This window comes from Megascapheus bottae, chromosome 14 (genome assembly GCF_031878675.1).
Source record: "Megascapheus bottae isolate mThoBot1 chromosome 14, mThoBot2.hap1, whole genome shotgun sequence".
Classification (NCBI taxonomy): domain Eukaryota; kingdom Metazoa; phylum Chordata; class Mammalia; order Rodentia; family Geomyidae; genus Megascapheus; species Megascapheus bottae.
In genome coordinates, this window is record NC_143522.1 from 2,401,332 (window position 1) to 2,689,689 (window position 288,358).

At 38.9% G+C, this 288,358-nt stretch overlaps 4 protein-coding genes, 1 long non-coding RNA gene and 2 other non-coding genes across 9 annotated transcripts; 4 read left to right on the forward strand and 3 right to left on the reverse strand.

Moving 5' to 3' along the window:
* Window positions 1-4,559: 4,559 nt before the first annotated feature.
* LOC150054522 (homeobox protein SIX4) lies at window positions 4,560-14,599 on the reverse strand. Of its 2 annotated transcripts, XM_090345375.1 has the most exons (4): window positions 14,475-14,599; window positions 13,716-14,270; window positions 10,531-11,219; window positions 4,560-5,398 (listed from the first exon to the last, which is right to left on the reverse strand). In XM_090345375.1, exons 1-4 carry the CDS (start codon window positions 14,573-14,575, stop codon window positions 4,602-4,604), a joined length of 2,142 nt encoding a protein of 713 aa, XP_090201501.1. In that variant the 5' UTR covers window positions 14,576-14,599; the 3' UTR covers window positions 4,560-4,601. The 2 variants fall into 2 exon arrangements, with proteins under 2 accessions (XP_090201501.1, XP_090201500.1); XM_090345374.1 differs by having other exon boundaries at window positions 13,716-14,599.
* A 7,660-nt stretch (window positions 14,600-22,259) lies between these two features.
* On the forward strand, window positions 22,260-140,507 carry Mnat1 (MNAT1 component of CDK activating kinase). Its single transcript, XM_090344231.1, has 8 exons — window positions 22,260-22,350; window positions 48,830-48,982; window positions 50,690-50,763; window positions 61,810-61,913; window positions 64,377-64,517; window positions 71,739-71,864; window positions 90,329-90,450; window positions 140,060-140,507. Exons 1-8 carry the CDS (start codon window positions 22,262-22,264, stop codon window positions 140,178-140,180), a joined length of 930 nt encoding a protein of 309 aa, XP_090200357.1. The 5' UTR covers window positions 22,260-22,261; the 3' UTR covers window positions 140,181-140,507.
* On the reverse strand, window positions 92,570-92,676 carry LOC150054524 (U6 spliceosomal RNA). The gene has a single exon (XR_016537734.1). It is a non-coding gene; the product is annotated as a U6 spliceosomal RNA (small nuclear RNA).
* A 4,517-nt stretch (window positions 140,508-145,024) lies between the features above and the next one.
* Trmt5 (tRNA methyltransferase 5) lies at window positions 145,025-152,216 on the reverse strand. Its single transcript, XM_090344232.1, has 4 exons — window positions 151,537-152,216; window positions 149,051-149,175; window positions 146,502-147,153; window positions 145,025-146,218 (listed from the first exon to the last, which is right to left on the reverse strand). The coding sequence occupies exons 1-4, from the start codon at window positions 152,024-152,026 to the stop codon at window positions 146,142-146,144; spliced, it is 1,344 nt and encodes a 447-aa protein (XP_090200358.1). The 5' UTR covers window positions 152,027-152,216; the 3' UTR covers window positions 145,025-146,141.
* Window positions 152,217-153,633: 1,417 nt separating this feature from the next.
* Window positions 153,634-213,611, forward strand: Slc38a6 (solute carrier family 38 member 6). Of its 2 annotated transcripts, XM_090344234.1 has the most exons (16): window positions 153,634-153,873; window positions 155,365-155,495; window positions 157,331-157,404; window positions 172,497-172,549; window positions 175,337-175,376; window positions 188,143-188,221; window positions 197,463-197,545; window positions 198,004-198,062; window positions 203,244-203,309; window positions 203,558-203,611; window positions 205,769-205,848; window positions 206,659-206,759; window positions 211,107-211,231; window positions 212,603-212,747; window positions 213,096-213,190; window positions 213,363-213,611. In XM_090344234.1, the coding sequence occupies exons 1-16, from the start codon at window positions 153,769-153,771 to the stop codon at window positions 213,441-213,443; spliced, it is 1,371 nt and encodes a 456-aa protein (XP_090200360.1). In that variant the 5' UTR covers window positions 153,634-153,768; the 3' UTR covers window positions 213,444-213,611. The 2 variants fall into 2 exon arrangements, with proteins under 2 accessions (XP_090200360.1, XP_090200359.1); XM_090344233.1 differs by lacking the exons at window positions 203,244-203,309; window positions 203,558-203,611.
* On the forward strand, window positions 159,276-160,484 carry LOC150054527 (uncharacterized). Its single transcript, XR_016537550.1, has 2 exons — window positions 159,276-159,360; window positions 160,317-160,484. It is a non-coding gene; the product is annotated as an uncharacterized LOC150054527 (long non-coding RNA).
* Window positions 213,612-262,115: 48,504 nt separating the features above from the next.
* Window positions 262,116-262,222, forward strand: LOC150054528 (U6 spliceosomal RNA). Its single transcript, XR_016537750.1, has one exon. It is a non-coding gene; the product is annotated as a U6 spliceosomal RNA (small nuclear RNA).
* The last annotated feature ends 26,136 nt before the right edge of the window (window positions 262,223-288,358 follow it).

The following is a 288,358-nucleotide window of genomic DNA, read 5'->3' on the forward strand; positions in this document are numbered from 1 at the left end:
GGATAGTACCTTAGGGATGCCCAATGCTGAGCTTTACTCACATTGAAAATGTAAAGGTCTTTGGGTCATTTAATCTTTGAGTACCTGTTGTGTGTTACAGTACATTCAACATTTGAGACACAAAAAGGATTAGGATAAAATCTTCCTGTAAGGATAAACTCTTCTAATTTGGCTTGGGAGCACAAAACACCATTAAGTGAATTACATACTTCTGTACAAAGACCAATATAGATTACTCTTTCACATTTATTCCGATTGGCCTTATAAGTGTTTGCAAGCCTTTGAAATGTTCTTGTGCATGTGTTTTCTTAGTCATTGTTTATCCAGAGATACATAAAATCAGCATCATTTCCTGTTTCTTGTCCAGTCAGATAGATTACTCATAATTTAAAAACATTCTCCAATAACTATTTCAACAGGGAGTATGTATAAATATAAAGTTTATTTAGCATAGTGTTTAGAAAAATAAGTTCACATCATTTCAGAAAACAAATAAAACACTTAATTGTCCAGGCATAAATCCCCAATACAGTACAACATACATACTTTAGATCTCTTTGGTTGGGTAATTAAGCACAGAAATGTTCTGGGACTTGTTCTGTGTTCCATCCCCTAACAAGTGCAGTAAAGATTCTGTCCCCCCACCCCATGACGTACATTCTGTGTAGCGTTTTGCTTTGTGTAAGGCACAGTAAAACCACAGAGTGCATAACCGGTTGCCTCTAAACATACAGTACATGCAGCAAAGGAATACAATTTCGATAACCCTGAAAGCCCAAAGTCACATGCTATATCATTTTTGATTCATAAAACATACAGTGGTAATATTTAACATGAGCTGTATCAATTAGATATAAAATAACCATTAGGCTCTATCATCTACGTTTTCAGGAAGAGTTTGAAACCATGTTTTCTTTTTTTTAAATAAACTATAAACCTTTTCCCCAGTTTTCTCGAATTGTTTTTATGAGATGATCAGTCAAAACGGAACCCGTAGCTATGTACCACGCACACTTGGCTAGGATGTAGCGGGGGGGAGGGGGGGTCCTGACACATGCCCACTAATCCAACTGTTCACATGCAGGACAAGATTTAAGGTCAGAGTGCAGTTTGACTATGGATTTAAAAAAAATCTATGGCTATAAGAGTTACCTGCCTTTCACAACACATGAAAGGCACTGAAATGTGTGTATAACTCAGCCTTTACTATAAATATACATGAGATGTATATTGTATATGAGATGTATATGATTGCTTGAGGTACAAGTGCACCTTCTCTTTAAATGATAAAGCCATCCTATCTAAGATGTCATTCAGAGCTAAATGCCAAATGCTGGCTGATAGAGTACATAGTAAGCCAACTCCAAAAACAGTTCTCACAGCCAGCAACAGGGATTGGGTTTTTAAGGGAGTTATTTACCTCTTTCTGATTCCTCTTCAGGGATCATTAAAGGGTAATTTGCAGCATCTTCAAGCATTGGTTTATGTAAAAAGGATATTATGTCACATGAATTTCAAGGGTCCTGAATCTGGCCCATGGCATTACAAAAAACAAACCTCAAACAAAGAACCCTGTGACTCTGTGCAAGGTCATGGGGTTTATATTATTCCATTCACATATATAGGCTACATATCAACTGGCCTGTATTTTACTGAAAGAATAGGAAAGAAGTGTGCATTGATCCTTATCTGGTGTATTGTGCAGCTACCTGGAGCAATAGTAGGGCTATAATTACATAATGTTGGGGGATATGAATCTGTTTCCTAGGTAAGAATTAAGCTTTGTGCTAAGTTTTCTTTCTCAAAAAGGGAGAAAAGAGGAAGAACTCTGAATAAAAGTGAGACTTACTATATTTTTGGAAGACATAAAACTTTTCCAGTTACATATATATGTAACATATATAACTTTTTAAACCTTCCCCTCTCCCATACTGGATAGCATTTTAAAATAATTAACAAACTCTCAACATCTGCAGCAATCAAAGGTGGAAAACATCTTTTTTTTTTTTTAATGTAAACTGTACTACAGATTCTCAGTAACATGGTCAGCACACAAGCAAAGAAGGAGAAAAAAAAATGAATCAAACCAAACATAACAAAAACCCTCCAAGCTGTATAAGTAGTGGAAAAGTGGAAGAGAACTCCTGTGTAAAAAACAAAAGCAAAAACATCTAGTCTCAGCAGTTTAAAACATTCACCAATTCCATTAGAAAAAAAATAGGACTTAAGCTCTTTATCAAAATCATGAGAAAGAAGCTGGGAGTTGGTTGCTCACCTCTGAAATCCTAGCTACTCTGGAGGCTGATATCTGAGGATTGTGGTTTGAAGCTAGCCCAGGCAGGTAAGTCCATGAGACTTGAGATTTATCCCCAATTAATCATAGGAAAGGAAGGAAGGAAGGAAGGAAGGAAGACAACAGACAGACAGAAAGGAAGGAAGGAAGGAAGGAAGGAAGGAAGGAAGGAAGGAAGGAAGAAAGAAGAAAAAGAAAAGGAGCTGTGGCTCAAGTGGTAGAGTGCTAGCCTTGATTAAAAGATGCTCAGGGACAGAGCCCAGAATTTAAGCCCCAAGATGGGGTTGAGGGTGGGGCCAGAGAGGGAAGATGGAGAGAGGAAATCATCATAGGACTCTTGTCTAAGCTGCAGGATACATTTGTATAACAGCACAGATTAAGTAGTCTAGGGCCCTTATTAAACATACTTAGTTGAAGGGCATGTAGAGATCTAGAATGTACTCTTTGACCTCATCGTAAAGAAATCCAGATGTGATAACATCTTTGTTTAATAATGGTAGGCCATTTTTTCTCACTTTTCTGGCTTTTTAGGAGATTGGAGAGTAATCACTACATATAAATGTGTTTGCATTATTACATCTTGCCTTCAACATCCTGATTTAAAAAAATCTTAAAACAAAGCTAACATTACCAAACAAAATTCTTGAGAAGAGATGAAAATATAGTGCAAATAGTCCAATTCAAAACATGGAAGGATAAGGATCAACAGGAGAGAATTTTGTTTAACAGAATTCATGAATTCTGGGGCTGGGAGTTTGGCCTAGTGGTAAGAGTGCTTGCCTAGCATGCACGAAGACCAGGGTTCGATTCCTCAGCACTCCACATACATAGAAAAAGCCAGAAGTGGTGCTGTGGCTCAAGTGGTAGAGTGCTAGCCTTGAGAAAGCCCAAGGACAATGCTCAGGCCCTGAGCTCAAGCCACAGGACTGGCAAAAAAAAAAAAAAAAAAAAAAAAAATTTCATGAATTCTATTTAGCTCACCTTAAAATGGGCTTTATAGCCTGTAGAATTGCTTTTCCATGCTTTTCCATGACTTGTTAGATTCACTGTGATGAAAGTATCAATAATAATTAGTTGTTTACTCATTTGTATGATGTTACACATAATATTTGGGGAAACAAGTTCTCCAGATTTAAAACAATTCTGTGATAAAAATTAACCCTGTTTGTTAGTAGGGAAAAAAATTAAAACCATCAGTGCTTCTGTTGATACTTTTGTACCTCACTACTAATATAAAAAGGCCACAAGGTAAAAAGGCACACGGAATTGTATATAAAACATATTTAAACAAATCAGAGCTGCTAAATAAGGAACAAAGATATGGAAGAAAAGTACCAAAATTCCAATATTGGGAGTTAAGAGTTCCTGTTTCAGTGTAATTAATATTGACCTTAATAGACTCCTGATTAAAAAAAAAAAAATCATTGCTTTTAAAATCCTACAAAAAGTAAAACTTTGTTGGAAACAAAGATGTTCACTTCCTGCTCAAACAATAACAATAAATTAAACAGCAAGAAAGCATTTTTCCTTTTCAGTTCATAGCTCCTGAAGTATAAGAGAAACACACAGTATAAATAAACTTTGCTGTATTTACTCAAATCCTGCTTATAGAATTGAGATTATATTTACATTCACACTGAAGTCTTTTTCAGTTTTTAGTGGAGTTTCAAACTTTCTCAGTCACATTAAACTATTAGCAGTCACATTTGGAAATGTGTAGAGATTTAAAACCAAAACTTTCTCAAAAATGCTGAAAAACATAAATGTATGTATGCATGTACATGTACGTATATATACTTAAACTACTTAATTTCCAAAATATAGTCTTACAATAGTTTGGAGTACCATTTATATTCCTTAATCAGATCAATGCCCATGAAGTAAACAAAAACAATTGCATTGTTTCTAATAGTCTGTAGCTATATTTGATTGTTGGATGTATGTTTCAATTTAAAAAATGGTCAAGTTTCACTTTGACCTCCAATCTGTATTGCCAACTAAATGACATTCTCACTTGATTTAGTTGGCCTTATTCCTTCCTCGCCATCTTAGAGATTGTACGTGAACACAAAGGTAGCAGCAATGTGTTTTTGCTCCTGTGGACTTAACTGTAGTCGTCATGCAGATCAACCCAAGGTCTTTTGAATGCATTTGTTTGCACAATCAGATTGCTTTCCTTTAAATGAGAAAATACTTTAATGTTTTGGAGCCTTATGCAACAACTTGTTGCTGATGCCAACAGAAGTGTGTGTGTGTGTGTGTGTGTGTGTGTGTGTGTGTGTGTTGGGAAGGGGTGTAGGGGTGAAGTTTATAAGTCTTGCATATCTTCATCCAACTGGACAGTCTGAAGCTTGGCCAGTTCCTTTTTGTCTGTCTCCAGGTCCTCACAGACAGTTTCAACCATGCCATCTAAGACGTACTTGGATTTCGAGTCCAACATCATTAAGATACTTGTTGCTTTGCTGTCAGAATTTTGTAGTAAGTTCTCTTTTATGTTAGCTACTGACTGTAGAACCAAACGATGTTCTCGGACAAAATCTTGGTGTACTGCCGGGGAGGAATGACCCACCTGGTCTTCAGCTGCAGGAACTATTTCTCCAAGGGCAGCCTGAGTCATAGGAACTGACAGTAGGTCTTGACCAGTAATCAGGGAGCAGTTCTGAAGAGTTGCATAGTTAGTGTTGCTGACAGATGTCACAGTAGATTTGCTTGCCACAGGTGTAGACATTGGCTGGTTATCGGCAATGTCAGGGTTTAACTCAGTGGGATTTAGCAGTAGAGGGGGAGTTAGGGAAAAATTGTGAGTCGGGGATACATTAACTAATGAGGAGGCCAATGAATGGAGGCCACTTCCCGAGATATTTTCAGAAGAGAGGTTTGCATTTGCTTGTGCATTCTGATTGACAGGCATCAGCTGAGAAAACACCAGGCTTCTTTCTAAGCCTTCCTGTTTCACAGATCCTACAGTCTGGCCTGAATTAGGAACAGTGTAGACCACTGCACTGGGAGCAAGAGAGCTCAAGAAAATCTTTCCTTGCTGGACTGTGGCAGACTCACTTGTAAATGTGCTCCCATCTGAAGTGCTTGAATTTACTGAAACATTACCTAAAAAAAAAACATGAAGTAACAATTAACATGAATAGAAATGACCAGGATCAAAAGGCTACTTTACATACGTTTTCCCTCAGGATAAGTGATACTTCTATGTAATAATTTAGCCCAATCACACTGAATAGATTTACAGCAGACACATAGACAGACAGACACACACACACACACACACACACAAATCTAGAAGAGCAATAGTATTTTTTTAAGAGTCTCAGGGCTGGCTTTAGACCTCAATCCTTAGATCTTAGTCTCTAGAGTAGCTAGGATTATAGATATAAGCCACCAGTGCAGGCTAGCAATAATTTTCCTCAAGTAATTCTGAGGAAAGTGAGACTCACAGCTCTAGAAACCAAATGTATAGGATTGGGATGGAACTCACTGGTAAAGGACTTGCCTACTAAGTGCTTATCATTGTCTCTGCTCCCCATCACCCCAAAACAAGACGAGAACAAAACAAAAAGAAAATAAGTACAGTACACTGACAGCCAATAATTGTAGAATGCAGGAGGCATGAGGATTATGAACTTGAGGGCAACCTGGATTACACAGTGAGTCGTCCATCTCAAAAGGAAAAAACCTCAAAAATCAAAAGAGAGCAAAACCAACCAACCAACCAAACCAACCAACCAACAAAGAAAAACTCTTCAGGGGCTGGGAGTTTGGCCTAGTGGTAGCGTGTTTGCCTTTCAGGCATAAAGAACCAGGTTTGATTCCTTGGTACCACATACACAGAAAAAGCCGGAAGTGGTGCTATGGTTCAGGTGGTAGAGTACTAGCCTTGAGGAAAGTCTAAGAACAGTGAGTAGGCCCTGAGTCCAAGTCCCAGGATTGGAAAAGAAAGAAAGAAAGAAAAGAAAAGAAAAGAAAGAAAGAAAGAAAGAAAGAAGGAAAGAAAACAAGCCTGCCCTTCAAATTAAATGTGAAAAACAGAAATCCCTTTCAGGTTCTAATTTCAGTTCAGTTTCTGGTTTATTGTTACGGACTTGACCTTTCTTAATTAATTGAGTTATCATTAGCATTGCTAGTTGGAACTAGAGAACATAAATGCAAAGTAAAAATGCCTTTGTTTACTCAGTAACTGACATAAAATACAAGTGGAAATGTAGAAATACCACATAAAATGAGTTTCCATAGGGTTTAAAAGTTAACCACACAAACCTGTACAGACAAGTCACAAACTTTCACCAAACTAGCCATAAAGTAATATCAGCCAACAAAACATTCAAAAGTTTTTTCATCTTTTGTTGTGCTAGTTTTGGATTTTTAGTGTTGCAGGGATAAGAAAAATTAATAACAATGACATGTGCCTTTAAAAATACAGATTAAAATAAAGGACCAGAGCTAATGCTTCTCTAAAAGGTTCGTATCTTTTGAGGCTTTCATTATAATGGTCTATAGAGACCAGAAGTAGAAAATGAAATGTAAGTGGAAAGCAAGAGATGTTTAAGTGAGATAACTCAAAATAGAGATTGGGGGAGCAATCTAAGTTATCTATCAAATAAAATCATTTTCTGAGTCTATACAAAGACACAAATTAGATGATCCAGGCCCCATATCCTGCCACTGAAAGAAAGAAAGGTGGATTTAAGGGGAGTTTTGCAATAGAATTCAAATGGACTACTTACCCTAACCTTTAATTAGATGTCTAGTCAATCCTCACCATTTGAGAAAGCAATTCTGTGTTAAATTAGGTAATTAACTTAAAATATTTCCCTTTATATATCAGAATTGTGATTATATTAGCATCCACAGTGATAAATAAAAGCCAGAGAGCTGTTTATTTATTTTCCAAACATTTTCAAGCACCTGATGTAAATCATGTCTTTAAATTTTTTGAGGTGAAAAGATGAAATACTGGATTTGAACTCCTTTTAAAACTGTAACCATCAGAAAGTACTCCTCATAGAAATATTCCTCCTTAGTGTTTAAAACAAAAACACTAGTTGGTATATGTGGGCTATTCCCTAATACATTATTTTTTTTGAATTACACAAATATAACTGCTTTATTTGAAAGTATTTGGTTACAACTTAATTATATTTTATAAGCTACTAAAGTATAATAAAAACATCTGAAAAGGCTATTTGGTTTTGTATAGCAGCGAGTATAAACTAAATTAATGACTTTTTGATAGAACCATAATTATCAATAGAGGCAACTTTTTCCCAATGGCAATTGCATGCAAGCAAAATGATTATTTCTATATGTGCAAAAATCACAACATATAAACAAAGGAGGAAAAGCAGTCATGTTCTAAAAGATGATTTTGAAGTTAAGCAATAAGTTAAGCAGAAAAAACATCAGTAAAATAAGCTAAATACCTTGAGTATAAAGCCTAACTTTGTAATGAGGGTTGAAAAAAAAAAAACCCTCATTTTTTTCCCTCAGATTATAAAGTAGTAAAAGATTTATACCCATATTCCTAGCTACTCAGAGGGCTGAGATCTGAAGATCATGGTTCAAAGTCAGTATGCCAAAAAATTGGTGAGACTAACTCCAATTAACCAGTAAAAGGTCAGAAGTGGAGGTGTGGCTCAAGTGGCAAAGCACCAACCTTCAGGGAAAAAACTAAGTAAGAGCTCGACACAAAACAAAACAAAAAGCAAACAAAAAAACAAAAAAAAAGTTGTCGAAGATATAGATGTTATACTTTTATATAAGGCTCAATTATAGCCAAGACAAGTGTATCTTGCCTAGATTTTACCAAAGGCTCAGTATTTTTTTTTTTTTTTTTGCCAGTCCTGGGGCTTGAATTCATGGCCTGAGCACTGTCCTTGGGCTTTCTCAAGGCTAGAGCTCTAACACTTGAGCCACAGCACCACTTTCAGCTTTTTCTATGCATGTGGTACCAAGGAATTGAACCTGGGTCTTCATGCATACTAGGCAAGCACTGTACCACTAAGCCAAACTCCAAACTATCACTCAGTATGTTTTTGAGAAAGTCCAAATCCCCAAAATGCTTTATGGAGAACTGAAATCTATAATTACTATAAACAAACATTGCTTGCTGGACCAATGTGGTTAGACTTACACTCTCAATTTACCCAATGTAAAGATTGACAGTTGTCAATCTTTTTAATTGATATTTTAATTGGTAACGCTATTCTTATTCCTACTCTGTATCCTATTTAAAAATTAGCTATTAGCTCATAATGATTTTCTATGGTACCATTTTTTCTAGATTACAAATGAAAAGTACTTTTGACATATTTACCCATACTTTATGCTCAAATTTGTCATTAAATTTCTTTTCTTTTTTTTTTTTTTTTTTGCCAGTCCTGGGCTTGAGCTCAGGGCCTGAGCACTGTCCTTGGACTTTCTCAAGGCTAGAGCTCTACCACTTGAGCCTCAGCACCACTTCCGGCTTTTTGCTATGTATGTGGTACCGAGGAATCGAACCCGGGTCTTCGTGCATGCTAGGCAAGCACTTTAACCACTAGGCCAAACTCCCGGCCCCATGTCATTAAATTTCTTACAGAAGAAAAGTGTTAGATCCATATCAAATTATTGTAACACTAAACTAAGCACTCTGGCTTCTTTGTGGATTTCATATTTTTTCCCTAGGGATAATGACTTAGCTTAAGTCTACAACCAGGAACATAGTATGCCTCATGCCTACTATTTACCTAAAGAGAAACATATATACAGAATGAAATTTAAAACCATTTTTCTTTTTTTTTCTTTTTTTGGGTCAGTCATGGGACTTGAACTCTGGGTATGGGTGTTGTCCCTGAGCTCTTCAGCTCATGGCTACCACCCTACCCCTTGAGCCACAGCGCCACTTCCAGGTTCCTGGCAGTTAACTGGAGGTGTCTCACATGTACTTTAGTGCCTAGGCTAGCTCTGAACAGCAACTCTCAGATCTCAGCCTCCTGGGTAGCTAGGATTACGGACATAAGCCACTGCACCTGGTTTTAAAACCATTTTTCTGTAAGTGCATCCAAAAAAGCTGACCATAGTTATGGAAAGAGATTTGTGCGTAAGTTGACTTTTGTTTAGTTAAAATCATCTCACAGAGAGCCAATTAGTTAAGACCAGAAATTTCTTAAAGGCAAACATACACCAATATATCCTAATCCTAAACTGAAAAAAGTATGCACTCTCTACTGCTATACATACACTTTCTACTGCTATTCTCTAACTAGTCAAGAACTGACTTACCATGCTCAGGATTCCTGAATTTCAGGTTAGTGCTTTCTCTGGCTGATTGCTATCAGTAAAGCCACAGACACACACAAAAAGGTTTATGACTACTTTAATAAATAAACCTATATTTAAGAAATGACCATATACCTAGAGTAATAAAAGCAAGCCAGATGCTGTGGCTCTTGCCTCTATCCTAGCTACTCAGGAGGCTGAGATCTGAAGACTGTAGTTAAAGCCAGCCTGGGCAAGAAAGTGGGCAAGACTCTTTATCAACAGCTTAATTAGCAAAACACCAGAAATGGAGCTGTGGCTCAAGTGGTAGCACACAAGCCTTGAGTGAAAAAGCTAAGGGACAGCACCCAGGCTCTAAGTTTAAGCTCTAGTACCAATGTATGCAAACACACAGAAAGGGAGGAAGGAAGGAAAGGAGGGAGGAAGAAGAAACCTAATCATATGTTCCTCTGGAGATCAAAGTTTTAGTCTTAATTATAGGAAGGAATATGATTCAAAAAATGGAGTTGGTCTTTTTAGTTTATTCTCTTAAAACATTTTCTGGACAAGTAAATAATGCTTAAGCAAAGAATTTACATTCTTACCAACTATTTGACTAACTTTGTGTTCTTAGCAGTGTTATTAATTTTTTATTTTAAAATGTCAAGTAGTGGGTTCTTTTGTAAGCACTGATAAACATGATAAAGGCTTATTGTATTTCTATAATTGTACAATTGGCAAGACTTTCAACGAACTGTATTTTTCCATTCAGTTTGGGAAAATGAAAGCCTACCCCTGGGATGGGAGGGAACTAAGCAAGCAGGCTGTAACAAAAGTGTGAAGGAGACCCTTTATCAATGCTCCTTTGCAGTTGTGGAGAGCCAGTGGAATTCCTGAACTGTAACATCAATCTATACTTCTCAATAAACGCGTTATTTATAACAGTTGATCAGCACATTCACTAGTAGGGTACCAAATGAGGCTTTTACCTTGTGATGCTGCCACGGAGACAGGAGGCAGCTGCAGTGGAGAGAATCCAATGCTCCCATTAAGGAACTGGCTGTTTGCTCCAGAATTAGGGATCTGGACAATGCCATATTGGTTAATGTGAACTGGTGTAGTAAAAGTCACTACAGAGCCCCCATCCTGGGAAGCTACTGCTTGAATGTCTTCTCTTTTCACCTCAGTGCTGGGTATGAGCCCAGGGAATGACACAGGGGCACTGGGGCTGTAGGCCGTGGTGACTGCTGAATTCGCTGCAGAACTCTGCAGGACCTTGAATTCCTTCACATCCTGGGAGGTAGACCCCAGGATGTCAGTCATGGCCATGCCATTGCTCACAACGTTCGGTGACATTTTGGGTGGGTTCAGTGACACCGTCTGGGCATTCCCCACGTTTAACCCATTAAGGATAACTCCATTGTGTCCCTGAATAAGAGAATTACCATTAAGGAAAACAGGCGAAGTACTTGCAGGTACCAAGCTTCCATTCAACAAAACGCCAGAAGAGCTTAATGATATCTTAGCATTTCCAATTTGCTGCATGTACACTGGCTCCATGTGGCCAGAAAGGCTGAGGCTGGTGACGCCATCAGAGGAAGCGGAGAGTGGGTGTGGAGACAAATCCTCATGACCTTTGCTGCATTCATCTTCAGTGCTGGGATTGCCATCCGACTCACTGTACAGAGAGGGAAATCAAGTTATGCAGAAGGTCAAGGGAGGACATGCTACATAGTTTGGAAAACAAGCTCTAAACCCAGTAAAGGAAGTATTTAAAGAAAGCACAGCAGGATGTCTTCTAGTCCTGCATTCTCGAGGAAGCTTTTCAGTAGATTCTGAAGTGCCAATTTAGGAAGATGAACTCTCAGCTCCAGTCAGTAAGTGAAGTAGTCAGGCTTTCCTATTTAGGAATGTCTCCCCCTCCTTCAAACCAGTTCGGTTGGTGTTATGAATTGTCAAAAGACAAGGAGGTGTGAAATGTTTAGCTTTTTTGGGGGGGGGCAGTTAACAAGAGATCATTTTCTCTCACCTGCTCCCACACTTCGACTCCACCAGACTGACAATTCTCATTCAACAAAGTGGCTGTCCTTGTAGGAAAGACACTTTGAACCCAAGAACAGTTATGTACAGTCGCTTTTGAATCCGAAGGAAGCCATGAGGACTTAATTTTAACCAGCACCGCCCTGTGCCCTAGTGAGGTGGGAGGGAAAAGATAGTTACTTAGAGGCCAAGTAACTATCAGACCCTCCCCAGAGTCCTCAGTCCTGTTTCTGGGGAAGACTATGTCTCTGCTTCCCAATGTGGGGGGCAAGACCTAATCTGGATGTAGAGGAGATGCTGTGGGGGCTTTCTGCCATTTGGATCCAAGCTGGCGGCGGGGCAGGGCAGATGCAGCTGGAAAGCCCGGGGAGGGGGGTGTCGCTTGGCCCAACCACGAAGCCAGGATGGGATCCTACACCCCAGCAGCGGCCCCGCGGTGTGCTGCTCACTTTCAAGCGGAGAACAGGGGAGGGGATTAGCCTGGCTTTGGGCTGCGGGGCCAGGAGCGCAGAAAGCGCTTTGATTTACGAGCTGAGGCTGAGCCGCAGTCTGCCGTCTGCGAGGGTGACTCACCAGGGTGCAGGTGGGAGGTAGATCCGGAGAGGGGGTCTAAACCAGGCCCGTGGGCCTGGGCGGGGGGGGGGGATGTGGAGTTAACGGGGGCAGCGTGCGGCAGCCGGGGAGCCGGCCTGCGCGCTCCTCGACCGCTCCGCACCCTCGGTCCTCGACCTAGCAGATCCCGTCGGTGCTCGGGGCGCCGGGACAGGTGGCGCGGCCTAACTCAGGCGCCTTCTCCGACTTTCTAGGTCCGCGGAGGGCGCGCGTGTTGTGTGTGGTTCCCGCGAGGCCCGGCTCCGGCCCGCGCCTCCGTCCCTGCCCCCGGGCGCGGAGCGCGGCGGCCGTCGGCGCCCCACCGCCCGGCTCCGGAATGCGCCGGCGATCACCTTCACCTGGCCTAGGCCCGCCCCGCTCCTCGGCTCCCAGATTCCTTCCTCGAGAAGAATTGTGAGAGCTGCCTTTGGGTTCTTTTCCTCTGATGCCCGCAAGGGTGGCAACAGCATTTTACATGACCTTTCCCCTTACTCTACCTGGTCTAATAAGACACAACACACCCCAGTGTCTGACTCCCGGTGAACGCACACAAAAAAAGAGGTGCAGACCCTGGCACTTTCCACCAGAAAATGGGAAGGGGGCGGGGAACCTGGCGGTCAAAAGTTTCAGCTTCACAGAGTGGGGGCTCGGAGGGGACCCGAACGGATGGCGCCCCTCATTTTCTTCTTTCAGCCGGCCTCGTGCCAGGTCACCCCTCACCCTCCACTCCCCTCAGGAGGGAGTCACGCAGAGTTTAGGGGACCCCAAGGAAAGGCCCCGAGGCCCTGCTACCCCGCGGCGCTGAAACCCGATCCGAAGTTGTTCAGAATCAGGTTTCAAAACACAGCCGAGCCGAGGCGCACCGGCACCCCACGTTGCCGCGGCAGACTCGGGAACCCGGCGGCCCGGGTGAATGATTAACTCTGTCATATTAAAACCCCGACGTCCCTAGACCCTTCTTGGGCCTCCAATATCCCCCCCCCACCACGCGCGCTCTTCCCTCGCGACCTCCGGGACCGCCAGGCGTGGGGGGACCCGGAACCCTGGAGACCGTGGCCTGGACTGATCGACCCTGGAGAGGGGGAACAGACCCCCCGCCGGCTGCCAGGGCCGGCTCGGAGCGGCGTCACACCCGCTTCCTGCGCCCGGCTGCAACCGCGGAGAGAGTGGCAACTTCAAAGCCAGCGCGTTGGGGGTGGGAAGCCGGGCAGCGGTGACCGGGCGAGGTGGGGGCGGGGACTGAGACCCAGGCGGGCGACCAGAAACTTCTGGGGGCTGGAGGGGGGAGGGGGAGGAGAGAGGCTCTCCCCTCCCACTCCCTGACCTGGGCCGCCAACGCCCCCCTCCCGGTGTGTGCGGTAGGGGGGGGGGGTGGAAGCGAGGTGGGGGGCGGGGAGAGGTGGGCAGCCGGACTGGGCTGGTGGGGAAGGTAAGCGCCATGTTTGCCAGCAGCACTGGGAGGAAAAGAAAGCTGGGAGAGGGGGTGGGGGGCAGGAGGAGGAGGAGGGGGAGAAGGAGGAGGAGGAGGAAAGTTGGCGCTCACCTTTTGGACTGGGTCTCGGAGGGGTTCCGGTCGCGCTGCCGGCGGTTTTTGAACCAGTTGCTGACCTGGGTGAGGGAGAGGCCGGTGATCTTGGCCAGGTGCCGCTTCTCGGCGGGCGACGGGTAGCGATTCTGCTTGTAGAGCTCCTTGAGCGCGTTGCGCGACTTCTCCTTGAAACAATACACGGTCTCCTCGCCGTCCCAGATGGTGCGGGGCAGGGGGAACTTCCTGCGCAGCCGGTACTTGTCCACGGCGCCCAGGGGCCGGCCGCGGGCTCGCTCGGCCTCGGTGTAGCGCGCCTTGTACCAGAGCTGCTGCAGCAGCGGGTGGTTGGCCGACTCGAAGCTGTGGCTCTCGAGGATGCTGTAGAGCTCGGGGTAGATGCCCTGGTGGAAGGCCACGAGCGCCCGCGCCTTCAGCAGGCTCTCGTTGCCACGTAGCAGATCGCTCTGCGGTAGGGACCACAGGAACCGGGCCAGGCGGTCCAGGTGACCCCCTTGCTGCAGCGCCTCGCACACGCAGGCGACGTGGTCGGGCGAGAAGGCCAGCGGGGTCCGCGCGGGGGCGGCGGCGGCGGCGGTGGCGGCGGCGGCGTGGAGCGGGTGCCCGCCCAGAACTTCCGAGCGCAGTTGTACCTGATCCACCGCCGCCACCGCCGCGGCCCCGTCCTCTCGGCTCACCCCGGCGGCGTCCCCCGGCTCCGGGGGGAAAGGAGCTGGAGCCGGGGGGCTCAGCCTGGCCGCCGCGCCCCCCGCCACTTCGCGGTGCGCCTCCTGCCCTTCCGAGGCACTTTCCATCCCATTCTCCTGCTTGATGTCCGCCGCACTTGCAATCTGCCCGGTGGGGGAGGAAGAGGACATTTTTGTGCGTGTGTGTGTGTGTGTGTGTGTTGTTTATTTTCCTCCCTCCCACACTCCCTCGCACTCTTTTCCTCTTTCTTTCCCCCCCTCTCTTACTCCTCCTTCTTCGTCTCCCTCCCCCCTCCCCCCTCCGGAAAGCCCACTCCCTCCCTCCCGGTTTCGGCTGGATCTGGCCGATCAGGTTTCCCCCCCGGCCACGCAGTCACCATTAAGATAGCTGCTAGAGCAAAGTAGTGTAAACGGATAGCTGCTTTCTGCCGTTCCCCCAACGTGACTCCTCCGCTCGCTGCATACTACAGGGCTCCGGCGGCCCAGCCGGCCGGGACGCGCCGCCTCATTGGCTATTTCGCATTCAGGAGGAGGAGGAGACACGGTTTCTACCCCTGTCGATCACCGCCTTCCACTCCGCCCCTCGCCTTTCCCTCTCCCGCTGACCCCCAGGCACCTATACCTGAAGGGAAATACCAACATTCTTTTGCAGGCCCCGTTCCTGGACGGACGAGTACCTAAGTGTGCCTTGAAAACCGGACAACTCTTTCAAAGAAAAGTCCCGGGGAGCCAGTGGGGATATTAAATGGTGTGGCCTTGAGAGCTGGACAGCTGAATTCTTAACAAAGAGACCACCCTTAGCCAGTGGCTGACAAACCTGCAGAGAATAATCCAGAAGCATTCCAGCACCTCCCTATTTCCAAACCCACCCTCCCTCCCATTGATATCCTAAGGAAGGATTTGTAGTGAGAAGGGTCAACAATAGACCAGTACTGTGGGGGTAAGCATTTACAGTCAATTAAAATCCCAAAGAAGGTAAGATTCTTGAAAATTTTGAAATAATGGATACCTACTGAGAGGACAAAAACTGGAAACCTTAAAAAAAAAAGTGTTTAATCTTGTGTGGAAGGCTGGTCACCCAACTTAACGAAAGATGATAAATTAAGCATTTAGAATACTAAACTATATTTATCCTAGGTAAACTGTGCTGCAGAGTTCTAAGACCTAAGTTATAAAGATCTGGAAATGAAAATCCAATGCACTAGCATTTTAAATATAGGTCTACATTGTTATTCTTTTGATTTTTTTTTTCTTTTCTTTTCCATTCTGGGTATGGATGAATAGTTTCTTTGGGGACATTTCTTTGGTGGAAACACCAAAATGTGCAGGTGTGTTGGAGAAGTTCCATATCCTTTCTACAGCATGAGCAGATGGAAGATTGTCTTCTGGTTTGTGGTAACTGTGGGGTGGAGTCTGTTGCTGTTTCCAGTTGTCTCTCATTGCATCCTGGTTTGCTGCAGGTCTTGGCTGTAAAAGGAATGTACCCACTTTTGCCTCTGACTACTGTGGGTGAATCGTTGGGTTGGCTTGCTACAGCTCTTCCTGGAAATTCAACACATTAATGGTATCAGTCTTGCCTTTTGCATTGTTTCTGCCACCCAGCCACTCATTACTGCCTACTTCAGCATATTATAAAGCTGCTGTTTAGGTCACCTGCTGTCATGATCAACTTGGTGTTTGTGTTCTTTTTTTTTTTTTTTTTTTTGCTCTCTGGCTGCGTTTTATTGTTGGTCAACTAAGATGTCATTTGATACAAGATTCAATTTTTTTTTTTTACTACTCCAAAGTGAGGAAGCCAGGAATGACATCTTTGGTAGATTTAAATTCATAATCACAAGAAAGATCACACTCTTCTTCTTCTTCAGAGATTATCGATCATCAAGCTTTATGGTAATACCTGAGCTTCCAAGCTTCCTTGAATATTAGAAAAAATAAAATTTTATTTTGGAATAATTTTGATTTACTGAGAAGTTATAGAGGCAGTAGGTAGTGTCTACTCAATTAACATGTATTTTCCTGATGTTCACATCTTACATTCTAATGACAGATTTCTCTGGTAACATCAATAGAACATATTACTATTGGCTAAACTCCAGACTTAATTTGGATTACACCAGATTTTCCAATAATATCTTTTTGTCTGTTTTATGTAGGTTGCCATATCAAATTTAATTCCTTGAATTCTGAAAGCATATTTATCAGAGGACAAGCTATCTAAACATAGGTTTAGTTGTCCTTTGTCATTTAATTGAGTATAAAAAATAGACAAGAGGCTAGATATGGTCATAAGCCTCTGAAATTCCATCTGTGGGGGTGAGGTACAGAGATGGGAGAATCTGGGTTCCAGGTTAGATGGGGAAGAAGTTATTGAGGCCCTACTTAAAAAATAAAAAGTTGACTTGGTGGATTACTTATCTGTAATCTTAGCTACTTAGGAGGAAGGGATAGCAGAATTAAGATCCCAAGCTGGCCAAGTAAAATCAATTTCCAACTCTTATTAGGAAAACAAACAGAAAGTAAGAGGACCGATGACACGGCTTAAATAATAGAATATTTACCTAGAAAGGGCCCTAAGTTTGAATCATGGCACTCTAATAAAAGAAAGCAGACAGGTTATTGGGTTAAGATACACACCAAAACCCCTAATGCATAACTAAACCTTAACAAACATTTGTTATCTTCCTGTGGATGCTACAAAGTAGGTTGTAGTGTATACTATGATTATGTCTATGTGTCTTATAATGCAACTATTATTACTCTAGAATGTTCACATTTCCCAAACCCAAATAATCACAATGATTTTTTTTTTTTGGTGCGTTTTCCAAATTTGTGCTAGAAGAATTAAGACTGTTGTAAAGAGTCTTGGCTGTAATGCCTGTGAGTTCTTGGTGACTGAATTATTTTTCCATGCGGGACATAAACAGTTGAAAGGCAGAGGTCATCCTAGCAAGTCCTATGAGTTGCTATTTAGGAAGGACATCCTGGCACAAAGAATGATTAAGTGCTTAGCTCTAGTCCTCTTGCCATAGTGTCACTTCCATCTTCTGCTGTTGATATAAATTTCTCCAGGAGCTAGAACTACTCCAACTGACCCAAGCACAAAAGGGTAAAGTTATTGAATTATGATAATGTCTTGTCACTGTGGCAAATACCTGACAGAAAGAACTTGCTGGGGGGGGGGGAAGTGTTTGTTTTAGCTCATGGTTTCCTTTTAGGGCCACTTGACTCCTTGTTCTTAGGACTAGAAGAGGCAGTGCATGGCAGTAGAAGAGTGTGGAAGAGACTCACATCATAGCTGACAGGAAGTATACCAAAGAAGTTCCTAGGGACCAGGTTCAACCTTCATAGGTATCCCCTTTACCCGCAGAAATCTACTTCCTCCAACTAGGCCCCATTTCATAGGATTTCCAGAACTTCACAAAGTAGCACCACCAACTGGGGACCAAATGACCAACTCATGAGCACAAGCTCATGTTTTATAGTCATACTATAGCATAAAGGGCATTGTGAAGGGCAGGAGTGAAGCAGGCTGGACTTGAGGCCCTTCTATCCCCTTTTATTTGTTTCTACTTTTCTCATCAAATTACTTTTCAAAGAACTTAAGATGGGGTCCATGGCCCCTAATTTCCATCTGCAGCTTTCCCCTTGCTAATTTGAAATTTTCTGGGAGCAGACCTCAGATTGATCAAGTAAGGGTTGTAGGCCAAACTTTGTGTCAGGTGATCAGTGTTATTATTGACAGGCCTAGTAGAACATCTTAGGTGTGTTGGGGAGGGACAATGTTCAAAATTGGAGGGGGATGTTATCTCTAGTAAAAGGACAAGGCAAATCAGTTGTCCCTTGAAGTTGAGAAAAACTGATTGATAGTCCATAACTATTGGTGCTGGAAATGAAGATCATCATGTAAAAATCACTTCTCAGGGAGTTAGAAATTTCTTCTGTGAACTGTTCGTTTCCTCAAGTATTGGGTTCCAAGGAAATGCCCTTGAAGAAAATCTGCTACTGCTCTTGCTCAGGGTGCATAGCATTCAAAACTACCACAGATGCTTTATCTTCAACCATGAACACTTTCTACCTTTCAACAGATGTAACATTTTCATCACCTTACTTAGGTACATTTAAGTGTACAACTGTAATGCTGTTGAGTATATATTATGTGTAAAATGATCTATATAACTTTGGGAGGGGGAAACTGGGGGAAAGTAAAGGGTGAAGGACGTGGTGATGTTGTTCAAAAAAATGTCGTTAGCCAGGCATGGTGGCTCACACCTGTACTCCTAGCTACTCAGGAGGCTGAGATGTGAAGATCATGGTTCAAAGCCAGTCAGGGCACTAAAGTCCATAAGACTCTTATCTCTGGTAAACCACCAGAAAACCTGAAGCTTCGCTATAGTTCAAGGGGTGGGGCAATAGCCTTGAGCTGAAGAGCACAGGGATAATGCCCACGCCCAGAGTTCAAGTCCCATGACTGACTTCTGAAATGGTAACCCTCCTGTACAACTCTTTAATTGACCATATAATGTTTTTAAAAAGCAGATTTATAGCTGTCCCTATATAACACATCACTAGTAATGATGCCTTAAAACATTCAAAAGCACATTTACTTTTACTTTCTTTGGAGCACAGTTTGCTTTGGGGAAGGTAGATTTTCACAAAATGAAGGGCAAGGAAACAGCAGATCACATATCCATTTCACATTGACAATAAATCAACTGAGTTATGTAATGCTACATGGAAATTAAGTGTATTTTAAAAATTTCTCTTAAAAACTGTATTTTTAGAGTGTGCTTAAAGTTGTGCAATACGTTTGTGAATAAGTTGTCTTTTCTGTACTAACAGGGATGGGAATGGTAGAAGAAAAGCTGGTTTGGGAAGACTAATAATGGTCTTGGTTCATGCAGTTGTCTGCAGAAATGTTGAGAACTTGACAGTTTGATGTTTTTGACACAGGTTGAGATTCCATTTAAATCTAAAGTCTGGTACTATGGGAGCTTTTCTCTTCAGAGCTCACTGTCCCATGAGATTGAACCTCATCAGTGAAGATGGTGTACAATTCACAGTTTATTTTGTGCAGGCATATTTGTGAGGCTTTCATGTATGTCCATGTCTTGTAATTGAATGATTGTGGCAATGTTATGAACTACATTTGTGGGAGAAGGAAAATATGTCTCATACATGTCTGTATGATGTTAAAAAAAGCCAGACCTTCTCCTGCCTCCTCTGATATTGGGGTTTAAACTCAAAGTCTGTCCCTTAGCTTTTTTTTTTTTTTTTTTTTTTTGCTCAAGACTGATGCTTTCCCACTTGAGTTCAATTTTTGGCTCGTTGCTGGTTAATTGGAAATAAGAGTTTATCAGACTTTCCTGCCCAGGTTGGCTATGAACCATGGCTATCAGATCTCAACATCCTAAGTAGCTAGGATTAAAGGTCCTGCTTCAGGCTTTCCTTATTATATTCCATGGCTTACTTTAGACAATATCACTTTAAAAATACTAATATTGGGCCAGGAGTTTGGCCTAGTGGTAAGAGTGCTTGCCTAGCATGCATGAAGACCCAGGTTTGATTCCTTGGTACCACATATATAGAAAAAGCCAGAAGTGATGCTGTGGCTCAAGTGGTAGAGCTCTAGCCTTGGGAAAGCCCAAAGACAGTGTGCAGGCCTTAAGTTCAAGCCCAGGGACTGGAAAAAAAATACTAATGTTACTATTCACAATGGTTAACATTAGTACTGCTGTTAGGTACTGTACTAATTACTTTAAATGAAATACTTTATTAAGTATTTACAAGTATTGCCTTCAATTTAATACTGGGAACACAAGCTCGAGGTTATGTGAGTAGTAATTGATGGTGCCCATATTTCAATCTGGTTCTTATAGAGGTAGAAACTAAATCTTTTTTTCTCCTCTCCTCTCCTCTCCTCTCTTTCCCTCCCTTCTCCTCTCCTCTCCTCTCCTCTCTTTCCCTCCCTTCTCCTCTCCTCTCCTCTCCTCCCTTTCCCTCCCTTCTCCTCTCCTCTCCTCCATTTTCCTTCTTGGTATGGCAAAAACTGTCCACGTGCTGAGTGCTAATAAACATACTATTTCCTATTTCAGTACACTTACATTTGGTTAACTCCTATAAGTGAATGATATGATGATCAAAGAGATAATAAGGTTTATTTATGAGTTGAGTCACTGATGTTTTCACACTAATAAAAAGTTCTGACCTGCTTTGGTTTGCTGGTTCCTGAATGCTATATGTAGCTGTTTGTTTGATTCTTCTTCCATAACTTATGAAAATCTCAGCTGTTTTTTCAGACTATGGACTGTCCCTTGAGCTCACTATTTAAAAAGTTGGATCGACTGGAAATGTGGCTCAAGTGGTACAGCACCAGGTAAACATGCAAGCCGAGTGAAGACCTGAGTTCAAATACCAATATAACCAAAAAGTAAAACTAAAAGGTTTCTTAAAAAAAAAAAAGAAAAACGAAGGAGCCAGGTGTGGTGGCTCATGCCTGTAATGTTAGCTACTCAGGAGGCTGAGATCTGAGGATCAAGGTTAAAGCCAGCCTGGGCACAAAAGGACCTGAGACTCTTATCTCCAATTAACCACTAGAAAAGGGGAAGTGGGGCTTGGCTCAAGGGTAGGATGGTAGCCTTGAGCTGAAGAGCTCAGGGACAGGGCGCAGGTGGAGTGCAAGCCCCATGACCCACAAATAAAAAAGAAAGAAAGAAAGAAAGAAAGAAAAAATAGCCTGATGCTGGTGGCTCATGTGTGTAATCTTACCTACTCAGGAGGCTGAGCTCTGGAGGATTGCGATTTTGAAACAAACCTAAATTCAATGTCAATACCAGCAAAAAAACCCAAAACAAAATAAAACAAAAACCCAAACCAAAATGAAAAAAAAACAACCCAAAAGTTGGGATGTACTTTTTGTGTGTGTATGTACTGAACTCAGGGCCTGAGTGCTGTCCCTGAGCCTAAAAGAATTGCTTATAGACTTCATTTTGCCTTCTTGATAAATGCAATGGAATGTGGCTTACCATTTCCAAGGACATGTTAGGATTACCAAAATACTCTTTTTTAAATTGTATTTTATTGTCAGAGCAGTGCATAGAGGGATTACAGTTACATTTATCAGGCAGTGGGTACATTACTTCTTGATCATTGATGCTCCTCATGTTTTTGTCCCGCTTCCCCCACCCCCGCACATATTCCTATATAAGATTTTCCAGTTTTTAGGAATTTTTGTCTTTGATGGGGGAGAGTAAGAGATTATTGTTAGGTGATGCCATTAAATATGCTTGAAGGGGCTATATGCTCAAATTATTTATAGATGCGGTCTGACATTTGGTAAGAATCTGCAATATCTGTTCAAAAGGTAGCATTCAGATAACCTTTCTGAACTTTATGTATCTGCAGTTCTGGAAATATCCCTGAGGTCATGTGACTAGTTAAATGTAAAGAAGTATAGTCAATACATAGCTAGTCCTGGGGCTTGAACTCAGGGCCGTGCAGAGTTGTCCCTGAGGTTCCTTTGTTCAAGGCTCCCACTTCTGTCTTTTTCTGTTTATACGGTACTGAGGAATCTAACTCAGGGCTTCAGCCCTGCTTCATGCATGCTTCCTCTACCTGTAAGCCACATTTCCAGCCCTGAAGCTGGAACTGAACGATTGAGTGGGAGCCCTGGGGGCCTGGGGCCCTGGAAAGCCCTCCGGAACGTTCGTGCGGCGGGGCCTTGTTCCTAGTCGGCGCTCTTTTGCGGCGGGACCCAGTCGCCCGGTGGTCGGAACCAGCCTGGCGTCGGGTCGGTGGCGTGTGCTGGTGTGGCTGTCGCCGAGGGGGACTTCGGGCAGAGGCGGTAGTGACGGAGACGCTATGGACGACCAGGGCTGTCCGCGATGTAAGACCACGAAATACCGGAACCCCTCCTTGAAGCTGATGGTGAACGTGTGTGGACACACTCTGTGAGTGGCGGCCCCGGGCTGGGGGGCGGCGGGGCGGCGCGGCGGGCGCCCGGCCTCGGCCCCGGCCAGGTCCGGGGGAGCAGCGGGGCCGTCAGGGTCCAGGCCGTGAGGGAAGCGGGGGAGCAGGACTGTCAGTTAGCCGGCGCCAGCTTTTCGGGAGCGTGGTTCCGGCCTGCTTTGCAGTGGCTGGTTCTCTCCCAGTTAAGCTGCAGGCAGGGTGTCCGTCCGCCCCTGCCCACCTCCTGTCACCCCCACTTTCCGGTCAGGGACCACCCCACCTGGATTTCTAGGCTTTGCGTTAGCTGGGCCTGCTGGTATATCGTCGGCTGAAAATGTAAGGGGTGTGTGTGTTGCTAATTGAAGGGTTTCATTTCATACCAAACGCTTGTATGGAAAAGAGGGAAAGCACTATTAAAACTTGAAATTATTATGAATGTAGTCTGCTGCCGTTGATTTTTTTTTATGAGTTAATTTGTTTTTAAAAAGTGTGCCTATGCATTTGTTCCGATAGATTCAATTAAGAGAGAACGTCCAGATTATAGGCGGTTATTTTGAAGATAATAGCTGACATATTGTTGAGTGCATATTATATGTTAGGGATGGTTCAAATCATTTTTTCGTTTTTCTGTGTGTGTACCGGTACTAGGGCTTGAAGTCAGGAACTGGATGTTGCCCCTTAGGTTTTTCTGCACAGCCACGTCTCCACTTCCGGCCTTTTGGTGGTTAATTGGCTCTAAGAATCTCACACCTTTCATGTCAGTGCTGGTTTGGACCATGCTTTTTAGATCCTCAGCCTCCTGAGTAGCTACAATTACAAACTGTGAGCCACCAGTAAGTACCCTGAGGTCCTAAGCATCTTACTGTGATAGACCATCCAAACCTCATGAAGTAGGTGCAGATATTATTTTTATTTCACAGGGAAGCAAACAGACTTGAGTGCACCCTTAAGTGGGTCCTGAGACCCAGGAGTATGAATACAGAGAGTGTCTGTTTTGGAGGGGTGATGTTCAAAGGAGGGAGGTTGAGTTTGTGTTGCATTTTGAGAAATAAGTGCAGGAAGTGATCATAGTGCTTCTTTTAAGTGTGTGTGTGTGTGTGTGTGTATGTGTATGTCTGTATATGTGCATGTGTGCCTGTGCTGGTATTGGAACTTGAGCTCAGGTCCTCATGTTTTTAGCTTGGCTTGCTTGCTGAGCTTGGCATTCTACCTCTTGAGACCACTCCTCCACTACACATTTTAGCTGGCTTTGGAGATGGAGTTTCATGGACCTTTCTGCTGTGGCTGGCTTCGAACCTGGGTCCTCCAGATCTCAGCCTCTTGAGTAGTTAGTTACTATTGAAGCTCAGCATCTTGTCAGGTTTTTTTTTTTTATGGTGAAATATGGTAAATAAGGATAGTTCTAAAAAAATGGGGCCAGGTGCTGGTGGCTCACACCTGTAATCCAAGCTATTCAGGAGGTAGAGATCTGTGGATCTCAGTTTGAAACGAGCCCAGGCAGAAAAATCTCCTAGAAGCTTATCTTGTATTAACCAGCAAAAAGCAGGAAATGGAGATGTGACTCAAGTGGTAGAACACTAGCGCACACACAACAATAACTAAAACTTTGGGCTATGTAATGGTGAGCACATATTTATTATATAATTGTAATTTCTCAGAAAAAGCAATTATGCTGTCTTTAGGTATGAACAAATTGAATAGTAACTGTAGTTATTGTTGTGCTGGAATTATTTTATTGGTCTGTTTTTCTAATTAATACTTATTTTCCTTTGCTTTATCCAATATAGATACAATTGAATAGTTGATATTAGAAACACAGTAAACATCAAGTGAAAGGCATCTTTGTTATGCTGCAGTCAGAACCTAGGCCTAGAGCATGCTAAGTATATACTTCATGATTGAGCTACAGCCAAGCCCAGCTCTGCTGAATTTTACTTGTTACAGTGACCAACTCTGTTAAGTGTGGGAGCTGTTTCCATAAGAGAGAGAAAATAATGAATTAGGGATCATTGTGGCATCTGTTTTTTGGGACAAGGTTTCACTATGCAGCCCAGGCTGGCTTGATCTTTTAATCTTCTATCTCTGCAGCTTTTGACTTTTACCTTTTGACTTCTACGAATACAGGCATATACCACTATACCCAGTTCCATTGGGCCTTCTGAAGGCTGGCTTCCACATGCGTTTGTTCATTTATTTTTTTGTTTTCTTGAAGTAACAAAGCTATTTCAGGACACAAGTGAGATAAAGAGTATGGAAAGATTAGTTAGAAATATTGTTTGTGAAGGAAAAAATAGGCATATTAAGGACAGAAGAGAAAAATAGAACTTTTCTCCCTTAGCTGGTAATATTTGAAGCAGCATGTTACCTTAGGTATCAATTCAGTCCAGAAAATATCCAACCAAATTGGTTGCTTGCAACTGGAAGAAGACTGGACTTTCATGGTTTTTTTTCCTTTTTTTCAAGGATGAATTTCTTAACTCTTTCTCTCTCTCTCCCTCTCCCCCCCTCTACCATTCCTGGAGCTTGAACTCAGGGCCTGAGCGCTGTCCTTGGGCTTTCTCAAGACTAGAGCTCTACCACTTGAGCCGCAACACCATTTCTGGCTTTTTCCATGTATGTGGTAGAGAGGAATCAAATGCTAAGTAAGCACGGTACCTTTAGGCCAAACTTCCAGCCCCTCCCTCTCTCTCTTTTGTTCTCTTTCTCTCTCTCTTCCCCCCTTCTCTCTCTCTCTCTCTCTCTCTCTCTCTCTCTCTCTCTCTCTCTCTCTCTCTCTCTCTCTGTCTCTGTCTCTCTCTCTCTCTCTCTCTCTCTCTCTCTCTCCCTCCCTCCCTCCCTCTCTCTCCCTCCCTCTCTCTCCTTCTCTCCCTCCCTCTCTCCCTCCCTCTCTCTTTCTCGCCCTCCCCTGCTCTTCTTTTCTTCTTTTCTCTTTTGACCTGGATGCTGTCCCTAAGCCCTTTTGCTCAAGGCTAGCACTCTACCGCTTCAGGCCACAGCTCAACTTCTGGTTTTCTAGTGGTTACTTGGAGGTAAGAGTCTCATGGACTTTGCTGCCTGGGCTGGCTTACAACTGCTACCCTCAGATCTCAGCTTCTTGAGTAAATAGGATTACAGGCATGAGTCACTGGCACCTGGCTTATTCATTTAAATTTTGATAATAGTTTTTGCTAAGTAAAATTTTTATTAAGGTTGCAACTCATACCCTTTAAAGTATTATCAAAATCATTTTAGTCAACTAGAAAAAAATCTTTTTTAAAGGTTAGCATCAATTATCCAAAGGGCTTTAATTTTAAACAAGTATTTGTGTAGGTATTATGTTTTTTTAAATCATAATTATCTCATCTGTCATTTTCTTCTAGTTCGAAAACCAGTCTCATCAAATATCTGGTTCCAAAAAACTTATTTTTATATTATATTATATTATATTAATTAATTAATTAATTAATTTTGTGGGTTATGGGGCTTGAACTATGCCTGGGTGCTGTCCCTGAGCTCTTCAGCTCAAGACTACCACCCTACCCTTGAGCTAAGCCCCACTTCCCTTTTTTCTAGAGGTGAATTGGAGGTAAGAGTCTCAGGTCCTTTTGTGCCCGGGCTGGCTTTGAACCTTGATCCTCAGATCTCAGCCTCCTGAGTAGCTAGGATTACTGGCATGAGCCACCATGCCTTGCCTTGTTTGTTTATTTATTTATTTATTTGCAAGTCTTGGGCTTGGGCTCAGGGCCTAAGCACTGTCCTTGGGCTTTCACAAGGCTAGAGCTCTACCAGTTAAGCCACAGTACTACTTCTGGCTTTTTTCTTTTCTTTTTCTTTTGGCTTTCTTCCTATGTATGTGGTACTGAGGAATCAAACCTGGGTCTTCATGCATGCTAGGCAAGCACTCAACTACGAGCCCAAACTCCAGGCCCTCTTTTTATATTTTAATTTCTAAAAACACCCCTAAAACCGTAAATGTTGACCCTTCTTTTTTGTTCTCCATCCTTGCCTACTGGGGTTTGAAATTAACGGCTCATATTTGCTAGGTAGGTACTATGCAAGTTACCTTGCGTCTTTAACACATCTTTTTGATCAGGGATATATAAACAGTCATAGAGGGTTTTATTGTTAAAATTATATTCTCATGAGGAGGCCTAAATGTATTGTATTGTTAATTTTATTCTTTTGTGTGTTAGATCTAGAACTCAGGGTCTGGGCTCTGTTCCTGAACTTTTGTGTTCAAGGCTCCTGCTCTGGCTGGTGCTTTACCACTTGAGCCACAGCTCTACTTCTGGCTTTTTGGTAGTTTATTGGAGATAGGGGTGTTATAGACTTTCCTGCACAGGTTGGCTTTGAACCACCATTCAGATCTCAGCTTCTAGAGTAGCTAAGATTATAGGTGTGAGCCACTGGTACTTGATATTGTATTATTTTAGGATGAAATATTTAGAAGATAATATGTAGTACTTTTACTTAAATTTTTTTGTATTTATTTGCTTATTTATTTTTGCCAGTCAGGGGGCTTGAATTCAAGGCCTGAGCACTGTACTTGGGCTTTCTCAAGGCTAGAGCTCTACCACTAGAGCCACAGCACCACTTCCAGCTTTTTTCTATGTATGTGGTACTGAGGAATTGAACCCAGGTTTTAGTGCATGCTAGGCAAGCACTCTACCACTAGGCCAAACTCCTGGCCGGTACTTTTACTTTTCCTATTTCATTTTTCATATTCTGTACATCTAAATGTACACATGAATATGTTATATTCCAAACAAATATGTGAGTTTCCCACAAAAACAAAATATAAAACTTAATATGTTTAAGTTTTATGTAGTGTTAGTGAATTCTTTTGGAATTCACTGACTTTAGCAATATGTATCAAAACCAAACCCTAAAACTCAGAATTTTGAGATTTAGACAGTGATTGGTATACATCAAACATTTTTATAGAGCATAAATAATGGCTATAGCATTGAAAATTAATGAGATCTCCATCAATATGGTTCAGTGATGGCATCACTGACTCATATATATTTAATAAGCCTGCTATTCTAATTTCATGTCACTGAAGGAAACTGCACTGAATCTAATTTACTTACAACTAGCTCATACCATTACGGTACCAATGTCCTGAAATCTACTAATGTTATGCATAATTTATTCATAAATAATTCTACAATATTTACTTTCTGACTGCAAGTTGTTTCCAAAGTATCAGATTGTTGTATGTGGTTCTTTCTTGCCAATGAAGTTGAGTGGATTTGAAATAGAAGAGGTGTGTGTGTGTGTGTGTGTATGGGTGTATGTATATGTATGTATGCGTGCATGTATGTATGTGTGTATGTACGTATGTATGTGTGTATGTATATATGTGTATCCATGGTGGGGTAAGACTTCCTTTTCAGCTCAATGGATTTACTTTAGTTTTTCCTGTAGAGCAGATTTGCTGGCAGTGAGTTTTCTTTCTTTTTTGTGCCTAACCGGAGGCTCGAACTTAGGCACTGGGCACCTTTTCCTGGTTTACTCTACTCAAGTCTCTACCACTTGAGCGATGGCTCCATGTTTGGCTTCTTGGTGGTTAATTGGAGTTGAGAGCCTCATGGACTTTTCTGTTTGGACTGGCTTCAAATGATGCTCCTTGGGTCTCAGCCTCCTGAGTAGCTAGGATTACTGGTGTGAGCCACTGGCTCCCAGCTGGCAGTTCTTTCGAGGACTTTAAAGTTGATTCACTGATTTTTATTTTTATGATCTGATATAAAAATGTCAGATTTGCATTATCATTCCTTTAAAATGATATTGTTCTTTATCTGCTTCAAGACTTTTTAAAATTTATATATTGTTTTCATCAGTTTGACTAGGATATCGGACCCGGGTCTTTGTGCATGCTATGCAAATACTCTACCACAAGGCCAAACTCCTGGCTCTTGGCTTTCTTTCTTATGGCAGGTGTTCTACCACTTGAGCCATGCCTGCAGTCTAATATTTTGCTGGCTAATTGTAGATACAGTCTTGAGTTGTTTTCTGTTTGGTTTGACTTTGAACTGAGATCCTCCAGGTCTTAGCCTCCTGAATAGCTTGGTAAAAGGCATGGCCCACAGACAGTTGGCTTAACATTCTGTGTTTCTATTGATTCAGATCATGTTTACTTTCCTAGAGCATAACTGTAGATTATGCTTTCAAGTTTTTATCTTTAAAAGTTTTGTCTTTGTGATAAGACTGGAAATTATCAGTATGGATGAATGATTTAAAAAGAAAATTAAATTCAGCATAGCTGGTTTACCTCAAGTATCAGAACAGATAATTATTTCTTCAGCTGAGTATCAGATTAAATTACTGGCTCTTATTTTAACATTGTATTGAATACACTTGCCTTTAGACATATACATGTGTAACAGTTATATATACGTATGTATTTAACTTACTGTTTAAAAAGATGATTCAAAACGATCTCCCCCCCCCCGCCATGTCTCTCTCTCTCTCTCTCTCTCTCTCTCTCTCTCTCTCTCTCTCTCTCTTTCTCTGTCGGGTGTTTTGGAGAGTTACTGTAATTGAGTGCAACAGAAGCAATGTCGGTGACATCTTCTATCTTATCAAAGCAACTTAAAATTTAATTCATAAACCTACATAGGGTCTATGTTCAATCTCCAGTAAAGAGAGAAAAATAACTATAAGGCTTATTTGGGCTTCTTATACATATTCTATTTCTTTAGATATGGGATAGTGCCAGAGATTCTTTTTTTCTCTTCTTTCTTTCCTTTTTAGCTGATTTAACTGATTATATAAAGGGATTTAATTGTAAGGTCTCTATACCTATTATATACTCTATGCTTATAATGTACTTTGATCATATTCACTTCTCTATTATGCTTTCTTACCGTTCCCTTTTAAATAATTTTAATAGGATTTATTTTCATCATATGTATATGGTGTATCATTACATTCTCTTAAGTTTATTCTCCCTTCTGCTAGTCTCTTTCCCCATGTTTTCCTTATATCATTTTAATGTTTAGGTCTAGATCCTATAAATGAGGGAAATGTGATATTTGTCTTTTGAGTCTTATTTCACACAATATAATTTCCAGTTCCATCCATTTTCCTGCAAATAACATAATTTCTTTCTTCTTTGTGGCTGAATAATACTCAATTGGTTTTGTATGACATATTTCTTTATTCATAGGGTAGTGGGGACCTATGCTGATTCCATAGTTTGGCTATTTGAATAGTGCTGCTCGAAACCTGATGTGTAGATATTTTATATGCTGATTTACATACCTTTGGAGGTATGCCCAACAGTAGTAGTTTGACAAGATGACATAGTAGCTGTAGTTTTAGTTTGTTGAAGAATCTCAGTACTAGTTTTCCAAAGTGCATTAACTTACATTACCACTAACGGTATATAAATATTCTCCTCCTCCTTTCTTCCTCCCGTTACTCAATCCTCACCAGTGTTTGTTATTTCCTATATGATAACCATTCTGACTAGGGTGAGAGGGAATGTCAACATCATTTTTTTTTTTTTTCTATGTATGTGGTACCGAGGAATCGAACCCGGGTCTTCATGCATGCTAGGCAAGCACTTTAACCACTAGGCCAAACTCACGGCCCCTCTCAACATCATTTTACATTTCCTTGATAGCTAAGGATGTTAAACATTTCTTCATGTTTTTTGAGAACTGTTTGTTTAGATCTAGGACTCTGTAGGAAAAATTAATCTGTGGATGCGCAAATCCCTTGTATACAATGGCATAATACTTGTATGTAATGGAAGTATATTCTTTTCCTTAGGATTTATAATACTTAATACATTGTAAATACTATGCAAATATTTTTTCTCTTTAAGACATGTCAATAAGGAAAAAAACTGTAACTGTTAGTATAGATTTTGATTGAATCTGTGGTTTACTCCTACGGTAGCTGGTTTAGAAATGCTGTGAGTCGCCGGGAGTTTGGCCTAGTGGTAGAGTGTTTGTGTAGCATGCACAAAGACCCGGGTTCGATTCCTTGGTACCACATACATAGAAAAAAGCTGGAAGTGGTGCTGAGGCTCAACCGGTAGAGTGCTAAGCCTTGAGAAAGTCCAAGGACAGTGCTCAGGCCCTGAGCTCAAGCCCAGGACTGGCAAAAACAAAACAAAACAAAAAGCCAAAACAACAACAACAAAAGAAATGCTGTGGGTCACAGAGATTCTTTTTTGTCTTTAACCTTATAATATGTAGATTAGAGAACATAGAAGTAGAGAACATGAAATAAAGGAAATTGTTCATGTGTTTTCTTGGTCTTTTGACTTTTTTTGCTCATGGACTCTGTTGGTTCTAATTTTTTTTCCAAGTGTTCTTTTCATTTAGTACTTCCTAGGTACTGGGATTTGATACAAAGTTGAGTAAGTCAGGTGCTCATGCTTGCAATTCCTAGCTACTCAGGAGGTTGAGGTCAGAGGATTGCAAATTGAAGCCAGTTTAGGTAGAAAAATCCGAGTAGTTAGCAAAATGCCGGACTGGAAGTATACCTCAAGGGGTAGAATACCAACTGTGAACAAGTAAGAGCAAGCTGAGAAAGCATGAGTCTGAGTTCAAGCCCCCATACTAGAAAAAAAAAGTTGAATAAGAGATAAATAAGAGATGATCTGCCTTAAGGTTTGGAAGATAGACATATAAACTAGTATACTGTAATAATTGCTATGGTGAGTTTTGTTGAAGTTAACTGTACAGCAGAATTTAAGTAGTTAAAGGGGATAGCTCCAAAATATTTTACTTTGAGTCATTTGCTTATGTACTTAGTTTAATTTTAAGTACGGTCAGTTCCTGTGTATATTAGTTCCTAAAAGAATATGTGTCACTCATTCATTTTGTCTTCCAGTTCATGTTAGCCTCCTCTCTACTTGGACTATTTCAATTTTCTCCTAATTGAGAACCACCTACTTTAATCTTAATCTTCATCACTACATCCCTGTCCCCAAGCCCAAACTAAGAAAACATAACAAAATTAGAAGTAACATTCTTCTTTAGAAAAGCCATGCAAGTCTAGTTTGTGAAACTTTTGCATAATTTTTTTTCTTCATTAGGTTTCTCAAATTTTAAGTGACTTTAATAGCAGATGAGAACAAATTTGTACAACTAGTTTGTCTGGAGATGCAAAAAGAAGTTTCCTTTGGATAGTCTCATTGAATCCCCCCCCCTTTTTTTTTTAAATGAATTTATGTAATTCCTTACGCGAGGGCCAGACAACATCCTGTAGTCCAGTGATTTTCAACTATGAAAACCCTAAATTCTGAGAAGCTTCTTTTGGATGGTTGCTCTTTATCATTTGTTCAGGTAATTCAGTCTTCATTTGTTTATATTACATACTAGGTTTCTGGGAAGCAGTATGAAGAGAGGCTTCAGATAAAAGAAATTATTTATTTATTTTTTTTGGGTGCTTATCTTGGGGTTTAACCTCTGGGCCTGGATGCTGCCCCAGAGCTTTTTTGCACAGTGCTAGTTCTACCACTTGAGCCATAGTTCCACTTCGAGTTTTTGGCTTTTTGTGGTAAATTGGACATAAGAATCTCATGGGACTTTATTGCTTGTGCTGGTTTTGATTTGCAATCCACAGATCTCAGTCTCCTGAGTAGCTAGGATTATAGGCATAAGCCATCAGCACCCAGCAAAAAATCTGTTTTAAAAATCTGTTTGAGGGACTGGGAGTTTGGCCTAGTGATAGAGTGCTTGCCTAGCATGCAAATTTGCAGTCCCCAGGACTGCAAATCTATTTGATGGGGGCCGGGAGTGTGACTATGCAGAAACTCTGGGTTCTATTCCTCAGTACCACATACACAGAAAAAGCTGGAAATGATGCAGTGGCTCAAGTGGTAGAGTGCTAGCTTTGGGAACATTCAAAGACAGTATCCAGGCTCTGAGTTCAAACCCGAGGACTGGCAAAAAAAAAAAAAAAAAAAGTTTTTTGATGGGCTATGAGTGTGGTCTAGCAGTAGAGTGCTTACCTGGCGTGCATGAAGCCCTGGATTTGATTCCTTGGTACCATATACCCAGAAAAAGCCGAAAGTGGTGCTGTGACTCAAGTGGTAGAGCACTAGGCTTGAGAAAGCCAAGGACAGTGCCCAGGCCCTGGAATCAAGCCCCAGGACCAGGGAAAAAAAGGAATATGTGTTTGAGGCTAAGGGTATGGTCCCATTGGTTTCTAGAGACTGAAACTGGAAAACTTAGGGTAAAATTAATTTTACTTGGCCCTTGAGTGTTGGCTTGCATAGGATTTACATTAGAACAAAGACTTAACCAGTTTCTGCCATGTAAAAAAGTCACATACAGAAGGAAAATTTGCCCAAGCAAACCGAGTTTCATGGGCTTAATAGAACTTTTAATTTCAAAAAGAAGAGAACTCTTTCCTGAAAGGGCCAGTAAAAGTTGTAGAATGCGCATAATGGCCTTGGTAAAAAGCAATTTTCTTTTCTTTTCTATTTTTTTTTTGGGGGGGGGGGCTTTCCTGGGGCTTGAACTCAGGCCCCGAGCACTGTCCTAGAGCTTCTCAAGGCTAAGCTCTACCCCTTGAGCCACAGCACCACTTCTGGCTTTTTCTTTGTATGTGGTACTGCGGAATTGAACCCCGGTCTTTGTGCACGTTAGGCAAATACTTTACCACTAGGCCAAACTCCTGGCCCTAAAAAACAATTTTCTGCATATAAAATTTTTCTTGTAGCTATACTAAATCTTTGTATTTGTTAATCAGGCCCAAATTGAATAAATTGGAATTTGAAGAAAACTTCATGTTTTGTATTTTTTTTATTGTGTTTTATTGTCAGGATAATGTATAGAGGGGTTACAGTTATATTTGTCAAGTAATGGGTGTATTACTTCTCAAACCTTGATACCCCTTCTCATGCTTTTGTCCCCCTTTACCAACCCCATGTTTAATATTTCTGGGGGGGAGGTTATGGTACTTGAACTCTGGCCCTGAGCTCTTCAGGTCAAGGCTACCGCCCTATCTTTGAGTCATAGCTCCACTTCCCGTTTTTTCTAGTGATTAATTGGAGATAAGAGTCTTACCACTTTGTATTACCAGGGCTGGCTTTGAACTGTGATTCTCAAATGTCAGCCTCCTAAGTAGCTAGGATTACAGGTGTGAGCCATTTTGCCTGGCTTCCCATGTTTAATATTTCTGTAATGAATGTCTGAATAATGAAATAAGATCTGTCCTTAGCTCAAATATTTATAATCATTCTTTTTAAAATACTAAAACTTTTCGTTTTGAGGTAACTGTTGATTCACATGCAGTTATAAGAAATGGATCTCATGTTTGCCCTTTACCCATTGTGCTCTGGTAGTAATATCATAGAAATTGTAGTCAAATCAAATACTTATAATTTCTAATAAAGTAATGTTTTTATTACTTGTTAGAGCAGTTTCTACTTATTTAAATTTTTGTGTCCTGTTAAGGAAAATAAATTGCTGCCACATGGAAAGAAAGAAGTCTTATAATTTGGTTTTGGTAAGTGTTTAAAAATTAAGAGCTTGGTGCAGTGATGTGCCTGTAATTTCAGCTAGCACTTGGAGGTTGAAGAATGTATTCCCCTGTTCTACATAGTGAGTTCTTGTCTGCTCCTCCACCCCCACAAAAAATTGAAACCACTTCAAGTAGGTGAAATGCGAGGCACTGAAATGTGCAAGTCTCCAATATGAAGCAAATACACAGGTTAAAGTTTTAGTTTAAAAAATTTAACTTTCTGAGCAAAAAGAGATTAAAGGTACTTTTAGAAATGCAGTTGCATGAAATTGCTATTGTTTGTAAGCACTTTATTCAACTCCCTTTTTTCCTCTAAGTGTCATATTACAATTACTGTGAGGTCTATTCTTTGGGCAGCTGGAAAGCAGAACAAGGAAAAATCATTCTCTTGTCCAGTAGAAGGTACATTGTGCTCTCTAGTACTTAGAGACATAGGCTCACCCCCCCTCCCTGCCCAATGGATAATGGATTCCATACAGGTGAGTCAGTCTTTTGTTTCTTACCAGGTGCATTATTGATTTTCACCATGGCAGTCTAGGTATTCTTTTTTTTTTTTTTTTTGCCAGTCCTGGGCTTGAGCTCAGGGCCTGAGCACTGTCCTTGGACTTTCTCAAGGCTAGAGCTCTACCCCTTGAGCCTCAGCACCACTTCCGGCTTTTTTCTATGTATGTGGTACCAAGGAATTGAACCCGGGTCTTCATGCATGCTAGGCAAGCACTTTATTTTTATTTATTTATTTATTTATTTATTTATTTATTTATTTATTTATTTATTTTTTCCAGTCCTGGCCTTGAGCTCAGGGCCTGAGCACTGTCCTTGGATTTTTCTCAAGGCTAGAGCTCTACCACTTGAGCCTCAGCACCACTTCTGGCTTTTTCTAAGTATGTGGTACCAAGGAATCGAACCTGGGTCTTCGTGCATGCTAGGCAAGCACTCTACCACTAGGCCAAACTCCCAGCCCCTAGGCAAGCACTTTAACCACTAGGCCAAACTCCTGGCCCCTAGTCTAGGTGTTCTTATTTAATAGGAGCTTTAGCAAAGTCTCCAAAGTATCATGAAGAAAATAACCAGAAACTTTCAAATTTTGTCTGCAAGAAAACATTTTTTTTTTCCTCAACACTTTTGGTCCATTGTACTTTTTTATTGCCAGATGAGTTATAACTCCATTGGAAAATGTGCATAGTGAGTATATGTAGTTTCTTCTTAGGAACATGGATTATGTGTCATGATCTATTTATTTAATTTAGAACATGAAGTGAAATGTATTGGATTACAGTTCTTTTTCCATAAACTGGATTAAGTAAGAGTGGGAAGGATTCCGTGTTCCAGAGTGTTTTTCATATAACATTTTAAGAATAGTCAAGTTCGAATTGTCATGTGGGTCACCAATTCTTTAGCCCTTCACTCACAACACCAATCACAAATATGTTTTGAGTTTTAACTCTGGCAAACAGTTCAGAGAAAACTTAAAAGAATTCTTTTGTCTGGGAGTATTGCTCAGTGGCAGAGCACTTGCCTCGCATGCACAAGTTCTTGTTTGATCCTTAGCACTCCACCCCCAGCCCCTTACGTTAAGAACTCTGAACTGATTTCTGAGTGAAAACTATAATCTACCTTTATTTTATCTGCTGCCTTAACGTTTATCCATTTTCCATGTTTGTAAATTGTTTTCCAAGTGTCAGTACTGATTGAGTTTAATAAGGAACATAGCATGTTTTTTTTTAGATCAATATAGTTTATCAGTTGTTGTATAAAGGTATCTTATTATCATGTATAGAATTCTTAAAGCCAAAAAGAATTTTATGTATCAACTACAACAATTTATTTTAGTGGATGAAAATGCTTATGTTTCTTTTAAAGATGTTTCAGCATTAAAACCTTGCAAATTCAGATTGGCCTCTCTAACCTAAATGAGTGAAGTAAAAAAAAAATTACATCTAAAGAGTTAGTTTGTACAGTTTTCTTTCATACTAATGAAATGTCTTGCTGAGGCTCAAATGTGAGTACTTTATCACTCATCTCTAATTATTAATTTATAGGTGAAGTGGCTGTTGTTGGACTGTTGGTTAGCATTTTAATTTTGAAGTAATGTAATAGCTGCAACCTATACCATTTTACCTGAATAACTAGGTAAATAATTTTTTCCCCAATAGGTATAGACATGTTAATTACTTAAGATCATAGGACCTTGGAGAATGTGTAGTCCATGTCCTTATTTTACAGAAGAATAAGTTAAGATAGAAAGTAGAAAGTCGAATTTCCCATATCTATAAAGCATTTTGTATGCTAAACTCCACTTTGATTTAGCATGGTTAGAGAAGCCTTACTGTTATCTGACTTCAACTTTTAATTGGTTAAATCTGCTTATGAGTGTGTTGTGTACATCATGTACTTTCATACCTGGTGTAAGTCATCAAACTGTGAAAGCTCGGAATTTATGGTGAGTAGTAATTGAGTGGAATCATTTTTCTAAACCTATAATTATCTACAGTGAACTACAATGACCAGGAAGCAGTGTTAGTATAAACATAGTTTAATAAGTCTATATTAATCTACCTGGCAGAGTATAACATTTTAGCATACCTTTTAGATCAGTAGTAATGGAAAAAGTGATTGAATTTCTTATTGTTGAAACAAAGAGCTGCTTTAGATATGGTCATTTAAAAGCTGTTTTGTTTCACATAGACTACTTTTGCTTAAGCTCCTAGGAGATATGGTCACATGACCATGTCAGTTTACTGGCTGGGTTACATTTATTGCAGCTGCTGGTGACAGTTTGAAATTCCCGACTCATTGTTACAATGAAAAATAGTTGATTTTTCTAACTGTACACGTACTACTATCTCTTAATGTTCAGCTTTTAATGCAGTTAAACTGAAACTACTTTCCAGTATTACATAATAGTTGTTAGTATGTTCTAAATGTTAAACTTTGTCTTGCATGTAAAATGAAAAGTCTGTGAAAATGTTATATACTACAATAATGGTGAGTTTCATAGTAATAATAATGATAATATAATAAATGTCAGGGTTATGTGCTTGTATACTTAAGTTATACAGTATTGTGAAGAATATGCTTTTTTTCTGGAACACTGATTGGTTTTTAGAGTTTCTTCCTTTTGCTTTATGACTATGTATGTCTTTAGTATCAGTGACTTTTTGCTAGGGAATCTTCCTTTGTCAGTCTATGAGACAGTAAAGACAAGTAGATGACAAGTAGTCTTACAGGTAAAGCTTATCACACACAAATAAAAGTTCATGGACACTTTGTTTGGAGCCTATATTTCTAGCACTTTTTTGTTTAATTTTTTTGAGGAATTAATGACTATGAAGAGAAAATTAACTAAGTATTAGAGTTGAATTTAAGAAAATAGAGATGGATGGGTACTGGTGGGCTCATGCCTATGATCCTGCCTCAGAAGCCTGAGATACATAGATGGTGATTCAAAGCCAGCTAGGACAAAAAGTCCACTAGACTATTTCCAAAATAACAAACAAAAACAGGGCTGGTGATGGGCTCAAAATGTTAGAGCTCAAATCTAGCTGTCAGCTGAGAAAGCTCCAGTTCTGTTAAAAAAAGATTTGAGACAAACAGGCATGTACACAGGCAAATAAAATAATGGAGTGGTAGTAGCCAAAGTGAGGTTTAAGCTGGTCATAAAAGGAGTGTAACTAGGGTAAGGTAGAAGTGGGAAAAGAAAGTAAGGCTTGGAGTTAGTCATCTAGACAAATCAAGGGAGAGGTATAGGATTTTTACTAATTTTATTGTGCCCAGTACTGGAGAAGTTCTGGTTAGAAAGCCAAATGGACAAAAATTGTGGAAGATTTTTTTTGTGTGTGTGCCAGACCTGGGCTTGAGCTCAGGGCCTGAGCACTGTCTGTGGACTTTCTCAAGGCTAGAGCTCTACCGCTTGAGCCCCAGCACCACTTCCAGCTTCTTTCTATGTATGTGGTACCAAGAAATCAAACCGGGGTCTTTTTGCATGCTAGGCAAGCACTCCATCACTAGGCCAAACTCCTGGCCCTAATATGTGGAAGATTTTTAAAAATACTTTTTTAGAATTAGAATGATGATTGGAAAACAGAGACATAATCAGTAGATTGCTGATGTCTCTTACTGAATAATGTAAATCTTCCATTTTTAGCTGATCTAAGGTATACTCTCTTATGTTAAAAAAGTCTTTAGCCTTTATTTGTAATATTATGAGGCTACACATAGTGTTTATTAAGTTTATTAAGTTGTCATAGTGTTCATTAAGTATACCTCTGAAATTTTAAGCTTATAACAGCCAGGCATGGTGCCTCACACCTGTAATCCTAGCTACTCAGGAGGCTAAGATCTGAAGAGCAAGGTTCAAAGCCAGCCGGGGCACTTAAAGACCTGAGACTTTTATCTCTTATCTTGGGGCTTGGTTCAAGGGTAGGGTGATAGCCTTGAGCTGAAGAGCTCAGGGACAGCACCCAGGCCTAGTTCAAGCCCTATAACCCACAAAAACACCCCATCACCTTAGGATATTTTCAAAACAAAAATTCAAAAGGTAACAAATTTGTTTGAAAAAAATCATTTATGTTTTTATATATCACAATTATATATATATGTATTTTTTTTTGTTACTGGGGATTGAACCCAGGCCATTGTACTTTCTAGGCAAGTGCTTTGTCACTGAGCTACATCCCAGCCCAAGTTGATTATCTTTGATGCTACTTACAATTCTGTTTCCTTGGTTTTTGAAAGTCTTGGTTGGTCTTTTAAAGTTTTGTTGTTTGTAAATGATGTTACCTATTTGCAGTAGGTTTAAAGTTAAATTTGAACAAGATTTTTCTAACCTTTCAGAAGAACACAAACTTTCCAGTGGAAATAGTGCAAGGAGGAAATTAGAATAACCCAGGAAGGTTTTAAAAAGTACTGCTGTATCCATAGAAATGTTTACTGTGTCTTCCACATAGTTCTGCAGGCTTTTTATTCATTATTTCATTTAATCTTTACAGTAACTATAATTGATAGGTACTGATAATTTCTAATTGATAGATGAGGGCAGTGATACCTAGAGACTTTAAGTCACTTGCCTAATATAAACAAAACAAAGCACTAGTTAATTGCTAAGCATAGATTCTGCTAGGTCTAATTGATGACAGACTGTCTACAGACCCCTTGTTCTTTTTCTCTCTACCAGTATGTAGTGATCCTTAAGATTATTTTTTTCCATGTAATAGTATGTATGCAGGTGGCATTGATTGGATGACAACTTGGCTCAGCAGTTTTTTTGCTCAAGTAGCAAGTACAAGTACCTGAGTTAAAACCTCAGTACTACAAAAAAAAAAAAATAGTATGTATACCATATATAGCTTACTATCTAATTAGGAAATAGGATATTATCAATAACTTTGAAGTCTTATCATTTATCATATCTCCTTCCTTCCACAGACATGACTATCTCCCCAAATACAGTTTTAGTCATTCTTTTTCTTCAGTGTATTACACATATTGCTGGATTTTTAAAGCAGATAGTAGTCTTGAATTTTATATAAATATGTGTTATATGTGTGTCTTAATAAATTTTTTATTGTAGTAAAAACATTATTAGGGCCGGGAGTTTGGCCTAGAGGGAGAGTGCTTGCCTAGCATGCACAAAGACCCGGGTTCAATTCCTCGGTACCACATACATAGAAAAAGCCAGAAATGGTGCTGAGGCTCAAGTGGTAGAGCTCTAGCCTTGAGAAAGTCCACAGATAGTGCTCAGGCCCTGAGCTCAAGCCCAGGACTGGCAAAAAAAAAAAAAAAAAAAAAAAAAAATCATTAAAATTTCCATGTTAAACTTTTTTTTTTTTTTTTTTGGGTCCGTTGTGGGGTCTGAACTCTGGGCCTGGGTGCTGTCCCTGAGCTCTTCAACTCAAGGCTGCCATCCTGCCTCTGGGCCTGGGCATTGTCCCTGAATTCTTCAGCTTAAGGCTACCATCCTACTCTTTAGGCCACACCACCACTTCTGGTTTTCTAGTGGTTAATTGAAGATAAGAGTCTCACAGTCTTTAGTGCCAGAGCTGGCTTTGAACTACGATCCTTAGATCTCAGCCTCCTGAGTAGCTTTTTTTATTTTTGCCCAGGTTTCTATTATTTTTATTCTTTTTTTCCATATAGTTTTTATTTTAATTAATAGAAGGGTTACATTATACTCACCAGATAGAAGGTGCATTAATTCACATTGATACCCTTTCTCATGTCTTGGTCCCCATTTCCTTCCCCCACCTTGCCCCTCATCTTGTTTTCCCCCCTTCCCTATCCTATTTCAAATAACCAAATAAGCATATATACAACATATCAGATAATGTGAAACACTGTAACAATATGAAATAACCCAGGGACAGCAAAAAAGATGAGAGATAACATAGTAGTACTTTCATATACCATCATACAGTATTTTTTCTTTTGTGACAGGCTTATTTCATTTTCTACAATGTTCTTAAGGTTCATCCACTATTTGGTGTGTGATAGGATTTCCTTTTTAAGGATTACTTAATATCGCACTGTATGTTCACACATTTTCTGTATTTGTTTGCCCCATCAATGAGCATTTGGGTCTTGCTTGCACCGCTATGTATTAAGCTAATGCTGCAGATTATGAATGTGCAGATTTCTCTCAGAAATTGTTCTATGAATTCTTAGGGACATTTACTAAAGTGGGATTGCTAGATCAACTAGTAAATATATATGAATATATATATATTATGTATGTACACACACTCACACACACACATATATGCATGTTGTCTGCAAATCATCTGAAGAATATTTTAGTGGCAAGACCACATAAGAAATACAGTAGATGATAGAAAATACAGTCTCTATACAAGTGGCTAGATAGTTGTGCCTAGTTGGCTGAAGTTAATGGCTTGGGTCCTGGATCATGTCAGAGCAATCTGAAAATTCTTTTTCCTAGCAATGTTAAGGATTGCTAAATAGGGCTTACAGTTTTTGCTAGGCTTTATTAGCCAGCTTTTGTCATTAAAACAAAAGTATCTGAAAGACAGTACACTTAAAAAGAGAGAAAAGTAGCTGGGCTTGGTGGCTCACACCTGTAATCCCAGCTACCCAGGAGGCTGAGATCTGAAGATCAAGGTTCAAATCCAGCTCAGGCACTAATGACTGGGAAACTCTTATCCATTTAATCACTAGAAAATGGGAATTGGGGCTGTGGCTCAAGGGTAGGGCAGTAGCCTTGAGCTGAAGAGCTCAGTGACTACATCCAGGCCCAGGGGTAAGGTGGTAGCCTTGAGCTAAAGAGCTCAGGGACAGCACTCAGGCCCATCACATGTACACACACACACACACACACACACACACACACACACACACACAGAGCAAGAAAAGCTCTATTTATTTATGTACTTGTTTTTTTTGTGTGTCAGTCTTGGAGATTGAACTCAGGGCCTAGACACTGTTCTTGAGCTTCTTAAAAATTTTAAGTTCATGTCTAGTGCTGACTTTTTTTCATGGTTAGTTACAGAAAAGAGTTTCATGAACTTTCCTGCCCAGGCTGGCTTCCAACTGTGATCTCAGCCTCCCAAGTAGCTAGGATTACCTGCCATGGCTGTCTGCTTAGAGAATGTTTATTTAGAGAAGGTTTCACTTTGTGATCCTGAGGCACTTTGTCATGGCAGGGTTAAGTGATAAAGGAGACCTGTTCACATCATGGCAGCCATGAGAAGTGAGGAAAAGAGGAGGAGTTGTGGTCCTATTGTTGCTCTCAGGGATACCCACAGATGTAACTTCCTAATGATTCTACCATGTGCTAGTAACATCATGGACTGGCAACAAGGCCTTTAAATAAATGGGCCTTGGGGGACATTCAAGATCTGAATTATGACGCGGGCTTTACCTGCTCATAGTAAGTTTGTTTTGATTCTTTATAAAATTTGGAGTCACTACTTAATTTAGTTACTACTTCATACTTGGTCTATCCAGATATTTTTGGTGATTCTTTTAGGCCAAAATCCTATGGAAGAATATTAGCCATAGGGTATGACATGACATTGAAATCTTGGAACTAAAACTGCTACTATTTGGAATCGGGTGAATTGGAATCAGGTAATTGTGTAATGAAGACTCCTGGCCGACTTATAGCTTACAGTGGGTTTCTGTTTTCACCTGGTAGTAATTTCTTTGATTTCTAGATGCATAATTGGGACAGACATACACAGTAGTGGGTAGGATTCTCAAATTAGTTCCTTGAGGTGGGATCATTGCCATCATAGTGAGGAGAGTCAAGTAAAAAAGCTCTAAAACAGGAAGGGGCATTTAGTCTAAGAGTAACATTATGTGGCTATCCATTATAGCAGATATCCTCAGTAAATAAAATACTTAGGTCCTAGAACAAAGTGGTAGAAGTAGCAGTAGCCTCGCTTAAGGCCTTTTTATTTCCTACTCATTAGGCTCTGTGGGCTTACAGGTCTTGTTTCCAGAAGTGGAACTGTCCTACCAGGGTGTAGATATACCCACAGGTTGGTCACTTCAGATTTTTTTGTGCAAAAAGGTCATCAGGATCCTGGCACTGGTGGCTTGTGCCTGTAATCCTAGCTCCTCAGGAGGCTGAGATCTGAACTTCACTGTTTGAAGCCAGCTAGGGCAGAAAATTCTATGAAACCCTTATTTCTAGTGAACCACTCAGATAATACTGGAAGTGGTGCTGTGGCTCAAGTAGTAGAGTGCTAGCCTTGAGCACCGAGAGGCTCAGGGACAGAACCCAGGCCCTGACTTCAAGCCCAGGTACTTGCCTGATAAGATAAGAAAAGGAGTCACCATCTTGATTATGATAGTTGACCCTGATCATCATCACAGGGGATTGAGAGAAGAATATGCCGGGTATTTTAGGCATCCACTGGAATGGCTCTTGGTTTTCCAAAGTCCATTTTATTAATTGTACAAGTGTAGCAGTCACAGCCTGGAAAGGACATGGTGACTAATGATTCAGACCTGTTACAGTTAAGCAGAAGATGAAGGAAATCTGTAGTGGGCTCCTCTTAAACCTTTGGGTTACTGTAGATCGCAATTGTATATCCAAGAAACCACTAAAAAGGATTTTTTTTTACCATAAAATGTCTTTTTTTAAAAATATTTTTTATTGTAATTAATAAAAGGGTTACATGATATTTGCCAGATAGAAGGTGCATTCACATACATTGATACCCTTTCACATGTCTTGGTCCCCATTACCCTCCCCCCCATAAAATGTCTTTATTGGATCCTTTTGCAATCTACTGATTACAAAGGACCTTGAATATTTTCTCCATAAAGAAGTAATATAAGCTGGGTGCGGTGGCTCATGCCTGTAATCCTAGCTACTCAGGAGGCTGAGATCTGTGTTCAAAGGCAGCATGGTCATTGAAGATTAAAGACCTAAAGGCATGAGACTCTTATCTCCAATTAACCCACTAGAAAATCAGAAGTGGGGCTATGGCTCTAGGGGTAGGGTGGTAGCCTTGAGCTGAAGGGCTCAGGGACAGCGCCCAGACCCAGAGTTCAAGCCCCATGACCCATACACACAAAAAGAAGTAGTAATATAGTTGTGGATATAGATTTGTTTAACCTGATTATACCATGTATACATATTTTAAAACATTGCATTATGTACTCATACTTTAAATATTTGAATCTTCTGATACTTGAATGTTTAACAAAAAGATGGTGCAAACTAGTTTTGTTTACTTGATAATGATTTATGTGTAGTTCTTAGGAAAATCAAACTGTATACAGAGAAGTCTAAAAAGTAAAAACTTAGGACTATGAGGCTTTGATTTTCTTCTTAATGTGACTTTTGTTTAAATAACAAAAATGGTGATTATCACAACAGATTTCATAGTTTCAAAAAGTAAATCAATATTGACTACATTTTCTGGTTGGTTGTTAGCATATCTAAACTGCCAAAAAGAATAGATTATTTGCAGATTAAGTTTAGTCACTTAACCTTTGGATTTGGCATCATTTGCAGTAAAAAAAATAAATTATAGACAAGTCCGTGAGCAGTGATACAATAACAAAATCACCATGTATGAGAAAGTTTGTTTTAAATATCTTATGGAAAATGCAAGGATTAGTTAGCGTATTTCAGATAATACCAGCACAACTGTAGATTATTATTATATAATATTATTGGAATGCAGAAATATTGAATTGCTAGACATTTAGTTGAATAATGAGAACATATTGTAGGACATATATATATATATATTATGAAATTTGAAAGAAATGCTAGCTATTTTACAAATGTTAGTTGACTTCCTCAAAGTCCCACATGGTGAGGGACGGAATTGGGATGGTAATACAGGCTTTTTGATTACCAAAGTAGAGTGTAAGTACATCATGTCTTTAGTAAGAAAATAACGTATGTGGTCAATGGAAGATTTATCATGGAAGAGAAATTTAGAGAAAAACTGCTTTTTTTCTTTTTTAGTAAAAATACTTTCATATGTTGGTGCTAGATTTATCATTTAAAAAAAATTTATATAGCCAGCGCCAGTGGCTCATGCCTTGCTACTTAGGAGGCTGAGATCTGAGGATCGTGGTTCATAGCCAGTTGGGCACTAAGTCCTTGAGACTCTTATCTTCAGTTAACCACCAGGAAACTGGGAGTGGTGCTGCGGATCAATGGTAGAGCACTAGCCTTGAGCTGAAGAGCTCAGGGACAGTGCTCAGGCCCAGAGTTCAAGCCCCACCCACAACACACACACAAAAGAAAGAAAGAATAAAAAATATAGCATAATCTTAAGGACATGTAGTTTTTATAGTACTTTCTCATTTGTTTCATTGAAAAAGATTTTGGAAAAGGATGAATTCAGGTAGTGGAGATGTTTTTAGGTAGACAAAATGGATTTTTTTTTTCTCTTATAGGCTTAAAGGAATTGAGTGGAGGCTTTTATCCCAAATACTTTCAGCTAATACTTTTTTCCTTTTTTCTTTCTCTCTCTCTCTCTCTCTCTCTCTCTCTCTCTCTCTCTCTCTCTCTCTCTCTCTCTCTCTCTCTCCCTCTCTCTCTCTCTCTCTCTCTCCCTCTCTCCCTCTCTCTCTCTCTCTCTCTCTCTCTCTCTCTCTCTCTCTCTCTTTCTCTCTTTCTTTCTTTCTTTCTTTCTTTCTTTCTTTCTTTCTTTCTTTCTTTCTTTCTTTCTTTCTTTCTTTCTTTCTTTCTTTCTTTTTCTTCTGTGGATCATGGGGCTTGAACTCGGCTTGGGCTGGGCACTGGCCCTGAGCTCTTCAGCTCAAGGCTACCACGCTACCCTTGGGCCTAGGTATTGTCCCCGAGCTCTTCTACTCAAGACTACCTCCCTACCCTTGAGCCACGCCCCATTTCCAGTTTTCTAGAGGTTAACTGGAGATAAGAGTCTTAGGCTCTTTTGTGCCAGGCTGGCTTTGAACTTTGATCCCCAAATCTCAGCCTCCTAAGTAGCTAGGATTACAGGTGTGAGCCACCATACTGGCTACTTTTTTCTCATATTGTTTATTGGATTGTTAAGTTTATCTTTCAACCAAGAAGGGAGATTGCATCCCTTGATTAAGTGGAATCAAACTATCAAAACTGCCTGACTGGAAAACTTATAGTTCAGTTTGTATCGTAGGGGAAAGGTTGCTAGGTAATAGAGAAGCAATGAAATGATTACACTGGTTAGTTTAGCAAGCTAATAGTAGAGTAATAATTCACCATTTCATTCTTTGTATAAAATTATAAATGATGTTTTACTAAGTATTGTTAGTTTTGGTTATATATGTATGCACACACACACACAGACACACACACACACAAATATATTTTTTGCCAGTCATGGGCCTTGAACTCAGGGTCTGAGCACTTGGGCTTTTTCCAAGGCTAGAGCTCTACCACTTGAGCCACAGCACCATTTCCAGCTTTTTCTGTGTATGTGGTATGGAGGAATAGAACCTTAGTCTTTTTTTTTCCCGCTTTTGGTGGCTATATATATTGGAATAATTTCTGAGTTACTAAGCTGACTTTTATTAATAGAGTCAATAAATTAACCCTCTACTGTGGAAGTTCTGTTCATATATTTGATAAGCACTTTTTATAATAACTCCAGAACTTTTATCATCATAAGTAGAATTAGGACTTAACTTTTTTTTTTTTTTTTTTTTTTTTTTGCCAGTCCTGGGCTTGAGCTCAGGGCCTCAGCACTGTCCTTGGACTTTCTCAAGGCTAGAGCTCTACCACTTGAGCCTCAGCACCACTTCCAGCTTTTTTCTATGTATGTGGTACCGAGGAATCGAACCCGGGTCTTTATGCATGCTAGGCAAGCACTTTAACCACTAGGCCAAACTCCCGGCCAGGACTTAACTTTTTTATTTTTCCATTTTGTCTAGTTTTAAAGAAATACTTGTCCTAGAATATGCCTTTGGCATCAAATACAAATGAAACAAATACAAGTAATATAAAAATGCCAGTATTCAAGACATTGAAAATTTGAAATGTTTAAATGAAAAGGAGAAATATTTTACCTTACAATTAATCTCTGGACAATTTAAGAATTCTTGACTGGATGGAAAGGACATGTTAAGAGTGGAGGTAGAACTAACAATCACTACATTTACCATGTACCAAGCACTGCTATCTCTTAGTTTTTTTTTTTTTTGGTCAAGGCTGGTGCTTTACCACTTGAGTCATTGCTCTACTTCTGGACAGTGCCCAGGCCCAGAGTTCAAGCCCATGATGCACACACACACATACACAAACAAACCCCAAAACGACAATAACAACAACAAAAACATAGAAAGTTAAAAAACTAAGTTGATTACTGGATGTCCATAATTTTTTCCATTAATATTAAAAAATAACTATTACTACTATTTATTCAGAAAAAAATTGAAATGTGAATTCGATTTTTGGAGCAATCCAAAGACAAGTCTTAAGACTCCTCTGTTATTTATTTATTTATTTATTTATTTCTGTTGGTCATGGGGCTTGAATTCTGGGCCTGGGCACTGTCCCTGAGCTCTTCAGTTTAAGGCTACCACCCTACCCCTAGGCCTGGGCATTGGCCTTTGTTCTTCAGCTCAAGGCTACCATCCTACCCTTGAGCCAAGCCCCACTTTCAGTTTTCTCGGGGTTAATTGGAGATAAGAGTCTCAGGTCCTTCTGTGCCAGGGCTGGCTTTGAACCTTGATCCTCAGATCTCAGCCTCCAGTGTAGATAGGATTACAGGAGAGAGCCACCGCGCCTGGCTTTCCTCTGTTATTTATTTTCCCTATTTACTGGACATTAATTGAAAATATCAATAAAAGTTTAATAAACATCAATGTACTTTTCTTTCAAGAAACAGAAATTATGTTCCATTTTTAGTAACAATTTGAGTTAAGAATTATCATAAAAGAGGGGCCGGGAGTTTGGCCTAGTGGTTAAAGTGCTTGCCTAGCATGCATGAAGACCCGGGTTCGATTCCTCGGTACCACATACATAGAAAAAAGTCGGAAGTGGTGCTGAGGCTCAAGTGGTAGAGCTCTAGCCTTGAGAAAGTCCAAGGACAGTGCTCAGGCCCTGAGCTCAAGCCCAGGACTGGAAAAAAAAAAAAAAAGTAAAAAAAAAAAAAGAATTATCATAAAAGAAATGGAGTTTTAGCCATACTTCCTTCTCCCTTTCTCTTCCCCTTTCAACCCCTCTCTCTTTTGGTTGGTCATGGGGCTTGAATTCAGCCTGGGTGCTGTCCCTGAGCCTTTTTGCTCAAGGGTAGCGCTCTACCACTTTGAGCCACAGCATCACTTCAGTTTTCTGGTTGCTAATTGGAGATAAGAGTCTCACAGATTTTCCTTTCAGCTGGCTATGAACTGGTTATCTTCCAATCTGTCTCCTGAGTAGCTGGGATTACAGACATGAGCCACTGGTGCCCAGCTCTTTTTCTCTTGCTGGATCTTTTGGAATTTACTGTTGAAGTGGGGAGATGTTTGTGCTCACATCTCCCTTTCTGTAGCTCATATACTTTTTGTAATGGTATATCTTCTGCAGTTCATATTGTAATTATTTGTTCAAATTTGAGTTGATTCTCTTTCACTTTGTTTCTAAGAATGTCTAGTCTTGGGGCTGGGAGTTTGGCCTAGTGGTAGAGTGCTTGCCTAGCATGCACAAAGACTCGGTACCACACACATAGGAAAAACAAAGCTGGAAGTGGTGCTGTGGCTCAAGTGGTAGAGCTCTAGCCTTGAGAAAAGTCCAAGGACAGTGCTCAGGTCCTGAGTTCAAGCCCCCAACTGGCAAAAAAAAAAGAAAAAAAGAATGTGTAGTCTTGCATGTATGAACATTTGAGGATCCTGATGATAAACAGTTTTGCATTTGACAGAGCACTTGTTACCATCTTGACTCAACTAGCTTAGATTAAATGTTGAAGGAACTGATAGGAGTAGTTAGCAGGTTGGATACGCATTATTTTTAAAACTTATTTTTGGTCGTATGCAAGTTTGATTTCAGGGCCTTCCTTTGACTATTTACCTGATGGGCTCTTTACCACTTGGCCATGGCTCTAGCCCAGCTTTTTGCTTGTTATTTATTAGAGATAAAAATCTTGTGGACTTTTATATACATGGACTGATTTCAAACCTCAATCCTGAAATCTTAGCCTTTAGTCTTAACATCCTGAGTAGCTAGGATTTCAAACAGGAGCTACCAGAAATGGGTTCACCTTTACATTTTTGAATTAAGGATAGTTTGTAATGAACTGGGAATGGAAGTGACCATAGAGAAGTGTTTTACCTTATCGACTTCTCCATACCTTGCTTGTTAAGTGTACTTAGTCCCCACTTAATTCGTTTTCATTTGCAGTTTTGTTTGATTTGCATAACTAACTTTTTTCTTTTAGGATATCTATGTTTTAAATAAAAATGGTCATTTTCCAAAATGTGTAATGGGTAAGATTTGAAGTACAATGAATATTTTTTAGTGACTTACTGTTCTTTCCCAAAGGGAAAACTATCTAGGCTTGTAGATTTGAATATTAAGCTAAATGTTGTGTTTTACTTCTTCCCTTATAGTTGTGAAAGTTGTGTGGACTTACTGTTTGTTAGAGGAGCTGGAAACTGTCCTGAGTGTGGCACTCCCCTTAGAAAGAGCAACTTCAGAGTGCAGCTTTTTGAAGACCCAGCTGTTGACAAGGAGGTGGAGATTCGGAAAAAAGTGTTAAAGATGTAAGTATTAATGTCTGGATTGTTCAGCTACCAAAACAAGACTTAACAATTACTTCAGTAATTGATACAGTTAAAAGCTGATATAAATATGGACAGATTGACAGGTGAATAGCCATAAATTTATTTAAGTTTTTAGAGAGCTGAGTACTATTGTTTATATAATGTTTATATAATTTTGATATAGAAAATTGAATTGTTAGTTTGATGGCTTCAAATTTGTCTTCATTTTCTGTTCATTCTTTAGTGAATCTATTAAATGCCCACAATTTGCAAACAGTGTTACTGATGTTTGAAAAAGTAAGAATATATTTCATAGCCTACTAGAGAAACTCTTGATAGCTTTCATTTCTTTTAGTACATATGTATATATTTTACTTTTTGTTAGTAGTTTCATGGCTCACTTTTTGTCCTTTTGTTATAAGCCACTTTAATGTTGTGAAATTAGAGAAATACATATTTTTTGTATTTTTGTGATAGAGATTGAAGTCAAGGCCTCTAGTTTCCTAAGCATATACTCTACTACTAAGATACAACCCCAATCCATTGTTTAAGTTCTTATTTTTGGTGGTATAAATTTTAACCCAGATCTCTGTGTTTTAGTAATTTTTTTTTTTTTGCCAGTCCTGGGCTTGATCTCAGGGCCTGAGCACTGTCCTTGGACTTTCTCAAGGCTAGAGCTCTACCACTTGAGCCATAGCACCAATTCTAGCTTTTTATGTGTATATGGTACTGAGGAATCAAACCCTGGTCTTTGTGCATGCTAGGTAAGCACTCTACCACAGGGCCATGTTCCCAACCCTGTTTTAGTAATTTTTCTAGTACCTAACCAATAATACTTTATCAGTGCCCCTGCCTGCTTTTATTACTTCTGTAAGATATTCTCTTGAATTCTCATCTTTTATTGTAAATCTTGCGATTTTTCATAAATACAATATTTCTGTGTTCTAGTATTTTTAGGCTGTGCTTTTCATGAAAAGTAAAAATCTCTTTTAATTTTTGATTTTCTGCCTATCTGTAAGAAGCAAATAATTCTCAGTGACACACCTGTTTACCAATCTCTCAAGCTCCTAATTTCTCTGTATATCTTACAATTTTTTTTTTATTTTGGTGCTGTTCCAGGGGCTTGACTTGACCTGGAAACTTTTCTTGAGCTTTGGCGCTGAAGGCTAGAGCTCTACCAGTTGAATAGCAACTTCACTTAGGACGTTTTAGTGTTAATTTGAAATAAAAGTCTTCCACATTTTCCTGCTGCACTTGGCTTTGAACCATTATCAACAGATTTCATCTTCCTGAGTAGTTTGGATTACAATGTATAAGCCACAAGCACAGCACAAGCTTGGGTTTTTTTTTTTTAATTTATTTGCTTTTAAATTTTAAATTGTGCCAGTTTCTATTCCTCTTCCTTAATAACAAGAATTTTAAGAACAGCATTCTTAAGGCTAGTAACATAGCTCAGTGGCAGAGGACTTATCTATTATGCTGAGTTTAATCCCTAGCACTGTGAAAACAAACCAGTGCACACAATTGCTTCTACTCTCACATCCCAAAACTTAGTATTGTTGTTTAGGTTACAAATGGAGTCAAGAAAACAGTGGTTTATACAGTAAGTAGTTTTTTTTCCTATATATCATATCTGAGTTAGGTAAGGATAAACAAACCAGTATTAAATGCAGTATGCAATATGTTGTTACTTTTCTTTTCTTTAAGATACAATAAAAGGGAAGAAGACTTTCCTACTCTAAGAGAATATAATGATTTCCTAGAAGAAGTGGAGGAAATTGGTATGTTTTAAATTTGATGTGTTAGCTTTGAGACCATGTGCTTTTATCTTTTTGGAGTCTAGGAAAGTTTCTTTTAATAAAACTCTTAACAAGTTTTGTTGCCATAGTTGATGTTTATCGAATTACCTTCTTTAGCTTTGAATCATGTTTGTCCAAGTGAAGTCACAAAGAATATTCTTATGTATTTACTTATTTTTATATTTTGTGCTGATACCTGAGGTATGAAGAGATTTTTTTCCCCTTATTGGTTGTGGGGCTTGAACTAAGGGGTCTAGGTGCTGTCCTTGATCTTTTTGTGCTCAAGGCTAGCACTCTACCACTTTGAGCCACAGTACCACATCTACTTCCAGTTTTCTGGAATTGGTTTTCTGGTGGTTAATTGGAGATAAGAGTCTCTTATCTTCCCTGCCTGGTCTGGCTTTGAACCTGGATCCTGAGATCTCAGCCACCTGAGTATCTAGGATTGCAGGTATGAGCCATGGTTGCCTAGCAAGAATATTCCTAAGTGATATTTTTGTTAGGTCTGCCCTGGAGAACAGCTCCTTTCCACTTCCTATTCACTTATCTAGAACCTGTCAATCACCTGACTGTGTCAGCCAAAGATTTTAGGCTATAAAGATTTGTAGGTAAAATCAGGTTCATGCCCAGAAGTAGAAACTATTATTAATAGGCAAGGACAAGCCTGGATATTGGGCTATATAGTATGTAGTGCTTCCCTTACCAAATTTGAAACTGTGGCTCAGTTCATTTGAAACAGTTCCCCATTTCATGAAGGAGTCTCTTTAGTTAAGTGTGTATAAGCTCTTTGAATCATCCTCCATTTAAATTGTCTCATTAGAAGCCAGCTGTGGTGGCTCACACCTGTAATCCTAGCTACTCAGGAGGCTGAGATCTGAGGATTGTGGTTCAAAGCCAGCCCGGGCACTAAAAAGTCCATGAGAGTCTTATCTCCAGTTAATCACCAGAAAACCAGAAGTGGCACTGTGGCTTAAGGGATAGGGGTGGTAGCCTTGAGCTGAAGAGCTTAGGTATAACGCCCAGGCCCAGAGTTCAAGACTAACAACTGACAAAAAAAAAAAAATTGTCTCATTAGAGTAATTGTCATCCTTCAGTTCTTTCATAGAAGGTCCTGACTCGTGGGTAAGGCATAATGAATGCTTGGTAATTGCTGTTTTCAATATATCTCTATATTTTTCTCACCACTCTGATTATACTCTAGAGTTGTTTGTGTTGATAAGCAAACCAAATACACTTGTTACTCAACTTAGATAATTCAGGTAATTCATATGGTTAGGGGGAATTATAAATCTATAGGATATGTATTTCAAGTTCTTGGTTTACTTAAAAACAGGATATTTAACACTGTAGATAATAATTATAGTTTATTTAATAAAGAAGCTGAACTTCATTAAGACTAGACCTTGGCTGTATGCCATAAAATTAGGCTAACTACATTCTTAGAATATATATTGTAAGTTAAAAATAAAGGGGATGGACTAAGTGCCAGTGGCTCTTGCCTGTAATCCTATTTACTTAGGAGTCTGAGATCTGAGGATTGAGGTTCAAAGCCAGCCTAGGCAGGAAAGTCCATCTAAGACTGTTATCTCCAATTAATCACAGAAAAGCCTGGAAGTGGCATTGTGGCTCTGGTGGTAGAGTGCTAGCCTTGAGCAAAAAGAAGCTCTGGGAAGAATGCCCAGGCCCAGAGGTTTAAAAAAAAAAAGATAAATAAAGGAGTTGGATGGGGGAAAGACGACAGAGGTAAAGAAGGAAGTGAGTGGTGTGTGTGTGCATGGGGGGAGAGCCAGAGTAAGAGCGAGCGAGCGAGAGGTATGTATATGTTTCCCTCTTTTAAAAGGAAAACACAGGAAGTGGTGCTGTGGCTCAAAAGGTAGAGTGCTAGCCTTAAGTGGAAGACCTCAGGCACAGCACGCAGGCCCAGAGTTCAAGCCCTACAACCACCACCAACAACAAAAAGAACTAAAAAGAAAGCACAGTTGGGTGCTGGTGGCTCATGCCTATATTCCAGGTTGAGATCTGAGGATCATGATTCAAAGCCAGCCTGGGCAGGAAAGTTTGTGACACTCATGTCACCAATTGAGCACCAAAAAAAGCTGTGGCTCAGAGCACTAGTCTTGAGCAAAGAGCAAAAGCAAAAAACACCCCATCAGGGACAGTATGCGGGTCCTGAGGTTAAGCCCCAGGAAAGGCACACACAATAAAAGAAAACACAGTCAGATACTGGTGCCTTATGTCTGTAATCCTAGCTCCTCAGGAGATATGAAAGATTATGGGTCAAAGCCATCCCAGGTAGAAAAGTCTGAGGGACTCCATTTCCAAAATAACTTAGCAAAAAGTCAGGCTGGAAGTGTGGCTCAAGTAGTAGAGTGACAGCCAAGCAAGCAAGCAGAACAAGTACAAGACCCTGAGTTCAAACCCTGGTACTAGCAAGGGGAGGGAGAAAAGTGGGAGAGATAGGAACAGAGGAGAAAGGGAAGAGGGAGGAGGGGAAAGGAGGGAAGGGAAGAAAGGGAGGGTAGAGAGAAGTTTGGATCGTGTTGGAAGATGAATAATATTCATGTAGAGGGCACCTAAGGAATAACTGAAAATGAGATTTTACAAACCAGACAAGCTGCGTCTGGGTAAGGAGGGTTGAGCCTCATGGGCAGCAATAGATAGTGGGATTCACCGCAAAGAAAAAAAATTAGCAGAGACAGTCTTCAACATGGGATAAAATATTCGTAAACTGGGGCCAGGTGTTTAGCCTAGTGGTAGAGTGCTTGCCTGGCATGCATGATACTCTGGGTTTGATTTTTTGGTATCTCATACACTGAAAAAAGCCAGGTGGTGCTGTGGCCTAAGTGGTAGAGCATTGGCCTTGAGGAAGGCCCAGGGACAGTGCTCCTGTCGCGAGTTCAAGTCCCAGGACTTGGAAAAAAAACTTTGTAAACTGTATTCGTTTTGGTTGAGGCTTTAACCTATGGCTTGGGCACTGTTAATTAGCCCTTTTGCTTAAGACTAGTCCTATACCACTTAGACCACAGCTCCACCTCTGATTTTTTTGGTGCCTAATTGGAAGTTAGAGTTCCTGTCTAGGCAAGCTTTGAACCGAGAGCCCCAAATTTCAGCTTTCTGAGTAGCTAGGATTACAGGTCTGAATCCTAGGCCTGATAAATTGTGTGTGTGTGTGTGTGTGTGTGTGTGTGTGTGTGTGTGTGTGTGTGTGTGTGTGTGTATCTATAAATGTAAAAGGAACTGTAACAACTTAATATCAAGAACATGTATAGTCTGGTTAAAAAGTGATCTAAGGCCAGGTGTGGTGGATCACACCTGTAACCCTAGCTGAGACATGAGGATGAAGGTTTAAAGCCAGCCTGGGCACAAAAGGACCTAAGACTCTCATCTTGAATTAACCTCTAGAAAATGCGAAATGGGTCTGTGGCTCCAGGGTAGGGTGGTAGCCTTGAGCTGGGACAGCACCCAGGCCTAGGGGGGTAGAGTGGTAGCCTTGAGCTGAAGAGCTCAGGGACAGCACCCAGGCCCAGAATTCAAGCCCCATGATTTCCCCCGCCCCCCCCCCCAAACATGATCTAAGATATTTTGCAAATGAAGACATTGGCATAGCTTAGAGGTTTATAAAGTAATGCTCAACATCACAAATTATCAGGGAAATGCAAATTAAAACCACAATGAGATATCATAACTGTTGAGTAGTCTCACTACAAAAAAGCATGTGATCTCTCTGAGGGATATATGTTAGTTGGACATAATTCTGTTTGTATGCTATCTAGCTACATATCTATATAATCTGTATTTCAAAATGTTACATTGTATCTTTTGTCCAGTTTTTGGTAGATATTAAAGAAGCTTGGCCTTAAATTTGGTAATATTTAGCTGGGCGCTGGTGGCTCACACCTATAATCCTAGCTACTCAGGCAGCCACGATCTGAGGATCTCGATTCAAAGCACAAAAAGGAAACCAGAAGTGGTGCTGTGTCTCAAGTGGTAGAGTGCTAGCCTTGAGCTGAAGAGCTCAGGGACAGCGCCTAGGCCCATATTTCAAATGTCTGACCAAAAAAAAAAAAATTGTATGTTTAATGTTGAATGCTTAGCCTAGAATGAGTTCACTGGAGTTCTGGTAGCGCAGCAGGTCAGTCAGTATTTGAATTTTCATCAATTTGGAGATGAATTAATTAATTAAGTGCCAGTCCTGGGGCTTGAACTCAAGGCCTGGGTACTGTGCTTTGACACTTTTTGCTGAAGGCTAGCACTCTGACACTTGAGCCACAGCACCACTTCTGATTTTTTCTGTGTATGTGGTACCAAGGAACCAAAACCAGGTTTCATGCATGCTAAGTAAGCACTCTAACAGTAGGCCATGCTTCCAGCCCATGAATTGATTTTGTTATATGAATTTCATTATGAATTCTTGAAGCATCACAAAAACAAAATTAAAAATTATGGAATAATATTTGCAATAGAAGAGTTACATATGAAGATGTATTTTATTATGGCATTGACAATAGATTCTTTTCTGTGGTTATGACAGTGTGTACATAAAAATTTTTGTTCCTTTTGGCTCCAGGGATTATGTTCTTAGTTCCATAATAACAGATTATTCTTTTGATGCAAAGAATACTTATTTTAAAGGGGTGAGAAAGCCCTAAGGGCTTTAGTTATAAATTCTGATGTCAAAAGACTAAAATTGTACTTAAATAGCATCAAATCTTTTAGAAAACATAATAGGTTTCTTTGTTTTCATTTAGTACTTGCTTCAAGGCAGACAAGCATCTCAGCTACACTAGTTAGCAGATAAAGGGTCAAATGTTTCTGATAGAAAATTAGCTCTTATTCTGTTTCATTTTCTAGGCTATTATTCCAGCCTGATTCATTGTGGAATGAATAACACTTGCTTCTAAAAAGTTTTTTTTTTCCTAAAATGTTTTGAGGACAGTAATTCTCTTTATGGTTCTCTTCTTACTTTTTTTTTTGAAAGTGTTTTAATGTGCTTAAGCCTTAGTCTTTGGTATAATAATTAGAATAGAGTTGATCATCATAGATATATGATTATTGGATCAATGCTAACTAAAGCAGATGACTCTGCCTGCCATCCACCCAGGGTGGAGGAAAGAAAGACCTTATACTTTGAGACTCTGCTGCTGCTGCTGCTGCTGCTGCTTCTGCTTCTTCTTCTTCTTCTTCTTCTTCTTCTTCTTCTTCTTCTTCTTCTTCTTCTAAATTCAGATCCATTTTCCTGATATTCTTTTTTTCCATTTTTTTATTGTAATTAATAGACGGGTTACATTATATTCACCAGATAGAGGGTGCATTACTTCACATACATTGATACCCTTTCTCATGTCTTGGTCCCTTCCCCCACCCCTCATCTTGTTTTTCTCCTTTCCCTATCCTATTTTAAATAACCAAATATGCATATATATAATATATCAGATAACAAGGTGAAATACTAAAACAATATGAGATAACCAAGGGACAGCAAAAGAGATGAGAGATAACATAGTACATTAAGGACAACAATCACTCATTATATGGCTTTTGTTTTTATCTCCTGGAGGTCCTTTCATTTAGCATCATACTATATGGCCTACTTATCTAGGTTTTGTTCTATTGTAAATCTCTGCTAGGAGAGCCCAAGGTTTCTACTGATTAGGACAAATGAGGGAAACCATTGAGCCTATGTTCCTCTGAGTGTGGCTTACTTCACTTAATATGATTTTTTCTATGTCTTTCCATTTCCTTACAAATGGAGTGATGTCGTTCTTTCTGACAGCATTATAGAATTCCATAAATACCACATCTTGTTGATCCACCCATCAACTGAGGGACATATGGGTTGGTTCCAAATCTTTGCTATGGTAAATAGTGCTGCAATGAACATCATTGTGCTAGTGGATTTAGTATATGTCCTTGTTTCTGGACGGTTGGGTAAATGCCAAGTAGTGGAATTGCTGGGTCATAGGGGAGCTCTATGTTTAGTCTTTTGAGGAACCACCACACTGCTTTCCATAGTGGTTTGCACTCCTACCAACAGTGTAGTAATGAATCCCTCCTGGCCACATCCCCTCCAGCATCTGTTGTTAGTAGATTTCTTGATCATGGCCATTCTAACTGGGGTGAGGTGGAATCTTAAAGAGTTGTTTTGATTTGCATTTCTTTTATGGCAGAGATGTCGAGCATTTCTTCATGTGTCTATAGGCCATTCTTATTTCTTCTTTAGAGAAGACTCTCTTTAAGTATATTGTGATGTTGCTGAGTGAAATAATCTTCAGATGAAGTCTGTTGGATCTAGTTGGTCTGTACAGTTGTTCAATTCTGAGGTTTCTTTGTTTAGTTTTTGCCTGGTTGATTTGTCCATAGGTGAGAGTGGTGTGTTAAAGTCACCAACAATCACTGTGTTTTGATCTATGTATAGTTTCAGTGAGAGTAAAGTTTGCTTGATGAAGGTCAATGCTCTGGGATTAGGTGGGTGTGTAGATATTTAGGATGGTTATGTCCTCCTGGAGTAGAGATCCCTTTATTAGTATGAAATAACCTTTGTCTTTTCTCACTAATTTTAGTTTGAAGTCTATTTTATTGGATATGAGGATGGCAACTCCAGCCTGTTTATGAGGGCCATCAACTTGATAAAATTTATTCCAACTTCTCACTTTCACAAAATGTTTGTTTTTTTTTTTGGCAAGATGTGTCTCTTGAAGACAGCAGAAGGATGGATCTTGCTTTTTGACCCAACTAGACAGTCTATGCTGTTTAATTGGAGGGTTAAGTCCATTGATATTAAGGGTTAGAATTGAAAAATATTTACTAGTTCCTGCCATTTTTAAAAGCTAAGTTGCCTCTGGGAAAAACCTTTGCCCTTTTGAATGATGGTGCTGCCAGCACCACTTCTCAGGCTCCATTTGGTTTGGCAGGGTCTTTGCCAGCAGTTAAGATGGCGCTGCTCTCAGCTGGTGGGGAAGGAGATTCCTTCCCAATGCCTTTCCGTGAGCTGAAGTGGAAAAGTCCATGGAGGTACTCACAAATTGCTGGATTTTCTGGTTCCATGAACCTGGCAGGTCTGCACCAACAGACCTTCAAACAAACAAGGGAGAAGAAAGCTGATCTGATAGATGTTGAGGGTGATGGAGATGGGTGGCTCATGGCCTATTGAATACAAAGGCAACTTAACTTGTGAATGATTGACAAAGGTAGAATAACTGTCTTACTTAATGGAGGGTATTGTTGGTAGCTTTTTCTGTGTTAGGAGTGCAGTATGATTAATGTAGAACGCCTCACATTGCATCCTATTAGATTAAGTTAGATTTCCAACTTAACCACTTTTTTTTTTTATTTTGTATTTTAAAAGCAGAGACATACCTACTTGCAGGTGACTGATGCTTGTAATCATAGGTAGTGAGGAAGCTGAGAAGTGGGGATTGCAGCTTAAGGACCTTCAGGCAGAAAAGTCTGAGAGATTCCATCTCTGGAATAGCCATTAAAAAGCTGGTCTGGAGGCTGGATGCTGTGGCTCACGCCTGTAATCCTAGCTACTCAGGAGGCTGATAATCTGAGGATCAAGGTTCAAAGCCAGCCTGGGCACTAAAGACCCTGAGACTTAATCTCCAATTAATCACTAGAAAAGGGGAAATGGGGCTGTGGCTCTAGGAGTAGGGTGGTAGCCTTGAGCTGAAGAGATAGGGACAGTGTCCAGGCACAGAGTTCAAGCCCCATGACCCACAAAAATAAAAAAGCTGGTCTGGAGACATGCTTCAAATAGGAGGATGCCAGCTAAGTAAGCAAAAGTCCCATAGTTCAAATGCTGCTACTGACAAAAGGAAACAAAAAAGCATGCTGGAGATGTAGTTAGTAGACATTGTTCTCTCTCTCTCTGTCTCTCTCCCCCCCCCCCCAAGCCCTGGGCCTTGAACTCAAGGCTTAGGCAGTGTCCTTGGGCTTTCTCAAGGCTAGTGCTCTACTCATTCAGCAACAGCACCAGTTCCAGCTTTTTCTATGTATGTGGTACTGAGGAATTGAACCCAGATCTTCGTGCATGCTAGGCAAGCACTCTACCTCTAAGCCATGTTCCTGGCCCCTTCTTTTTCTTTTTTCCTCACCTTAAATCCATTTGAGGTTTTAAAATTGCATATAATTGACTAATAATATCTATATCCCTAAGTATGCCCGGATTTTTAACAATGATCGTAATAAATTGATATTCTAACATAAGTTGATCTTTACTATTATTATTATTATTATTATTATTATTATTTTATTTTATTTTTTTTGCCAGTCCTGGGCTTGAGCTCAGGGTCTGAGCACTGTCCTTGGGCTTTCTCAAGGCTAGAGCTCTACCACTTGAGCCTCAGTACCACTTCCAGCTTTTTTCTATGTATGTGGTACCAAGGAATCAAATCCGAGTTTTTGTGCATGCTAGGCAAGCACTCTACCACTAGGCCAAACTCCTGGCCCTATTATTATTATTATTATTATTATTATATATTTTTTTGGCCAGTCCTGGGACTTGAACTCAGGGCCTGGGCACTGTCCTTGAGCTTTCTCAAGGTTAGTACTCTGCCATTTGAGCCACAGCACCACTTCCTTCATGTGGTAATGAAGAATCGAACTCAGGGCTTTGTTCATGCTAGTGCTAGGTGAGCACTCTTCCACTAGGCCATACTCATATATATATATATATATTTTTTTTTTTCCCCCCTTTTCTCCTTCATCTTCTTTCCTATCTTCCTTCCCCTTCCTGGCAGTTTTGCCTAGGTTGTTCTTAGACTCAAGATCCTTCTGCCTCACCCTCCTGAATATTGATTGGGATTATAGTCATATGTCATCATGCCTGTCTTAAAGATTGGCCTTTTTTTACTTCATATTCAAAATATAATAGGGCATTATATAAATATAATTATAAAGCATGCTAACAAATTCTTATAGGAAATCCTAGACTCTGACTCTGAGCATACCAAGACTTGGTAAGAAAAACTTCTGTAGACCTGAGATTTTCTTACCCACATCTCCAGCCTAGACTGTGTTGGACTGTGGGTCCATACGTGTGGGTCTTCTGGCCCATAAGATTGGTCTTTTGATAGTCATACTTAACAAAACAGATAACCATGTTGATCCTCTAGTGTGACTTTCCAACTTCTGTGAAGAAATCTGTAGGAACACAAAGAATAAAGCATTGATCTTGTCGGTAGGACAAGAAGTTGGAGTCAATGACCATTAATCAGAGAAGGGTAAAAGGGCTAATACTGGACAGAGATTATGAGGGAAGGTGAAGGAAGTCTAAATTGAGTTATTGAAGAGTCTTGATATGAATTCTTTCTGGATGCACACTTTATTATAAGGCCAGGTAGTGAAGACAGTATGTTTTACTGTGAGCTTTTAAATGCCAAAGTAGTTTTGTTTGTTTTGATTTGGAGTATTATAATAATATTGTGATTTCTATGTATAAATTTAGGAAGTATAATATATATAATTTATTAGAATTACAAAGAGAATTTTACTAAAAATTGGTTAGCATCTGAGCATGTATGTGTTAGTGTCATATCTGAAAAAATTGTGTCAGTGTTATATAGTTTGGGTGCCACTTTAGATGCTTTACTGTTTAAATTTCAACTCTCTTATTCTTGCTCTTTTAGATTAGACTGCATGGGAAGTAATTCAAGCTTGAACATAGTCACATTGGAGACAGTTGAAATGTGAATAAAATGTATTTGCTGTTTGACATAAGTTATAAAAAATATATAAATGTTTGTTGTTGTTAGTGGTGGGGCTTGAACTCTGAGTTTGGATGTTGTCCCTGAGCTCTTTAGCTCAAGGCTACTGCTCTGCCACTTGCCACTTCTGATTTCCTGGTGATTAATTAGAGATGAGTGTCATGGACTTTCATGCCTGGGCTGGCTTTGAACTGAAATCCTCAGCTCTCAGTCCCCTGAGTAGCTAGGATTACAGGCATGAGCCACTGGTGCCCAGCTCAAGTATATAATTTTAACAAATTCTTTTGGATTACTTTTCTATTCTTGGAGTATAAACTCTTCACTTTTGATTTGACTGATGTAGCAGCTCTTAGACTTTTTTTTTTTTACAAAAGCAGTCATCGATCTTCTGTATGTTTTAAAAGAGTGGGGACTATAAAAGACAAATCTAGTATTTTTTTTTTTTTTTAAATTTTTGCCAGTGCTTGGCTTGAGTTTAGGGTCTAACCATTGTCCTTGGACTTCTTAAGGCTAGAGCTCTACCACTTGAGCCTCAGTACCACTTCTGGCTTTTTTTCTATGTATGTGGTACCAAGGTATTGAACCCCGGGTCTTCATGCATGCTAGGCAAGTACTCTATCACTAGGCCAAACTCCTGGCCCTATATCTAGGTTTTGTAGAATGATCTTCACATTTAGACTTTAAGTGCAATTGTCTGACAGTGTGTCGTTATATTTGGCCCAAGAAATATGGTTGCCATAATGAGATTCCATAATGAGATTCATTCATAATGAGTGTCTATAATAGGTAATGAACAGAAAAGATGCAAATAGAACTAAAAAGAGTGTGGGCTGGGGGCATAGCTACAGTAGTAGAGTGTTTGCTTAGGAAGCTTAAGGCCCTGAGTCCAAATTCTTGTACTGTAAAAAGAGAGAGAAAGGAGAGAGGAGAGAGAGAGAGAGAGGAGAGAGAGGAGAGAGAGAGAGAGAGAGAGGGGAACAAACACAATGAATATGATGTCACTATGGGATGGGCTGGGTGTTAGTAGGTGGCCCACATCTGTGACCTTAGCTTCTCAAGAGGCTAGGTCTGAAAATCATGGTTTAAAGCCAGCCTGAGTATGAAACTCCATGAAACTATTTTAATCTCCCAATTAGCTATCAAAAAGCTGAACGTGGAGCTGTGTCTCAACTGGTAGAGTGCTAGCTTGTGCAAAAAAGGTCAGGGATAGCACCCAGTCCTAGGACTGGCACGCACATGCAAATACTATGGATAATATTTGATTTTTATTATTTCCTCAGGATTTCTGTTAAGACTATTTCATGACATTATTTCCTTTCTGCAGTTTTCAACTTGACCAACAATGTGGATTTGGAAAACACAAAAAAGAAAATGGAAATATACCAAAAGGAAAACAAAGATGTCATTCAGAAAAATAAGTTAAAACTGGTTGGTTGTTAAGTATTTTCTCCTTTGCATTTTGACTGTTGCTTCCATATGATCCTTTAACAAGCTATCTTCCTTTAAAAAACCAGTTACATTAAGAAGGAACTTGGCTGAAATTTAGGTCAAGATACTACTATTTAGTAGGTGAGGATGAGTACAAAACAAAAGCAATGTATCTGTAATATAGTTGTTACTGTAATGTAGTTATTGTTGTGCTGGTCTTGAGGCTTGAACTCGGAGCCTGAGTGCTTCTCTGAGCTTTTTTTGCCTTTTTTTCAAAGCCTGCCTTTGTTGCCATTTTTTTGGGGGGGGGTGGAGGGGCCGTAGGGTGGGTCATGATGCTTGAACTCAGCCTGGGTGCTGTCCTTGAGCTCTTCAGCTCAAGGCTACCACCCTACCTCTGGGCCTGGGCATTGTCTGAGTTCTTCAGCTCAAGGCTAGTGCCCACCTTTGGGCCAAGCCCCATTTCCCATTTTCTAGAGGTTAATTAGAGATAAGAGTTTCAGGTCCTTTTTTGTGGGGTCTGGCTTTGAACCTCAGATCTCAATCTCCTGAATAGCTAGGATTACAGGCGTGAACCACTGTGCTCAGCTCAGCCCGCGGCGCTACCACTTTCAGTCATAGCTGTGCTTCTGGTTTCCTGGTGATTAATTAGAGAGAAGAGTCTCATGGACTTTTGTGCCTGGGCTGGCTTTGACCTGAAATCCTCAGATCTCAGCCTCCTGAATAGCTAGGTTTGCATGTGTGAGTCACCAGGGCCCAGCTCCCTGTGTGAAGTCTTTAACTCAGCCTTTATATATTATTTTCCCAGGGATTCTGTGAAAAGCTCCAACTAGGTGACATAACAGCAGGAATTTATCACCAAGATATAGATTTGAAGTCTGAATTCAAGATTTCAGCAGGGCCGTGCTCTAAAGGCTCTAGGGGAAGATCTTCCTTTACTGCTTCTAGCTTCTGTGGTAGCAATGTTTGTAGCTGCAGCCCTCTAATCTCTCTGTTTTGACATGGTGTCTGTTTACAGTATTGATTTACTTTGACTTGATTCATCTGCAAAGGTTCTATTTCCCAAGTAAAATCACATTTGTATTAGTTAGGACTTTAATATATCATTTTAGGGGATAGTATGCCACCTATAACACTCTAAACTTTTTTCTGAGTCTGTGTGTATTCTCTAGGAAAGTTTATCACCCTACCTATCAATTTTGTCTTTACTATGTACCTGACTATACCTTGCTAAGGCTTGTAAGGCTTAGTACATGCACACACACAAATGACATATCTATATAACTTTTAGATTTATTCCTACCAATTCTAGATCAAGGTTAGAGTCCCTTCTTAATTGGGAATCTTAGTTCTAGTAGTGACCTTGGTAATAGAGGCAAGGAGTTTTGTAAAATAATTGGGAGGTACTTATAAAACCCTAGCAGCTGAATTAAAAGGGGCAATGGAGAGAGGGAGTAATCAAAGATGACTGAGTTCATGCTGGTTTACTTCTACTGGTTTACTCCTAGTAAAGTAAGAAATACAGGAGAACAGATGCTTAATTTTGCATATATGACTTTAAAGTATATGAGTGCAGCTGGGAACTTAGTTTATTGAGGAGTGTGAAATGAGAGAACCCTCTAATATGAATGAATTTTAATTGTCTGTACTAATTATAATTTTAGGTGTTGTTGGCATGATGAGTGGTAGAGTGCTTGCTTTGACAGTGTGAAGCCCTGGATTCTGTTTCCATTACTACAAAAATAATTCACATATTCAAAACTGTACCTACTAAGTACAGTTATTACAGTTCTGCTTCTGAGCTTTGTATATTTTGTTTAGGTATTTGTTTAGGTGTGGGTATCATTCCTTTTAATATGGCATGTCATAAGAAATAAAATGACTTTTGCTTTTATCTATGCAGAAGTGCTACATTATTATAAATAAATGATTAGGGTGTTTTATGATTTTCATAAGTAGAGTTTGATATGAATTTCTTCCTTCCTTCCTTCCTTCCTTCCTTCCTTCCTTCCTTCCTTCCTTCCTTCCTTCCTTCCTTCCTTCCCTATCTTCCCTCCCTCCCTCCCTCCCTCCCCCCTCCCTCCCTCCCTCCCCTCCCTCCCTCCCTCCCTCCCCTCCCTCCCTCCCTCCCTCCCTCCCTCCCTCCCTCCCTCCCTCCCTCCCTCCCTTCCTTCCTTCCTTCCTTCCTTCCTTCCTTCCTTCCTTCCTTCCTTCCCTCTTTCTTTGCCATTCCTGGGGCTTGAACTCAGGGCCTGAGCACTGTCCTTAGGATTTCTCAAGTCTAATGCTTTTGAGCCACAGCACCACTTCTGGCTTTTTCTGTGTATGCAGTACTGAGAAATTGAACTCAGGGCTTTGTACATGTTAGGCAGGCATTCTACCACTAGGCCACACTCCTAGCCTGGTATGGATTTCTGTTGGTTGCTATATTTATTCCATGCCATATATAAATTTTTGTTTTAGACTCGGGAACAAGAAGAATTGGAAGAAGCTTTAGAGGTAGAACGACAGGAAAATGAACAAAGAAGACTGTTTATACAGAAAGAGGAACAACTGCAGCAGATTCTCAAAAGGAAGAATAAACAGGCCTTTTTAGATGAACTGGTGTGTATTCATGCTAGTTATGATGAAGAGGTATTTTCCTATCTATCATGCTAGATAATGGCATTCCCAGAGTGTTAATGGCCTTGTTCATTATTAGGTTTGGTGGTTACTTATTGATATTAATGTCTTGTTGAATAAAAAACCATCACTTCCACAAATAAGCAAGCAAATAATAGTTCTTTTATGTTTACCATTCTGTGGGTCAGGAACTCAAGTGGTCTGTGTCACTACATCTTGTGGTTTCTATAGTTGGACAGGTTGCATGGTAGCATTTCCACTATATTTCTTAGTAACAGCCCACTCAGTTTCATTCTGAATATATCCTACCACGTGGCCAGGGGTATTATGATCATCTTTAATCAACATATTATGTGTTTGGAAAAGAAATAATGTGTCCCAGAATATGGGATAATTTAATTCACATGGTACCCAATCTCTACTTCAAAGAGAGCTTAGTGATCAAAATTATGAAAATAACTTTAATTGTAATTTTTCTTATTCATAAATATACTGCTTTATAGCTTGCCAACTGCCATGAAGGATTTGAAGTGATTTTTTTCCCTAATATATGGTTTGTGGATATGGTACTATTTATAGACCTTAAAGAAGGTTGTTAAAATGTGGTACTTCTGTAAATCTCTCTCCCTCCCTCCTCTCTCTCCTGTTCTCTTCCCTGTCCATGTCCCCTCCTTTGTTTCTCTCCCTCTTCCTCCCCTCGTTCTCCCTTTCCCTCCTTCCTTCTTTCTTCCTCCATTCCTCTCCCTTTCCCATCCCTTCTTTTTCCCTTTCTTCCTCCCCTCTCCCTCCTTCTCCCTTCCCCTCTCCCTCCTTCTCTCTTCCTCTCTTCCTCCTTTTATCCCTCCCTCTCTTCTTTCTGTTACTTTATTTTTAAATAAGAAAGACAGATTACTGATCTAGCCAGGATGTTTAAATTGTTTTTTATTGAAACTGAGTTTTTACATAATATTTCACATGGAATGTTCTACAAACAAGTATTCAAGAAAAAAATCTCTATGTAATCACTGGCACATAAATTTTAGAACATAATTAAAATTAAGCTAACTTTTGGTATGTAATAGATACATATTGATCTATCAGTATATGTTTTTTTTTTTGCCAGTCCTGGGCTTGGGCTCAGGGCCTGAGCACTGTCCCTGGATTTTCTCAAGGCTAGGGCTCTACCACTTGAACCACAGCACCACTTCTGGCTTTTTGCTACGTATGTGGTACCAAGGAATCGAACCCGGGTCTTCGTGCATGCTAGGCAAGCACTTTAACCACTAGGCCAAACTCCTGGCTATCAGTATATGTTTTACCTTGTTATCTGGTATGTTGTATATATGTTTGTTTATTTGAAATAAGATAGGGAAGGGTGGAAAACAAGATGTCCTTCCCTTCATTTCTGTCCATATAAATTCATTTCAAAGAGGCATTTCTTTTGTGTTATTATACTTAGTTTCCTTAATTGGTATGCTATTAATTCTAGGGTGGAATAAATGTGTATGTAATTTTCTCATTTGCTTTTTACCCCAAAGCATTTAAGTCAGTTAATCAGGAATAAAAAAAAAGAGGTTGCTTAAATTAGAAGGAGGTGAGAAAGTAAAGAAAAAACAAGGAAAAGATGATTACCGAGGCTTAGACATAGCGTGTTTATCCTAAACTTTGTTTACTTTCTATGAATGGAGGGTGAGTCATTTCTAAAAATGAGGCAAATGTATAAAAATAGAATAATAATAGTGAGTAAGTATTGGTTAGGCTTTAGAAGTTGAGTTAACACACGTTGGATTCTGTACATTTATATATGTGAGTTTGGTGAGAAATTAAAGTTATTAAAGGAAAGATTAAATATTGATGGTATAATTTTTATATTAAAAATTCTTTCTCAGTCATTTTACACTAACAAAAATGCTTGCTTGGACAAATCCTTCTCTATATAGCTAATTAATCCTGAATACAAATATTAGGTGAAAGTATGCTATATTTTATGTTTTATCAAATATAAAAGGTTCTCAGATTTTTTTAAGGTTAGCTAGCTTTGCATGAAATTTATTCTTGCATAACCGTTAGTCCAAAAATGTACTAAGTTTTGCTGTTCCACTTAGCTACTATTGGCATGAAGGTCCTTTTAATTCAGTGAGGCATGAAGCAAGAGGTGAAACTGCCAGTGTCATACATTGTGTATAATCTGGAGTTAATATTGGTTTTTGTGAGTCTCCCTCCCCCCACTTCCTGTTTTCTTCACCTGCAAGTCATTACCACACATACTTTCTTCACTGTTTAGATCATGTAACATGGTGGTTATATAAAGTTTTAGTAATTTACTGTACTCATTGGTACAATTAATTACAACAGATTGGTTTAGAATACCATTACAGTTTGCATTTCTGGTTTTCATTTTAAAATTTATTTAAAAAATTCTTCATTATATTTTTCATTTTAATTTTTGTTATATATATTAACATTTTTAGTTCTTATTAGCTAATTGGGCCCAGTAAATTTCTTTTTCCTATTGTTATTTGCTAAGAGAAATAGTATATTTCTTTTTCTATGTATGTTCATTTGTTAGGTTATTATAAACAATAAGAAATTAACATTGGTATTTGTAAATTTGCCTATATATTTAAATCCTAACATTATTCCCTGGAACAAATTTATACAAATACTACTTGTTACCTCTTGTTTTTGAGATTGGTCCTTGTGTCAGAAGTCACTGTGAAACCTTTTAAAGAGCATTGGCCTTACACTATACTGTACATGACATGTTATGGTCTTAATCTTTATGGCTTAGCATTTGCCATAACATTGGCTTAAAAAAATCCATTTATTTAATTCTGATTGTATATTCAATTTTTTAACAGTTTGAAAAAAGATTTTTAATCAGGTTCTGTCTTATTAAATCTTTTTATATTCCTGCTTGAAAATTCTCAGTTTATGTCTTAAATTTTGTATGAGTTAATATTGTCAAATGCAGTAGCTGATTTTTATTAGAGTTATTGTTTGCCAGATGGCTTGCTTAAAGTCAGTTAAAATAATCTTTTAAAAGGGTCATTATAAAGCTTTTAATGAGTATTACAGGCAGTCTTATTAAAATTTCTTTAAATATTAAACAGTGTGCCTTTAGGCAATTATTATAGGGTATAGAACCTTTCAAGGTGAAATATAATGCCAAGAAGACTGAAATAACTAGAAAGACTGAGTCTGCATGTTCTGTTTCCCACAGTATATAGGTTCACAATTTATCGTACTCAGTAGATATTTTTGTTGTTAAAATTCATGTTTAATTCTAGCTTAACACTTGCAAAGGATTTCAGGCTCTAGAAGTTTGAGTTCTAAAATATAAGTAGATTTAAAGTAAATTTGTAACAGTATTTAGTTTTACCTAGGATATTTGTTTTCATGAAATGTCAGCTATTTATCAAGGCATTTAGCATCCACTTCCTTTTAATGTGAATTTGAAATGAGGATTAAAGCAAGCCAGTCTTGCTTAGCAACTTTCTCAGAGTGAATACATTATTTTGCTTTTATATAAGAACTTTTGCTTTTTAGAAAAAATTGTCAGTTGTGAATAAACACCTAAGCTTATTACCAATGTAATAATGGGAGCCAGTGATTTAATATATTAGGCAAGAATTTTTTTTTGTTTTTACATTTCTACCCCCCAGTGATATAGGTTTTAAAGGATACCTTGGCTATAGCTAAATTAATATCATCCTTACATTAAATTTTATTGTTGAATGGAAATCAAGAATAGCTACAGGAATTTACAATACAGTTACTAATGCATTGCTAATGTTTGGTAGACTATGAAAGGTATTCAGTAGATTCTCATTTTATTTCATTAATTCTGTTTCTTGCTAAAGTAGATCTAGATGATTTTATTTGACTTTTTTTTTTTTTTTTTTTGGCCAATCCTGGGGCTTGAACTCAGGGCCTGGGCACTATCCTTGGACACTTTTTGCTCGAGGGTAGTACTCTGGCTCTTGAGCCACAGCGCTACTTCTGTCTTTTTCTGTGTATGTGGTACTGAGGAATCAGACCCAGGGCTTCATGCATCTGGGTGAGCACTCTACTATTAGGCTATGTTCCCAGCCCTTTATTCAACTGTTTTTTGAGTGGGAGTAGAGATTGAATTCAGGGCCTTGTGCTTTCTAGGCAGGTACTCTAGCCACTTCAGCCATACCTCCAGTTCTCAATGATTTACCTTTTTTTTTTTTTCCAGCCCTGGGGCCTAACTCAGTTCCTAAGCACTGCCCTTTGACACTTTTTGCTCAAGGCTTGCCACTTGAGCCACAGCACCACTTCTGGCTTTTCCTATATATTTGGTACCAAGGAATGGAACCCAGGTCTTCATGCATGCTAGGCAAGCACTCTACCACTAGGCCAAACTCCCAGCCCCTCAGTGATTTTACTTCTTAAAGTGTGTGTGTGTGTGTGTGTGTGTGTGTGTGTGTGTGTGTGTGTGTGTGTATGTTTGTTGGTTTATTTATTTTATTTGGTCCTGGGGCTTGAACTTAGGGCCTGGATGCTGTTCTTCTGTTCTTACTATTCTTCCACTTGAGCCATAGCTCCACTTCCAGTTTGTGTGTGTGTGGGGGTGGTTAATTAGAGGAGTGTCATAGATGTTTTTACCTTGGCTGGTTTTGAACCCTCATCCTCAGATATTGGCCTTCTAACTAGCTAAGGTTACAGGAATGAGCCACCAGCACCTGGCTTAAAAATATATCTTATAAATAGAATCTATATTTTTTCATTTAACTTTTAAAAATTATTATTAGCTGTAATGGGCTTGAACTCAGGGTCCTCTTCCAATTGAACCATGTCCCCAGTTCTTACTTCATTTCTCCTTCTAATTGGCTTTTTTGTTATACAGGGCAATTAATTTCATTGTTACATTCCATGTCTCCAATGTATTACAATCCGTTTTACCTCTTGCATCATATTCCTTGCATCCTTCCCTTAAGAAATCCAGTATGTATGTATTTATTGTGCTGGTACTGGGCCTTAAACTCATGGTCTGGGTCATTGTTCTCTACCTTTTGAGCTCCATGTCCATTTCTGGCTTTTTGCTGCTAAATTGAAGGTAAAAGTCTCTTGGCTACTAATCCTGATTCTACATTTCAGCTTCTGGAGTTGCTAGATTTACAGGCATAAGCCACTGATGCCTGACTAAAAGTTTTTTTTTTTGTTTTTTTTTTTTTGCCAGTCCTGGGCTTGAGCTCAGGGCCTGAGCACTGTCCTTGGACTTTCTCAAGGCTAGAGCTCTACCACTTGAGCCTCAGTACCATTTCTGGCTTTTTTCTATGCGTGTGGCACCGGGGTATTAAACCCCGGTCTTCGTGCATGCTCTACCACTAGGCCAAACTCCTGGCCCCTAAAAGTTTCAAATCTCTTGAGTCTTTTTACTCTATTTCAGAAAATCCATCTCTCTCTCTCTCTCCCTCTCCTTCTCCCTCTCCCTCTCCCTCTCCCTCTCCCTCTCCCTCTCCCTCTCCCTCTCCCTCTCCCTCTCTCTCTCTCTCTCTCTCTCTCTCTCTCTCTCTCTGTCTCTCTCATTTGCTCTTTCTCTGTCTCCTCTTTCTTTTTCCACTTTCTCCTTTCTCTGTCTTTCCTCCCTTTCTCTTTCTTTTTCTCCTCTCTCTTTCTCCCTCCCTTCTCTCTCTCTCTCTCTCTCTCTCTCTCTCTCTCTCTCTCTCTCTCTCTCTCTCTCTCTCTCTCTCTCTCTCTCTCTCTCTCTTTCTGTTTGAACTCAGGGCCTGGCCACTGTCCTTGGGCTTTCCCAAGGCTAGCGCTTTACCACTTCAGCCACAGCATCACTTCTGGCCTTGTCTCTGTATGTAGTACCGAGGAATTGAACCCAGGGCTTTGTGCCATTACTAGGCAAGCTTATACTTACTAGGCCAGGCTCCCAGCCCTGATATTTTTTTCTTAATTAAGAAATTATTTCGTTTTAGCCAGGTTTGGTTGCGCACACCTGGAATCCTAGTACTCAGGAGTCTGAAGCAGGAGGTTGTAAATTTGTGGCTAGACAGCCACATAACAAATTCTAGACCAATAAGGGCTGCATAGCAAGTCCCTGTTTCAGAAAATGTAAACAACAAACAAAGAAGCAAACAACTAAGCTAGAACATTAGAATCTGATATATTCCTTTTATACTGTGAAACATTAACAAGAAAGTTTCTTCAGGTTTAAATTCTGAATGGTCACTATTTCAAAGATCAAATCCTATTTTGTTTTCACAGGTAGACTTGGTATAGTAGATAGAAATTGTGTCTTTGTGTCTTAAGCTTTGTTTATAAACATAGAATGTACTGTGCGTACATATGTGTGTTTGTGAGACAGAGAGATAAGATGTATTCTGTGTGGGCATGCATGTGCCTGCGTGATTGTGAGAGAGAGATAGAGGATCAGACAGAGATAAAGTTGAGGGATTGAAGAAGAGCCGGTGAGTACATTTCCTCAGTCTAGACCTTCTCTGCATGTTTATAGGGTCTGTCTTAACTGACAGCTAAGAAAGGAAAACGTCTGGATGTCATTCAGTTTAGGTCTTAGATTCACAGCACTTTAAACATTTAAGAGAATGTCATGTTCAACAGGATAAATAAATAACAATGTACAAAGAAGAATTAGTAATTTTCTTGTCTAAAACTATGCATATTTTATAGGGTCTTATTTAGTATCAGTATGAGATAATAAAATGTTTATAATTTATTTGATCAAACATTTTGATTTAATTTTTAAACATAAAGGAGAAAATAAATATACGATTTGTTGTATTTACAGTAGTTCCTTTGTGCAAAACAGAATGAGTATCATTTCCCAACAGCCCCAGGTGAAATCTAACAGGAAAGAATTTTTCATACTGGTCTGAACTCACTAGTAAAGACAATGTGTCTTAGATAAACATCTGATCTAAGTTTTAGTACTTTTGTCTTTGTACTATTCTTTTTGTGGTTTAGCTTATTCATTTTTTTAATAGTGTTGGTGACTAAATGAAATGCCACCCAATGTTATGGTTTTTAATGTGGATTTTATAAAAATACTTGTTTTCAGGATAGTTTGATTTATGCATTTCAGCCCCCTTTTCTTATTATGGAGTGTTAATTTTGTTTTGTTAAATGCTTTACATTATTTAGTTTGACATCAAATAATATAGAAAAGGCTTATTTTAATAGACTTTCTTATTTTTCCTTTTTAAGTTTCATCTTTAACTTTCCTTACAGGAGAGTTCTGATCTCCCTGTTGCTCTGCTTCTGGCTCAACATAAAGATAGATCTACCCAATTGGAAATGCAGCTTGAAAAACCTAAAACTATGAAACCTGTGACATTTTCTACTGGTATCAAAATGGTAAGTAAGCTATTATTGATAGCTCATTGGGAAAGATACTTTATGAGGATTACATTCCAAGATTCCTTTGATTTTTTTTTACACTGAATTAAAGATGTACTTATTTAAGATCAGTGTCTATTCTCAGTTAGATGTCTGAAGATACAGATATGTGGAAAGTGAAAAGTTACTTTTAAAGTGGACAACAGTTTTGTTGAGGGTAGGTTGGATTTGTACGTTTTTTGTTTTTTTTTTTTAAGTTTGTAGTAAAGGTATCATTTAGGGAAACGTTTCTTAAAAGAAAAAAAGGCATAAATAGCATTATGGGAGTACTTATTTGCTAATATAAAGTAGGAAAACATGTCACTGATTTACACTTCCCTCCAGAGTTGTTCCACATACATACATTTAAAAATATATTTATTTTATTTTATTTTATTTTATTTTTTGTCGGTCATGGGAGTTGGATTCTGGGCCTGGGTGCTGTCCCTTTAGCTCTTCAGCTCAAGGTTACTGCCCTACCCCTGGGCCTGGGAGTTGTCCCTGAACTCTTCAGCTCTAGGTTACCACCCTACTCCTTGAACTGCAGTGCCACTTCCCATTTTCTAGTGGTTAATTGGAGATAAGAGTTATTTGGTTTTTAGTGCCTTGGGCTAGCTTTGAACTTTGATCTTCAGATCTCAGCCTCGGAGTAGCCAGGATTACAGGTGTGAGCCACCATGTCCAGCAAAAATATATTTAAAAGTGGCTTTTCACTTACAGACTTTTTAAAGAATGGACTAATTAAAAAAAAAAATTATACTGGGATTTGAACTTAGGGCTTTGTGCTTGCTTGACTGAGCTCTATCTCCCGAGTCAGGCCTTTAGCTCCATTATTTTATAATTATTGGGTGCAAAAAATAAGAATGCAAATAAATTTAGAAGAATTCAAAGCAACCTGATGCTTTCTTAATTAAAATACTTTAAAGAAGTTGTGTAAATATATTTAATATTACCATGGTGAATGATGTTGGTGCAACCACATGATGATGTATCTTTGGTAAGGTTCAGTTATCCTAGAAAACCTTAAGAAGCAGAGAATTTATGTTTTCGTGTGTGTGTGTGTGTGTGTGTGTGTGTGTGTGTGTGTGTGTGTGTGTGTATGTACATGTACCTGGGCTTGAACTCAGGGTCTTGGTTCCTACTTAGCTTTGTTTTTGCTCAAGGCTGGCACTTTCATCACTTGTCTCCTACCTCTGAGATCCTTAGATCTCAGCTTCCTGAGTAGCTTGGATTACAAGTGTGAGGCACTGGCACTTGGCTCCTGTGTCCTTTTACATGACAAGTAGTACGTTTGTATGTCTTATAGAGTGATGCATAATTTTATTTTTTATCTCTGTGTCTCTTTTGGTGGGGATGGGGATCAAATCTAGGGCTTCAATCATACTGAGCAAGTGCTGTATCACTAGTTGTATACCCACCCACTACAGTTAGCTCTAGTAGAAACTGAACCATAACTAGAAACAACCTTGGTAGATTGAGACTGTTTAGCTGTAATCATTGAAGAGAGAATCAGAACATCCAGTGATTAATAAGATTGGAAATTAATTTTAGTATTATGTTACTTTTGAGATTTTTGAATTTCATTATCTATATACACTGAACCCAAGGTTTTTATACTTTTCCAGTCTTTATTATGAAATTTTTGATGCTACTCTAAATTAAATCATTGTACAAAAGGTTAGTATTATTAAGCACCCAGTTTTCTTTTTTACTTGTTTGTAGGAAAGCATAAAGCTGAAAAAATTAAACCCTCATAATCTCTATTGACAATTACTAGAAATGTACAAATTTTAAGCAAGGTATCAAATGAGTGCATTGTTCTTACTCTGTGTCATTAAAGGCAGTTGCATTGTGTTTTACTTAGGATAAAAATGTTTACAAATGTCTTTTGAAAATAGCAATAATAATAATACAACAAAAACCAAATGGACTGCTAAGTTCAGTTTCTTTCCTCTAACACCTTACTGAAATCAGAAGTTTTGGTTGTATTAGATGCAGGCTGGTGACTGACCCATAAGTCTTAAGGCAACATATTAGGATTCATAGTTGACTTGCATGGAAGTAATTCCAATTTAGGACCTTAGTAGTAGTATACTGTGGACACAGTAATGCTTAGATATATATAAGGCAGTAGGGGCTGGATAAGAATGCAAAAGGCAAAATGAATAAAGGCTGAAATTTCAGAAATTTCTAATTTTGTCTAAGGCTAGACTTTGTACCAGAAAAAGAAAGTAAGCTTGTTTTTCACTTTTATATTGTAATTAGGATGAGGATTAAATTTAATGGAATCAATGTATTTTATCTATTGTTAGTGTGCCACCATTTATGATTTTGTTTCTGTAGGACATAATTTTGGGTTTGTCAGATTTTTTAAAGGCTTTCACTTATCATCACTGGTAGTGATTTTATCTAGTTATTAGTGTTAGGTCTTGGTAGAGATGGTGGAGATGGTACACTGTCCCATCCAGTGGGACGTCAACTAGGGCCAAGAACCTAGAGGGAGGAATGAAAGGGACAGGAGACACGAAGAAGATGGCAAGAGAAGCATCCTGATCAAGCTGCAAATTTTATTTTTTACACAGGGGTTTATATGCCTCTTCAGGAGAGGCAGGAGGGGGTTGAAGTATAGGAACTGCTCGGGGTAGGGGGTCCGGTAGTAGGATGTTTGCTCCTGCCCCGGGTAGAGGCCAGGTGGTAGGATGTTTGCATATCAACGCAAGCAGGCTTGTGTTGCTTAGTGACCTAATTACAAGATGCAGGCACATTCTTACACTAAGAATTCAGGGAGGGGGAGAATGTCTCCGACATCTCTTCCTTTCATCTTAAAATAAGTGAGGGGCAAGGATTTAGGCAATATCTTAATCATGGTAGGCATTAATCTGAGAGGGGAGACAGAGGCCCTGATCCCTAGAAAGGAGGCCATGTTGAGCAAGAAGCAAGACACACTGGCTGATGTGTCTGTCTTTCTGCTGAGGCCAAGCATCTTTTTGCGGGGGAAGGGTTTTAATAGATGCCAATTTCCATGCTATCGGCGTGTCCCGCAGGAGACCCCGAGACTGATGGCCGTTTTATTTTTAGTCTGTCTCCTTGCAGTCTTAGCTGCACCTCACGCAGATGCCTACACCTGTCAACTGCAGGTGCGTATCCCTCGGGTGGGGACTACAGTTCCTCTGGGGGCCTCATGATCCTCATGCCCTTCCTCAGCCAAATCGGCTAGATGTAGGCATTGATAATGTACCTGAATAGGCCTCTGTCTGTTATTTTACAAAGGCTACAATTCTATTAAAAATACATGGTCCAATGGTAACAATAAGCAACACTGCGAAGGTATCCTGATCTTATCTCATACAATGCCAAAAGCTGCACCACTCATGTCCTATTTCTCAAATAGCCTAAATCAGTCAAACAGCAAAACACCGGAACAGATGTGATAATTAAAAGGCCAATGATGAGGAGAAGTCCCACGATGATTAGCAGGGTTGTCCAATAGGGTCTCTTCGTTCCTGTGAATATGAAAGGAGAGTATTCTCAGGGCCAAACACAGGCTCTAGAATGGTATTATTAATCTTTTTTTATTAAACATTAATGTCCTTAGGGGCTGATGAGTTAACTTGTTTAATCAATCTCTTGGGCAGCCATCTTGGTGCCGATTGCTTTTGGTCCAGGACACAGGCTGAACCTCCTCCCCAAATGAGTACTGGATCTGGACCATTCCAGTTATTAGTGAGGGGGTCTCGCCACATCACCATAGGCGGAGTTGTATCTGGAGAAGGGTGCCAGTGGCGGTCTGCAGCCGACTGATCATTATTATCCAAAGTCAAAAAATTTAACACAAAGAGTGCATGACTTAATCGATCACGGGGGGAAGCAAAGGATAAAGAAGTGGATTTAAGCCGAGTGAGCCAAGGTTTTAGTGTTTGATGGGCTCTCTCAACAGTTCCTTGACCTTGTGGGTCATAGGGGATTCCTGTAATGTGATTAATGTGAAGCGCTTCACAAAACTGTCTAAATTTTGCACTAACGTAAGCAGGACCATTATCTGTTTTAATTTTAACAGGTTTTCCCAGAACAGAAAAAGCTGTGACAAGATGTGAAATGAAATCCTTTGTGGCCTCTCCTGAATGAGGGGAGGCAAAAATGAAACCACTATAGGTGTCTATGGAAACATGAAGATATTTTAATTTTCCAAATTCTGGGAAATGAGTAACATCCATCTGTCAAATTCATTAGGGAAAAGGCTGCATGGATTAACTCCCATGTGTGGTACTGGCTGGCTAATAATACACGAGGGACATGTTTTAACAATCTTTCGAGCTTGTTCTCGGGATATTTTACAAAAAAAGCGAAGGGATTGGGCATTCAAATGATGTCACTTATGTAAGTTTTGGGCCTCTTGTATTGATCCTACAATTGTGGGGAAGGTAAGCCTTGTAGCAGCATCTGCTTGAGCGTTGCCCTTGTAAGGGGTCCAGGTAAATTAGTATGGGCTCTAATATGTCCCAAATAAAAAGGTTCTTGTCTACTTCTTATTAACTTTTGAATTTGTATAAACAGAGGTGTAGCATTAGTTATTTTAAGAAAAGGAGACGTTTCAAGCAACGGAATGGAATGAGCTATGTATGCACTATCAGTATAAATATTTACAGCTCGAGTGGAAAACTGTTTGAAAACTTGAAATATGGCATATAGCTCAACCAACTGGGCCGATTGATAAGATGTCTTGAAAACATGGGATTGATCATTTACCACAAAGGCAGCTATTCCATTGAAAGACCCGTGTGTAAACACCATGACAGCCTTTGGAATGGGATTATTTTTTGTATTTTTAGGAAAAACGAATGAATGGGATTGGGCAAACTGTAATATGGGATCATCAGGGAGGTGATTATCTATTATTCCTAGGAACCCTGACAGAGCTATTTCCCCAATCTTCCATAGTTTGGAGAAGAAATTGAATTTGTTCCTGAGTATAAGGAACCATTAATATATCAGGATCTTTTCCAAAATATTGACGGGAAAGGGAGCGAGCTTTAATAATTATGGAAGCAAATTGAGACAAATATACTGCAATTACTTTAGATGAGGAAATGGGGAGATGGACCCAAAAAAGAGATTGTCCTCTTTTATTGGGGGTGATGGACTTCTGCCAAAAAACTCCGGTGGGCATATGTGGGGTGGCCAAGATTATAAAATTCAGGGGTAAAATATAAGAAATTTGTGAAACAAATTGTTGGTCGATAGCTTGTGCCATTTGTCCCAATGCATCCCTTGCTGCATGTGTGAGCTCGCGAGGGGAGGAAGGGTCAGAATCTCCTCACAGGATATCGTTAAGGGGCAAGAGTACATTGTTAGGTAATTTTAGATAAGATGTGAGCCATTGGATATCTCCTAAAAGTTTTTGGAAATCATTAAGGGTATGGAGGCTATCTACACGGAACTGAATGCAAGGTGTTAAGACTAATTCCTGTTGTAATTTTAAACCCAGATAAGTAAAAGGGTCTTGTAACTGAACTTTATCAGGAGCTATTTGCAAACCGAGATTAAGAAGGGCTTTAGAAAGTTCCACAAAACAATTTTGTAGATCTGACTTGTCCCGAGCTGCCAACAAAATATCATCTATATAATGCAAAATATAAATGTGTGGCCAGCGTAAATGAATTAGATCCACTGCCTGTGCAACAAATTTTTGACAAAGGGTTGGGCTATTGGCCGTTCCTTGAGGCAAGACTTTCCAATGAAATCTTTGCATAGGTCCCTGAAAATTAACACGAGGGAGATTGAAGGCAAAATAAATGCGATCATCAGGGTGTAGGGAAATTGTAAAAAAGCAATCTTTAAGATCAATAATTATTTTATAATAGCCTTTTGGAATGGCTACAGGGATTGGAATGCCAGGTTGGAGGGCCCCCATAGGTGCCAGGACCTTGTTAATGGCACGCAGATCCTGTAAGCGGCGTCATTTCATACCTCTCCTCCTGATGATGATATTGATGATAATGTAGATAGTGATATAGTAATCCTTGTTGCAATATGTGGGAACTGTATATTTAGTTTGATAATTTTAAATAAGTTCACAAGCAAAATTCAGGCATTAAAAAAAAGAAACTTGGTCAATGTAGAGGTGGGAATTAACTTTTTGAAGCTCAAAAAGTTGATCTGAAAAACATTGTTTTTATTTTTGTTTTTATTTTTATTTTTTTGCATTTTTTATTGTAATTAGTAAAAGGGTTACATGATATTTGCCAGATAGAAGGTGCATTAATTCACGTACATTGATACCCTTTCACATGTCTTGGTACCCATTTCCCTCCCCCCCAAAAAACATTGTTTTTAAAGGGAGCAGTACTGGGTTTTGATCTTTGAGTCTTGTGCTTCCAAGGCAGCAAAGTGGTAAAATAACCACTTGATGCAGCCTTTTTGCCTTAGTTATTTTTCAATCTCACGTTAATGTCCAGACTAGCTTGGACTATAATCCTCTTATTTACACTTCCTAAGTACATGGAGTGACAGGCATATCCAGCTTTTATTAGTTGAGGTAGAGTCTCTAACGTTTTACCCCGGTTTTACCCCGGCTAGCCTGGTCTGCAACAGTGATCTGTGTATCCTGAATAGCTAGTGTGGTAGGTATAAGCAATGGATGTAGCAAATCTATGATTTTTTTGTTGTTGTTGGTTGGGGTTGAGCTTAGTGCCTGAATGCTGTCCTTGAACTCTTTTACTCAAGGCTAGTTAGTGTACCACCACTTTGAGCCACAGTGTCAGTTCCTGTTTTCTAGTCTTTAATTGGAGCAGACTTTGGCTTTGAACCTCAATCCTCAGAGCTCAGCTTCCTGAGTAGCTAGGATTACAGGCATGAACTACTAGTGGCTGGCAAGTACGATTTTTAACTCTTTCTCTCTGTCTCTCTCTCTCTCTCTGTCTCTCTCTCTCTGTCTCTGTCTCTCTCTTTTTTTTTTTTTTTTTGGCCAATTCCGGCTCAAGCTCAGGGGCTGATTCTGTTGCTGGGCTTTCTCAAGGCTAGAGTTCTACCACTTGAGCCACAGCACCACTTCTGACTTTTTCTATGTATGTGGTACTGAGGAATTGAACCCAGGTTTTAGTGCATGCTAGGCAAGCACTCTACCACTAGGCCAAACTCCTGGCTGGTACTTTTACTTTTCCTATTTCATTTTTCATATTCTGTACATCTAAATGTACACATGAATATGTTATATTCCAAACAAATATGTGAGTTTCCCACAAAAACAAAATATAAAACTTAATATGTTTAAGTTTTATGTAGTGTTAGTGAATTCTTTTGGAATTCACTGACTTTAGCAATATGTATCAAAACCAAACCCTAAAACTCAGAATTTTGAGATTTAGACAGTGATTGGTATACATCAAACATTTTTATAGAGCATAAATAATGGCTATAGCATTGAAAATTAATGAGATCTCCATCAATATGGTTCGGTGATGGCATCACTGACTCATATATATTTAATAAGCCTGCTATTCTAATTTCATGTCACTGAAGGAAACTGCACTGAATCTAATTTACTTACAACTAGCTCATACCATTACGGTACCAATGTCCTGAAATCTACTAATGTTATGCATAATTTATTCATAAATAATTCTACAATATTTACTTTCTGACTGCAAGTTGTTTCCAAAGTATCAGATTGTTGTATGTGGTTCTTTCTTGCCAATGAAGTTGAGTGGATTTGAAATAGAAGAGGTGTGTGTGTGTGTGTATGGGTGTATGTATATGTATGTATGCGTGCATGTATGTATGTGTGTATGTACGTATGTATGTGTGTATGTATATATGTGTATCCATGGTGGGGTAAGACTTCCTTTTCAGCTCAATGGATTTACTTTAGTTTTTCCTGTAGAGCAGATTTGCTGGCAGTGAGTTTTCTTTCTTTCTTTTTTGTGCCTAACCGGAGGCTCGAACTTAGGCACTGGGCACCTTTTCCTGGTTTACTCTACTCAAGTCTCTACCACTTGAGCGATGGCTCCATGTTTGGCTTCTTGGTGGTTAATTGGAGTTGAGAGCCTCATGGACTTTTCTGTCTGGACTGGCTTCAAATGATGCTCCTTGGGTCTCAGCCTCCTGAGTAGCTAGGATTACTGGTGTGAGCCACTGGCTCCCAGCTGGCAGTTCTTTCGAGGACTTTAAAGTTGATTCACTGATTTTTATTTTTATGATCTGATATAAAAATGTCAGATTTGCATTATCATTCCTTTAAAATGATATTGTTCTTTATCTGCTTCAAGACTTTTTAAAATTTATATATTGTTTTCATCAGTTTGACTAGGATATCGGACCCGGGTCTTTGTGCATGCTATGCAAATACTCTACCACAAGGCCAAACTCCTGGCTCTTGGCTTTCTTTCTTATGGCAGGTGTTCTACCACTTGAGCCATGCCTGCAGTCTAATATTTTGCTGGCTAATTGTAGATACAGTCTTGAGTTGTTTTCTGTTTGGTTTGACTTTGAACTGAGATCCTCCAGGTCTTAGCCTCCTGAATAGCTTGGTAAAAGGCATGGCCCACAGACAGTTGGCTTAACATTCTGTGTTTCTATTGATTCAGATCATGTTTACTTTCCTAGAGCATAACTGTAGATTATGCTTTCAAGTTTTTATCTTTAAAAGTTTTGTCTTTGTGATAAGACTGGAAATTATCAGTATGGATGAATGATTTAAAAAGAAAATTAAATTCAGCATAGCTGGTTTACCTCAAGTATCAGAACAGATAATTATTTCTTCAGCTGAGTATCAGATTAAATTACTGGCTCTTATTTTAACATTGTATTGAATACACTTGCCTTTAGACATATACATGTGTAACAGTTATATATACGTATGTATTTAACTTACTGTTTAAAAAGATGATTCAAAACGATCTCCCCCCCCCCGCCATGTCTCTCTCTCTCTCTCTCTCTCTCTCTCTTTCTCTCTCTTTCTCTGTCGGGTGTTTTGGAGAGTTACTGTAATTGAGTGCAACAGAAGCAATGTCGGTGACATCTTCTATCTTATCAAAGCAACTTAAAATTTAATTCATAAACCTACATAGGGTCTATGTTCAATCTCCAGTCTTCATGCATGCTAGGCAAGCACTCTACCTAGGCCAAAATTGGCCCCTTAACATTGTTTTTCTAAGGGCATATGTAATCTGGGAAATTATAGGCAAATAGGTTTTATGCTTGTGTTCTTGCTAGAAGAGAGATACATTGGTAGGAAAGCTATTGTATGAAGAAGTAAATGGAAACTGTGATTTTCTTATAGCTTGCTTTAGTTAGAAGTTAACATCTTATGACTAGTTTTTCAAAAGTAGTTTTGGATAGTATGGAAATCTTGAAGCATGCGTATTTCAAAATGAGTTAGAGACCTTAAACATTTAATTATTCCTACCAATGTTGACATTGTATGAAAACATCTTGTAAAATCAGATCTGGAGGTGATTTTGTCACAATTGATCCATGTTTTATGGTTATCAACCTCCTCCCCCACCCCCTCACCCCCAAGTCCTGGAGTTTTTACTCAGGGCCTAGGCATTATCCTGAGCCTCTTTGTTACTCAAGGCTAATGCTGTAACATGTTAGCCACAGCATTACTTCTGACTTTTTCTGAGTAGTTTATTGGAGACAAGAGTCTCACAGGAACTTTTTGCCTGGGTTGGCTTTGAACCACAGTCCTCAGATCTCAGCTTCCCAAGGACCTAGTATTACAGGCATGAGACACTTTAAATTATTATTTGGTAATCAAGGTAATCAAAGAAATTGCTTAATTAAATGGTGTTAAGTATATGCCCATTCTACTTATTTCTTAATCTCATAATTCTAAAAAATCTGTCATTAAGTTTTTTCACCATAAAAAATAATAGTCAATTACTAAATTATTTGGAAAAGGTCAACAGGCATTTAATTTTTTTTGTGGGGGGGGCAGGCCTGGAGCTTGAACTCATGTGAGTGCTCTCCACTTGAGCCATAACATCACTTCTGTTTTTTTTGTGTGTGTGTTTGTGGTAATAAAGAATTGAACCCAGTACCACTTCTGGCTTTTTTTGTGTGTGTGGTACTGAGGAATGGAACCCAGGCTTTGTGTATGCCACACAAGAACTATACTACCAGCCCACATTCTAATCCCTTAGAAAGTGGTTTGTACAATGATATTCAGACACATGCATATGATATTCATATACAGAAAAGAAGTATTTACAGCAAGGAACTATCCCTTTGATATTATATATTTTACTGTCTTTGGTGTTACCAGCACTTAGCTGGTAAGTTAGTTTGAACTTGACTTTCAGGTTAGAATACTTCTGAGCTTATATTAGTTTTTTATTTTCAGCTAGATAAGTCTTGATATTAGATCAATTAGCACATCCTGAAGAACTAATTTCAATGGTATGGTAATTCCTGTTATTAGAGATACTTCTTAGAACTCTAGAAATTTATCTTTTCCCTCAGGGTGTCCAATAGGTTGAACTGGGGAAGTAGCTTGGCAGCAGGCAACTTCCAAACTCAAAATTTTGAGAGCAGAATGTTTTTTAAATGCCACAGAAAAGCCTGATTTAAAATTAAACTTTGAAATTAAAAGGAAAATGCCAAATGGCATAAAATGAAATGTATTTAAAAAGCTCTGAAAGGGAGTTGTAGGAAGAATTTTTCAAAAAGTGTTTTCTTAAACTACAAATCCTTAGACAGATTTTTAAATTAATGGTTTAATTGCTTTGACCTTGTTAAAGATAGCAAGTGGGTAATTATCCTGAGGTCTGAAGGTTAAAAGAATAATTGTTTCTAAATAGGTATTAAGAGCCTAATTTTTATGATTCTAGCACATATACTTGTGTGCTAGCTTTTCTGAGTGTATAATGAATCTTAATATGCCATATGATTGGTACAAATAAGAAACTTGGTGTAATTAAGAGAAGATCTATTTATTTAAGAGCTTTCAAAGGTTGTAAAAGATTACACTTGACTATATATGAAGGATAAATGTTGTGAAATAATGTCCCTTAGTTCCCTTTTTATAATAAATCTCAGCTGTGTGTTCAGCACGAGGGCTCAGTGCCAAAAAGAACAGGTTCAACTTGTCTGTGAGGATTTGCACCACAGTAAAGTGCACAACTTTTGTCGAGGTCATGGTGGAGGTCACAGGCATGCACAATGGAATGAAAGCAACTTTAAATACATGCTGGAATATATAGTGTTGCTTGAGATTTAAGAATCACTGCTAAAATATTAAAAGGATGGACAAAATCATATAAGGAGCCTTCAAATACATTTTTCATTTTAAATGTTTGTGTTTTAAAGTAGTTTTTTGACACCTTGCGCCAGAATATTGTTAGAGGTCATCACAATCATTTTTTAAAACTGTAATTGCTCACATTTGGAAGTGTTGATTATTGTCATATTTGGTAAATTCTGGAAGTGTTCCAGTGAAGGCAGGCTCTCAGGGCTGGGAATGTGGCTTAGTGGTAGAGTGCTTGCCTCTAATGCATGAAGCCCTGGGTTGGATTCTGGTACCATATACCCAGAAAAAGCTTGAAGTGGCGCCGTGGCTCATGGTAGAGTGCTAGCTTTGGGCAAAAGAAGATCAAAGACAGTGCCCAGGCCCAGAGTTCAAGTACTAGGACTGGCCAAAAAGAAAAGGTAGGCTGTCATAGTAGACTTGGTTAGTTGGTATTGAGTGCGAGTATGATGGGCAGTCTCAGTTTTAATGAAAGATCAGATTTGCTATGAACTTGAATGCCTTTATAATTGTGCTTCTTCTGGATTATGGGATTAGAATTTAACAGCAGTAGCAAAGATAATATGTTTATTAAGTAGTACTTGTTAACCTAAGTATCTCAGGTTTTGTGTATGTGTGTGTTAAGTAGAAGTAACTCTGAAATACCCTGTAGGGAGTCTGTAAGACCCATGACTGCAGTCAGTGAAAGTTTCGAGTTGAATATAAATAATAAAAGGAAGTGATAACACTAAATAAGTAGATGTAGCGCTTACCTGAAATTTAGTTTTACCTAGAGTTGTATTTGGCATTTCTTTTTGTTTTGTTCTGTTTTGGTGACTTTTTCCTCAGTGGTGATTATGGCAAAGTGACAGGCAACCACTGGCTTCAGTGTAGGGATTAATTAGTAATTTTTAGAATTTGCTTCAACAAATGCAGCTGATTGACAGTAACACTTGTCCCACCAACTGGTCAAATGTTAGTACTTCTTCCAGATCTTTTTTCAGAAGGTCTTCAAAAACTCTCTATTACTAATTGCTTTATTTTGTCCATTAGCATATTATTTTACTAGGTGTATGTCTCCTAACTTTTTATTTTGAAAGGAAGAGTGTAGAATAAAGTTATTTCCCCCCTTACATTTAAAAAGACTAAAGCAAATGATGTAATCTAGTCTATGTACCCCGTGTTTGCCTTGTGTTTGTGAGGTTACCATTTCTGCTCAGTGACCACATGTAAGTTTCTAGATGAAAAACTTACAAAGGATTGTGATTCTTTGTGCATTGTTTTTTTGTAATTCCTGTCATAAGCATAAAGTACATCTGTCAGTCTTGAAGTATGTTCTCTTAAAGTATGGTTTAACATAACGTAAATAATTGATTAGCTTAAATCAGCTTTTTACTTTTTTTTTTTGTTATTTTTGGGACTTGAACTCTGGGCCTGGGCATTATCCCTGAGCTCTTCAGCTCAAGGCTACTGCCCTGCCGCTTGAACCATAACATCACTTCTGTTTTTCTGGTGATTAATTGGAGATTAGAGTCTCAGTCTTTTTAGTGCCTAGGCTGGCTTTGCATCTCGCTCCTCAGATCTCAGCCTCCTGAGTAGCTAGGATTATAGGTGTGAGACACTGTACTTGGCAGCTTTTTACTTTTACATTGCTAGGAAGTATTATTGGTAGTTGAAACCAGTGTTTCTGGTTCATACCATGCAATTTTATGAGTATATATACATGGGTTATCTTAGAATTATGTAAGTATATAGTTACACAATTATATACCTATGTATACAATTTACAGTGATTTATAGAAAAGCCATAAATTGATGTGACATTTAAAGAAGAAATTATTTTTGCTTGTTATGAAGAAAAGACAGCTTCATAGAGAGGATGAAGCATGTATCAGATGGGTGAAATTAGCATCCATCTTAATGTGTTATGGAAAAGTTGAAGATAAATATTTTTTCAAGTAAATTGGTATTTTAATAAATCTGCAATAACTTATTTAAAAAGAACTTACAGAATAATTTGAAAAAAATAACTACTTTATTATTTGTAATGTATAGGTATAAATTCCAATACATGCTGATAAATGCTCAAAATTAGGATCAGTTCTGTTGGTACGTTTCTTGTTATACTTTTTGTAGTACCTATCGTTAACTAAATGTTTAAGAGATAAAGAGATCCCTCAGGCTTGCCGGGATTCAGTCTCTTTTCCTGTAAAATAGGCTGTATAGCATTACTTTAAATACACACACACACACACACACACACACACACACACACACAGTGTTCAATAAATATTTCTGTGTTTTAAAAATGGAACCACACCATTAAAAATCCTATTCCAAGTTGCATGTCAATTGCATATACTTGTTATCCTAACTACTCAAGAGGCTGAAATCTGAGGATTCAATATTTGAAGCCAGCCTTGGGCAGGAAAGTCCTTGAGGTTGTTTATTTCCAGTTAACTACCAAAGAGCCAGATGTGGAGGTGTAACTCAAATGGCAAAGTGCTAGCTTTAAACAAAAAATGCTCAGGGACATCATCTAGGCCCTAAGTTCAAGTCCCAGAATCGACACTCCCCTCCCCTTCAAAAAAATCCATGTCTGCATGACTAATAAGAAAAGAAATTATATGACATTAGAAAGAGAGTCAATATCTCAAGTATTGTGTTCTTCATTTTAGTGTCAAGTTCTTAATGCAGGGTAGTTTTCGAAACTTGAGATGGTGGAGGTAGTTTCTGTGTGTATTTGGTTTGGTGAGGGTCAACTGGGCTGGTTAAGATTCATAATGTGTGTTGTTTCCTTTGTGTAAAGGAAGGTAAAAATCAAAGCTTGACTTAACACTTACTTTTTACAGTGGAAATGAGATAAATAATTAATCTATAGTATTCATCACTCACAACAACCACAAATAGAACCAAGAGATTTGTTATATAGTGTTTTGGGAGGGAGGGATAGAAGGTTAGAGGAGTTATTAAAAAACAACAAAACCAAAAAACCCTATCCTGTAAGTAAATATTTGTAATATGTACCAAGCACTGTCCTAGGGTGGCATAAAGAATTGAGATCAGAACAGGATAATGTTCTCTTGAATTATTCAGTCTCTGTAATGGAATAAAGAAACTTTCTAGAAGCTTTTCATGGAAAAGCTTGCCTAGACTACTGATCTCATGTGATACATTTGTTTGCAGTTCTAAAATTTATTATATTCAGAGATTTACACTTAAGTAAAAGATGTTATCATTGTTCACTTGGAGTACAGCATGAGAATTCTTTCTCAGAAATTATTAGGGAAAGCAAAAATGCTATATGCTTGAAAAGCTGGTTAAAAATTTATGGCATACACTGTTTTTCTAATAATTAATGCAGATTCTTTAAGGTAACAAGTTTTATCTCATTAGATAGTTTCCTTGGTGTTTTCCTTTTCTGATGTTTTTATAGAAATAGATACCATTTGCTGGACACTGTGTCTTCTTGGCAGCAAATGGTAATTCAGTAGCAAGACAAACATTAGAGAGATAATGTAAAAATCATTAATTAGAATCCAAGGAAAACTAAAACCTAAAATAAAATGAACAAGTTTTTTGGGGCCTTTTCTCCTTCTCCTCCCCCCCTCTCCTCCCCCTCTTTTTCCTCCCCCCCCTCTTTCTCCTCTTCCCCCTCTTTTTCCTCCTCCTCCTCCTCCCTCCTTCCCACCCTTCTCCTTCCTTCATTCCTTCCTCTTTCTGTTGTGGGCTTGAACTCTGGGCCTGGGTATTGCCCCTGAGCTCTTCAGCTCAAGGCTATCACTCTACCACTTGAGCCACAAAGTCACTTTCAGTTTTCTGGTAGATAATTGGAGATAAGAGCCTCATGAACTTTTGTGCCTGGGCTAGGTTTGAACCACAATTTTCAGATCTCAGCATCCTCAGTAGCAAAGATTACAGATGTGAGTCATTGGTGCCTGACTATTGTGTGTGTGTGTGTTTTTTTTTTTTTTTCTTAAACACCTGGTCTTTCTATGTACCAGGCTGTGTTCAGAATAGAGTGCTGGGATTTTAAATGTTTGCCACCATAGCTGGCCCATTCCTCCCTTTACCACTTCACTTCTTCTCTCTCCTCTTCCAGATATGCAGTCTTCCTGTACCCACTTGGAGATTATGAAAATAAAGCTTAGAGAAATTGGAATGTTTTACCTCAGTTTATCCAAATATGGAAGCATTGCTAGGATAGGTACATAGTTACTGGTTAATATACAGGGCCATCCCCTTCATTTGTCCTTTTACTGTTACTGTGAAGAAATTAGAAAAAAAATCATTTCTATGGGGGAGAAATGAATTATACTTACGGTGGTATTATGTGCTACCAGGAAGTTTTTACCATGCAGCTGTTTCAGTGAGACAAGCTGACATCACCTTAGAGTGACCAGAACAGCCTAGTACAAAAATTGTTCTGCTTGTTCCTAAAATAAACTGAAACCAACTGAATTACCAAAGAAACATGACTCAGACCGAGCAGCTTGTAGATAGTGCTAGGTATATTCTTTAAGTTCTCTATTTCTGTTAAAAAGTGTAGGTACATACAGAATTTTTAAAAATCCACACTCATACACATATGAATAGATATATGTACATATGTACACATGTATGTATATAACACATGAATACATACTTCAAGGAAAGCATCTTCCAAAATTGAAACTATTTTAGAAATGCTTATCTGATTTTTATAAAAGTCTTCCTGGGCTGGGAGTTGGGCCTAGAGGTAGAGCGTTTGCCTAGCATGTACGAAGACCCACGTTTGATTCCTCTGTTACCACATATATAGAAAAAAGCTGGAAGTGGTGCTGTGGCTCAAGTGGTAGAGCTCTAGCCTTGAGAAAAATTCAAGGACAGTGCTTAGGCCCTGAGTTCAAGCCCCCCACCACTGGCAAAAAAAAAAAAAAGAAGTCTTCCTAATATTTTCTCTAGAAGTCTTTACAATTAATTGTAATTTCACTCTTAAGAGTGAAATTTTCTAATTTCTGATTTCATTTAGTGATGTAACACATATATAGAGTTGATTGACATAATTTTGTAGGTGTGAGGCATCAGTGTACAAGCCTGTATTTTGTGTGTGTGTGTGTGTGTGTGTGTGTGTGTGTGTGTGTGTGTGTGTGTGTGTGTGTGTGTGTGTCTGCCCCTGTTGGGGCTTAAACTCAAGTTCTGGAAACTGTCCTGAGCTTCTTTGCTCAAAATTAGTGCTCTACCACCTGAACCATACCTATACTTCTAGCTTTTTGGTGGTTAAGTATCTCACAGACTTTACTGCTAGCTTAAATTCTGATCCTCAGATTCTAGCTTCCTGAGTAGCTAGTCTTACAGGTATGAGCCACCAGCACCTGGCAAACCTGTAAGTTTTTACTTTTTTTTTTTTTAAGTCTGTAGTTAATTGCTGAGCTATTCTAATTTGTATGATAATTTGGTTTGACCCATATAGAATTTCTTCTTGACATTAAACCTTTTTTTTTTTTTATTGTTGGGCTTACAGTTACATTCTCCAGATAGTGGGTGCATTACTTCTCACACAATGATGCCCCTTCTCATGTTATTGTCCCCATTTCCCCCCACCCTCTCCCAATCATCTTGTTTTCCCTCCTTCCCTTTCCTATTTCAAATAAACAAGTAAACGTATATATAATATACCAGGTAACAAAGTTAGATACAGTAATAATATGAAATTGACCAAGGGGCAACAAAAGAGAAAAGAAATAACAGTGCATTATGAACAACAATCACACAAGATTTTAAAGCTCTTGTTTCCATATCCTGGAGATCCTTTCATTTAGTCTCATCCTATATGACCTTATGTACCTAGGTTTTGAGCTATAGTAATCCTCTGCTAGGAGAGTCTTAGATGTATACTAATTATTACATATGAGGGAGCTTGGCTTAGGGGTAGAGTGCTTGCCTAAGAATGCACGGAGGCCCGAGTTTGATTCCGGGGTACCACATACACAGAAAAGGCTGGAAGTGGTGCTGCAGCTCAAGTGGCAGAGCTCTACCCTTGAGAAAAACCCAAGGACAGTGCCCAGGCCTTGAGTTCAAGCCCTAGGACTGGCAAAAATAAAAATGAAAAACCCCCACAAAACTAAGATATTAAACTTTTAAATTGAGCAAAATTTTAAATTGAACAAATTGTCTTAAAAAGATATTAGAAGGTGGGCATTGGAATAGTAGAGCCACATTGGACAGGGATTAGGAAATCTGACTAAATGTGATCTTGGGAAAAATCTATATTTTGGGAATATTAGTTTCTATATCTATAAAAAGAGAGAGCTAGAAGGAAACAGCCGAGGCATTGTAATTTGAAAACTTGTCTCTGATCCTCAGCCTGTTTAAGTAGATGACATTGGTCCATGTCCTTACCTGGAGAGTGAGTTAGTAGTGCTTACTATAAAATGATTGTGAATACTGTGAGCTAATACATTTGAAAAGCCCCTGGAAAATGCCTGCAATGGAGTACATGTTTTTAAACAATTATTATTAGGTAAACTTTTATGTGTATACACTTCAGATAAGACCTTGCATTATAGGACATCATAACTCAGTGACTGGGTATTGCTGATAGTATTTAGAGAATGACTAGTTTTAGTGTATTCTTTCCCAATCTAATGACTTTTCTTAAGTCATGTCACGCTTTCTTAACTTGTTTTCATTGAATATTATTTTTGCTGAAAAACATTTCAGCTTTTGAAAATAACTGTTTTGGTGTCATTCTTCTGAGTTGTGCTCTTTAATTTCCAAAGTGGGAATGGAATGGTAATGCAGTTTTAGTAGTTATGTTTTTAAAATTGTTGCAGGTTTTTGTTTTCTCTTTCTCTTCTATCTTTTACCAATGTAAAACATGTGGATCCAGTACTGGACTTTTCAAATCATATGACAAGCTTATGAAAAGTATATTTTGACACATGAATGTTAGAGTACTACTGAGTCATGTCTATTATTTTTTATTTCCTATTATTTTTTGGGTGAAATTAAAAAAATTGTTGTTATAAAGGTTCTTTACAGATGGGTTACAGTCATGCAAATCAGAAATGAGTACATTTTCCTTTTTGAATGTCACCCATTCCCTTGTTTTTTCTTACTGTCCCCCTGTATATATATTTTTTTCAGGCAAGTAATTCATTGAATGTTTTAATATAAGTTCAAATACCTAACAAGATGAAAGTAATACTAAAAGACATTTTCTTAATTTTTCTGACAGGGCCAACATATTTCATTAGCACCTATTCATAAGCTGGAAGAAGCTTTATATGAATACCAACCCCTGCAGATAGAGACATGTGGACCACAAGTTCCTGAGCTTGAGATGTTAGGAAGACTTGGGTAAGAATCTAAAATAACTTCACATTGAGGAGCTATTGTGTGTATAGGGCTTTTGGCTTTTGGGTTTTTTTTTTTTTTGTTGTTGACATTTTAGTGTTCTTAGGTTCTCTCTTCTCTCTCTCTCTCTCTCTCTCTCTCTCTCTCTCTCTCTCTCTCTCTCTCTCTCTGTCTCTCTCTCTCTCTCTGTCTCTGTCTCTCTCTCTCTCTGTCTCTCCATCTCTCCGTCTCTCTGTCTCTCTGCCAGTCCTGGGCTTGAGCTCAGGTCCTGAACAATGTCCTTGGACTTTCTCAAGGCTAGAGCTCTACCACTTGAGCCTCAACACCTGGAGCTTGAAGTAGGCCTGGGCACTGGCCCAGAACTCTACCCCTGGGCCTGGGCCTTGTCCCTGAGCACTTCAGCTCAAAGCTACTGCCCTACCCTGGAACCAAGCCCCACTTCCCGTTTTCTAGAGGTTCCCTCCTTCTTCCTCCCTCCCCTCCCTCCCCTTCTTTTCTCTGGGACTGGGCAATGTCCCTGAGCTCTTCAGCTTTTCAGCTGAAAGCTAGTACTCTACCACTTGAGCCACAGCACCACTTCTGGTTTTCTGGTGGTTAATTGGACATAAGAGTCTCATGGACTTTTGTGCCTGTGCTGGCTTTGAACTTCAGTCCTCAGATCTCACCATCCTGAGTAACTAGGATTACAGGTGTGAGCCACCTGTTTATGGTTTTAATTTATAGAAGTTAACTTCTGCTGAGCCTTAGAGGGTGTTCTCTTTTGTTGCTTTTCTCCTGTTATTGCTTTTTACTTGGACTTCCTTGATTCTTGATTCTTTGGTTGTAACATTAGTCTTACTATGCCCTTTATGCCTAACCCTCAGAGTGGTGCTTCTAAATGATCCTTTCTCAAAGGCTAATAACTACTTGTATTCCTTCCTTTAGAGTACAGGGAGATTTCTTGTCCTACCTGCCACTTCACAGCTAAATGCTGTTGTTTTTGTTGGGTGTAGTGAGGGATTTAGGCATAACGTGGTTCTCTCTTTTCACACCCATTTCTGGTTTGTTTTAGCATAGGAGCCTAGGAAAACCTAGAGTTGGCTTTCTTCAGGGGCTGATGGCTTTTGCCCTTTTAAAGATAGAGTAAAGGAGCGAGGACCTTATTCGTTCTCTTCCTGTTGTTGTTTTTTAAACTTTTTTTTTCTTGCACTTAGTGTTTAGATGGCTTTATTCAGTTTATTTTAGGAACTTTATTCATCTTTCACTCTTAGTCTGCTATGGTGGTGGAAGTGTATATGATTGTGTGCTTCAGTATTTAACCCACTGAAAATACTGTTAAAATAAATTTAGTTGGTTGTATTTTTTTCAGTAAATTACTAAGTTGAATAAACTTGAGCAACATATTTTATTACTATTTAGTTTCTGTTTTCCTTTGCCACTATAGTTTTGAGAGTTTTTGTTGTAGTTGTTTGTTATTATTATTGTTTTGTTTTTTGCCAGTCTTGGGGCTTGAACTCAGGACCTGAGCACTGTCCTTGAACTTTCTCAAGGCTAGAGCTCTACCACTTGAGCCACAGCACCACTTCCTGCTTTTTCTATGTATGTGGTACCAAGGAATTGAAACTAGGTCTTTGTCTATGCCAGGTATACACTCTACCACTAGGCCAAATTCCCAGCCCCTTTTTTTGTTTGGTGGCAGTTGTGGGGCTGGAACTCTGGGCCTGGGCACTGTCCCAGCTCAAGCCTACTGCTCTTCCACATGAGCCACAGTGCCACTTCCAGTTTTCTGGTAGTTAATTGGAGATAAGAGTCTCACGGACTTTCGTGCTTGAGCTGGCTTTGTATCCAGATCCTCAGATCTTTGCCTCCTGAGTAGCTAGATTACAGGCATGAGCCACCAGCTCCCAGCTTAGTGTAATTTTTTTTTTCACTTACAAATATGGAATGCAGAGCTGTAAGTTTGGCCTAGTGGGAAAAGTGCTTGCCTAGCATGCACAAAGACCTGGGTTCGATTCCTCGGTACCACATACATAGAAAAAGCCGGACGTGGTGCTGTGGCTCAAGTAGTAGAGCACTAGCTTTGAGGACAAGCGCAAGGACAGTGTTCAGGCCCTGAATTCAAGCCCCAGGACTGGCAAAAAAAAAAAATATGGAATGCTTCACAAATTTGCATGTCATCCTTGCGCAGGGGCCGTGCTAATCTTCTCTGTATTGTTCCAGTTTTAGTATATGTACTACCGAAGCGAGCACCTTACTATAGAGTTTTAAGCATGGAATGTGTCAGATATAGTGTAACTGTAGTACTTGTACTTTCTCATGTGTTTGTCATATTTCAGTCTGATTTGTCCTATATCAGGACAAATAAGGAGTCTGAATCACCTTTATTAATGGAGGTAGTAGTAGTTGCTTACCATTAACCACTGAATATTTATAATACAGTTTCATGATTCTAGAAGCAGATCATTGTCTTTCTCAACATTAGTCCTAGGGGTAGATACCCACAGCTTTACTAGATGATTACATCTAATAAGTGTTGATTATCCCTTTTACAATATCTTTATTCATCCTACTCAGTCCTCTGTCTTCTACTCTTTTCTCCTTTCTTTTCTGTGCAACAAAATTTCAATTATAAATATATTCCCAGAGAATGTATAACAGGTTTATGAGACTGACGCGCTGCCTACTGCGCTAAGGAGGCAACTAACAGGTTTAATTTCTGTAGAGACAGAATAGATCACCTTATTTCCATTTTATTGTATATATCTTAAAAAGTATATGATAAAATTTAAAAGTAGTACAAGTTCATGTGCCGTCCCCTTTATTGGTGCTAAAACATGGATGTAAATACTTTAAAATAATTTTAATTATATATATATATGTGGGAGTTTATGTAAAAAAATGTTTGGAGATATCATTTCTCCAAAGATGGTCCTTTGTCCTTTAATAAAACTTTGATATGAGGTTTAAAATGTAGTTCAATGGTGGAGCATTTTCTTAGAATGCATAAGCACTGAGTTCAATTAGTTAGTTGAGAAAGAGTGAAGAATGTATAGAAATTTCTCATTAACAGGGTATTAGGAACATGTAATTACAGTTCAAATTATGTTGATTGCTCTCTCCTGCTTTGCTCAAGACAGTATGTAAACAAGCACTGGGAAAACTTAACTGCTAATTGAAATTCTCTAGGCCATGGTCTTACTAGTTTTGAAAGCCTTACTAATTGGCAACATGAGATTATCTTTTTAATAATCAGTTAGCTTTGTAGTTAGTATTTTATTACTCTTCAACCAGAGAAGACATTTCTTTTTTTTTTGCCAGTCATGGGCTTGAGCTCAGGGCCTGAGCACTGTCCTTGGACTTTCTCAAGGTTAGAGCTCTACCACTTGAGCCTCAGCACCACTTCAGACTTTTTTTTCTATGTATGTGGTACTGAGGAATCGAACCCGGGTCTTCATGCATGCTAGGCAAGCACTTTAACCACTAGGCCAAACTCCCGGCCGAAGACATTTCTTTAATACAAATTATGTACTCAATACAAATTACGTACTTTAATACAAATTTATGACTCAATTTCATGAATTCCAAGTTATTAATCAAATATAACTGTGATTTTAAGATAGCTATAAGTGATACATTTAATGAGTTGTTTATTTATGAGCTTATACAAATAGGAAAAGAATTGCTTTTCAAAGTACAGAGTAGATATCTTTATTATTTAAAAAATACTTTTTCTTGAGCTTGATTAAATAGTTAATGTCCTTTCTAAAACTCCTCAATTATCAGTTAACAGATGAGAGTTAAAAGTTATAACTAAGGAAATTTAAAATTGTATTAAATCAGGCACTAGTGGCTCACACCTGTACTCCTAGCTACTCAGAAGGCTTGAGATCTGAGCATTGTAGTAAATGAAGGAAAGTCCATGAGACGTTTATCTCTAATCACCTAAAAGTAGAAAGGGGAGCTAGGGGGCCAGGAATTTGGCCTAGTGGTAGAGTGCTTGCCTAGCATGCACAAAGATCCGAGTTCAATTCCTCGGTACCACATACATAGCAAAAAGCCAGAAATGATGCTGTGGCTCAAGTGGTAGAATTCTAGTCTTGAGAAAACCCAAGGACAGTGCTCAGGCCCTGAGCTCAAGCCCAGGTCGGGTAAAAAAAAAAAAAAAAAAAATCCAAAAAAGAAAGGGGAGCTAGGGCTCCAGTCATAGTGTTCTAGCCTAGACTTAAATAAGAAGAAAAAAAAAAAACCCTCAAGAGCTTAGACTTAAAAAAACAACGAAAAATATCAAGACAGTGCCCAGACCTTGAATTCACATCACACAACTCATACAAAAAATTTTGATTTTATACATTTATAGTTTATGTTAGTATGAATTCATACATTTTTGTTTCATTTATGAGTTCATACTGCATTTTAATGAATGTTTATGAACAGATTTCTATGTTACTCAAATGTTTGAATAATGAAACATAATTAAAAGCTTATAAGTATTTAGAATAGAAATGAATTTGTGTGCTTTGTATGTAAGGTTTAAGGCAGTCTTTATCACCAGACTTAAAAATAGTACATGGAAAAACCTAAATTGGTTTCTTTGTTTTTATGCCAGTCCTGGTGCTTGAATTCAAAAGTGCAGACACTGTCTCTGAGCTATTGTGCTCTAGGCTAACACTCTACCACTTGAGCCACAGCTTCACTTCTGGCTTTTTGGTTGTTAATTAGGGGTAAGAGTCTTATGGACTTCTCCACTTAAGCTAAGTAGGCACCTTAATAGCTAGGATTACATGAGCCACTGGCACTTGGCTCCTTATTTTTACCAGTCCTGGGCTTTGAGCTCAGGGCCTGAGCCCTGTCCTTGGGTTTTCTCAAGACTAGAGCTCTACCACTTGAGCCACAGCACCACTTCTGGCCTTTTTTTTTCTATGTATGTGGTACCAAGGAATCCAGCCCAGGTTCTCATGCATGCTTGGCAAGCCCTCTACTACTAGGCTAAACTCCCGGCCCCAATTCTTTCTTTTTTTAAGTATTATTTATTTATTTATTTTTATTTTTGCTAATCCTGGGCCTTGCACTTGGGCCTGAGCACTGTCTTTGTGCTTTCTCAAGGTTAAAGCTCTAACACTTGAACCACAGCACCACTTCCAGCTTTTTTCTGTATATGTGGTACCGAGGAATCGAACCCAAGCCTTCATGTATGCTAGGCAAGCACTCTACTGCTAGGCCAAACTTCCGGCTTGCTCCTTATTTTTATTTATTTATTTATTGCCTGTCCTGGGCTTGAACTCTGGCTCGCTCCATTTATTGATTGATTGATTGATTGATTGATTGATTGATTGCCTGTCCTGGGCTTGAACCTAGAGCTCTACCACTTGAGCTAGTCAAGCACTCTACTGCTATGCCAAACTCCCGGCCCCTCCTTATTTATTCTTATGAATCAGTCATAGAGTACAACTGTTAACTCTTAAATTGAAAAATATTTTGTTCTGTTTAAATTGCTCATTGTATGAAGTAGTTTTAAGTCTTTGAGCTGTTAAATAGGTTAAAGTAAATAATTTTGCATTGTTCTCCTTAGGAAGCCCTGTCTTTTAATTATTGTTTCTGTTTACTCGGCAATACTAAAATTAAATCCTGCTGTAATTAAAAAGAAAGTTCTGAACTACCTGGTGAGCAAGCTTTCAGACTAAGGCGTCTTTGGGGGAGCCTTCAGATTCAAACTATAGCTCCCAGGTGCAATTATTTGGGTTATAACTGTAAAATTTCTTTTGCTTTATTATATATATGTCTCAGCCTCCTAAGTAAGTAGATAGGATTATAAATGTGAGTCACAAAGCGGTGGGTGCCCCACTTTGACTAAAACTTTTGAACCTAGTATGATGCAAATTCTTATTCTTTTTTTTTAATTTTTTTTAATTTTTTTTATTGTAATTAGTAAAAGGGTTACATGATATTTTCCAGATAGAAGGTGCATTAATTCACATACATTGATACCCTTTCACATGTCTTGGTACCCATTTCTCTCCCCCCCCCATACCCCCCACACAAATTCTTATTCTTATATTCTTATTTTTCTGTGAATGCTTTTTATCATTTTGACTATTTACATTTCTATAGACTAAGTACTTTTAAAAATCAAATTTAATCTTTAGAAATTTTTGTACATATCAGTGTACTTGAGCCTAATGATCTATAATTATTTTGAAGTACCAAATATTCTTTTTTTGTTGTTTTTGCTATGGGACTCATGGCCTCATGCTTGCTCAGCTCAATAGCAAATATTTTATCCCGAGATAAATCTGAGCTAGTTAAGGAAATTTGATTTTGTTGTTGTTGTTGTTGGTTGTGGGGCTTGTACTCTGGGCCTGGGTACTGTCCCTGAGCTCTTCAGTTCAAGGCTAGTGCTCTACCACTTGAGCCACAGCGCCACTTCAGAAAATGTGTTTTTCATGGGTTTCTTTTTTTTTTTTTTGCCAGTCCTGGGCTTAAGCTCAGGGCCTGAGCACTGTCCTTGGACTTTCTCAAGGCTAGAACTCTACCACTTGAGCCTCAGCACCACTTCTGGCTTTTTCTAAGTATATGGTACCAAAGAATGGAACCTGGTCTTCGTGCATGCTAGGCAAGCACTCTACCACTAGGCCAAACTCCCAGCCCTTTTCCTGGGTTTCTGTCAGTGAAACAGAAGGCCGTCTATCATGCCTTGAAACTTTTAGGATTTGGGCTTGGAGGTTTGAGCAAAAGTGAAAGGTACTGAGTTCAAGTCCTAGTCTTGGACCTAAAACAAATAAAACCTTTTTTTTTTTTTTTTGCCAGTCCTAGGGATTGAACTTAGGGCCTGGGCACTGTCCTTGGGCTTTCTCAAAGCTAGAGCTCTACCACTTGAGCCACAGTACCTCTTCCAGCTTTTTCTGTGTACGAAGGAATGGAGCCCAGGGCTTTGTGCCATGCTCCTCTCTCCACCCCCAAAGAAAATCCTGTGACTGAAGAAATTAGAAACTGAGTCAGCTTTATTAAAGTATAGTCTACATACAGTAAAATATCTAGTTGTAGATTTCCGTGAGTTTTGACAAGAGGAAATAGTGTGTGAGCACCACTACACTTAGGACCTATTTCTGTTTTCATGTTTATCATGCATTTCTCTAGAAACAAATTATATTTCTAAAGATAGGAAGCTGTTATATTCTAAAGTTTTCATGAGGAAATATGGTATTTTATATGGCCAAGGCTCTTGTTGACAATGGCATGGCTTGACTAATAAGGGAAAAATGCTAGTTTTATCTTATATTTTGTATTTTCTATGCTACTCATTTACATTTTCATGTCAGTTTTATAAAAGCCCTCAGGAGCATTACAGAATCAAAGAATATAGACAATAGTAGAGTTATGTGAGACTGTACTATACGTGTGTAAGAGCAAATAGTTTATATTATACTTGATTCTAACTATGGAAATAATATTAAATTAGCTGTGCTGCTTGCCATGACAGCAAAATGTTTTTGTTAGTTTTGAATTAACAATCAAGTCACATATCAGCATGATCTTTTGTGCTTAAAGTTCTAGTTTGGCTCTGTTCTGGTAAGTTTTAAATCCTTGTTTTATGCAATCTTGAAAAAAATATGTTTCAACTTGAAGGCAGTTGTCAAACAAGCTTCTTTCATCAGGAGTCAGACACAGGGCAGCTGAATGAAGCTGTTTAGTCTAGAGTAAATGCTCACGAGATTGCAAGGTCACTGAGGAAATGTAATTATGCAGTGGATTCCAGAGTGGCTTTTTGTAAAACAATTTTAAGAGTATTAAATCATAATACTAATTAAAATATATATAATGAGACATATTCCAAAATTAATCCCAGAAAGAAAGGCAGTTAAATATAATAAATTATTGCAATGAAATATAGTTTTAATTCAAATTTTATAAGACTCCAGAAAAGCAAGTTTTATTTATTTTGCGAATTTGGCTATTCCTCCCAAATCACTATAAAATTTGTCAAACCCCTGTAGACTCTCTATATAATTGTCTCAATTGGGAAATGAAACATTTTAGCATTTAGCTCAAGTTAACTGAGAAAACAATTCTTTCAATGCTTGCTTTACTTTCAATATTCATTTGCTTATCACCCAGCAAGTATTTATGAAATATTTACTATGAACCAGTTACTCATCTGGGTACTGAGAAAAGAACAATGACTAGAATGCCTATTATGAATGCCCGTTTTTTGTAAAGTCGCAATGAAAAATAATTGAATTTGTTAGATGGAAATTTGCCAAGAGTTTTCCAGCAATATAGCCAAAAGGATATGGAGATATAAGATCATTGGCTCACGTGAATATGGAAGCTTTGAGTTCCTAGAGATACATGTGGTCTGCAGTCTGGAAAATGAGAGAGTGGTGGTATAATTCATTCTGAGTCTAGAAGGCCCACAATGTGACTCTTGTGAGATGAAGGCCCAGGAATGAGTTTGTGGCTAAAAGGATAGACATACTGTAAGAGATTTAAGTCCCAGAATGTGAAGATATAACAACTTAGATGTTGTGATGTCTTAGGGTAAAAAATGGAATATCTTAGTTCCAGAAGAAGGTAAATTTTCTCTTTGCATTTTTCTTCTTTCTATTAGGCTTTTAGCTAGGCTAGATGAAGATGGATCTTCTTTACTCAGTATACTGATTCAAATGTTAATCCCTTCTGGAAACATCCTCCCAGATGTACTCAGAAACAATGTTTTATCAGCTGTCCATCATTCCTTAGCCCAGAGGGTGACACATAAAATTAGAGATGTCTTCAATCACACTGAGGGTGATAATTAGTACTCTGAAGACAAATACAGAAAGGTAAAAGATTAAAGAGTAACTGGAGTAGGGTGACTCCAATTTGAATGCCTAAAATGGTAGTTTGTAATGAAGTCTTGTAAGATGATGTTTTAGCAGAGACATGAATTTGGCAAAGAAATGAATCATGAAAGATTCTGGGAAGTCAGAGGAACTGTAAATACAAAGGCCCCTAGGGGAAGTGTATATGGAGGCAAGCAAGGATTCTAATTTATCTGAAGATAAAATGAATATGGGGAAAGTTGGAGAAGAGGTCAGAGAAATAGCAAGTTTTTATGTAAGGGGGCGGGTTGGGCTTTCTTTGCTATGACTGATATTTTTAGACAATGGTAAAGATTTGTGTTTTTAATTTAAAGGAGAAATATTTGGAAATTTTTTACTTTGATAGGAAGTTGTCAAGGAATGAGATTTGCTGTGATAAAATGTCTAGAAAGGTGTATTATAGGGAGCTATGGTGACAGTGGTAGAAAATAATGGTGAAAGGAGGAAAACAGGTAGCAGCCCAGATTAGACAGTGGCTTGCCCTAATATGGCAACAGTATGGTTGGCAAGAAAGTATTCCCATTATGAATATGGTTTTGATAGCAGGGACAAAAGTGTGTGTGTGTACACACGCGTGTGTATATGTACTAGAGTTCTAACTTAGGGTCTCCTGCTCATATTTGGCCTTTTTGTTCATGGATGTACTTTACCACCCCTAGAGTCACACTTCTACTTCTTGCTTTTTTGCATTTCCAGTCCTGGGCTTGGGTTTAGGGCTTGAGCACTGTCCTTGGATTTTCTCAAGGCTAGCTCTCTACCACTTGAGCCTCAGCACCACTTCCAGCTTTTTGCTATGTATGTGGTACCGAGGAATCGAACCGGGGTCTTCATGCATGCCTGGCAAGCACTCTACCACTAGGCCAAACTCCCGGCCCCACATTTATTTCTTAAATAACATATTGCACACAGAAATTAGTGAGCTACCAGTTCTGTAGTCAGTTCTAAGCTCTCTCTCTTTCTCTCTCTCTCCCTCCCCCCCCTCTTTTTTTTTTTTGCCAGTCCAGGGGTTTGAACTCACGGCCTGGGCACTGTCCTTGGACATTTTTTGCTCAAGGTTAGCATTCTGCCACTTGAGCCACTTGGCTTTTTCTGTGTATGTGGTACCGAGGAATTGAATCCAGGGCGTCTTGCATGCTAGGCGAGCACTCTACCACTAGGCCACACTCCCGCCCCCAAGCCCCAAGCTCTTTTTATTTATTTTTCATTCTATAAACTCAGCTACATCTATATTCACTCAAGAATAGGTTTGTAAGGTTTTGAAATTCTATCTCCTTTCTGACTAAGTTTTTCTTTCAAATTCTCCTTTGGTATACATATTCCTGAGTTTAAACAATAGATTTCAATTAAACAGTGATACGTCAGTGATTGTGAAAAAGGAATTTAGCTGTTGAAACTTTTGTGTTTGAAGTTTTTCCACTGTGGGGACCATTTGAAAGTTGCTAGAATAATTTTATTGACAGATCTACAAACAGTATTACAGATTCTGAAATTCATTGTGAAATAGAAATTTGGTTGTCTTTCAAATTTTCTTTTAGTCAGGGAGATTCTTTGTTTGGGATATGTTGCTTCATGAAAGCTTTTTTTTGTTTTGGTCATGGGGCTTGAACTCTGGGCCTGGGCCCTGTCCCTGAGCTCTTCAGCTCAAGGCTACCACCCTACCCCTTGAGCCTTGGTCCCACTTCCCCTTTTCTAGTGATTAATTGGAGATAAGAGTCATCAAGGTGCCCAGGCTGGCTTTGAACTGTGATCCTCAGATCTCAGCCTCCTGAGTAGCTAGGATTACAGGCATGAGCCACTGTGCCTGGCTAATTGTTTTTTTTTTTTTCATTTATTAATTTTAAGTGAATTCTTCTTTTGAAAGAAAAATTACCAAGATGATAGTAAAATTTGAATCAGATGACCAAGTAGGATTTACTTTTCATTCTAGAATATTTCAGTGTGAGAGAAGATATGGATTGGTTATATGTAGCTTTTTTATTTGCATGGCTGAGAACAATAGGTGATATCAAGACTACTTAGCATCCCTAGATTCTGCATGACTTAACTTATTCCCTCCCCCCCCCCCAATAGGTCATGGGCTTGAACTCGTCCTGGGCACTGTCTCTGGGCTCTTCAGCTCAAGGCTACTGCCCTATCCCTGGCCCTGGGTGTTGTCCCTGAGCTCTTCAGCTCAAGGCTACCATCCTACCCTTGAGCCAAGCCCTGCTTCCCAGTTTTCTAGAGGTTAATTGGAGATAAGAGTCTCAGGTCCTTTTGTACCCGGGCTGGCTTTGAGACTTGATCCTCAGATCTCAGCCTCCTGAGTAGCAGGAGGCTTGAGCCATGTGCTGGCTATGACTTAACAATTTTTGGTTCTGATCCTGCCCATTTAATGAGTCAAATTCTTGTTCTTCATCTCTGTATTTCTTTGTCTTTTCTTTTTATTTTCCTCCTGGTTCCAGCTCATGAGTATTGGTATTATAGACATGGGCTGGCCACCATATCCAGTTTTTTGTTTTTTTTTTTTGCTAGTCCTGGGTCTTGAACTTCAGGGCCTGGGCACTATTCTTGGGCTTTTCTCAAAGCTAGCACTCTACCACTTGAGCCAAAGAACCACTTCTACCTTTATCTATATATGTGGTACCAAGGAATTGAACTTGTGGGTCTTCATGCATGCTTGGCAGGTACCCTACCACTAAGCCACGCTCCTGGCCCTTACTTCTATATTTCTAAGTAACACTTCATAATAAAGAAATGATTAGGCCTTTGAAACATTTTTTTTTTTTTTTTGCCCCTTTCTCTTTCTGGCCCCGCTCGCTCCGGCCCCGCTTGGCTCCAGCTTGCTCTTGGCCCCGCTCGCTCCGGCCCGGCCCTGCTCGCTCCGGCCCGGCCCTGCTCCTGGCTTCCTCTGGCCCTGCTCGCTCCGGCCCTGCCAGCTCTCGCTTGCTCCTGGCTCTGCTCGCTCTGGCCCCTTCTCGCTCTGGCCCCTTCTCGCTCCGGCCCCGCTCGCTCCGGCCACCACTCGGTTGGGCTTTTTGTTCACTTCAGCTCAGCTCGCTTCTTTCGCTCTCTTGTCTCTGCCACTTTTCCGGTTTGGTTGTGTCTCGTCTCTGCCACTTCCGGCTTGGTTGTGTATGTGGGATACCGAGGAATCGAACCCGGGTCTTTGTGCATGCTAGTCAAGCACTTTAACCGCTAGGCCAAACTCCCGGGCCCCCTTTGAAACATTTGTCCTACTCTTTCATTTGCGTAGATACCTCTCTATAGTTACTTTCACTCTTGAATCAGTGTGCACTATTTTCATGGTATGTATGTTAATATTTTAGCTGATACCAAATACAATGATTTTGCCAATTTATGATGAATTCAGTATCAGTGCTATGCCTATAATCCTACTACTCAGGATGCTGAAATCTGAGGATCAACTAGGAAAGTCCCCAAGACTCTTATCTCCAATTGAGCATCAAAAAGCTAAAAGTGGAGCTGTGGCTTGAGTGGTAGAGCACTAACCTTGAGCAACATAGCTCAGGGACATTGCCCAGGACTAGAGATCAAGCCCCAGGAATGACTACATACACAAAAAAAATTCTGAAGAGAGGAAGGGGAGGATAGGATACAGTCATAAAATTCAATACAAATCCTGCCGGGCACGGTGGCTCCATGCCTGTAATCCTAGCTACTCAGGATGCTAAGATCTGAGGATAGAGGTTCAACGCCAGCATGGGTACTAAGCATTGGGACTCTTATCTCCAATTAACCACTAGAAAATGGGAAGTGAGGCTGTGGCACAAGGGGTAGGGCAGTAGCCTTGAGCTGAAGATCTCAGGGACAGTGCCCAGGCCCAGAGTTCAAGCCCTATGTCCGACAAAAAAAAAAAATCTTAGGAAAATTGAGGGAGAGGGTGTAGAGGCGTAGAAGGGATTGGAAGAATGATGAAATGGGTGACATTGATCAAGATGCATTGTATATTCATGAACTTATTTTTGAATGGCAACTTCTTTGTACAACTACTTAATAAAAATATAATTTATAAAACTCTGCAAGGAGTGATTAGCTGTCTTTAGATTTAGAAGAAACTAAGTTATATCAGAACTTCATATATGTACTGTCTTAATTTTTTTTTTTTTTTACCAGTCCCAGGGCTTGAACTCAGGGCCTGAGCACTGTCCTTGGGCTTTCTCAAGGCTAGCATTCTACACTTGAGCCACGGCATGTTTCTTCCTTTTCTTTCTCTCCTTCCTTCCCCACCCTCTTTCTTGAGCTCAAGCATGGGTGCTGTTCCTGAGCTTCTTTGTGCTCAAGGCTTGCACTCTACCACTTGAGTCACAGCACCACTTCTAGTTTTTTTCTGTGATTAATTGGAGACAAGAGTCTCATAGACTTTTCTGCCCAGGCTGGTTTTGAGCCCCAATCCTTAGATCTCTGCCTCCTAAGCACTGTAACTGCAGGTATGAGTCACTGTAGCCCAGTGAAGTTAGCCTTTATTATTTCCAAGTTTGTTTTGTTTGTCTCCTTTGAATTTCTTGTATGGCATGGAAACATGAGAAGAAGTATTGTTACCTTGTTCCTTGTCTTAGGCAAAAACATTGAATATTTTGATCATTAAGGCTATTTAGGTTATTTATTGTTGTGAGGAAACTGCTAGTTTCTGTTTTTGAAAGAATTTATCCATTTCGTCTAATATAAAATGTTATGATATTATGTTTTCATTTTAATCTGTGGAATCTGTAGTTGTAATAGTTTTGTTCAGAAAAATTGACATTAGTTTTTATCTTAGTTAAGAAGGAAATAAAAAAAGACATAAGTTATAATCAGAACACATCCTTTTTTTTTTTTTTCTTTCTTTTTGTCAGTCGTGGGGTATGAACTCTGGGCCCAGGTGCTGTCCCTGAGCTCTTCAACTCAAGACTACTGTTCTACCACTAGAGACACAGTGCCACTTCCAGTGCCTTTGATAATTACATGTCTTTTAACCTTTAAATTGATGGTACTGTAAAGTGTACATCATTAATTTTCTATTTGAAAACTCAATATCACAAATTGAGATTCAGATAACTGTTGGAATTGTGTCCTGAAAGATTTGTATTCTCTGTAAAATGATTTCCAAGAATAGATAACCATTCATTCATTCATTCATTCAGTTATATTTAGGTATGTGGAAATTGTGCTTCCATTTAGAGAGACTGGGGCAAAAATTACCTGGAGATTGAGTTGGTAGGAAATTTTTAGACATATGTAGCTTGGTGATGCTTTTAACTGTTAAAATATAAAACATGCTAGTTCTTGCATGATGCAATTCATCCTTTTAATTTCTTTAAATTTTTTAAATTTCTTTTCCAAACAAATTAAACATTAGAAATAGTTGAAAACAAAACTATAAATATACAAAACAGGTTAGTTATTGGAAATCTGTTCCATTTTAGAAATTGAGATTACAAAATTCCAAATTTATAGGCTAAGTAAGCTGTTTCTTTAATAGTCTCCTTAAATCATTTTAGAGTCTTAAGTAGCTATCTTAAGATCATTTGTTAAAATTGGTAAGTTTAATGAAGTTTTTTCCCCATGACCATACTATGTATGTACATTATTAAAAAAATATATAAACAAATAAGAGAATTACCCACATTTTTAGCATTAAGTTGTTTTTCTCAATCTATAAAAATCATAAGTCATAAGTGGCTTCTGTTCTTAAAAAATAATTGCCTAAAAACCCTATGCTTTTATCTTAGCATTTTATTAGTTAAAAGTTATCTCTCTTCCTTGTGGTTTGGAGTTGTCTATATTAAGTTAGGAAGCCATTGCCACTATTTCTCCAATAACCAGTTTAAGAAATGAAAACTAGATAGTTGGTTCTGTTAGAACAAAATAAAAATATATTTAAACTTTGCTTCCCAATAATATTAAATTATTTAACCATGCTCAGAATCCCCAAAGTACTCATTATTCTGACTTGCAGGTAATGTTGCATGTTTTTCCTCCTTCTTATAACTGGTTTTAAATGTAAAAACATAAATCCTGAAGAAAGGGAGTAAAAGAGGGATGGTTTTCATTTTCGACAATTTCCTGTGAGACATGGTTCTAAACAAGGCCCATATTTACACAAGTCAATATAGTTCCATATACAGTGCTGTATTCAGCACATTTTAAAATTGTTTAATTTCACATTTAGTCATTGGTATTTAATACTTTAACAGTAACTGTGTCTTATAACTGAAGGTGAAATTTGAAATAAATTTTGAATACTTTTCATTGGAAACACCATTAAGTTAGCCTTTTTGTAATAAATGTCAGAAAAAATACTTATTTTGCTGCCACTGCAAAATCAATTTTGTAACTGTTCTTCTAAAACTGACTTTTACATTACTAAATTCTGAACACTACACTCCTGTAACTTGTCAGAAGCAGGTTTTGGTTAATAGATATTTTCAGTGATGTAATGGGAACTCTTGGCAGCGAGTCAGAATATAATGGACTGTGATTAATGTTTTAATAAGTACTTTTCTATTGCTCATGATGTTGAGGAGAAACGTTTCCTGCTCAAATTGATAGGAGAATAGCAGGTGTGTACATAGTGGCTTAAAAAAGAGTTGTAGTATTTTTCTTAGAATAACATTAATATTCTTATATAATTGAAACTTTTATACACATATCACCACAGAGACTTAAATCGATTTGGAAAAATAAAATTAGACAATTATTGATGTTCTAACTAAATCTCTATTTTTTTTTACTTTTTTTTCCTTATAAAGCTATAACTTTTGAGATTTCTACAATTTGTTCTTGGTTCCTGTATAGCTATAAGGAAATAAAGGATCTGCTTAAAGTGCTAGATTTAGGACATGTGTATTGCTAGCCACGTTGTTTCTAAAATAAGAAGTTAAAAATAGGCTGAGAGCATTTCCCTTTAGGCAGAATGGTCTGATAGTCAAATGGGTTTGGAGTAGCCATATGAGAATCTCCTGCAATGACCACAAATTGAATCTGTAGACAATAAAGTGCAAGTAACTTGGAAAGTTAAATCCAGTAGATTTTTGTGTCAGCCTTGGAATCTGAGTAAGTGAAAAATACTAGTTTGCAAGACCTGCGTATTTGGTCCCCTCTGCTCCCTTTCTCCCCCCCTTCTCTTTCCTCCTCTCTTCATATTTTCATATATAATATCTTTAAAAGTGCTTATAACCAGGCACCAGTGGCTCATGCCTGTAATCTTTGCTACTCAAGAGGCCAAATCCGAGTATCATGGTTCAAAGCTGACCAAGATAGGAAAGTCTGTGAGAGTCTCCATCTCCCTGCTCCCCAACCCTCTCAAAAAAGCCAGAACTGGAGAGTGGTAGAGTGTTAGCATAGCCTTGAGCCAAAAAGCTTGGGGACAGCACCCAGGACTTAAGATCTAGCCCCAGGACCACCACCACCACCACCACCACCACCACTACCAACAACAACAAAGTGAAACAAAAACCTATTTAAGAAAACTTGTTTTACCTGTCATTGGTTCAAATAGTTTTCATTTTTGCAGAGGATAAAATCTAGTTAGGCCTACATGCTTTATAAACTGAAAACACTCAGTCGTTATAATCATAATGAAACTTCTAAGAAGTAATAATAGCTAATTTTTATGTATTTCATTTTGAGATATTTGCTTTATATTTTATTGATCTATCACATACACAAGGGGTTCAAAATTTGATCTCAAATTTGTCGTACTAGGCGTGGGCCAGATGAAACGGCTAGTCAAATTCAGGACCTGGTTAAAAAAAAATGTATTCCATGGGCTAGAGTGCTAAGCCTTAAGAAAGTCCAAGGACAGTGCTCAGGCCCTGAGCCCAAGCCCAGGACTGGCAAAAAAAAAAAAAAAAAAAAAAATGTATTCCATGTCTTCAAAGTACTGTGGCATAGATTTAGGGGGGAGGGCATTTCTTATAGCTGTCTGTCCCTGGAAAAGCTAAATTGAGATGTTTTTTTTTTTTTGAAAAACAGTAATTCATTCACTTCTAAAATTAAGAAGTAAAAATCTTTGTGCTATACTGTAAAACTAACCAGGGAAACGCCATCCTCTTCCCTGATTCTCAGAATATAACACTAAACCCATAGTAGGAAAAATTGTCTGAATGAGAGATCCAGTATTGGGGATATTGGGTAAAGCAAGGAAGGATATGGGTGAACACACATGTTTGCAGCTGAGCTAGAAATTAGAGTTGGCAATAGATCATTGCCCATTCCAAGTCTAGCTGTAATGCAAATTAGTTTACATATGAATGGGAAGTAGTAGAATGAAATTTCAGTTTGTATATGATTTCAGGTAAATGTTTTACATTATTGAATAATAGCAGCTGAGCTCAAAATATGAATATATTAACATACCTGAATATCAGAAGTCACAGTGGGGTTAACAGAATATTACACAAGATGCCCATTATACCATGTTTCTAGTGGCTTTGTTTTGTTAGTCACATTTTAAGAGTGTCATTTCTGTATTTCTCTCAAATTTTTGCTCATTTTGCTCTTATTTTTGTATCCTGGCAATCTACAACTCCTCCCATTAAGTTGCATTCACTTTTAAATAGTTTTCTTATAAAACCTATATTTATGATACTCTTTATTTGGAATGAAACTTTTAAAAATAAACTGCATCAATACTGTTGAACAAGAGTGTTAATGTTTTTGCTAGAATTCTGTGTTTTTTATAAGTTCTTAAAAAAATCTGGCTTCTTTCTTTTTTTTTTTTTTTGCCAGTCCTGGGCTTAAGCTCAGGGCCTGAGCACTGTTCTTGGATTTTTCTCAAGACTAGAACTCCACCACTTGAGCCTCAGCACCACTTCTGGCTTTTTCTAAGTATGTGGTACCAAGGAATCGAACCCAGGTCTTCGTGCATGTTAGGCAAGCACTCTACCACTAGGCCAAACTCTCGGCCTTCTTTCATATTTTTGAGATTCATGTTGTAGATCTCTCTCTTTTCTTTGCCTTCCCTTCCCTTCTGTTCTCTTCCCTTTCACCCATTCTGAGATTCACTCAGGTGCTGGGTACTAATCCTTAGCTTTTTCAAACATAAGGCTAGTGTTCTACCACTTGGTCCACAACTCCACTTCTAACTTTTGGTGATTAATTGGAGGTGAAAGTTTTCATGGACTTTCCTGCTCAGGATGGCTGGCTTTGAACCTCAACCCTCAGATCTTAGCTTCCTAAAAAGCTAGGATTACAGACATGAGTTATCAATGTCCAGCTCATGTTGTAGGTTTTACATTTCTCCTGTTAGTAATTTTTAAGTATATGGTCTAATAGATTTTTTTTTTCCAGTCCTGGGCTTGAGCTGAGGGCCTGAGCACTGTCCTTGGACTTTCTTAAGGATAGAACTCTAACCACTTGAACCTCAACACCACTTCCGGCTTTTCTCTATGTATGTGGTACCAAAGAATCGAACCCAGGTCTTTGTGCATGCTAGGCAAGCACTCTACCACTAGGCCAAACTCCCAGCCCTCTAATAGATGTTTTAAAAAATAATTACACTATGCTATCACAGAAATGCTAAATTGTTATAGGACTCTTACAGAATAGAACCAGTCAAACAATTTTGATTTTGGAATTGCTCAGTGTAAGAGAAAAATGTTTCAGTGGATATTTTTTTTTGAATATAAACTTTAATCACAGCACTGCTCATCTGGCTTTGCTTTTTGGTTAGAAATCCCAAGCAATTAAGATGTTTTCAGGTATGAAATAAATGAATTATCTTAAAGAGTTGTCAGAGATACAAAAAAACAACAACTCTTTAGGTGCTTTTCCTATGCTCAAACACTAGTAGATACAATGCTTCTGATACCAGGTATGCCACACATAAACACAGTTTTCTAGTAGATGCCAATTGGATATCCTTTAATTGGATTCAGTTGTAACACTGGCTATCTGGAGATAGCATTGAATCTCCTAGATTGATTGAGACCTCCATTTCTCAAAACTGCATTACGCACACTTCAGATAGGTTGTAACATGTTGTCACTCATCAGAACTTCTTCTGATCTAGTGGCTATAAATTGGGAGTTCCCATAACTCTTCCACTAATTTTCTAGAGTATGGTTTACAACTCAGGGAAACACTTGACTTGTGTTTACCTGTTATAAAGGCCATTACAAAGGATGCCGATACTCAAGTGGAAAAGAGACACAGAATATCCTTGCCTTGTCAAGATGTGCCCCCTCTTGCTCTCTTCATGTACGTGACCATCTGATAGTATATCTGAATCCTGCTGTCTTACCACAGTTGGGGGCTTGATTTCAGGGCTTTGTACTCTTGTTTGGCTATTTTGCTCAAGAATGGCATTCTACTACTTGAATAGAAACTCCAATTCTGACTTGTTGGATGTTTAACTTTTTTTTTCCTTTTCGCCAGTCCTGGCTTGAACTCAAGGCCTGAGCACTACCCTTGTGCCTTCTCAATGCTAGAGCTCTGCCACGTGAGCCACAGCACCACTTCCAGATTTTTCTATGTGTATGATACTGAGGAATCAAACTTGGGTCTTCATGCATGCTAGACAAACACTCTACTATTAGACCAAACTCCCAAAGGCTTTCTGTTTAATTTATTAAGAATCTCAGGGCTGGGAGTTTGGCCTTGAGAAAAGTCCAAGGACAGGCCTTGAGTTCAAGCCCCATGACTGGCCAAAAAGAGAGAGTCTCACAGACTTTTCTGCCTGGGCTGGGGCTGGTTTTGAACCGTGATCCTCAGATCACTGCCTCCTGAGTAATTGGGGTTACATTTATGAACCACCAGTGCCTAGTTGTTTTTGTTTATTTGTTTTAATGAATTAATTTTGAGCTATGAACTAACTGTGTGGCTCATTCGGGCCTCAAAACTCCCAATCCTCCTGCTTCAGCCTCTGAAGTGCTAGACTGCAAGTGGGTGTCAATTCACATTAGCTTCTTTTGTTTTTCCTATGAAGACTTTCTATAGGTATGCTTGATCACATTATTGGCCATTGACAATTCAACTTTTAAACCCAGTCCCTTGGAGGCCAGGGGGTGTGACGTCTTGTCACATGATTGGTACTCCTGGCAGACCTCATCCTGATGTTATCCAGAAGTATGCCATTAGAGTCATTAAAATAATAACAAAATACTCCTCTCATCCAGAATTTATGGCATTTTTATCAAGAACTTGAGTCAAAGACAAAATATTAGACTCAGGTTCTCCTACCACTCCTTTCTACAAAGGTATTAGAGCTCCGTGACAGAGAGTTATAGCTGTTATTTTCTATATCACTACAGTTAATTTAAACATTCAAAGAACTGTCTTTTGACCCAATGCAGCACTTTCTGAAATACAGTTCCCTTATTAGAGGCTTTGTGTTTTATGATCACCTGTTTATTTGTGGAAGAGGTGCTTAGGCTGTGATGCTGATCTTAGCTTAGACACCAACCGCCCACACATATGCTGTACCCCAATTTGGTAACTTTACTCTGTTGCCAGTTAAAACCATTACAAAATAAACTTGAGACAGGTAGGATAGTAATCCCAGGAGGCAGAGACAAGAAGATAATGATTTGAGGCCAGCCTGGACAAAGTCAGCAAGTATGCATTTCAAAAACCTAGCCACGTGTAATGGTATATGCCTGTAGGTAGGAAGATTACAGCCCAAGCCTAGTCACTGGCAATAGTTTAGACCTTCCTGAGAAACAAACTTAAAAAGCAAAAGTACTGAGATATAGATCTAGGGGTAGAGCACTTGCCTAGTAAGTGTGGGGCTTGAGATCAATCCCTAATACTACCAAAACCAAACAACTGCCCTTTATTGAAATATATATATCACAAAGTTAACCATTTAAAATGGGCAGTTAGTGAGTTTTGTTATATTTACTAAGTTAGACAGTCATTGCTGTAATCAAGGTCAGCTTCAGCTATGTATGATGTCTGTGGTCATACTTGGCCCCATACTTCCATAAAAGGGTCCTGCTCTTGAAGTCAGTGTTCTGAGGTTGTCATCTTGAATTGCTACTTATCATTATCATTATTTTGTGGTTATTAGGGCCTTATCTTGCTAGAAAGGCACTGTACTGCTGAGCTATGTATACCTCTGTTCTTTTTGAGGTAGGATCTTGTTTCTTGCTTATGCATCCATCTGGACCTCAATCCACCTATTTTAGGTTTCCCAGCCTAGCTGGGATGGACATCATAGATGGATATCATCATGCCTAGTTTTTTTGTTGTTGAGATAAAGTCACTTTTTCCTTTGAAGCTGGCCTAGAATTGTGAGCCTCATGTTTTCAGCCACTAAATAGCAAGGATTATAAGGGCATGAACCACCAGCACCCGGGACTTGAATTCAGAGCCCTTGCTCTTTTGCTTGTTTTTCTTTTTTCACTACTTGGCCACATGAGCCACAAGCACCTGGGTCATCTTAAATTTTTAAAAGTATAACAAGTAACATTTGTGAAAATTAAACTAAAAAATTACATCTGTACGGGACTAGGAGTTTGGCTTAGTGGTAGAGTGCTTGCCTAGCATGCACTAAAACCCAGGTTCAATTCTTTGGTACCACATACATAGAAAAGCCAGAAGTGGTGCTGTGGCTCAAGTGGTAGAGCACTAGCCTTGAGAAAGTCCAAGGACAGTGCTCAGGCCCTGAGTTCAAGCCCCAGGACTGACATCAAAAAAAAAAAAATCAAAGATTACATCTGTAGATGTGAGAAAAAAATTTAAACAGTCTAGAATAATGAAAGATGTGCTAGGTGTCATTACCTGAAACTATGTAACATTAAGAGCAATTCAAAAATACATAAATTTTTAATTATAATAAATAATTCATAATAATTTTGTTTTCATTTGCTTTTTGTAAGTAATGTCTGATGAACAGTGAGGCATTCCCTAGGATCTTAGTGTAATGATTTTACCTCCTTGTAGTAAGTTCTTGGCTATCTAGTTCTATACTGCACAGTTACTGATATTTTTACCTCCAAAGGGGCTGTTGAGCACAGGGACAATCTGAGCTGAGTGTATGTGCTTGGTGTGTCTGTGATGGTATAAACTAACAAAAGTAGAAGAGAGAAAGAACATTTTAAGATGCATTTTAAGTAAAATACATTTTTATTTTCTGCTAAGCCTGACAACCATCCACTTTTAGAATCATCCCCCCAAATCCATCATGGCAATTTATAATTGACTCTCCTTTTTCATTCACCTGGTTTGGGGATAACCATTTTTTCCCCTTTTTGCTTTTGTAGATTCACCTATTCTAGACATTCATGTAAATGAAATCCAAAATATGTAGGGTTTTTTTTTTTTTTTTTTCTCCAGTCCTGGGCTTGAGCTCAGGCTCTGAGCACTATCCTTGGACTTTGTCAAGGCTAGAGCTCTACCACTTGAGCCTCAGTATCACTTCTGGCTTTTTTTTTTTTTCCTTTGTATGTGGTACCGAGGAATTGAACCTGAGTCTTCATACATGCTAGGCTAGCACTCTACCACTAGGCCAAACTCCCGGCTCTAAATGTGTAGTTTTTGTGTCAGATTTCTTTCAAAATTTTGGTTTATATTCTAGGCCCACATTTTATTTACTTTTAATATTGAGTAATATTCTAGGGTATTGTTATACTATATCTAGTTTATCCTGTTTATCTGGTTATTAATCAATGGCCTTTGGGTTTTTTCCACTTTGAGGGTATTATAAATAATATTGCAATGAACATTCACATTATTTACTTATATGTTTTCATTTCTCTTGGATACATAGTTAGGAATGAATTCCTGGCTCATGTAACAATTTATGTTTAACATTTCAAGAAACTGCCAAGCTATTTTCCAAAGTGGCTTTACTGTTTTACGTTCCCACAAGATTGAGAGTTCTCATTTTTCATATCCTTGGCAACATTTATAATTACCTGTCATTTTGATTATAACCATTTCAGTGGGTGAAAATTGCTGTCTCATTGCAGATTTAATTTGCATTTCCCTATTGACTGGTGGTATTTGGTGTCTTTTTATGGGCTTAGTACTATTCATATCTTCTTTCATGAAATGTCTGTTTAAATATTTTGTCTTATATAAAAATTGTGTCATTTGTTTAAGTTATAATATTCCTAAAAAATTATTCTGGATACCAGTTCTTCATTAATTTATAAATATTTTATCAGAACAGTTTGTCATTTCAATATTAATAGTATTTTTGAAGTACAAGCATTGTAAATTTAGTTGAAGTCTATCCTTTTTTTTTTTACAATCTTTTATGCTTAAAAATTTTAACATTTGTAGACTATTCTGTTCCAAACCTCACATTGTTAGACTATTCCTCTTTATCATATTTATATTTACTTATCAAGGCCCTTTCCTCCAGTATATGTCTTTATTTCTGCTTTGTGCAAATTCTTTGGGGCTTTCTGTCTAGAAAGGAAATTCTAGACAATTTTCTTCCTTCCTGCCTTCCTGCCTCCCTGCCTTCTTGCTTCCCCCGCCCCCCTCCCTGTCTCCCTTCCCCCCTTGATTTTACACCTGTTGATATATCGAGGAAGTTGAAAGCTCTTTCAATGACTATCATGAGAATTATCCTTGCATTTATATTTGTTGATAATCTATGACATAAATGTCTCATAACTTGAATGCACAAGACCTTGTGCTTTTGCTAGGCGTGTTTGATCATAACTGATGTTTTACCACTTAAGCCAGTTCAGATCAGTTGATTAACTGGATATATATTCACTCTGACTTTCTGCCTGAGCAGAGCTAACATAGAACAGTGATCCTTTCAGCTCAGCTTCCTGAGTAGCTAGGATTATTGGTATGAACTGGGTTCCTTTCTTTTTCTGGAATTGCAATTATCTTTTTTTTTTTTTCCATTTTGGCTTTGAACCTGTTTAGGAGAGGTAACAGTGTTAGAAATGGGTATTAAATCTGAGGCATTTCTAATTTTAGGCACCTTTTACTTATTTTTGTTTTTGAGGTGGGTAGGTCCATGTTATCCAGGCTAGTTTCAACCTCATGGGCTTATGTGATCTTTCTGCCTTTGAGTAGCTGGGACTATGCAGGGGGAGGGGGGGTGCATTGCCACACCCAGTTTGGTATTTCTAATATTGATATGAAAATCATAAAGAAGCATTTTATGTCTTTTCTGTTGGTTCATAAATAATATAGAAATAAGTAGGTTCTCTGATTCTCATGTCTTGAAACATTTTAACAGAAACCATCCTCTTTCAGCCTAAAGCATAAAACACTACACCATCAAATGCCATAAGGTCTAAATTTTGTTTCACTTTAAAATTCAAAATATTTTTATTGAGAGGTTACAAACATATAACATACTTCGGTAAAGAAAAACTGATTCCTTTAATTACTTTTCCAGATCACAAAATAGAGGTCATTGGAGCAATGTTTAGTTTTGGCTGTGTTATGAACTTATCAGTCAATTCTATAATATTTGCTTAAGAAAATATCCTCTTTAAGATTGTGATTACTGAGAGTTCATCTTCCTTCTTTATCTTTTGAGCCTTTTCCTCTTCTAGATTGTCTTGATAGTCTTTTTGTATCTCCATTTTATTGCACACCATCTCACCCACACCCTACTTTACAGTACTTTGAAGGTACAGTGATTTGGTGACTTTTTAAACTAAAGAGAATTTAAGAGAGAAAGCAGAGAGAGATGCCAAGATTTTCCCTTCCCTTCCCTTAGTCATGTTGCATATTAGAATTTTGAAGACGTGATGTTGCATATTAGAATTTTGAAGACCCATCTGCCATTGTTCCTTTCAAGTGCACATTAGTGAGGAAGACTGCCATGCAAACAAGAGTAGCATAATACGAAAACCAGTCAAGGAAGGAATTGTAGAGATGTGGATATTTCAATCTATTTTCAATTCCAGTTCAAAATAAGAGTCTACATTCGTAGACCATTCTATCAGAGGAGAAAGGCTACACAAAATTGCAGAGACTTGAAAAGAATGTGGTGTTTCTATGGAATGTAAGTGGTCTAGTCGGACTAGAATATGGGCTTTTATAATAGAGAATGACAAAGGCTAGCTAGGGTCAGACCATGAAAGTCTTATTTGCCATGCCAAGATAATAAGCTTTTTCCCTTTTCATGTCTATTTATCTTGACTCAAGGGTGAAAAACCACTGCTCTAATTGGATACTGGACTATGCACTTTTACCAGGAGGGACCTATGAAGTTTAAATAGATGAAATATTTAGATTTATCTTTTAGAAGTGTATTTTTGAAGATAGCAATTAAAATAGCCAAACGTAAAAGCCATCTGAACAGTGAACGTAGATGACTTGAGAGGAAGCAACTGAAGGACCGAATTGGTAGGGCTTGGCAGCTGACTTCAGGTAGCAGAATAGTCTAGGAAAATAGCAAAACTTTCTTCTCGAGTGTCTGAACAACTCTAGGATGGCTTCATAGAATGAAGGCCTCCCTGAGGGTTTTGTACAACCTACAGAATGTGCCACTCAGACACACATCTTTGTGAGAGAGTGGTAACACACATTGGAATGACTTTAAAGCAGCTGCTCACTTGCTTTCTCACTACTGACTCTTGTTGCTTTCTGTGTCAATGGGGACAAGTGCTGCATTTGTTCTGCTGCCAGAGAACATGTGCAGCTGCCACTTGCTTCTGATTCACCACTACCACTTGCCACAGCTGCTGGGCTGGACCAAAATAGACAGACTATGAAAGATTGTGCCTTAACAATGCCCATTTGTTATACTAGGTATAACTTAATTTTTTTTCATGATATTTCTTCTCCTTTTTTTCTTTAAATGCCTTCGATTATAAAAATCTATCTGAGGTATGTATCTTAGAACTGAGGCACACAATTAATATAAATTCCATAATTTTCATGATTTACTCAATGGAGTAACTCACTTATTTTAGAGAGTTTTTTTTTTTTTAAATGTGATTTTGAAGCGTGGTAACTAAGGAGTTTTGACACTCTGAATAGTTGCTTAGTTGTCAAAACGGTAGACTTTTAACCGGTTGCCAATGGCTCACGCATATAACCCTAGGAACTCAGGAGTCTGAGAGTTGAGGATTGTAGTTCAAAGCCAACCTGTACAGAAAAGTCCCGTGAGACTCATCTCCAATTAACTACTAAAAAAACAAAGTGGAGCTGTGGCTCATAAAGGTAGAGCACTAGCCTTGAGTAAAAGAGCTCAGGGACTGTACCAAGCCCTGAGTTCAAGCCGCATGACCAACAAAACAACAACTCAGGCTGGGAGTTTGACCTAGTGGTAGCGTGCCTGCCTAGCATGGATGAAGACCCAGTTCGATTCCTTGGTACCACATACATAGAAAAAGATGGAAGTGGTGCTGTGGCTCAGGTGGTAGAGCTCTAGCCTTGAGGCAAAGCCCAAGGACAGTGCCCTGAGTTCAAGCTCCAGGACTGTCAAAAAAAACAAAACAAAAACAAAAACAAAAAACCTAAAAACAAAACAAAACAACAACAAAAAAACTGCTAACAACTCAGCCTGGCAGGTGGTGGCTCACGCCTCTAATCCTAGCTACTTAGGAGGCTGAGAACTGAGAATCGTAGTTCAAAGCCAGCCTGGGCACTAAAGACTGAGAGACTCTTATCTCCAATTAATCACTAGAAAAGGGGAAGTGGAGCTGTGACTAAAGGGGTAGGGCGGTAGCCTTGAGCCGAAGAGCTCAGGGACAAGGCCCAGGCCCAGAGTTCAAGCCCCATTACCCACAAAACAAACAAACAAACTGAAGTCAGTGATATGTCGCCGCAGATTCCCAGATACTGTATAAAATTATTCAGTTATTTTTGGAATTAGGAATGTTATTTGTTCATTGAGTAATTTATGCTTAAATTTTTAACATTTGTAGACTATTCATACTTATAATTTCTCTGTTCCAAACCTCACATTGTTAGAATGTTCCTCTTTATCACATTTATATTTACTTACCAAGGCCCTTTCCTCCAGTATATGTCTTTATTTCTGCTTTGTGCAAATTCTTTGGGGCTTTCTGTCTAGAAAGGAAATTCTAGACAATTTTCTTCCTTCCTGCCTTCCTGCCTTCCTGCCTCCCTGCCTCCCTGCCTTCTTGCTTCCCCCCCTCCCTCCCTGTCTCCCTTCCCCCTTGATTTTACACCTGTTGATATGTCGAGGAAGTTGAAAGCTCTTTCAATGACTATCATGAGAGTTGTCCTTGCATTTATATTTGTTGATAATCTATGACATAAATGCGTCATTAAAATAGTCAATGGTGTAGAATATTTTATTGTGTCAGATTGACCTCCCAGTTGCTTTCTATGTTTCTATTTTCCTAATTTGTCAAGATCTGTGCAACCCACATTGTGTGATTTGATGCCTCTGCATGAAATAATCCAAGAGTGTAATTAAAAAGTGGGCTAATGAGCTAAAGAAAATCTCAGAAGAAATTAAAATGGTCAATAGACACATGAAGAGATGTTCAACATCATTTGATGGTCCTTTGACATTTCTTTCCTCCCCTCTCTTCCACACTTCTCCCCTTGCCTTCCTTCCTTTCTCTTCTCTATTCCCCTCCTCCCATCTCTTCTTCCCTGCCAGTTGATCAAAGTATATCAACTTGATAAATGACTGTATTGCTGTTCTTCCTTTTGGTATAAGGAAGCCTTTTATTTTCAAACTAGTAAAATAATATATTCATGTGTCTTTGAGGCAACTCCTGTCGTTAATTTTTTTTTCCCTTCCAATCCTGGGGCTTGAACTCAGGGCTTGGGTGCTGTCTCTGAGCCTCTTTGTATTCAAGGCTACCACCCTACCCCTTGAGCCACAGCTCCACTTATAGTTTTCTGGTGGTTGATTGGAAATAAGAGTTTTTAATGCCCAGGCTGGCTTTGAACTGCTACCCTTAGATCTCAACCTCCTGAGTAGCTAGTGTTATAGGCATGAGCCATTGTGCCTAGCTTACATTTCTTTTTCAACAGTGTTACCCTCTCCCTCATTTTCTCCTGCTTCCCCTCCCCCCAAGTTGTAAAATTCATTTCCAACATTGTGTCTAGTGAATATCATGGTTGGATTGATTGACCCTTTGTCCCTCTGTTTCTATGTTTCCCCTTCCCTTCTGCAAATTAGATAAACTTACATATAAGACAAAGGGCACAAAAATCAAAAACTACAAAATGAAGCTTATCTAAATGAACTTTAAGAAATGGGAACCAGAGGTTTTTATAATGTGCTGTTTGTAGCTTTTAATTTTTTTTCTTTTGGTTTATACAATGCACTGGTTATTTTTGAGGTAGGGTTTCACTTTATGCCAGGGCTCTTCTGAGTGGTGATACTCCTACTTGTGCTTCCTCCTGTCACTGCACCCAGCCATTAGTTTAGATGGAATCTCACTTAACTTTTTGCCCAGACTGGCCTGGGACTATGGTCCCTCGATCTCTGCATCTCAAATATTGAGGATTACAAGCTTGAGTCATTGCACCCAACTAACAATGGGAGATACAACTATCTCTCCCACCAATTTATTTAATAATAATTTTAGTTGCTAAACAAGAAAATGAAATTCCCTTTCTATATTAAATATAAAGCATAATTACACTTAAGACAACTGTTGAGATTGTTGATATCTGAAGCTCTATACATGGTTTTCCCCTCCCTTCCCCTCCTCTCCAGCTTCCTAGCATAGCTGGATAACAGGTACACACTAGGCGTCATGTGAATTTTTCTGCCCAGGCTAGGCTAGAACTCTGTGCTTGGGTGTTGTCCTTGAGCTTTTCAGATCGAGGCTACCGCCCTACCCTTGAGCCAAGCCCCACTTCCCCTTTTCTGGAGGTTAATTGGAGATAAGAGTCTCAGGTCCTTTTGTGCCCGGGCTGGCTTTGAACCTTGATTCTCAGATCTTAGCCTCCTGAGTAGCTAGGAATATAGGCATTGTTTTTGAAAAGTTTCTTTGGATCTGATACAATATTTTTTTTTAAATTGAAGACTTTTTTATTGCATGTTACAGGAAGATTTTACACTTTCTATAGTTAAGCTTTAATATGCTTTAAAGTAAGTTAAATACAGATAATTTGAAAAAGTATGTTCTAATAATGCTTGACTCTACTTGATTAGTAAAAAGTATTTTTGTTTATAAAACAGGTTATTATTTCAATGTTTTTCTGTAGAAATTTGAGAATTAACATGTATTAGAAAATATTATCAATACTCTGATAAGTATAGCAAGCCATGTATGTTAAGAATTATTTAGCTTTACATTTTTGTCACTTAGTACAGAAAAGTACTAATAGGCTTTCTATTTCATGTATCTATCAACATCTCTTATTTCTTTAATAAATATATCACAGTGGGAGGGTTTTCATTGTGTCTAGTCTTACAGCTATTTGTTTTTGAGATGTCCTTGTTCCTTCTCTTTTTATTGCTTTTTTCATTTATCATTTTGAATTAAAATAGGAATAGAAAATATAAGCTAACATATGGATTCTCAAACTATAAGCTTATTTTACAGACACATTAATGTATGACAAAGAAATAAAATCATATAAAAAGTAGAATAGAATTTATACACAGAATATTGTTTGTCTTGGATGGAAAATGGAAATCAGATCTGGGGAAACTTTTATAAGAGGTAGAGCCCAAATAGGATGTAAAGGGTAGCTAGAAGTTTGCCAGACAGTAATAAGAAGGACTAAGACATTCTAGTAGAGAGAGAAACATATGCAAAGGCTCAGAAGCCCAACCCAATCAATAGCTTTATGTTTCAGGAAGTAGAAGTTTTATTGCTGGAATATGAACTATTAAAGGGTAGGGGTAGAGGGACACTAGAAGATAAGGGCAGAAAAATAAGGATAGATTTAAAGAATTTCTGTGTCCCACTGGGGAGTTTGGATTTTATCACAAAGGGTAATAAAGGTGTTAAGCCAAGGAAATGGCTCAGTGGAATTACTCCTGTAGAAAGCACTACTATAATACTGTGTAGCTGTTTGGGGGACCTTGGTGTAGAGGTGGCTAGATATACTAGTTTGCCGATCACAAATTCTTATCTTTAAACATTTTTCTCAAGGTAATACACAAGATATGAGCTACTCTAGAAATAAGTTTGAAAATGTAAATCCCGAGTGTTTTAGAGATTTCATAAAAAGTCATGTATCATAAATGATTCATTATCTGACTTATTACAAAGAAATAGATGTATAGAGTCATTACTAGTTTTTTATTCCCCCAGATTCCTGGCACATACAAATTTATCAAATCTTCTTAGAAGATTATTCTTTTTATATTTGAAGGGTCCCTGCCTATTCTGCTTAATAATCACTTTAAAATTTTATAAATGTATTATTAGCAATGTGATAGAGTGACTTTCTATTAGTATTTTTTTTTTTTTTTGCCAGTCCTGGGCTTGAGCTCAGGGCATGAGCCCTGTCCTTGGACTTTCTCAAGGCTTAGCACTCTACCACTTGAGCCTCAGCACCACTTCCGGCTTTTTTCTATGTATGTGGTACTGAGGAATTGAACCCGGGTCTTCGTGCATGCTAGGCAAGCACTCTACCACTAGGCCAAACTCCTGGCCCTCTATTAGTATTTTTAACTTTTGTTTGTAACTTTTGTTTTTAACTTTTGATCACTTGTCAATGCAAAATGCATTGTTTATTATTGTACAACAGTGGGAGGAATTTATAGTTAATTTTATATTAATTAGTATATAATATATTAAGATTATAAATATCCCTTTATAAGACATTAATCTTAATTTTTAGGTTTTATTATATAAAAAGATTTCATGTAAAGTATGAGTAATATTTCTTTATGTTTAACTCAAGTTTAATTCAGACTAATTGTAGGTATAAACATTTGATTCTTGGTGTAAGGTCATGGCTCCAGTTGTAGAGTGCCAAGCTAGCAAGAGCAAGGGCCTGAGTTTAAATCTTAGCACTCGAAAAAAAAAATCAATATGTACAATATAGTTGTTTTTTTTTTCCCTTGTTGGTCATGGGGCTTGGACTCTGGGCCTGGGCACTGTCCTTGAGCTCTTCAGTTCAGCCCTACCCCTTGAGCCACAGGTCCACTTCCAGAGGTTAATTGGAGATAAGAATCTTATGTTCTTTAGTGCCTGGGCTGGCTTTGAATAGAGATCCTCAGATCTTAGCCTCCTGAGTATCTAGGATTACAGGCGTGAGCCACTGCTGGCACCATACAGTTTTAAAGCTTATACACAAGTTTTCACGAATGTGTCACTATTGAAGTTTCAGCTTACTTTGTAGAATGACCAACTCATTAAGGTAGGCAGAATTACTGTATTTGTCTCTCTGTAACTAAGTTAATTATAATTCCTTTTTAAAAACTTTTTTTTTATGGGTCATGGGGCTTGAACTCTGGGCCTGGGCACTGTCCCTGAGCTCTTCAGCTCAAGGCTACCACCTTGAGCCACAACCCCACTTCCTGTTTTCTAGTGATTAATTGGAGATAAGAGTCAGTCTCTTGGTCTTTAGTGCCCGGGCTGGCTTTGAACTATGATCCTCAGATCTCAGCCTCCTGAGTAATTAGGTTTACAGGCATGAGCCACCATGCCCGGCTATAATTATAATTCTTGACATCTGGGAATAGGACATATACCTTGGGAATGATTTTCATGAATCTCCCAATCTCTCTCTCCTAAGTGTCTGGATTGCAGGTATCAGCCATTGTACCTGGTTTTGAGAGCTTTTATACTGTGGATATTAATTTTCTCATATGTTTTGGTATGTCATTTTTGTTTTTATTCACTTCTGTTTTCTAACTTTTTTCCTGATATATTCATTCATTCATTCATTCATTCATTCATTCATTTTGCCAGTCCTGGGCTTGAGCTCAGGGCTTGAGCACTGTCCTTGAACTTTTTCAAGGTTAGAGCTCTACCACTTGAGCCTCCGCACTACTTCCGGCTTCTTTTCTATATATGTAATACCGAGGAATCGAATCTGGGTCTTCGTGCATGCTAGGCAACCACTGTATCACTAGCCCAAACTCCTGGCCCCCTGGATACCTTTTGTGATATATTTATTTAAAGAGTATGTTGTTTAATTTCTACATATTTATGAATTTTCAACTTTTATTAATTTATAGCTTCATTCCGTTATGATTGGAGAAGATGTTTGTTATGAGGTCAGTTTTTTTTTTTTTTTGCCAGTCCAGAACTCAGGGCTGGGCACTGTCCTTGGGCATTTCTCAAGGCTAGTTCTCTACCACTTGAGTCATAGCACTAAGCCACACTCCTGGCCCCTGAGGTCAGTTTTTAAAAATTGATGGAGCTTGTTTCATCATGTAACACTTGCAGAGAAAATTCCTTGTGTTTTCTTTTTCAGTCCTTTCTCCCAGGCTTTGGAATAGACAGACAGACAATTTATTAGTAATCCCTGCAGACAGAGACCATGCCCCATATTGGTTACTCACCCTGACAAACTGAGCAGAGTAGAGAGTACTGGCAAGCTAGAATGCCACAAAGCTCCAGTTTCAAGTGGTATCTTTCTTAAATCAGTATTCACTTGGTTGCTGTAAATCTTTAGCCATCTTAGAGTTCTGAAGTTTCTGCTTGTTTGTTTATGATTCTTTGAATTGATCTGAGTCACTTTTATCATTTTTTTCTAAGGTCATATACCTTCATATTTTTAAAGATTCAAAAAAATTTTATTGTGGTAAGAAGATTTGCCATATTATCTAACCCTTAACAGTGTGTGTGTGTGTGTGTGTGTGTGTGTGTGTGTGTGTGTGTGTGTGTGTGTGTTGGCACTGGAACTTGAACTCAGAGCCTCAAGCTCTTGCTTAGTTTTTTGTTCAATATCACTTTAGCTATGCCTCCTCTTTTGGCTTTTTGCTGGCTAATTAGAGATAAGTGTCTCTTGGACTCTCATGGCTTCAAATCAAGATTTTTAGATTTCAACTTTCTTAGCTAAAATTACGGGCATGAGCTACCAGCACTCAGCTTAAAAATGTTTTAAGTGCATGATATTGTTGCATGTGGGCCCATTATTTTACGGCAGAGCTCCAGAATGTAGTCATCTTACTTAACTGAAACATGCTCACTTATTAGTAACTCCCTGCATCTTCTCCTCTTCATTCACTCTTATAATCCATTTGTGTCTCTTGACCACTATTTTGTAATCACACCACAGATGGTTTGATTTATTTCTGTGTTCTTGTCTTGAAATAAGATTTTGATTAAAGTGCTTCTGAGCCTTGACTTAGTCTTTTTAAAATTATTATTACCTTTAAATAGTTGTCCAAAGGAGTTTACTGAATACAATGGATCTTGATTGTCAGCCCTCTCATTATTCTTCCCTATCCCTCTAAACACTACCTTTTCCCTCAATTTTCTTACTTCTGTAGGATATGCATTCAATTATATATGACTATATTCTCCCCTTTGACTTAGTCTAAAATTGAGAGCATATTCTCTTATTCCTCTCTCTGTTCTCTCACATTGGGTTCTTATGAATAGTAGATAAACATTTTGAAAACTATAATGTTAATCTAATGATCAAATCTGTTGATATGATGTGCTATCAATAGATTAACTTTTGTGTTAATATTTTGTATTGTCTTAAAAATGAGTCACCAAGAGCCAGTAAGAAAAATAATGATTCTTAAACCAGGTGTGGTTGGCCCACACATATAGCTACTCAGGAGGCAGAGATCTGAGGATTTCAGTTCAAAGCCAGACCAGGTAGGATAGTCCATGAAACTCTTTATCTTCAATTAACCATCAAAAATAGACCTGCGCTCAAGTGGTAGAATACTAGCCTTGAGGAAAAAAGGAAAAGAAAAAACTTCTTTACAAAGATGAGCTTTGAAAATCTGTTCTGTTCTGCATATTTTGCCAGCAAATTATGCTTACAGCAGAGCAGCATATTTTTTTGGATCACTGCAGTCTAAAATGATTGCCCTTTTACAAAGGAAAGAGAACAAACCAGGGAAAACCCACATCATCAAATTTCTTACAGCCTCTTGCAATCAACTCTGAATTTAAACATTGCCAATTATATTCTTGTACTTTTGTACATATAACATTAAAACATAGTTTTTTTTTTCTGCCTTAAGAGAACATTCTTTTGTTTTCATTTTATATGTATAAATTTCTGTGTTCCTGGCACAAGACTTGAAGATACTCTTTCAGCCATATGAAATTGTTATCCTTTTAGAGGAAAACACAATGGGCTTTAGGCATATTTATATGTAATTATTTTTTGATTTGGGGGTATTGTTTTGGTAATTTAGAAGTCTCTGCATGCAAATTAAAGATAGGGAGTACTTAATTTAAAAACCTACTTTTATACAGTTTTTTGGTGGGGGTTATTGGTCATGGGGTTTGAACTCTGGGTCTGGGTGCTATCCCTGAGCTCTTCAGCTCAAGGCTACCACTTGAGCCACAGCATCAGTTCTGGTGGTTAATTGGAGATAAGAGTCTCATGGACTTTAATGCCCAGGCTGGCTTTGAACTGTGATCCTTAGATCTCAGCCTCCTGAGTAGATAGGATTACAGGCATGAGCTACTGGTGCCTGGCTACAGTATTCTTTTTAAACATCCTTATTGCCAGTGTCATCACATCTTCAACCCTCCCTACTCAGGCGGCTGAGATCTGAGGATTGAAGTTGAAGCCAGCTGAAGCAGAAAATTTCTTTTTTCTTTTTTTTTTTGCCAGTCCTGGGCTTGAGCTCAGGGCCTGAGCACTGTCCTTGGACTTTCTCAAGGCTAGAGCTCTACCACTTGAGCCTCAGCACCACTTCCGGCTTTTTTCTATGTATGTGGTGCCAAGGAATCGAACCCAGGTCTTCATGCATGCTAGGCAAGCACTTTATCCACTAGGCCAAACTCCCGACTATGAAGCAGAAAATTTCTATCTTTAGTTAACCAGCAAAAGCTAGAAGTATGGCTCAAGTGTTGAGCACCAACCATGAGCAAACAGCCTAGTGACAGAGAGAAGCCCAGAGTTCAAGCCCCAACACTGGCACTTAGAAAAATAAAGGATGGACCTTGAAAAGAATGACTGCAAATGAAGTCAGACTCAGACAAAGGCATGCATTATTTCTGAGGTAGAAGACCATGGGCTTCCCTAGTCTCACCCCTCGAGCAATAACAGACAGGTGAGCAAAATGAATATAGGGGAATGGAAATGAGTCTTGGCTGAGGTACTTGAAGGGAGGGGGGTGGATGAATGCAGAAGGGAACGATGGGTGAATACAGTTGTAATACTCAGTAGACATGTAAAAATGGAAGTAGGTAACTTATAAAAACCAGCAGGATTGGGATGGATGGAATGGTGGAAGGAGAATGATGAAAGAGGTGACACTGATCAAGGTGTATTTGTACACATAAGTTAATATATTCAGTTGAAAATCCTTTTTACAACTACTCAAAATGATTAAAATAAAGTAAAATGGGCTGGGAGTGTGGCCTATGGCAGAGTAGTGCTTGCCTAGCATGCATGAAGCCTTGGGTTTGATTCCTCACTGCCACATGCATGGAAAAAGCCGGAAGTGGTCTGTGGCTCAAGGGTAGAGAGGTAGCCTTGAGAAAACTTAAAAAAATGTTTTTTTTTTTAAAGGAAAATACTGCTGGGTGTGGTGGCTCACACTTGTAATCTTAGGTACTCAGGAGGCAGAGATCTTAGGATCAAGGTCCAAGGCCACCCCAGGCACAAAAGGACCTGAGACTCCAGTTAACCTCTAGAAAATGGGAAGCGGGGCATGGCTCAAGGATAGGGTGGTAGCCTTTAGCTGAAGAGCTCAGGGACAGCGCCCAGGCCAAGTTCAAGCCCCATGACCCACAAAACAAAACAAAACAAAAAACAAACCCAACCTAAAGGTAAGATATTTTCTCCCTTTTGTAAAAATATATTATTACACAATTACTGCTGTACTTCAGTGAGTGACATTTTATTGTTTTGACTGTTTTAAATGTGGAAGTACATTAACACACTTGGCTATTCATTTTCTTGTAGGCCTCAATGACTGATAGATTAACATATTAGAGTTTATTAAGCTTTTTTTTTTTTTGCCAGTCCAGGGCCTGAGCACTGTCCTTGGACTTTCTCAAGGCTTAGCACTCTACCACTTGAGCCTCAGCACCACTTCCAGCTTTTTTCAATGTGGTACCGAGGAATCGAACCTGGGTCTTTGTGCATGCTAGGCAAGCACTCTACCACTAGGCCAAACTCCTGGGCCCCTAGACATTTTTTTAATGCCAGTCCTGGACACTGTTGCTGAGCTTCAAGGCTAGCACTTGACCTAAAGCTCCACTTCTAGCATTTTTGTGTTTAATTGGAGATAAAAGTCTCATGGATTTTGCTGCCTTGGCTGGTTTTGAACTATGATCTTCAGATCTCAGCCTCGTGAGTAGCTAGGATTACCGGCATGAATCATTGGTTCCTAGTTAAATGTTTTAATTTATAGACATTAACTTATACTGTATTAGCAGGCATTTAGGGATAGGGATAGTCAAAATCTTGTTTGATCTTCAGATCTCAGCCTCCTAAGTAGCTAGGATTACAATCATGAATCATTGGTTCCTGGTTAAATATTTTAATTTATAGACATTAACTTATACCATATTAGCAGACATTTAGGAATAGGGATAGTCAAAATCTTGTTATTTTGCTTAATGTCCTTATATAATTATATGAAAAATAATACAGTGTTTTTATAATCTTTAAAATTGATTTACATTTCAGGCTTAAATTAAAAATTATTCTGTAATGTGGCATCCAATTCAAGAAGGTGAAATATATTGAGAGAAAACACATTCAATTGGGAATAATAGTATGTTTTAATATACTTTATGAAAAATAGTGATTTAAGCGTGTCATGCTATTTTTAAAAATATTGGAAAAGAATGCTGCAGTTACTTCTTTAGAAGGCTAAAATATTTGATTTGAATAGTCTATATATGTGACCATTTTTTGCATTTGTGGGATATATTGGCTTGTACCAGCAAGTTCGTATACAATCATCCAAAATTCTACTAAGGTAAACATTTTAACTTTGGTTTCTAGAACTCATAATTTTCTATGACAAATTAGTCTCTGGTTTTCTGGTTAGAAATGAAAAAAAATTTATGTCATTTCATAGAAAAATGAATAATGAGGGTTTAAGGAATTTCTATGTAAGCATATCTATTAAAGAGTTAAATCTTTGTTCTGTCTGAAGAAATAAATGCCTAGGATTTTTTTTTACTGTAAATATGATTATAGCAGTTTCCCAAAGCCAATAAAATAAGTATTTGGCCTGCTAATGAAAAATTCAGTCAGTGCAATTAAGCAGTTAATGTGAAGCGGTTTCAGAGCTGCTGAGAACCCTTGAATTGTCGTGTGGGCTCAAGTGCTTTCCACTCAAGTCTTAGTGGAGTAATTTCTTGTCCAAGGGAAACTTTAGGAGTAAAACATTTTCAAACCTACAGTTTTCTTGAGTGTTCAGAAATGTTTTCCTCAGAAAGTAGCAGTTTAAAAAAAAAAAACAATTTGATCTTTTAGTCTGTAATGCAGAACTGTTCATAAGAGGCATAATGTAATTTGTTCTCAGTTTAGATCTCTTGCTAGAAAAGGATCATTTTATGAAAGAATTCTAAAAATATGTATTTTCCTTGTTTTTATATGGAATAAATTTGAATACAAAATATTCATTATAGGCAACATTTTTTATAGTGTGTAACCCAGATCTGAAGCTGAATCAATTTGGTCATTTACATTTATAGCCACAAGATAAGAAAGGCATGTTTTTCTTCATGAGTCAAGATCATATAAGTATTTTTAGTGTTTTAATTTTATTGGGATAAAATAAATAAGCCATTTGCATGCAAAAAGTAATTGGAAATATTAGCTAGAGAAAACCACACAGGTTAACCCATAGCCATTTTGCTCACATACATGGTTGGCTTTTTCCTTCTTTCACATCTCACAATGGCTTTCAGTTTCTCAGTCCTGCTTTTTTCACACTCAGCAGCTAACTTTACATACAAACCTTGTTTTCTCTAAACCTACATCTTTTCTATAAAATTGTCTTAGCTGGGAGGAAGAATGGCCTGTTCTGTACTTGGCAGATCTTACCACAAGTGTCCATTGCTCTCTACCATTCAGTTTAGGGGTAGCACACTGTCATTGTCTACCTCTCTGATCTCTGTGTTGAAACTTTTCCTTTACCACCTGATTATATTCCAACTTCAGTCCAAGACAACTTATTTATGTACTTATGTGATCAGCCCAGATCTTTTAGCTACTGCCCCCCTTTTTTTTTCCTATACTGAAGTCTTATATTTGTTGTCTTTATTACTTTACTTCTGATCAATCTACCAACACTAGTGTGGTATGTCTGTTGGTTAGAAACTAATTTTTACTTATTTTTCATTGATTTTCTAGTTACAAACATTGCTAAGTAACTTGTCCTTATTTTACCTCTGCTGAATCACTTTCATTTTCTTTCTGAATCTGTGTGTGTGTGTGTGTGTGTGTGTGTGTGTGTGTGTGTGTGTGTGTGTGTGTGTGTGTGTGTGTGTGTGTGTGTGTGTGTTGTCAGTAATGGGGCTTAAACTAGGGCCTGGTTGCTGTCCCTGAGCTCTTTTGCTCTAGGCTAGCCCTCTACCACTTTGAGCAACAGTACCATTTCTGGTTTTCTGGTGGTAAGAGTCTTAAGGACTTTCCTTCCTTGGCTGGCTTTGAACCTTAGATCACAGCTCTTGAGTAGCTAGGATTACAGGCATGAGCTACCAGTGCCCGAATCCTCTGTCTTTTTGTGAAACACTTCTGATAAAGCTCTTTCCCTTGATCTTTTGGTCTCATTCTCTGCCCTTTACTGAGTACGTACCATATGCCTTCTCAAAGAAAATAGTCAAAGTCATTGTCTGTTGTAGGCCCTCCTAATATTTCACTTTTGTTTATTTGAGAAAGGATCTCTTCATGTTACCCAAGCTGGTCTACAACTTCCAGGGACAAAAGATATTCCTACTGAGTTGCAGGGTCTGGTGAGGCCTGGCTGTGCCTGCTTCCCATTATCTAATTTAGAAGTCATCTAATATATATAAACCTCTCAAGATTTAACACTCAAAATAGATCAACTTCCTTAGGCCTCAAGACATTGTGTCTTTGTCTCCTTTCCAGAAAAAACTTGTCTTTGGTTCTTTATCTGTCAATGAATTGTTGTCAGATTCTTGTTCTCCTTTCATAATACCAACTTATATGTTCATATTTTCTGTACTCTTCAAGTTTCTGATTGTCTTATAATTAAATATAGTTGATTTTTTACACCTCTGTTCCTGCTAAATGGCAAGCTCTTTTGGAACAAGAACTGTCTTCTCATCTGGTATCTGATATTAGTACCTGGGTACATAATCAGTGTTCAAAAATGTGCATTGAATAAATGGACTCTTACCCCCAAAATGCAGACTTTTAAACATATGTGAAACCATCTTATCTATTAATGAAGTAGTAGTATGAGACACGTTGCAATATTTATTTATTTACTTACTTACTTACGTTTTTGCTAGTCCTGGCCTTGCGCTCTGGACCTGAGCACTGTCCTTGGACTTTCTCAAGGCCAGAGCTCTACCATTTGAGCCCCAGCACCACTTCCGGCTTTTTTCTATGTATGTAGTACCAAGGAATTGAACCTGGATCTTCATGCATGGTAGACAAGAACTCTACCACTAGGTCAAACTTCCGGCCCCAACACACTTCGCAATTTTAGAATTCTGCATTGCTTTCCTATAACTTTTTTTTAAACCAGTGATTCATATTATTTTATGAAACATCTAAAGCTTATTTAAAAAATTACTTGTAGGAGCTGGGTGATGGTCACTCATGCCTGTAAATCCTGGCTACTCAGATTTGAGGGTAATGGCCTGAAGTCAGCACAGGCAGAAAAGTCCATAAAAACTACTCAGAAAAAGCCAGAAGTAACACTGTGGCTTAAGTGGTAGAATTCTGCCCTTGAACACAAAGAAGCTCAGGGACAGGTTCCAGGCTCCGAATTAAAGACCCAGGACTGTTCCTCCCCCCCTCGCCAAAAAAAAAAAAAATACATGTAGAATCAATTTGCACCTAAATAAAGTTACTTTAAGCATTTAGTTTTGTAAATGGAAGGCAATTAGGAGCAAAACATATCAAGACCAATCTTTGGGATTTTATTTCTCCTTTAATTTCTGTTTGATTCATTGTAGCAAATCCATGTCTAAACATCATTTACAACTTTGGAGGATTCTCAAAAGTAGAATTCAATAGGTATATTTATATCTATCTACATAGTTAAAATACTGTATTTTAAGCTATAACACATTTCAACAATGCTGAAGCAGGTCCTATAAAGTTAAAAATTTAAAACTAATTTTTTTGATGGGAAAATCACATGTAGCTTATTAGAATTTTTTTTTTTTTTTGCCAGTCCTGGGCTTGAGCTCAGGGCCCGAGCACTGTCCTTGGACTTTCTCAAGGCTAGAGCTCTACCACTTGAGCCTCAGCACCACTTCCGGCTTTTTTTCTATGTATGTGGTACCAAGGAATCGAACCCGGGTCTTCATGCATGCTAGGCAAGCACTTTAACCACTAGGCCAAACTCCCAGCCCTTAGAATTTTTTTTTTAAAGCAATGATACCAGTGTGTCAACAAGTGCCTGATTTCAAGTCATTGCCAAAAAAGTGTAAAAATGTAGTCTGGGGACAGGGCAGATATAGAAAGAAATGGTGTAAACTTTTAAATAAGAGGAAAAAAATTTCTTTACCTATGGAGTATTTGGTTCAGATGATATTTAACCAATTAAGTTACTAATCTATTAGGTATTTTGTTTTAGAAATATTTAATTTTATACTGTTGATTATAGTAGCACCTTCTTTCCAATAATGGGCATAGATTTTTTTTTCTTTTTTACCCCCAAAGTGAGGTTATGGTTTTACTTGTGGAAAAGAGTTTTCAGTTTTCTGAAGAATTATGTATTAAAAATATTTCTTGCCTGATGCAGTGGCTCATGTCTGTAATCCAAGTTGCTCGGGAGAGATCTGAGGATTGCAGTTCAAAGTCATCCCAGGCACAAGAACATTAGACTCTTATCTCCAATTAATCACTAGAAAACGGGAAGTGGGGCTGTGGCTCCTGGGGTAGGACACTAGCCTTGAGCTGAAGAGCTCAGGGACAGGGCCCAGGTCCAGAATTCAAGCCCCCATATACATATGTATGTGTGTGTGTATGTTTCTTAAAAATGAAATTGTTATTCATTAAATCAAAACTTCTGGAGCTTACGAGGCCCTTTCCCCTCTTCCCCCCCCCCCAAATCTTGGAGTTTGAACTCAGGACCTAGCCTGTCCCTGAGCTCCTTTAGCTCACTCCTTGAGCTGCAGCTTTAATTAGACTTTTTCTATGATTAATTGGAAATAAGAGTCTCAGGGACTTTCCTGTTTGGACAAATTTTAACTCATGATTCTTGGATCTCTGCTTTCTGAGTAGCTAGGATTATATGTGTGAGCCACTGGAGCCCGATTAAAGCTTTTTTTTTTTTCATTAAGTTGTTGCTGGGTCCCTGAGGTTAGATATTTTATAAACCTATTTTTACTTGTTAAAAAAGGTAGAATTTTCCAAAATTAAGAATAAACATCTTTTATCAGTTGATATTGTCTTTGTGTTATTGTTTGATTTTAAGATTTACCTAAGTTGTTGACATTATTCAGATTCCAATGTATGTAATAGAGCTTTTGATGAAAAGGTGCTTTGAATGGAAGAACAAATATATTACAAAACCTCTAGCTTTGGGTGTGTCCAGTACTTCTTGAGTTTCTTGTTTTTCTTTAGCATTTATAGTTCTGTATTTATACTATATGTCTTTGACTATAAAATTGTTTAACACAGAGTTAGAGTTGAGTTTATAAGATAGAAGATTATTTAAAATTTCAAAACAACTTTGAAATGCACAAATTTAAGAAAACAACGTTTCCATTTTAAATAAAATCTTTTTTTTTTTTTTTGCCAGTCCTGTGCTTGAGCTCAGGGCCTGAGCACTGTCCTTGGGCTTTCTCAAGGCTAGAGCTCTACCACTTGAGCCTCAGCACCACTTCCAGCTTTTTTCTATGTATGTGGTACTGAGGAATTGAACCCTGGTCTTCGTGCATGCAAGGCAAGCACTCTACCACTAGGCCAAACTCCCATTTTTTTTTTTTTGCCAGTCCTGGGCCTTGAACTCAGGGCCTGTGCACTGTCCTTGGGCTTTCTCAAGGCTAGAACTCTATCACTTGAGCTCCAGGTACCAAGGAATTGGACCTGGGTCTTCGTGCATGCTAAGCAAGCCCTCTACCACTAGGCTAACCTCCCTATCCCAATAAAAACACTCTACATTGCATAAGATATCCTATTTTGCCATTATTATAGGCATCTTCTGATTTCTAGGAAACTTTCCTGTTTCCTCAGTAATGGATGTCCCTTGCCATATTTCTTATATTTGTGTTTCATTGTTGTTGCTTTGGTCTCACCTTTGCTACTTCTCGCCTGCCTTTACTTTGGAGGGCTCTTTCATATTTTCTTTACTTCCTTCCTGCCCCTCCCCCCTTTTAAAGCTCTTCTGTATTCTGAGTGTTTCCCTTACCTATGTCTTTCAATTAATTTTTTTTTAATCTGAGGTAAATCTGCTGTTTAATCTCTTCCTTGACTTTAAGTTTTTTGTTGTTATTGTTGCTGCAATTCTAGAGTCTGAACTCAAGACTTTACACTTCTAGTGCTATACTACTTGAGCCACAGCACTAGCCTTTTGTGTTTTTCAGACAGGTCTTTCTCTTTTTCATGATCCTCAGATCATCCTCAGGTCATGATTCTTCTGCATCTGTTTCCTGAGAAGCTTGGATTATAATATGTGCTACCACACCCAACATTTTTTTGTGTGCCAGTCCTTGGGGATTGAACTCGGGGCTGAATGGGCACTGTCCCTGAGCTTCTTTTGCTCAAGGCCAGCACTCTACCTGAGCCGCATCACCACTTATGGGTTTTTCTGTGAATGTGGTACCAAGGAAGTGAACCCAGGCAAACATTTTCCCATTAGACTGCACTGCTGGCCAACTCAACATTTTTTATTTGAAGAATTTAAGTGGATTCTTCACAAAAGCAATATGTCTGTTTTCATATTGTCATTTTTTACTTTATGATGTCTGTTTTTTCATCTCTTGATATTAAGTATATTTCTTCTGGAGTTTCTTTCTCTTGTCTCTGGTTCTCCTTGTGTGAAGTCTTACAGTTCATTGTAAATAAGTTATAATTTTTTGTTGATGTTGCAAGGAACCCCCATTGAGTAGAAGCCTTTATATTGTGGAGGCATACAGATACAGAGGATTGAATTTACTTTTGCCAGACTCCTGTGCCAGACTCTGGACTAATTGTAGTTCATAATTTCTCTAGGATGGAGCAGCCTCTGTGGGGGATTTATTTTTCTGCCCATATCTGTAAGTTTTCATATGATGTTTCTTTTTTTTTTTTTGCCAGTCCTGGGCTTGAGCTCAGGGCCTGAGCACTGTCCTTGGACTTTCTCAAGGCTAGAGCTCTACCACTTGAGCCTCAGCACCATTTCTGGCTTTTTTTCTATGTATGTGGTGCTGAGGAATCGAACCCAGGTCTTCATGCATGCTAGGCAAGCACTTTAACCACTAGGCCAAACTCCTGGCCCTCATATGATGTTTCTTGTAGTGTCTCCATTCATCTGTTTCTTTATACATTGATGAATCTGCATTCACTGATAAACAGCTGCTACTGAAGAGTTAAAGAAATTGAGTGAGGATAGAGGGCACCATTGATAACAGGTCTTCTGTTGTGATGATCTGAAGCTCTTGTAGGAAGATGCCCAATAGAAACTTCGTTAATAAATGTAAAGTGGGCACAAGGGTGTAGAATATAGAAGGACAGATTCTCAGGGTACTATGTGATAAAGCTTAGGGCACATGATAAAGCCAGACAGGAATACTATTTGTGTAGATACAATTTACACTAAATTTTACAATATTGTAAAATACCTAGTATGGTCTTTGAGGTCAATATATAGCAATAAATTGCACATGCACAGTCTTCAGTTCTTTTTTTTTCAGTCAGAAAGGTTTATGTGAACCATTTCACACTCAGGTATTAAAGGAATAAGTCGTGGTGTATACTTGGACAGACTGTCCAGATAACTAAATCTGATCTTTGATATTTGGGTAGTCTAAATATCTGCCCTAACTGTTCACTTTATTCCTAAGTGTGTTGGTATAAATGTGACAGGGATTTTGATAATTGGTTTATTCACCTTGTGTTCTCACATGTGATGACTAAGGAAGTTTGATTAGTTGGAGTTCCTTAGTCGTGTGTTATAACTGAACTGCCCTTCGAATTATGGAATAGAGCACCATTCACCATTTATCTTAGGGTATGTGATGATCCATTGCACTCAGCAGGCATCTATTGCTACGATAAGGTTAGGCTGCTTAAGCACAAGCATCAATTTTTAGCTTCTGATTTTTAGTGATAGCTGTCTGATTACCCTATTGCTCTATTTCTAGTTTTAATTATTATGGACATATATACTTCAGTTTATGTATATCTTTCATAATTTTGGCTGATTTATCCTCTCCTTCCTGTGTGCCCCCTCTCAACCTCCCCTTTCTCCATTACTGGGATTAACCTAGAATATGCTAGACAAGCACTCTCTAAGCTATACACACAGTCCTTAGGCTGAACTTCGTTTTGCACTCATGATTCTTTGACATCTCTCAATAACAAATTGGAATTTTGTTGGCTAGAACACAGACCCTGTCTGTTTAAACTGTGATGGCATTAATAAAATGGGCCACCATGACATGAAGTTGCTTACCTGTTGTTTCAGCTACTCTGGATGGTCACGGAGTTCAGGAGCCATAGCAACATAATAAGTCCTAGTCTCAAATAAAGAATGGAAAAAGGGTGTGAGAGAGAGAGGGAAGGAGGAAGAGAGGCAAAGAAGGAGGAGAGAGGCCACTTTATAAGAAGGTTCTAGTCTCTAGAGTTCTCTTTCTTGGCTTGAACCAGTCCAAGTTTTTAACTCTCCATAGGGCCTGGTAATTTGAAGTAAAAAACAAACAAACAAAAAAAAACCCACTTCATTTCAACTTAAATTCCAAGAATTCTATGTTGTTTGGAGGTAACATGTATCAAGAGTTGTTACAAATGGTTATAATTGAAGGGAAAAAATATGGCTTCTTGGTCTTGAGTAAAAACCTTTTTGCCCTCTGACCCTCAGTGAGAACTTGAATTATTGCAATGGCACAAGGTGTCAGCTGGATAGACAAAATGGGGATTTAAAGGTAGGGAACAGCAGAAGAGTGATCTCAGAGGTACTCTCATGTTAAAGGAGAAGAAAATGAAGTATTTCTGAAATAAATGTAAATTATACTTCCTTCATTGGGAGTAGAAGCTGCTAAAAGAAACAGAAAAAAAGGAAAATGAAAAAGAATAGAGTTCTAACATTTCCTTCTTACTCTCCTCTCAGGAGCCATTGCTATTTTTTACAACTTCTCCAAAGCCTATTCGAAATAGATTTTGATGGGTAATGGTGAAGAAAGGAACTTAAATGAGACATAAACCAGCTCAAAAAAATAAACATTCTCTGTATAAAAATTATCCTAGACATGTCTTTTGGACACATACTTTTAAATCAATATTAAGAAAATAGAAATATGATTGAAAAAAATCTCAGTTTAGTCTGCCTTTAGTATAAATAAAGGTAAAGGTACCAAAGTAAGCAACTTTTTTTATTTCCCCCTTTCCTGATTTCTGCCTATAAGGTCTAGATATATTTAAAACAAACCAGTGAAAAGCAGAAATAGTGACCTTAAATAGTGCAATTACTTTTAGACTCTAAAACCCAAGTCAGCTTGACTTTTTGGGAATAAATTTGTCTTGTCTTCCTCTTTGTTTTGAGTTAAGATTTTTTTTGTATGGGGGGAAGGGGTCTGGACTCCATGCTTGAGCACTTTTACTCAAGGCTAGTGCTCTGCCACTTGAGCCACAGCACTACTTCTGGCTTTTTCTGTGTATGTGGAATACACATACACAGGAATACGAGGAATAGAACCCAGGGCTTCATGCATACTAGGGAAGCACTCTACCACTAGGCCACACTCCTAGCCCTTCTTCTTCATTTTGTTATAAAAGGTATACAGGTATACAAGAAATAATACTAACTTTTGCCCCAAGCCCCAGGAATCCGACTTGTTTTTTGATGTACTTGTAACGATCATGAAATAATTAAAACACCATACATATAGATTAAGGTGAAAAATGGAGGCTAAACACTAAATTTTTCTTTTTCTTTTTTCTTTTTTTTTTTTTTTTGCCAGTCCTGGGCTTGAGCTCAGGGCCTGAGCACTATGCTTGGACTTTCTCAAGGGTAGAAGCTCTACCACTTCAGCCTCAGCACCATTTCTGGCTTTTTTCCTATGTATATGGTACCGAGGAATTGAACCCAGGTCTTCATGCATGCTAGGCAAAGACTCTTACCACTAGACCAAACTCTCGGCCCCTAAACACTAAATTTTTTATCATGTAATTTCAGTGTAGCAGATCCTTAAAATACTTTGGCATACCACAATAGTTAAAAGGTTTAGAACAATGAGTTTTAGATACCTAGAAAATAAAACGCCCAACATTGACTAACAAGAATGAACTTAAAAAAAAAAACTGGAATTAATCTGTTTCCATGATGAAAATATTTTGAAGTACTCAACAGTAACTGTTTTGTGTAGTACTAGAGATCAAAAACAGCAATATAAATAGGCAAGACTTATTAAAGAATCATATTCAGCAGACATGTCTCATATAAATGGTTGCTAAAAAGGAAGCACATTTTCTTCAACCTTATGCATAGAAATTTTAATTGACTTATTTTGGCAGTGAGAATCATACAACAGCACTAATAACTCAAGCTTAAAATATTTGCTCATTGCTCAGGATTATGACTATGTTCAAGAAATACTATTTTCAAGCACTAATTAATCATTTTAGATAAACTTTTAAAAATACATTTATGGTCTCAGTGAGTATGACTGTTTATTACATTTTACCTATAAAAAGTGAACTGTTTTATATACTCTTTATAGAAACAGTGCACAGTCATAAATTAAAAGATGCAACTGTTTGGGATATTTTACTGGTGGTCCTATGTTTTTCTGCCAGCAGTGCAGCTGTTTCAGGTTTCTCAGGATAACATATAAAACATTGAATGCACACTGCAAGTTTATGCTGGAATTGCCAAGCCAGAAATGGTATGATTCAACTTTCCCAGACGTTAGCTGAACCAAAGTGTGATGAATCAAAAGTCAGTTGCACAGTGGTTTGTACTGCAGCCATGAAAACCAATTCTCATTTGTGATAGTTGGCTTCTATATCTGTGATGAGGGAACAGTCATTGGTGATAAGACTGCTTTCCTTTTGATGATCTGAAAAAAGAGAGGGTGATACATTATTATCAGATATGTGGATAAAAAAATAGAACTTACATCAGGAATGAGACATTTAATTTCCAAACCCTTTAAAAATTATTTATTTTTGCTAGTCCTGGGCTTGAACTCAGGGCCTGAGCACTGTCCTTGGACTTTCTCAAGGCTAGAGCTCTACCACTTGAGCCTCAGCACCACTTCTGGCTTTTTTCTATGTATATGGTACTGAGGAATCAAACCCGGGTCTTCGTGCATGCCAGGCAAGCACCCTACCACTAGGTGAAACTCCCGGCCCCCAAAATGTAATTTATTTATTTGATAATTGTTGAGTTCCTAGTGAATACAAGTTGATTTATACTTTCTGAGGTAACTTCTTACCTCAAAAAATCTTAAAAAGATAATAGCTTATCCTACTTTGGGTGGTAATAAACATGTCCATATGGCCATGTGACATGCTATAGGAATTAAGGTTCTACTAGCAGTTTGCCAATGACTGTTTAATAGTAGTTTCCAAAGAGGGATGCATTTTAGCAGACATGTAAGGTAGGGTGTAAGGAGAAAATAATACAATTTTTTATTATTGAAGTATTATTCTTTAAAATGTCTGTATTTGATATAAGTATGTTATAAATGAATATTTTATATATATCGTATATAATGACATAGGATATTAGTTTTCTATATAATTTATAAATACAAGTTTGGAGGATGAATGCATAAATATTTTGTGCTGGTAGTATATGTTATACTAACATAATTGCTTTAGTTTTTGCTTAGTAAATACTAATTTCCTTTCTCCTCCTACTTCCATTTCATTCTTGGTTCAGAAATAAATAATTGAGCTAATATCTTGATTTTTAGCAGTGTGAATAAATTGTAGCCAGTTGGAGGAGCTAAGCCTGTTTCTTATTTTGATGAACTTTTCTCTTTTGTCTCTTATTGCCTCATATTTTTAAATCACACAAGCTTATCAAAATGGGTACAAATGAAAAACTGACTTGTTATTTTGTTAGATGTAATAAGTTGTTCATGCATGAAGATCTTGACACACAGGAAATTGGAATGAATGAGTAGAAAAGGTTCCAAGCTATTAAAATGTTCTTGTATTTTATTTATTTATTTGCCATTCCCGTAACTCTGGAGTGGGTAAAGCAGTTTTACTTCCTGAGACCTAAAGAATGTGATTTCCTAAAGTAGGCATTAAAAATGGAAATACTTGTTTTCTAGCACTACTAGTAGACATGCTAAAACAAACAAAACTGGCCTTCTTTGGTTAAGATTGCTCTGTTTTTTTTTTTTTTTATTTTGTTGGTTGTGGGGCTTGAACTTGGCCTGGGCGCTGTTCCTGAGCTCTTCAGGTCAAGGCTACTGTCCTACCCCTTGAGCCACAGCACCATTTCCAGTTTTTTGGTTTTTAGTTGGAGATAAGAATCTCATGGGCTTTCATGCCTGGACAGGCTTTGAACCATGAACCTCAGATCTCAGCCTCTTGAGTCTAAGATTATAGGTGTGAGCCACCACGCCCAGCTGTTCTATTTTTTTAAAGTCTCATTTTGTCTATTTTTAACAAGGAAGTTTTAATTGCTAAAAGACCATATGTGATTGGTAAAATTTGTGTCTGTCACACTTTTGAGTCAATTCAGATAATTATTTGACATAACATTTTGAATTCAAACTCATTTTCCAAGATTTCTTAGGCATAAACTCTGTGTGTGTGTGTGTGTGTGTGTGTGTGTACGTGTACACATGCGTGTATGCATGCACGCACACCAGAATCAGTGCTTGAGCTCAGGGCCTCTAGCTTAGCTTTTTCCCTCATCATTGGTACCCTACCACTTGAGCTACACCTCTTCTTATGGCTTTTTACCGATTAACTAAAGATGAAAATCTTATGGGGTTTTCTGCCCAGGCTGGCTTTGAACCATTATCCCCAGATCTCAGCCTCCTTATCAGCTAGAATTACAGGTGGGAGCCACTAGTGCCCAACCTTAGACATATAATTTTCTAAATTTTCTTTCTCATAGGAGATAATAAATTTTTAGAATATTGAAGTAATTTTGAAGTAGCTAGTATATTCTCTCACCTCTCTTCCATTTGAATTTCTTTTCAAACCATGTAACAATATTAATATAATAGTATTACAATATTATGTGTTAAGATCATGCTAATCTGTTTTGAAAACTGTGAGTGAACATTTTAATATGTAATCCAAAATATTATTTTGTAACCTTGCTTTTAGACCTTAGTATAATTATAATTTACTTTGTAATTTAGTAATAGTTTAGGCACACCAAGTATAGTCAGCATATTTCCTTTTGAAAAGTGACACTCTATTTACAAAAGCATGAGCATTTCAATCTCAGAATTCCTATCTAAAGTTGTAATCACTTTAATTCTTGCTTTATGAAATGTTACAAGCTTATAATACTTTCTATATCAGTGCTACCTTTTGTTTTGTTTTAGGTACCTAAATCATGTGAGAGCTGCATCTCCACAGGACCTCGCTGGAGGCTATACGTCTTCTCTTGCTTGTCACAGAGCCCTCCAAGATGCATTCAGTGGACTTTTCTGGCAGCCCAGTTAAACTGTATTTCTCCATTTATAAAGTTTGGACCCTGGAGCACAACCAAAGGGCTAGAAAAGCAGACTTGTAGAATTCTAACCATATACAGCTGCACAACAGCACTACCACAAGCCACTGAATTAAAGAATTCATGAAGAGAAAATTTCATATCTAAACTGAGAAATATATGGGATTCGTGTCCACGAAAAAATTTGTTTACTTATATTTTCTTGAGAGTGATTGAAGCAGGGAGAACCTCGTAGGATGGGAGAGGAATAATTCACTTATGTATATTTGAGTTTGTCAGACTTATAAAATCTTTTTAAAAATAAAGGTATACTTTAATAATATATTCTGTGGTTTTTCTCTTATTACAGTGTGTTACTTGAACAGGTTTTAAAATGCCAGTTTGGTTACAACATTTAGTGTTAATATGTAAGTCTGTTATTTCTTCTCGTAAGTTTCTCCTTTTTAAATTATTTCTAATGTCTTCTTGATACTAGTCTAGACAAGTGGATATGTTCCTTTCTCCCAGCAGGCTGTAGCAAACAAAACTTAATCTGTGACAATTTCACTCCCTCAGTTTTAGAATGTGGTGCCTGTTTTTGTTGTGGAAAAGTGAGCAAACCTCACAGGTGTTATGATTCCCAGGTGTGAACCACTGAGGATAAATCAGAGCATTGCACTAACCTGCTCTAATAACAAATTCAAAGAAGTTAATAAAATTTAATACTTAAATGGCACCTTTCACCTCCAGTGTGAGTTTATTTTATGATTAGATATTGGAGACCAGAAAAGTATATTTTAAACCAAAAATTTTCTGTAGTTAATTGTGGACTCTGATGTAGTTTTACATTGAAACTTGGAAAGCTTTTTTATTATACTCAGAGTTTTGTGTTGAGTTTGGATGTGAATAGGATGGATATTTGTAGCATCACAACTTTGTATGAGTCTGTTACATAGGCCACAATATATGGGACATAGTTTCTCAAAGGAAATTAAAGGATTTCCTACCAAATCCTCATCACAACAGATTTGTTTTTGTCCTGGGGCTTGAACTCAGGGCCTGAACACTGTCTTTGGGCTTTCCTCAAGGGTAGCACTTTACCACTTGAGCCACAGCACCACTTCCAGCTTTTTTTATGTATGTGGTATCGAGGAATCGAACCCGGGCCTTTGTGCATGCTAGGCAAGCACTCTATCACTAGTCAAGCTCCTGACCCAACAGATGTTATTTTTATGGGCAGAAGGATATTTGAAAGAAAACAGTGGGAGTTTGGCCTAGCAGTAGAGTGCTTGCCTAGCATGCACGAAGACCCAGGTCCAATTCCTCGGTACCACATACATAGATTTAAAAAAAGCTGGAAATGGTGCTGTGGCTCAAGTGGTAGAGTTCTAGCCTTGAGAAAGACCAAGGACAGTGCTCAGGTCCTGAGTTCAGTCCCCAGGACAGGCAAAAAAAAAAAAAAAAATGGGGGGTGAGTGTGTGGGAGTTTGGCCTAGTGGTAGAGTGCTTGCCTAGCATGCACGAAGACTGGTTCGATTCCTCGGTACCACATATATAGAATAAAGCCGGAAGAGGTGCTGAGGCTCAAGTGGTAGAGCTCTAACCTTGAGAAAGTCCAAGGACAGGGCTCAGGCCCTGAGCTCAAGCCCAGGACTGGCAAAAACAAAAACAGCAACGAAAAAAAAGTGGTGATATTAGGGTACAAAAGCCATATGTAACATCTCTATCTTATTTTATATCTTTTGGTGTCACAACACTGATAAATGAGAAAAACAAGGCTTTGAATAACTGGGTATGCCAAGATCACACACACACACACACACACACACGCGTCAGAATTAGAACACAAGTTTGATTTAAATCCACATCCAGTTCTAGCTATTCTGTATGAAGGCTAGGTATCCTATTTCTTTTTCTTTCTTTTTTTTTTTTTTGCCAGTCGTGGGCTTGAGCTCAGGACCTGAGCACTGTCCTTGGACTTTCTCAAGGTTAGAACTCTACCACTTGAGCCTCAGCACCATTTCTGGATTTTTTTCTATGCATGTGGTACCAAGGAATTGAACCCGGGTCTTTGTGCATGCTAGGCAAGCACTCTACCAGTAGGCCAAACTCCCTGCCTGGGTATCCTATTTCTTGTAGTAGATGTTCTCCAATTGAAAACTTGTGTTTTTAAGCAGTCTATAAATCTACTCCAAAAATATTGAGAAAAGTAAATTTACACTACACAAAGTTAAGACTTTGCTCACTCAAGTGCAAAATGATGATGTATGCGAAGGGAATGAAGTAATAAATGAAACATTTCAAAGGCTTGTCAGACTTCGAGTCTACTGGAAAAGTTGTTAACTGACTTTATTAGATCACTTGGAAATAGTGAAAGATAACCCAAGAACAACAAACAGCAATAATCTAAATTGCTTGTCTTTCACCTCCTTGAGGCTTCCACTCATAGATAGGGACTAAGTATCTACATCTGTATTGCCATAAATCAAGGATAATTTACCATGTAGTACAGAAATTATAGTTAACTCCTGCGTTGCTTGTTTGCGAAGTACTGTGTGCTTCATACTTGGAGTATTATCCTTATGGCAGTGTTGTTATTTGTCCTATTTTAATAGAGGAGAAATAGCAGCTAAATGACTTTCAAGAAGTCAGTATAACTTAGAATAGAAGTGAGATTTAACCCAAGTAGTGAGGCTCCAGAGTCTGTGCTCTAGAGATGACTGTCACACTTAACAATACATGTGCCCAAACTAGGTCTGGATAGTCAAACTTAATGAGAATTCTGGGAAAGTTTTATATCCAATATCTATATCTTTTATGGGACACAAATGATGTCAACTAAATGATCTTGTTGAAAAGTGGCAAACTGAGGATATTATGTAGAAACTTATATAAAGAGATAAAAGTTTGTCAAAAAAAATTTTGGCGGTTGTTTTGTCTTTGAAACAGGATCTTGATATGTAATCCAGGCTGGCTTGGAACTCATGATCCTCCTGCCTGTCCCCCAAGCGCTGAGATCACAGGTATCAATAACCATGTTGCAAAGCGCCACACTTTTTAAAATCAAAACATTCAAAATATAATCATATACAGTATGATATACAGTATGTACTTATATACTTACACAGTATATAAGTATGATTCACTTCGGGGAAATAACTTTTGGGGGGAGTAGCACTTTAACTGGAAATGTAGGAGAATATTTGTCATTAAAATAAACTTTAAATGATTGCTTGTTAATTGTTCTGAGGTTTGACATGCTTTATCCTTAAAAACATTTAAATATAGCCAAGTACTTCTAATTGAAGATTAGGTAGAAGCTCCTTTATTAATTATTTAAGTAGTTCTACAAAGGAGTTTTAGTTTATGCATATAGTTTTATCTCTCCCTTCCATCTTGATTTCATTTTCATATCAGTACATTATTACAACTCTACTAGAGTTAGAAACACCTTATTTGTAGTTAAGTATTTTGAAATTGAATTTTCTTCATACTTGCACCAAAATCCCTCCTTCCCAATACTAAATTTAGGAAATACTGTCAATTTGTATGTAAAATCTTTCTTGATTTTTTGATGGCACGCAAAATGTATAAAATAGGATATTCTTATTTAAAAGTCAGTTGTCGAAACGATTCTACCACAATATGTTTATGCTAGTGTTGCTTTATTATCTTAGTTGACTAACAGTATCAACCCTTCAGGACAAGCTCATTTCCAGAGTCACTGTTCCAGAATAGTGGTTAAGGGGTGTGTCTTCGTTAAGAAAAACCTCAGCCTTAGCTTTCAAGCTTAAAAAAAAAATCATCATAATCAAGCTTTACTCTTAACTCAGCAAATAAAACCTTGTAGGTTAAGTGAGGATATTCAGCTTTAATTTATAACAAAATTCAAGTGTTTTCAAGTTTTTCTATTCCTAGATGCTAATTCTCACTCACTTCAAGCTTTTGTAGTAACACCTCAAACATGAACTGAGCACTGTTAGGAAAGAGTCAAGGAACTACTCAGAATTATTTACCTTAACTTTTAGCTGACTATTAATATTGCTCCAAATGTTCTTAACTCTGAGCAACTGTTCTTGTTTCCAAAAGGCCAGTCATCTTAAACACATTTCTCTAGACCTATTATTTTCAGATAACTATCAGTAAATGGCTTTGCTTGCTTTGCTGAAAAAAAAAAAAAGTCACCCAGAGACTTATTTTTGGTTCTCACTTTGTGTGGGTTATGAGGCTTGAACATTACCTGGGTGCTGTCCCTGAGTTCTTCAGCTCAAGGCACAGCCCTTCCGCTTGAGCAAAAGCCTCACTTCTGGTTTTCTGGTGGTTAACTGGAGATACAAATCTCATGGACTTTAGTGCCTGGGGTGGCTTTGAACCTTGATCCTCAGATCTAAGCCTTATGAGTAGCTAGGATTATAGGAATGAACCACTGGTCCTGGCTCATTTTTATTCTTTAGTTTGAAGAAATTCTGCTTGATATTTTGATTTAAACCTTCGAATTTTTCTGATACTCGCCTACCCTGAAAAAACTAACTAGTGCTTGGTCTGATAACATTAGTGTATTCTGTTATTATTTTAGGTTACTTATAGATGCTTTGTCATTTAACTCATTGTCAAGACAATTCACAATTCACTGTGCCTTCAAAGTACAACATATTCAAAGTCCTCTTTCCTTGACATGGTATGACTTTGTAAAAAAATAAAATAAAATTTGTGACTTGGTTATACACACACAGCATTTTGTTGAATTGTATTCATGTAACTATGTTCTGTTATGTGCCAAACAGAAGCTGAAGATAGGAGTTACATCTAGATCAAACTCTACTGTTGTATTATGAGAGCAGCTGTGGACAATATGAACAAGGCACATATTCCAATAAAACTTTATGTACACCCAAACTCAAGAACAACATCAGCAGTCAATAAGCTCTAGCCCAATAGGTGGGTGGCTGACTTTTAAGGAAATAGCTCTTTGGGAATGGGACATGGGTGAGAATGAAGCAATGGTAGTAGTTATGGAAGTATTTCTCATACACTATTTACCCTGCCCAACAGTTCTTAAGAATAGTTGTTATTCTTGAATTTGAAGCTCAGACAAATCACACAGTGAGTAAATTATTGCTCTTTGGTATTGCCATGTGTGTTGTCTTTGTATCTCCCTGAGGAACAAAGCTTGTGATGTCAATCCCTTTAGAATTTTGAAGCCAAAGGCTGGCTCAACCTGGTGGTTTACTGGTAGGTTACTCGGGCATTTTCTTCACAGTTGCAGATTCTGATGCACAAAGTTGAAAATGGCTGCATTTCACTTTGTGTTTTCTACTTTTCAGGGCTGATAAGTAGCTTTAATATTTTTCATCATTCCATCTTAATTTAGTTTGTTCCTTGTTAATCTGAGAATGGTTTGAAATCATGGTGATATTCAAGTATGAGTATGAAAAGGAAACTTCTGCTAACTTAGCCTTGATTTTGAAAGTGTTTTTTCCCCCTATAACTACAATGAATGCTTCTACCACCGATATAAGAAAACCCTAAGTTTCATATAGTTTTCAAGTCACAAAATGTTATTCTTTTCCTATCATTTGAAAATAAAAGAACATTCTTAGGTGACAGGCCATACGAACAGTTCCTGGCCCAGATCTGCCCTATACGTGTAGTCTGCCTAGCCCTGACCTAAAAAATTTATTGTTTTTATTCCATTTATAGTGACAACGAAGTACAGGACAGTTGTATATTAGTGAGGCAACAAGAAAGTACCTCATCTTCAAAAACTATCTTCTCAAGAGACAGATGTTTAAAAACACTTACCAAGATTAGATATAATTTAAAAATAATTACACAGTCTCACAACAAAACAATCCAAGTGTACTTCTATTTAGTAGTAGACATAATTGATAAAATGACACAAATTCTATGAAATCATATTTTGTTAACATAAGTCTAATGGGGAGATGGAGAAAACCATTTTCAATTAAGTGCTTTCATGCTACTTGTGTACCATCTTCTGAAAAGGCACTATCTGTTCTCTGTCGTTTAGGATGAGGTTCTTCCTGATTCTCTGTAACAAATTGAGAAGAATACATTAGATAAGATAGTAAACAGTTGAACTCAAACAATGGAAGATTTTTAATCTGATCAACTCAGACATGAAAATAAGAACATTCTGGCAGATTTCTTATTTTAACCCATGTGCCTTACTAAAGTTTGGAGAAACAAGTCTAACTGAATGGTAACTGGTATAAACCCTACCCACCCTCTCTCCACAGAGACAGACAGATGAGACGAGAAAAAGCTACATTAAAAGTATGGTAATTTCATTTAATTCTCTACAAACAGCTCACCTAGATTTATGGTTTGGTTCTTGTAGAGTATAGAAACAGGAATCTGAAAGGTGATACAGAGCATTTCCTTGTTGGGAGCCACATTTCTTACTAGGTGAACTGAACTGCATGCCTCTAGAGAGATGCCTAACACAGCTTCAGCTTGTCGACGAACATCCTCAGCAGGATTAATGTCCTTGGAAAAGCTGTAACAATGCACTATGGGAAGGAGCTCACTGCTGCACTGCTCCCCATCTAAAAGTGACTTGAAAGCACTTAGAAACTCTATAGCTTTTGCTGGCAAGTTCATGACAATGTGGACAGAGTGTTTTCTTTCTTTTGACTGTCCCAGCTGCTGTACTAACTCTTCTCTGACTGGTCCTTGGAGAAACTCTTTCCCATCCAAGTTGAAGACTTTCACCTTTTGGTCTACTTTATTTAATTTACAGTTGTGCAAGAGCCACTTATGGGATTCAGGATTGAGATCATTGGCAAATACAGTGCAGTTTTTCTTTGCTGCGGGAATGGCAAAGGGCCCAACTCCTGCAAAAACATCAAATAACACATCCCCAGGTTTGAGGAGTTCTGTGATACGGCTGTGTTCTGTAGAGAGACGAGGATTCCAGTAGACTTTTGAAAAATCAAATTCATAGGTGTAGTTGTTTTCTCGAACCTGAAAAAGATCTGTTTTTGGTTAATCTGGTTGGTCCTAAATTCTAGCCACTGATATTGGCTTAAGTTTGTATATACATATGAGTGTACACACACATACACTTACTATTTATACTACTGTAAGAGCAAAATAATATTGCATTTAGAGGCATTTAAATTAGATTCCTGGGGTTTATGCTATTTCTGAGGCCAGTTAATATCTTGCATTAGACATTTTCATGTGAAAAGTCCATTTTTCAAAGCTAGTCACTATTTCAATCCTAAAGGGCTATAAAGTTATTTGCAAATCACATGAGACATTTTTCAGAAAGGCCAACTGACTGGCTTAATTATACTCTCATAGCACCAGATGGAGAAGAAAAAACCCCTATAATTTGAACAATACATTGCACATGCTTTCACAGTCTGTTGCTAAGTTGTAGATAGCGCTTCCACACAATAAATCAGTATAAATTCATATTTACACTCAGCAAAAGAGGCAAGATAGTTGTGTCATTAAATTTTAAGGTATTTTATCTATGTTTTCAGTTACTTTGCAAATTTCATGTTTAAATTAGAGCCCGTGCATAAGATCAATCATTCCCATATTTTCTTTCTTTTGCAAAATTTGAGTTCATTGGTAAACTAAATAATGAAGTGAAGCTAAGTCTTGGGGAGAAAGGAATTAAAATTTCATACCATTTCCTTTGGGTCTATCACATAAGGAAAATAAAACTAAAATTATAGTAATGGATCATAACCTCAGTTCTTGTCTTTAGTCCTTCTTTCTTCCTTTCTCTAGCAGTCTGGGGCTTGAACTCAGGGCCTGGGCACTATCCTTGGACACTTATTGCTCTACCACTTGAACCACAATGCCACCTCTGGCTTTTTCTGTGTATGTGGTTCCAGGGAATGGAACCCAGGGCTTCTGCATGCTGGGTGAGCACTCTACCACTAGGCCATGCTCGACTCCAGACATCTATATTCTTTCCTGCCCCCCTTTCTTTTTTTGGTGGGTCATGGGACTTGCATTCTGGGCCTCGGCTGACCTTGAGCTCTACAGCCCAAGGCTACCGCCCGACCCCTGGAGCCACAGCTCCAATTCTAGTGATTACTGGAGATAAGAATCTCAAATCTTTAGTGCCTGGGCTGGCTTTGAACCATGATCCTCAGATCTCAGCCTCCTGAGTAGCTAGGATTACAGGTGTGAGCCACAGCACCTGGCTTCAGAGATCTATTTTCGATGTCCTGTACTTTTAAGTCTAATTGCATATATTTGTCTCTCTCAAACCACATCAGCTGCTTCTGCCCATATTAAGGGTTATAAAGTTGGAAATTCTCAATTTCAACTGAAAAAATCTCCCCAAATCTCACCTGGAAGGTTTAAATATTTGAAAGGTTATTTTGTATGTACTGTTCTATAACTTGTATTCATCACTTGTCCAGGGACAATCTATTTTGCAAAATAGAGAGCTAAAAACTTCTTTAATGAAGGATTGTTCCATTGTATCATTAAACCAGAATTTAACCAATTCTGAAGAATTTGTCAGTGCAGTTTTATTCTACCAATAGTATAAATTGTTTATGTTCACAATATGCATTTGTATTATATTCTTAATATTTTTAATCAACTCATTATAAGCATTATTTTCTTTTTTTTTTCTTTTTTTTTTTTTTTTTTTTGCCAGTCGTGGGCTTGAGCTCAGGGCCTGAGCACTGTCCTTGGACTTTCTCAAGGCCAGAGCTCTACCACTTGAGCCTCAGCACCACTTCCGGCTTTTTTCTATATATGTGGTACCGAGGAATCGAACCCGGGTCTTCATGCATGCTAGGCAAGCACTTTAACCACTAGGCCAAACTCCTGGCCCAAGCATTATTTTCATATTCACCTTACTAGGAGGTAATAAAATACTTTGTACCTTGGTCATCATGTTCTCTTCTCCAGATAACACTTCCATTTGAAAGTTTCGGTATGTATTGTCAATATTATTGATTTTATTTACTGCTGAGGTGATTCCTGGATTTTTGTCAATCATAACTTGGCCTATAAGATGAAAATTCATAATAATAATTACTGCCTTCTGGTTGCAAAATAAGAACACTGAAAATATCAAACAAATGAATTTTATTTTTTTTGTAGATACAAATTGTACTGAGATGGGCGTGGTGGCTCATGCCTATAATCTTAGCTACTCAGGAGGGTAAGATCTGAGGATCACAGTTCAAAGCCAGACTGGGCACAAAAGTCCGTGAGACTCTTCTCTTGAAAACCAGAAATGATACTGTGTCTCAAGGGGTAGGGCGGTAGCCTTGAGCTGAAGAGCTCAGGGAAAGCGCCAAGGTTCAAGCCCCAGGATTGACAAAAACAAAACAAAATCTGTACTGAGTGCATGTAAAAATCCAAAAGTTCTGTTATGTTGATGACTGTTTCCTGCAATACATGTAAAAACTTTTGGTACTCGGAAGTGGCACTTTGGCTCAAGGGGCAGGGCAGTAGCCTTCAGCTGAAGAGCTCAGGGACAGTGTCCAGGCCCAGAGTTCAAGCCCTATGACTGGAAAAAAAAAAAAAAAAGGTACACTTTTTAAGAAAACAATTTGGGGAATTTGGACTGCTATTATTATTCTACATTTTAACTGGATCTTGAATGCATCTATACATCAAGCAACAAGGCAGATGATAGGGATTTGGCAGAAAATGAAATGAAGAGGGAGGTGTGAAGACTGGCAACAAATGGCCTCAAAAAACACCAGAAGAAACATCTGTCCCTCACCACTGGCCTCAGACCAAATGTTTGTCTTACTGTGGGTTTGAAACAAATGCCTCTACTTTGGAAATGTATGTCAGCAAAGCAGTTCTTTCAAAGAAGAAACATAAGGTTATTTAAAGTCTTGTTTAAATAAAATGTTTACTTAAATTATTCTTTTGTTAAATGTTTATCATTAACAGAAAGTTACAATTAATAAAGTACATTAGAAGTGGCATATTTATACCCTTTAACCAAAAAAATGTAGTTTTCTATCAGCACATCAAAAATTTATAAAAATCTATATGCTATCTCATTTCAAAAGGAAATATGATTTGTAAGATAGCAAGAAGTACACAATAATACAAATATGCTTAAACATGCAAATTTGTCTAAATTTTCTATGATTAGATATGAATATGGTAAGACCAAGTCATTGCTCTTGTCTTGTTCTGAACTGGGTATGTAAATTCAATTTTTATTTTAAATGGAGACTAAAATTTTAAAAAGAAATGACTTCTGAAATTCTAGTGAAGGCTTTAAAGTGACTACCATACAGAGGGGGTTTTTTTGGTGGTCATGGGGCTTGAACTCCGCTCAGGGTGCAGTCCCTGAGCTCTTCAGCTCAAGGCTACTGGAGCCAAGCCCTCACTTCCCATTTTCTAGAGGTTAATTGGAGCTAATCATCTCAGGTCCTTTTGTGACTGGGCTGGCTCTGAACCTTGATCCTCAGATCTCAGCCTCCAGAGTAGTTAAGATTAGAGGCATGAGCCACGGTGCCTGGCCCATACAGAGTTTTTTGTTGTTGTTTTGTTTTTAAACTTATGTGTCTTTATGAATGAGGTTAAAAAATAAGAATGCCAAAGAAATGTTTAAGTTAAGGTAAACAATGACTACAAGAGAGTATGCACCTGACATTTGCAGTCTCAATAACTATTATGTCATCATTATACAGTCACAATTCTGTTCATCAGTAAAAACAAAGGGAGTTCCCAAGAGCATAGTTCTAAAGTTTTATCCATGCAAAATACTGAGTACTACATTTTCTAATTTCCAAAAATATTTTCAGATAATTACATTTTGATTAGTCTTCTACTTCTTACTTATCCCAAAGAAATAAAGGCCTCAGGTTTAAGCATGTAGCTAGAGATAGGACATTAACAATATTGTTTCTAAAAGCCTATGGACACTTAAAAAAAAAAGGCTCCCAATCCATACAGGAGGCTTAATTGGGACAAAGTATAATCAAATAGCACTGTCCTTGGACTTTCTCAAGGCTAGAACTCTACCACTTGAGCCTCAGCACCACTTCCAGCTTTTTCTATATATGTGGTACCAAGGAATCGAACCCGGGTCTTCGTGCTTGCTAGGCAAGCACTTTAACCACTAGGCCAAGTTCCTGGCCCCTGTATTTTTTTTTTTTTTACTATAAAACATCCATTACTGATGAAATTTAGTACTGAACATAATCCTAAAGGCCTAATAATCTTGTGTACCAAAAAGAATTCTGTTCAGTGGAAAAGCTGTTATTTGGAAATGTTCCCAATATGGCCCTCAAATGAGGAGATGTAGCTCAAAATTCAGCTTCTGTAATCTGACATTTAAACACTGAGACTGGAATTTGCCAAAGCTTTCTAGTACATGAAGATTATTATACCTACCAATTAAATGCTTGAACGGTAGCTGATGATCTCTAAGATTCAGGTGCACAATATGTCCAACTCTGCTAAATCCTGAGATCACATCTTGATCTTCAGGAAGCACAGCTCTCAAGATTTCTTCTGACTTAAAGTTTTCATAAGTTAGTTCCAAGGTATAGTTAGATAGCTGTGGATTGACATTAAGTTGCTTTAAAATACGAAGTTCTTTTTCCTCAAAGGACTCCTGAGTAAACATTTTATAGGGATCCAACATAATTAATCTACTGTCTTCATCTTCTGGGTCTTCAATCACACGCTTTATGCCCGGTCGCTGCAATGATGCTCTTTTCAGGGATTGCATCAATCTGTTGACTATTTCTTTCCTTGCCTTAAGCACTGGGATGGTGACTGTTTTTTTAAAAGCTGCTCTGTCAAGTTTTGTCATTCCTCGAACACCAGAGGGTGGTGAAAATAATTCAGAGTCTCTTGTATTTTTTTCTATTTCTGGCATGATTGAGAATTCTTTTCTTTGACCTAACAGGAAAATACCAGGTACTTCTCTAATCTTCTGTGCCAGTGTTGTTGGTGAAAGTAGAATCAAAGATTCTGCCTTAGTTGGATTACAGATTTCCACTTTTAGAAGTCTTCGGATGAACCCAAATGGCCTTCGTGTGATACTTAAAAAACAAGCAGAAAAACATTTGTTTAAAAAATAAGCTACAGAGCTGGGAGTTTGGCCTAGTGGTAGAGTGCTTGCCTAGCATGCACAAAGACCCGGGTTCGATTCCTTGGTACCACATACCTAGAAAAAGCTAGAAGTGGTGCTGAGGCTCAAGTGGTAGAGTTCTAGCCTTGAGAAAAATCCAAGGACAGTCCTCAGGCTCTGAGCTTAAGCCCAGGACTGGCAAAAATAAATAAATAAATAAAGCTACAAATGAACATGTTCACAACAAACATAAATAAGGAAAAATAACCTACTTGCTCCAAATCTCTTGTTGAATTTGAGAAACAGAACTTTTAATGGTATGGAAGAAGCATATTGTATCTTCCAGGATGTCTTTTATTAGTAGATAATATATGCACATTTATCCCACCTGCAGCTTGAACAGTGGAGACAATAGTGTAACAGCCTCCCTGAACTCAATGAACTCTCCCTTTTTTTGGCCAGTACTGGAGGCTTGGCCTTTCTCATGGCTAGTGCTCTATCACTTGTAGTAACCAAGGAATTCAACCCAGTGTTTCATAGATGCTAGGCAAGCGCTACCGCTAGGCCAAACTCCTGGCCCCCACTCAAGGAGCTCTCAGCCCACACATTCCTACAAATGCGTTTGGGATTGGAAAACGGTTGAGTTTTAAAGGGTCATCTCCAAATGAAAGTCATAATATGGACAAAATTACCGGCGTATTTTTTGATAGGATTCTTCCGGGTACTGATTGTATCAGATGTTACCCATCTTGCTTTGTAAACAGAACTCAGAAAATAGGGTGGCTCGCCCAGAGTTCTACAAGTCAGGTTGACCTCGGTACTTCTGTTTTTCAACGCAGCCTACAGGGAGGCTGTGCGTGTTGGGTGCTTTACTGCCTCGTGTCCTACTGTGACCACAGGTTTCCGAACTAAGAAAAATAACTTGGCCGAGCGTTTAGAACACATACCCGGGTTCTCCGCTAAAACTCGTGAATAAATTAAAGAACTAAGGGACAAGGGCACTCTCCTCGCATCCTATGAAGAAGCTACGTCAAATTTCATTCCGAGGGGTCAAGTGGCACCTGGCACTTCCATCAGCCGGCGTAGCTGAAGGCTTCCCCCGGCCGCCCCGGCTCCCTGGGCGCCGGGGCCCGAACCCGCGCGGCCTCGCGGAACTGCGGAAGCAGAGTCCTCACTCGCCACCCCGGGCCCTGGCGACCGCGAGGCACTCCCGCGCTCAGGCGGAGGAGCCCCAAGAGGGTCTGCCATCGTCCCCGGGCACTACAAACAACACCACAACAGCATCTTTCCAAGACCCACCCCGCCTCCGACCTAGCTGGGTGACCGGAGGCCTCACCTCATGCTCCGGGGTGCAGGCGGGTGGGAAGGGCCTCGGTGACCGCATCACTGAACGCCGCGGTGGGCTCTGACGTCATCAGACCGCGCGCAGGCCGTCCTTAAACCCGGAAGGGTCGAGCCCGTAACTCCGCCTCTGCGGCGACGAACCTCGGGGGCGTGAGGCAGGGTCAAGGTTCACGGATGAGCCTGGTGGTCGGCCTAGGAGCTACATGGAGGCGTCCTGGGGAAGCACCCGAGCGGAGCCGGGCTGGTCCATCTCTGCCCAGCTCCCTGAAGAAGCGGCGTCGGAAGAGTTGAGCCCGTTGCTAGGCAACGTAAGTGGGCTCTACGGCCTCCTCCAACTCTCACTTAGGGGCTGCGGAACCGGCCCGGGACGGAAGCTGGAGCCTGACCCCGACCCCGGTGTGGGCCCCACAGGCCGGAGTCGGCCCTCAGGGGCGGCCCGGCAGCCCCACACGCGCTGTGAGGAACACTGAGGGAAAGGGGGCCAGATGGACCCTCGGTGTCCAAGCCCCGCTAGGGTTTTTTTTCTTTTTTACCCGCAGTTCTGGGGCTTGAACTCAGGGTCTGAGCGCTGTCCTTGAGCTTTCTCAAGGTCAGCGCTCTACCACTTGAGCTACGGAACCACTTTCTGCCTTTTTTTTTTGTCTGTCAGGGCTTTGTGCATTCTAGGCAAGTACTCTTAACCACTAGGCCACGCTCCTGACACCATTCTTCTTCTTATCATTATTGTCAGTTATGGGCCTTGAACTCTGGGCCTGGGCGCTGTCCCTCAGCTCTTCAGCTCAAGGCTTTACCAGTTGAGCCACAGCACCACTTCCGGTTTTCTGGTGGTTAATTGGAGATAGGAATCTCTTGGACTTTAGTGGCTGGGCTGGCTTTGAACTGTGATCCTCAGATCTCAGCCTCCTGAGTAGCTAGGATTCCTGGCGCCCGGCTGCGCTAAGGTTTTGTGACTCAACACTTCGTTAATAGTTTTGTCCCCTTCCAGTTTCCTGCACAAGTCTAGAACGGTCTTGACAAAATGTTATTTTTTCCTCGACTTAAGTCATGGGAATTGGATTATTTACACCTTAGTACTGACACCCCTAGAGACAAAGGAGGAGTAGGGAGGGCCTGGTAATGAGTTCTAAGTACACAGAGCTGCAGCTATTGCTGGGGGTGCCTTCCCCTCCCTATCTCCCAAGCCAGCTTAAGGCTTCCCGGGCTTTGCACTGGTTAGGCAAGTCTCTCCCACTGAGCTACAACACCCAGTCCCGGCATTCCACATTTTAACTGGAATCTTTGAACTATTTAACAGCAGATGGTTTTGTTCTCAAGTGCTATTTTGGGAGAGGGTGTTTTCAGCAATGTATATATTCTTTGTATTTATTGTCACTGAGAGAGGTCTTTCCTGACCATCCTTTCAGTTAAGTGGACTAAATTCATTAAGTATATAAAGGTTAGTTTTTCCCTGTCAGTAATTGGGGAAGAAAAGCTGTAGACAGTTCATGCTGACTCAAGGATTGTTCAGGAATCACATGAGCTGTGACTTTTTTCTCATTCCCCACCCAATTTCTATCCTGTTCTTAAAGTCACAAGATCAGGGCTCTACCTGACACATGTGCTGTTTTCCCCGGAAAACTTGCTTCCTAGATCTGCCCTAATAGGTTGGAAAGGAAAGAGAAGAAAACCAGCTCTGGTTAAGCAACTAGTGTATAAAGCTTGGTGGTTTGCTAGAAATACAAGACAAAATCAGTAATTTCACAATAAATTTGATCTTCACTTTTCAAACACTTAACACTATTAAATTTGTGTGCTTCTAGGAACTTCACAGACAGGAATCCCCAGGAGTGTCATTTGGCTTCTCAGTCTTTAATTTAATGAATGCTATCATGGGAACTGGCATTCTTGGCTTAGCTTATGTGATGGCGAATACTGGTATCATTGGATTTAGGTGAGTGAGTTCCCCCTCCCTTTATTTTGTTGTTCTTACTCCCCCCCCCCACAACTTTGGTTATATAATGAGAAATAAAATGATAGGTTCCAGGAGCTATTATATTGCATTTTTTTAATTTTTTGAGGTTTTTCTACTAGTTTTGCTACTTTGTAGATTTTGTACAGGCATATACCCCTTAATAAGGAGGATATGTTCTGAGAAATCTTTCCTTACAGAAGTTTATTGGTGTGCAAACATAGTATAGTTAAAACTAGACTGAACATCTAGGCTGTGTGGTTCAGGTTGTTGCTCCTATGCTAGTTACTGTGCTGGTCCTTAGGCAATTGTAATACAGTGGCATTGGTATATCCAAACATTTAAATAAAGAAAAGATAGGAATAGTAAAAATATGTTATAAAAAATAAAACACAAGGAGCTGGGAGTGTGGCCTCGTAGTGGACTGCTTGACTAGCATGCATGAAGCCCTGGTTTCAATTTCTGTGTACCACATACACGGAAAAGGCCTATAGTAGCACTGTGGCTCAACTGGCTAGCCTTGAGCAAAAAGTGTCCAAGAACAGTGCCCAGGCCCTGAGTTCAAGCCCCAGGACCGGCAAAAAACAAACATGATATACCTGTGGACGCTTGCCCAGAATGGAGCTTGCTTACATGCAGGACTGGAACTTGTTCTGGGTGAGGCAGAAAGTGATGGATGAACAGGAAGGCCAAGGATATTACTTTGCACTACTGTACACTTCACTAATACTGGACAATGAGGCTACACTACATTTGTAAGGAACAGTTTTCTTTCTTCAGTAATAAATCATCATTAGCTCTCTGTAACCTTTTCACTTTGTAAAGTTGTAAGTTTTTGAAAGTTTAAAATTTTTATTACAATGCCCAGCTTAAAAAGTACTGCACAAGTGGTGGGGAGTTTGGCCTAGTGTAGAGTGCTTGCCTAGCATGCACAGAGACCTGGGTTTGATTCCTCAGTACCACATACATAGTGGTAGAGCTCTAGCCTTGTGAAAGTCCAAGGACAGTGCTCAGGCCCTGAGCTCAAGCCCAGGACTGGCAAAAAAAAAAAAAAAAAGGACTTGTCTAGGAACGCTAAACACTTAACAGGTTTGTCATAAGTACAAGTAGCATACCTTCATATAACAACAAAAACACAGTACACAAAGCACTAATAGCCATTTACCATCTTTGCCAAGAACTATATACAACACATAATTATGAGTAATGAAATTAGGAGAGCTCTGATATATCAGTGATAGCAATTTACCATTCTGTTGTGAATTTTTGTTTTTAAAATTCATTAAACAAAACTTCGATATAAATGCATGATTACAGTTTCTCTTTCTTTTTGTCAGTTGTGGAACTTGAACTCTGGGCCTGTGCACTGTCCCTGAGCTCTTCCACTCATCACTAGTGCTCTTCCACTTGAGCTACAGTACCACTTCTGGTTCTGTGGTGGTTAGCTGGAGATAAGAATCTCATGGACTTTTGTGCATGGGTTGGCTTTGAACCATGATTCTCAGATCTCAGCTTCCTGAGTAGCTAGGATTACAGGTGTGAGCCATCAGTGCCAGGATAATTACTCTAAAAGTATGGTGTTTTTTTTTTTTGTCAATCCTGGGCCTTGAACTCAGGGCCTGGGTACTATCCTGTGCTTTCTCAAGAGTAGTGATCTACAACTTGAGCCACTCTACCACTAGCAAAACTTCCGGCCCTTCTTTTTCTTTTATTGGCAGTTCTAGAGTTTGGACTCAAGGCCTTGCATTTGCTAGGGAGGCACTCTACTACATGAACCAAACTCATAGCCCTTGATCATGTGTTCTTTTTTGTTTTAGTTTCTTGCTAATGATGGTTGCCTTCCTGGCTTCTTATTCAGTCCATCTACTGCTTAGCCTGTGTATTCAGACAGGTAAGTAAAAATAGTATGCTGTTTAATTTGATGAAACAATCCCTTGAGCTTGTGCTTCCATATAGGATTAGACGCCTCAAATCTTAATTTCCAGGACTTCTGTGCTGCTCAGTGATGAGTGTCTTTAACATAAATGAGGCTATGATTTCAAACCCCAGCACACAAAACACACGACACTCCAGCAAAACATATACCCCAAATTAATATTATCAGTAGATAATGAAATGAAAAATATCTGAAAAGGCAAAGATATTTAGACCCCCATCTAATGAGAGTATACCCAGAGAGGCTGAGAGGAGGAAAGTGACATTCTTACCTGCCTTCCTTCACCAACACAGCATAGTTATGTGTGTTAGAATACATAGAGAAGACACTCAGAAGCTGTTTAAAGGATCTGAACTTTATATTTCTGAGGAACCAGTTACCAGATATTCCTTTGGATTCTATTTCTACTGTAATCATTTCCTTAAGGAGAACACCTCCCAGATCCACTGCCTATACTGCTCATGTTTGTCTGTGAGAGAGGGATTGGAACTGCAGAAAACAAGGAAACAAAGCTGCAGATTTGTTTAGATAACGTTCAGTACTTTTACTTGCAAACCTAGCATATGGTAGTTTTTCCTTTGTGACAGAAGTTGGTGCAATTAATTCCATACATCTGTAGATATATATTTTTTCCATTTGGAAGGTTACTATGAGTTAAGTTCTTTAAAGTTGAAATAAATAAAAGTATAGGACTAATAGTGCTTTACACAAGGTTTTCCTTTTGGCATTACCCAATATTCTGTTTTATTGATTCCGGTCTTTAACTCTTTTATTTTTGAATCAGGACTGTTTTGATGCCAAATTATGAGTTTAATTCCTATATGGATGAGTTGCTTTATTTGGTCCAATGGCTTTTAGACACAAAATAGATTTACTTAAAAATAGTATTTTTGGGTTGGGAGGTTGGCTTGTGTAGTAGAGCACCTGTCTGGCAAGTGCAAGGCTTTGAGTTCACACCCCAGTACTGCCAAAAACAAAACAACAAAAGACAATAATTGAAATTACTCTGGAATGAAACTACAGAGAAGCCTTAAGGTAATTTTTGAAAACTTCAGAAATGATTTCTAAGACAACTAATCTGATTTGTTTTCCTAAAACTTGTCTGTGTATCAGTAACACCTTTTATTTTCTGTTTATAAACTTATTTAATAAATGGTCTAGGTGATTCTTACATAAAACCAATTTAGGCTGCATGTTCTTAGCTGCAGCTTATGCATAGTCTAGCCATCCATACTATAAATGCCTGCCATTATTCTCAGTGAATGTCTTGAAGATGAAAAGGCTGAAGGAACAATGTATAGTAAGAAATTAAAATAGCTTCCTGAATTCAGAACTAATAGCTGCAAATAAAAATACTTGTAAATCTTGCTCAAACCTGACTGGAATGTTAATTTTGAAGTTTTGTTTGTATGGAAATGTTTTACTTTATTAAGTTAGCTTTCCAAGCATTGCAGTAGGTTCTTTTAACGAATTCGTTTAAAAACTAAGACTTTAGAAAAAGCCAGAGTGATACTATGGCTCAAGTGGTAGAACACTAGCCTTGAGAAAGCTCAAGGACAGTGCCTGCACCCTGAGTTCAAACCCCAGGGCTGGCAAAAAAAAAAAAAAAAATTAAAAAACTAAGACTTTAATTATATCTTCACTAATTTCTATTGTTTAAGAATTGTAATCCATTTGTAAAAGATTCTAAGTAAAGCTACCCTTTCAGTTCATCTATATTTAACTTTAATATTCTGTTGTTCTTTTCTGTAAGTCTGGGGCACATAGTGTAAAATTATTTGTTTCTCCTTTTTTCCTTTTCTTTGATTTTTATAGCTTGCTTGTGTCCATGAACTAACTTCTTCATGCATATTGATATACCTGTCTTCTGCTGGTTGAGTTCCTTCAGTCATTGTAAAGTTTTCTATGGAGGTAGGCCTTTAATTTTTTTTTCCCCTTTTTTTTCAGTCTTTGTAGAAGACTGAAAGATACATGCAGCTATCATAAAGGAGTACACTGTTCAGTTTAGACTCATTGGTCAAAGAAATAGTTATTACAAGTTTTTACAAAAAGTAATCTCTTCCTTACTTTACAAGGTGAAGAGAAAATAAAGAAGTTTCTTCACATGAAATTCTCCTGTGTTAGATTTTATGCAGGATTAAGGTCTATCAGTGCTTTTCTTGAGAGCTGAAGTGTTAACACGAGGTAGCTTTTCTCTCTAGACCTAGTTGACTGTCTTTAAAATGGCCATGAGAACTTTTTCCTCCTGGGATTGTTATTGTTATAATAATGTATGTATGTAAAATGACAAGTCCTTGTAAAATGACTAGCTCTATTATGATGTTCACTGGGACAAAAATCTCTTAAAGATTGCCAGAGGCGATATTTCATTCTCAGAACAGCTGGCTCAGTTCAGTGCTGTTCTGCGTGAGCGTGTCATGCTCTAGGATTGAAGCCACATCTACCCTCTTCTGGACTGCACATTACTATCTGTAGAGGGAATGACTTCTGGAACTCTGCATACTCATGTCTTATTCTCTAGCCCTTGGTCCTCAATATTTACTGACTTCAAGGTCATTTGTGTTAATAAATATTTATGTTGGACTGGGAGTTTTTCCTAGTGGTAGAATGCTTGCCTAGCATGCATGAAGACCCAGGTTTGATTCCTTGGTACCATATACATAGAAAAAAGCTGGAAGTAGAGCTGTGGCTCAAGTGGTAGAGCTCTAGCCTTGAGAAAGTCCAAAGATAGTGCTCAGGCCCTGTTCTCAGGACTGGCAAAAAAAAAAAAATCAGAGTAATATTTAATTTTGTCAGTCACTTTAAGAATCTTATCCTTCATGGCCCAGACTCTTCCCTTACGGCTGTCATCTCTTTTCTGATTTCAGTCTTCTACTCTCCTCTGACTCCTGAAACCTTCATACGATATTCTGTGGAGCTCACAATCAACCATCAAGATCTCTATGTTCTTAATTCCCTTTACATGGGCTGAAAATTCCTGTAACTTTTTGCCCTAAGGAAACCTAAGCCTCTTTAAAGATAACATTTGCTTGTTACTTTGCGTACTGTGGTGTTTTAAGAGATTTGCACACAAGAATTAAGTCTCCTAAAATAATTGTTATGTAGATATCATTATATGAATGGTAGATATTAGGAAATTGAGGCACTAAGGAGGTTATTTTAAGATTGAACAACTAATTGGTTAGAGCTTATGTTTGAATGATAGCCATATGGCTTATGACTTAAGTCATATATGCATTCATATATAATGTGCTAGTGTTTCCCCACCAATATAGAAATGTGGAAGCTTTTTCTCAGTAGAAAAGTAAGTCGGAAAGATTGTGGGTTTATTATAGATATAGTTAGGGCAAGATTATCATACTGAAAACAAGTGAAAGTCTACAAACTAAAGGAATATCTTGGCTAGTAGGAGTTCCAAGTTCTGATAATACCAACACCAAGACCTTTACTCTTATTCACATGTGGGATCTTAAAATCAATCTATCTATCTATCTATCTAAAAATAGTAAACCAGTGTTTATAGGGCATAGAAGAGTTAGGAAGGAATGAGAAGTTTTTGATCAATGGGTACAAAGTTGTATATAATAATCAAGTCTGCAGATTTAATAATAGCATGATGACTATAGTCAGTATTTTTACTGGAAGTTTGTTGAGAGAGAATAAGGAAATGAAAGAAAAAAGAAAAGGTATCTGCAAGAGGATGGATATGTTAATTTCCTTTATTGCCATAATTCATTATGTAAAGACATTGAACACTTTAAATATATATAATTAATGAAAAAAAAAAACAGCCCCCAAAGACGATGTGGTTCTAATGATATAATATCCTTGAAAAGATGAAACTGGAGGTAGAAAGAATCTCAATGGTTCCTAGGGATTAGGAGGGAAGGATGGATGGATAACAGACCACAGAAGACTTTCAGGACAGAGAGTGGCCTCAGTATGTTATAATGGAAGTTCACATTGTCAATACTCACAGAATGCACTGTACCAAAAGAGAACTGTGCTATAAATGATGAACTTTGAATAATCCTGACATGTCAGAGTAGATTTGTTGTTTCCAATAAATGTCTATTCTAGTATTAAACTTCAAATAATGTGGGAGGGCAGTAGGCATATGGGAATTTTGATCACTTTCACTGAGAAACTCAACTGCTCTAAATATGTAAATGAAGAAAACACAAAGACAGTGTGTGTGTTGGTGGGGTGGTGGGAGGGAAGAAAGGGAATCATAGGAAAAGAGAAAACGTAATTCAGACAGCACATGAGAACTTTAAAATGTAATTTATGTGGGAGATACTGTGGTAAAACACTTTGGTACAGTTGATACACACCAAAGAAAAAAAACGTATGGCAGTTAAAAGTATCTGAGGGGAAGGGTGAATATAGTCAAAATATGCGTATATTCAAATAGAACAATAAATCAGTTGAAATTACTTTTTAGTAAGGGGGAGGGAAGATGGGGAGAAATGATAGAGAGGTAGTAATGCTCATTTACTAGGCCTGGAGAATTGAAGGAAGGTATTACATCTTTGAATTAAGAAAAGAGTTCTCGACTGGGAGTGTGGCCTAGTGGTAGAGTGCTTGCTTAGTATGAACAAAGTCCTGGGTTTGATTCCTCAGTACCACATATACAGAAAAAGCTGGAGGTGATGCTGTGGTTCAAGTGGTAGAGCACTAGCCTTGAGAAAGCCCAAGAGCAGTGCCAGGTACCTGAGTTAAAGCCCCAGGACTGGCAACAAAAAAAAAAAAAAAAAAAAAAAAAAAAGAGAGAGAAAGAAATAAAAGAAAAAAGTTCTAGAAGTGGAAAATAAAATGGAGTAGTTGAATTGGAGGAGCTGAAGAAACTTTCTGGTTATAAGTAAGCATTTGGGTGCTAGAGAGGTAAAAAGCTTGAAAGTGGGAGTTAAGAAAATGAGATCAAGCCTGACGGTCCAATGTATTAGCATGGGAATGCCACAAAGGGAAAACTGGTAAAATGAATTAATAGGAAATTATCAATAGAATAGTATATAAATGCTAGTATAATTGAAGGAAATCAGTTTCCATAGTTGAAGAGTTCCTCCTAGAATTCAATGTAATAATTTTAAAGTAATTCATACTAAGATACCATACAGATGATCAGAAATCCAGTTATGCCAACTTTTAAAATATTATTCTCTTGATAGTTTACTGCAAGTCCATTGTACTGCTAAGAATAGTTTAGCACATACAAAGTATAAAAATATATCTGCATATTCAAGGAAGCAAAACTAACAGGCAGGATGGTAAATTCCAGCTCTTCAGGAGACAGATCAGGCAGACCATAGTTTCAGGCCAGCCCAGACTAAAAAAACTCGTTTCAGCAGATAGGCTGGGCATTGGGGTATGCACATTTCCCAGCTACAAGGGGACATAGATAGGATGGAGGACCAGGTCAACACAGGGGAAAAGAATGTATGATCCTACGTAGAAGAAAAAGCAAAAAGTGGGGAGTGGCTCAAGTGGTAGAGTACTTACTAGATAAGCATAAGGCTCTAATTCAAACCCCAGTACTGTTAAAAAGAAAAAAAAAATACTGCATAACTTACAGAAGAGAAAATTGAGAAGTAGAGTGGTAAATCAGTCTTAGATCCTAAGGAAAATGGGACCCTTGCTGAGCAGTGAGAAACCCCTGAACTTGTTGAATAGAGTCAAGGAATTCACAATGTATTGCCCCCAAAAAGAATTTTGGTCCTTTCTATAGCCCAGAACAGTAATTTTCTCTTAAGGACATGAATACAGTCCCTTTATACTTTTCCAAAGAAGGTTACAATACTTTAATGATTAAATGTGTAGTAAGAATTGAAATGGGCCCTTTATGAACGCTTTTGTTTTTAGTTTTAAAAAGCAAATTTTTAAGTTAAAATTTTCTAGAGCAGTGTTTCTCAAGCTATACTCTTTAACTCCTTTTTTTGGTGGTACTAAGAATTGAACTCAGAGCATGATGCTTGCTGGGTAGGTGCTATACCAACTTGAGCCATGCTTCTAGTCCCAACATTCTCTTTTGTAATATTTTCTAAATTCTTGTTTTACCATCTGAAATAAAATTTTCATAGATTTTATGATGTATCTGTGATAATTGAATATTGGCCTCTTGAAAAGGCAGCTTCTTAAGCACAATACCAACATTTAAATCCTAGTACTAGTGAGTGTTAACTTACATGCCAAAAAAGCCTTTGTGGTTGTGACTAATGTGTTGAGATGGAGAGATTGTCCGGACAGACTCTAAGTTTGTTTGCCTGCATCACAGAGGGAAGACCTCAGGCAGTAGAGAAAATAGCAATGTGATCAGAAGCAGGGATAGATTGATGGGGACACAAGTTAAGGCATTCCAACTGTTACCAGAAGCTGAAAGAGACATGGAATAGCTTCTCTCCAGAGCCTTCAGAGGGAGTGTGGTCCTGCTGACACCTTGAGTTTTGACCCAGTGAAACTGGTTTTGAGCTTCTGGCTTCCAGAACTCTGAGAGAATGTTATTTTAAGCCACCAAGTATGTGGTAATTTGCTGTGCTGGCCATAGGGAAATAACACTACTTCCACATAATGTATTGCCCTGCTAGTCAAATAAAGAACATATTGTTGGTGATATGATTTTCTATTTAGGATCAGTTTTTGACAAAGTTCCAAACACAACAAGTTAAAAGTGTTTCCTGCATTTACATGGTAATTATATTCCTGGACAATTTAGTTTTTATTCAAACTATTAACCATGATTTTCGAGGCACCTACCATGTGCTTGATACACAGAGGACATTTAATAAAAACTGGTTGGGTGGGTGATGAAGGGATGGCAGTATTACAACTATGGAGAAATAGCAAGGTGTGGTGGGATTGATTTTTATGCTTATAATTCTATCCACTCAAGTGAAGGAGATTTGGAGGATTGTGCTTTAAGTCTAATCCCAGGAAAGGTTAGTGAAATGCCATGCATGTTGATGTGTGCTTGTGATACTGGCTATGAAAGAGGTACAAGTAAGAAGATTGTGGTCTGAGGTTGGTCTTGGGCAAAAAGGCAAAACAGTATCTGAAAAAAATAACAAGGAAATAAAGGTAGGGACAGCTGGGAGCATGGCCTAATGGTAGAGTGCTTGCCTAGCATGCATGAAGCCCTGGGTTCAGTTCCTCAGTATCACATACACAGAAAAAGCTGGAAGTGATGCTGTGACTCAAGTGGTAGAACTCTAGTCTTGAGAAAGCCCAAGGACAGTGCTCAGGCCCTGAGTTCAAGCCCCAGGACTGGCGAACAAAGAAAAAAATAACAAAGGCAGGGAGGACTTGGCTCCAGTGGTTATGTTCTCACCTAGCAAGCAAAAGACTCCAATTACAAACTACACTATTACAAAGAAAGGTGAAGGGATTATATAAGTTCCAAGAGTAATATGCATGCAGAACAAAAAATAGCCAGGTCTGGTAATCTTAGCGCTTAGGAGAGTGAGTTCAAGGCCAACCTGGACTGTGTTAGCAAGACTTTCAAAAACCAACAAAACTGCCTTTGAAGGGACAGGAAATATGGGACAAGCAGTGGAGAACCTTCTTAACAAGCACAATACCAATATTCAAACCCTGACAAAAAAAGGAAAAGAATATAGCTTATGTCATTTATAAGAAACATTGTACAGGGTCAGGAGCGTAGCCTAGTGGTAAAGTGCTCACCTAGCATGCACAAAGACCTAGGTTCGATTCCTCGGTACAACAAACACAGAAAAAGCCAGAAATGGTGTTGTGGCTCAAGTAGCTTTGAGAAAAAAAAAAAAAGTGTCCAAGGACAGTTCTCAGGCCCTGATTTTTTGCCCAGGCCAAAAAAAAAAAAAAAAAAAAAAGATTGTGCAATATCTACTTGATCTGTAGACACTGACATTTCTCAAGAAAGCTCACAGTGGGTGGAGTGTTTGTTTTTTGTTTTGCCTGTTTGGCTATCATGAAAGATATGAATTCCTTTAGGGTCATGGTGAATTTCGTTTAGTGCTGGGAAGCTCTAACTGAAAGATAATAAATTCTTATTTCCCAAATCAAAAGCTTATTATGGATATTTGAAATTATAGTCAGCTATCTGATTATAATTTCTATTTTCATCTCATTTTAAAATATTTTGTATCTTTATCTTTTTTATTGATAAGCATAGTTTAAAAAGCCAACAGTTGTGTAAATGTTCTGATTAGAGTTCTGCTCTCATCCTTTTTTTTTTATGCTAATATTGGGCTTGAATTAGGGCTCTGGGTGCTGTCCCTGACCTTTTTGCTCAAAGTCGATGCTCTACTACTTGAGCCAAAGGTTCACTTCAGGCTTTTTGGCGGTTAATTGGAGATAAGAATCTCACAGACTTTTTTGCCTGGACTAGTTTCAAAACTCACTTCTCAGATCTCAGACTCCTCAGTAGCTAGGATTGCAGGCATGTGCTACCTACACTGGCTTGTTCATGTTTTAATCTGTAGATTCAATCCAAAAGTTGCAAAGTCATGCAGAATATGTACAAGATAGGATATAAATATTGTTTGCTACAGAGCTAAATAGTATACTGGGACAGTCTGTGCATTCAATATTACAATTTTTGTTGCCAGTATTATATCATTTTACTTTCTTTCACTGCATAGATTCTAAAATCATGTTGCATTTAGTTAGTACAGGGATATTTAAATAAAAAAGACCTCTAGTAGCTATAAAAATTGCCTGGTGAGTGTTCAAAATCTATGACCTTCGTGGATACCTAAGAAAGAAGTTGAGAGGAAAATGATGGAAAACACAAGAAAGAAAAGAATTTCAAAATAATAAGGACACGTTCCAAATGGCCAACTTTCTGAGAGTTGAACCGTGTTTGAATAACTCATGTCCCTCAAACCAGATCCAAAGATAATATTGCTGCTCCTGAAACTTGGGCTCTGTACTGTAACCAGAGTTTATTAATTGTCCTATTTCATTGAGGAAAAAATGCAAAGCAGACAGAACACTGGAGTAACTAGCTGGAAAAATTCCACTAGTTCATGGGAAGCAGCTTTCCAAATGATTCCTGTGGAGGTTAAGCTCTTGATCTAGCCAGAATAGCACTAAAGTGTGCCTTGATGGTACATTAAAGAAGAAATTTTTCTACAATTTACTTGATTAAGATTTGTAGCTTTTCTTTCCCCACAAACAGCATTGATTATAGATTGCTAATGATTACTTTCAGTTATTTAATAGGTTAAACAAAGAATTACTTTTATGAATTCCTATAAGAATTGAATTAATTTTGTAATTTTCACAATATTATTCCTGTTCTGTATGAACCTGCTGTTTCTGTGACTGGCTGTCACCATATCTTATTTTTGTGTCTTGACATTTTTTTAATGTTATAAAATGAGGATCATATGAAAGAGCCAAAAGAAATCCTTTGTTAATAGATTAACAGAGAAAATTTAAATGAAATCTATCAGCTATTTAATAAAGGAAATGGATTTATTCAAGTGTTGTGGGTTTTTTGTTGTTTTTGAGACTACATGTGGTTGTTGCTTATGCTCGTCTTAAACTTGTAAACTCAAATGATTCGCCTATCTCAGCCTCTATGGAATCTAAGATTGTAGCTATTAGTTCCTGACCTTATAGCTTTTAAAGTTGAAGTTTGCATTATACTCATTATAACCCATTTGAACTTTTCCCCCAAAAAAGCAGGAGAAAAGATCCAGCAATTATCTTTTATTCATAACTCATTTTACTCTTAATGCATTTTGCTTTATAGGTCATATTCAAATCTTGTTTGCTCTATAATAAGATTGGCATTTTGTGTTATTGTTCAGATATTTTTTAGTGGCTATGTATTAGCTTATTGAGCATGCCTACTATAATTTATTTAACCCCCTTGTTGCTGTTGAGCATTTAGGTTTGGTTTGTTTGTTTAGTGTAAGCCACGGTATGATTACCTTTGCAGCTATAGAGTTCTCTGCTTTAGTCTTTTTTCCTAACATAAAAATTTCCAGGGGTTAACTGTTCTAAATGTTTTAAGGCTTATTGTTCAGATTTCATTACAACTGTCAGTACCAGTTAATTACAGCTACCAGCATTGTAAGAAACTACTTAAATGACAGAACAGAACTTTAGAACTATTTCACTAATGTTGTTTTGGTCTATACACTCAGGCTCCAGAAAACCATTAAAAAGTGAGGATGTGGAAATAAAGCATTTGGCTGACTGTGTACACAATTTATTTTAGTAAAGCCTCAGAGTTAAGCCAGAAGCTATTATTCATATTCATAATGTCTTAGGCATGGAAAAGTGTTTCTAATTTTTGCAACATAAAAGAAGTCTGATGACAGTGACAGAACTGAGTGGCTACCCAGACATGCTGACGGGAAAGCTAGAATTAAGACTAGAGCACTGTACTCTGTCTCCATTTAAAAGCCTAATGCTTCTTTCACTTTCAGTTGGAAGTTTATTGAACTTAGAGGCATTTTTCTAAAAATGAAAAAATAATAGAATCCGAGAACAAATCTAAGATTATGAAGTATAAGTTGTCATTAAAGCTTGTAATTAAGAGGATAGGTTATGTTTATTGGTACAGTAATGATTATATGTTCACTTTTAAAATTAAGAAATAAGATGGGCACCAGTGGCCCACCCCGGTAACTATAGCTATTGAGGAAGCTGAGATCAGAGGATCCCAGTTCAAAGTCAGCCCAGGAAGAAAAGGTCATGAGATTGTTATCTCTGGTAAACTAGCAAAAAGCTGGAAGAGGAGGTATAGCTCAAGTAGCCTTGAGTGAAAAAGCAAAGAAGTGTGCCCTGGCCCTGAGTTCAAGCCCCACTGTTGGCACTAAATAAATAAATAAAACTGAGAACAAATATTAAAGTTTAGATGATTTAAAATACCTGCTCTTTTCAGGATCTTTCAGTAGTATGATTTTTCGTAGTAGAAAAAAGTATTTGCTTTGTATGCTTACTAAACGTGCAATCAATTCTAAACGTAAAACAGGAATGAGTCTATACCATTATGCAGAGCATATGTCTCATTAACACAAGAACATGGTTCAATTCCCAGCACCACAAAAATAAGATATACTGGGCCGGGAGTTTGGCCTAGTGGTTAAAGTGCTTGCCTACCATGCACGAAGACCCGGGTTCGATTCCTTGGTACCACATACATAGAAAAAAGCCGGAAGTGGTGCTGAGGCTCAAGTGGTAGAGCTCTATCCTTGAGAAAGTCCAAGGACAGTGCTCAGGCCCTGAGCTCAAGCCCAGGACTGGCAAAAAAAAAAAAAAAAAGATAAATTCTGGCTAAAAATTTGATGATTACTGCCTTGATAACTTGCTCACAGAGTAAGCAACTGATGCAAAATATGTCATTTGGAAAGTATTTGATATATTCCTGTATATATCACTGAAAAGTCCCTATCCTTGTTTTAAATTCTTGGAAGAAAAGTTTTTCCTTAAGAAATAATAGGAAGTCAGCATAGTGACTCGCGCCTGTAATCCTAGCTACTTAGGAGGCTGAAATCTGAGGATCAAGGTTCAAAGCCAGCCCAGGCACAAAAGGACCTGAGGCTCTTATCTCCAATAAACCTCTAGAAAACAAGAAGTAGGGGCTTGGCTCAAGGGTAGGGCAGTAGTCTTGAGCTGAAGAGCTCAGGGACAGCACCAAGGCGGTGGCATTCAAGCCCCATGACCCCCCCCCCCAAAAAAAAATGTGGAGCGCCCCCATGACTCATACCTGTAATCCTAGTTACTCAGTGATCTGAGGATCACTGTTTAAAGCCAACTTGGGTCATGAAAAGTCCCTGAGACTCTTATCTCCAACTAACCACCAGAAAACTGGAATGATGCTCTGACTTGAGCCATAGACCACTAGCCTTGAGCTCTTCAGCTCAAGAAAAAATAAATAATAGGGAAGTTGTCGCTGCCCACCGCAATGATGCGTCACTTTGGAGGTGGGCTGGGAATGATCACAGACTCAAATCACTGCAAGTGGAGGTCTTTTATTTCTCCTTTCTTCTCTCTCCTTTCTCCTTCTCTCTGATCCCTCTTCTCTCTCCTTTCTCCCCCAGAAATCCCACACTATTTATATCCTTAAGCAGCCAATCACAGTAAAGGTCATCTGCAAAGCAGCAAACAAACCTGGAAGAAATCTAGCGATCCACTCTATCCACAAGCATGGAAGAAACAAATGAACAAATGCAAAGAAACTTCCTGGTCAGCAAGTACTGACTCATTAGCGAGCTGCCAGGTGCCATCTTATAATCTTACTTCCTCAGGAGTGGGCACAGGAATGAATGGAGGGAGGAAGCATGAGCAAATGTAGTCTTTATAGTCAATGTACATTTCAAAAATGAACTACACTTGAGGGGTAGGGATGGGAGAAGGTAGATGGAGGAGAACAAAGGAAGGGATGACATTGACCAAGAAGCATTGTACTCATAACCTGACTTAGGGAATTGTAAACCCCTTTGTACAACTACTTGATAACGATAATTAAAAAAAAAATTGAAACAGAGTGACATCACACACTTAAAATCTCTACAGCTGGACGGTGATCAGGAGGAATGGAAGCTTGAGGTTAGCCAAAGAGGCTACATAATGAGACCCTGTTTAAAGGGAGGAGGAAGAGGAGGAAGAGGAGTGAGAATCCTGCTTATAGAAATTGTTGTCAATTAAGAATGTCAAAGTAGTAAAGATTCATTGATTAATTTTTTTAATGCTAACATTATCTTGGATTATGTGTAGTGGAAAAGCCTGGAATTTGGAATGTCACATTAGGAGGAAAATGCTAGTTTTAGTGTTATAATGGCACTTGAAACATTTTTGTGTTCTAAAATATGCCTAAAATTTACCTCTATAAAATTACTTAAAATATATCTCTAATACTCATTGCTAAAGATTTCATTATTGTAGTATAAAGTTTCTACTTAAAATCAAATTGTATGTCCCAAATTCAAAACTGAATTGTATTTGGACACTGTAGATAGCAGTTGAAAATACACTTTTAAAAATAGCTGCATCATAAAAAGGTTTCTAACCCTTTTAACTCTGATAATAGATTAAAATTAAAGGCTTGGTTCGTAATTATTAAGCTCTTATTTTTTCACTACTCTACTCCCCCCCCACAACTTTGTAGTTATATAAAGGCCATTTTTTTGGTTTGGTTTTTTTGGCCAGTCCTGGGTCTTGAACTCAGGGCTTGGGCACTGTCCTTGGACCATTTTTTTTCTAAGGTTAGCCCTCTGTCATTTGAGCCACAGCACCACTTCTAGATTTTTCTGTGTATATGATACTGAAGAATTGAACCCAGGGCTTGTGCATGCTAGGCAAAACACTCTACCACTAGGCTACACTCCCGGCCCATCTTTTTTCTTTTTTTAATCCTTACTTTTGTGTCCCTGCAAGTTACTTGAAAGTGCAAATAAGGTTTTTTTTTTTCTTTCATTAGAAGTGGGCAGTTGAAAGAAAACCCAGGTGTATTTTGAAAGGATTTATTAAAACTGACCTTAAGAAATATAGGGCTAATTGAGCAGAAGAGCTCAAGGACAGTACCCAGGCCAAGTTCAAGCCCCATGACCCACAAAAAAATAAATAAATAAGGCTAAGGGAATGGCTCAAGTGCTAAAACACTTGTCTAGAAAGTACAAGGTGCTGGTCAAACCTGAATACCACCAGAAAAAAAACAAGAGACTGATCTTTGACCATTAGAAGATCTATTGCTGTACTAGCTTTAGTATCTGCCATTATATTCTCTTTAGGATAAGCACATAGGTTATGTGCTTTTCAGACTATGAGATCATGCACATAGTAGCACCACTGGTTAAAACATGAAATTGTGTGAGCCAAAGACATTAGGAACCATTAAATTTCATCTTTTTTTTTTTTTTTTTTTTTGCCAGGGCTTGAATTCAGGGCCTGAGCACTGTCCTTGGGCTTTCCTAGGGTAGATCTCTGCCACTTGAGACACGGCTTTTTCTATGTATGTGGTACCGAGGAATCGAACCCAGGTCTTCATGCATGCTAAGCAAGCACTCTACCACTAGGCCAAACTCCTGGCTTCTGAATTTTATCTTTTTATGACCATACTTCTTGATCATGTGGAATTTGAGTGCAATTTTATATTGTTTTATGATGAACAAAAGAATGTATGTGCTGTATTAATTATAGGATAAATATATTGTCTTCATTTTGAACACATTATCATCATTTAAGCACCTAAAAAAGCAAAGATCTCTGAAAATATGTCACAACTTACATACTTAATTTGCACATTAGTTTTTAGAAATCATTGCCAATATAAACTTAAATATGAACATGTATGCAAGTGCTGTATATGGAGAAATGTGTTCCCAAGTGATTTTACCATGTGATTAATAAAGCTTGTGTGGTAGTTAGACAACCTTGGGATTTGGTGAGCTCTATTCTAGGTGGACGCTGTCTGTATAGACTACAAGGCTTTAAATATTTCCCCTGGAAGTTATTACTTCTACTTCAAATTTAGTCTGACCAGACTAAATTTAGTCTACACAGACTGACTTAAAATAGGTCCATAGAAATATCAGATGCATGCATAGTTGTTTCTTGGTGATCAAAATAACTGTGTTGACATTCGTTAATACTGATCAGAAACTTTTGCTGAGTAAAGATAGGAAAAAATTATTAATACATGCAGCTTCAGAGATAAAGGTGTTCAGAATATGAGATACCATTTAGTAAACAGAGTCCTTGGTAAATTTTTCAAAAGGAAAAACTCAATCATTGAGTAGAAGGACGTATTCTATAAAGACATGAAAATTGTAGATATTGTAGCGTATAATTTTGGATGAAAATGAAAGATCTGATAAAGGAAGTTATTAAATCCCTTTACATAAAATACCAATTAAATTCAACCTTCTTTCTTAATATTACCTTTATTCCAGGATGAAAGAGTTGTTGTCATTTCTGTATTTGCATCTAGTACTGATTGTCCTCCCATCTTAAGAATTGTACTGTGTTTAGTGTGTAATAAAGAAATAACTTCTTTCTCCAGAAGACCTGGCACAGAAATAGTTTGGTGTTAAAATGAAATTTATGATTTCTCTTAACAGCTGTAACATGTTATGAAGACCTTGGACTCTTTGCATTTGGATTACCTGGAAAGGTAATTTTATTTTCTTCTCGTGTTTAAAACTCAAAAGGAATTAAATTTTTTTCTTTTTGTGTTTGTGTTTGTTTTTGTGCCAGTCCTGGGGCTTGAACTCAGGGTCTAGGTACTGTCCCTGAGCTTTTTTGCTGAATGGTAACCCTCTATTACTTGATCCACCTCTCTACCTCCAGCTTTTTTTACCTGGTGAGAGTTTCGTGGACTTTCATGCCTGGGCTGGCTTTAAATCATAATCCTCAGATGGCAGCCTCTTGAGTAGCTAGAATTACAGGCATGAGCTACCATTGTCTAACTTTCTTTCTGCTGTAAGAAACAAGTATATTAAGAGAAAAATCTTAAAAGAATAAAAGTAAGTGAAAGTACTTGGAAAACAAGACATCTGAACCAGATGTAATGATGGGACCAGGAGGCTGAGGCAGGAGGATTGTAAGTTTGAGGTTAGTTCAGCCTGCATAATAAGTTACAGTTCCCCGGGCCATATTGTAAAACCTAATCTCTAAAAACCTAAGCAAAACAAAGAATAATAGCAACAGGAGAAGAAATGGGAAATCTGTTTGCCTTCCCTAAATTTTAGTAAGTTAATTCATTACTCAAATTTTTGTATATTTTATCACAATGAAGAAAAGCAATGCCTTGATGGGTTTTAAAATAGTAACAGTAGTTTGTTTTAAGTTTCCTTATTAATTTCTCTAAATAAATCCTCATAAAGACAGAAGACAGTAGTATATAAGTAAATTATACTAGTATAGAAATTATAAATATCTTTTGGGTTAACTGGAGATGAAGTCTCACTGACTTTGCCCTGGATTGATTTTGAACCTCAGTCCTCCCAGTCTCAGCCTCTTGAGTAGCTAGGTTTATAGGCAAGAGCCACTGGAGCCTGGCTTAAACACTTTTTTTTTTTTTGCCAGTTATGGGCTTGAGCTCAGGGCCTGAGCACTGTCCTTGGACTTTCTCAAGGTCAGAGCTCTACCACTTGAGCCTCAGCACCACTTCAGGCTTTTTTCTATGTATGTGGTACCGAGGAATCGAACCCGGGTCTTCATGCATGCTAGGCAAGCACTTTAACCACTAGGCCAAACTCCCGGCCCTAAACACTTTTTTTTAAAAAAAGAAATTGGTATGTTTCTTTTTTGTTGTTTAGCAGTGAGGTTTCAACTCAGTGCTTCCTGCTTGCAAGGCAGATCCTCTACCCACTCCAGCCCAAGATTTAAAGAATTACCTGAATTGATGTATTTTATGTACTTTAAAATACTTTTTGCACAAATGTCATTCCATGTACTGTAGTAGGTACTAAGACAGACACTTGGCTTTCCAGACTTAAATGCTTAGATTCTGCTGGAGTAGAAAAAGTAATTTTCATTTAGATATTGCTATGTTTGTTATCTTAAGGAAAATAAATCAAAACCACATTTGTGGTTTTGCACAAGTTCATAGCATGCACAAGTTCAAATTAGTCTTTTTACAAGTACCTGCGATATTTAGGAACTAAATTTTGAGTAGGTTAAGATGTATAGTGCCTCCTGGAAACATTAGAATAGCAAACATCACTTTTTTTTTTTTTTTCTGTTTTGGTTGGTCCTGAGGTTTGAACCCTGGTCTTGGGCTCTGTCTCTCGCTTTTTTTTTTTTGCTCAAGGCAAGTACCACATTTCTTCTACTTTTTTTTTTTTTTTTTTTTTGGCCAGTCCTGGGCTTGACCTCAGGGCCTGAGCACTGTCCTTGGACTTTCTCAAGGCTAGAGCTCTACCACTTGAGCCTCAGCACCACTTCCGGATTTTTTTTTTTTTTTTGTATGTATGTGGTACCAAGGAATCGAATCCGGGTCTTCGTGCATGCTAGGCAAACACTTTAACCACTAGGCCAAACTCCCGGCCCCGGCAAGTACCACATTTCTAAAGACACCTTTCCAAAATTTCCAATCATTAGACCTTCTTCTGCTACTCCATTGTGAAAGGAGGAGTTCTGGAGAATACTATAGTCCTGGCCAATTGCTGTTATTCAGTTTACTTTCAAGTGATTTAGTTGGAAACATTTTGCCTAAGTTTTCAGTCTGAGAATGTTTGGGCTCTCTGCTATAATCTGCTATTAATCTTTGCGACTGGGCTGTTCCAAGGATAGTTGTATGTCACAAGAATACACTCAGACAAGTGGATTATTGCCTTTGATAGAAAACAGTATTGCTATATTAGTGTGGTAAAGCCAGTAATAAATGGGTTATGAGAGTCCTTAAAACAATCCCGTGTCAAATTTTTTATATTAATAATCACCATACTAGCTGTGTGTGTGTGTGTGTTCGTGCATGTGTGCATGAGAGTCCGTTGTGGGGCTTGAACTCTGGGCCTAGGCGCTGAACCTGAGTTCTTCAGCTTAAGGCTACCACCCTATCCCTTGAGCCACAACACCACTACCAGTTTTCTAGTGGTTAATTGGAGATGAGCGTCTCACAGTCTTTAGTGCCCAGGCTGGCTTTAAACTATTATCCTCAGGTCTCAGCCTCCTGAGTAGCTAGGATTACAGGCATGAGCCCTTGTGCCTGGCCATCCTAGCTTTTAACTATTCAAAAATGACTGCCAAGAAAAATTTCAGAAGTATTCTTTATAGTAATTCTGGAATTATATAAAATGGCATTTTATGTAATGTATATTTTATGTATTACAAATAGTTTTTTTTTAATCTCTAATACTTATTGCAACTGTTTTGTAATATTTATTGCATTTTAGTAACTACTGATCTTTTTATATTATGCTCCTTTTGTCTTCTGAATATATTTCTTCTTTTATAGGTTGTGGTGGCCAGCACCATAATAATTCAGAATATTGGAGGTAAGCAATTGAAAATGTTTCATTTATGCATACGTTAATGGAGTAACTGCTTTTCTTTGGCTTCTTGCCTTATTACAAGTCTAGTTGGAAAACTAAAACTCTGAACACAGAAGCCCTGTGTGTTGGACTTACTGTTCTTTCTTGGATCCTTTTTAACAACATGAATAATTCTTCTAAGTTCAATTTTAGCTAATCTCTGAGATTATTCTGAGATATTTCTCTTTTATTTTTGTCCTCTGAACCATGTCTGCTAGTGAGTACTCCTTTAGAGGGAGTGGTAATCCATAAGCTGTGAGCATTTGGGTGTGTGAGCATTTAAATCCTGGTAAGAAATTAAAAATGATCAAGTGGTTTAAAAATAAATGATCTCCACTGTATTAAATATGTAAGGTCTTATCTACATGGGTTTTATTACATAACTAATAAAGTATTCTCTAAATAAAAAAATGGTATCAATTATAAGATCTTCATTAAAATAAAAATTATTGTTATTGACAGTTGACAACAGGGAAGGTTAACTTTCACATTGGATCTTCTACAAGATTTTATTGTCAGAGGAAACGTCCATGTATGGTTGTAGGGCTTGGATTCAGTTTCTGGGAGGTGTCCCTGGGCTTTTTCACTCAAGGTTATTATTCTAACACTTTGAGCCACAGGTCCACTTCTGGTTTTTGGGGGATTAACTAGAGATAAACAAAGAGCTCCCCTGTGACCCAGCAGTTCCACTACTTGGCATTTACCCAATTGTCCAGAAACAAGGACATACTAAATCCACTAGCACAATGATGTTCATTGCAGCACTATTTACCATAGCAAAGATATGGAACCAACCCAGATGCCCCTCAGTTGATGAGTGGACCAACAAGATGTAGTATTTATACACAATGGAACTCTATGCTGCTGTCAAAAACTATGACATTGCCCCATTTGTAAGGAAATGGAAAGAGTTAGAAAAAAATCATATTAAGTGAAGTAAGCCAGACTCAAAGGAACATAGGCTCAGTGGTTTCCCTCATTTGTCCTAATCAGTAGAAACCTTGGGCTCTCCTAGCAGAGATTTACAATAGAACAAAACCTAGATACATAAGGCCATATAGTATGACGCTAAATGAAAGGACCTCAAGGATATAGACCCAAAAGCCATATAATGAGTGATTGTTGTCCTTAATGTACTATGTTATCTCTCATCTCTTTTGCTGTCCCTTGGTTATCTCATATTGTTACAGTATTTCACCTTGTTATCTGATATATTGTGTATATGCATATTTGGTTATTTGAAATAGGATAGGGAAGGGGGGAAAACAAGATCAGAGGCGGGGGTGGGGGAGGAAATGGGGACCAAGACATGAGAAAGCGTATCAATATTTGTGAAATGCACCTTCTATCTGGTGAATATAATGTAACCCTTCTATTAATTACAATAAAAATATATGAAAAAAAAAGAGTCTCATAAACTTTCCTTCCCGGCCTAGCTTTGAGCTGTGATCCTCAAATCTAAGCCTTCCCAGTAGCTAGGATTATAGCATGAGCCACCAGTGCCCAGCTCCATATTATTTCTGTTACTTTGCTTGTTTGGTTTTTTTTTTAACTGAATTTTTTTTTTGCGAGGGGTGGGGCTTTTCTTTTTTGGTACTAGGGATCAGACCCAGGGTGTTGCACTTGCTAGGCAAGCATTTTGCCACTAAGCTACATCCTAGCCCTCCATATTATTATTATTATTATTATTATTATTATTATTATTATTATTATTATTAGTGTGGGGGGGGTCATAGGGCTTGAACTGTGCCTGGGCACTGTCCCTGAGCTCTTCAGCTCAAGGCTACTGCCCTACCCTTGAGTCAAGCCCCACTTCCCGTTTTCTAGAGGTTAATTGGAGATAAGAGTCTCAGGTCCTTTTGTGCCCTGGCTGACTTTGAACCTTGATTCACAGATCTCATCCTCCTGAGCTAGGATTACAGGTATGAATCACCACGCCTGGCTCCATATTATTTTTTACTTGCAACAATTTAAAATAAAGATGACAATTTTAATAAAATTCGACTTAAAAGATCTGGGTTATTTGACATTAAGTATTACTACATCAAATGCTACCTTCGCAAGTTTCTTTGTGAAGGAAAAAATTAACATTCCAGAATGGTGTTTGCCATTGTTTTGTAATTCTGCATATCAATATTTTAATTTTTTTCAAATGTTAGTGAGAAAAATGCTGTTTTGAATGCCTTAACAAATAAAGCAGATTACTTCATGCTTCACTCTAGAAATTAGAAAAACTTGTCTTTTTCTTTTAGAGATTAAAAAAATGACATTGATTGTGTTAGAATAGTTTATTTAGCAAATGTGTTTTATTTAACCATACACTGTTCATGTTTCTGAGTATGGATACATATTTTGCTATTTTCAATGACTTGCTTTTTTCTTTTTTGTTGGTTTCGGGGCTTGAACTCTGGGCCTGGGCGCTGTCCCTAAGCTCTTCAGCTTAAGGTTTCCACCCTACCCCTTGAGTCACAGCGCCACTTCAGTTTTCTAGAGGTTAATTGGAGATGAGAGTCTCACAGACTTTAGTGCCCAGGTCAGCTTTGGACTGCGATTCTTAGATCTCAGCCTCCTGAGTAGCTAGGATTACAGGGGTGAGGCACTCCACGTGGCTGACTTGCCTTTTTAAAATATATATATATCTAGAATATACGCTGTATCACATTTTGTTTGAATCAGATTGAATTATTATCTGACTATTTATGTAAAATTTTTAGTTCAGGGATTTGGAAACCTGGACTGAAATTTGTGGCAGTGACATAGTGCCTACTCCTATGTTTTCCATATTTTTCACCTGGATTCTTTCTTTGTTCTCTAATCTTGTTTTGACATGACTGTGTGTCAGCATTTGCTATTATTAGATTGATGTTATCTCCATATATACTTCCCTCATCCACCAGGTTGTAAGCTCCTCCAGGACAAGGATTATGTCTCCTTTCTTCTTTCACTCCCAGCATCTAGCCAAATACCGGTGATTTGATAAAGTAAATGATGCTAACATGATTTATATGACTATTTCCAAATACTTTTTAATATTCTGGCTCTATTTATTAAGAGGAGAAAAAGCAAATGCCAGATACATTATTAGCTTTAAATATTTGAAAGGCAACATTAAATACATAAAGTGACTAGCCTAGTTTATTGTTCCAGACTGTAGAATTGTTTCTAATGTATAGAAGTCTCAATAGTGAATCTAGTTTGGATTCTGTATCTGGAATACTGTCTTAACCTGTTTTGTGCTACTATTACAAAATGCCATAAGCTGGTTTATTTTTATTAGCATACATAAGTTGTACAAGGAGAGTCTCATTATGATTGTTTCCATGTTTGAACACCATATACCCTGATCAAATTTATCATTCTCCTTTACCCTACTACCCCCTTCTTCAAACAATTTTAACTGCTCTCATTGTATTTTTTGGCTTTGTTTGTTTGTTTTTACTGATTTTATTGCCAGTACTGAAGCTTGAATTCAGCCCTTGCACTGTCACTTAACTTTTTTTTTGCCTTCAGAATGTTGCTCTACTGTTGGAGGCATATTTCCAGTCTGGAATTTTTTAGGTTAACTGGAGCTCAAGAACTTTGCCCAGGCTAGGAATTGTGGTCTTTCAGGTCTCAACCTCTTGTATAGCTAGGACTGCAGACTTGACCCACCAGCACCCAGCTTCTGTTTTCACACAGCCATATTTCACCTTCATTCAACATCTTGATTAGCCTTTTCCCTTGTACCTACCCCTAGACTATGTGATTTATAATGAATAGAAACTTATTTGACTTAGGAGTTGAGAAAGTCCAAGATTAAGGGACTATGTTTGATGTGTGCCTTCTTACTGGATCATAACATGAAAGGCATCACCTGGTAAAATAAAGCAAAATATCAAACTTACAGTCATGAGCCCTTTTATAATGGACATAAATCCATTTGTAGGGGTGGAGCCCTTATGACCTAAACACCTGCCATCAGGCTCCATCTCACAACACTGCTGCATTGGGGACTAAATTTCCAGTACCCCTGGCTCCAGGAACCCTTGTAAGTATAGGATGGCCTATAATCCTTTGAAGGTGTTCTAAACCCTGAAAACATTCAGAGAGAGCTAGGTTTGGTAGTATACTTCCATAATTGCAGCACTTGGAAGGTAAACAAAGGAAAATCTGACCTGAGGTGCATAAGGAGAGTCTGTATCAGAAAGTCACCAGTTGAAGTTGTCACTTTTTTTTTTTGGTCAATCATGGGACTTGAACTTGGTGCCTGGGAGTTCTTTTTGCCCAAGACTAGTGCTCTACCACTTTGAGCTACAACACAAGATCCAGTCTTGTGGCAATTAATTGAAGATAAAAGCCTCATCATGGTCTTTCTTGCTTCTGCTGGTTTTAAACTGTGATCATCAGATCTTAGCCTCCTGAGTAGCTAGACTTTAGGCAATAGCCACCAATGTCCAATGTCAAACTTTTAGGGGGATTTTCCTTGCTTACACAATGCTCTGTAAAACAAAATATAAAGAAAATAACCCCCCCCCCCCATAACTGATTGCCCTATTGTCACAGTGTTGTAGTATCTTTTTTAAAATTTGATAATATGCAAATCATCAGTTCTTCAATTTATGTTTGCTTGCTTATTTTAGAACTTAAAAGGAAATTGCCAGGGGGGTGGCTCATGCCTATAATCCTAGTTATTCACGAAGCTGACATCTTACCATTGTGGTTCATAGCCAGACCCAGCAGGAATGTCTATGAGACTCTCACCTCCAATTAACAAGCAAAAAGTTGGAAGCTGAGGCTCAAGTGGTTGCTCTAGGTTTGAATGAAAAAGCCAAAGATATACACCCAGGCCCTGAGTTCAAGCCCAGTACTTGCAAAAAAAAAAAAAAAATCAGAGCTATTTTTAATGTGCCTTAAATTTGAAAAAGCTGGTAATGCTTATTTAATTCTTAAAATGATGTCCTAAGGATTTTCTCCACATTAGTTAAATGTTTATTTATTGAGAGCCCACTGAGTAATAACTGAAAACATACTTTGAGAGATTTTTCTTAGCCAGATGTGCATAAATTATTTTTTCATTATAATAGAATTTAAAGCTTAGTCTTGTAAGCAGAACACTGAGTTGGATATCAGGTACTTTAAATTCAGTCTACTTTAGTTTTTGTCATTGAATTGACATGTGTTTTGGGAAAACTTCTCACTTATTTTCTTGGCTTCAGTTTCCTCTTTGTTAGGTTACTGGAGCAGAAAGTGAAGAGCTTAGTATCCCTTCTCGTCCCTAAAATTTGGATTCTAATTTGGCACCATGGGAGCATGTTAATTCTTCCAAGCAATAACATTGTAGTAAAGGAAAGAAGATCAGTAAGAGGACATCTGTATTTTTATTTAGGTAATCATGACTCACATTAAAACAGCTGTTTAACCCTTCCTCCTCCTCCTCCTCCTCCTCCTCCTCCTTCTCCTCTTTGTCCTATTCCTCTTCCTCCTTTTCCTCCTCATGCTGAGGTTTAAACTCAGTGCCTGTCAAGCTTGCAAGGTAGGTAGTCTATACCTGAGGCACAACTTCAGCCCCACCTTTGTCTGGGTTTTTTCAAAGTAGGGTCTTTGCTTTATGTCCAGGCTGGCTTGTTATCCTCCTGCTTGAGCTTTCCCACACTAGCTTGGTTCACTGTAGCTAGACACTGAATGAGTCTCTCAAACTTTTCTGCCAGGGCTGATTTTGATCCCTTGATCTCCATCTTCCAAGTAGTAGAATTATAATCTTGAGCTACCACATTTAGCACTTTTTGTTTGTTTTTGGCAAATCTTTACATTTTATAATGGGAAAATTCGATTCACTAAATTTAGTGCTCTTAAGGTTATAGAAAAATTTGCCTTTGGAACATAGAGAGTTATGTAGTAAAACATTACTTAATGTAGTAAACATTACTCTTTTAGAGGTAGCTCTCCAGTGCCCATTTCCTCTGGAACTGCAGGAACATTTGCTGAGAGCCATTTTTGCTGGGATACAAAGTCAAGGTGCTCTTATGGGCTTAGAATTCTGGCTTAGAAAGTTTCAATTTGGTAAACTAGTAAGAATTAAGATTTATAGTAGAAAGGTATAGAAGATTTCTACAAACTTCTTAGCCTGATATGACTGTATTCCTATAAAGGATTGTAAGTAGTTTCTAATTAAGTTGAGCTCCAAAGACAGACCATTCAGAGGACTTGAATTTCACTAGAAATCAAACAAAAAACTTCAACTCCTACAAATACATGCTGTAGGCAAAGTTGCTAGTTTTTGTTGCATATTCTGGCAAGTTAGACATGGAAAGGTGAGCTTCCCTTAGGACCATATTCTTGCTTTGTTCTCACAAAATATGGAGGACCATTACACATAGCATACCTTTTCCCTACTTCCATAGCCTGAATTCTTAAAGGAAATTAAAGATTTAATTGTGATGTGAAAGGAGAGCCCTAAACATTAGTTGTCTTGCTGAAAAACTCCTGACATTGGTAAAAATGGCCTAATTTTTCTAGTCTGACACGGACTCCATAAACGTTATCAACTTTAACACTTGAGTTCTGTAATCTGTGGTTTAAAGTATAGTTTCTAGATCTTCTAAACAAGATGTAAGCAGCATTTTCAGTTGAGAACTTTAAAAATCTCATATTCTTAGTATTTGAAAGATTCATAACTATTAGGTAATGTGAAATTACTTTCTGACCTCTCCTTTGAGGGGTCTTGCAGATATACAAGTTTGTATTGTCCCTAGGAACTGGAATTGGGCATGCTGTTACAGCGCCATCTGCTGGTCACTTTATCTGAACCTGACGTGTCCTGAAATTCTAGAAAAGAGTAGCATAGACCAAAGAGATCCTTAAACATTAGAAGAAATGCAGGAAATTTGAGGCAAGTCATTTTCACCAGTATTTCCTTTGGAAAAATTTACTGAATGTTAGTGTAAAGGGTCTTTGAAAATAATGTTTGTATTAGTAATTATTTCTATTGAAGTATATAAGATTTTTGAGAATAGTAGATATTCTGAACACTTTTTATTCAAATTTAATGTCTTGGCAGATGATAAAAACTTTTTGGTGGTTATACAAGAACTTTTTTTCACCACATGTTTGGATTAACTATGTGTACAAATGCTGCTGTTTTCAGTTTTTTTTTTTTTTAATTAAAAGAACCTTTTAGGAAAAGATGTTAGTAGAGATAGGTCAGTGGCATTTAGATATTGCATGGTAACAGTGGTTAATATGACACTTTAAATAAACCAGCTATTTTCTATGAGTAAAAACAAGTTTGAAATAAAGTTGAATTGCTTTTAAATGCAAAGACAAACTTATTGTTTCCTCCCAAAGTTCATCTGTTTGTTTAAGCCTGACTGACTAATCCTTTAAGAAGTTTCTGAAAACCTAATTCTGCTTTTAAAATACCTCTTAAGTAATCCTACCTCTATCCATATATTTTAAGAGTTTAGCAAAATGGATAATTATCTTTATAAACTAGAAATTTCTTAGGAACAAACTCAGTTAACACTTCCCCCTTAAAGTACATTTTAACTATTGGCAAATTGAGGAGTATTTTCAGAGTATGGGAGAAAATATTTCCTCAAAGTACAGGAATTCTGGATAGAGGGGATAATTTTGTTTTTCTTTCTAGGCTTTGGTGTGTGTAGTGTTATATCTCAGGTATGTGAGAGTAGGAACTTTGTGTTCAGAACCATATCACAGCCAGAAATGTAGTCAGAGCATGCTGATAGATGCAGTGAAGTCCTGCCATGAAATTCCATGAATTTTTAAGCACATTCATTAGAGTATGTATCAAATGAAAATGGGATATATCACAAAGTAAAGTGAAAAATTGTAGTATTGCTAAAACTTCATAAGGTACGGAGATTCTTTTTTTTTTTTAAATTGCTAAATAAACTCAGCAATGATTAGCAGTTTGTTGCCTAAATACTAATGAAAAATAGAATAATTTTGGAAAGTTGTTCTTTTTTGGTAGATTTTGCTTATTTTTATCTTTTTATTACTTTGCTTTGTTCCTGTCATTGCCTGACATGGTGCATCAGTTAATGGAGTTAATGGAGTCAGTTTCTCAAGATAGACTGGCCTTTTCCACCATTATTAGCTGAGGCAAATTATTTCTTTGTGCTTCCGTCTCATCCTCTGCAAAATAGATGAAGTTTACCTCTTCCATTTGTGGGAAAATGAAATAAGCTAATTTCTATATCATTGAAAGTATTGTGAAGCATATGATAGTGCTGGCAATAATCCCCCAAACAGAGAAGCTATCTGTTCTATGGATCTGCTCCCAGTGCCCCAGGGCCCCAGAGCCCTTACTTTCCTCATGTCTTTCCCTTTACCTCCCTGTCTCAACTCATTGTTTCTCTTTATGATTAAGTCAACCAATATTAATGCCTTACTACTTGCTATTGCCTAATCAAATTTTACCCTATTTTAGTCTATTCTTCCTATAATAGTTGCTTTTCCGTATGGTTTTTAAAGAATGCTTTCAATTTCTGTTTTGATTAGGTTGACAGACTTTTTTATTTCTCTCATAAGGGCAGTTTCTATGAAATAAGTTCTGTTTGTTAGGTTTAAATGTGAAAGAGAAAAAGAATACCTATTTAGTTAATGTGGTGAAACTAAATGATTAGTAATGGCTAAATAACTGTCATGAAGATCTGTCTTCCAGCACTAACCCTGGCTCTGATGATCTTGAGGAGGGAAGCTTACTCTAGCATGACTCTTATGGATGCCCCAGTTTTAGCCTTATTTAGAATAATCTTGGTGTGTCTTTCATTATTAGCCTATACTATGCGTTGATGTCAGCAAAAGTCATTTACCTGCCTCTAAGATAACTAGCAAAAATTTCCGTAAGTTATAACTAAAAGACATGAGACAAAGTGTGACAGCCAGTTATCACATCTAGTGAACCTTTTGGTTTAAAAACAATGGGTGTATGAGCTTGACCATTGATATTATAGGTTTAAAACTTTTCCAATTCATTTTACTGAAAAACTTTTATCATTAAGTATTTTTAGTTGTTAATATAAAGGTGAGGTACAGAGGATTACTGTTTCATAAGTCAAGTAATAAGTGCATCTCATTTTGGACAATGTCACCTCTTCCTTCTCTCTTTGCCAGTTTCTCCTCCCTTCCCCATCTGCAAGTTGTATAGTTCATTTTTAACATAGTGTCTGTTGAGTACCACTGCTGCATTCTGAACGATTTTTTTAAGTCACCAGTAGAACAAATTGTTCTTTTCTTGTGCATGTAATTAAAATATATTTCCTAACCTAATGTATATTTAGTGATCTTTTTGTTCTTTGAATTACATGTAATACAATATGTTAAGGTGCTAGTCCTTGCTTGAACATTGATTTGTGGCAAAGAAAAATGATTTGACAGTGAATAAGGATAGTGTCTTTCTTTGTTTTACTTATTCAATCAGTGGGGGGTTTCCCCCGAGGTAAGCTCTGTGGTTTTGTAGCTCTTAAAATATACACTAGCATTCTTGAAGAAAGAAGCTGTATTTTGCATGTTTTATTATATTTGTGTCTTATACACTGAGGTCTTTTTTGAGAGAGAAACATATGTTAGGTGAGTTCACATTTCTTAAAATATACATGATTCTTCAGACTGAGATCTATTGAAACAGGACTCCCATTGAAAACTGAAGAGTGAAGGCTGCAGCACAGGATAAAAGTGATCAAATGATTAGCCAGGGGCTAATAGAAATTCTGGAAAGAATGACAGATTGTATATTAGAAATGTGATCTCATATTCATTGATGCTTTTTACAATGAATGATCCAAAAGAAATAATGCGAAATTACTGAAAGAGATGAATGTCTGAAACTTTAGAAATGCATGTGATATTAGATTAATCCAAGCAAGGAAGACTGGAAGGGAGATAATAAATCACATTGTGCTTGAAATCCGCATTCTTTGTTTTAAAGCTAGTTCCCCCTCTGCCACTCCTTCCTCCGTTTTTAACTATACCCCCCATTGGGTATAGTTAAGTAGTTTTAGAGCAGTTTCAGAAGATTTGACTCATGATTTTCATCAATATACTATATATATATATAACATTTAAGGTACATAAAACATCAATTCTGTAAAACCTTGAGTAGAATTGGTTAATAAAAACCTTCCTTCTGCCACTTACTGGTGGCTCATGCTGTAATCCTACCAACTCAGGAGGCTGACATCTGAGGATTATGGTTTGAAAACAGCCTGGGCAGGAAAATCCATGAGACTTTTATTTCCACTAATCACCAAAAACCTGGAAGTGGAGGTGTGGCTCAAGTGGTAGAGTGCTAGCCTTGATCAAAAAAATGATCAGTGACAGCACTCAGGCCCTTGTTTCAAGCACCAGGATTGGCATAAACATACAATATACCCCCCCACACACACAAAAACCCCCAAAACAAAAAGAAACCTTCCTTCTTTTTTGTGCCAAATTGATGTCTGTTTTCCTTAGGAGAAAATGAACAGTACAGAACATATTTTTGACATCAAACCAATTATAATAGTCTATAGCTAAAAGAATTTGTATAAGTGTTTCAGTGGGTTTAGTCAACAGCACTGTTTCTTCTGGGGGGAAAAAAAGAAACAGATAAACTACAAAATATGTGTTTTCATTACAAAGCAGTGGTCGTTTATTTAACATTTTGTGTGTGGCGGGGCGGTCATGGGGCTTGAACTTGGCTTAAGCGCTGTCCCTGAGCTCTTCAGCTGAAGGCTACCGCCCTAGCCCCTGGGCCTAGGCATTGTCCCTAAGCTCTTCAGCCCAAGGTTACTGCCCTACCCTCCAGCCAAGCCCCACTTCCCATTTTCTAGAGGTTAATTGAAGATAAGAGTCTCATGTCCTTTTGTGCCCGGGCTGGCTTTGAACTTTGATCCTCAGATCTCGGCCTCCTGAGTAGCTAGGATTACAGGTATGAGCCACCACGCCCAGCTTATTTAACTTTTAAATTTTACTTTGTTGTGGGTACATGTTATTTACTAAAAATATTAAGAGAGTATTTGTATATATGTATATATGATTATTATCATCATATGAGTTTACAAACAGTGTTCTTTATTTTCCAGTTAAAGTGGTTATATGATATCATAATTATGGAGAAATTCAACAGCTTTACAATAGGTTGAGAAATATGCATTTTTCTTAAAGTATTGAGCCTTTTCATCAAATTTTCCTCAGATTTTTATCAGTCTATCTTGGCATTCATTGGTGTGCTTAGTTTTTAGTTTTATAAGTACAAGGAGAATGTGAAATGTTTCCTGAAGTATAAATAGGATAAAAATTAATGTGCATTGGGGCCGGGAGTTTGGCCTAGTGGTAGAGTGCTTGCCGAGCATGCACGAAGACCCAGGTTCAATTCCTCGGTACCACATACATAGAAAAAAGCCAGAATTGATGCTAAGGCTCAAGTGGTAGAGCTCTAGCCTTGAGAAAGTCTAAGAACAGTGCTCAGGCCCTGAGCTCAAGCCCAGGACTGGCAAAAAAAAAAATTAATGTGCACAAAGGGTACACTTTTTTTTTCATGGACATTTTCTTGTTGGCTCTTTCTGTACACACATTTTTACACATACACTTTTAATCTCTGGGGAAAGAATGTTAAATTGAGATTCTTTTTAATTCAAAGTAAGCTGATTATCTATATATGCAAATATTTAAGCTTAAATTCAAGTAACTGATTTCTGTATTTTGTAATCATATAAATGAATCTGTTTTTAATAGCTAGACCAGGAAAGGGTATTATAAAGTGCTATAAAACTCAGTTCTTGCTTGTTAGAAAAATGTACAAAATAATGCTATCTTTGAGCTATGATTACATAATACAGGTGAACCTGGTAAATAAAATGGAATATTTCTAATGTGTTTTAGCAAAAACATTAAGCATAATTTGTTACTTGTTCTGTTTTTGCCTTATGATAATATGTTCATAATGGGGTGGGCACAAGGAGAGAGACAGACAAGGCAGATATACAGACAGACAGACAGACAGACAGACAATGAGACTTCTGGCCTGCATGTCTCTTTCTAGTAAGAAAAACAGTTGCTGGGTACTGGCAGCTCAAGCCTGTAATCCTAGCTACTTAAGAGGTTGCAGTCTGAGGATCATGGTTTGAAGCCAGCCTGGGCAGAAAAGTCCCCATGAGACTCTTATCTCCAATTAACCACTTAAAAGACTGGAAGTAGTATGGGAATTAATGCACCATCTATCTAGCAAATTTCATGTAACCCTTCTATTAATTACAATAAAAAATATATGAAAAAAAAAAAGATTGGAAGTGGTAGAGTGCTAGCCTTGAGCAAAAAGAGTTCAAGCCCTACAACTGACAAAAGAAAAAAAAAAACAAATGGTGAAAGTTATTAGTCATACTTTAAAAAACTAAGTTTCTATGTTGATTTTGCTAAAATTAACCTCTGATGGCTGGGACAGGGGAGATAATATATGAGTTTTGGTAAAACACCTAAGTGAAACTTGAATTTATAAATGGCTAATAATCAAAGTCTTTGTCTTGTCTAAATGGTTTACTTTGTGCTTGAAGTACAAACAAGGGGTACTTAATATGCATACTGAGTATTCTTTTCCACAAAGCTGCTTATCTCCATACCTGGTATAATGTGTTTTGGGCCTAGTACCTTGTGAATTAATCTGTGTGCTGTCTTAGCTGTCATGATCATCTATGTTCCTCAGTAAATTACCCTTTTAATTGATAAAAGTTACAGAATTCTTTTTTTTTTTCAGCTATGTCATCCTATCTTTTAATTATTAAAACAGAGCTCCCTGCTGCTATTTCAGAATTTTTGACTGGAGACTATAGTGGGTAAGAAGAAATATTTCATATTGAGTCATTTATTAATTCTATATATATTTATTTAACTCTAGTGACAAGTGAAACAAATGTAGTCCTTGTTCTGAGAACACAGATCATGTTGGGTAAGTAGTAACTGAAGAAAGCATTGCAGATGTCCATTGTGTACAAAGCACTGACTGAGAGCCACCTGAAGCCCCACTTGCAGCTCTTGTATGCCCTGAGGGTGTGAGTGCAGAGGGGGCTGGGAGGGGAGGTCAGCTCTTGGGGAAGAGAAAAGAAAAAATGTCTGAGGAGGTGGCATGGGATAGAGCAGAGTTAGGGACTGAAGGTCTAAAATGGGTTTTTACAAAGGGGGGCAGGGAATAATTCTTTAGTCACTTCTCAGCAAATTAAAATGATAAATAATGTAGCAGTTAAAATCATTCCTAAAGGAGATTCATATTATATGATTTGATAAATTATTGTTATTTCACTTCGTTTTTTTACAACGTTGTTTACAATACCCAACCACAGTGTTTTTCCTTTATTCTTTATTTAAAAAACAAAGGGCCGGGAGTTTAGCCTAGTGGTAGAGTGCTTGCCTGGCATGCACGAAGACCCACATTAGATTCCTCTGTACCACATACATAGAAAAAAAAAAAAAGCTGCTGAGGCTCAAGTGGTAGAGCTCCAGCCTTGAGAAAGTCCCCAAGGACAGTGCTCAGGCCCTGAGCTCAAGCCCAGGATTGGCAAAAAAAGAAAGAAAAAAGAAAAGAAAACATACAAAATTCAGGTCCTACAGATTATATTGACCCATCACTTAAAATTATCTTTTCCTGGGCCGGGAGTTTGGCCTAGTGGTTAAAGTGCTTGCCTAGCATACATGAAGACCCGGGTTCAATTCCTCGGTACCATGTATGTAGAAAAAAGCCGGAAGTGGTGCTGAGGCTCAAGTGGTAAAGCTCTAGCCTTGAGAAAGCCCAAGGACAGTGCTCAGGCCCTGAGCTCAAGCCCAGGACTGGCAAAAAAAAAAAAAAAAAATTATCTTTTCCTCTCAATGTGTAGATAAGAAGCATTTAAAAAAATTGAATTTGAAGAGAGAATAAATTCTTTTAGTTATTATGTTATTTTACATAGTTTTAAACCACAGTAGAAACCTGTCAGATTTCCAGATTGGAATATTTAGCTCTTTTGCCCTAGTAATTGAACTTGTTCTAGAATTCAGGGAAAGTTTTCAAATTTTAGCTTTTAGCATTGTTACCTTGGTTTCTCTTAAAGGATTCTGTTTAGACAATTCTACTTAGATAAATGCATATACATATTTGTAAGAAAAGCTCCACTATAGACCTTGAACACAAGGTCTTTAACTTTCTCTTAGCTTTTTGCTCAATGTCTTCTTGGGTTGGTGTCAGAGATCCTCAGATCTTATCCTTCTGAGCAGTTTAGATTATAGGTGTGAGCCACCAGCACCTGGCTCATAGTTACTTTACATTTGAATAGAGACCATCAAGAAAATGTGGTTGAAAAATGTAACAGAAGTATCTATGTGTATTATCAGAAGATAATACATATAACACTTATAGCTCAACATTTGTCATTGCATCCAGTTTTAGTTGCATTTTTATTTCATGCCATCAGAAATAGCTATGTGTAATTTACTTTTGTATTTGCTGGGACAATAACGAGAATGGCTTCTGTTACTTAAATTCTGTATGAAGAATGTAGATTATAATATAGGACAAAGAATTCAAGGCAATCTGACGTAGAATAAAGAATGTTCAACATAAGAGTAAAGAACATGTGTTCTATCCATTTCATATTAATAATTTCAGTAATTTAACTTGTTTGGGCCATATAACTTGGAGCCTTAGAATTCTTTACCCATTGTTTTACAGATGCATATTGCCACCTTTTATTAGCAAAATCAAACAATATGCACACACACTCACACACACAGTGTAAATATGGGGAATGAAGAAATTGTATTGATAACTATATTTAAATTGGCCATTCTTTTTTTTTTCTCAGACTGCTAGGAAACTCAGAGTTGAACATGAATGTATTGTGTAAATTATACTAATTAATCCTAGTAGTCCTGAATAGTCATGTATTCCATATGGTTTTTCTTTTTCTTTTTTTCTCCTGAATTTGGTGGTTTCTGTTAATCTGCCTTTATTACCATGTGTTTGTAGAAACAGGAAGGACATAAATATATTAAAAATTTTAGAAATAAAATAATGTGTGACAGACCTGGTATTCTATCTCTAAAAGTGATCCTTTTATCTTGACTTTTATTTAAAATTAGTTGTCATTTGTATTGCCAGGTGTTTTTCTTGTTTCATTTTAAAAACAAAAATATTGACTCTTATCTCATAAAATGTCATTTTATGTGTCAGGAATGGTCTTTTAATGCAATATACTTCAAATCGCAATGACTAGTTTGCATCATCTGTGACAATGTTTTAAAATTAACAATCCCATACTATTTTAAATGTGATATATATTCCCTTGTTTGGTTTTAAGTACCTTAAAAAGTGAATGTATTACTTTGTTTAAAAACAGCTAAATCATTAGGCTTCAGAGCTTAATGTTGTAAAGTAAATAAGAAACAAACATGATAGTAGTTGAATTTCCTTGTATTTTCAGACAGGGTTACATAGCAGTATTTCTTCAATGAGATTAACATGATATTGATATGCTTTTAGTTCAAGGTTTGATTTGCCATAAATTTTCATTAAGATCTTTCAAGTATGCTTATTTTTTGGCTTAGTATCTGACAATTTGATATATCTTTGTGCAATATAAACCTTTAAAGATATTATCAAAAAAGAAAGTTTATATTGTATTCTCATTTTAAAATTACTATTAGGCATAAATAGTCACAATATTAAGCACTTACAATTAATATTTTTCATATAATAGCTTCTTTTTTTAAACCTATGACTGTTAAAAGTTGGAAGCTCTCTGTGAACATTTAATGGTCTTGTCAGAGGAATCTGATTGACACAATTAAGTTGTCTTGCATTTGAGTTATATAATTGATATGGGATGTGAGTAAGATCCTAATTCAGAACATATGATACTCTTGTTCCATTCCATTCGAGAATGAAATTAAGGCAACTTATAAATAAACCTGGTTTTCATTAAAAAATGGAAAAAACAGCTGCATGCCAGAGCAATACAGCTAAGGATTTATACTCTATATTTCAAAGTTGGAACATTTTTATCATATAGGATTAAATCCACAGATCAGACAAGGTTTTTTAGGAAGTATAAAACTTTTTGCTCTTAACTCTTTTGGCTTAAGGAAAATATGTATAGTAGGAAAGGAGTTCTGTTAGGTAATTCTTTTTTTTCCCTTTTAAGGAAAAAATTAAGGTCAGTACATTCTTCTAACATCTTGGTTTATGAAATAAATTTATTTAATACATGTTTTTGAGATTTCTTATTACTGGTTTGCATTTTTTAGGCTGAGATTTTATTTTGTAAATAAACTCCTGTTCTTTGGAAAATATCCCCTGCCAAATACAATTCAGTTGGCTGTAACATGCACATAAAATCTAAATTGACTTCAGTGAGTATTACTACTATATCATTGCTATAATGAATCAATGGTAAAGAAAAGCACTGTATTTATAATGAGTTTATTAATATAAATTAATAAGGATAATAACAATGGCTGATAGACAAATTATATTTTATAATAAATATTTTACCAGTAAAAAAATTATATTTTATAATAGTGTAGGGTTTAGTCCTGTAAAAAAGAGATTATAAAGCATGATTCTGAAGCAAGTGAAAGATTATCTGAGAAATACTTTAAACTTAAGAGTGACTGATGAATGCAGAGTATTTCAACCGCTATAGTCAAGTTACTGCTTTTACACACATAAAATGAAGTTGCAGAACCAGGTGATCTGTAAGCTACCTGCCAGCTCTAATGTTCCACAACTCTGTGCAGCTCAGTTACTGTTAGGAGGGGTAAAGGTCTCTTCAGAGCTACAACTTAATGTTTGGTCATCTACATGACTGTTATAGTCATGCATAAATTGGGATCTAAAATAGTAGATAGTAGCTCTTTCTTTTTTTCTTTTTGTTTTTGCTAGTTCTAGGGCTTGAACTCAGGCCTGGGCACTGTCCCTGAGCTTCTTTTGCTCAAGGCTAGCACTCTATAAATTGAATCACAGCACCACCTTTGGCTTTTTCTATTTATGTGGTACTAAGAAAGTAAACCCCAGGGCTAAGCAAGCGCTCTACCACTAAGCTACATTCCCAGCCCAGTATATAGTAGCTCTTGTTCAGGATTTCTAAAGTATTCATTTCATCTAATCGAAGAGAAAAAAGAGTTGTGGTCCTGTGAATTGCTGTACCTTCTTTTTATTACAAACTCACTTTCATAATTTTGTTACCATGAGGTAACACTCTTAATAAGGACTTAAATATACAATGCGGTATTGTTTCCAGCGGAGCCAGAAGAACTAACAGATGGAATCTACCTCGGTGTTCCCTTGGGGCTTTTTCTCCTGGCACTGCAACTGTCTAGGTCTGTTACTGGGTCCCACAAGGAAAGATATTTCAAACATAGAGCCCCAGGCTTCTTGCCAGCTTCAAAAATTTAGTTGCCAGGTGTTCCTCAGTAAGGGATGTTTTGAAGTTTCAATTTGATTTTTGTCTAATAGTGACAGATGAATTATTTGAGTATCCTTGTGTATTTTTAATATGTATACTTATTATTTTCTCCATGCCAGGAATTGAGGACATATACAGATGTAGAGATTCCAGCCTCGGGTCTGTAGGAACCAGAAATAGTTGTGCACAGGTTATGATTCCTGATGCATTTATTTCCTAACAACAGGAGTTAGAATAGGGAAAGGAAAAATGTGACCATGGTTCTGCTGTTGATGCTACTGCTCCTTCTGTTATTCTCTTAATGAAGTTATCAGTGCCCAATAGTAATGATTGAAGGCTAATCAGAGAGTATTTCCTTATAAACCAAGGCTTAAAAGATGTACCTGGATCAGTCCAGAGAGAAGCCAGAAGTTGAAACTCAAATGGGAAAACCCCTTTCTTAATTTAATAGTACACTGGGAAAAATTGGATACATGATCACAAAGTGAAAATTCTGAAATCATCCATCAATCATTTAAAAAAGTAATTCCTGAACTAGTTGCTTATAGCTCATGCCGGCAGTAGTAGCTGCTCAGGAGACTGAGGTCTGAGGATGAGAGTTCAAAGACAGCCACACAGGAAAGTGCATGAGACTCATCTCCAATTAACAACCAAAAATAAATCCCCAGGCAGACCAAAGTAGAGCTGTTGGTCAAGTGGTATAGTGCTAGTCTTTAGTAAAATAAACTCAAGGACATCACCTAGGCCCTGAATTCAAGCCCCAGGAAAGGCATAAAACAAAGCAAAACAAGCAAACAGAAAAAGATTTTCTTAAAGTAATTCTTGCTGGATCCTGGTGGCTTATGCCTATCATGCTAACTACACAGGAGGCTGAGATCCAAGTATCATGATTTGGAGGCAGCCGGGGCAGGAAAGTCTGTAAGACTTATCATCAGTAAAGTAGATAAAGAGCCAGAAATGGAGTTTTGGTTCAAGTAGTAGAATGGTAACTTTGAACAGAAAAGCTCACAGTTAGCACCTAGGCCAGAGTTCAAGCCCAGGACCAGCAAGGGATGGGAGGGGGAGGGAGTACTTCTTATTGGTCAAAAGACCAATATGCTACAAGCTTCCATTCTAGTGTGAATTTAATAGCTGTATATGTGCATATATAGATTATGTGAGAGTGTAAAATGATGGCATACATACTGAAAATTTAGAAAAGAAACTAAGGACAAAGTATGCATAACTTTTAACCTAATCTCTGAATTTTTCTTAAGCTGCCTTTTTTTTTAGTCAGTCATGGGGCTTGAACTCTGGGCTCAGCGTCGTCCCTGAGCTCTTCAGCTCAAGGCTACTGCCCTACCACAGCACCACTTCCAGTTTTCTGGTAGTTAATTGGAGATAAGAGTCTCATGGACTTTAGTGCCCAGGCTAGCTTTCAGCCATGATCCTCAGATCTCAGCCTCCTGAGTAGCTAGGATTACAGGCGTGAGCCACCACACCCACCTGGCTTAAACTGCTTTTAAAGATATAGTTAATAAACAAGTTTTGCATTTATATCATTAGCATTTTCTACTTTAGTATATTGGTTTTTTAAAAAACTTTGTGACATTCCACAGACTCTGTAATTATCAATCTAAATATTTTCTATTGTTAGCTATATAGGTTTTTTTTCCCTTGCCTTTTTAACATTAGAATAATGTTGTACTTAGTGTACTTAATGCAGGTAGACTTTTTTGCTGTCTTAGATGACTTTCTTAGCTTAGGTTGTCAGTGCATTTTTATTGCTGTATCTATATATTTATCATTGCTTTTCGTGAAGAGATTACTAATTGAAAAAAATCACTAGCAATGTGTGAGGGACCAATTATACCATATCTTCCTTTTATTTGTTTATTTATTTTTGCCAATCCTGGGCTTGAGCTCAGGCCCTGAGCACTGTCCTTGAACTTTCTCAAGCCTAGAGCTCTACCAATTGAGCCTCAGCACCACTTCTGACATTTTTCTATGTCTGTGGTACTGAGGAATCAAACCTGGGTCTTCATGAATGCTAGGCAAGCACTCTACCACTAGGCCAAACTCCCGGCCCCTATTTATTTATTTATTTATTTATGCATGCATGCATGCATGCATTCTGATCTGAAGGCTTGAACTCAGAACCTGAGTTTTTTTGCTCAAGGCTGGCACTCTACCACTTGAGCTATAGCCCCACTTCTGGCCTTTTGCTAGTTAATTGTAAACAAGAGTCTCATGGACTTTTCTGCCCAGACTGGCTTGGAACCACTATCCTCAGAACAGCTAGGATTACAAGCATGGATCACAAATGTTTAGAACCTTAGAATTATTCTGAAACTTTTATTTTTTCAATTTCAGTCTTAAAGTAGCAGCGAGGACTAGAATTTTCTTCACATGTATTTACTCAATGTATTTCTTTATCCTTTGCATACAAATCTATTAGCTATTGAAGAATTAACATTAAGTTTTACTGAGGCACGTGTGGGTGGCTCACGCCTGTAATCCTAACTGCTCAGGTAGATGAGATCTGAGGATTGCGGTTCAAAGCCAGCTTGGGCAGAAAAGTCTCTGTGATACTTTTATTGCCATTAAACTTATCAGAAAAGCTCAAGTGGTAGAGCACTAGCCTTAAGCATAAAGAGGCTCAGGGAACAGCATCTAGTCCCTGAGTTCAAGCTTCAGGACTAGCAAACAAAAAGCTTTTCTGTACAAGTGTAGGACTTCAGTATTTCCACATTGAATATTTCATATTGAACTAAAGTCATATAAATGCAAAAAGGGTATAGAAATTACACATACTGCTACCCTGTAGAAATATATGCTTTCGAGGGCTAGACATGTGGCTCATGCAGTAAAGTATCTGCCTGGCAAGCATGAACAGCATTGAATTTTAAACCAAGCACCACCCCCACTAAAAAGAAAAAAAAAATCTATTCTTGGTATTTTAAGTATATCTTTCTGACGTTAAAAAAATGTACATCTACTTTTTTCCTCTGTGCTAGGATCAGGGCCTGAGCACTGTCTTTAGGCTTTCTCAAGGCTAGAGCTCTACCACTTGAGTCACAGCATCACTGCCAGCTTTTTTCTGTATATGTGGTACTGAGGAGTCAAACCCAGGTCTTCATGCATGCTAGACAAGCACTCTACCACTAAGCCAAACTCCCAGCCCCTAGGTTGTTTTTTTTTTTTTTTCCAGTCCTGGGCTTGAACTCAGGGCCTGAGCCCTATCCTTGGGCGTTCTCAAGGCTAGAGTTCTACCACTTGAGCCACAACACCACTTCCAGCCTTTTTCTGTATATATGGTACCAAGAAATCAAACCCAGGTCTTCATGCATGCTAGGCAAACACACTACCACTAGGCCAAACTCTGGTTGTGCGGTTTTGGGGTTTTTTTTAATGAACAAAGATATAATTAATTATACTATTAACTTTTTCATTCAATATTGTAATCATTTTCCATTTTTATTAGCATATCTTAAAGTTATAGACTTCATTATGGAATTTTCATATATGTATATGATCATACTTAACTGCACATTGCCCTTCTTCTAGCATCTTTGTATGAAATTTTTAATGTTTATAGTTGGTAAATTATGCCTTTTATTCAAAGGTGGTGCTGTGGCTTAAGTGGCAGAGCTCTAGCCCTAAGCAAAAAGTGTCCAAGGACAGTGCCCAGGCCCTGAGTTCAAGCCCCACAACTAGCAAAAAAATAAATAAATAATAATAATAAAAATAATAATTATGGGCTGGGAGTTTGGCCTAGTGGTTAAAGTGCTTGCCTAGCATGCACGAAGACCCGGGTTTGATTCCTAGGTACCACATATATAGAAAAAAGCCAGAAGTGGTGCTGAGGCTCAAGTGGTAGAGCTCTAGCCTTGAGAAAGTCCAAGGACAGTGCTCAGGCCCTGGCTCAAGCCCAGGACTGGCAAAAAAAAAAATAATAATAATAATAATTATGTGTAATTTTACAAACCAAAGATAATGGTTATCAGTATATTCCTTTCCATTTTCAATGCATCTAACGTTTTCTCAAAATCTTATGCATACCCACATCTGATATTTACTATTCATTATATTGTGTTCATGGTTTTATATGTTTCTTTTCAATTTTCAGTATTTTAAATAACTTCGCTAAGTAGCTTTTTACAAAAATATTTGTTCTTCCTGCTGGTTGTTTCCTTATTTTTAAAATAGTCTTCTAAGTGTTAAAAGGTTTAGTTTTTTTAAAAGGCTCTGAATATCTGTTGTTGTATTGCTTCCTATAAAGTAGGTTTCATAGTTTATACTTTCATGTACTTTTATTCTGAACACCTCATTTTTTTAGTAGTTGGAAAATGACAGCTCGTTGTTTTGGGGTTGTTTATTTAGTACCAGGAGCCCATTCTGGCTCTGAAACTTACTAAATGGCCCAGCTCAGCCTTGAACTCACGATCTTCCTACCTTATTCTCCCAGAGCTAATATTACAGGCATATGACAACATTATCATGATTCAATTCCTAAATACAAATTCACTGATAAAAATAATGGTATTTCAGAAATCATTTTTTAAAGGTAGTGGATCTTTTTTAGTGGGTGATTGTAATGACTGGAGTGTGTGTAAGTATAAATAGAAATCTTGTGACTAAAACAGAACTTTTTCCCTAATAGGTCCTGGTATCTTGATGGACAGAAACTATTAATTATCATTTGTGTTAGCATAGTGTTTCCTCTTGCACTTCTTCCTAAAATAGGTAAGTCTTTGTAGGAGGTGGGGGGGACACAGGAGAGAGAAAAATATTAAGAGGCTTTTAAATTTCATAGTACCACATTTTTAGCAGAAAGGTGGTGGTTGAGAATAATTTAAAACTTGGCTTTATTTTTGATTGTTGAGCCTTCAACCCTGCCTAGTTAACCTATTACTTGGTTTGCAGTAGTATTTTGTCTGCTCCACTAAAATAAAATCTTTACAGCGGAACATTAAAGAGCAGCTTTCCCTTACAGTGTACCATTAGTGGTAAGCCAGTTCCAATTCTGCTATACAGAGCTACATAAATGATCTGTGACAGATAGCTGGAATGTTGTTATTCTGAGCCCTAAGCCCCAGATACCAAGCACTGTAATAGAAAACATGCCTAAAATGTAAAGCTTTAGTTGTAAGTTAGGATCACTTTCCTTATAAATTGCCTTTTATTTTACTGTTATTTTACAGGATTTCTTGGCTACACAAGTAGTTTATCATTTTTCTTTATGGTGTTCTTTGCTCTTGTGGTAAGTTTAAAGTATAATGCATTGTTTCTCACTAAAATCAGACTCATGTTAATGACTTTTTACTCTGCTTTATATTGGGAAGGGTAGTCTATTTTTATTTCATCATGTTATTAAAAGCACCTTTTTTCATTAAAAAAGTATTTTTGCTAGCAAAAGTATTTCCTTCTTTATTTTGAAGGCTCAGAATACTATGTCAAAAATATCTCTTGTAGTTATTAAAGATAACATAAATGTTAAAGTACTAGATAGAATAGAATTATTATTTTTTTAAGAATTTATTAATGTTGATTTTTACATCATATTTTAAATGACAAGTTTAACAAACAAGTGTTCAAGGACGGAATCTCTATTTACAATCACTGGGACTTAGTATTTAGAACTTAATCAAAATTAGGCTAAGGGTTTGTATGTCATAGAAACATATTAATTTAAGAAATAAAACATTATGTCTATAGAGTCATAGGTTTTTATGTCTATATAGTTATGTTTATATTTCCATTACCATGTCCATAGCTTTGGGTAGAATTATTTTTTATTGAAATTTTTTGTACTTGTATCTTTTTCTGTACATATTGTATAAAGAGTCAGTAAGGCTTAGTCTATAAAATCAACTTGATACTATTCACCTTAATTTTGAAACTTTATTCCATTACTAAAAAGAGTTTCTGAGACTTGGCCATTGAGGAGATCTTAGAAAATGGGAGTTTGCTAATTTTTTCCTGTCTACTCATAAAAACAGCAGTGGGAATAAATACTTTTATGCACAAATAGGGTACATTTTTTCTTATCTTAAATTGTCTCATTTTTTATTGCAACAGAAAAATAACAGATGGTAAAATTTATTTTGATATTTATGGAATAATAAGATAATAGAAATCTTGAGTTTATGACTTTAGTCTTTTAGAGAAAGTTATAACATCCTATAGATAGTATCTGTGTATGAAAATTTTTAAACCATTTTTTCTTTGCACAGCAATTTCATAACCAATATCTAAATGTTAAACCTTAAATAGGATTAGGATGAAATATTTTTAACTTGCCAAGAATCTGCTTATCCAAGTAGCCTTTTTATAGGCGTGGTTAAACTCTCCTTAGTTATTGATATATGCTATATTTAAGACCAAGTCAATATGGCAGTAGTTAAGCCGTAATATGGAGCCAGATTTCAAAGCTATGTCATATGAACTACAGGGATAAAAACAAATTTAAATTACCTAAACCAAGTGGAAATGACCTTGATTTTACTGAACCAAAGTATTTTTTATATTTCAGATAATGCTTTTAAAATTGAAAAATATACATGAGAAAGGGTATCAATTTTTATGAAGTAATGCACCTTTAGCTGGTGAATATAATGTAACCCTTCTATTAATTACAATAAAAATATATGGAAAAAAACGGAAAAATATTTAACTATGTTTGCATTAAACCATTTGTTGTATTTGCCAACATTAAAATCATCTCCCTCCCAAATTGTCTGATTCACATGTTACAAATGATAAATTGAACATACCCTTTTAGACTCCATATTAAAGAGAAAAACAGCAAATTGTAAGTTCATTTTGAGAGATACCTACTTGGTTAGAAGTATCCTCTATATGCAAATAAATATGTATGTTAAAAAGAATCAGTGTAGGTAAATATTGAAGTTTTCATTCTTGATAATTAGCAACCCATTGCTGAGAAGGAGAAATTTGTTTTTATAGTCACTAGCTTGAAGCAGATGAAATGTTCTGATATGTCTACTATAGCTTTCATTTCTGTCATGGCAGATACTCTTTAATTCAACATACATTCCTAATGTTGTGATCTATGGAAAGAATACTCTTACTCTTCATTTATTATAATGCCTTACAACCTATCTGCTCAGCTTTTTACCTGTGATCATAATTTAAATTTGGTCTACAATGAGACAATGGAAAACATTCCCCACCTTTTTATTGCTCTTTTTTTTTTTTTTTTTTTTTTTTTTTGCCAGTCCTGGGCTTGAGCTCAGGGCCTGAGCACTGTCCTTGGACTTTCTCAAGGCTAGAGCTCTACCACTTGAGCCTCAGCACCACTTCCGGCTTTTTTGTATGTATGTGGTACCGAGGAATCGAACCCAGGTCTTCGTGCATGCTAGGCAAGCACTTTAACCACTAGGCCAAACTCCAGGCCCCTTTTTATTGCTCTTGTTGGCAAATTTATTATAGATTCTCTGTTACATTTTGGTATCTACAATGGTGTCTGCACACATATTAATGCACATCTTTGAAGTGGTGTTTTTCTTGATTATTTTTGTTAATACGTTTGTATTTCTGTATAACAGCATACCTTTAAAAATCAGTCTAGAAAATAATTATTTCCTTATACTGTTCAAACACCACAAATCAAAACTTCTAACTGATTTCTTGTTTTTATTTAAAAAATTAGCATAAAATACCTATGCCTCTCAATTTATCTTAAACGTTGAGGTGGGGGGAATGTAATCCAAGTGCTATGCCTGCATGAAAATAGAATAATGAGACTATTTAACAAAGAGTAATAGAGGGGCTGGGAGATTGGCCTAGTGGTAGAGTGCTTGCCTAGCATGCTTGAAGCCCTGGATTCGATACGTTGGTACCACATATGCAGATAAAATCAGAAGTGGTGCTGTTGCTCAAGTGATAGAGTTCTAGTGTCTTTTGTTTGTTTGTTTGTTTGTTTGTTTGTTTTTTTGACAGTCCTGGGGCTTGAATTCAGGGCCTGAGCTCTGACTTGGGCTTTCTCAAGGCTAGAGCTCTACCAATGAAGCCACAGCACCACTTCTGGCTTTTTTCTATGTATGTGATACCGAGGAATTGAACCCAGGTCTTCGTGCATGCCAGGCAAGCACTCTACCACTAGGCCAAACTCCCGGCCCCTAGAGCTCTAGTCTTGAGAAGGCTCAAGGACAGTGTCCAGGCCTTGAGTTCAAGCCCCAAGACTGGCATAAATTAACAAACAAATAAGAAAGAATAATAGAGTGGGTTAATTTGATCAAATACAATATACATATACTATCACAGTGAAGCCCCCTTTTGACAACTAATACATGCCCATGAAAAAAATGAAATGTCAAAAATTTTTAAAAATGAAATTCTAAAATGGTCATAACCAAATGTATTTACCTTTGTGTTTTTTAACTGAATTTTTCTTTTCTGATTTACTTTTGTAATGAGTGTAGTGGAGGAAACTAGATTAACTTGCTAGAAAAGATAGATATCCTAAGAATAACACCATGGAAGTACTGATTGTTACTTCTGAATAAGAGTCATGAGCCTTGAAAACTGGGAAACAGAGGAGGCCACCTTTAAAGGGGCCAATGATGTGTTGCAGTATTTAATCCTAGTGTTTGTTCTGATCTCCAGAGTTATGTTCCTTTTTTTGTTGGGTTTATTCTAATTTCTGTTCTGTACTTCTGCTTTATAGGAATTATCTCTAGTGTCTTTGTTCCACAATGCAGATTTGAAGTTGGGATGGATAATTGCACAGAAATTAGCTGTAGGAACTAATATTAGCTGTAGGAACTGATAATAATATTGTTTAAAAGGCTGCTGATAAAATTTTCTAGTTAATAAAAATGTCTATCTTGTATTTTGAACCTCTGTTTAAAACATTTTGATTTGAAAGCTTAGAATAACAGCTGATAAAAAATAAATGAAGTGGCCCACATATAGAGTTTATCAGGGTATCTAATTTTTATTGTTTTTTCACTTTTTATTTAATAATAGTTATACAAAGCGAATTCAATTCAACATACCAATTTATGAGTACAATGCAGCTTAATACCCTCTCCCTCATTCTCTCTCCATCTGTCACCTAATTCTTCTCAAGTGGTACACTGTAAGTGCTCAATAGTTGGCTATTGTTAGTAACAGTACCACAGATACTAGTGATCAAATGCAGGGAACTGAATTTGGAACAGTGTCTACAGGGAAGAAAAGAGACCAACAATGGCGCTTATATAGCTTCTTTACCCCATCTCCTTCTTTATTTGTTAACCTTTCAGAAAAAAAAAATTACAGCTTTTGATTTTGTTCTTCCATTTTGGTAAGTTGATCTTTGAGATAACAATATATTTAATTTAAAAAATGCCTAGAAATGTCAAAGCAACTTTCTCATTTATTTATCCTTAAAACCCTCTTTTTCTTCATGAAATTTTAAATTAACAATGACTCTTTAGTTTACTTATTAACTTAATCCTAAAATGTTAATGCTTTCCTTAGATGTGTTTTGTTACTGTATCAAATTTTAGTTGACTTCATTGCAATCCAAAACAAGATAAATAGCAAACAAGAATGGGAATAGTATTTACTTACTGGTCTCTGGCAAAGGACAAATACTTCCTTTATTCTCCCTTGCCCCTCTGTATGCTGGGATTTAGCCTGGAGCAAACATTTACAGAGTAATTATGTGCTTGAAACTGGGCCACAATGGTAATGTTGACACATTCACGACTATAGGCCTAGGAACTCACGACTATAGGCCTAGGAACAGGATGACCACAATTAAGAACAAAATCCTGAAACATTTTCAATGATTATTTCTGGGAAACAGCATCCCTATGGATTTCTTTTAATTTTCAAAAATTTATTTTTACCAGCTGGAGTTCCCTAGCTATGTGCCTTCATTCTAGCCAGTTTTTTCCACACTCACCGAAAAGAGTACAAATCTAAAAAGAGCCAGAAGGGGAAAGTACTTATTCGTTAGAAATCTCTGAGGTTGTCACCCTTTCCATAGTTTCTACTTATATCTGCCTGTGGCTTTTGCCAAAAACTGCTTTTAATATTTCTGTATCTGCAACTGACACAAGTAATCATGTTTTCATACAATTTTCTCTGAAATATGTTCCTTTTATGCATTGCACTTTGAAAAACAAATACTACCAGTAGAGTTGGAGTTTTAAAGTTGACAGAAACACTCTTGATGTTTTAAGAGGGAGATTCCCACTAAACAGAAGGAAGTTCCTCTGTCTTGTCAATTGCTTCTCTTGACTGTGTTAAATGAGCCCATTCTTGCTGGGGGAAAAAAAATATCAGGACCAGCACAAAATCAAACAACAACAAAAAGGATCTTTGGCTTAGTTTTAGATTAATGAAAATAGTGCTGACATATTTAAACTTAACTTCTTATCTTTTTCATTAGAAGTAATCTGAATACTGGTTGTATTCATTCTTGCAGATAATAATTAAAAAATGGTCTATCCCTTGTCCTTTGACCTTAAACTATACAGAGGAGCTCTTCCAGGTAATAGTTTTAAGTCTGAATTCCTTTTTTGCATGAGAGTTGAACATTTTTTAAGATCAAATCATTTTTAGTTAATGAAATAATTAATTAATGAAAGTATACATTGTATTTGGGAGCTTTGCTTTGAAATAAAATTATTGCAAATTGAAATAATTTTAAAGCCTAGCAGTAATACATTCATTTTTGTTGCTGTATTCTGACTTTTAATAGCTGTTGGTTTCTCTTTTCCCCTCAATACTCTTAAACAGATTTCAAATGCTACAGATGATTGTAAACCAAAGCTCTTTCATTTCTCCAAAGAGGTGTGTAAGTTATTAACAGATACTTTTGGTTGATTTTTTGCATTTCAAGTTTTAAGAGATTCGTGTAACAGGGTCTCTTAGGTCTTTGTACCTGTAAGTAATTAATTTTCATGAAAGTGCTAAGTATAGGATTGCCTACCAGAAGAATAATATTATTTAACACAGGGTGGCCCATTATGAAACAGGCACTTTTTTTTTTTTTTTGGCATGCCTTTAAATAGAGCCTGTTTTAAGTGGGCCTCTGCCTAAAAGAACAGATTTACCGAATGTCTGGTCTGGCCAATAAGGTCCTCAGTGGCTACAGACTTCCTGTTACTTTCTGGACTTAAAAAGCTAAATAGCCAATTACACAAAATACTCCTCCCCTGTGAGTAAGACTTTGGTCTGTAGCTCAACAGCTGGTCATTGGACCAGTGATTTGAGTACTGCCAGTTTATCTTCTGATGAATATCCTAATGGTGAAACTTCGGATACTTGCAACTGAGACCTGAATCAAGTCCTTGCCTTCTGTCCAAGAGCAGTCAGATACTGGAAATGGCCATAAGAATCCCTGAGTGTCTGCCTGAGTGGAGACAGGAACTGCTCAGCATGCAGTCCTCCCTGTGTCTGCAAGTTTTTTCCTCCACTTTCTAGTTCTGTTGAAAAGCTGCTTGTAGGTTGGGGATAAGAGCATCCCCTCCATTCATGTCGAATTCTATTAGCATAGAATGCTAGTAGAGTTAGTCCTCCCTGCAGACTTTTCCTTTTTATTCCTAGTTTTTAAATAAGAAATGTCTCTCTGGTCCTATAAAGGAGGTCACTACTTCTTTTCCATGGAAAAGACCTCCCGTGAGCTTAAAGATCTAGGTAGGGTAATTGACAAGCCAGGAAATTGAGCAATATATGAAACAGAGAATTTGTGAATTAAATTTGGATCTCCCTAATGCAGCCTTCAGGAAACACTATAGCTTCCTTCCTCTTAGCCCCACTCATATATTTGAGGAGTCTCAGTACTATATCCCAAGATAGGTCTTCATCTGGAACTTCTTTTGCTGAAAAGCCAGAGCTAGTTAAGGGAAATATTTTTAGAGCAGAAAAAAGAAAATAAATCACCATCCATTTGTTTAAGACAGTATTTTCATTTACATGGTGAAATTTTGGCTTTATAGTTTCCTCTAGCTCTTATTAAGTATATTAATAATAAAAAAAAACAAAGTTTACACTTAAGTATTGCACGTTGATTAAATTCATTGGTGCTCATTTGCAAAAGCAAGTCTTGTCAAAGATGCTGGCAGCTCAGAGATATAAGTAGTATTATCACTGTTTTCTTGTATTGAGTTGGTTAAGCAAGTTCAGTGATAATTTTTGCTGCTTAGGGTAACAAGATGTATTCAAATTGTGCTTCCATTAAAAAAGAACTGGGAATTGCAGTAAGAACATTTCTAAGAATGCTATTTTTATCTTGTCCAAATATTATTTTTATCTTAATAAAAATAATTTTCTTTAGGGGTTGGTAGTAATTTATAGTAAAGCAATGTGTTATAAAAAGTCACTTTAAAAATATTCTAGTTAGTATAGGCAAGCTACCTGCCAACTAGTATATTTGCTCATGACTTATCATGTACAAGTAGATGTATCTCTCTTTAGAAAAAAAAAATCCCTCATTGCTTGGCTTTTTGGTTTTAAGATCATGTGTTGTTACTGGTTTCATATTTGAATCATTCTTTATCCTAGGACAGTATTTTTTTCATATATTTTTTATTGTAATTAATAGAAGGGTTGCATTATACTCACCAGATAGAAGGTGCATTACTTCACAAACATTGATACCCTTCTCATGTCTTGGTCCCCATTTCCCTCCCTCCACCCCTGCCCAGATAACAAGGTAAAATACTGTACCAATATGAGATAACCAAGGGACAGCAAAAGAGATGAGAGATAACATAGTACATTAAGGACAACAATCACTCATTATATGGCTTTTTAGGACAATATATTTTTATTGTAATCCTTTTTACCACTATTTAAAGATAATAAAAAAGAAAGAAAAGGCCTACAAAGAGACAAATCATGAAAGAATAAATAAATACAACTTAATTATTTTTAAAAAACTAAGATGTCAATGAAACGGTGGTTTTAATAGAATGCTTTTAATATGTCGTTTTTGATGTTTTTCAGAGTGCTTTTGCTCTACCAACCATGGCCTTTTCATTTCTCTGCCATACTTCAATATTGCCCATATACTGTGAACTTCAAAGGTACTATAAAATCTGAATGTTTCTAATGCCTTAAAGTGGGTCTTTTTCCCTTTAGGGATGCCATTCTCATTTATGAATCTTTTATTTTCATAACTGGATTTGAAATATTCACTTAAAATGAAGCAAAACAACCAAGAGTTGATTCTGTTCAAGTTAAGAATATTTCCTAAGTACTCTCTATGCTAATTTTGCTGGTTTTTGTTGTTTTTGGTCTATTTTAAGGCTTGAATGCAGAGCCTAAGCACTGTCCCTGGGCTTTTTTGCTCAAGGCTAGTGCTCTATCACTTGAACCACAGCTCCACTTCTGGTTTTTTAAGTTGTTATTTGGATAAGACTTTCTCCTAGGGCTAGCTTTCAACCTCTGTTCTTAGATCTCAGCCACCTGAGTATTTAGAATTACAGGTGTAAGCCACTAATGCTTGACTATTTTCACATTTTAAACTTCAGGGTATCGCCAGATGCTGATTGCTTACACCTATAATCCTATCTGCTTCAGAGTCTGAGATGTGAGGATTGTAGTTAAAAAGGCAGCTCAGGCAGGGAATCCGTGAGTCTTTTACCCCAAATAAACTACCAGAAAGCCAGAAGTGGTAGAGCACTAGCCTTAAGCAAAAGAAACTCAAGGATGGCAGGTAGGCCCTGAGTTCAAGCCTCAGAACTGGTAGAAAAAAAAACAACTTGAGGGTATGGTTATTGGATTAGATCTTGAAGGATCAAAGGAGCCATTCTCTTTACCACCTTGGGAGATACTTATTTCTTGAGATGTAACTCAAATCACTGGTTCTGCCTTTGCCATTTTTTGTCTTTTAGCCCCTCAAAGAAAAGAATGCAGAATGTAACTAATACAGCAATTGCCTTAAGTTTTCTCATTTACTTTATTTCTGCACTCTTTGGATACCTTACTTTTTATGGTGAGTGTAATCTTTGACTATAGATGACCAAATAAATTATTTTATAGATGATCTCACATGTGACTATGTTACACTGATCAGATCCCAGACTCTATGTTAATTTGATCAGGTCCCAGATTACAGTGAAACACTGAGGTTAACTAGCTCTAGGGACATTAAAGAATCAAATTTTTCTCTTAGAAAGGTAATTCAAGTTAACATTAGTGACTTTGTGAAATTTTCTTGAACATGTAAGTAAAAGTTCAGGCTTAAGAATATGATTGTCTTTCTACAAAACAATGGCTTTGTTCTTTTTAATTGTATATTCAGTACGTTACACAGTAGTTACACAGTAGTTGAAAAGTTGGAAGAATAAATTATCTTATTGCAAAAAAAAAAAAGTTCAGAAAGGAAAGGACTATTACAGGACTTTACTTGTACCCTTCCTATCAGGTGTGTGCCTCAGGCTTCATAATCACAGAATTCTGCACCTGTGGAGCCTATGATGCACCAATACTTCCTAAATAATCCTCAGAGCATATTTAAAATTCATAAAAGTATCCTATCAAGATTCTGGGATACTGAAAGATAATTCCAGGAATCTGTGAAGCACTAGGTACTTCAGAACTGTGTTAAATTGTGACAAAGCCTGAATGGAAAGGGAAGTAGGTGCTATATTTCTTGAGCTAGCTTTCTGTAAGTACTTTATCCTAATTGCCTCCCTCCTCTCAACTCTACAAGGTGGATGTAGGGTCCTTTAAATTGAGTAATGAAGCATTGCAGATAATGAGTAATGGAGTTGAGGTTTGAATCCTATTTTGTCTCTTCAAATCGAGTACCTGTTCCTGTACTGCCTCCTCAGAACTTACACTGTAGAGCCAAGAAGCCCTTTTGTTTCTTAAGTTTTTATTAAAATAAACTTTTGGGAAAACTTGGATCACTTGTTTATGTATATCTGTCCATCTCTTATTGTTACTTAAACACAAATCTGAAGTTGCTTTCTTTTTTTTTTTTTTTTTTTTTAGTCAGTCATGGGGCTTGAACTCTGGGCCTGGGTGCTATCCCTGAGCTCTTCAGCTCAAGGCTACCTCCCTATCACTGGGCCTAGGCACTGTCCCTGAGCTCTTATGCTCAAGGCTACTGCCCTACCCCTTGAGCCACAATCCTACTTCCCATTTTTCTAGTGGTTAATTGGAGATAAGGGTCTCAGGTTGTTTAGTGCCTGGGCTGGCTTTGAACCTCAATCTTCATATCTCAGCCTCCTGAATAGCTAAGATTACAGGCGTGAGCCCCTGCGCCCAGGGGCTTCTAAAGTCTTCTTTGTTGTTGTTTTGTTTTTCATGTAAAATGTTTTCTAGAAGCTGAGCACTGGTGGCTTATATCTGTAATCCTTGCTACTCAAAACACTGGGATCTGAGTATCAGGATTCAAAGCCAGCCCAGGCAGAAAAGTCCATGAGGCTCCAGTTAAGCACCAAAAAACCCAGAAATGGAGATGTTACTTGCACAAAACAAGCTCAGGTACAGTGTCTAGGAGTTCCAGCTCCAGGACTGGCACACACAAAAATGTTTCCTAGATAGGAATTTGCCTGGTTATCAAGTAAAACTGTTATTGTTTTCTCTGACTTAATCTATTCCTCACAATGCATGTTCTTCAATAGCAAAAACAACAACAACAAAACAGCTACAAGAATTCACACAGTACATAGGCAAGATAAAGATATGTAATTGGTAGCAGTATACAGACACAGTCAGAATGCTAGAAAAACAATTCCTTCTCCAAAGTCAGAGTACCTCTCCACAGTAGCTCTTTTTTATGTTGTTAATAGTTACCAAGAAAAGTTGTCTATTATATATCTCTATTGGGATAATGCTTGCTGTCTTATGGAAAGAAATTGCTAATCAAGATCTTATCAAAAGGACTGGCCTGAAGTTAGCACTCAGTTCATTGTTTAGTCAATCTAGTACAGTGTAGTGTGGTGGGATGACCTATCACAGAGTGAATTTTAGGTTTCCTAAATACAAATCCACTATCATTTCTGCTACTGTGATTTATAAGCCTCATTGTGTTAGTGTTAAACCAGAAGCCTCTTGACTTCAGTGGCATATGTGACTGGCCGAGGTCACTTCAGGTCCTCTCTCAGATTTGTAGGGACTTATCTGAATCCAGAGGAGCAGGCTGTTCTCTATCCCTTACATATGTAAAGGCTCAGCTAGGAACAGAGAATGACAGACTTGGAAGAAAGGTTTTCATCCTGGGAAACTGTGAAGTGGACATGTGACATATATTTTGAATTTGTAATGAGTGCAGTTCTTTAGACTTCTTCAGCTATGTGGGATCCTTTTATCCAAAGTTCTCAAGACTTAGTTAATTTCTAACTTTTGTCAGATTCCAGACCTATAAGTGTGTTCCTAGAATTAATAGCATCAACTCTAATTACAGATGTTAAAACATTATGTAGTGAAAAGAGGAAACATGTTTCTCTGGTGAGCCAGGCTGCTGCCCAAATGTTGTATAATCACCAAATTAAAGCCTACAAGATTATTTGGAAGTTTGAATAGCTCATTTTATGATTTAAAAAATGGAAATAGTTTGCCATATTTCTCTGAAGACACAAGTATCTCACAGATTTAGAAATACAGTACAGGTTTCCTGACTCTTCCTAGCCTTCTTAGTTGATTGTTCTAACATTCAGTAAATTATGTCCATAATTCTTTCATGAATTCCTTTCTCTCCCAGGGCCATGATCACTAGAAGATTCTCCTTACCTCTCAGTAATGATGATGACCGTAGCCTAACTGTTCATGTTCTGGGCATTTCCTTCAAGTTGTACACATTGAGCCACATTGAGCCTCGCAGAGCTGCAGTATGAAGGCCTCAATGCATTCCCAGCCCACTCACTACCACACTCTTTGAGCCCTTTACATGTGATGTCACAGCCTCTGCTGTCCTTACAGGACAGTGCACATTGCTGTTAGGTCAGGCCTTCTTCTTTGTCCATTCTTCTAGAGAATGTGTCTTCTTATTTTTTGAATGTCAGTATGAATACACTGAGTCATTTCATGTTCTCAGTCACTCTTTAGAACAGTGTATTAGTGTCCCCATTTTTTTAATTTATTTTTTGTCAGTGGTGGGGCTTGAACTCTGGGCCTGGGCCCTGTTTCTGAGCGCTTCAGCTCAAGGCTAGTGCTTTTACCACTTGAGCCACAGCACCACTTCTGGTTTTCTGGTGGTTAATTGGAGATAGGAGTCTCATGGATTTTAGTGCCTGGATCGGCTTTGAACTGTGATCCTCAGATTTCAGCCTCCTGAGTAGCTAGGACTTTACAGGCATGAGCAACTGGCACCCAGCTAGTGTCCCCATTTTAAAGCCACAAGAACCAAGACTCAGGGATGTTATTAGGAACAGGATTTGTGGTCTCAGTTTAGAAATGCCATAGCTCTTTGTTTAGAGCACTTTTGTGTGGTTTTGTGTATATACATTTTCGTTAGGTAAATATGTGTGTGTGTGTGTGTGTGTGTGTGTGTGTGTGTGTGTTATGTCTTTTCCCTTTAACTCTAAGATTCTTGGAAGCAAAGTTATATTTGGTTTAAAAGGAAAATTTTCCCCAATGCATTCTTTCTAAAAAATTAAATAATACTACTCTGTTTTAAGTTCAACGTGATCTTTGCCCACAGATACTGGGGTACAAGTTCTTGAGCCCCTTACCCTTCTTCATCTGACTTAGGGTAAGGGAAGCATTGTGGGACCCAGCACTGGGGCAGCATCCACCAGTCCTGTCCCAGACTCTACCTGGGCTTACCAGGAAGCCACTTTCCCAACGCCTCCTTTCCTTTTATGAAAGTTGACAAAGCCATTAGTATGCATAGAACTCTTGAGGTTCAAGAAAATACTGTGGCATTGAGGAAAAGGTATTAGATTTGGCACAAAAAAGCATTGGATATACCTTCCCCCTCTCCTTCCAGCCTTGCCTCCTTGTGTTGAATAGTTGTAGGCTAGTGACTAAATATTTCCCTTAGCTGTCGTAGGCTGTTACCATAGGGATGGTGCATGCGAAAGCCCTTCAGATAATCCACAGGTTCTAAAGAGATTTTTAAATACGTATCCATTGTCATAATTTTAGAGTTTCTGCCTCTCCTGGCTTCTAATTTCATGAAAAGGGGAGAAACATTGTGCCCTTTAGGAAGACATTTGACTAATGTCTTTTGTTCCATAGAATGGAAGGTGGGGGACATGGATGGTTTGATAATGGTAATCTAAATCTATTAAGATCCATTAGTAGTATAACAGAAAATAATCTTGCTACTATTGACATCTTAAATTTATAATTTATAATGTGATCTGTATTACTGGATTTTTATTTACAGACAAAGTGGAGTCAGAGTTACTACAAGGTTATAGTAAATACTTGCCTCATGATGCTGCAGTCATGACTGTAAAGTTATGCATACTGTTTGCTGTGCTTTTGACAGTCCCTCTAATCCATTTCCCTGTAAGTACGTGTAAAGGTTTCGGTGCTTAGTGTAGTGGCTCCTTAACATGGCACACTAATTCTTTACAGACTATAAACCTTTGAATTACATCTAGGCTTGTGTATCTTATTCATTTGTCAAGTAATTGATCAAAGACCTCATCCTTGCATATGGCCCCATGAAAGCACAAGCAGAACAGTGAACCACTAAGCTAATTTGTGCTCTCTCAGATTTAGTTTAGATTTATGCCTCCCGCAGCATTGTTTCCAATTTAGAAACTAGAGTTCTTCTAACATTTGGTGAGTTTCTCTCCTTTCTATTCTCTCTTCAAAAGAATGTGCATGAAGATGAAAAAGTGAAGTCAGCAAAAATCAACTCCAATTGGTTTATTGTAGATTTACTTTCACAAAGACATGCTAGTTTAATCTTAGTGAAATACTGTATTTTCCTGAGACTTTCATTTAAGAAGAAAAAAAGGTTTTTGATCTACATCTAGTTGCTATATGCAAGAACTTTAAGAATTTCTGAGAAAATGAAAATAGGGGCTTTGAGAATAAATCCTTCTACATGGGTGTCTTGAACCTCTTTAACAATTTTTAGTTTTGATTTTTTTTTTTAAGAATTAGGCATTCATTGAGGGAAGAGAAAGTGGGAGAAAAACATGGGAAGGGGTATCAGTGTTCAACAAGTAATGTATCTACTACCTGACAAATATAACTATATCCCTTCTATCACCTCAACAATAAAATACAATAATACAAAAAAAATAAAAGAATTACACGTTCAGGATTTTTTGTTCCTAGAACCTTTGGGACTAAGTCCTTCTGCATTTGTGTCTTGAACCTCTTCACAGTGAGTTTTTTCAAGGATTGGGCTTTCTGGACTCAGAGCCAAGAGTACTGCAGGCTGGGAAAAGCCCTGTGGGACAGGACAGTCTATTCCCTGCTCGAGCAGCCAGAGTGGAATGAACTGGTTTCCATATTTACATGCTGTGAAACAGATCACAGAAAGTAAAATTGTAAATGACATTTCCCGTGGCATGATTTTTTTCTATTTTAAATGTTTGTTTTCTGTTGGGTTTAATGAAAATGATGCTTTGAAATTTCATACATAGTGTTATTGTTGGTAAATTCTTAAATTATATAACCTAAAAGTATTGCCTGTGAAAAATATTTTTTGTAGAATTTAGGCAATATGATTTTTATGACACATATTGAAAAATTGGTGTGTATAAACACTTAGTTTATGTATATGCACACTTTACTAATTGTCAAGGCTGTATTTCAGAAACAAAATGGTTTGGGAGCAGGAATGTCATGGCTACCATCCATGTGTTTATCTGAGTGAAAGCTTGCTTCCTCTTTGTCTGAATCTCTTTTTCTCTTACACAGGCCAGAAAAGCTTTAATGCTGCTGCTTTTCTCCAGTTCTCCATTTTCCTGGATTCGCCATTCTTTGGTCACTCTAGCCCTCAATGTTATCATCATTTTACTTGCAATGTATGTTCCTGATATTAGAAATGTATTCGGTATAATTGGTAAGTTTTCTTCTGTGTGTGTATGTGTGCTAGTCTTGGAACTTGGAAGTCTGGGCCTGGATACTGTCCCTTTGCTTTTTTACTCAAAGCTAGCACTACCACGGCTCTACTTAGGCCTTTTTGTGGTTAGTTGGAGATAAGTGTCACATGAACTTTCCTGCTTTGACTGGTTTAAACTGTGATCCTCAAATCTCAGTCTTCTGAGTAGCCAGGATTACAAACATGAGCCACTGGTACCTAACAAGTTTTCCATTTTAAAGAAAAATCCACATACTAAAAGAAAGAAAATGTTCTGCCTCAAATCTAAATCCAATAATTTCTCTTTTTTTTCCCCCCTCCAATTTACAGGTGCCAGTACATCAACTTGTTTGATTTTTGTATTCCCAGGACTGTTTTATCTTAAACTTAGCAGAGAAGATTTTCTGTCATGGAAAAAGCTTGGGGTAGGTTATTTTATACTGCTTTTCTTAAGACATCCACTTTAAGAAATAATGTTATTTTATAGTTTTTATACATGTCAAAAAATTGTATCTTCAAAGATAAAATATATCATTGGGCAAGATGAACATATAAAAACATACTCCTAATAATTTTTTATCTTTTTTGTTTCCACAGGCTTTCATTTTGCTCATCTGTGGAATTTTGGTTGGAAATTTTAGTTTAGCACTTATCATTTTTGATTGGATTAATAAATAATGGGAATTTTTTTCTATTTCTTATGAAGAATAATTTGTCTCCATCAGCAAGAAAAGGAATGATTCTGAGAGATACATTAGATGAAAAAAATATTTTTATGAAAATTGTTAACAGAAAAGAACAAAATGTCACTGTAAAGGAGAAAGGAGTCATATAGTAGTTTTAATAAAAAATAAACACTCAAAGTATGCTTAAAATATTGAGTCAGTCTTCTGTTAATTGTGTCTTTTCTGAATTAACAGACATTATTTATTTTTACGGGGCTTTAAGCCAGGGCCTCACACTCTTATAGCTTGCCTGCCTTGCTGGTTCTTAGCAGCTCAAAACACCTTCAGCCTGACTTTTTGCTGGTAATTTTGGAGGTGGAGTCTCATGGGTCTTTCTTCTCAGGTAGGCTTCAAACCTAGATCCTCCATATCTCAGCTTCCTGAGTAACTAGAATTGTAGGTATAAGCCACCAATGCTTGGATTTATAGACTTTATTTTTTAACTAGTTTTATGTTTCCAGAAATATTGAACAAAAGGTATAGAGAATGATACATACCTCCTTGCCCCCCAATCACCTACACTTTCATTAACACCTTGTGTTAGTGTGGTACATTGTTTACCCTCAATGATCTCTTATTGAGGCACCATTATTAAGTTTGTAGTTTCCATTTATGGAGGGCCTAGTTGATTTTGGATAATCACCATGGTCTTTTTATCCTGTCTCCATGGCTTTGCCTTTTCCAGAATATCATGTGATTGGGATCATATAGAAGCATGTATGCTTTTCAAGCTGGCTGATTAAACAATACACAGTTACATGTCTTCTGTGTTTTTTGTGTATGAGTATGTATGGGGGGCTTGATAGCTCCTTCCTTTTCATCACTGATTAATATCCCATGGTATGGATGAATGTATAATTGTTGGCTTAGAAAGAGTATTTGATCGTTTCCAAATTTAGACAATTACAAGTATGTGTGGTACGATTTTATGTGAACATGCTTCCAGCTTTTTGATGTAAGTACCAAGAAACAATTGCTATACTGCTTGGTGAAAGCTTATTTACTCTTGTAAGAAACTAACAAACTTGTAATCCTAGCTACTCAGGAAGATGAGATCTGAGGATTGAGGTTCAAAGCCAGCCTGGGCTGACCTGAGACTCTCCATTAACCATTAAAGAATGGGAAGTGGGGCTTGGCTCAAGGGTAGGGCGGCAGCCTTGAACTGAAGAGCTCAGAGAGACTGCTCAGGCCAAGTTCAAGCCCCATGACCCACAAAAAAAAAAAAAAAAGAAGGAAAAAGGAAACTGACAAACTGCTTTCTGAAGAGGCTGTACCATTTTTCAGGCTCAGGTGCAATGATGGAGTCCTTGTTGTCCCGCATCCTCACCAACATTTGATGTCATCAGCACTTTGTATTGTCACCATTTTAATTGGTACATAGTGTATCTCATTGTTTTGTGATTCCTAGTGTCATGATTTTGAGCATTTTCTCATAAGTTTATTTGACCTATATTTTTTTGTGTGAGGTGTCTAGCTTTTTTGAAAGATGTGTGTGTATGTGTCTGTGTGTGTCTGCGTGAGAGAGAGGGAGACAGACCGACACAGACAGAGACAGACAGAGCATACTTGGCAGTATTGGGGCTTAAACTCAAAGCCTCACCATTTTGATTGCTTTTTTACTCACACCTGGCACTCCCGTAACAGTTGAGCCATACCTCCACTTACAGTTTTCATTCATTAATTGAAAATAAGAGACTTTCAGATTTGTTTGCCCCATCTGGCTTTGAACCAAAATTTTCAGATCTCAATTACAGATGTGAGCCACTACCATCTAGCTTTCTCATTTTTAAATTAGCTTGTTTTCTTGTTGAGCTTTAAGCATTCTGTTCAGTTTGGATGCCTGACCTTCGAATTGGGTATCTGGCAAAGATTTTGTCTTGTCTATGCCTTGACATTTTATTTTGTTAGCAATGTCTTACACAGAGCAGAAGATTATCTTTAAAATGTTCTTATATATATTAATATTTTTGTTTGCTGATCTTGGGCTTGAACTCGGGGCCTAGGTGATGTCTTACTCAAAGATAGCACTCTACTACTTGAACCCACCAATCCACTTCCAACTTTTTGATGGGTAACTGGAAACAAGAGTCTCACAGACTTTTCTGCCTTGGCTGGCCTTAAACCACGATCTTCAGATCTTAGCCTTTTAAGTAACTAGGATTACAAGGATGAGCCTCTGGTATCCAGCTATTATTTTGTTTTTAGAGAAATCAGTGTGTTAAGTTTCTATGCAAATTTGATTCTTAGCTTTCAAGTTAATGTTACCAGCATCAGTCACTAATACCAAAACTGTGAGATTATTCTGCTTGATAGTTTGACCCTGCCTCCAAATCTTATCCAAAAGCTTTGGAGAGCTCTGTTGTTCATTATGAGATTTTCCTCTGCTGTTTATTATGTGGATTTGAAAGTTCTCTGAATTTTCTCAATGTGTCATAGGACATGTGACATTCTGTTCCAGAGGCACAGTTGATCAGCTGTATCATATTTTATTTGGAAGTTGTTAGTAATTGCATTTTCCCATTGACAGGGCTAATATGTGCTTGGAACCTAGAAGCTATGGCTCTGCTACTATTATGTAAAGAGCTCCATGGTTAACACTCTATTGAAGCCAAGGTGTATCAGTAAAAATGTAATTCTGCCTCAGTCCACATGTAAAGTAGGGACTTGAATGCAAAATGACAGTTTGCATATAGTAAATGTACAGGTGCCCTCGTGTTTCTCACTTAGGAAATAGGTTGAAAATTAACAACTGGGCATCTCTCTTGAGAATAGCAGAGGTACTAATTTGGCAATTTGAGAATGTTGTGGTGTAAGGGGAAAAAAAAAGTCATGCTTGGGGGTTATAAAAGTTTGGATTACAATTTCAATTGAAGACTTAATACTTAACCTTTATAAATCACCACTTTCAAATCTGTAAAATGAAGTTAATATCTATTATTCAGGCTTATATTGAGAGCACTGAAATGGCCTTTGGCAAATTAAATGCAAACCCAAACAGATTTTCTTAGTAGATTAGCTATTTGTCATGTTTCTGTGATCCCTTATCTAGACAAAATGCTTTCAACCAAGGACATGGAAATGTGTCTTGAATTTTCTCATCTTCTACCCTGCCTGTTACCTTCTCTAGCTTTCATTCACAAGGGAATTGACCCCAGAGCACTATTTTCAGTGTTTTCCCACAGTTCTACCCCAGCTGTTCTCCCTTCCTAATGCCTTCCTGAAACCAAGCACTTGGCCTGGTCCCAGGGGCAGCACCAGGCAAGGCCTCCCATACAGCTTCAGGTCAGACAGAGCCCATCAATCTGATAAGCTACAGCTTGTACCTTTTTCTGTTTATGAAATTAGGGATCCACATATACATAGGTGTTCGTTCGGCTGCTTAAATAAATCTAACTCCAGTTATACCACAATAACCCTAAATCTACAACAGATGCAAAGATGCCCCCTGGGGCAAATGTTAAGTGCGATGACAGCTGGGCATCAATTAGCACATTTGTCACCTGTTTTGAGATAGTATCACTGGAGTGATAGTATCACTTGGCAAAAGAGACAACCTATGTCACTGTCTACATAAAATTTAGTTAATAGCAGGGGAAAAGTGATTCAGGATGATGTTTGGTTTCATCTCACTGTAGTGTTCTGCCTTCTCTGCTTGCCTGTTTTTGGAACACATTTTCTAGATTTGGAGAGAGCTAGTAGGAAGGCTGGCAAGGACACTGTCTCTTTCACTATGATTACCGCAAAACCTTGGTCAAGTACCCTCAGCATCTTTTCTGGGAAATTGGACCCTTCTTGTTAATGTTCATAATTTATTAGGTAATAAGTTTAAAATAAAACTAAGAAAAGCACAACATATATTCTTTTCTAGCATTTGGAGACTTGTTTGCTAAATTAAAAGACAGGATGCCAAGACTACAAATTACTTTCATATGTTGAAAGTGAATGTTTAAATTATACTTTTTTTTTTAATGGAATGTTTACTCTTGAGCTTAGCATTTAAATAGTTAAAACAAGCCTTTGAAGTTAACACTCCATTAAGATGAATGGGGGCAATTCACACCTCCACTGGTGTTGTATTATTTCAGTCTGGCTGAGGAGAAAACAGGACAGCAGCGGGTTGATTTACTGTGTGAAGGCCCTTTAAACACCCAAGGTCTGGAAATCTTTGTTGTATTTTTTTCTTCTCTCTTTGCCATTTAGGAGAAGGATCTGAAATTTGCCTCCATCTAGTGTAGAACTAAGGACTTCCTTAGTAGACTATCTAGCCACTCTATATTGCACAATTTACTAAAGTCAAGCAACCTCTATGTCTTTGTCCTGTACTGTTATGATTCTTCCACAATAGCATTTGATAAACTTCTACTCTGTAGCCTTATTCTAGTTTACCACTGGAAAAGTAGTAGTAATTCAGTTCTTAGAAAACTTCATATATGGGGCCAGGAGTTTGGTCTAGTGGTAGAGCGCTTTCCTATCATGCACTAAGACCTGGGTTCAATTCCTCAGTACCACATAATCAAGTGGTAGAGTTTTAGCCTTGAGAAAGCCCAAGGACAGTGCTCAGGCCCTGAATTCAAAGCCCAGGACTGGCAAAAGAAAGAAAAACAGAAAACCTCACATATGCCCTTAATGGTTAGTGCTCAGGTACTCCTAAAAAATGTTTTTATTTTAGCAAAAAAACAACAAACAAAAAAAAACCCATAAGTTCTTTTTTGCCTATATATGAAGTATTTCCTTTTGACAACTTCTTTCTTCCTCCTATTCCTGGGACCATGACATGAGCCAAGTTCTGGAAGGTAAGATTCATTTCTTTCTCCATGTGTCCTTATATCAGACCTGCTTTGTTTTGAAATGTGCATTCTACTCAGTGAATTCCTGTAGCCATTTGATCCTGAAAGGATTTATTTGGAATTTAGGAATAGGGCTGTTTAACACACATAAAATGGCAAACATCTTGGGAAATGTTGATGAACTTGAAAGATCTCTGGGTGTGGCAGATTTCCCCCTTCCTTCTTTGTCCTGAAGAGCATCAAGCTATGGTGCGTAACATTATGGAAAGTAGTCCCTCTTTGCACTGAGCCATGCTGACATTGGCAGTGGGGTATGTGAAGCTCAGAAGACAGATGCTTCAAATGAAGTGATTGAGCTGAATTGAAGTTAAGCTGTTATTCCATTTGGCATATTAGTAGTATTCCATGGCTATGTGAGAATTGACCCTATATTAGACATATTTTCTTCCCTCCACATTCTTCCACCTGATTTTATAAGTCAGAATTTGACCTTTGGAGATCTTAGAAGCTTTTACAGTGCTGAGAAATTTGGTTCTTTTTTTTTTTCTCTTTAAATGAATAATTGGTTCATTCTAGTCTTTCCATAATGAGGGAGGAAAAAGAGGAAAACTAAATTTGGCAGGAGGATTAATAAAGGTACTTTCAATGTGGTTTCTTCACTGCAACCAGAATTCTTTTTTTTTTTCCCTTTTGTTGCTCACTATTGTAACATCTTCACGATGATCTGTTGTTCTAGATTGTGAGGTTGTCAACATGAGCAATTATGAGGAGCAGAAGACTCGGACTCATCTTGGCTGGTAGCCAGGTGGACAGGTGGGCTGAGGGCTTTATTCACCTATGGGAACAAAATAATGGGGGGGTAAAAGTGGGGGTGGGGAGAGATAGCTGAAAAGACATTGTAATGTGTGGCTATAGAGAAAGACTTGGAGAGAACTGTCTCCCACTTGTTTGGATGCCATATATGTCACCTAACATTCATCAGTGGATGGATACATAGCACAGACTTGGTTAATTCAAATATTTGCCTAGCATATATGTCTTAGGAGCGTGTTACTAATATGGTCATAAAGCTAAGCAAAACATGTATGTTGACTGGGAAAAGCTCAGATCAACTTTGATTTTTCAGACTGAACCTTTTCAGATAGACTTCTTAAGTAAAACAATGGCTTGACAAAGGAAAATTTTATATATCTATAGATATAAAAAGGATTTAAAGTCAAAGTTACTTGTTTTCAAATCCTGAATTTACCTTTTAAAAATTTTGAACAGGCCACTTTAGTTCTCTGAGCTTGCCAAGTCTTTAATATTTGAAGACTGAATTATCTCCCAGCCAGGGGATTATCTCCCTTGCTTGCTCATGACATATTATGTGATGGTTGGGGAAAGCTTGAATAAGCCAGTCAGCACTAAGTCTACCCCACTTTCATTACTAGATTGTTCTAAACATTGCCTGGCTTCCAGCCACAGTCTCTTCTCCTTTCCTCATCTGCTTCAACCACTCAGGCAGCAGCCTGCTCAAAACTGTTGATATTCCTCCCTAGAAAAGAAATTTTAAGCCAGGCACTGTGGCTCACGCCTGTAATCCTAGCTATCTCAGGAGGCTGAGATCTGAGGATCGTGGTTCAAAGCCAGCCCAGGCACTAAAGACGGTGAGACTCTTATCTCCAATTAACCACTAGAGGAATGGGAAGTAGGGTTGTGGGACAAGGGGTAAGGTGGTAGCCTTGAGCTGAAGAGTCAGGGACAGCACCCAGGCCCAGAGTCTAAGCCATGACCAGCAAAGAAAGAAAGAAAGAAAAAGAAAGAAAGAAAGAAAGAAAGAAAGAAAGAAAGAAAGAAAGAAAGAAAGCAAGCTAATTTTACAGTTTTGTGATTAAATACTACCAACATTTCTGACTTTACACTAATGTATATTTGTGAGGCAGTACAAGGGATTAAACCCAGAGCCTCATGCCCAGCTTTTCCACTCATGTCTGATACTCTACTACTTAAGCCATATCTCTAGGTCAGGCTTTTGCTGGTTATTTGGAGAAAAGTGATTCAAATTTGTCTGCCAGGCTGGCTCCAAACCTTAATTCTCAGATCTCAGCCTCCTGAGTAGATAGGGCCACAAGCATCTGGTTTACACTAACTTCTTTTAGCAGTAGCAGTTCACTTTGGGAACATAAAGATGTGGTCAGCAAAAATTGTAACATTCTCAAGTAAAATTGTAGATTCCTAAGACCCTGCACGTATGCTCTTGATTTAAGATTTTTAAACACAAAAGAATACATAATCACACACAGACATTTAATGACCCCTGGAGGCCCATGATTTCAAGGCCTAGTCCTCAGCATGGTGCTGTGGGAAGGTGATAGATATTTTAAATGATGCAGCCTAGTAGAAGGTTTTACAGTCACTGCTGAGTACCCTTAGAGGGCATTGTGGGACCTCAGTCCTTTCTTCTGCCATTTGCTTCCCAGCTGACATGAGGTAAGCATATGCCTCAGCCAGATGCTCCTGCCTGGTACCCTGCCTCAACACAGGCCCAAAAGCAATAGGAACAATCAACCATGGACTGAATCCTGCAAATTGGTGAGCCAAAATAATTTACCTTTGCTTTTTTAGGTTGATTGCTTCAGGTGCTTTATTATAGTGGTAGAAAACTAACACATGTATTATACATAGACTCATAAATTTGCACATAAATATGTATATCTCTGTTAAATTTCATCTTGTTACCACAGCTTATCATTGCAGCAATTGGTATCTTTCTTTGAGTTGCAATTATAGTTTTAAGCCATCATTCCCTGTTTATTTGACAACCTTTCATTTTTTTTTCAGTCCACTAACAGATAGACAGGTTATATGAGAAGCCAGGTATGGAAACGGGAAGATTTCAAGTCTGAGGACATCTGGGACAACGTAGTAAATTCCAGAAAAGCCTGGGCTGCATAGCGAGATCCTGTCTCAAAAAGAAGTTTAAAAAATAGTCAATGAGGGGCCGGGAGTTTGACCTAGTGGTTAAAGTGCTTGCCTAGCATGCATGAAGACCCGGGTTCGATTCCTCGGTACCACATAGATAGAAAAAAGCTGGAAGTGGTGCTGAGGCTCAAGTGGTAGAGCTCTAGCCTTGAGAAAGTCCAAGGACAGTGCTCAGGCCCTGAGCTCAAGCCCAGGACTGGCAAAAAAAACAAAACAAAACAAAACAAAAATAGTCAATGAGGCATGACTAAATTGGCATTCATCTATTTTTCAGGTGAACGTGTGGCATCTGATCTGCATTTCCTCAGCCCACCTGGATGAGACCCTCAAATTGGTGAGTATAATTGAAGCTGCCATCTATTTTCTGTATTTCTTATTCCTTTGGGGTGGTTGTTTGGATGTCATGGTCACCTCAGACCCATCATGTCTTAATCATGGTTGTCCATTGTCGTCCTGTTCATGCACAGCCTCATTGTTTTCATCTCACCTCCCAGCAGGTCTTCTTCCATTCCTGTGTAGTTGTTTCAACAGCAGCAGATCCTATGTCTTTCTCCCTATTTTCCTCTGAGGGTTTCTTGCTCTCCTACAATGAATCTGTGCTCTGGTTAGCAGGCTCACTTTGTTCATAATGACTTGTTTCTCATCTTTCTCTTGTTCTTCCCCAGACACCAGGCCTTTCTATCCCTTGAATACACTTTACATGTTCCCAGGCACTTCTCTCCTCTCTAGTTAGAGCATTCTCTTAAACACCCACTCTCCATCATTTTAAATGTGGCTTTTCATGGTTGAAGCCTCAGATTGAATATCAGTCTCTAAAACAAACCATCTTCTAGTCCTATACACATGCCTTGGTTTATAACTTTACCTCTTTGAAATCCAGTTTTGGGTTATTTTGGATAAATATCCAGGCATGGATATTTATGTCTGGAAAAGTATCTAGAAATGATCATTTTATTTTTAATGTTTGGAAGAATCTTAGCCCAGGCTTCTGACGAAGTGCCATGGGCTGGATGGCTTAAATAATGGAAATATATTTTCTCACTGTTCTGGGTCAAGACACTGATTGGATTGCCTTGGTTTCTAGTGATTACCATCCATCTGGCTGTCAGCTGGCTGCCTTCCTGCTGTGTCTTAATATCAGGAAAAAGCAACTGTTCTCTTTCCTCTTCTTAGACACCACTAATACTACCCTGATTCTTAACTGAAGATGCCATCTTCAAAATCCATTACATGGAGGGGCCAGGACTGCAATATGAATTTGGCATTTGGTGGAGGTAATCATTCAATCCATAGCCATGTTTCATGCCTTGAAAATTAAAAAGAAAAATCCTGTTTGTCAAAGGGTAAGAAGCTGTTTGGTGGCACCTTTTCCTCAATGCTAGAAGACTGACTCCATGGAAGAATTCCTTTTGGTAAGGAAGAAAAGTTTTTTATATGCTAGTTTAGTTTAGGAAGATACTTTGATAAGATATTTATTGTGACAGGTGCCACCCCATAGTAAATAGCTGATTCTTGTATATTTTAAAATGATTGCTTGTATGTTATATGAATATCTCACTGATCAAAAACAAATGAAAACCAAACCAGTGAGTCCCTATGAAGATGGGTTGACAGGAGAAGTGAAGAACAGTTCAGCCACTTGACATAAATTTAAAAGGTTGGATTTGGAGTGAGAACAGGGCCATAGCTGCTAGGCGAGCAGTAGGAATCTTGAGGAAAAGGAGCTCAAAGACCTTTTTAAAACAGTAATATCTAATATTCAGTTTAATTTTCCTGATCTGTGTCTCCTGAAAACAGCAGAGTCAGTGTAACCTTCTTAGAGCCGCATGGGACAGAACGACAGAACAAGCATTGTGATATCCAGTTGACTTCCTCCAAGCGGTCTTAGAGACATCAGTCCTTAGGGACTAGGCTGTTAGGAATGTGATGGAACTAGCATAGCTTGACTCTCACGAGCAGGTAACTTCATTTAGCAGCTCATGGCCATGAAGCATCATCTCATTGATTTAAGGTTTTCTTACTAATTGGCCCTCAATGGTACTTACAGGAAATGACTCTTGTGTGGATAAGCTGAAGGTGAATTCAAGGTGGGCAGCATATCCCTTAGAGTCATGGTCCTGGGTGCTCTGTAACCCAGCTGTAGTTCAAAGACACAACTGCCAGAACTTGGCCTTAGAGCATCCTGGAGTCTTTGTGTATTTGGGATCTGCCCATGGGTCTCAGCCTCTAGTTGGATGATGATGTAGAGATCAAAGGGAATTGGCCACTAGGAGTAAAGGCCATGTTTATACTTTGCTGGTTCTCTCCTACATCTATACTCATTCTGTCCAAATATGAGAAGGTTGGACCTTTTTTTTTTTTTTTTTTTTTGCCAAGGACCACTGTCCTTGGGTTTTCTAAAGGCTAGAGCTCTACCACTTTGAGCCACTCCTGGCGTATTCTATATATGTGGTATGCCTTTGTGCATGCTAGACAAGCACTCTACCACTAAGCCAAACTCCTGGCCAGAGTAGGATATTTTCAATGATTGGAAGGTCATTGATTTCATAAAATAATATGGCAAAAGTGTATATGGGCAAGCACTACATCAAGTATTTGACACTCATAATCTCTGGTTAGTACAGTTGTATTTTCTACTTAATAGATTTGAAGTTAAAGTTTATAGAAGTTAAGAAGTTGAATAATTTAAGGTGCCACATAAAGAGCATACATGTTAGTTGAACTATAAAACTGTGTACTTTACTAGCATACTAATAAGTAAATGTAATCAACTGAAGTATTTATGTATTTATGTATGTATGTATGTATTTATTTATTTATTTATTGCCAGTCCTGGGCTTGAACTCAGGGCCTGAGCACTGTCCCTGAGCTTTCTCAAGTCTAGAGCTCTACCACTTTAAGCCATAGCACCATTTCTGGCTTTTTCTATGTATGAGGTATGGAGGAATCGAACCTGGATCTTCATGCGTTCTAGGCAAGCACTCTACCACTAGGCCAAGCTCCCTGAAGTATTTATTTTTTTCATGAAAAGCATCCACTTAGCAGGTATATAGTCAATATTGGTGGTTGCTTTCTTGATTTAAAATGTAGCACCTATGTCTGTTCTGCCAAATCCTCTAGGGCTTGCTTTATATTCTCAGTCATAGTTTGTTTCTATAGTATTGAAAAAGGCACAGAGACTAAGTAGAATAGGTGTATGCATCAAGGTATCAAGGAAAAAAGGAAGGAAAGAGAAGAGAAAACAAACACTTTACTTACAGCAACCTTGTAAGCCTTTCTCTGGCAACCCAGAAATTTTTTCTTAAATTTTATTTTCAACTCCATTTGTGAATGAATGAATGGAGTTGTTACACAGGAATATTATACTTTTAAATGTAATATTTGTTTTCTAGTTGGTCAATCATTTTGGAAACTTACAAGCCAATGGAGGCAACTTGTTTACTGTCTAGGATGGGTATCATGTCCTGATGTATGATCCTGTGTTTGATCATTGCATGTATTGTGTACTCATTAGGCCACCCATGGGTGCTTGATGGAAAATTTTTACATTTAGGTGAGTAAAGGACATTAGCAGCTGCAAGGAAAAGCCACAGGGGTGGGACCCCTGCCTTTTGAGTGATAAGGAAATTTTTCGTAGAGGAAGTCAGAGCCAAAGAAAAATTGAACAATAATCAAAATAGACATAAGAATGAAATGAAGGCCAGGAGTTTGGCCTAGTGGTTGAGTGCTTGCCTAGCATGCACGAAGACCCAGGTTCGATTCCTCGGTACCACATACATAGAAAAAAGCCTGAAGTGGTGCTGAGGCTCAAGTGGTAGAGCTCTAGCCTTGGGAAAGTCCAAGGACAGTGCTTAGGCCCTGAGCCCAAGCCCAGGACTGGCAAAAAAAAAAAAAAAAAAAAAAGAATGAAATGAAGTAGCTTCTACTTAATACAAAGAAAATGATGCAAGGTATGTTTTGGAAATTACAAATGAAAATATTGCTAGGGGCAAGGATGGGGCAATAGCAACTTAAGAAGTAAAGATTCTTAAGAAGTAAAACTAAAAGGTAGATCCTAGTTGTGGGGAATGCTAGAAGCCAGCCTAAGTTTGGACTTTACATAAAGCAGAAGATAGATCTTGCTAAACGTCTTAGAGTGAGGCATGTTAAAAAAAAATAATGATGGTAGCAAAAGATGAGTAACTTCTCTGCTTTGGACTGGCACCACCATTATCTTCCAAAAGCTAAACAAACAAAAATCTGTATCCATCTAAACACCTGCTCTTGCTGAGTACAGTGGCTCATGTCTGTAATCCCAGCTACTCAGGAGGCAGAGACTGCTAAATTGTGGTTCCTGGCCTGCCTAGGCAAAAAATAAATGAGATCTTATACAATTAGCAAGCTAGGTATGGTATATACCCGTGATTCCAGATACAGATGAGATACAGATAGGTGGATACCTATCTGGGGCCATCAGACCCTATCTCAAAATTAATGAAAGAGCTAGGAGTATGGCCCAAATAGTAGAGTAGCTGTGCTAGGTCTTGATTTCCACTCTGAGTACAAAAGAAAAAAGTAGTCTCTTTAATTTATTCTCATGTTTCAGTTCGGGTTGGCATGAGTTTCAGGATACTCATTTCCTTGGCATCTTGCTTTGATTTCATACCTCCATTTTTGTACAAGCTATTCACACAGTTTTCTCCTTCCCCACTATAACTGTTCTTTTTGAAAACCTTTCAATACTCCCCTCTCTGAAAGGCTTCTTGGACTTGCCACATTACTCAGGAAATCTTTCCCTCCTTTGGGAAAAACAATGTGTCTGCTATGCCCTTTTATCCACTAACCCAGAACCTGCCTCTCAACTCAGCACTCTTCCCCGACTCAGACACTTTGTGGTGCAGTTCAGGGTGCTTGATGGCAGTGGATGGTCTAGAGCATGTCATGAGCCACAAAGATTTTTTTTTTTAAGCTTTCTATATTCCATAGATTTTCACCTCTCTTTGGCTCCAGCTTTATAACCAGCAACATCTATAGTGTCTAGAGCAGTCCTGTCTGAGAGACAATCATTGTGTGTGGGGGAACCTGTTGGTTATGATAAGATTACAAGCTGTTAAAAACACAGAATTGGGCACCATGAATTGTAAGCACTAAACAATAAAAATCTCTTCTTTTATTTAGGCTTAGTATGTTATAGTAGTTTCTATTTTTGTAAGTACAGTTCTAGAAGTGCACATGCAAAGACATTTTCATTTTTAAGTAGCTACTTTGTACTAAACTCGTAGTACAGATTTTTGGGGAATTTTAATTATTTTCAGTGCATATTAGTTGGACATGGTAAGGGGTTTCATTATGACATTTCCATAATCCATGCAGTATAGTTTTTCATATATTCTTCTCTGTAACTCTTTATTATCCCTCCTTTCCTTCCCTTCCCCTTTCTTTTTCCCTTCTACTCCCCAGTATTCCCTACTCTGCCCTCTTGACCTTGCTTTCGGTTTTGTTTTTTAACCCTCTAATTTCCTCAAATGATAGGAAACATGTAATACTTGTTTTTGAGGGACTGGCTTATTTCACTTAACATGCTGCCCTACAGTTTCCATCCATTTTCCAGTGAATGACAGCTTCATTCTTATTAATAACTGAGTGATACTCTACTGTGCATCTGAGTCATACTTTCCTTATTAATTCATCTATTGATAGGCATCTAGATTGAGTCCCTAAGTTGAATATTATGAATAGCTCTAAGGTAAACATGGACATGTAGGTATCTCTATAATATTGGCTGAAATATATGGACATTCTAATGTTATTTTGTGAGGAACTTCCAAGAACTGTTTCTTCTAACTTGCTAATTTGGGGGGAAAGTTGTGCTGAAGTTTCAATTCATAGTCTCACATATTTACTTAACTTTCTCTGTTTGCTAGGCTGATACTCTTTCTCTTGAGCCATGCCTCCCACCTTCCTTTTAGCTAGTTAATTGAAAATTACTTTTCTGCCAAGATTGGCTTTATAATTCCTCTGGAACTCAGCCCCCTGCATAGCTGGGATTGTAGGCATGAGCCACCAACACCTGAAGGTTTCATCTGCTCTTGCCTGCTAATGACTAATGATGGTAGGTTTTTTGCACACATAATTTTGCACATCTAATTCTACTTTTCCAAATATTATAGAGTGCTCTAGAGCTTGTATGTCATGTGACCTATTGTGGGTGAGGCCCTGCTGAGGGAATCTCTAGTGCAGATCGACAGACACATCTCTATCTCTGGGTCTTAGCCTGGTAAAAACCATAGATCCTGTGGACTTAGAGCTAACTCTATTTGTTTGGGAATTAATTAGACTTTCATCTGGGGCTGGTCATACCTGCAAGCAATAAGCTTTGACTCTCACTAACTGCTGCTTAAGACAGAGCTTCAGAGTTGAACTCTGCTGGATGCAAATCAAAACAGAACTCGGTTTTGATTTGAATCTGGGAAGCAAGTTCAAGTGGTTTGATTTGCATGGAGAGCTTTTTTTCTGAGTGGAGGCAGCCAAATTCCCTGTGCTCCTGAGCCCTCCGGAAATATGCCTTACAGAGACTGGGGCCCCAGACCCAACCGGGTGGGCGTGATTTGAATGTTCATTGCCACAGCTGCTGCACCCGGCCCTGGTCACTGCCATCGGTCTCGCTCCATTTTACTGCCTCAGAATCCCCCTGTGCACGTTAGTGGTTAATACAGCAGCCAGGAGACGCCAGACAGCTCTCAGCACCTGGTTCAAATTTAAGGCTCATTTACACATGATGTCACACACGCATTGTCAGCGTGAGGGAGGTCAGGATGGTTCATTTTGGGTAGGTTTGCATTGTTGAGTCTTTACAACACTCACTGCTATTAATGCCTTAACCATCTGACTTGGATTTCGGGTTTCTGGCATGAGGTAATCCCAGGCACTAGATTTATATGCTGAATGGGAAGCCAGCAATGGTGGCTAATCATGCTGGTTTGCAGATCTGCACCTCTGGAGCCTTGGGATGGAATTAGAAGGCCACATGGCATGTAGCAAATCATAGGGGCTTTGAGCAGGAGGGGAATTAGCCAGACCTGGAAGCAGGGGCTGTGGAGGGGGTATTGCCTGAGCCAAGAGGCTTGATTGAAGAACAGAAACCAAAGTTGTTGGCCAAGGGTCTGGGCCCAGAGACCATAGGAATTATTGTAGTTTGGTGGTGTTTGGGTTCATTTCTTGACCCCTTCTTTTTTGTTCATTATTTGTAAAAATCCCAAATGTATCTTCCCAGGCACAATTCAAGTCTCATGTTCCATGAAGCCTTTTCTGACCACCCACTCCACTGTAATTTCTCTCCCAAAATCCCCAAGTACATTGTCAATAAAATAAGTTACGGAGTACCGACTTTGAAATACTGGTTCATTTTCTCTTTATAGCAATTTGTTGAGTTATTCTCTCCATGTTATAGATGAACACAGATCAGAGAAGTTGAATCCTGTGTCCAGTGTCAGAGCTGGTGAGAATCAGAACGGTTGATTCAAAAGCTGAGGTTCTGAACCACTAATGTAGCCATGCTCAACCTCATGGCTCTTCACTTTCTGTAGTACTATAAGAGTACTTCACTTTCTGTAGTAATATAAGAGTGTTTCCAGGTGAAACGCTCTGAGGGTCCAGAGGAGTGCGCAACAGCATGGTCTGGAGGCTGGTGTTGATGGGGTGATCTCTATGGGTTGGCTATAATAACTGCAGGCAGTGATTACCACTTCTGCTTTTTTTTTTTTTGTGGGTCATGGGGCTTGAATTCGGCCTGGGCACTGTCTCTGAGCTTTTCAGCTCAAGGCTACCACCCTACCCCTGGGCCTGGGCGCTGTCCCTGAGCTCTTCAGCTCAAGACTACTGCCCTTCCCTTGAGCCAAGCCCCACTTCCTAATTTCTAGAGGTTAATTGGAGATAAGAGTCTCAGGTCCTTTTTGTGCCAGAGCTGGCTTTGAACCTTGATCCTCAGATCTCAGCCTCCTGAGAAACTAGGATTACAGGTGTGAGCTACCGCACCCTGCTTCTTTTTTTATGTACTAGCTCCTTGGAGCTCTGTTATATGGGTGAATGAGTATCAGCCTTCTAACCATACTTGTTTATTTACCTACCTAAAACACTGAGAAGTTTGAGAACAAGTATCACTTACTTCTCTCCTGTCAATAAAACAACAAAACAGGCTTACCTATCACAGCTCTAGTGCTTGTCTTACCTCACAGGGTATAATGATTAATATTGATTGTCAGCTTGATTGTACTGAGATGTGCCTAGATTTGTAAAGCAAACCCTTTCCCCCCCCCCCCCCACATCTATGAAGGCTTTTTTTTTTGCCAGTCCTGGGCTTGGGCTCAGGACTTGAGCACTGTCCTTGGGCTTTCTCAAGGCTAGAGCTCTACCACTTGAGCCACAGCACTACGTCTGGCTTATTTCTATTTATGTGTCTCAGGAGACACTAAACCTTCCCACACTTTGATCATGGACTTCTAGTCTTCAAAACTGCGAGCAGATACCTGTTTTTGAACCACTTGTCCTCGTATTCGTTAACAACAATCCTAACAACCTAATATACTGGCTCAAAGGATACTGTCCATTGGTCGGGGATTCCTTAAGCTTGGTTGGTTACTTCACATAAATTCTTTTCTTAAACTTTGCTTTTGCATTAGCCTTCTATCACTGTGGCAAAATACCTGAGATAACCAACTTAAAAGAGGAAAGATGTATTTTGTCTTACGGTTTCTGAGATTTCAGTCCTTTTAGCTTCATTGCTTGGTGGCCTTTGGAGAGGCAGACTATCCTGATAGTGACTTCATGGTAGAGCAGAGCTGCTCCTGACAGCATGACAGCCAAGAGGCAAAGAAGGACCAAGGAAGGGGCCGGGTCCCTAATGTTGCCAGGGATTTAACTTCCTTACCCTATGCCCCAGCTCCAAAAGGTTCTATTACTTCCCTAGAGCACCACAGGCTAGGGATCAAGCTTTTAATACATGGGCTTTGGGGGAACTCCAGATTTAAACTAAAGCAGATATCATCTGTTTCTTGTTGGGACTCTGACAGATAAATAGTTGAAACTCCCCACCATGGGAATCCTGGGCTCTCCATTGCTACCCCACCATGTTTCCTTTTCTCAGGAGATGCATGATTGGGACTAGTCGTTCTGTGTGTGCTTCAGTATTCCTGCCTGTAAAGCATAGGTAACTAAAGCAGTCTCTTTGGGGTGTTTTAGGATGATATGATAAGTGCAACTATGAATTAACTGAGAAACTCCAATGAGGAAACAAAGTGCTATTGTAAGCAGTTTCATTGATAAATCACCATGTAGAAAGCCTGAAAATCTTTGAAGGAAAGAGAATACTGGTCTCTACTATGAAAGACAGCCCTGCATGTCAAAGAGGGGAGGCTCTGCTGTGTTGTGCCTCCCCACCTCAGGAATCTTTGCAAACCACTGTGGAGCAGGGAAAAAGACCCCATTCACCAGTCTACTCTCAGATTTTCATTTGCTCTTCATAAAAACTAATCACACCAGCTGCCACAGAACCCATCCATTCAGTAAGTTGATATGGGCATCTCTTTGCCTTGGCTCTCCTTTTGTTCCAGAGAAGTCAAATGAACCACCTGGACAGATTCACAGGGGGAAGGAAGCATATCTTCACCAGCACAAGATAAATTATACTCCTCACTGTGTCAATGGCTGCAAGAGGAGGGTGCTGACATTACACCTGCGCTGCAGCTATGAGGAGACAGACAGTGAGGGTGGAAGCAAGACCTGGAAATTCAAGAGGCTTCAATTTTTCCCATCTTCTCTATTTACTGTCTTTTGCAGAATGGGTCAAGGGCTCTAGTTTTCCCCCCATATTGGAACTCAGGGTCTCTCCAAAGTAGAGCTGGCCCCTGGCATGATTGTGCATCCAGGCTGATAGGAAGCTATCAGCATATTATTATCTTCTCCATGGATCCTATGTCATGAAGTCATTCTTGTGTGGGAGAAAAACAATGAAAACTGAAATCACCTATAGTGAAGTGAAAAAAGAATAAAATTTCAAGATGTAAAGATCTAGAGGATATGTTTGACCAGGGTCCATTGAATGTATGTGTGGAAACATCACAATGAAACCTCTTTGTACAACTATTATATACTAATAAAACATGAGAAACATGGGGCGGAGAGGAACTGAAATAATGTTGCTTACACTCAGCAACAACAAAATTCTAGACACATACAAATTTACTGCTTTTTTTTTTTTTTCTTTCCCGATTCTTCAGACAGCTAAGGTCACAGGGCAGCTGAAGCCTGAAATCTTTAGATAGGAATCATGGAGAAGCACAGCCACAAGACCTTGCTTTCAACTTGACTAAAAAAGCAAGAGCATTCTATATTATCTACAATTTTATGCTATCTATCCACTTTAAATGTAAAGACATAAATCAGCTAATAAAAGAAAAAAGTTAGCCGGGCACAGTGGTTTATTCCTGTAATCTTAGCTACTCAGGAGGCTGAGATCTGAGCATGGCCATTCAGAGCCAGTATGGGCACTAAAGTCCGTGAGATTCTTATCTCCAATTAACCACCAAGAAACAGGAAGTGGGGCTGTGGCTCCAGGGGTAGGGTGGTAGCCTTGAGCTGAAGAGCTCAGAGACAGTGCCCAGGCCCAGAGTTCAAGTCTCATGGCAGACAAAGAAAAAAAAGTATTCTATGCAAAGATATTGTATTCTAACTCAAAGATATTCTATTCTAATCAAAAGAAAACTAAGAGTCTCTACAAATTCAGAAACTTAAACAACATGATCCATAAATCTGACGACACTGTATGCAAAATAATAGATAGTACATTCTTTTTTTTTTTCCCACAGTCCTGGGCTTGAACTCAGGGCCTGGGTACTGTCCTTGGACAATTTTTGCTCAAGGCTAGCCCTCTGTCACTCAAGCCATGGCACCACTTCCGGGTTTTTCTTTGTATATGGTACCAAAGAATTGAACCCAGGTCTTCATGCATGCTAGGCAAGCATTCTACTACTAGCCTATGCTCCCTGGTCAGATAGCATATTCATTTTAAATACATTTGGAGCATTTACCAAGATAGATTACATTTTTGCCATGAAGCAAATTTAGCAATTGGGTGTGTGTCTGTGTCTGTATGTCTGAGACAGAGAGAGAGAGAGAGAAAGAGAGAGAGAGAGAGAGAGAGAAAGAGAGAGAGAGAGAGAGAGAGGAGAGAGAGAGGAGAGAGAGAGGAGAGAGAGAGAGAGAGAGAGAGAGAGACAGAGAGAGAGAGAGAGAGAGAGAGAGAGAGAGAGAGAGACAGGAGAGAGAGATGGGGCTTGTACTCTGGGCCTGCATGCTGTCCCTGAGCTCTTCAGCTCAAGCTTCCACCCTACCCTTGAGCCACAGTCCTACTTCCCCTTTTCTAGTGATTAATTGGAAATGAGTCTCATGTTCCTTTTTTTTTTTTTGCACTGTCCTTGGGCTTTCTCAAGGCTAGAACTCTACCACTTGAGCAACAGCACCATTTCTGGCTTTTTTCTATGTATGTGGTACCAAGGAATCGAACCTGGGTTTTCATGCATGCTGGGTAAGCACTCTACCACTAGGCCAAACTCCCTTCTCATGTTCTTTAGTGCCTGGGATGGCCTTGAACCTTGATTCCTCAGATCTCAGCCTCCTGAGTAGCTAGGATTACAGGTATGAGCCACCGTTCCCAGCAAATGTAGCAATTTTTAAAGAATTAAAATCATACAAATATTATCTTGTACCACAGTGAAGGTAAACTAGAAATTGTTAACAAAATTTTTTCTGGAAAAATCTTCAGATATTTGAAGATCATATTTGTAAATAATTTATGAATCAAAGAAAATTAACAACATAATTTAAGCTTTAATCTGGAAAAAGCTAGTAAAAGAAAAGCAGGCAGTAGGAAAAGTCAAAGTAAAGGAAATATTTCTTTTAAAAAAAGAGTGGAAATCAATAAAATTGAAAATAGAAAAATAATAGGAAAAAAATCAATGAAACCAAAATGGATTCTTTTCAAAGACCCAGTTAAATTGACAAGCCTTTAATTAGCTAGACTGACATAAAAAGCTCTAGGACCATGCATTGGGCAGCTGTATCAATAGTAGATTAATACATGTGATTCCATACATTGGTTCCATTTCCTTGGCAGACTCAACAAGACTCAAGGAAGAAATTAACATTTATTATACTCATGCCTACTAAGGAAAATGGATTATAGAAATATTCAATGATCAAAAAAAAAACCAACTTGGGTTTTTGTGTTTCTCTTTGTTTTTTTTATTGAATGGGTCACTGGTAATAAGGACTGTTAGTCTTCTGTAGAAGATGGGGAGGGAAAAACAGGGCTCATGGGTCACATAATTCTGCAGTTGTCATACTTCAACCAGTCACCAGAAGAAAGCCAAGCCAGACACAGCTCCTTAGAACAACAGGACACACCTAGACAAGGAGGATGACCTGGAGTATGTGGAGCAGGAAGTACTCTCCGAAAGAATAGCCCTTCTCATACCCGTTGACTCAGTCTCCTACAACTCTTGCAGCTTTGAATTGCCTAGAATCCAGTGGATCAACCATCTATGACTTCAGAAAGAATTTTCCAGGGAGAAAAATAGAGAATGAAAGAAAAATCTGAGAGAGGAAAAAAATAAAAAAGAAAGGAAAGGAAGGAAGCAGAAGTAGTTGCTATTTTCCACAGTCTGTTCTGGGAAGAGAAAATGATGCAATTCAGTAGAAGCTCATGATCCTTGGTTGACCCTGGATATTTCACAAACCAGGAACGCAGAGTGTGCAGATATCCACACACAGCTCTCAGTTTTCTTTTCCTTATTTTTACATGCAGCATATTTTTGCAAATTAATATTTAATTTTCTAGTAACACTGGCACCTCATTAAGGAGGGGATCTGTTCTTTGCCAAACTCTTCCGAGGAAACCTGCTGGGTTTGAGTGTAGGTGTCAGCAAACATTTCCCAGTGTATTCTAACAGGGAAATATTTATTTTGTAACACTCCTTCCTAACCCCAAATACAATTATGTGACATGCTTTATATGGCCAAGGGGATTTGGACTAAGACTTTGTTTCCAAAATGTACCCTAATATTGAGCAACACAGCCTTAAACATGGTTTTTCTGGTTTTCATTTTGCGCAGGGTCCTGTAACCTGGAAGGAAGATGTTTCATGGGAATTTTTGTTAACCTTGAAAGAGAGAGAAAGAGAGACAGACAGAGAGAAGAGAGTGTATATGTATTTGGGAATACATGAGTGTTTTACTTTGAGATTTTGACTGTTGCAAGGTTTCTGAATGGCTATGTGAAATAATCATTAGTTACTGCAACCTTATTTCATAAGGGCCTATGAAAATATATAAATAATCCTCCCTACTCCAGCTGTTGTGGCTTTGCTGCAGCTATTCTTTTTTAAACAAGAAAGACTTTCCACAAAGTCATTTTCTGTTTTTGGTGGGATAATATTAGAGCAAGGTATATAGGACCTTTGCCAAGATAATTACCATGTAAGGCAGAGATCTCCAAAATTTTACTTGAAACTGAAGATCTTAGCACTGCCCAGGCTCTTTGGGCGAACTCTGCATACATCCAGGAACTATGGAAAAGCTGGCTGCTCTGTTGGCCCATATTGCAACATTAACACAAATCACATGTTCTGCAAGGTGAAATGTGATTATCTGTGTGAAGGCTCTCTAGGAGAGAAAGCACATTGGACCAAAACTCATGAATGGCTCCCAGCAGTTTTCATCTCCTTTTATGCATTTAAAATGTGCCTCCATGGGCTACCTAGCTTAGGGGCCAGGACTTGGTGTCCCCAGCCCAATGACCCTTCTGTGGCTGTCACATCTGTAATATATGGAAACTCAGTAATTTGGAAGCCATAGAGGGAGGAATTTGGGAACTTCATAGAGGGATGAACTTGAGGTTATAAAAGAGATCAACAGAAAAGCCTGGGACTTAATAGCATCCTGCTAATAGTTGTGTTAGTTGCAATGCTCATTCATTACTTAAAATAATACCTTTTATTAGAACATAATTGTTTTTTGGTAGTGGTGCTGTGGCTCAAGGGGTAAGGCAGTATCCTTGAGCTGAAGAGCTCAAGGACAGCTCCGAGACCCAGAGTTCAAGTCCCACAATAAATAAATAAATAAATGAATAAATAAATAAATAAATAAATGAAACGAAACAAAAATGTAATTTTTTTTGTCAGTTGTGGGGTTTGGACTCTGGGCCAGAGCGCTATCCCTGAGCTCTTCAGCTCAAGTCTCACATATTTTAGTGCCTGGGCTGGCTTTGAACCTTGAACCTTAGATCTCAGCCTCTTGCTAGGATTACAGGTGTGAACCACCATCCTCCCCCACCCCCCGGCACATAATTGTTTTTGTATAATAGTGATGCCATGAAACTGATTAGAGGTGGGTAGTCTATGCATATAAATAAAAATCAAATTAATCATTTAACTGAAACATAGAAATGTAGGGTTAAACAAATGTTTATGTATTGATTTATGGCCCAGTCAGCATAATATTTGGTTAGGGGCATGACTGGTAGAGGTCACAATATTGACATCATCAATTTAAGAAACTACTGCTCTCCTCCCACATCCTATTTTTTCTTAATAATTTATTGAGTCCTCCATCCATTCTTCCCTAAATCACTCCCTATATATAAAGAACTACTTCTTTTTGTCCCCTTATCTAGTGTATAAAGAGTAACATTTCCTTTTATTATATACATTTTCTTTAGTCTCCAAGTCTATTTTTGGGAAATCTGGAAGCACATCATCTCTGCCTTTCACAATGTTATAATATTATAGTTATTTTCCCAATTCATTCTTCATCTTTCCAGGAAAAGACTTATTGTTGGCTGTACAGGAACCATCCACTTTCTATTTTTGTATATCTCCATAATAAAGCTTTCCTTCTACCTGGTAATCTGCCCAGATCTAGGGTTTTGTTGTTGTTGTTGTTATTCGTTTGTTTACCTTTGGGGAATCTTGTTTATTCCTTTTCTCTTTTTGGCAGACAGGCAGAAAGGAGCTGCAGCAAAATGGTGAAGTAAACACAATGTGTCTTCACCTAGCTTTCCCACTTTGGAGTCTTTCTCCAGGCTCTCAGTGGATCACTTCTCCCTATGTTCATGAAAGCTGGATGTTTGCTTGCAAGGAACTTATACGCTCCTTCTCATAGGACTATTCTGGATTTAACACATATTGTCTTCATTCTAAAATTTGCAAGATTTTTGAGAATAGCCTTTTATACAGAGGTGTCAGGTAGGCATAGTGGCCCATTCCTCTAACCCCTAACTGTGTGGAAGATGAATCAGGAGGATCCTGATCCAGGACCTGCCCCATGTAAAAAGCACAAGACCCTATCTGAAAAGCAAATGAAAATTAAAAAGGTGGTGCACAGTGGAGGCATGTAACCCAAGTGATAGTCTCTGCTTAGCAACATGAGGCTATGAGTTCGGACTCTGATACTTCACCCTAACAACAGCGACAACAATTTGGCTATTACCAAAGAACTCAAAGCATCATTCTTTTGGTAACTGAAAATACTCAAAGAAAACTAATTCTTGTCTTATCACCAGCACTTCCTTAGAGAAAGCACATTTTAATAACAATAACAAAACAGTGGAAAAGGTAGCATTTCAGAATAAACAGTAGTCCTTGAAATGGAATATAATTGATTTGTGAAAAATCTACTACCCCTATTTTGCTGGTCATTTGAAAAGTGTTTTATTTGCTCAAGGAATGCATAGCTAATAGTGGCAACTCAGGTGTCTGTAGGACTCGGGAACAGACTTGTGTTTCTTTGCTGTTTCTGTCTTCTGTTCCTACCACTGTATATCTACTTACCTAACTAGCTTGCCTCTAGCACCTGACTTTCTGCACTGGGCCCAAACCATCAGAGTTGACCATATCACTTGTGCTTAGTCAGCCATTCTCACTGTTTCCAAACATCAACTCTGAACTCATCATGGTCTGAGCGCCTATTTAGCTTTAGAATCCTTGTAATCAGATGGGAATAACCTGTGTAAAACACTAGCCTCTAATGAATGCTCTAAAAGTAGCTGTCACCATTGAGGTACCTGGACACATCAAGCATCATCACATGTTGATTAATCACAGCAGCCATTCCAGCACACTCTGGAAAGGGTCAAAGTTTTAGCATTAGGGAATGAAATAATGCCTTTCTATTTTTGGCCATGCTCTGCATCGTGGTTCCTAGAATAAATCGCCACTGCACAGCAGGATTCAAGAAAATAGTGCTGACAGTGCTCACTCTTCCATATTGAGATGAAACATCAGCCTGCTGCTGGCCTGGGTCCTGATGAAAAATGGATTCCAGGTAGCACTGTGGTTCCTTACAGTTTACTGGATCTTGCTCAAGAAAAGTGCACACAGGTCTTTATTTATAGCTGCTCAACTCCCTTTCAGACTCTAAATGTATTTTTCTTGAAAGGGGATGAGTTGTAATCACGGATTGTGGAAACACTGCAGTTTCAAGGTTGGAAGTGTGGGAAACCTTTGTCATCAGATTCTCCTGTGTTGCGCCCTGCCTGACAATGACTTGAACATTTCCCTGTCTGTATTTCACATGGGTTAAAAATTACTCTTTGCGGGCCGGGAGTTTGGCCTAGTGGTTAAAGTGCTTGCCTAGCATGCATGAAGACCCGGGTTCGATTCCTTGCTACCACATACATAGAAAAAAAGCTGGAAGTGGTGCTGAGGCTCAAGTGGTAGAGCTCTAGCCTTGAGAAAGTCCAAGGACAGGGCTCAGGCCCTGAGCTCAAGCCCAGGACTGGCAAAAAAAAAAAAAAAAAAAAGGGGGGGGAGGGAAACGGGTACCAAGACATGTGAAAGGGTATCAATGTATGTGAATTAATGCACCTTCTATCTGGCAAATATCATGTAACCCTTTTACTAATTACAATAAAAAAATTAAAAAAAATTACTCTTTGCTTGCCTGAGAGAGTATGGCTTCTTTAATGTCCATATGCTTATTTCTAAAAATGTTTTATCCTTTTGGCATAAAGTAGGGACAAGGATAGGTGTCATCCAGGGGTGGCTTAAGAAAATAGGTAAGGAAATGGCTTTCGTTAGCTCTCAGAAGTCCAGGAACCGTCCCTTGTCCTTACCTACAAGGCCTACACAATCACTGATGGTTCACATACTCGTGCCTTTTTTCAGTTAGATTGGGGAAAAAAAATCCTTATAGACAGATACTCCAACATGGGCTGTTTGTATGCTTTCCCTCTTCCCCTACAAGGCAAAGACTGCATAGAAGCTGGGAGAGTAATTCTTTGCTGTAAATGCATCCCAGTTCTTGTGCTCATGCAGACCAAGTTCAAAGATGGACACCAAGGAATAATCTATTTTTGAAACTTGCCTCTTCCATCAGTATTGTACTTTGTAAACATGTAATGCTGAACTAATGCTAGCAGACAGATGGATTTGCTGATGCCACTTGGCTTGTCCTGAACACCTACTGCCAGCACCTTAGCTGATGGTCAGGTGAGGGTCTTCCAGTATCTGACTTAGTGTGTGGCACCAGCCCTTGGCTGAGTCCCAAACCCCCCACTTAGCACGTGTCAATTTCTAACCCTCTCTGAAAGAGCCTGTTTTTCTCCCTACTGGGCCCCTCACTTCAGGATTTCCTCAGAGCTGTCTTTCCAAGTCTTTCTGCTGCTTAGAAGTATTTTCTCAGGCCTAGAAACATTGAGAGTGGAAAACCAGTTAGCTCCAGCCACAGCCACAAATTCTCCACCTTCCCCACAGCCTGGGGCTTTTTTCTGTTCACTACAACAAGGTGAGACTCTGAAGCCTGGCCAGCCAGGGACCAGAGGACTAGGAATGGGATGGTACGGTGAATTCTTGTCTAGTCTGCCCTGTGTCCAGCCCTGAGTTCACACTGCTCAGTTCATTGTGTATTCATTTGTGATAGCTGTGCTTGCAAATTATGCAGTATTTTATTCTGTGTGATGCTGCCATGAAAATGGACTTAACTGTTTTTCAGTATGGTCATTATGACTCCTAACTTCCCTTCCTCATGAAAACTAGTGTGAGTCATAACTGGAGAATCTCACTCCACCCCACTGCGCCTCCGTCCCAAGAAGCAGGAAGACTGGCTTCCTGGGGTTTCTCTTCCTGGCAGTAAACCGTGTCCTCCCTGCAGGACCTTTACAAAAGATCCGAGGCTAGAACATCAAGGAGCCCATAACCTGGCAGGGGTAGGGGTTCTCTTTACCAGCTTGCTGTCCATTAGGAGGAAAGGTGGGGTCTGTTGCAGACGTTCTCGTGGGACCAGGGATGGGCCAGACAATGAGAACAGACAGGGAGTTCTGGTCAGTGCTCAGGCCCAGCCACATTCCTTTCTTCCCAAATGAAAACCTATGTGTTCCTGGGCCCATTTGTACTCTTTTGGTTATAAGAAACAAAAACTTAGTCCCTATATTTATATGCTGGGGCTGCTATAACAAAGCACTACAGGCTGGGTTGCTTACAAAACTGTCTCACAGTTCTAGGGCTCAGAGGCCAAGATCAAGGTGCAGGCAACATGGTTCTTCTGAGAGTGATCCAAGAGAAGAATCTGCTCTTAGTCTCTTGAGGACACTTACCTTCTCCCTTTATCTTCACAGTCTTCCTTCTGTTTATGTTTATGCCCAAATTTACTCTTATAAGAACACTGATCATAATGGATTAGGGTCTGTCCTGAGGATTTTATTTAACTTAGAAGACACCATCTCCAAATACAGTCACATTCTGAAGCACTTGGGCATAGGACCTCAGCGTACAAGTTTTGGGGGTAATGGTGTGGGAAAAGGACCAAAGTACATAGCTTCCTGGAGTGAAAGCGAATTTTAAGGATGTTCTTTACCTGGAGCTTTTCCTGATTCCCTCTTTTCTCCCAGCCCCTTCCTCCTCTCTTCATTACCCTGTCATTTCCTCTGGATGAGGTCAGGTCTTTCTATCACAATACTAACATCTCCCTGACTCCCCTGTGGGATAATGTACAGAGGAGTTACAGTTACATTTGTCAGGCAGTAGGCACATTACTTCTCATACACTGAAACCCCTTCTCATGTTTTTGTCCCTGTTGCCTTCCCCAATCCCCTCCCAATCATGTTGTTTTCCCCCTTCTCTTCCCTATTTCAAATAAGCAAATAAATGTATATACAATATACCAGGTAACAAAAGTCAGATACAGTAAAAATATAAGGTTAACCATAAGGGTGAAAAAAACAGAAGAGAAATAACATAGTACATTAAGAACAATCATCACACAAGATAAAGCTCTTGTTTCCATATCCTAGAGATCCTTTCATTTAGTCTCATCCTATACGACCTTATCTGATGACCATCTTCTTGTCAGACTGCAAGCACTGGGACAGCAGGTGAGCCACTGTCTCATTCTTTTCTTCATCATCAGTATTTGGGCTAGGTTTACCCATGAAAGGTTCTTGATTCATGGCATTGCATTAGAAGTCTCACACACTTGGCATTCTCTGCTTCTTTCTGCTCTCATTCCCCAGTAACTTCCATCGAGGTGGTCCACATTGTAGATAGACACATGCCACATTCTACACTTTTCTTCCTATTGTTTGCCCTGTAAGGGGGAAATTTTTTTTCTTTTATCAGCCTTGGTTAGGTTCTTGGCAGAAGCCTAAATGACAAAAGATATATTAACAGAAAAAAACACACATATTTATTTAATGTAGGTATTTGTGCAATGAGAGCTTTCAGAAATGAAGAGTTAAGAAAGGGAAATCTGTCCAGGACATTAGGTTAGGTTGAAAGAGGAGTGGATGATGATAGAAAACAGTGATTGGGCCATGGGGACCTGATCTATGGTGGTCATTGGGGGAAGGGAGAATTTATTCAGATTTATCTCTGTGTCTCCAACTCTTCTGAGATAAGGAGATTTCTGTCATCAGAGCATGATGTGGGGAGGGTCCCCTCTAGTTAAACTGGTGACTTGATTCAGGAGAGAAAGATGGGAGAATGTCAGCACAACTTGGATAGATTTTAGGGACATGGCACAAACCTCATCAATATTTTTATTTTCTTATTATACTTCTTAAAAATGTATCTATATTTCATTTCAAGTAAGTACATGACCAGTTGAATTGTGTAAAATGGGATTGATAGTCTGTTTATATTTTTTAATTAACAGATGTTTAAAAACATGTACAGCTATTAAAATACATGTTTTGTGATGGTTAAAGACTTCTCCTGAACCTCAGACCACCTGTCCCGAGCAGCTCCTACAGGAATCTCCTGGTCTACCTGGCTTAGCTGATTGTTTTCCAGATTACAGAAAGTACTGCACTCTTAACTCCAAGTAACAGGAACCCCAATGCTAGCAAATTATGTCATTGTTAAATGCCACAGAACTGAAGTGGTGGGATGTGAGGGCTGGTTGTATTATGGACTCAATGATCCCAGCAGACTGAGGTTCTTTTCAACTCTGTCTGATTCCAAGGGATATTCTTTTTTTGTTAATTTATTTTTTTCACATATTTTTATTGTAATTAATAGAAGGGTTGCATTATATTCATCAGATAGAAGGTGCATTACTTCACATACATTGATACCCTTTCTCATGTCCAAGGGATATTCTTTTCAAGGCTCATCTTTCAAGTAGTAGCAAGATGGCAGCAACTGTCTTAGATGTTACAGTCAAAGGCACTGCCTCCAAAGGGTGTCTTTGTTATTTTCTCTTTTCCTGGACAACCCACAAGAATGCTCTATAAATATCATTAGCCAGAATGTGATCATATACTTCTCCTCAGTTCAAAAGGAAGATAAAATGACCATGAGGTCTTCTGGGGCAGAAAGGATGTTCCCATGGCAACTATAATGGCCACCACATGTATCAATGGCTAGCCTAGGGTCAGGTGTTATAGAGACAGATGCCCCTCCACAGGTCCATCCATCAATCTTCCTGGCCTCAAACTAGCCTAGATCAAGAGCAAACAATTTTGACCCTTAGGTATAACAGGTGCCACAACTGACATGTTTCCTGTCTTCCTCAGGTGAAAATTATTATAGCTCTAAAGTTATGCCTGGCCTCAGGCTAAAAGCATCTGTTTCCCCAAAGAAGTTGCTTCTTCCCTGCCTCCCACAGGCTCTGGTGTCCAGAGGAATTGCACACACTGCACCAGCCCCACCCCTGGACCCTGAGTCCTGGGATGAGAGGCTCTGCCCTAAGTCTGCTTTTGATGGGGTTAGGCCAGGCCCTCAGGGCTCATTTTCTCTGTCTCCTGCAAAATTCCCTGGCTGTTCCTCAGCTGTCAGGTTGCCAAGGCCTGAGCGTCTCCTGGCTCTATCCACAGCAGGAAATGGGCCTGACAATTGTTCTTCCAGAGCCAGTGATTTTTCAATATGTATTTGTACAGATCCCACCCACGCTTCGTTTCTGAAACCCCAGACTGTATCCAGCTCTGCTTTACTAAGCACGTACTACAAGCCAGACTGGCTCTGTACTCAACACAGCGTGGGGCAGGGAGTTGGGAGGGTACTGAGGAAGCATGCATTTGGTATACTGTCTTGCTTTTTTTCTTCTAGCTAAGCAACATTCGGTGAGGCCCCTGGCCGAGATGGTTCTGGCTGGCCACAGATTACATAAATGGTCTGGAGAAGGGAAAGCTAGACATAATCAGTGTGTTGATTAATCTGTCTGCCCACATTTAGCCCCATATCCACTCTCTTTCTGCCAGGTGCCCTGGGGGCTGAAGTCCCATGGACTTTGCCCCCACTTTTAGTTGGGTTTGACAAAAGCACCAGTAGCAGGGGATCAGGGAGAGAAACATGAAAAGTGATTTATTTGCTGCTTCTTCCCTGTCTGGGCTTCTAGAGCTATAGGACTCAGGAGTAGTGATTGCTTCCTTCTTGCTTCCCTTTTCCACTCCAGAGATAGCTTCTATAGCCTTCAGAGTTCTCTTGAATAATTCTTGAAGAGATAGAACTCAAGGCAGAGTTCCCAAGGAAGAGCTGAAGTTAGATGAGCAGACGACAGACAAGTCTTTTCTGGGAAGCAGACAAGCCAAGATGCCAAAGCAAGGTGGCATAGATGTGGACAGGCATTGTCATGATGGAGAGAGAAGGCTGGAACACAAGAACATGGCTGATGGGGAAGTCTGGACTGCCAGCACCAGGGATTTTTCTCTACCTGTTGGGCTATGTTATAGTTTAGATATGAAGTCCCCACCAGCCTCTAGCAAAGGTGCATGTGTTAGATGTTTGGTTCCCAGCTGGTGGTGCTATCTTGGGAGATACTGGAAATTAAGACACAGGATCTAGCTGAAGGAAGTAGATTAGTGTAGGTAGGTTCTTGAGCTATCTTGTCTGTGGCCTCTTTCTCTGTCTCTGCCTTCTGGCAATCATGAGAAAGAAGTTCTTGCCTCTGTACTTGTTCCAACTGTCATGATGTTTTTATTACCTCTATAGAATGATAGTCAATAGGGCTAAGACCTATGAACAGAAACACCTGAAACCATGTAAAAAATAAGTCCTTCTATTTACATTGTTTCTGTAAGGTATTTGGTCACATGAAAAAGTAACTCATCCAGTGATATGGAATCGGGCTAAAAATTATCTTTAAGTTGTCATTCCACAAGGCAGTTTAAGAATGCAATCTTGACCAAAGTCACCACCTCTCTCAATATTCTCACCAATCCCATGTTTTTGGTTTTGCTTCTACTTTTCCTTGCTGTTGATTATGTTGTCATCATTAATAATTTCTTGTCTACTAAACAACTGATTAAATTCTTTAAATCATGCCCCAATTCATCTGCGAAATAAAAACCCCTAGTATCTTGGAGTGTGTAGCCTTCTTTAGAGACAGGATATTCATAGAGGTAGTAGAGTTAAATCAAGACTTTTCATCTGAATTCAATATGACTGGTGTCCTTAAAAGAAGGGAAATTTGGGGGCCGGGAGTTTGGCCTAGTGGTAGAGTGCTTGCCTCGCATGCACAAAGGCCCGGGTTTGATTCGTGGTACCACATACATACAAAAAAGCCGGAATGGTGCTGAGGCTCAAGTGGTAGAGCTCTAGCCTTGAGAAGGTCCAAGGACAGTGCTCAATCCCTGAGCTCAAGCCCAAGACTGGCAAAAAAAAGAAGGGAAATTTGGATAAAAGCACACATAAAAGGAAGGCAGTATGAAGAGACAGAGGGAGATGATGGCTATCTCTACAAATCAAGGTGAGTCCTGGAGCACACGATTCCTTAAGGAAGAGCCAATCTGCAGGTGCCTTGAGCTGGGAAGTTCAGTCCGTAAACTATGGAACAGTTAGTTTCTTCTCCTTAAGGCCTCTGATCGGTGGCAATGGGCTATAAACACTCTAGGAAACCCTAACTCCCCTTTGATGGTCTCATTCTAAGCAGGGCTCTTAGATTCTTTCTCACAACAGCATCACTAGAAAGTCTCTTCTCTCCATCTCAGCACATTCTGTTTGGCCATAACACTTAGCATTCTGACACTTCTCCTGTCTTAACATTCATTGACTGAGCACCATTTTAAGCTCTGAGATGGCAAAAAAAAAAATCCTTTCTATCTTGGAGCTGATATTTAGTGTTTAATTCTGTTTCTTGTCTTATCTTCATCAAAAGAGCTCCTCCCTCAGGACAGGATGGTGTATTCTGCTCATATTTGCCCATCTGTGGAATGAATGGTATAGATACCAGGAAATGAACATAGATATTCCTTTTCTGTTTTGGTTTCAACCATATCTGAATAACCCAGATAGCTTGAAAGAAGGCTGGGGCAGTCCTAGACCCATAATGATCTCCACAGGCATATACAGTACTCTGACTTTTCTGTGAGAAGCAGAGATGGTGTGGTATGGTGCTTCACTTATCACTTTGACAGCTCAGAAACACGTGCTTTGCTTGCATTGTCTGCTAGACACAGGAAAGTCAGGAAAAAAGGAGGCCACCTTTTCTAAGGCCATGAGGAGGGATGTAGGAAACACATTCTAGTTGCTAAGAAAATTCTTTCATGCTTTTTCTGGTGAATTCTCACATTGTTTGCTCATGACTTTCTTGTGCTTCCCAAACTCCTCCTCACTGCCAGCTCCTCTTCCTTAGCCTCACTGGCTCTCTTAACTGGCTCTGTTGCATATCATGTTTGTTATGTCTCATATCTTCTTTTGGCCACTTTTTTTTTCTTGAGGCAGGTTCTCACTATGTAGCAAGACTGGCTTCAAACTTACCATATCCCTTCCGCAGCTTCCCCAGTACTGGGATTATAGTCCATCTTGACACTGTAGTTATAGTTCAGTTACTCTAACCCCTGACAGATGTGGAATTTCCCAGTCCAACACACCAGGGTTGAGGAAAGCTTCTCATTTAAATTGGTAGCTGACATCAGCCTCAGATACCACTTCTGAAAGCATGTGGATTCTAGCCTGGAATAATAGTATGTCATCATGTGTCACCCGCCCCCCCCCCCACACACATGCACACACTCACACACACAACTTTACAATCAAGACAGTCATACCAGAGTCCAGGGTAAAAGCCAAATATTCAGGAAACTTCATACTTGCCTTAGATCTCTTTCTTACCATGATTCCAATAAGACTTCACAAGAATAGCATGCATCTGGTCCTCACAGAAAAGGATGGAAATTTGTGAATGACTTCTATACTTAATTTTTATATATCTAGAGTAGATTCTAGTTTACCCCATAACCATGTCTGTCCCATTCGCTTTGCTTCCAATTTGCATTCACGGCTGGGAGAGAGAAGGGTGGATGGCAGCGGAGGCAGTGTGCTGGAAATTGTGCATGAGTAAGTCTTGGTCCATGGGAGTGTGTTGCCCACACAGACATCATCTTGTACAATTTGGCAGGCAGAGTTGGGAACCAAAAGTCTTTCGGGTTATTACGAGATGGGCATCTGGAAGATGTATTAACATAATACATTGGAAACCAGCTTGGAAAATTTGACACGTTGTCACTTTCATCTGCTAAACAGCTTATAAACATCCTCCTCCTCCTTCCCGTGGCTCCCTCTGGCCTCTACTTCAGCCCCAAAACCTGTGAGCTTCTCAAGTGAGATGGCAGAGTAGGGTGGGCTGGCTCAAGACTGGGAGGGTGGCAAAGGCGCATGGGAACTTGGGGATGGGAACTAGCAGTCCTCAGAAATGCCTCCAATGAATTCTACCTTCTGCCCTAGCAAAAAGGTGCCTGTGCCAAGGCAACTCATCCCTAAATTACCCAGAACTCTTACCATCCTCAGCTGTAAGAGTTATTCTGGTAATTGAGCCTGGTAAAAGACAGGCCTTCTTAGCTAGTGTGCGAGTGACCTTTCTTGGGCTGAACTCCAAGAACGTGGGTGAGCTCAGGCCACTTTGCAAGAATGAAATTAGCCCTAGGGCACAGGGAGTAGAGCCACTTCTCTGATATTTTAGTATGTGCATGGTGACATGCAAAACCGAACTCCAAGGCTCATTGTATTTTCTAGGAAATCTCAGCAACTCCCTTCTCATTCTCTCTCCTCTGACTTTTGATATAGCATCTCAGAGTAAAGCCTTAGGTCTGCCCATCTCCCTCCACAGTGGAATCCCTTTGCCCAGACTTCCAGCTGTGTAGGCCTCAGCTCACATGGCAGTGCCAGGTAGCTTGGAGTTAACAACCTCTCATTTTATGCGTGTCTCTCTGCTGCCTGCCCTGTGAGCAACATGATGGATGCCCTGGGCTCCCCAGGGGTTGCAGCAGGCAGAGCTGAAGGATGAACTGAGGTGGGAAAGAGAAGCAGATTTGTAAATAAACAAGGGCAGAGTTAGGAGACCCAGGGTCTCACTTCTGCCACAGCTTTCCGGACTTCTGATGAGAGGAGCTCCCGAGGCCCCTCCGGAGCAAGCTGAGGGAGGCCAGTATTGTTTTTGGATTTCACTAAGATGAACTCCAGATGATTTTCCAAGGCCTGATTTCACAGCACATTTGCTGCATCTGAGCAATCACTCTCTGCAACACTTGGATTTCCATTCGCCATTTAACTCATGTGCCCAGAATCAGGACTATCTATCTCCTTGGGGTCAAATCGTTTTATTTTCTTTGGGGCTGGACCAAGCCCTTTCCATCAAGCCCTGGTTCTACTAGGCATTTGTATTTGTGTATAGGCAAAGGTTCACAAAGCTCTGCAGAGCACAGTGCCTAAGCCCACTCTTTGGAAAGTATAAAAAGCGGGACAACCCTTGGGCCTTCATTTTACAGATCCTTACAGTGGAAGATGACAAAAGCTATAGTGATCCCCAATCTAAGAAGTACTGGGTTGTTGTTGTGTTATTTTTTTCTGTCAGGGCACTTCTAGGATGGTGACAGGGGCTTTTGAAAGAAACAGGTTGACAAGTTGTCTTGCATATGACAGACAAGGAGAATTCCAGAGGTGTGTGGGGTACAGTGAAGGCTGTAAAGATAGAGTCATGTATTGAGCATCTCAGACAGAGAGCCTGGGACAGAATCAGCAGACCTTACATGAAGAAGCTTTCCTGTCACTGTCCAATGAATTTATTTATACCAGTCTCTCCCACAGTACTTTCTTTCACAGACATTTCCTAGTATTTATACTTTTTTTTTTGGTCAGTTATAGAGATTGAACTCTGGGCCTAGGTGCTGTCCCTGAGCTTCCCTCCCTCTCCCAGGACTAGTGTTCTACATTTTGAGCCACAGTACCATTTCTGAGTTGTAGGTGATTAATTGGACTTAATAAGGAGACTCTTATGAAAGTCTCATGGACTTTCCTGCGTGGGCTGGCTTTGAGCCACGATCCTCAGATTTCTGCCTCCTATGCCCCCAGCAAGGCATCCCTCTTACACAGACATGAGTCTTGGCTCCAGAATCAAACCTGAGCTACAGCTACTATCTATGTCCCTAAGCCTGTATCTTAACTCTCTGAGCCTGATGTCCTTATTTGTAAATATGCATTAATGTTTTTATGTTTCAATTATATATGAAAGAATCTTGGAAGTGGCCCTATGGCTCAAGTGGTAGAGCACTAGCCTTGAGCTGAAGAGCTCAAGGATAGCACCTAGGCCCATGACTGAGGGGGAAAAAAAAGAATCTCATGTTTTAATCCAAAGCTCTGAAACTTGTAGAGAAGTAAGAAGGCATCCTTTTCCATTGGACTTATTCATTTTATAGTTAACAACAATTAGGGAATCTCCACTGAATTCTTTTTGTGTGTGTATGTGGGTCATGGGGCTTGAACTTGGCCTGGATGCTATCCCTAAGCTCTTCAGCTCAAGGCTACTGCCCTACCCTTAGCCAATCCCCACTTCCCATTTTCTAGAGGTTAATTAGAGATAAGAATGTCAGGACCTTTTGTGACTAGGCTGGCTCTGAACCTTATCCTCAGATCTCAGCCTCCTGAGTATCTAGGATTACAGGTATGAGCCACCACGCCCGGCTCCACTGAATTTTTTTTTTCATGGAGCCCTAGAATTTCACTAAATTTAAGAGAAGTACACGTTCAGGCTGGATTCTAGAAGAACAGGAGAAGGGAGTTGGAGTTTGCCAGGTATTTGGGATTGAGGAAATTTTATAGCTTCATTTGCTGAGACTGTATGTATGTCCTGGACCCAGGGGATCAGTTTTAACTACTGAAAGATTAAAATGGCTGGTTACTCCCTGACAGTATCCTTGCTCATGGTCGTAACAGGACATTCTTGCCCCTAGGTAGCCTTCATTCCCTTTGGCTTTTTTCTCTATTTTTCTAGCCTTATCCTGCTAAAGCCTTCTTTGAGTCTTGAGCTAGACATGTAGTCTTCAGCGTTCATTTCTTTTCTGGCTTGGTGCTCATAACCCAAGTAGAATCCCTCAGAGGGAAAGACTTAGGCATTTGAGAAAGATATTGACAAACGCACATCTCTGACTTAAGTCCCCAGGTCTCTCTTCTGCCCCATGATCCCTGAGTAGAGAAAGGACTTGAGGGCTGGAAAGAGATTGTGGCCTTGGAGACAACATATAATTAGAATAAGGGTCTTCTATACAGATGTGAACAACACTTTGTTTACTCATCATTTCCAAATGACAAGAATCCAAGTTCAAGGTGGAAGCTTATGTGTTTGTTGTCTCACAGGAAAAAGCAAATCTTTTAAATAAATGATACATAATAATTATATTTTTATTTAAAGAATTTATTAACATTGATTTTTACATCATATTTCAAATTATGTGTTTAACAAACAATTATTCAAGAAGGGAATTTATATACAGTCACTGGTACTTAGACTTTAGAACATAATTAAAATTAGGCTGAGGGTTTGCATGTCATAGATACATATTAATCTATGTAATAAAACATTATGTCTATAGAGTCATAAATTTTATGTCTATGTAGTTGTGTTTATATTTATATATGCGTTTATGTTTATATTTCCAACACCATGTCCATAGCATTGGGTATGCAAATTTTGAGTCATCACTAAAAGCCACATCGCTAATAGCCACATATTAAGGATACCATGTGCCTTTTGTTCCTTTGGTCTTGACTTATCTCACTCAACATGATTCACTCTAGATTCATCCACATCCCTGGGAATGCCATTATTTTATCTTGTCTGATGGCTGTATAGATATCTATATATATAGATATCACATTTTTTTGTATTCATTTATTAGCAGTAGGGCAGCTGGATTGTTTCCATCACTTGGCTACTGTGAATAGTGCAGAGATGAACATAGCTGAGCAGGTGGCCTTATCATATCCTGGGTTATGATGTTCATGATAGATGCCCAGGAGTGGTATGGCAGGATCGTAGGGAAAGTGTATTTTCAGTTCTTTAGGAAACCTTCACACTGCTTTCCAGAGTGGCTGAACTTGTTTACAATCCCACCAGCAGTGCAGTAATTATATATATTTTTATGGATATAATTCATTGATTCAATACATCTAAATGATGCATAATGGTCAAACTGGCTTAACTAGCATGTCTGTGACCACAAGTATTTACTATTTCTTCATGGTGATAACTTTCAATTTATTTATTTACTTGTTTATTTTTATTTAGCTTTTGTCAATTATAGGGCTTGAACTGAAGGCCTGAGTGTTGTCCCTGCAGTTTTTTGCTCAAGGCTAGTGTTCTACCACTTTAAGCCACAGTGCCACTTCTGTTTTCTGGTGGTTAATTGGAGATAAAAGTCTCCCAGATTTTCCTGACCAGGATGTCTTTGAACTATGATCCTCAGATCTCAACCTCCTAAGTAGCTAGGATTATAGGTGTGAGCTGCCAGTACTTGGCTCAAAATTATTTTTTTTAATTAAAAAAAATATATATATATATTTTTTACCAACCGTGGCTTGAACTCAGGGCTTGAGCACTGTCGTTGAGCTTTCTCAAGGCTAGAGCTCTACCATTTGAGCCACAGCACCACTTCTGGCTTATTTTCTATGTATGTGGTACTGAGGAATCAAACCTGGGTATTCATGCATGCTAGGCAAGCACTCTACCACTAGGCCAAACTCCCGGCCCTGAAAATTATTTTATCCAGCTATTTTGAAATATATAATCAATTGATGTTTGTTACAGTTACCTTATTGTGCTATTGAACACCAAAACCTGTTCCTCTTGTTTTCCAAAGCCAGTGAATGGGCTGAGAAGTGTCATGAAATCTAAAATGCTATATTCTGAGGGTGTTAGTGGCTCATGCCTATAATCCTAGCTACTCAGGAGGCTGATATATGAGGACTTATGTTCACAGCCAGCCTGAGAAGGAAAGTCTATTGAGATGCTTATCTCTGTTAACCATCAAAAAGCCAGAAATAGAGCTAGGGCTCAGCCTTGATTGGAAAAGCTAAGAGACAGCATCCAGGACCTGAATTGATGCCCCAGTCCTGGTACAAAAAGAAAAAAAAAGCTAAATTCTTATATATGCAACCAATGTGCAATTCTACAAACTCTCATTAGTCTACATTACCAAAGTCAGGCTTCCAGGCTCCTTCCAGGGGCTTCCTATGATCTGTGTGTTGAGAAGTAGACAGTCCCCAGGCACCCAATGCTGACCCCAGTTACATGAAGAGTTAGCACTGTGGAACCCACTGGGCTTCTCAGTAGGCTTCTCACTAACCCACAGTTCATCCAGAAAAAAAAAAAGACTCAAAGTGGAATAACTTGGCATTATTTTTCTCCCAAATTGTAAAATCTATGTTTATTGTACAAAAGTTAGAAAGTTAAGTCATGTAAAAATGAAAATAAATATTAACTATCATCTCATTATCCAGGCATAAGCACTGTTAAAATCCCAGCACTGGTCTTTTACCATGTGGGCTATGTTGCAGACATGTACACATTGATATCTAAGTCAGGTATCATCAAGGGTCTTCCTGCCTCCCCTACTTGGGGAAATGGCTGAGCCCTGCTCTATGCCTTCCAGAAGCAATCCAATGTTCTCCCAGTATTTCTGGAAACTACATTGGTCTTTGGTCCTCTAAAAATCATTCCAACCTCTGAGCTGCTCCTTCTACAACTAATTTGATTGTGTTGTTCTGCATCTTTGAATGTAGAATGGATGATAATAGGTCTTTTCCTGGATTTGAACCCTACATTTTCACTCAGATAATGCATTGATTGATGTGTTGAATGTTACTAACAATTTTAAGTAGAAATGAACTTGGAATTTGGCTTAAAACCACAGTAGTATCTTCAAATGGACTGTGAGGCATCCTCATCTTCTGAAAGCACCTTTTCCTGAAGATATCTGTGATTTCTCCACTCTTAAGAGGCACAGACTCAAACCTCCAGACTGCATTCTCCCCTCTTGGTTCCAGGCTTCCTTCCCTCTACTCCCTCCTTCTCACCTCTACCCCAGATCATCTCTTCTCTGCTTTGCATACCTGTCAGCACCCTTCCTCTTGAGTTCTCCCTGCTAGTGGCTTATAAAAGAGTTCATTGAACAAGGACCTTCCTCCTTACAGCAACTGTTAAAAAAGGCCTGGAGATCTCACTCTAGATGCAGTCTTTACTCTGCCTTTTCAAATCGAGCATTACATTGTTAGCACTCTCCCATACCATTAAATATTCAACAGCAGTACCAGAATGTGCTTCACATTCCACTATCATCTTTGCTTTGTGGAAATTTATAAAGCAGGCATTGTTAGCTCAGGATATATTTTTACAGTCTAATACTAATTGCCAAATTGTTCTCCAAAAGGTTATGTCCATTCGCATAATGCCACTGTATAGAGTGCCAATGACTTTATTCTTTGAACATTGGCTTATTTGACATGGACTTTACTATTTTAGGGCAGTGGAGTATCTCTGGTCCAGGTCACAGCCATATAGAGCCTGGAGCTGCTGCTTCTGACTGTGCTAAGACAGGTTCCAGGGCAGGCAATAAACTTCTCAGGACCTGTGGTGTCCCTGCCACCCCTCCCGTCACCCACTATTTCAGGAGATTGAATAAATCCTTCTCATTTTACCTCTGCCACCAGGAGGGGTGCCCCAGAGAAGCAACTCCTCTCAATTCCCATGGCTGTGGGCAGACATGCCTGCTCCCCAGCTCAGGGAGTCTCTAGTTTCTGACATAGCCAGCCTCATTCTCTCTCCCTACTTAGAGTTTGGAAGGGGATAAGGGCATTGGCTTCCCTCTCATGTCACCCTCCTGTGGAAAATTTATGAGTCTGCTTTCCTTTCCCTTAAGGCCAGGAGCTCACACTGGGGTGCCACCCTCCCCCCCAACCCCGTTTTGGAGATGAGAGGTCCAGGGAGTCAGAGACCTCTGTCCCCCTTGGCTTTTTTTGGGATGCTGGTAAAGTTTGCTGTTCCCACTTGGTGAGCAAAGTACATATGTATACGGCCCACAGGCCAGACTATTTTTAAACACCCTAAAAATAGTGCCTTACCTCAGAGGGCTGTGCTGACTGAGCTTATGTAGGGTATCTGATGGACATTTACAAATATAAATTGCCTCAGCATCACCTGCTCTTGTCCCCCTTTGGGCCCTCCCCTGGAAGCAAAACAAAGGATGTAGCTGGTAAGAGCATTGGGCAGGCAGCCCTCAGCCTGACTCATAGAAGGCATTCCACAAAGATGGGTTGCTCTTAGGAAGGGTGGGGCGAAAGATCCTTTGCTAGATTTGTGTAGGTACCTAGATGTTAGGATTCCCAAATCCCTGGTTAGGTAGGAACAACCCAGGCATACACACACACACCCCCTATGGCATTCCTGGCTCCATCCTCCCTTTGGGGCATCTCTTTCCCCACTGTAAGCCTCTAGGATGCATTCACCACTCCAGGATGGAAGGAGATCAAGTGCTCTCCTGTGCCAGGTCAGGCAATTTGGATTTAACCTTGAAGCAGAGGCTCAGCTGCCCTGACAACCCGCTGCTCATTTCTACAGCAACACCTCCTGCAAAGGTAGCCAGGCACGTCCTTGGCCACCAGCTTCCTGGAGTGATAAAAATAGCCAAGGCCCCCACAGCTGCTGAATGATGACTTCTGGAAGGAGATGATTGATTCTCACAGCTGAGCCACGGGGTCAGTCAGCCTTGTGCAAGTAGAGACGCTGGGGTGAAGGATGGAGGTTCTGCTATAGATAGAGCTGTTGACAGAGTGATCCTGGGCTTCTCCCCACCTGAGGGAAACACAAAATAAGCTAATTAAAAGGAACTGCAAAGGGCTTTTGGAAATGATGCAGACATGTGCACTCTTTTCTTTCAGGCCATCTTTGACCTTTTTGGTATGTGCGATCATTTCCCCTTACTGACAAGACTTGAAGTGGGAAGAGAGTGTTTGTTTCCAGGGAAAGCAATGGGGTGCCAGCTTCCTCTACAACAATGGAGGGGAGCTGACAGAGCTTATGAAACACCACAGGGACACTGGTGTCAGGCAGCTCCCGATGGCCTGGAACTAATATCTGCTCCTTGCTTGGGCTGCAGGAATGTTCCCGCTTATCATGCTTGGGACCTGCTTTGGTCACCTACCAGGCAGGTCTGCTTCCCAATTAATCATAGCAAGCTAAGGTTAACTGCACACAGGAAGCCCCTGACCAGTAATGGAGCAGCTTTTAAGCCAATCCTTATATCACAAAGCTATCCCACTGTGCACAGTAAACAGCTGGACCTGTGAGATTGCACAGCTGGAGTAAATCGAGACAATTCAAAGATACAGCCACATGCATTTACTTTGCAGTGCCTATTTTCTAATCTATCCCCCAGTGTTCTATAAAGTAATAATAATGTTTCAGAAAGAGAAAGAGAGAAGAAAAGTCTTGGGGAGAAGAAGCAAACGAGTAAGAATATGTTTTCAGATGAGATTATTAAAGAGATGATGAGTTAATGAGGTGGCCAGACACAGAGAAGATATCCAGATGCTCTGGAGGAGAAGCGGCTGCAGTGTGATAGAGGCAGATGGGAGATGGATGGAAGACACTGGCTTTCATAAAAGAAACAGAGAACACAGGGATAGTTAGGGTTTGGATCACAGGGCTAGAGGTAAATTTGACTGGGATTATGGGAGATTCTTGCTCTGAACCCCTTCTCTCCCTCCCCCCTCCCTTCTTCCCTCCCTCATTTCCTGCTTCTCTGAATTAGTGCTTGGCATCTTCAAAACCCTCTCCCAGGTATTGCCTCTTTCTTCACCCACTAACTTCATCCCTGGTACTTTTGGGGACCTGATATAAGTAAGTTTATGTGTGCTCCCCAGTTATGGAGTTTATACAGTGTAGACTCCTAGTTATGCAAAATTTAGAGTCATACACAAAAAGAGTAACCAAGATGATGCGGGGTGGGGTAGGATGGGGTTCCCGGTATTGTAATTAGGCTAGAAAAGAGAAGATCTCAGAACTCTTAAGAAGAGAATCCTACAGGTTGCCTCTATATCTGGCTCTATTATTTGTGGGAGGCAAATAAGAACTTACTCTGTACTCTGTCCCTCTACTCTGTGAGGCTGTGTACACGCATATGCTCAGGGAGGACCCAGGCTGTACATCCTAGCCTCTTCTCCCACCACATATGACAACTGCCATATGTCCCCTGTCACACCTCACAGGGATGTAAGTTGCCCTTAAAAGGGCCGAGCTTGCAGGGTCCAGAGACAGCCCCAGGCCATGTTGGGGAAAGATTTCCAGGATTTGTCCTTGCTCAGGTACAAGGACCCCACAGTATCTCAGGTTTAAGTCTCATCTTGACGTAGGTTGCTCAGATCTAAATCTGATACTGACAAATTCAGATTGTTCTAACTGAACACCAAATTTGTATTCTCCCCCCATGAAGATTCCTTAGACCCCCTTAGGAGAACTCTGAGAGACACTTGCTCTCTCTCTCTCTTTGTCTCCCAGACACATTAACTCTCACTGCCTTATGCTCTACAAGCTTCCTTTTCTTTTTAGCTGCTACCTAAAGACAGTTTTCACTGAGCCTGCTCTGTTGTCCTAGCATCCTAGGTTTAACTGTCTCCTCCAGTCCCCACCCCAGCAAACCACCCTTTCATGGGGTGAATTTGACCTCGCCACCCCTTGCCTTTCTTAAAACCCTTCAGAGGTTCCTTGTGTCTTCAGGGCTAAGTCTAAGCTCTTGAGTTCAGCACAGAAATCCCTTTAGAGCCTACCACTGACTACATCCTCTCTTCCCCTGCCTTCTTGAATCTTGTCAAATACTCCTATAGTCACGGGCTTATGTTTTGGCCTTCCTCATTCCTCCCTCCACATTCCCTGCTACTCTGTCTACCTGAAGGGCACTTCCTGTGGTCTGCCTTGTCAGAGACTCATTTTGTTCTAAATGGAAACCTTCCCTATGAGCCTTGTATTCTATTTCTTCCCCAGGAGAAATCAGTCATTTCATGAACACACTAAAGTAATGCTTTCATCACTGCAATTACAATATGTTGGACCACTTATTTGTGCACAGGTCTTTTTTTTCCCTAAACAATCTCTTAAGTCACTGAAGGAAGAGGCTGCATTGTTCTTACTGATACCCCCATGCTAACAGAGATAATGTTAAACTGGAATATAAAAAAGGGAGTACATGATCAGTGTTTGCTGCCCCCCATCATATTCTGTGTCAGTAGCCATATAGTACTTGTTTTTATCAGACAGTATTATGTAAGGTCACCATTTCCAAACAATGGGAAGAAAACGATCCTGAGTTTCAGGGCTGCTTGCAGGACATGGATGAGTCCATAAAAGGTGTTCAGTTTCTCCAAGAGCTTGGCATTGCCAGGAGCTGGAAAGGTACTCAGAGCCCAAAACAGTTCCAGGCCCGTGGACTTTGTGTCTCAGGTGCCAAGGTTATCCCAGGACGAAGGTCAGGCCAGTTCTTCTGGCTGCTTAGCTCTGTGTCCCCCTTTCTCTATCAAAGGGTGCCAAGGGACTTCTTCCTCACTTCTAGAAGGGAAAAGAAGGCAGACAAGTTGAAAGCTACTTAAGGAGTTGGGGGTCACCTGCTCAATAATCCTTCCATGATTGATTGAATGGGAGGACTAGTACATCACCAAACTCAACCCTGCCTGTATTTGAAGCTCACACAGCTTAGAAAACAGGGAAGTAAACCATCATGGAAGCATCACTAACAAGAGATTCACAAATTGGATGATCGTTTATTTGGGGTTTTATAATCTCAGGACATGTCATCTTGAAAGGCATTTGGCTGTTCTGGGGGCCTTGTTTACTAGAAGCTATCTGTCATAACAACAGACCATCATAATATACCAGCCTATCCAAGCATATAATCCAAGGATCAGGTGAGGAAAAAGCAGTAGGAACCCGGATTCTTGTCTTCTCTGAATGCATTCTTGTTGCTTGGCATTGCTGGCTGTGACTCTTGAGGATCATTTTTTTATGAGACATGTCTCCTCTGACCTTATGGTCTTTTTCTGTTGAAGTCTTGATGATAGTTTCAGGGTTTATTCTTGTCATTGCACTCAGTGGTGTGTGAGCTTTGTGTACAGCAGTGAGGCCAGGACTAGAAGCAGAAAGCAGGAAAGGACAGAAGGAGGAATGAGGAGCAGGGGTAGCTCACCTGAGGCTATGAAAGGGGACATCTGCTGTCTCTTTTTCTGTGTGTATGTGTGTGCGCACGCACGTGCACACACACACACACGCACTTCTATCTGCTATAACAGATGGGACAATGAGGAGAATTATTAAAAGTCCACTTGGACACATGTACCCCTCAGGCTAAACAAATTCAGTGCAGCTGAACAATCAGAATTTAGAAGGCGGTCTAAAGGGACCTCACAATGACAGCCAGGACACTCAAATGACCTTAGATGATTCTGAAACCTGGGAAAAATACTGTAGCAAGCCCAAGTCATCTGATCATGAGACTCATCCCCTGACTGCCTGGCTGCTCACAAAGAGCTAGCCAAGGACATTCTAGCTCTGCCAATACACCAGCCAAGTTCCCAGGGATAGCAATCCATTGCTACTTTCTTCTCCATCATAGCCTACAGAGAGGGTACAAAATGAGCCTGTGTCTACTGGCTGACAGACACCTGCACCTAGCCACTTCCAGTGAAACAGCCAATACCTTCATTCTGAGCCAGTGTGAAGGGCTAGGTTAGAGAGGCCTAGGATTTGCCATCAAGACACCCATGTTTACCATCAGAATGGATCTGGGTAGGATCTCCAACTTCACCCAGAAAAGTTTCTCCTGTTCAATGTCTGATGAAACCACAGTGAGCCATTTTCCCCTTCTCTTTCTCCCTCCCATCCCAGAAAAAATGGAACACTGTGGTCTATGATGACAAGACACAGAGACTCTACTCGTCCTCCCCCAGCACCTGCTGTACAGGATGATACTGTTGGCCAGTAGCCACCTTCAACTCTTTATGTGGTATCTGGGGCACAACACCAGCCAAGGGACTCTCCGTGGCTTTGCTAGTGGCCCAGACAGATTGTCTATCAAGAATAAGCTGCCCTAACCTCCCTCTCTCCCTCCCTCCTTCCCTCCTTCCCTCCTTCCTTCCTTCCCTCCTTCCTTCCTTCTTTTTCTGCTTCCTAACAATCCTTAAAGGTTATCTTGATTTCTCAGCATAAGACTCCTTGGGGTTAGAATTTTCTTCTATAAAAACAGAACAGTAATGATATGAGATTAACCAAAGGACAACCATCACATAAGATAAAGCCCTTTTTCCGTATCCTGAGGTCCTTTCGTTTAGCCTCATCCACTATGACCTTATGTCATATGACCTATAGTCTCATATTGTTACTGTATCTGACTTTGTTACCTGGCATATTGCATATACGTCTATTTGATTATTTGAAATAGGAAGGCAAGGGGGGAAAACAAGATGATTGAGAGGGGTAGAGGGAGGGAAATGGGGACAAAAACACGAGAAGGGGTATCAACGTGTGAGAAGTAATGCACCTATCTGACAATTGTAACTGTAACCCCTCTATACATTACAATGAAAAAAAAAGAGTAGAACAGCTGTGAAGCATCCAGGGCTTTGAATCCACTTGTTTGTGTTGTATGATGAAAAGCTTTGAGTTTTTTCAAAACTGACTCTCTGCTCCAATAAGTTGAAAGAAAAAAATGAGAACATATTATGGAGGCAGATGGCTCCTCGTTACTCTTTGCTGCCTCAGGACAGTGGCAGCCTCTGGGTCTGAGAAGTGGCATAACCAAGAGCAAGTAAGAGGAAAGGTGCAGGGAACTTTCATTCAAATCCCCAGGAAATACTTGGGAATGTATCAGGTAGAGATGAGCATCTCTGGAAAACTCATAGGCAAACAGCATGATCAGTCTTCTGATATAGTCCAGCCCCTTTCTCTGGGCATGCTGGTGACAGGGAGAAAGAGACAGCAGTCCTGTGTCACGCCTACCCAGTCTGAAGTAGGTCCACCCCTCTGCACTCTTCTCAGAAGCAATGATGTAAGCTAGGGGTCTGTACTTTAGCTACAAATATGACAGCCAATGAAGGTGTCAGGTCCTCAGAAGATGGGGATGCTGCTTTTATTTCCAGGCATTGTGCATGTCTGTTGTCTCTCTCTACTTTCTAGTATCCACAAGACTGCATGGAGGCTGGGAGAGCTTTGGGCCTCACAGGAAATGAGGAGGAGCCCACAGGGACTGTGTCAGCTGGCAGGAGGATGGGTAATTAGGACTAAATGTCACCTCTTTTGAGCACTTAGTCACATGCGGTGCTGAGTACTTCATATCACCCCCTCAAATCCTCTCAATAACACATTTTTATTTGACTTCATGGGAAAGCTGATTTTAGAGATATTAGTTCACCAAGATCACCTCTTAAAATGGAGAGAGCCACGAATTAGACACATGATTCCAGTGTACTTAGTAAGTACATCAGACTACCCCCTTCCAAGAGGGTTTTTTTGAAATTCAGATATTTGAGGGACACTAAACATATAAGTTTATATTCCAAACAATGGTTAAATGTGGGTTGTTACAATAAGGCTATTCATTTCCCAGAATATTAGCTAAGAAAAGGCAGAAATGCTACCAATGTCTCTAATCACTGGCATGCTTCTAAGGCAGATACCAGTTGGAATAAGTTCTGCTTGTGAGGGCTTGGCACACACCTGTCTGCTCCTCCTGGCTGGCATGACTGGAATGAAGACTGGGGGAAGAATCCTATGGATATGGAAGTCATGATAGGTGTCTCAACTACCTACTACACCTGTGTTTTCTCTTTATTCTGTGTGCTAGCCCCATGAGGTATTTTATCTATTTTGTAGATAGGAAAAGTAAAGTGTCCAGAATTTGCATGCTTTGTCTGAAATTGAAGAGCCAGTAAGTATCAGAACCAACATTTGGAAACAGATGGCCCGGCTCTGGCATACTCTATTGTTCAGAATCTATATGTAGTATAGATCATATGAGTTTTTGTAGCCTATCTATTAAGTCCAGAATGTACTTTGACTACACTTCTGTGTGGATATATATATATATATATATATATATATATATATATATAAAACATCATTTAATGACTGCTCCAATAATGGTGCAAAGATACATAGAGTAGATGCCAAATTTTCCTGCTCAATATTCAATCTTATTACCTTTGTTTTACTTTTTTTTTTTTTTTGCCAGTCCTGGGCTTGAGCTCAGGGCCTGAGCACTGTCCTTGGACTTTCTCAAGGCTTGAGCTCTACCGCTTGAGCCTCAGCACCACTTCCAGCTTTTTTCTATGTATGTGGTACCAAGGAATCGAACCCGGGTCTCGTGCATGCTAGGGAAGCACTCTACCACTAGGCCAAACTCCCAACCCCCTTTGTTTTAGTTTTTAAAGGACAGTAGTAATAATGGGTTCAGAAAACTTAAATAATGAGCATTCAGTTATGACTTGTAAGTCATCATAGGCCATTCAAATTAACTCTTTTGTATTAATTACCAATAATTACAACAGCATCAGGAGATGCCCCATAGGTGAGGTATTACAGGTAACAGAATTGCATTTTTTGAAAATCTGCTTATTTTCCCTTTTAAGGATGTATTAAGCTCCTGGATGATAGTGGCTCACATCTGTAATCTAGCTACTCAGGGAGGCTAAAATCTTAGAATTATGGTTTAAACCAAACTCAGGCAGGAACGTCCAATTAACTACCAAAAAGCCAGAAGTAGAGGGATGGTTCAAGTGGTAATATGGTAATATGCCGATCTTGCCTAAAAAGCCAAAGAACAGTGCCTAGGCCTTAACTTCAGGTCTTAGTACTGGCAAATATACACAACACACACACACATACACACACACACACACACACACACACACACTTTATATATAATGCAACATTCACATTTAAACCTGCTCATGAGGTAGGCTTGATAGTATACCTATAATACTAATACCTAGGAGACTGAGACAGTCGGGTCCTGGCTTGAAGGAGGCCTTACTTCAGAAAGAGAGAAAAGGAAATGGGAAGCAAAGGGGAACAAAAAGTAGAAAAGAAAGAAAGGGAGAAAGGAAGGAAGGAAGGAAGGAAGGAAAGAAGGAAGGAAGGAAGGAAAGAAAGAAAGAGACAAAAATAGGGGCCGGAGCCATGGCTCCAGCTTCTGCTTGACAAGTGTGAAGCCCTGAGTTCAGTCCCTAGTACTGCCAATGAATGAGTGAATGATGAGAAAAACCCAAACTAACCTCTCCATTCATGTTTTTTTAAATTTCCTTTCCATTGAAATTAAATAACAATTTCTGACTCTAGTCCTAAGCATTTATACAAAATAACCTGACCTACTTTCACAGCCTAACCACATGGTCCAGTGCCCTTCATTCTTTGTGTCCTTACTATTCTATGTATCCTTACTACTTCTGTGTCTTCCAGCCACCTCTGCAGCTCACCTTCTTTTTTTTTTTTTTTTGCTAATCATGGGGCTTGAACTCAGGGCCTGAACACTGTCCTTGGGCTTTTCTCAAGATTAGCACTCTGCCACTTGAGCAACAGCACCACTTCCAGCTTTTTCTATGTGTGTGATACCAAAGAATCAAACCTGGGTCTTCGTGCATGCTAGGCAAGCACTCTTACCCCTAGGCCAAATTCCTGCCTCACCTTTTTTTTTTTTTGTATGCCTCTTAGATCTCTGTCCAGCCTGTCTCAGGTCTTGCTCAAGAAGTTCACATTTCCCTTCCTCCTTCTGTACAGGGGTGTTCTGCCAGTAGTTGGACTTGACTAGAACTTGCCAGCATGCCTAGTCAAGCATGGAAGCTCTCCTTTGGGGCTCCCTCTATCATATAAAGAACACTGGCCTCTTAGACCTCTGAGCTAGAATGGGTTAGTGGTTGGATGCATTTCTTACTTTGCTCAAGAAAAGCTCCATGGGATCACTGCTAATTCTGGCTTGCCTGGATGTCTTCTGTATTTTCTTCCCAATGGAAATGCAAGTTCCTGGAGGATGGGATATGTGTGTATGTTTGTGTTTGTGGGCAAGCACACCAGTCTCTAACAATCACCCTGAAATTTGATTTCTAGTTCTCACTTCAGCAGCACATATACAAAAATCGGAATGATACAGAGACAATTAGCATGGCTGCTGCACAAAGATGATATACAAATTTGTGAGGCTTTTCATATTTTGCTGGGTTCCTTGTGAAATATTGTGTGCAAATTAGTCATCATGTGCAAGGAAACTAGATCCACTTGCTACTTCTCTCTTGGACAGGAAAGGAGGAAGGGAGGAAGAGAGGGAGGGGGGAAGAGAGAAAGAGAGAGGAGGAGGGAAGAAGGAAGGAAGGAAGGAAGGAGGGAAGGAAGGAAGGAAGGAAGGAAGGAAGGAAGGAAGGAAGGAAGGAAAGGAGTTCCATTTCCAAAGTATTACATGATAATGGGCCTTTCAGCCTCCATGTAGGTTTTCTTATGGGAGTAGGTTCTTTTTATTGAAGGGTAGATTAATTACTGCAAGAATGAGTTGCAAAAAAGTGGAGTTGCCCCTCCTGCTTTTCTTTTTCTCACATGTCTACTGCCATGCAATGCTATGCCGTGTTAGAGTATAGAAAGAGCATCTCACCACAAGACAACTGCTGTTGAACTTCCCAGCCTGTAGAACCCCCTTTGTAAATAAACTACTCAGCCTCAGATATGCTGTTACATGAACAAAAAATAGACGAGGGCCGGGAGTTTGGCCTAGTGGTGCAGTGCTTGTCTAGCATGCATGAAGACCCAGGTTCAATTCCTTCATACCACATACATAGAAAAAAGCTGGAAGTGGTGCTGTGGCTCAAGTGGTAGAGCTCTAGCATTGAGAAAGTCCAGGGACAGTGCTCAGGCCCTGATATCAGCCCAGGGCTGGCAAAAAAAAAAAATGGACTAAGTCAACTACATAGAGTAGAGGGCACTGGTGTGGGATGGGTTGAGGTATATCAGTAGGAAACAGACACCTACCTACCTGGTCAATACCTATATACTAAGACTCCTTCAGTCACAGAGAAAGACACAGGGCCTTGGCTGTCTATCCTTGAGCCAACGGCCCTGGGGCTGCAGAATGAGTTTCCAGAGTGCAAGGTTTTAATATGGCCTCTGGATGTTGCCTAACCCATGAATTGGAAGCCCTTGTGTGCTGGGGAAGTGAGAGGCAAAGTCTTTCCCATGCCGTTAGTTCTTCAATTGAATGGAACATGTTAGATGAGTGCTTGGCAGAGTTTTCCTGCAATGGGCCAGATGGAAATATTTTAAGCTTTGCAGGCCATATGATCCCCACTGCAGCTACTCAACTCTGTCATTATAATGAGAGGGCAGCCACAGACATTAAGTAAACAAACGAGTGTGGCTGCGTTCCGAATAAAACTTTATTTATGGACACTGCAATTTGACTTTCACATTATTTTAATATGACAACATAGTATTCTTTGGGGTTTTTTTTAACCATTTAAAATATAAAAGCTATTCTTAACTTACGGGCTATAGTTGGCCAGCCTTAGAGTCAGGCTACTCAGGGGAAGATTTTCTCTTCTTTTTAGACTATTTGAAGTAGGGTTACTGAGGGTTAAAGAGGCTAGTTCCTGGTCTCTAGCCCCAAACCAACTGAGCCAGCTTCCCAGAGGGATGGCCGAGCAGTTGCCACTTCAGCAGGCTTTATAATACACACCAAGTGAGAAAGAGCCATTGTAACCAAAAGGAAACCAAGAACTGTCTCAGAAAAGCTATTCAATTTGAGCAGAAAAATGAGGCCAGCCACTGAAGCTAGCACTTCCTATGCAGAAAAGTTATTCTAAGATAATTCTGAAGCCATGTTGGTGTTCCTATTTCTAAGTTCACACTTTCTCAAACTCTTAAGTGTTGAGTTTTCTAGAGAGACTGACCAGCGAGATTCCCAAGGCCTTTGCAGGCAGATAGTTGATGGTTTCTTCTGAACCCATAGTTTAAAGAATCCTAGTTTCTTTTTGGCTCCAGGGAATAGAAGAAAATGCCAATATGTAGTGTTACATGGTTCCTGTGCTGTAAACAGTTCCACCTTGGCCACTTTTAATTAAGACACCTCCTTGAAACCTCCAAAGGCAGGCTTAGGAAGAGATGTAGACTATCTGATACTTCCTGTGCCACTCTCAGATAAATTCTGCCCACTGCAGTGATCCTGTCTCACTCATAATTAGTTTATGAGAAGAATATGTTCAGGAAAAAATAATTTTTCAATAAAGAAGTAAATGGTGTCACTGCTTCTGTTGTCATTACTAGTAACATTACTTTATAACATGGTTTTGGTGGCATCTTGTGATGGTCTGAGGACAGCTGGGCACCCAAAGATGCAGAACAGAAATGGAGAAAGGACTTGGGTCCCTGGGGTGTGGTCCAGCTGTGGAATTAGTGAGATGTGTATCACTGTGTAGTATTAGGCCTTCTGCTATGTGTTCAGGAACCTTCCAGTTGAGCTGGGCATAATGGCTCACACTTGTAACCTCAGCTGTTCAGGACGTAGTAATAAGGAAGCTCTTGGTTTGAGGTCAGTCCAAGAAAAGTTAGCAAGATTCTACCTCACCCAACAAGCCAAGCACACTTGTGTACACCCTAGGTATGTACAAGGCATAGGTTTTTCAGACTTTAGTCCCAGTGAGACGGGTTTTATCTGCTCTTAATGGTGGGAAGAACCTATTTGAGTGACAGCCTTTCAGGCTCTCTAACTAGCAGCAACTGTTAGGATGATATGTAGATAATGCCTGCTAGGGTTGCAGCTTTAGCAGCAAGCAATACCTGCCAGTGTTATGGCTTCACTGGTGATTGTTATTCACTTGCCTCCTTGGGTTCTTGCCTCACAAACTTGAGCAATGAAGTTCACGGACATTGAAAGGTGAGAGCAAAGAGCTACATTCAGGAGAAAAGTATCCAGTAGAAGTTGGCTGCTGTCTTAGGCCCAAGTGACTGAGTCTAGAACTGTGTTTGGATTGGTTGCCACCTACTATAGTTGGGTGTTTGGAGATTATTTTTTTCTATTGGTCAGGTCCCATGACATTCTGATTGGTTGTTAATTCCCAGTCAGGTCCCTTCTGCCAGTCGCCTCTTACTCTAGAGTTGTTGGAAGGCAATTGGAACTTGAGGAATTTGAAGGGACTAGGGAGGGGTTGTGTCATGATATTTGGTTTTCTGCTGATATTTCTTTGGAAATAATTTTGCATCTCTTACCATCTGGTCTCTGCTTGCTAGGCTAAGATAATAGCTAAGGGGCCCTGAGCCCTAACTGTTCTACCCTTCCACCAGTCCAAAAGCATGACCTTACCTGAAAAGTGAAGACTGGGGGCATGGACCAAGTAGTAGAACACCTATCTAGTCAGCATAGGACCCTAGGTTTAAACTCTGGTGCTGCAAAAAAGGGAAAAACAAAAGCTCCCAAACATAATGTTTAAGCTGGTTGAACTTCCAGTCTGATGCACCATCTATGCATTTGTCACTGAGAAATGAAAAAGGAGAACATGTGTGAATTATTCCCTGAACACCTTGCTATGGGGCCATGCAGAGCACAGCCGGAGGGACTCAGAGGCAATGGGACCACAGGCCAGCTGCTCACAGCCCGTTATCTCTCCCCCTACAAGCACTCCCAGCCCACCTACCCTGTGAAAGGCGGTCCACGTTCGACCTCACCTATCTTGTTCATTGCTGCCCACACAAGTGACAGAGAGCATTGAATTATCAGTATTTCAGCCACAGTGTGTGTGGCTAAATGAATTTCATCAGCATGATTAAATACTTATTACATGAGTCAAACATAAGGGCTTCATTAAGTGAGTGAACTCCCAGGAACCCCCTCTTCTGTTTATACAGCCCATCTGGACTCTCAGATTACATTAAAGAAAGTGGATAAATGGAGTTCAATATGACAGCCAGGTCATCTTTCAGCATTCTGCTCTCGGAGGAAACTCATCTTCCATTGCTAATGCTAGCTTCCATGCAATTGGGTACAGAAGTTTTTTTTTTTTCTTTTCTTTTCTTTTTTTTTTTTTTCCATCTGCTCCTGGCATCCGTAAAAGGTTGACATGATGCTGAAATTGAGACTTCGCTTGGAACTTGCCAGGACACGACAGACATACTTTTCTCATTGAAGCATGGAACATTGTCTAAAGCCGTTTGCAAGCACAGATCTTGGACCTTTTACAAGGAAGGCACACCTTGAAAGCAAAATAATGGACAGGGTTTAATTAACTTACTGGGCCTCCTAGTCATTATTAGGAGCTCTTTATCAAATTAAAGGCCTGCCGGGAAGGCCTCTGCGTGCTGAGAGGCAGTGACATGCGTTAAGTGCCAAAGTGGGTTTTAATTGGCTGTTTAAATGAGGGAAAGCTCCCTGCAGTTTGACAGACACACACTGAGAGTGTGTGCAAACACACACCCTCACACATACACACAGAACCCCAGGCAGTCTACAAATTACAAGGATCACATTTTTTGGAAAACGTACACCCCTCAAATTGGACCACAAACCTATCAAAAAGAGAGTCCTTTTTGCATGAGGCATTCCACAACCATTGAACACTAAAAGCCTTATTTCTGATAATAATAAGTAACAGCAATGCAGCAGTTGCCAAATTCATGGTGTGTATAGTTCAGCTGCCCTGCCAAGGTCTCTTACTCTTGGACCAAGCTGAGGATTTGGCTGTGTCTCTTGTATCTATCAACCCATTAACGTAAGAAACAGAGACACAGATACCTAATGTAAGAAAGTAGGAATGTTGTAAGATTTGCAGGAAGCTCCTAGCAGTGCCTGGTGTTACCAACAGTGTAATAAATCATAGGTTTTCAAAGGCCAAGCATTTTCTACTCTTAGGAGTTATTATTTATTCCTAACAGCTCTAGTTAGAATAAGAGGTGCTGGAGCCCTGTGGCATCAGATGTATGTGCCGACTCTCCATCTTTGTGGATCTCTGAGCTTCAGGCTCTGTTTCTATATCACCCTCATCGAGCTGTAGAGATATTATAAGACCATGCCTTCAGATTGCTTAGCATGCCTGTGCATGGGTGGGGGATCCATCAGTCCACTTATCAACAGTGTGTTTATATACCCTAATGAGACGACACTGCAGCATAGAGCGGCCGTAGGACAATGTCAAGACACCCAGCCTTTCACATGGACTGCTGGCCAAAGTTCATTGAGTTGAACCCTTTGTGGGGCATGTGGAGTGCAGTCTCACCAACTGAAGGTGGCAGGAAAGCCAATAGGGAGGAGAGGTGGACCATGGGAGGCTCTGTGGTTTTGTGTGGTGCTCATTCTCTTAGAAAGCCAGAGCTTCTTCATGATCATATGTGATCAAAAATAACCCCAATGCCCAGTTGTGTTGAGAGGCCAGAGCCTTAGCACCTACCCTGTAGCTTATTTTTACCAAGATGGCTACTTGTCAGACTGAGAGACTCTCTCAAATCGTAGAAAAAATATTATTCCAAGCCTCTTGGCATTTTCTTTGGGGAGAAAGATGGTTGGGAGGGGTGGTTTGTTGGATTGTTTGTTTTAGCTCACTATGTGGTCCAGGTTGATCTTGAATTCTCTATCTTCCAACTTCTGCCTCTTGAGTGTGCTGAGATTACAGGCATGTGCCACCACAGCCAGCCTTGCTTTACTTTTTTTAATTCCACATGTAAGTTTATTTTTTAAGCATTTTTATTGGTACTCTGAGCTTGCTATTTAACAGATTACATTGAAGTTCTTAGAAGATTAAGATCGCCCATTATGAGGCAATGTGAAGTAGCTAGTGTAATATTTGGCTTCTAGTCAGCATCACAATTTGGTGTAAGCTTTGGGGCATTGTGTTGGGGGTGGGGCACGCACATGACTAGAGGGAGACCTTTAGGATAGCCTAATGCTGGTCAGGAACTTCAAATATAGGAAGAAGAAGCCTTGGAGCCATTTTGAACTGAGGGATGTTTTGCTAAAGGTTGCAAAGATAAATGTTCCAGGTTGAAAGCATGTGGGTATGTGCTGAAACACATCACACACACACACACACACACACACACTCACACTCTGTTCCCACAATACCATAGATCTGAGCTATCCTGATGCCCCAGCATGGAAGAGAACAAACTCCTAGCATCCTCATGGAGGGCTTGGAGAGACAGCGCTCACTCAATTTGCCAGCCCAGTGAGGCTTTGAACATGAAACAAATGAGCCCAGCAGGCTGATGTCAGGGCATGAATTCATGGCTGCTGGAGGGGGGGAGAGGGGGTTAATATCTCTGGCAATTACACAGAAGAAAAAAGCCTGCATTCTTCCTCATCTTGCCTGCTTCACACATCCTTGGCAGCTGGGTTTCCCAATGCTTCATTTAGGCCAATGTCCGTGAAGAAGCAGATCAGCAGGAGCGGGGCCATCGGGCAGCCATTGTAAGCCTTGGCCTCCATTCCTTTCCCTGTGTTGGGGTGAGACAGACAGGCCTTTGTGTGCCTGGAGCTGGCTAAGCCAGGATGTGACTGCACGCTGGAATCTGACCTTTCATGGGCTCCAGCACCTGTCAAGAAAAAAAAAAAACAAAACTTACAAGCTCAGGGTGTTTTTTCCGTTCTGGACTTAAACGCCAGTTTTGTGACTCCCTCACTTTGGAGTGGTGCCAAGGCAGTTGTGGTTGGCTTGAGCTCTCTAAGGAGCTAAGCTGAGACAAAAGTGATGGACAGCCCTGCATTTCTGAGGCCTGGCTGGCTTTTAGCTGAGGAGAAAATCAAGCCGAGCTCAAGGATTCAGTGCTCTTGAGTTAAGAACTGCAGAGTCACTCAAAACAGAGTTCCTCCAGCACCCTGTAATGTCTGAGTGTTCTCTGTGCTTGCTTCCAGCATTGGAGAAAGACTCTCCCTGTGCCCTGGCCTCAGGGGGCCATCTGCAGGGTGGGACTTTCACAATGGTTTCAGCTCACCCCTTGTTGGCCTCATCTCACAACACACTGTGAGCACATTGGTCAAGCTTGAATTGGAGTCCCTCACGATCAACATAAGTGACTTAAAGTCTCTAAATGTCAACCCTTCCAATTGTTAAATGAAAAAAAAAGTCCAATTCCAATGATGGCTATAGATTAAACGAGATAATATACACAAAGCTTAAGTGGCATGTATAGGAACCTAAGAGATACTTAGTGAATAGCTCCCTTTTTCTTTATGCTGGAGGGTATGCTTGTACTAGGAGAGATCCTTGCTGATCTGGCTACCCTGATCTTGGAAGAAGAACTAACTAACCCAGCAGTAGCTTATGCTGTAGAAAGAAATTTTTCCTCCTAAATAGGGTCCCAGAGCCCTGAACACCAGCAGCCTGGCTGCCTGAAGGGCCTTGGGTCTTGGTGTAGACCTGTGGGGGTACACTTCTCTACAGGTAGAAAGAGGCTAGTGTACGGCAGCCATCAAAACTCTGTGACTCGTGCTTGGGAATTTGACAGTCCCTAGGATAATGGTCCAACACCAAGTAGTAGCAGCAAGAGTGGAAGAAAATATCTACAATTACACAGCCTGACCCAGAGCTTGAGACATAAAGATATCAATTTTAAAAAATCTAAAATGTAATAACTGTTCTCAAGATTCTTGATAATTAATATGTGTATAATATATACACACCTCTTGTATCAAATTTGATTTCAAAACCATGTGGTTAACAAATGGCATTTTAGAAGTGAAATCTCTATTTCTTTGATTTCCACACCTCTCCCCACCCTAACCCCATATGACTGAGTTGGTTTTTTCTTTCTTTCTTTTTTTTTTTTCTTTTTTGCCAGTCCTGGGCTTAAGCTCAGGGTCTGAGGACTGCCCCTGGATTTTTCTCAAGGCTAGAACTCTACCACTTGAGCCTCAGCACCACTTCTGGCTTTTTCTAAGTATGTGGTACCAAGGAATCAAACCCAGATCTTTGTGCATGCTAGGCAAGCACTCTACCACTAGGCCAAACTCCCGGCCCCGACTGAGTTGGTTTTTAACCAATTGTGAAGAGCATGTTAGAGTATCTTGATGAAGCCACAGACTCTGCCCAGGGCATCTCAGAGCTAAGAAATTATTCTCTGAAGGGAATGAAGTAAAAATTTAGCCACAGGTCAGCTTCACTGATGTTTTGGGAAAGCTGGCTCTAGAACTAAGATTCTGGGAGGAGAAAACAAGCTGTGGTGGCTGAGCCCCTGAGTTGCAAGGTGGTTGAAGATTAGCAAGAAGCTGCTCCTTCACAGGCACCTCTGTATAGTTGGTTCCAAGGTGAGTACAACTCATTTATTCATTTAACTCTTCTGAAGAATACAGATCACTTCAGCTAGAAAACCCAAATTGCCATAAAGCTCAACACCTTGACTTAATTTAAGTAGAGAGAGAGAGAGAGAGAGAGAGAGAGAGAGAGAGAGAGAGAGAGAGAGATCTGTCTGTCTATAGTATTGCTTATGTAGACCATATTTTTTGTTACTAGTATTTAATTTTTTTCTTTTGTTCCTATACTAGGGCTTGAACTTAAGGCCTCACATTGTGGAACTTTTTCCACTCATAGCTAGCACTTTACAACTTGGGCCACACTTACAGTTCCTGGAAACTAGTGTTGGAAACATGCAGCTTGTAATACATTAAACAACTCCCTTTAAGAGCATCACCTTTAATTCTCTCAAGAGTTCCTCAAGAAAGACAAAATTTCTATCACTCTCCATCTCCTGGATGAGGAACAGTCTCAAGGTTAGATGACTTGCTTATAGCATTCCTGCTGGCAAATGAAAAAGCCAAAGCAGAGATCAAGTGTGTGTATTCCACAGCCCAAGTTCTTTACCAAATACTGTGTTTCATTTTTTTCTCCCTGTGGTTTTTTTAAAATTCCATTCATTTACTACAAAGATACTCAGATGGTCATAATTTGATTTTGTTGACATAAAGAGTCACTTTAATCAATCAAGTAATACGCTGACACTGTTTCTTTAAAAAAAAGTTTGTGTTTAAAAAATTCAAATGAAAAAAATTTAAAGCTCTAAATTAGATTTTCACTGGTAAGCATGTTATCTGATCATGTTATTATTTGATGTTTGATAAATATTCGCTGCTACTGTTTGGTGCTTGGCTGGACAGTTAAAAGATGGCTTTTTTAGTTTTCATCTGAAATAAATTAAGGAGGGGTCAGCCAAGCCCAGGCAGACTTTGCTAAAGGTTTTTTGCATTGGTCACAGTTCTGACTTATAGATCATCCATTAGTTGCAGATGTCCACTGCAATATGGAGTGTAGGAAGGGTCAGAAGAACACTTCATTTCCATTTGAGAGGAATTCAGAACTTGAAAGTATACCCTGCTAGTTCTAAGCTGCCAACATACACACATTTATGCATGGGCAGGCTGTAGCTCTCTGGAAAAATAATTGAGTATTTGGAAGTAGTACTGCATAATTCTATAGATTTTTTATACTGAAACTCAATAAAACTTAGCTTTAAAAAATAATCATTAACCACACAGAGAATAACAAGGACTTCTGTATTTCTCTCATCTCTGTAGCCCAAATGCTTTAATACATGCAATAATGAATCACAAAAGACAATATCCATAATAATAAGAAGCACAGCCATGCTCAGAGCAGAGCTAAGTGCCTATTTTGGAATTTTTTTCTCATACTTAGTTAGGACCTGTCATTTGCTCCACCTAGAGATAAGGACAATGGAAGGTCACAGACGAACAGCAGGCCAAAATCCAGCTATGCTTAGGTTCTTCAGTCCTGTGTGGAGCAGGTCCCCACCCCCCCCCGGGGGTCTGTGGGGTACAGCATACCAGTCCCTGGAGGACCCAAATATAAGAAAGAGGCTAGGGACCGGGAGTTTGGCCTAGTGGTTAAAGTGCTTGCCTAGCATGCATGAAGACCCGGGTTCGATTCCTCGGTACCACATACATAGAAAAAAGCCGGAAGTGGTGCTGAGGCTCAAGTGGTAGAGCTCTAGCCTTGAGAAAGTCCAAGGACAGTGCTCAGGCCCTGAGCTCAAGCCCAGGACTGGCAAAAAAAAAAAAAAAAAGAAAGAGGCTATAGAATCTAGAAGCTAAGAATTTTTGAAAGTATTGAGATATGGACACCAGAAGTTGTAGAAGAAAGGACATAGAAAAAGTATACTGCGCATTTTCCAATCATTTTTTGTTTTGTTTTTCCCTATTAGAGATATCTTTAAACATAAAAATTTGAGTAAGCTAATGTATATGTAATTCAAAGCACATGTTTGCTTACAATGGAAAAATAAAGTTTTAATTTTACCACAAAAAAAAAAGAAAGAAAAGAAAAAGTACACTGCAAAAAGATGTGAGGGGTGGTGTTTGTGAGCTTTTCAGTCTCTGTGGTCCTCAAGCCATGGCCCTGGATGTATCTGAAGCCAAGTTCTCTTTCTGAGCCCTTGAGTCAAGAATGGCTTTTACATTTTAGAAAGTTTTTGCATTTCTAAAAATTTGGAAAGGGCTGTTTATTTCCAAAAGGTTTAAGTATCTTTTTTATTTTTAGTGTCAAAGTGATATACAGAGGGGTTACAATTACATACTCAAGGTACTGAGTACATTTCTTGTTGAACATTATTACCCCTTCCCTCCTTTTTCTCCCATTTTCCCTCCCCACTCCCAACCTATAGAGATCGTTTCCAGCATGTTGTCTTGTGAGTATCACTGTTGCATTGGTTTATCCTTTGTCCCTTGTCTCATCATTTTGTTGTTCTCCTTTTCTTCCCCAATTCAGATAAACGTATATACAAGACACAGGGTACCAGATATATACAAGACACGAGGTACCAAAATCAAATACAGTGACAACAGGGGATAAACCAAAAGGGTAAAAAAAGAAAGAACTTCACACAATACTTTAAAAACAATAATAACAAAGAAAAAAACTCTTCTTTCCATATCTTGGAGTACATTTCACTTGGCCTCATCTTATAGCTATTGAGATAGTGTGATCCTCTTCTAGGACACTCCTAGACATATACTAATTACTACAGATGGGGGAAACTATGGTGTCTATGTTTCTTTGGGTCTGGCTTACTTTACTTAATATTACTTTTTCTGTTAGGGTCCAGTCCCCCAATATTAGGGTCTGTGATCAAAGGAACGAGTCTGACAGAAAAGCAGAAGTTAAACAGTTTTATTCCGTACCTAGCATGGAGGATCATACTGACCGCTCAGGGCCGTCTCTAAGATGTGAGTGAGAGAGCGACCCCTCCTAATCTTACAGGCTGCCTTTATAGACCACCAGCCATATGGTTGGGCTTGGCCATACACAGGTGGCCAATGGAATCTCAACATAGTTGAATGATGGCTGGGGCAACCACTGACACCTTTGCTATTTGAGCTGACCTATCATCTTGGTGGGCTTCTGACGTACTGCTCTGACACAAAGGAAAGGGAGGGAGTTTCCTGGCAGGCCAAGGGGATAGAGCTGGGGAGGAACTCTGGTAACTCTACCTGGTTAAGCTGCTCTTGTAATCTGAGCTCTGTTATCTGGGAATTTACAGCCCCCCCCCCCCACCCCGCTTGAGTCAAGTACTCCTTTGTCATGAAGATGGGAAATGCCAATAGGGGATGGAAGAGGGGTCTCGAAGGGGTCTCTATTTTAGGGGAAATCAAGAAAGGGGGTCCCTTCATTTTCTAAGTCTTCCCATGTCCTTACAAATGGGGCAATATCATTGTTTCTGATGGAAGCATAGAATTTCACTGTGTATATAATACCACATTTTCTTGATCCATTCATCTACTAAGAGGCATCTGGGTTGGTTTCATATCTTAGCTATGGCAAATAATACTGCAGTGCTGATAGCTTTCCTATGGCCTTGTCTGTGGTCATGTTGGTAAATGCCCAGAAGTGGGATTGCTAGGTCAGAACCCACGGACCTATGACCGCCTAGTCTTTGATAAAAGCACCTTTAAAAAAAAAAAAAAAAAAACAACCTAGGATAGGAGAAAAAAACCTCTCCAACAAATGGTGCTAGCAGAATTGGTTAAATACTTGTAGAAAACTAAAGTTAAATACTTATATACCACCCTGCACCAGAATCAGTTCCAAATGGATTAAAAATCTAGAGGTAAAAGCAGATACCCTGAAAACATTACAGGAAAGAATAGGAGTAACCCTAGGGCTCCTTGGCACGGGCCAAAACTTTTGGACTAAAGACTCAGAACTACAACAAATCAAAGAAAGCTTGGATAAATGGGATTGCACTAAACTGCAGAACTACTGCATGGCATAGGACAGAGCTAGCAAGATAAAAAGAAAGCCCATACAGTGGGAGAAGATCTTCACTAGCCATATAACAGACAAGGGCCTCATATCTAAAGTATACTTAGAACTCACAAACTTAAATCCCCCAAAACAAATCCTCAAAGAAACAACCACCCCATTAATAAGTGGGCTAAAGACTTAAGGAGCGACTTTTCTGAAGAGGAAACAAGTATGGCAAATAGAAAATGAAAGAATCTCTAGGATATAGAAACAAGAGCTTTATCTTGTGTGATTGTTAATGTACATGTTATTTCTCTTCTTTTTTTGCCCTTTGGTTAATCTCATATTGTTACTCTACCTGACTTTGTTACCTGGTATATTTGCTTATTTGAAATAGAAAAGGGAAGGGGGGAAACAAGATGAATTGGGAGGGGGTGGAGGAGGAAAATGGGGATAAAAACATAAGAAGGGGTATCAGTGTGTGAGAACTAATGCCCCACTACCTGACGAATGTAACTTTAACCCCTCTATACATTACCCTGACAATTAAAAAGAAATGCAAAGCAAAACAACATTGAGACTCCACCTCACCCCAGTTATCAAAACATCTAATAGCAACAGACGCTGGCTGGGATGTGGCCAAAGGGGACCACCAAGACTACACTATTGGTGGGAGTGTAAACTTGTTCAACCACTTTAGAAAGCAGTAAAAATGATGATTGATAGAGCAAGAGAAGGAGGACATGAGGGTGAAGAGGAAGAAATGTGGCAGAGACCAGCAATGACCTAAAACCCTAAAATATTTCCTATGTAGTTCTTTACAAAATGGCTGCCAAAGAACTGGTTAAGCACCTGCAGGAAACTAAAGGTGGATCCTTCTTTGTCACCTTGCACTAGAATTAACTCCAAGTGGATCAAAGACCTGGAGGTAAAAGCTGACACTCTGAAAACTTTACAGGAAGGAATAGGAGATACACTAGGCCTCCTTGGCACCGGTCGAAACTTTCTTAATAAGGACCAAGAATCACAACAAATCAGAGAAAGGCTGGATAAGTGGGACTGCATTAAACTACAGAGCTTTTCTATGGCAAAGGACATAGCTAGTAAATTAATCAGGAAGCCTACAGAGTGGGAGAAGATCTTCACCAACCAAACAACGGACAAAGGCCTCATATCTAAAATATATCAACAACTCAAAAAATTGAATCACTCCAAAACTAACCTCCAAAGTAACAACCATCCCATTAAAAAATGGGCCAAAGACTTAGAGTCTTCTCTGAAGAAGAAACAAAAATGGCCTATAGACACATGAAAAAATGCTCAACATCTCTGGTCATAAAAAAAATGCAAATCAAAACAACTCTAAGATTCCACCTCACTCCAGTTAGAATGGCCAGGATAAAGAAAACTAATAACAACAGATGCTGGAGGGGATGTGGCCCGGAGGGATCACTACTGCACTGTTGGTGGGAGTGCAAACTCATTCAACCACTATGGAAAGCAGTATGGCAGTGCCTCAAAAGACTAAACATAGAACTCCCCTATGACCCAGCAATTCCACTTCTTGGCATTTACCCAATCATCCAGAAACAAAGACATACTAAATCCACCAGCACAACAATGTTCATTGCAGCACTATTTACCATAGCAAAGATATGGAACCAACCTAGATGTCCCTCAGTTGATGAGTGGATCAACAAGATGTGGTATTTGTACACAATGGAATTCTATGCTGCTGTCAGAAAGAATGACATCGCCCCATTTGTTAGTAAATGGAAAGACTTAGAAAAGATCATATTAAGTGAAGTAAGCCAGACTCAAAGGAACTTAGGCTCAATGGTTTCCCTCATTTGTCATAATCAGTAGAAACCTTGGGATCTCCTAGCAGAGATTTGCAATAGATCAAAACCTTGATACATAAGGCCATATAGTAGGATGCTAAATGAAAGGATCTCTAGGATATAGAAACAAAAGCCATATAATGAATGATTGTTGTTCTTAAGGTACTATGTTATCTCTCATCTCTTTTGCTGTCCCTTGGTTATCTCATATTGTTACAATTTCTCACTTTGTTACCTGATATATGGGATATATTTGTATTTGGTTATTTGAAATTGGGTAGGGAACAGGGGAAAACAAGATGAGGAGTGGGGGTGGGGGGAGGGAAATGGGGACCAAGACATGTGAAAGGGTATCAGTGTATGGGAATTAATGCACCATCTATCTGGCAAATAACTTGTAACCCTTTTATTAATTACAATAAAAAATATATGGAAAAAATGGTTGCCAATCTAGACTAATATTAAAAAGCTTCTAGGAGCCACATCAATAAACTAAGACAAACAAGTAATCATAATATATATTGTTTAAACTATGATATTCAAAATATTATCATGTCAACATTCCATTTCTCATACTGATTCTATCAGATTAGTACTTGTTACACTGCCCATGAATGGGCCCCATCACATTTCAAGTGTTTAAATAGCCACTTGGGTGAGGTGACACTGCTATAGAGGCTTAGAGGAGAGGGATAACTGGATGGAGTCAAAAACAGGACTTTGTAACTGTGGCACAACTTACATGTGAGGCTTTCATGACTGTTGTCCAAGTGTTGGTGCATTCTTTGCTATCCCGTGAAATTCCTGGGTTCTACTACCCGTAGTAACATCTCCCTGTCCCAGTGGAACAACTAAAAATGTCTCCAGGCACTGACAAATGTCCCCTGAGAAGCAAGATGACCCTGTACTGGAAAGCACTAGCCCACAGCATGAAACAGCTGTGTATGGAAACTGCCCACAAAATGTCCTCTGTTTTGCCCAGTTTGATGGAAGAAGGTAATTGAAGGAGAATAATGAGTTTTAGTAGGAAAAGCTGAAGCTAAATCTTAGACGAAAGCATTTGAAGTTTATTCCCTTGGCAATGATAGCCATCAAAGAATTTGAAGCCAGAGAATGAAATTAGCAAACTTGCAAATTAAAAACATTTTCTCTTCCATCTTTGGAGAGAAAAAAAAAAAAACCCAAGGTTCTTTCTTTTCTTCTCTTACTGGCATAGATTTTGTCCTCCTTTAAAGAAAAGATCATTTAAAGAGCCACTACCCCCTCCCTGTGTCTGGGGGTGATTTTTTAAATTAAATTCCAGAAGAAGGCTGGGTTTCCAAAGCAATCAGCCAGCCCCATGGAGAGCAGGCTTCCACCACTTAGCTGACATTCCGCCCGCTGGGCCTGAGCCTGAGGAAGAGCCCGTATGCTGTTGGTTTCTAGTGAAGCCCCTTGAGCAGTGGAGACTAAGGCACCAAAGATAGAGGCAGCCTAATAACAACCTTGGGACCTAACCCTGATTAACAAGTTCTATTTGTTTAGCCCCTGACATCTTATGGCTACAGGATTTCCTAGGTCCAATAAAAATAAAAATTTAAAATGTATAGGTCTTTATAATCAAGTGCTAACAGTTCATTATAGTTGCATGTTTGAGGATTTGTTATTTTGGGCAACTATGGGAAAGTTGCTCCAGCTTGGGGAATCTTCACCCTTGGCCACTAGATCCAGTCTCTGCCTTTCTCCACTCTTTTCTGTACCCTGGGAGGCCACCCTCTATGGAGGGCTTGGCTGGGCTCTCCTGTCCTCTGGTTTCTTGTTGGGTTCAGCCAAAGGGAGGCCCAGCAGGAGGTCAGAGGGTGGGGGGGAGAGTGAAGCTGGGGTACTCACTCCATGTCTCTCCCTGCTGGGCTGTGGTTGGCAGTGGCTGCACTCTGCTGCAAACCACAGCTCCTACAATGACAGGCCTTCCAGATCACCAAAGCCACTTTGTTTTTTGGCCCTTGTAGACTCTGGGACAGGAGGCCACAGTGTTGTCATTAACCCCCAGGCTCTTCCTCATCCCTAGTGGTATGTAAACCACTTGTTCCTAAACTCTCTTCAGTCACCCCATCTGCTCCCTGCCAGGACAAGATTTGTGTCCCAGTTCCCTGACTTCTTCTTGGGAAAGCCCACATCTTACTTGACCATTCAGACACAGTGTAGGAAAGTTCAATTCAAGCTAGGCTCCATAAACCTTCAAAGCCAATGTGTTGACTCCATTTGATAGCCAGAGAAGCGTAGGCATAATAATTTTCAGGCTTTTTTCTGTTACCAAGTACCTTGATAAACCCAAGAATCCATCCTCTTAATTTTCTTCCAGAAAAGATGTATATAATGCTTAATTCCAATATATTTTTCTTCCTGAGATTTCTGATAATATAAAGAAAGGAAGTTAGAAACAGTATTAAAGAAACAAAAAGCCCATGCTTTCCTTTTCTTGTGTGCTGGTTGTTTGAAGGAAACCAAACTCCAGCTTGAGCTACAATGTCTGTTCTAGGCTCATCAGCTCTATCACCCGGCCTGTTCTACAAATGGACATCAGGAGAAGGACTCGTGTACTTTCATCTCACCTCTGTTTTCAGACGACCTGTTGGGGAGAAGCCTGAAAATCTGTACTTACTCACTCTGACTCACTAATTACCAAAAAAAAAGGGGGGGACAGCTTCCCATCCTCCCTTCATTCTCTGGGTTTTGTCCCTGCCAGTTTAACCAAAGGAAATGATGAATGCCGATTGGGCGAAAAAGCCCATTCCTTTATTAAGATACTTCCGAGCTGTCTGTGAGCACACATTGCATGAAGGTTAAAGGCCAGTAATGGCAGACATGTTAATGGCAGGTGTCATACTTTAAACCAATATCACAAGAGAAGATCAGAGATCTTCAGTTGTGATAGGTCATCTCCCACACTCAGTCTCTGACTGTGTATGGGTGGGTGGTCTATGGACACATGGAGGTGATTAGGGATCTTACTGTAGGCCACCCCAGGTGACTTAGGATTAATTAAATATTTGCTACTTTAATTTTTTTTTGGTGGTACGAAGGTTTGAGCTCAGGGTCAGGCGCTCTACCATTGGAACAGCACCTCCAGATCTTTTGGCTTGACTTATATTTTTTTCAGATAGGTGTCAGGTTTTTTTTTCTCCCACCTGAACTGCAATTCTTTTATCTATGCTTCTTATGTAAGCTGGGGTTAAAGGCATGAACCACCATGCCCAACCCTCAGTATTTTAATCTTAGTGTCAGAGGAAAGGAGATGCAAATGGAAAGACTCTCCATCCTCAGTTCATGTTAGAATCACCTGGATTTCTTTTTTTTTTTCTGCCAGTCCTGGGCTTGAGCACAGGGCCTGAACACTATCCTTGGACTTTCTCAAGGCTAGAGCTCTACCACTTGAGCCTCAGCACCATTTCCTGCTTTTTTCTATGTATGAGGTACCGAGGGAATCAAACCCGGGTCTTCATGCATGCTAGGCAAGCACTCTACCACTAGGCCAAACTCCCGGCCCCGGATTTCTTTTTTAAAAGAGTCTATGAGTTGTGTTCTGTAGCAGTTGATCAAATTTGCTGAGACAAGTCCTTGGCATTGGCATACATCATGCTGTGAGCAGGTACAGGACCATGCTCAGACACACCAACTAGACCTTGCACTGGGCCCCACACTTCATGTTTGTCTCCCTCTCCTTACCTCATCTCTACCACACACACACACGCACACACACACATGCACACATTTTAAGAGCCTTTCTCAAAGGAAGTCCTCAGTTTGTAAGTGGGACCAGACCAGCAGTGAAGTCCACATGGGACACCTGGAGTCTGGCTGGGGTCCAGGTGCATTCTGGCCCACATTTCTCTCCTTCCTTTGGCGCGCCCTCGCTACGCTGTATTCTGCACACGTGAGTCAGCCTGATGATCGGAGGAGCTGCAGAGCTCATGTTTGTAAGATCATTCTGATTGGGGTCCAGGTTCAGGAGAGCTTTCTGGAGAGGATCAGTCCTGCTGAGATGGCAGGGTCTCTACTCATGGGATTATGAAGCAGTAGGAAGCCAGCCTAGGTGCTGACTTGCTGATTTGGAGTGGATTGAGTAGAATTTCAGACGGACAGGAACCTTAGGAAAGAAAAATAAGTCCCTAGAGGGCAGGCTGGAATAGAAAGACACCAACGGGAGGACTGCTCATCTCTTGATGGGATTAAGGATGGTTTGGGTTTTTGTTCCTTATATTTTTGAATTTAAATTTTAAATTTTAATTGAAAGACAAAGGAGCTGTCACGCTGGCAGAATTCCTTTTATGGCTGGGTCATTTTGCATGCAAAATGAATGGGAAGTTTGAACTTGACTGTGATGATGGAAAGTTAGATTCTTTGCATAGTAAAGTGAGAAGGTTGAGTCTGCTAAGGCAAGAACATTCATGGAGACAGTGTGTGAGCAGGAGCCAAGCAAGCCTGCTGCAGCTGTGGCCATGGCTTTGGCTCATGAGTTTCCTCAGAGGAGTGTGGGCAAGGCTCTAGTGGGCATCTGTTTTTCCCCCGAAGCTCCATGGCTTTGTCTGGGGAAGGTCCACCCCCAGCCCCCACCAGCTCCACATTCAGCTTTAGGTTGTGGTTCTTTACGGAAGAAAGAGACAAGCAATCAGTGGAGTGAATGGTGTGCCTCCTCTAGAGGTGGGAAGCAAGGAGAATGCAACTACAGTAGGCTGACTGCTGAGAGACAGGTCAGCTATCTCATGAATACATAGGGATTCCAAGGAGCAGCTTGAACTCCTCACATGACCAGCTTGGAGATATTAGCCATTTTTTTAAAAGGGGGGGGGCAAAATAAAGGATTTCTAAAAATTAGTCTGAATTCTTCCTCAAAATCTATTTTAAAGGATATATACTATGTATCTAGCAAGAGAGAACAGTTATTAAAATACACATGAAAAGAAGCAGCTCTTAGGTACCATGAGTTTGGCCTAGTGGTAGAATGCTTGCCTAGCATGCACAAAGACCCGGATTTGATTCCTTCATACCACTTACATAGAAAAGGCTGGAAGTGGTACTGTGGCTCAAGTGATAGAGCTCTAGCCTTGAGGAAACCCAAGGACAGTGCTCAGGCCCTGAGCTCAAGCCCAGAATTGGCAAAAAAAAAAAAAGAAGGAACAGATATTAGAGTCAAGGGGCACCCTACATATTGGGGGACAAAATCTTTGCTAGTTGTCTATTGTCTATTGGATAAAGAATTAATATCCATAGCCAAGTGTCAGTGATTCAGGAGCCTGAAACCTGAAGGACCACAGTTCAAAGCCAGCCTGCACAAAAACATCCATGAGATTCTAATACCAGTTTACCAGACAGTGCTGGATTGGAGGTCTGGGTCAAGTGGGAAAGTGCCAGCTGTGAGTAATAAAAAGCCAAGCAAGAGCCAAGTATGGTGAACACCCACACAGAGAGAAAGAGAGAGAGACAGAGAGAGAGACAGAGACAGACACACAGAAACAGAGAGACAGAGAGACAGAGAGAGAGACAGAGAGAGAGAGGAGATTGAATATCCAGGATATATTGAAGATCTCCAAAATTTAAACAGCTGAAAAACAATCAAATAGATAAATGGACAAATGAGTGAAAAAGCTAGTTTTTAAAAGAAGTACAAATGGACAATAAATACATGAGGAAACGTTCAACATTTTTAGCTATAAAGAAAATGTAAACCAAAACTGCGTGGGGATTGTAGTTCACCCCATAATGACAGTCACCAAGAAAACAAACATCAACAAATGCTGGTAAGAGTGCAGGGTAAAAGGATTCTTCACACAATGGTGGTAGAAATGTGAGTATAGCCAGGATGAGAGTCAGTAAGAAGGTTCCTCCATTAACTAAAGATAGGATCCCATAGTGATTCTGTACCTCTCCTGAGCTTAAATGGAAGGAACCTAAGTCAGCATACAATAGAGACATCTGAACACTTGTGTTTATTAGAGCATCATTTGTAATAGCCAAGCTATAGAATCAGCCTGTGTGCTCATCAGCTAATGAATAGAAAAAGGAAATGTGCTTTATATTAGGCAGACATGGAGAAGAATTCAATTACATCATTTTCATGAAAATGGATGGCACTGGAGATCATCAAGTGAAGTGAAATAAACCAGATTGAAAGAAAACATCACGTGTTCTCTGTCATATGAAGAATCTAGACCTGAAAAGAAAAATACAATACACACTTAAAATGAGACTCTCTGGGAGTGGGAACCAGTAAGATGGAAGACAGTAAAAGGAGAGAATGAAGGGGACAGTGTATTTAATATATATATATATATATATATGTGGAAATAGGATAATGAAGCCTATTAAAATTGCTTTGAGAATGAAGAATTGGATAAGAAAGAGCCACAGAGGGAATTAGTTTGATCCAAGCACAGTATATACAAGTATGGAAATATCTTAATGAAATTGTACCATCAATATACACTGAAAGAAAGGGAGCTGGGCGCGGTGGCTCGCGCCTGTAATCCTAGCTACTCAGAAGACTGAGATCTGAGGATCGCACTTCAAAGGTAGCCTGGGCAATAAAGACCAAGAGACTCTTACCTCCAATTAATCACTAGAAAAGGGCAAGTGGGGCTGTGGCTTAAGGTGTAGGGCGGTAGCCTTGAGCTGAAGAGCTCAGGGACAGCACCCAGGCCCAGAGTTCAAGCCCCATGACCCACCAAAAGAAAAAAAAAAAAAGGAAGGAGGGAGAAAACTATTTGACAAAAATCCCCAAATTGAAAATACAGAACTTTGGTGTGGTGGGGGAGGGGGGAGAGTAAGTTTAAAGCCTGGGGAAAAAAAACATGAAGGCCAAGTGTTGGATAGACAGACCCAACAGAGACTGACAGACAGAAAGAAGTGTATGCATGTGTACACATACACAGTTTGCCCCTATTGTCCCAAGCATGGGAACAAATATTTATATAAAATAACACACTCCTATGTAGGCATGTTCACACACATATACACAATTACAGTTTTTCAAAGGAAGGATAAGTGTAAAATGTTTTTAAAGAAAGAAATTATCTATAGAGGAAAGAGGAGCTGATGATACAGTAGACTTGTCCAATTGTATATGTATATAGTCTGTGTAAATAGTAAACAAAATCATCCAGGTTTATAAAGGTTAAAGCTACCACTTTCAGTCACAAATTTGCCATTTACTAGCTGCCTGTAGTTATGAAAGTTAAGTTTTTGTTGTTGTTTGTTTCTCTACTACTTGAAACACAGATCCACTTCTGACTTATTGGGGATGGCTAATGGAAGAGAAAAGTCTCCCAGACTCGCTTGTCTGGACTGGTTTTGAACCATGATCCTCAGATCTAAGCCTGTTGAGTAGTTGGGCTGACAGACAAGAGCCACGGGTGTGTGTGCTGGCATGTTCTTTTGTAATGTGTAGACACTGATATAATCAAGGTTTTGGATGTTCTCTCGGTTAATCTTCTGACAGAAGAGGTGGTTAATAATATTCCTATCTTACACACAAGAAACTGAGAATGAACAGTGACTTGCCCAAAGTGTCTCAACGGTGCTGGAGTTCAGGATAAAATATATAGTGGTTGATTGTATTTGGTTTGAATTTTCTGAGTTGGCCAGTTCTCATCCTGGGCCTGCTGGCTTGAAATGCCCCTAGTTTCTATAGTAATAGAACTCCAGCCTGGCCATTTCCACACACATGAAGGTGAGACCCATAGGAAAAATGACAGAGGGACCTTAGGACAGTTTTCTAGCCTTAATCTTTGTGGCATCATATACACAACCAGACAAGATTTATATATCACTTGTGGAAATTTTAGAGGAAACTGAGAAAGACAAAAGGAGAAAGAAGATGGAGTAGCCAAACAGTTCACAAACCAAAGCTTCATAAATCATTTCTGACATTTCATCATCTCGCTTTTGACTCATTCTGGTTTGTAAGCCTTGATAGAGGAGCTTGCAATGAATTTTAATTTCCTGTTGGTTTGAAGAAATGGAAGACTGTGATATTTGAAAATATTTCTAAGAAGCAGTGCAGTTCTTTCTTGCCAACTGGATTCCTGCTTGGCCAGCAGGCTCTGATCTGATGGTGATTCAAGCATGGCTTTTCAGCCCCAGGCTTAACCAAGGTAATCCTGATCTCGGTCCATCTGTCAGGGCACAGAGCATACTCAGGAACCTCTTGTACTTTTAATTTTAATTTTTATTGCAAAGGTGATGGACAGAGGGCTTACAGGTACATAAAGCAAGTAATAAGTACATTTCTTTTTGAATAATGCCGCCTGCTCGCTCACTTTCTCCTGGTTTTTTCCTCCTGTCCTCACCACAAGTTATATAGTTCATTTTCAATATAGTGTCTAGTAAGTACTGCATTTTTCACCCTTTGTCCCTCCATTTCTTTGCCCCCTCCTTTCACTTCCAAAGAGATGAACAAATGACACAAAGGAAAGGAAACAAAAACAACAACAAAGGAAAAAAAATCCTCTTGTTTCCTGGAGTTCATTTCTATAAATATTACATGATCAGAGGCACATAAGCATTGCACTTTTGTGTTCCTCCCCTAAGAGTATCCTTCAATCTCACTGTGTGTGAATGTCAAGAGTCCTTTATCGTTTACCACGTTCCAGTGTTTACTAATAACCCCTATCATCGGTGTGTGAGAGGAAACTTATGCCACTTTTTTCTCTGAGCTTGACTTTTCTCATTTAACATGATTTGTTCTGGGAATCATTTGGACTTTTAAAACACAGATTATCTCTTGAATTCAGTGTATTGAAGCATGTAGGAGAAGTAATGTCAGAAATAAGTAGGGTCATTTCTTAGAGAGAGGAGAAAATGATTCAGGAGGCCATAACTATCCTAAATATGTCCAACTAGCAAGAGCTTCCAAAACATGCAGCAAAATTGATAGTTATGGAGTACAAGATAAATACCCATAAATCAACATGGATAAAAATTATTTGAATAAACAAACAGTAAATAAGAGACAAAAAAAAAGAAAATTTCATATAACATGTATTTCACCCACCTCCTGAGTGTGGCTTTGTCTAGTGACTTTCTTACAGAGTGAAGGATGGAAGGATGGAAAATCATTTCCATCCTAGGAGCAGCTAAACGTCAAGGCTAGCATCACCAGTGAGGTCTTCCGTAGCTGTGCCTTTGTATCGCATGATGAATGGCAGTTTGATTCTGTCATGTCTTCCTTCTCTGAGCCCATAATACCAGTCTAACCATGAGAAGAACATCAGAGAAACTCACATTCAAGGATAGTCTACAAAATAGCTTCCAAGTACATGTCAAACCTGTCAAGGTCATTCAAAACAAGGAAAATATGAGTGTCATGGACAAGAAGCCAAAGGGACACAGTGACGAAAGGTACTGTCATGTCCTGGATTGGATCATGGAACAGAAAAAATAATGGGAGGAAAACCTGATGAAACGGAATGAACTGTCTCATCTAAGTAAAAGTAATGTTCTGCTGGGTGCCAGTGGCTCATGCCTGTAACTCTAACTACTTAAGAGGATGAGATAGCAGTTTGAAGCCAGCCCAATACAGAAAAGTCCATGAGACTCCTATCTCCTATCTCCACTTACCCACCAAAAAGCAGAACTAAAGATGTGATTCAAGGGATAGAACATTAGCCTTCAGCAAAAGAGCTCAGGGACAGTGCCACAGAAAGAAAGAAAAAAGAAGGAAGGAAGGGAGGAAGGGAGGGAGAGAGGGAGAGAAAAGAAAAAGAGGGAGAGGGAGGTGGGGAGCAGGAGAGAAGAAAGGAGGGAAGGAAGGGAGAGAGAAGAGAGGAGAGAGGGAAAGGAACAGATCAGAAAGGAAGAACGAGTGTGTGTGTGTGTGTGTGTGTGTGTGTGTGTGTGTGTGTGGATTTTCCCCCAATAAATTGATACCACAAACATACCAAAAAATAGTGGAAATGTAGACGACTTGGGCAACATTGTCCACACACTTGGAGAAAATATTTGTAATAAATATATATTGTAAGGGGCATACAGCCAGAATGTATAAATAACTCTAACAACTCTATAATAAATAAGAAACAAATGAGCAAAGATTTCAACAGCCATTTCCCCAAGGGAGCTTCACAAATGACAAACAAGGATGTGAAAAAGTGCTCAACATCCTTTATCACTAGGAGATGCAAATTAAAAACACAATAAACTATCAGTCCATGCACTGGAATGACCCAGATTAAATGTCCTTGTAAGACCACATGTTGGTGTACTTGTGAAGCCCCTGGAACTCTCATTACTGATGGGGACCCATTCAGTCTTCTGCAGAGACTTTTTATGACAGTCTTGGGGCTAGAATTCAGGGCCTAGACCCTGTCCTTGAGTACTTTTGCTCAAGGCTAGTGCTCTGCCACTTGAGCCACAGCACCACTTCTAGCATTTCCTGTGTATGTGGTACTGAGGAATCGAACACAGGGCTTTATGCATGCTAAGCAAGCACTCTACCTAGGCACACTCCTGGCTCCAATAGTTTTTTAAATACATGTAATATTAAACATAAATTTATCCTATGACTCAGTAATTCAATTCTTAAGTATTTACGCAAGAGAAACAAAAACATGTGTCCTGAAAGATGTGTACATGAATGTTTGTAACAATAGCGTTTACAGTAGCTGAACACTGAAGTGAGTTCAAGCATCTATCAACTGGTGAATAAATTATAGCATTTCATTACGATGCGATACTTCTCAGTACCAGAAAGAAATGGAGCACTGATACCTACAACATGATGAATCTCAAAACCATCATACTAAGTGGAAAAGAAGCCAGATGTAGTAGACTACATACCGTATGATTCCATTTATATGAAATTCTAGAAAAAAACAGAGCTATCTTAACAAAAACCAGATTGACCCATCATTGCCTGAAGCCAGAGTTGGTTAAATGAGACTGGCTGAAGAGGGATGTGAAGACACTCTGGAGTGATGGACATAAAGGTTCTATATCTGCATTGTGGTAGTGATTATACACTCGATCCATCAAACACATTCATCAAGTAGGACATCTGAAAAACCAAGTTGTATATAAAACTCAATGAAGTTGTTTTTAGTAAAAGGATTTGGGTATATGGGCTTCACAAAGGTGCATAAAAAAACTGTGGAAACAGGGAAAGGTGAAGAATTATGGCAATTAATAAATGAGTTTGCTATCTGGGATTTGAATACAACAGAACTTAGCCATTACTGAGCTAAAAGGATTTCCCTTCATAAAAAAATCGTCTTCATACCCTTCTGTGCTTCCTTTTGTTCCAGATTCTTGGCTGATCTTCTGATATCATTTTTTTTTTTTTTTGCCAGTCCTAGGCTTGAGCTCAGGTCCTGAGCACTGTCCTTGGACTTTCTCAAGGCTAGAGCTCTACCACTTGAGCCTCAGCACCATTTCCGGCTTTTTTCTATGTATGTGGTACTGAGGAATTGAACCCAGGTTTTCGTGCAAGCACGCTACCACTAGGCCAAACTCCCAGCCCCTGATATCATTTTTAAGTGCATTTATTTAAGTCTAAAGTTTCTACTTTTAGATCTCTTGCTGTGATCAAGAACTAAAAAATCAAAAGTTGATGGTCATCAGGTCAATAAAAGTGAACTCATTTTTATTTGCAATAATAGCATTTCAAATACTATCCTTTCTCACTAGAAATACTGAGAGAGGGAGGAAGAGAGAGGGAGAAGAAAATAAGGAGGAAAGGAAGGGAGGAAGGGGGGAAAGAAAGATGTTAATAAGCTAGTTGTTATGAAAAACCATGTAGGAGTTTTATATACATTCTTCAGTGTAACAAGCTCACGTGATCACTTACAACTTATGGAAAAATAAGTAGTTGTTGCTTATTGCTATTGCAGGCTTTGTAGTTCCTGAATAAAAATCCTCCAGAAAAGTAACACACACACACACACACACACACACACACACACACACACACTCACAGAGCAGGACTGTCATCTCTACAGACATGAACTCAGGCAAAATGGCAAAACTGGCTACATGCTATAGAATCTCATGAGAAATCAAGATTGAAACCATAACACAGAGAACCAGAGATTTTTTTTGAAATTTCTTTTTATTTATTTATTTATTTATTGGTGTGTTATGGGGCTTGAATTCGGCCTGGGCCCTGTCCCTGAGCTCTTCAGCTCAAGACTACTGCCCTATCCTTGAGCCAAGCACCACTTCCCATTTTCTAGAGGTTAAATGGAGATAAGAGTCCCAGGTCCTTTTGTATACAGGCTGGCTTTGAACCTTGATCCTCAGATCTCAGCTTCCTGAGTA

Coding starts and splice junctions, on each gene's coding strand:
- LOC150054522 (XM_090345374.1), bottom strand. CDS start 14,575: ATGTCCTCTTCCTCCCCCACCGGGCAGATTGCAAGTGCGGCGGACATC. Junction 11,220..13,715: donor TCCGAGACCCAGTCCAAAAG/GTGAGCGCCAAC, acceptor CTCTCTGTACAG/TGAGTCGGATGGCAATCCCA. Junction 5,399..10,530: donor CTCCGTGGCAGCATCACAAG/GTAAAAGCCTCA, acceptor TTTTTTTTTTAG/GTAATGTTTCAGTAAATTCA.
- Mnat1 (XM_090344231.1), top strand. CDS start 22,262: ATGGACGACCAGGGCTGTCCGCGATGTAAGACCACGAAATACCGGAAC. Junction 22,351..48,829: donor AACGTGTGTGGACACACTCT/GTGAGTGGCGGC, acceptor CTTCCCTTATAG/TTGTGAAAGTTGTGTGGACT. Junction 71,865..90,328: donor TTTCTACTGGTATCAAAATG/GTAAGTAAGCTA, acceptor TTTTTCTGACAG/GGCCAACATATTTCATTAGC.
- Trmt5 (XM_090344232.1), bottom strand. CDS start 152,026: ATGCCAGAAATAGAAAAAAATACAAGAGACTCTGAATTATTTTCACCA. Junction 149,176..151,536: donor ACCGTTCAAGCATTTAATTG/GTAGGTATAATA, acceptor TTCATCTTATAG/GCCAAGTTATGATTGACAAA. Junction 146,219..146,501: donor GAACCAAACCATAAATCTAG/GTGAGCTGTTTG, acceptor AATTTGTTACAG/AGAATCAGGAAGAACCTCAT.
- Slc38a6 (XM_090344234.1), top strand. CDS start 153,769: ATGGAGGCGTCCTGGGGAAGCACCCGAGCGGAGCCGGGCTGGTCCATC. Junction 211,232..212,602: donor TCCCTCTAATCCATTTCCCT/GTAAGTACGTGT, acceptor TCTCTTACACAG/GCCAGAAAAGCTTTAATGCT. Junction 213,191..213,362: donor TGTCATGGAAAAAGCTTGGG/GTAGGTTATTTT, acceptor TTGTTTCCACAG/GCTTTCATTTTGCTCATCTG.